Genomic DNA, 288,358 nt, shown 5'->3' with positions numbered 1-288,358 from the left:
ACCTTCATCATGAGAACTATAATTATAGGAGAGCCTGCTCTGTGCAGCTACTGTGCCTGACATTTCACAAGCATTTACCTATAGATAGGTAACTAATATTCTCATTGTACGGATGAAGAGAACCAAATCCTCGAGAAGTTAACAATGCAAGGACACATAACGAATAAGCAGCAGAATTGAGTTAATTCATGTAGTCAACAAATTGTGTGATTGTTTTTTCCATGAAGACCTACTAAGTGCCAGGTATTATTCTAGAGTTACACTGGAAAGTAATACAATACAATACAATACAATACAATACAATACAATACAATACAGTATGGGTCTCACTCTCTGGATGACAGACAATAAAAAGTAAACAAAGGTAGAAATCCATAATTACAAATTGTGACAAGTGCTATGAAGGAAATGATTGGCTGCCATGGAAGAGAATTGGGGGCAGGGGCAGGAGGAGAGCTGCTTAGATCAGGTGATCAGAAACACCTTTCAAAGGAGCTGACATTTAGCTGAAACCCATGAAAAGAGAAGGCAGAGTTCTTCCAGCAGAGGCCACAGCTGGTTTGGTTTAAAGGCTCTCCTAGTGGGAAAACCTTGGCAGACTTGCGGAAGCAGAAAAACGCCAGTGTGGCTGCCGGGAAGCTGGTGAGGTCAGGGTGGCCCAGGATGGTGTAGAGCGACCGCAGCTCTGACCCTGCAGGATTTCCTAGACCACGGACAGGAATCTGCATTTTATTTGCCATGGAATGGGACAGTCATCAAACATTTAAGCAGGGGGTGAAATAGTCTTATTTATGTTTTTAAATAATTGCTTTGGCTTTTCTGTGATGAAAAGATTAGAGAAAGGAATGGGAGCATTGAGACAAGTAAAGAGGACATAGCAATGATTCAAGTGAGGTGATTTTTCACTCTTGGGCAGGAGGGAAGGAAGGAAGAAGATCTACCTATTTCTTGGTGGTATAAATGACAGGGTTGTGTAATTCTAGGATCTGCTCTTTCCTGTGCCACAGAAACTGCACCTGTCTGGCTGGGAATGGGGAGATTTTTTTTTTTCCAAATTTTTATTTAAATTCTCGTTAGTTGACATGTAGTGTAACATTGGTTTCAGGAGTAGAACTTAGTGATGAATCACATATAACACCCAGTGCTCATCACAAGTGCCCTCCTTAATGCCCATTACCTATTTAGTCCATTTCCCCCTCCCCCACCACCTCCCTCCATCAACCCTTAGTTTGTTTTCTATTGTTAAGAGTCTCTTCTGGTTTGCCTCCCTCTCTCTCTCTTTTTCCCCCTTCCTATATGTTCATCTGTTTTGTTTCCTAAATCCCACATATGAGTGAAATCATACAGTATTTATCTTTCTCTGACTTATTTCACTTAGCATAATACACTCTAGCTCCATCCACGTTGTTGCAAATGGCAAGATTTCATTTTTTTTTGATGGTTGAGCAATATTCCATTGTATCTATATCTCTACATTTATATATACCACATCTTCTTTATCCATGCATCAGTTGATGGGCACTTGGGCTCTGTCCATAGTTTGGCTATGCTATAAACATTGAGGTGTATGCACCCCTTCGAATCTGTATTTTTGTATCCTTTGGGTAAATACTTAGTAGTGCAATTGTTGGATTGTAGGGTAGTTCAATTTTTAATTTTTGAGGAATCTCCATACTGTTTTTTAGAGTGGCTGCACCAGTTTGCATTCCCACCAACAGTGCAGGAAGGTTCCCCTTTCTCCACATCCTCGCCAATACTTGCTGTTTCCTGTGTTGTTAATTTTTGCCAGGGAATGGGAAGATTTTATGCAAGATTCTTATTTCTGGAATCTTTTATTTTAATTTATTCATTCATTCATGGAGTCTTTTAAATCCTTTATATTGGCTTCTGCAAGTTGAAAATTCTTCTCTTTCAAAAGACTTGAAAGTTTCTTTGTCTTCAGTTACTCCACCCACATTTATGATGTACTGGTGAAACATTCTGCAGAGGGCTATTGCTCACGCTGACTCCTTACTTCATGCATTTTGCAAATGCACAGCTTGGTGAATGTGACTTCCTGCTGTTTGTGGCTTACAATGCTACAAGGGATGACTTTCCATGAGGCAAAACCCGATAATGGTCTATTATTCTAAGTTACAAAGAATTGGGTGGCAAAAGGGGTTGAGAAGGAAACGCTAAATGCTTTGAATGAATTATTGGATTTATAGAGCCTAAAGTGACATTTCCCCCCATCTTTTCATATTTTAAATAGGTTTCTTTTATTATTTTTCCTTTTCTCAAAAACAATGAATATTGCAAGTGAAAAATTGCAAAGAACAAAATCCACAATTCCACTTACCCAGGGAAATCCACTGAAATGCTTTGGTGTACATGCAGTTACCTTTTAAACAATAAATTTGTTTTATTTTTACTAATATTAAATATCAGTCATGCTCATTATAGACAGTTTGGAGAATATAGAGAATTACAAAGAAGTAGGTAAATTACCAAGGACAGATGTTGGTCACATTTTAATGTGTTTTCAAGTCCTTTTTAGTGCACATTGTATATAATTGCTCTATCATCTGTTAATTTTTCTACTTAATATCATTACCTAATAATTTTTCTGTTACTACAATCTCTTTACATTTAATCACTACATAAAACTGCAATCTGGAGGTGCCTGGGTGACTCAGTAGGACTGGGTGATTCTTGATCTTGGCTAAGGTCATGATCTCACGGTTCGTGGGATCAAACCCCACGTTGGGCTCTGTGCTGACAGTGGAGAGCCTGCTTGGGATTCTCTCTCTGCCCCTCTCCTGCTTGCGTGCTCTCTCTCAAAATAAAGAAATAAACTTAAGAAAACAAAAAACCAAAAAAGACTGCAATCTGTATTTGCTACCATGTGCGTTGAATTCCTCATTGTAAAACAATAAATGCCTCAGATAAAAACAATACCAACCTCACTATTATTATTATATGCCTCTAATGCTCTTTCTGTATAGATTATTTCCATTCCTTTTAGAGCTATTTTCCACAAGTGGACCTACTAGGTCAGGTGGGCATAATGTTTAAGCAATTTGACATTGTGTTTGCAAGTGTCACCACTGGATATGTTGGATGTATTGAAATTTGGATTGTGTTAGGAGGGGCTGCTTTGTTTGCAATTGCCACGAGTAGGAGGGTAGTGTCACAGTAGATGACCCACAGGGTCAATAATCTGTATTAAGAACATACTGATTCTCAATTGCAACATAAAGGAGAGGGAGGATTGTAGCAGGATCACCTAGGGAGCTTTTAAAATGTAATCTTCTCTTCCCTCTCCTCTCCTTAGGTCCCTGCCACGGTAGCCTGGGGCATGCCTTTCCTTCTGAAAAATCTCACCATCTTCTCCCTTGCAAATCACTGATGAAATAACCACTTCACAGATAGAAGTGTATGATTTCCCTCAGATGTGTTGGACAGGGGGAGATTTTGAGAAGCAATCAGTGGTTTAGGTGATGGCAAATAGTGGTTAGGACTCAGAGTCTGAAGCAAAAGAGATTTGCATCTGTCAACTTCAAGAGTCTGCTTGGTGCATCCCGGCAGCTGCCTGTAGTGGTCCACAGCTCTGTTCTGGGCCACACTTCAGATGCCCCGGGAGACTATCTGCTGAATTTAAAGTTTGTGATACTTAAGGTTTCTGTGGAGCCAGTGAATCTTTCCATCAGCTCTGAGATCGATTTTCGGGGCCTGGGCTGCACCCTTTTAATTTCTCTACCCCTAGCCTGGTGGACGCAGCCTGGCTGCTGTTTTCATACCAAAACTACCATTCCTCATCTGTCTCCTCTTCCTCACCCAGCCTGACTATTGCTGGTACACAGCTTTCCTGTTGTCCCTTTCCACGTTGTTGAAGTGGAGCTAAGCTCACCCTGGCCCCAGGTTCTGGCCACTCAGACTATTCCGTCTCCTTGGCCAGAACGATTGGTTCAGAGGCAGGCACGTGGCCCAACCTGGAGCTTTTTTTTTGGAGTGACGGGAAGAGACAAAAGACTCTTCCTGTGAGGTGCAAGCTGCATGGCTGATATTAGCACCAGCTGCTGGAAGCCATCGAGAAACTTTCTGCTGTGGGAGAGAATGTGTACAAAGAGAAACAGAGCTGAGAGGTGGAAGAGATGGGGAGCTCAAGCACATTCTTTAAACCCCTGGATTCAGTTATAGAAGCTGCAGCCTTCTTTTTCATCCTCCCTATATAGCTGTTGTTGTTGCTTATTTGTTTGTTTGCTTGCGGTCAAAAGCAATGGTTCCTCCAAGGAGGACCCATGGCCAAAGAAATCTCAGCATTATTTTACTTCTTCCCCCCAAAATTTTTTTAGTTGCGATACAACTGACATATAACATTATATTAGTTTCTGGTATATAACATAATGATTCAATATTTGTATACATTGCAAAATGATCACCACAATAAGCCCAGTTAACGTCTGTCATCATATGTAGTTACACAGTTTTTCCTTGTGATGAGAACTTTTAAGATCTACTCTCAATTTTCAAATGTGCAGTACAATATTATTAACTAGAGTCACCATGACTTATTTATTTTATAAATGGAAGTTTGTACTTTTGACCCCCTTCACCCATTTTTGCCTACTTCCCAGCTCTTGCCTCTGGCAACCACCAATCTATTTTATGTATCTATGAGCTTGTTTTTTGTAGGGGAGTGGTGGTGTGGATTTTACCTTTAAATGAGATTATACAGTATTTGTCTTTCTCTGACATTTCAGTTAGCATAATCCCTCAAGGTCCATCCGTGTTGTAGCAAATGGCAAGGTTTTGTTCTTTTTTTTTGTGGCTGAATAGTATCCAATTGTATATATCCTTCCACATTTTCCTTATTCATTCATTCATCAGTGGACAGTTTGGTTGTTTCCATATTGTGGTATTGTAAGTAATGCTGCAGTAAATATGAGGGTGCATATATCTTTTTGAGTTAGTCTTTTTGTTTTCTTCAGATAAATAGCCAGAAGTGGAATTTCTGGATCATATGATAGTTCTATTTTTAATTTTTTGAGGAACCTCCATACTGTTTTCCATAGTGGTTGCATCAATTTACATTTCCACCAACAGTGCATAGGGGTTCCCTTTTCTCTACATCCTTTTTAATTTTTTTATTTCAAAAAATTATAAAAACATTTTTCATGTTTACTTATTTTTGAGAAAGAGAGAGAGAGAGAGAGAGAGGGAGAGAGATAATGTGAGCAGGAGGGGCAGAGAGAGAGGGAGACTCAGAATCTGAAGCAGGCTCCATCCAGGCTCTGAGCTGTCAGCACAGAGCCCACGCAGTGCTCCAGCCACAAACTGTGAGATCGTGACCTGGGCCAAAGGCAGACATTTAACTGACTGAGCTACCTAGGTGCCCTTCTACATCCTTTTATAAAAAAATGTTTGTTTATTTTGAGAGAGAGAGAGAGAGAGATAGAGGGAGAAACCCAAGCAGGCTCTGTGCTGTGATCACAGAGCCTGATGCAGATTTCCATCCTACAAACTGTGACATCGTGACGTGAGCCACAATCAAGAGTGGAATGCTTAACTGGCTCAACCACCCAGGTGCCTCTCTCTACATCCTTGATAGCACTTTGTTATTTCTTGTCATTTAGATAATTGCTATTCTAACAGGTATGAAGTATATTTCATGGAGGTTTTGATGTACATTTCCTTGATGATTAGTGATGTGTTCAGCAACTTTTCATGTACCACATGTCAATATTATTTTATTTCTTGAAGTAAATTACTTTTGCATATAATTCCTTGAAAATATGGACACAGGTAGTTGGAAAATTGTGTTTGCCAAATATTTGGATATTAAGTATTAAATAAATGAATTAATGAGTCAATGGCATAGTATCCTTAAGTAATTTAGTTTTAGAGCCTGACTTTTAAATATCTGATTATTAACCAAAAATCTACAGTGGAGGTTGATCCATGATATTTAATAAAATTGCCTGGCTGTTAAGGGTTCTAGACAGAATCAGGTTTAGGTGAATTGAAATATGAGTGGTTCTGAGACCTTGGTGCATGTTCATATCATCTAAAGGAGTAGCTGTACTATAGATCCATGAATCTGGGGGGTGGGAGACAGAACTTCTCACAAAGCTCATTTGATTTCAGTATGTAGCAAGGTTTGGAACCCTACAATACCCTGTGTTTTGTTCTTAAACTTCTAAGAACCTTTGTGACATCAACCCAAAGTGTGAGACTCAGTTGCAGTCTGAGTAATACCCTGATCTGGAGACAGCTGGGTTTTCCCATGCCTTACACGTAGACAGACATGAAAACATTTTGTTACTTATAAGCATTATCATCTCCAGTGTCTCAGGTGTCCTCCCAACAGTGTTATATTATCCCTATATTTCCCCAAAGAAACAAACACTTGGAGAGGGGAAATCACTTGTTTGAGATCATCCTGGCACTAAATATCAGCTTTAACCCAGTTCTTTCACTCCAAATTATGTTATTCCACACTGTGTTTTCTTTTAAAAAAAAAAAAATGTTATCCCTTTTGTTTTGGAATAGGTAAATCGTGCACAGTGTGAAAATTCAAAAGCTACAGTGAATGAAAAGTCTCCTACACCCTGCTCCGGTTTGCCATCTGCTGAGTGTTTCTCTCCAGAGATACCGGTGAGTTAACATATTTCCGGTGAGTGCCTTCAGAGATTGTGCAGTTTGAAACACATACATGTGTATTTCCCTACCCCCACCTTCATAAATGGTAACTTAGTATTCATCCATGCACTTTGATGATTTTTTTTTAACAATATCTTGGAGACCTTTCTACCTTGATACACACAAAACTTCCTCATTCTTGTTAAACATGGCATAGAATCCATTGTCTGGATGTGTCATATATTATTTGCCCAGTTTCAGTTTGACTGACAAGCTTGTTGTTTATAAGCTTTTGGTATTACAAACAATGCTGTAATAAATCTTTATGCACATATCATTTAAACATGTGGGGGTATATCTATATGTTAAGATCCTAGAAATAAACTTGTCAATAAAAAAGATATGTACCTTGAAAATTTCAATAGATCTTAGCAAATTACCCTACCCAAAGGTTGTGCTGTTTTGTTTTGCCTACAGCAATGTGTGAAGGTGTATGTTTCCCCACACTCTTGGCTACAATGTGTTATTAGTCTTTCAATCTTTGCCAATCCAATGGGTGAAAAGCTAGTAAGTCATTGTAATTTTAATTTGCACAAAGGTGAAAACTTAAAAAGCTTTAGGGGATTGAAGGTAAAATTGCAAAATTTAGGGCACTTGAGCTGTTGCTTGCTCCTATTTTTGGGAAACAGTTAATATAGTCCTTTTCCTTAAGCTTTAAAATGATCTCTGAAATTTGGATTCTTGCAACCCTAACAGGTTCCCTGGTGTGAGTTTATTCTAAAGGGAATTATAATTATTGAATAGCTAGATGGGTGCTTTCATGTATATAATCTCATTCATATTAAGTACTCCTAACAGCCTTTTGTAGTAGATCTTTTGATTCTTCCAGCTTTCAGTTGAAGAAACAGAGGCCAAATACTCACTGAAGGTCACAGAGCTAGTAAGAGGCAGAGGCTTTTACAGCCTATATAATTTGACTTAGAGCCTGTATTCCCCACCCCCCGCCCCCTCATTATACCATGGTAATTCTAGAATAGGGCATAACATATGTAACCCTAATAAATCCCTGAAGTCCACGCAGCTCATTCTGTCACAATTGAAGAAGAAACAAGAGTTCCTCTAAAAGCTATTAAAAATGAATTCCAGTGGCGCTTGGGTGGCTCAGTCGGTTAAGCGGCCGACTTCGGCTCAGGTCATGATCTCGCGGTCCGTGAGTTCGAGCCCCGCGTCGGGCTCTGTGCTGACAGCTCAGAGCCTGGAGCCTGTTTCGGATTCTGTGTCTCCCTCTCTCTGACCCTCCCCTGTTCATGATCTGTCTCTCCCTGTCTCAAAAATAAATAAAAAAAAAAAAAAACGTTAAAAATGAATTCCATTTTTTAAATGTTTATTTATTTATTGAGAGAGAGAGAGAGAGAGAGAGAGAGAGAGAGAGAGCGCACACAAGTGGCAGAGGGGGAGAGAGAGAGGCAGACAGAAAATCCCAAGCAGGCTCCATGCTGTCAGTACAGACCCTGACACGGGGCTTGATTTTATGAACCATGAGATCATGACGTGAGCCCTAAATCAAGAGTCGGACGCTTAACTGACTGAGCCACCCAGGCGCCCCATGAATTCTATTTTTTACCCAAGTCTGTTATAGAATATTGAAGAGGATCCAGTTCCTAGCTGTGAACTGCACTTCTTAGAAACTTCCTTGAGCCCCAATTAGGCTATACCCGGAATCTGCTCTGGAGTTTTTTCATAGGCCAACCTCCCATATTGCTTCTTTATCCCTGGCTCCATTTTCTTCTCCTCCTCCTCCTAGTTGTGATAAAAACAAACAACCATTCACACACATGAGATCTACTCTCTTAAAAATTTTTAAGCATGCAGTACATTATTGTTAACTATAAACATGATGTCATACAGAATATCTCTAGAACTTTTTCATCTTGTATAACTCAAGCTATCTATACATTGAACAGCAACTACCCCATTTGCCCCTTGAAGTCACCATTCTACTCTCTTCATCTATGAATCTATTTTAGATATTTCACATTAGTGGAATCATGCAGTATTTGGCCTTCTGTGACTGCGTTATTTCACTTAGTCTAATGTCCTCAATGCCTATTTTCTTTTAGATCCCTTCTTCACATTATATCCCAGCTCTTAAATAGTTCACCTTGATATTAAGTTCTTTCTCTGCTTCTTAGTCATATATCTCTACCCATTCTACAGGTTCTGTTTCTTGAAACAAAGGATCTGGCTTAGCCAAGAAAGGTGGAGAAACTAAGTGGAAAAGAACACAGTTCCTTTATCCAAAAAGAAGATTATAAATACACACTTACTGCATTAACTTTTGTTAGAGTCACTAATAGATGTCTTAGACAAAAGGCAACTCGAGTTCAAAAAATTTTATTTTTTAAAAAATTTCGTTTTATTTGAGTATATTTGACACAGTGTTAACATTAGTTTCAGGTGTACAAAATAGTGATTCAACTTCTCTATACCTTATGCTATGCTCATCCCAAGTGTAGCTACCATCTGTCACCATATAACACTATTACAACATCATTGACTATATTCTCTATGTTGTGTCTTTTACCCCCACAACTTATTCATTCCATAACTGGATAAAAGGCAACTAGAGTTTTAACTGGAAATATGAGAGTAAAAGTCAGATTGAAACAGAGAAAAGAGGTACAACTGGAGTACTTTGGGTCCTAGAACTACAATATCTAATATGGTAGCCATTAGCCACATGTGGCTGTTGAGCATTTGAAATGCAGCTAGCTCAAATTATGTGCTGTAAATATAAAATATACATTGGATTTTTAATGAGAACTTAGAATGAAAAGAGAATGGAAATATTTCATCAATTTTTAATATTGATCATATGTTGAATTGATAATACTTTGAACATGTTGGGTTAAAATACATTACTAAAATTAATTTTACTTGTCTATTTTCACTTTTTAAATTGTGGGACAAGAAAAATTAAAATTGTATATGTGGCTTGTATAATACTGCTATTGGACAGTGCTTTTCTAGGAGGATTCTTAGTAATCAAGGTCAAGATGAGGGAGAGGTCCTGGGCACCTGGGTGGCTCAGTCAGGTAAACATCTAGCTCTTGGTTTCAGCTCAGTTCATGATCTCACAGTTCATGAGTTTGAGCCCCGCAACAGGCTCTGCACTAACGGTGCAAGATTCTCTCTCTCTCTCTCTCTCTTTCTCTGCCCTTCCCCTGTTCATGCGCTCTCTCGCTCTCTCTCTCTCTCTCTCTCTCTCTCTCTCAAAATAAATAAATAAACTTAAAAAAAAAAGATGAAGGAGAAGTACTAGGGCTAGAAAAAGGTTGAGGGTCTAGAAGAGGAAGAACAAATTTGGGGAAGCAAGAGGCCCCTGAGAGGTCACACTTACCCAATTTTTCCATTGTCTTAAAGCTATCCTGACTGCGTTACATGTACCATAAAATATAAGCACACTTATGTGAATATTATATTTTATATTTCCATAATTTGACCTTTAGGGTGTGGTTTTCTTTTTTCCTTTGGCTTCATTATGATTTGATGGAGAGGATAGCTTCTTGATCTATATTTATCTTGCAATGTAACCTTTATCAAAGAACTTAATATTTCAGAGCCTCAGTTTCCTTAACTATAAAAATGGGAAGAAAAGTCTTGCTCTATATATTTAACTAGATTTTTGTGAGGGTCACTTGTAAATTAGGAAGTGTTTGACAAAATAAAAGTGGTTTTTTTGTGTGTGTTGTTGTTTCAGAGAGCCAAGGGTCCTCATCCACTCCATCAAATCTCAAAACATCATCTGAATCAAAGGAAACTTGAAAAAGATCTGAACAAAATTTGGGAAGATTTGGCTGGGAAACTATGTTGTTTTCCTTCCTATGTTTAGCTACGTATTTCTGATAAATTGGAGATGGTCAGGAGTAGAGAGGTAGACTAACTGAAGGGATGGTTTCAGGGTGCATGGTAGACTGTGAGGGAGGGTCTATGGAGGCAAAGTAGGCTAGTGTGGGGCATGAAGGATGGTTCTCAGTACAGCATGTGGTAGTCAGAACAATGTCCCTCCAAAGATGTTCACATATCAATCCTCAGCACCTGCAAATATAATTACCCTGCATGGCAAAAGAGACTGCCGATGCAACTAAGTTAAGGATACCAACATGGGAAGGTTAATGGGCTGGGGGAGGGGGACATGAAATCACAAGAGTTCTTACAAGAGGGAGGCACGAAGGTCAATGTTAGAGAGAGGAGATGGGACAATGGAAGCAGAGCTTGGAGTGATGTGCTTTGAAAATGGAAGAAGGAGCCATGAGCCAAGGAATGAAGGGAGCATCTAGAAGGTGAAAAAGACAAAGAAATACTCTCCTCTAGAGCATCTAGAAAGGAACACAGCCCTGTGGACACCTTGGTTTTAGCTCATAAGATCCATCTTAAACTCTGACCTCTAGAACCGGAGGATAATATGTTTGTGTTGTTTTAAGCCACTAAGTTTTTGGTTCGTTGTTGTTGTGACAACAACAGGAAAAGAATACACTAAACAATTTATCCTGAACCATGAGTACAACTTGTAGAGAAAAGGGATTGTGAGGACAAACTGGAAGAGTTCTTTTAGCAAACTCTGTAATACTTTAGAAGTCATGTGTGGGCTAACCTCTAACTGAGCTGATTACAGGAAGTGGTCACATTTTCCTTCTCATTTCACAGAAGTGTTGTTGGTTGCAATCTGTTGCCAAGCCTGGCAGTGAGGAAACAGGGGGGATGATGGTGTTGGGAATGGGCTCTTGCTCCAGGAACAAAGAGTAGTTGCAGATTAGGACAGCAGGAAGTCACCTAGAGGAGGGCTTCTGCATGCTCATTCCCAGCTGAAAATTCCTGTCTCAGTTGCCATACTAACAAGTGCCTAGGATGGTACTGTGGGCACTCTATGTCTGCCCTGGGAGTTTCCAGAAGTATCTGAGGAGTGAAGAGCTTTTTAATGTATTGGAAATCCTACTTGAGTAGAAATGGCTTTGGAGCTGGTAAATATTAAGTATGAATGATATAATGTGACCACAGTTGTACTCGTAGGTTGATGTACTTGGACCTTTTGCTTTATACCATTACAATAGATAGCTTTTTGATTTGGACTTTTAATATTGCCACCTGAAAATGGGCTCAAATTTAGGCCCTCAGAATCTGCAATTCTGGAATCCCCAAAACTCTGAAAATTAAAAACAAAATCATTTTTATTTGGAAGCAAGGTTAGACATGAAATGATGTGAAACTAACTATTGTCTTTATTTCTCTTGTTTGGTATGAATATGCATATACTTCACTGCAGAAATAGTAATATGTTTGATTCTAGGGTGCTGCTTCAGGACTCACTGGGTGGGGTGGTTTTGTAATATATAGTATATACCCTAAATTACCTTTCTAAAATCTAAATCTAAAATCATTTAATCCCAGGGCACCTGGGTGGCTCAGTCAGTTAAGTGACCGACTTTGGCTCAGGTCATGATCTCACGGGTCGTGAGTTCGAAGCCCATGTCTGGCTCTGTGCTGACAGCTCAGAGCCTGGAGCCTGCTTTAGATTCTGTGTTTCCCTCTCTCTCTGCCCCTCCCCCACTCACATTCTGTCTCTGTTTGTCTCTCAAAAAAAAAAAAAAACAAATAAACGTAAAATCATTTAATCCCAATAGTTCAGACAAGGGATTATGAAGTTGCAAAGGGGACTAGCCATATTGGGCATGGGTTGAATAATGTTCCCCTAGAATTCATGTCCACCTGGAACCTTTGAATGTGACTTTGTTTGGAAATAGGATCTTTACAGATGTGATTAATTAAATTAAGATAAGGTCCTACAGGATTTTGATTGGCCCCAAATCCAAATACTTGGTGAACACCCACAGAGAAAAAAGCTATGTGACAATGGAGTCAGAGATTGGAGTGATGCACCTGTAAGACAAGGTTGCCAAGGTTTGCCAACAGCTCTCAAGTACTAGGGAGCCAAGCATGGGGGTGGTTTCTCTCTCAGAACCTCCAGAAGGAACCAGCTTTGCCAACATCTTGATTTTGGACTTCTGACTTCCTGAACTATGAGAAAATAAATTACTAGTGTTGCAGGTCACCTCATTTGTAGTTATTTGACATAATGGTACAAAAAAATGAATACACTGGGCCAGAACAAATTTAGTTGTAGGAATAACAATTGGAGTATCTTTTAATCTTGAAGTTTTGATTAATTCATTCAACAGAATGTCTTTTTCAGTATAGGAAAGGCAGCAGAACTATAACTTACCCAGTGATATCACATTCTCCTTTTAACAGTGTTAATAGGGTATTCATCGCAGCACTGCTTTTAATAGAAAACACTGAAGAATGTTTCTATCCTTCAGTGAAGTGAAGAACTAATGATCTAATTATGAGGAATAGCAAAATCAATTATCATACATCCATACTATAAAATAATCACCAGCGTAAAAACATTCATGCTTTTGAAAAACCCTCTAATGACATGAGAAATTGTTCATTTTGTGTTGAAAATAGGTACAGGAGTTGTTAGGTCTCATCACATTGTACATGTAGGATTTACACATTTCACTGTCTGTGTCATGCACTGAGATCTCGAAAAAAAAAACAACAACAACAAAAACAAACCCAGAACTATAAACATATATTGAACTGTAGTCGATAAATTTACTTTTTGTAGTGGTCTGAGTTGGCAATTCTGAAACTACTTCCTGAATATTTTAGCTTAAGCAAGTGAGTATATATATATATAGACAATAATGGAAGCCAGTTTTTTCACTGTTGAAGAAAAGTTACAGATGTGAATAGGTGGAAGGTGAGAGTATTCTCTGAAGTGTTGGATTGGTACTGGAGGTATTAATTTGAATTCATGGTTTTTAAATATATATGCTTAACATATATTATGTATAAGTAGAAGGATGTATAAAATTTTAATGATATGGATATGTAAATAATTATAAATAGATATAGATATTTCTTAGCTTTGTCTGCTGAGAGGGCCTAGAAGGAATGACTAAGTAGTAACAATGAGTGCACCTATCACCCAGAAACTGGTTTCTAAATACCACTTTTCACAGGGCACCTGGGTGGCTCAGTTGGTTAAGCATCTGACTTAGGTTCAGGTCATGACCTTGCGGTTCCCAAGTTCAAGCCCAGCATTGGCCTCCAAGCTGACAGCTGGAGCCTGGAGCCTGTTTCAGATTCTGTGTCTCCCTCTGTCTCTGACCCCCACCCCCAATCACACTGTCTTTCTCTCAAAACTAAATAAGCATTAAAAAACATTAAAAGAAGTAAATACCACTTTCCAATAAAAGGAACTAAGGATCCTTAGAGAAATAGCTAATTCCAGGACTGTGTCAGAGAAGCACAAAATGAATCCAGATCATCTTTGTTTTTTTGTTTTAAAAAACTTTTTTTTAATGTTTATTTATTTTTGAGACAGAGAGAGACAGAGCATGAACAGGGGAGGGTCAGAGAGAGAGGGAGACACAGAATCTGAAGCAGGCTCCAGGCTCTGAGCTGTCAGCACAGAGCCTGACGTGGGGCTCGAACTCACAGACCGTGAGATCATGACCTGAGCCGAAGTCGGACGCTTAACCGACTGAGCCACCCAGGCGCCCCCCAGATCATCTTTGTAAAACAAAGTAAGGAACAAAGAGAACTTTCCTACTATTCTTCTTTTCTAATCTTATATTCTAATAAACTTTTGCCTGCTGCTCAAAAAAAAAAAAAAAGTAAGGTATTTCTTAAAGAATAACAAGAATGTATCAAAAGGACACAGAAGCCAACTTGAAGAGCTCCCACTGGCCAAATATGGGATAATTTATGCATCAAAATAAATAGTGATAGTAATGGATTATAACCCATTAATTATAAAATTAAAATCTATGAGCCCATACTTATATCAATCAATAAATAAGTAAATACATAAAAAATAAGAAAGGGGAAGAGTTCTTCTTTCAGTAGAATGCCAACTAACATACAGAAGGAATGATGGAGGTAGAAAATCATTAATGGATACTGAAACCAGTGGGTGACGGTTTAATGAAGAATGGAATATTTACATATTCAAAGTACCTCCTCATAAATTACTTATTAATTATAAAGAGAAAAATAGTAACATTAGAGTGGAGAAAACTAGTAGGCTCCACTTTATCAAAGTGATCACAGTTAACAAAGTAGTTAACAAACTAGTATCATTTGTCACCTGGTAAGATGCACTGAGAAGGATACAGCATTAGTTTGGTGGTATTCCTGCCAAAACTGCAAAAAATCTGATCAGACAAATCGAAGTCAAAGGACATTGTACAAAATAACTGTTATGTACCCTTCAAAAATATCAAGGTCAAGAAACTCACAAAAAAGGTGAGGAACTATTCTAAATTAAAAGATATTAAAAGTTGTGAGAATTAAATGCACCTAAGATTTGATCTTAGACCAAGAAAAAACAATTTATAAAGGATGTTTGTGGGATAACTAGTGAGATTTGAAAATAGATTGTGTACCATGAATTGTACCAATGTTAAATTTCCTGATTTTGATAGTTGTACTCTGATTATGTAAAAGAATCAATGGGACCGCCTAGCTGTCTCAGTCAGTAGAGCATGCAACTCTTAATCTCAGGGTTGTGAGTTCAAGCCCCATGCTGGGCATGGAGCCTACTTAAAAAAAAAAAAAATCCATGTCTTTATTCTTCGGAAATACATATTGATGTCTTTGACTTCCTCTCTCGAATGGTTTATACCAAATAATATGTATAAATATGAATACACATATAAAGATAGAATGGTAAAAAGATGAGGTAAAAATGTATTTGTGAATCTGGGTAAAGGGTATATGAAAGTTTTTTACTATTCTTGCAACTTTTCTGTAGGAAACATTTGAAATTATATTAAAATAAAAAGTTATAAAAATATGGTATAACCCTTGTATGATCATAAGTTTGAAAGAGTTAGAACATTAAAATATATTTATTTACATTATTTATATACATCGGAAAAAACTGGAAGGAGATAAAACAAAATATTATCAGTGGTTATTCCCCCACTTAAGTTTTAAGGGTTATTATATTTTAAAAATAATATTTTTAGTAATACCCATCCATGGTTTACATAACTTTGTAACTACTACATGGTTAGTAACTGGTTTCTGACCAACAGAATACAGCCAAAGCAATAGGATGTCATGTCTAAATTTTGTTTATTTCAAGTTTTTATTTAACTCCCAGTTAGTTAATATACAGTGTAATATTAGTTTCAGGTGTACAATATAGTGATTCAACACTTCCATATAACACCCAGTGCAAAATCCATTTTGCATTTATTTTTGTTTATGGTGTAAGAAAGTGGTCCAGTTTCATTCTCTTGCATGTTGCAAATCAATCAATGTGATACACCACATTAATAAAAAAAAGGTTAAGAACCATACAATCCTTTCAATAGATGCAGAAAAAGCATTTGACAAAGTACAACATCCCATCATGATAAAAACCATCAACAAAGTAGGGTTAGAGGGCACATACCTCAGCATAACAAAGGCCTTATATGAAAAACCCACAGGTAATATCATAGTCGATAGGGAAAAACTGAGAGCTTTTCCTCGAAGGTCAGGAACAAGACAGGGATGTCCACTCTTACCACTTTTATTTATTTTTTATTTATTTATTTTTTAATGTTTATTTTTTCTTGAGAGAGAGACAGAGTGTGAGCAGGGGAGGGGCAGAGAGAGAGAGGGAGACACAGAATCTGAAGCAGACTTTAGGCTTCGAGCTATCAGCACAGAGCCCAACACGAGGCTTGAACTCACTAACTGTGAAATCATGACCTAAGCCGAAGTCAGATGCTTAACTGACTGAGCCACCCAGGCACCCCCACTCTCACCACTTTTATTCAACATAGTGCTAGAAGTCCTGGCCACAGGAATCAGACGACAAAAAGAAATAAAAGGCATCCACATTGGCCAGGAGGAAGCCAAACTTTCACTATTTGCAGATGACACGATACTCTATATAGAAAACCCAAAGACTCCACCAAAAAGTTGCTAGAACTGTTACATGAGTTCAGTAAAGTTGCAGGATACAAAATCAATGTACATAAATTGTTGCATTTCTATACACCAATAATGAAGCAGCAGAAAGAGAAATCAAGGAATCAGTCCCATTTACAATTGCACCAAAGACCATAAGATACTTGGGAATAAGCCTAACCAAAGAGGTGAAAGACCTGTACTTCGAAAACTGTAAAATACTGATGAAAGAAACTGAAGACGACACGAAGAAATGGAAAGGCATTCCATGCTCATGGATCAGAAGAACAAATATTGTTAAAATGTTTACACTACCCAAAGCAATCTACACATGCAATTCAATCCTTATCACAATACCAACAGCATTTTTCACAGAGCTAGACAAAACAATTCTAAAATTTATATGGAACCGCAAAAGACCCCAAATAGCCAAAGCAACCTTGAAAAAGAAAAGCAAAGCTGGAGGCATCACAATTCCAGACTCCAAATTATATTACAAAGCTGTAGTGATCAAAACAGTATGGTACTGGCACAAGAATAGACAGATAGATCAATGGAACACAATTGAAAACCCAAAAATGAACCCATAACTATATGGTCAATTTATCTTCGACAAAGCAGGAATGAATATCCAGTGGGAAAAAGACAGTCTCTTCAACAAATAGTATTGGGAAGACTGGACAGCAACATGCAAAATAATAAAATTTCTTATTTACGTCTTCAAAATGTTCTGGCTTCCTACTGCAGTAGGAATAATAAAACTTAATGACTTTAAATGCCCATTTATGTCCTCAAAGGGAGGTCATATTTATCACTACATCTAAATAGCTACCTCTGTCTTCCCCATCACTTCCTGCCCCCTTTTCTGTTGGTGCTGTTAGCTCTTTTTAATGGCTCAATGTTGGAAACAATCAAACATTCAGTCTCAAGGAAGGGTTTATATATTCTGATACAGCTATGTTCTGAATTACTAGGCAGCCTACACTCTGGAAAAGCTGTCCTGTGTTATTTTCCCAAGAAGAGCTTGGCTGTCCTGCTTCCTGGCTTGTGATTAAGCCATTAAAACAAATTCCTTTGTATTTCTAGCTTTCTTACCTTTTCTTACAGGCAGCTGGAGACAGCTAACAGAGCCCAGAGTTCGATTCTCATTACTTCTTTACTAACTAGTTTTATCACTTTAGGCAACTTTCAACTTATTGAAACTCTAGCTGTAGTTTGTCCATCCATAAAGTGGGGAAATAGTAAGCGCCTCAGGGGTTATTATGAGAATCAAAGACAGGGATGTGTACAAGGCCTCGGGCAAAGCACCTGCTTCACTGTGTGGGTCATGCATCGGTTCTCTCTTATTTACCCTTTTTTCCGTGACGCAGTGACCAGGCAGAACTAGTTGCTTAGTCCTCTGTGTTCTAATGGCTTTTCTTTTTCCTGAAAGAGCTTTTGCAAGGGTGGGTTGAGACTTTTCTTTTTGTAAGTTTCTCTTCCATGGCTAGATTGAGAGCTTTTCCATGAGCACAAATGTGCTGGTTTTGTCTCTGAGTCGCCAGTACCAGGCACAGAGTCTGGGGGAACAGCAGAGCTCAAAAGATACTTATAAAATGCGGAGAATTCCAGTTCTAATGACATTTCTCTTATGAAACCTTTTGATCCTCTAACTAGAAATAATTTTTCTCTCTGGTGGGAATTGAGAGCTCTGATCATATTTTGCCTTGAATCATAGTTATTTGTGAGCATTTTTTTTTTCTGTTTGATTTACCCTCCAGCCCTCTCGTGCAGCACCCCAGTCATATGATTGCTGGAACTGCATCTTATTCACCTCTGAAACCGCAATAGTGTCTGGCCCATGCATTCCATCATTTGTTTAAGATACAATTCTTCTTGAGCAAGGATCAAGGGATATGACTCACACACTTAATGTACAATTCAGTTTTTGCCTTTTTTGTATAGGCCTGCTCAGCAAACCACTTCCCCATTGCACAATGAATTGGAGGGTGGGGCTGCTCCCAATGTTAAAATCGGTCAGGGGTTACCAGAAGTCATTCCCCTACCTCTGAATAAAAAACATTAATTCACAACTTGACTTCAAATCCAGGCCTATTTTACCAAGAATGTCAGGATAAGAAGCCGAATCATTATACATGTGCAAAATGTAAGGCAAACTCTGAGCAAGGCAAGGATTAGAACTGAGGAGAAGATAAAGTAAACTTGGAATGTAATGATTGGATTATAGCTTCTATGGTCACAGAGTTTTTAAAAAGTTGTTGACCTTAGCAATTACACTGCACTACATATGGCTATTTAAGATTAATTGCATTGGCTGGCGTTATATTGTATTAAACTTTCCTTATGCATATAGGTGGCAGCTGAATGGAGATTTACTCAGGATCCAGTAGCCCCTTACTGAATTTTTCAGCCATTGAACAAATGTTTACTGAGCTTCTGTCATGTGCCAGCTCTAGTCTAGAAATGGCTGATAGGCAGGTAGGAGACAGACCCTGTCTTGGCTCTTTTTTTCCCTTTCTTGCTATTAAGTAATCTAAGTTGACTATTTATCCTGGTCACGAAACTTGTAGAATTGCTATGGGGAATGAAAAGAGTGTTTATAAAGCAGTTCAGATGTTTTGATAAGCACAGTGTAAGAACCGTATGTGATTATTCTCCAGCATAATACTAAAGTGTTAAAAAATCAACCATGAAATTGCATTTCTAAGACCCTTTTGCTTTTGACTTTAAGGTTTCTTAATAGTCAAGTCCACTGACTCTCATTTGATAACCAGTTTTTAAAATTAAACTTGTTTGCACCATTTAACAAAGAAATAGTGTTTTGATTCTTCTTAGGATATAAATGCTCCAGTCTGAGTGATGTTTTATGGAGTTGTTTTTCTTTAATGTCCATATTTCCTCCTCAGTCTCACAGACATTAGAACCAGAAAGGAACTTAGGTGTCATCTAATTCAATGCCAGGCAAACATTTTCATTCTTTTCAAACATTTGAATGTGCTTTTTGTCTGAATACTTGAGGTTCTGGAAAATTTTTGCATACCTAAATGTATTTAATTATTAGTTAATAATATTTAATTTTCTCTTTTTCATTAAAGACATACTGCTGTCAATCAGAGCTTCCAGTTAGTATGAGGTAATTAGAATTAGCAATAAGCAGTGTGGTTATTGATACTGGAATCAGATTACCTGGTCTTGATCTTCGTTTCACCACTAAATAGCTGTGCAAATTGCTTAACTCTCTGTGCCTCAGTTTCCTTATCTGTGAAATCATGATAACAGTAGTACATACCTCATAGAGTTGTGAGGATTCCTGCATCATCACAGCCCAAACAAAGAAAAGGGTCCCCTTTGTTATCCTGTCAAACCTCAATCTATATAATATTAGGGTTCTAATAAAATATTAGAAATATTTTAGCTTGTGAATTGCTATTTGAGAATAAACTTATCCTTTAAAGATGAGGAACTTGAAACCCAGAGAAGTGAGTTCCCTGAGGACTCCCAGCTACTCAGGGCCAGAACCTGCACTGGAACCTAGAACTTCCAGACTGTGGGATTGTTTGTTTATCAGCCTAATTAGAAGCCTGTTCATAAAGGTCACAAATGCACCCAGATCACATGGTGTGAAACAGATGTAGGGTCAGGACATTAGAAGCACTTACTGTTCTGGGTTCTGTGCACACTGAATGCAATCAAATATTTATTTATTTATTTATGTTTGTTTGTTTGTTTGTTTGTTTGTTTTTGAGACAGAAAGAGAAACAGAGCACGAGCAGGGAAAGGGCAGCAAGGAAGACACAGAATCCAAAGCAGGCTCCAGGCTCCCAGCTGTCAGCACAGAGCCTGATGCGGGGCTCTAACTCACAAACCACGAGATCATGACCTGAGCCAAAGTCAGACACTTAACAGACTGAGCCACCCAGGCACTCCTGAGCGCAATAAAATATTTAAATTCCCTGTCATTTGAAATAATAGAAGCCCCTTGACATCTGTGGGAAATAGCTCCAGAATTTGGAGATACCTAATTGTCAATATCAGTGTAGCATCTAGCCTCCTCTAGGGAATGTATTAAAGAATAACTGAGAAATTGAAGTAACCCTGTAAGACCCTTAATAAAGTCTATGCATATTAGAGTAGAGTGACTGATGGTGGGTTTAAAATAAATTCTGCCACAGATAATAACCTTGAAATTATATTATGACATCACTATTGAAACAAAGTAAACCAAGAGCTTACCCAAATTTGCAAAAATTCAGGGATGACGATGATGGGTACCAGTGACCTTTGCTGACCAGTAACGTTCTGATTGATGGAACAATGACTGGAAGTGGCCACACTGCAGGATGGAGTCAGGGCGGACTGCTGCAGAGCTCCTACACTGACTGCAGACTCTGCGCCCTTAGCTAGACTTCCTGAGTGCTAAGTGACCTTCTCAGCCAGTCCTGGCAGTTTCCCAGTCCTGTCGCAAACCAATTACCGTTTCCTACTTGTCAGGAACCTTTTGGGAAGCTTCTGAGGAGTGGAAATTTGAGAATGACAAACCCAAGAATGCCAAGGGTTCTTGTATTCAGTGCTGGTGAGGGCTCATTAGTACTCCTGTACACTGGTGGGAGGACTGTAAACGGATTCAAACCTTGAAGAGGACAATTTAATATTTCATTATTTTAAGTTCAGAAATTTCCATTTTCTTTAACCAATAAGTCCACATCTGAAAATCGATTTTAAGGGAACAATAGATTCACAGCTGTCTAGCAGCATTATACAACAGCAAAATATAGGAAACGATCTCAATGGCCATCAATAAGAAACAGATTTAAAAATTATTGTATGTTTATGCAGTAGGAAACTAAACAGCCATTACAAAATATATTTTAGGATAAAATTTATTGATGGGGGAAAATAGGCTATAAAATTGATTCCAAAAATCAGAATACAACTCTCTATATGCACATTATGGTCCCCCCCCCTTTTTTTTTAATGTCTTCTGGGGCTCCTGGGTGGCTCAGTTGGTTGAGCATCCGACTCTGGTTTAGGTCATGATCTCACAGTTCGTGAGTTCGAGCCCCTTGTCAGGCCCTGTGCTGACAGCTCAGAGCCTGCAGCCTGCTTCGGATTCTGTTTCTCTCTCTCTCTGCCCCTCCCCCCCTCACCCTCTCTCAATCTCTCTCAAAAATAAATAAACATTAAAAATTTTAAAAACCAAAACCAAAATGTCTTCAGATAGAAGGAAGACAGAAAGGAAATACACCAAATATAAAAAATGGTATATTTTAGAGTTGGGATTACAAGTGATTTTTATTTTTCTGTATATTATATCGTTTCTATACTAAGTGGTACTTTTAAAAATCAACTGGTTTTATTAAATAATACATTCATGTATTTGTGATAATAAATATGGAATGAAAAGAAATCCAGACATGTAGTTCCACTTCATAGAAACAATAGTGTTAACAGTTTCTTGTATATCCTTCCAGAGATTCTACGGTGTGGGCATTGTGTGGGTGGAAGCAGGATGGGAAGGGCAAGTAGTCAGATAGGACTCACGTCAGAAGAAGTATAGCTCTGAAGCGTAAATCCCAATACAGAGTTGGTCTCATCCTGAGGTGAGGTACCAGATACTTTAACCCCTTATCAACCGGTTTTTGGCCAAAAATGAGGGGAACAGAACTTCCCAGGAGAGTCAGCTCCATTAGGTGGAGGGCAATTCCTGTGAGCCATCAGCAGTGAACATTCACAGCAGCTTGGCACAGACGGGTACCAATAAGGCACCAACAGTGTTCACTACACTGACTCAACCATTTCCTAGTTTTATTTGCTTAAAAAAGGTTAATTCATAAATCAATTCATTGTTCTTCCTAGCTATTCACTCTAAAAGTCCTCATTCCTTATCTAATATACATATCTGTGCAGAAAAGTAAGCAAATTTATTGTTTCCTCTAATAAAAATTGGCACAGTATAATCTTTTAGTAAAAGGTGCTTGCTTCCTTTAAAAAATATACTCAACACACAACAAAATAAATAAAATAAATTTAGCAAAAAAAAAAAAAAGGTTAAATTTAGTTTTAACTTTTGACAAAGAACTAAATATACTTTCATTGTTCTCAAGTACATAGTTTCCTTGGTTGGACTATGTTACTGGATTGTGATTGGTGTTTGTGCTTGGATTTCCACAAATGTCAGTGTTTTCACAGGTCTTCTTTTCCTGAGCTTTCTGAAATACTGGCTTCTAGTTTCGAAATTCTCCCTGCTTTGGGGGCAAGTAGCAAAGCTCCAAATACATACCAGAGGCGATTGATAATTGGAAAAGAATCTAAAGGCTGACTAATCCAAACCTCTAAGTTTATAGGTGTGGACACTGAGGCTCAGAGAAGGGACATGACTTAGCTAAAGCTGCAAATCAAGTTAGACGTAGAAAACAGAGTTAGGACCCCAGTCACCTGGCTCTCCTTCTGAGCTCTTGAAATGAATGGCTGCTGGCTCCCCCAAAGGAACATTAAGCCACTCAGATGAGTTTAGGTGGAATTCAAATTTCTTGTTTCTTTTTTATAGCCTTGACAGTTACCCCCAGTGACTTCACTCTGGGAAAAAAACAAAACAAAACAAAAAAGACACCTGGGAATTACAATTTTCTGGGTGCCCACGACAGTGTGTTCAAGTGTGAAGTGGGGCAAAATGCAGAATGCGTTGGACTTGGATGCTGTGTGGGGAAATTCCTTGACACTTGAGCATTTTGGATTATTCAGGAAATTCCTCAGAGACTTGGCTTCCTCTGTATTGTTGTCCTTGGAACCGCCATGAGGCTAGGGAAAGAAACAGGATTTACACTAATTATTTACAACAACTTCCCAGGGGGACCAGAGTTTGTACTCTGTGGACAGATTCTGAGATCCCAGCCCTTCTGCATCTCCACCTTAAAGAGGCCAGGCTCTGACAGGTTACTCCTAGGAGCAGAGCAGAGGAATTCTCAAGGCAGGGCATCTACATAGAAGGGTAATTACAGTCTTCAGACAGAATAAGGTTATGCTTAATTAACAAAGTTGCTCTGTTCCCAAGGGATGGACATTTGTTCAAGTGTTTTCTATGGATAAAGAGAAAGCAGACATTTCCGAGTTTTAGAGGATGTTTGGAAGTCTTTCTTGGGCCTATAGTTTTAAAACAGGTTGTGTGGCTAAATGCAAATCAGTGAATTCAGCCATGTTGAGCCCTGATCTCCCATGTGGTGGGGAAGGAGAAAGATGTTGCCATTTCTCTACAGTTTATCAAGTTCTTGGTATGGTAGTGGATACTTTACCTTCATCATCTCATCCAGTCCCCACAATAATTCTGTGAATTAGGTATGAAAATTCTTATTTTACAGACAAGGAAACAAGCACAGAGGGAAGGTGGCTAGCCAAGGCCACAGAACTAGTAAACAAGTCAAAGCTGGGCCGTAAAGCCTGAACTACCCACTTTCCTTCCAAGATGGTCAAGATGCTTTTCCTAGTGCTTTCTTCCTTTCCCTTTCAAGTCTGTGGGTAAATCAAAGAAAGCATGTAGTATGGACAAAATGAAATTCCACTTGTTTTTGTTGATTTGTTTGTCAAAAGGTGTAAACCCCCTTTCTTTTTCTTTTTTTTTTTCCTATCCTAGGCAAAATCTGCTGCATCCTTCACATGTCAGCCAAAGGGTATCTCCTTGGGAATTTCTCATTCCCCCATAGGATAGGTTTCTGCCCTCTTAAACCTTCAGATCATTCTGTGTTTGCAAATTTTATATTTGTATTGGGCCTGCTCTGAATTCTTAGGGTCTAGCATCCAACAGAGACTCAACAAATGCTGGCTGCCATGAATTCAGGCTGACCTGAGCAGGGAAATGGCACAGCAAGCACAGTGAGACGGCAAAGTTCTCATAGGATTCAGCTGCTCTGGAAAGCTCCTTCATCCTGCAGCCACCACATTCAAGTGACATATCCATATCTCAATAGAGATATGGCCCAAGGTTAAGGCCCAAGAGGCACTTACCTACTTCCTACACTATTCCTGGTCAGTAAAACTCTGCTCCTCCATGCTCCATGCTGCCTGGGAAGCCTCCAGTCCATAATCCTTCCTCGGTCTCAAGGTTTTGGTTCCCCTTCTCTATAGAGGGCTAGGTTTGGTGCCTGGCACAACACTCCCCATATGCTCTCTGAATAAAATTAAATTAATAGCATTTGCCACTTATTAACCCCTCCTTCTTAAATATATATTATTAAATTTTCTTGCTGGGGTGCCTGGGTGGCTCAGTTGTTAAGCGTCTGACTTCAGCTCAAGTCATGACCTCAAAGCTAGTGAGTTCGAGCCCCACGTTGGGCTCTGTGCTGACGGCTTGGGAGCCTGGAGCCTGCTTCAGATTCTGTTTCTGGCTCTCTCTGCCCCCACTGCCCCTATCAAATATAAATAAACATTTTTTTTAACGTTTATTTATTTTTGAGACAGAGAGAGACAGAGCATGAACAGGGGTGGGTCAGAGAGAGGGAGACACAGAATCTGAAACAGGCTCCAGGCTCTGAGCTGTCAGCACAGAGCCTGATGCGGGGTTCGAACTCAACAGACTGCGAGATCATGACCTGAGCCGAAGTCGGTCGCTTAACCAACTGAGCCACCCAGGCGCCCCTAAATAAACATTTTTTTTTAAATCTTCTTGCTATCTTTAAAATTACCTCATGAGAGTAATTTGACTCCAAACCTCAGGTTTTCCTCACTTGGGAGCAAGGGCCATATCTTATGCACTTTGTAACGTATGTAGTGCTTCATAAAGAGTCTGTACTAGCACTTAGTGACTGGAATGAAAGGCCTTTCCTGTTGATAAAAACCAGCAGCACAAATCACACCCAAGAAGCACCATAAGAGACAATTCAACAGGAAGGGGATCACGAACCATGGCTTAACTGCATCCACTTTTTGTGTATCAACTGATAACCTTTTGGGACCAGTAAACTTTTCACTGATGATTCAAAAAGGAGCATTTCAAATCCCAACAGGACTATAAACTTTATCTGTGAGCTTCAGGTTGGGAAATTGTTTTCCTAAAATATCTTCACCTCACACCAAAATTTTTCCATTCCTTATATTTTGATTTCTTCTTCCTCTTTTACTGATTCATTAAGTCAGTATTTATTGGGGGTCTACTATGTGCCAAGTACAATTCTAGAGACTTCAATCACATTTCCTTCTCAACCTTCACTCATTCATTCATTTGTTCCTCTATTAAGTCACTTATTATTTAACTGTGTATAAGGCATGGAATTTCACTTCTACATTTTTACTGAAATATCTCTGGGATAACTGGGGAAGAACGTGAGTATCTAGGGACAATGTTCCCAACCAGCTCCAAGTACCTGCCCCATTGGGGTGCTGGGTTCTAAAGGCATAGAGCAGAGAGAGGTGAGTTTCAGCCATGCCTTTTACTTGGTGTGAGATGTGGGGAAATCACTTACCCCTTCACAAGCCTCCGCTTTATCCTTTACAAAATGGGGATCGCACCACTTACTGCACAGGGCTGGGGAGGATCAAATGGGAATTCAAGTAAAAGTGTGTAGCAAAGTGCACAGTGCACAGGGGACTCTCACCAGCATGATAGTGTAAGTCCCCAAGCAGCCTTCTTCCTGCCAACACCACAAGGCAGGCAGCTTGCAGAAGCATCTTGACAGTATGGGGCAGCACATGATCTCCCCTGGTCACCTCAGGGAGGCTGTGAGGCAGGGTTACATTCGGGCAAAGAGAGTCCAATTGCGGCCTTTGTCTTTATCAGCCTGAGCAGCATCGCAGTGTTGGGGCACAGGCAGTGACATTCCAATTCTCTGACTGGACACTCAAGGGGAGAAGGGATTCTTGGAAAGAGATGAGGGTGGGCGGGGGGCTGACTGGCTGCTCTGCAGCTTTTTCTGCTTCCCTTGCATTTCCCTTTTGGTAGTTGCCTGTTTCCAAGGCCTCCACAGGAGAGGAGCAGAGCTGTCTTTGTTTTGTGATTCTGAGGCACAGCTGGGGCACCAAGCGAGAGGGTGGGAGGAGTGTGATTCAGTCCCGTGCCCCACCCTGAGTGGTACACTTCTTGCCTCACAGGAAACCCTATGGCTTCCATGCACATGGAGGTGGACAGACTCCCAGATGTGTAGGACTCGGAATGGAGTTTTCAGGAGAAGCAAGACATTCTTGCCCTTGGAAGCTCCCAACTTGTTTTCTAGTTCTGTGCACAGCAGGATGGGTGCTTGCTGTGTTCACTGAATGAATGCAAGAGCCCTCACTTGGGAAAAGTCACAAGAAAGTAATCACTTCACCCATTGCCAGACACAATTGCAGCTTCCCTCTGGGGTGGTCTCGGGTCGAATATGTGTTCGTTTAGTTATAAACTCACCAACAAACAACAAATTCAACAAACCATTGTCAATGCATTCTGGCCTTGCCCTCAATGAGCTAACAACCCAAATATCTTCTAGAAGGAGTGGTCACTTTGTGTAATGGAAACTAGCAATCAAAGGAAAACTCCAATGATGAGAACATCTTGTCTTCCTCATGGCCTGGGCCACTCATCCCGTAGAGCTTGAAGCTCTCATATTCTCCATAGGTCATCAGGATAGGAGGTGGGGGAACCTGATCTTTCTTGATTCCTCTAAAATGAGACATAAAATCTCAACTCTGCTAGTCTCTGTATGATCTCAGAACAACTTGAGTCTCAGTTTGTCCACCTACAAAAGAGAAATAGGTAAAGATAGAATGAATAATTCTAGAATGAATAATTTCTATGAGGGTGCCTTGTAAAATGCACCATACGTGTCAGTTAATAGCACTAGGGCAAAAAAAAAAAAAAAAAAAAAAAAACCCCCCCCCCCCCCCCCCCCCCCCCATAAACAAGCAAAAAACCTCAAATCAGGGACCATTTGTGGAAACTGTCCTTTATAGACTGAATGACCTTGGGCAAGTTACTTGAACTCATAGCCCCTCAGTTTCCTCTTTCATAAATGTGAGGCTATGTGGCCTCCTTCAAAGGGTTGCCACCCTTTGAAATTAAAACAACGCAGTGACAAGCCCAGCACCTTGTCGGGCCTACAAATAGCGCTCAGTAAGTGGTTTTCTCCGGGCATCATCCCGGGACCTCCCCACGGAGGACTGAGTGACAAGAATTTCCCAAGTCTGCTCATATCCCCCACCCCAGCGACTCCTGCACAGCCCCCTCCCTGCCACTCCCACAGCTCCGTGAAGTGCAGGCTCGGAGAAACTTGCGGGGGAGGGTGGTGTCAGAGCAGACTGTCCAAGCCCGCACCCCCCCCCCCCCCCGGCCGCGCACGCGCGCCTCTTCTGTCGCCCGGAGCAGCGCCTGCTAGTTACCTTTCACCTAGTTCGCCCGGCCAGCCACGCGGGGTAACTCGAGGGCAGACGCCGAGTCGTGTGCGCCTGCGCGCAACTAGCTCCCGGCTCCGGCGGGGCGTCCAGAGCGCTTATTTTTTGGTGGTTTCCGTTCCCCTCTGAAATAAAGGGTGTGTGCTTTGCGGATGTGCCCTAATTTCTGGGTCTGGCGGGACTGGGCACAATCTCAGGCCCGTCGGGGCTACCATGGACCCCTCAGCCGTCACGCCCACACATCCCCTGGTCCCGCACTCCCCATTACTTCTGATTCTCCCGTCCCCCATCGGTTGTCTTCACCTCCCACCCCCCCAGCCCCCCACACACGGCTGGCTCCCGTTCAGCTCTGGTCTCCCCACATCCTCTTCCCCCAAAGGCGGTTAGGAAAGGAGCCCCGGGCTTCCGAAAGGAGCACAAGCTCACGGAAAGCCACGTGGGCGCACAGTTCAAGTTCTTACTTCTGCCCGGGAGGGGCCCCGTCTTAACGACCAGGTTTGCAGAGGAAAGGAGCACATTCTCTATTTTTTTCTCTTCCCAAATGGCTACATTGAAGATCGCCAAGGCTGCAGGGCGTCTCGGGGTTACTGCCGGGCACCGGGCGGGGCGTGCGCCGAGGCGCTGGGGGAGGGAAGGACTTCCGCGCGCTCACAAACCACGCTGGCCCAGACGCTCTCAGCTGTCTGGCGAGGTTTTAAGTGCCAACCGCACAACCCCCAGTGGCGCTTTTCAGGGGTCCTTGTTATCTCTGCTCCAGGGGTCCTACCTCTCTTCACATTCCACCCATTGATGGGGAGGGAACACGGTCTAGGAGAAGAAATAAGAACCAGATGTGTGCAAAATGTACCTCTTCTTTCTTTGGCCTGTCCCGCTTTCTTCCTACTTTGATTCCTACAGTCCTGTAACAACCCAAACCAGTCAAGGCCTGCCTGAATTCATCCAGGTTCTGCCACCGACTGGAGTGATTTGGCTGAAGTCCTTTGCTCTCTTCAGGATCACTGCACCTTCTCCTGTTAGATGTAGGGGTTAGTCTGGATGACCCCCCCTTCCCCCGGTTGTCTCCTCCATTTCATACAGAGCCAAGAGGGAATACTGTTAAAGAGAATTACCATCAAAGTTACAAGGTTGTTCCATGATTGGATATTTTGAGGTTTCCTAGGTTTCTTTGAAAGGTTTTGTAATTGTTTCAAGATATTAGCATTTAAGGTTAAGTATGAAGGTCTTTCCCCAATATACTAATAGGCTTGAGGGCACCCACCCCAAATTGTATTTCTTTGACTCTGCCATTGCCCCCAGCACAGTATATAATGCAGCCAGTTGGTGCAGATTTGTTCTTAATGATAAAAGAAAATTTGTGACCAATGAGGATAGGGTTCCAATGCTTTCATTTTAATATGAGTAGATTTCGAAAACTCACAAGCCAATAAGTGTATCCATGAGAAAAAAAATGTGAACATAGAGAAATCACTTAGAAGGATGTTAATCTGATAAATCCTAAATGAGTCTATACGTTTTAACAGATTAGTATAAAATCCTGCACTTAGTTAAAAAATCTACTGACATACTTTATGAGGGGAATGGAAATAAGGTATCAATAAATGCAGAGCTTCTTTCCATTTCTGTCTTAAAATGGGGAGCTTCTGTCTTATGTAATCTTTATGATGAATCTGTGAGTTAAGTGAGTACAAAATTATGGTTTCCATTTTGCAGAGGAAGAGACTGTAGCCGAGAGAGATTGAACATCTGGAGACACAGCTAACATGTGATTAAACTGAATTCAGGGCTTCTAAGACCAGCCCTTCTGCTTTAGAGGGTGCCTTCCAATAATGTGTGCACGTGCATGTGAACAGGCTTGCGTGGAGATGGAGGGAGATGGAGAAATGCAGAGATCAGATTTGTCTGGTGGTGGGAGAGATGATGAGCATTTATAATCATTAATATTACAGCTAATATTTATTGAATGTCACAGTGTTCCAGGTACTGGGTTAGCACCTTGCATGCGTTAATTCATTTAATTCTCCCAACAACTTTTTAAGATAAATAATATTATTGTCTCTTTTAGAACAGTTGAGGAAACTGGGGCCTAAGAAAGAGTTGAATTGTCCAAGTTCTCACAGGAAGTGGTAAAGCAAGGATTCACCCTAGGACTAACTCCAGAGCTAAAGGAAAATTTTTGTTTTAGGCATTTCTGTTGCCTGAAAACTTGGGATGAATCAGCAATGAAATGTAGGTTGAAGGAGCCAAAGGGACCTCGGGTTGCATTACTAAAAATCCAGGGTAAAGAATGAAGTGGAGAGTCCTGCTTTCTTGTGTGTTTGTCAGATCCCATCTGGAAGTCTGGGCTCAGGTCTGGGCACCATATATGAAGTCCTGGACGTTTAGCATAAGATGGCAGCCAGGAGCACAGCTGGGGGTTGTCCAAGATGAAGGGTCCAGGGAGGAGCTGCATTTGGCTCCTCTGATCTCTGCCATCACCTTGGAACCCTTTAGATTCCCACGGCCTAGTACAACTTATAAGGCAGTGTGGTGCAGTGAAAACAGCAAGGGATTCCAAGCCAGACCTACATGGTCTTGACTCTGCTCATGCCTTCCCAGCTACATGACCATGGGTATATTCCTTAAGTGCTCTGAGCCTTGGTTTTCCCAGTTATAAAAGAGGGAGAGAGACCTACTGTGCAGCATTGCTGTGAGAACTGATTGAGATAATGTACATTTACTAACTATCCTGTCCCTGTTTCCCATCCTCATACGAATGCAGGGCAAGGATGAGTTTAATCTTTGGCCAGTAATTTAATGAAGTCCTTAAAAAGAATAACTTCAAATCTTCAGCAAGATCTTTGTGTAGCAGAAGTTTGTCCAGGATCTAAGAAAAAGTAGTGGGCTGGAGAGAGCTCATCAGGTTTGTCTGCAGAATGGAACAAGAGGAATTTGGAGTCTGAAGCAATCTGGGAGTGAAAGGTTGAGGAGGAAAGGTAGTAGGGAAAAGGATAAGAGAGGAGGATTAAGGAACCTGGCAGGAAGCCCAATCTGAACATGTAGGCATGGTCAAAGACTATAAAGAACAAGGATGACTGATACTGAATGTAAAATTGATTGGGCTGTTGTAATGTAAACGTTGTCTTTCCCGCAAAGCTTCATTAAAGGTTGCTACACATAAGAATACCTTGGTAAGTTTTGTGTGGATATAATTTCAGTTAAGCATTTGTGGGACACAGTCACATAATTTATTGTAGAACAGCAAAACAATCCCAAACAGAATAATTCTGAAGAAGAATTCGTTTTTAGAGCCTGAGCTAATCAAGAAATGTAAGTTACCCTTGGGAATTGAAAGAACTTTCCGGGGGATTATTAGGTTTTTCTGTAATCCATGGAAAAGAAGATCGAAGCCACTATTATCTGCATATGAAGGATCAGTGTAACTGCAAATGACATCTGAATTTTAGATGTAAAAAACCTAGTGTAGAGCAGATACTTTTACAAGTAGGTAATTTTTAAAATTCATTTTATCTATCCCATGTATAGCTTTTGTGTGCACAAGGAACTATTCAAAGCACTTTAAATATATAGCAGTGTTAATTCTCATTACCATTCCATGTGTACTATTTACCCTATTTAAAGATGCATGCACTGAGTCACAGAGAAGATAAGTAAGTTGCCCAAGGTACCACAGCTAGCAAATGGTGCAGGTTGGATTCAAGTACAGGCAAATCTGTATACTAGCTGGCAAATATACATGTGATTGACATGACTTTGCACTGCCAGGCTGAGGCAAGGCCCTCCCTCTCTTCCATGTATGGGCACAATTGTAAGCTTGTTGAGCACTGATGATAGAAAAGCTTCCACCAGACCTGTAAGTTATCAGAGGAAGAGGAAGTGACTTCAAGTCTGGAGGCTTTCTGCTCATGGATGAAGGAACAGGTTTGGTGTGATTAAGAAAGCCTCCCTCTCCCCCGGTTGTTTCCCTTGTGGGAAATTCTCTCAAGGAGATAGCAATTTGCAGTAGGTAATTGCTTTCCTAACTGCTGGCTGAGATGTCTTGAGGGACATAGAAGTAAGAGAGACTTTGAGGAATGGGATACGCAGGATGGCTGGAGGGCAACTTATGGGTCTAAGGCGATATATGAGAGGGTGCTGCAGGTGTGAGCTGCAGAGAAACAGCAAGACACCAAGATTACAGGGTCCCCTGAAGCCCAGGGAAGCTGTAGCTTAGTTGCTGGTGGGGCCACCCTGCTCTGCCTACTGCTAACACCTGCCCTCATTCCAGTCCCCCATGTGACCTCAAGTGGGCCCTTCGGGCCTTTAAGAGATGTTAAGGGCCATAGACTTGGCCTGGAGGGAAAAACATTATTTAAAAAAAATTTTTTTTTAATCTTTATTTATTTTTGAGTGAGAGACAGCATGTGAGCAGGGGAAGAGCAGAGAGAGAGAGAGAGAGAGAGAGGGAGACACAGAATCCAAAGCAGGCTTCAGGCTCTGAGCTGTCAGCACAGAGCCTGACATGGGGCTCGAACTCACAAACTGTGAGATCATGCCCTGAGCCGAAGTCGGATGCTCAACTGACTGAGCCACCCAGGTGCTCCTAGGGAAAAACATTATTGAAACTTAGAGTGTGCTTGGCAGAGATGTGCCCCCAAAAAAGACCTTTGTGGGAACTGTGGCCATAGATTGACATTTATTGGAGGGGCCAAAGTAAGGTAGTATGGTCATGTAGACCCTGGTGGGGATTCTGTAGTTAATTACTCCTTTAAACCTCAGTGTTCTCAAGTATAAAATGAAAAAAATGAAACTTACTTCACAGAGTTATTTATAAGATAAAATGAGATGGCGTAGGTGAGTATGCTTTGAAGCTATAAATATACTACAGAAATGTTACTTGTATTGCTAAGAAAAGTGGCGCTCATAATCAGTCCACTCCATTTCCAACTATGTTTTGGTGGTGAAGATCCAGCCTCACCCCCAAAAGAGAAATCTGTAGTCCCTCGTCAAAACAGAAAAGAAGAACACTTCTATTTGTTATTAGTGTGCATCAGCTGGATCACTGTCCTATACTCCATAATTTGTTACACTGAATCTTTCCACAGTGCTGCGAGCCAGAAGAGAGATGAGGTGAGCCAGCTGGCCACTGGGGAAAGTGCTTTCTCCTCTATTAAAGTATCTTCCTCATCCATCAAAGGGTTTACCTGTGATTGGATGCTTTTTTTCATTTGCTCCCCCTTTTCTTCCTCTGGAAAGTCTCTCTGTCCTTTAGTCAGATTGTGAATAATTTCCCAGATACAGACTACCTCCTCTTGAGTCCACCACTCATCCCTTCAGCTCTCCTTTCAGTAATGATGCATTTCCCCTCTCACATTTTGATACCCCTCAGCTCCCAAATAAAGATATTTAATAGCTATTCCCACTCTACAACAAGAAATCAATATACTAAAGGAAAATATAGATTTTGGGGGCGGAACAGAAAGGTTCTAGGAAGCAGAACATCTGTCACCTTAATAAGTTGTGCCAAAGTTTCTCATAAATGAGACAATAAGTTCATTTAGCATTTTCCCTTGATTCCTTTCGCTTCATGAACATTTAAGGCAAAGACCTATGACTGTTTGTTTTATACACATTTGCTATATTCAGAGTTAACACATACATTTGTGAGATACACAGGAATTTAAAGATACACAACTCAGAAGCATCAGTCATGAATGCGGCATCATCAGAAGGCAAATTAATTGTAATCAGTGTGTAAAGTCTGTGGGCCTGAGGAGAGAGATTATCTTTTTTTTTTAACTTAAAGTTGATATGAATGAAGTATATAAACTGATAAACACTCAAAAAAGTTAATATAGGTTATTTTATTCTTTTAAAAAATTTTTTAATGTTTGTTTATTTTTGAGAGAGAGAGAGAGGAGAGAGAGAGAGAGAGAGATACGGAGTGCAAACAGGAGGAGCACAGAGAGAGGGAGACACAGAATCAGAAGCAGGCTTCAGGCTCTGAGCTGTCAGCACAGAGCCTGACGCAGGGCTCAAACTCACGAGCCTTCGAGCTATGAGATCATGACCTGAGCTGAAGTCAGCCGCTCAACCAACTGAGCCACCCAGGCACCCCGTAGGTTATTTCATTGTTTATTTGGTGAGCACTGGCACCTATCACTGCCTCAATTTCCACCTCCCTCTTGCCTACCATCCATAGCCAGATTTAATGATAGCCATAATTATTGAATGTTTGTTGTCCTCTAAGCATCGGGCTTATCATCGTACATAGTTTATCTCATTTAATCCTCATGATATTACCCAATAACAGCAATCAATAAATACTTATTTATCTCAATCTTATTTTCATGAGGAAGTGTAAGCAAGGGGATATTAAGTAATTTGCCCAATATCACCATTTTAATAAGTTAGCAGGGCTGGCAATTGGGCTCAACTTGTCTGGCTCCAAAGCCCGTCTCTGCAACATTTCTTGGAATTTCTTCCCGTATTGCTGACACAAAATCTTCAATTTTCCCCTCCCCTTTCTGGCTTCTGTGGTCCTTGCTCCGAGAAGCTATTTTGTGATATTACTTTCCAGTTGGACAAAACCATTTTTGTAGTCATAATAATGTCATTTACATTATAGGGTCTACTATAAGCCTATCACAGGGCTAGACTCTTGTCACACAATTAAAGTCAGATCCAGTGAACTCCACACCCTCATCCCTTTTTCATTATCATAATGTGTCAGGAAATCAGGAGCAAAAACAGAAAAAAAATTGGACAAAGAATCAAAAGTCCTGGAATTCCTTAGTTGCAAAATTAAAATAACAGCCACTTTCTATTTACTTCACAGAATAATTGTGAGGATTAAATTAGATAACGCATATAATAGCGCTTTGTAAACTGGCCAAATCTTTACAAAGTATTCTTGTAAGCTATGCTAACAACCAGCTGTGTGCCCTTGGCAAGTCAACATTTCTGAACCTCGGCTCATCATCTTCGGTGGGAATCAGAGTTCCTACCACTCAGGGGTGTTGTCAAGATTAAGTGCTGCCTGGTCTACAATGCAGGGTCGTTGAGTCCACATCTCACTGAGAGAGAGAGAGAGAGAGAGAGAGAGAGAGAGAGAGAGAGGCAGAGAGAGACAGAGAGTGAGCAAGGGAGGCGCAGAGAGAGAGGGAGACACAGAATCTGAAGCAGGGTCCAGGGTCTGAACTGTCAGCACAGAGCCTGACATGGGGCTCAAATTCACGAGCTGTGAGATCATGACCTGAGCGAAGTTGAACACTTAACCGACTGAGCCGCCCAGGAGTCCCTAATGTGTGTTTCCGAGGCCACGTTCTTTCCATGTTTCTCAATCATCTCTCCTCTTTGTTCTCCTTTGTTGGCAGTGACTTCCCCTCATACACCTGAGTCAAGTCTGACCTGTCTGTGCATGCACTTCCATAGCAGCCCAGCCACCACTTTACCTTGGGCACCCCAGTTTCTGTCCTATGCTGCCAGCCTCCCCACTTTCCAACCTTTTTCTTCTCTGAGATCTTATAACCTGGTGCTGGGGATCACATTGTAATGCAGATTCTGATTCAGTAGGACTGGGTGAGGCCTGAGTTTGTATTCCTAACAGGTTATCAGATGAAGTTGATGCTGCTGGCCCAAAGATGACACTTTGAAAAGCAGAAATCTAGCCTACAGGCCACCCTAGAAATTACCTGACCAGGATGGTTCTGATCCTGTTGGCTTCACAGAAGCTTCCTGGGTCTTTGCAGGTGGGCTTTAGGCTTATAACCCCTTGCCCTCTATGGCAAGAGTCTCCTCCCTCTATCTGACCCTTTTCTCTATGGTGGTGATAGAGCCTCTCCTCCCCATCTTTAGCTGGGTACCTGGCCTGCTGGAATAAAGGCAACATGCCCTAGTCCCTTCCAGCTATGTATGGCCACGGGACTACATTCAGGATGTGAGCACAAGTGGTTTGTAATACTTTGGTGAAGTATCTTTAAAAGGAGGAGATAAGCCTCCCCCACCCCCACCCCCACGTTGGTTCTTTCCTGTTGGTTGCAGTATAGCTATGGTGGCCAAAGTTCAATAGTCACCTTAGGCCATGAGGTTGGCTTGGCATGCCAGGCATGGCAGATTCACAGCATAGGACAAACCTAACTTGTGGAGAGCCATACCTGCCCTGTCCTGACTAACTCCAGACTCTTCCACATGAGCAGGAAATGCAAGTCTTGCTTGTTTACGCCACTGATATTTGGGCTCTCTGTTTCTTACAGTTTAATCCAAATACTTACAACCAAGCTTTGTCAAATTTTACTTGTTTCAGCTGTTATAAATTATTCCACACTGTATGAACAACTCCAAATTAATCTCTGTTCTTTTGCTGATGGATATTTAGGTTTGTTCCAAATTTTGGCTGTTACAAATAATTCTGGAATGAACACTTGTAAATATAGCTCCTTGTGCAAGCTTGGGGGATTTAAAATACACTCTCCATAAAGCTTACCACCTTCATCACAATTACACAAAGCGTTTTGCAGATGTGGTTCCACCTTGAAATCTTACAACTCTGAGAGGCTGCGTGAAAGGGCGGTGACCTCCACAAAACCTTTCTAGCACCAGCTCTTCCAATTGTTCTTGTCATGAATCGACATGTTCTTTCTCTGTACCATCCATTCATGTGTCTCCATAATTCACATTGAAAATAACTAGTATGGTGGATATTGCTAGTTTCTAACTCATAACCATTCAGTCTTTTTTTTTTTTTAATTACCAGAATGTCAGTGTTATTTGGGATATGCCCAGTTTTACAAAAAAAATAAACACATTACTATACTCTCTATCTCCCATGCAGCTGATGGGGGACAGGGTGGGGTCACAGTAGGGCACTCTGGCCAGCGAGGCTATATGGAAATCTACAGGGGCAAGTGCTGGGCACTCCTGAAGTCTTGTTTTCTTGATACCTGTGCTGTCCCTTTTCTCCTCCTCTTGCCTTCTTCTCCTCCTTTATTTTATTTTACTTTTATTTACTTTACTTTTAATTAATTAATTAATTTATTTATTTATTGGTATGAAACTCCGGTGAGAGGCTGGATGTAGAGCCTCCACCATGAACCATGACACTGAGGCCACATGTGGAGTTTGGTGAAGCAAAAAGACGGGGAAACTGAGTACTTGATGGCATCAGGGAACCTCCATACAACCCCAGGTACCAACTTCTAAGGCTTCCAGTTATATAAGAGAAAGAATCTGTATCTGATTAAGCCTTTATAGTCAGGTTTCAGTGCAGTCAAATACAATCCCTAAATGATACTAAAAATTTCACTTCACTTACTTGTGTTTGCCCTTTCTTTTAATCCTTTATGGACTAGAGCTCTTTCCTCCATTACAGCAGGTTCTTAGAGTCTGCTGGTCTGAATATAGGTGATGATAGGTGAAAGGTTTTGTCTAATAAAGTAAAATTTGATCTTTAGGGTGGTAAATTCCAGGCAATTTGAGGCCAGTCCAAATCCATTTAATTGAATAATTCAGATTCTCTGCCAGAAGAGAATCTAATTTTTATCTTAATCTGACTGATAGACAATTACTCTGGCTAAGAATGCAAATGAGTTATCACATGTGAAATACAGTAAACATCACCTTTATAAACTTAGTCTTCTGTGTACTTAAGTTTTAAATGGTAACATAATCCCTAACATTTAAAGTATGATCGAATATAATAATCACTTAATTCCTTCAAAATTAAGGTTCATTTCTGGCGTTGGAAATTCAAATGATATAGAAAGAGGTTTTGATAGATCTGCTGAGATGAGAAACTGTATCATTTTGGATACTGTGCATTAGTTTTCACTGACATTTCATTTGGATTCTATCAGCATCTTCCTGATAAGTGCACATTTATTTTTATGCTTGGCTTCAGTAATGCTGAGCTACCTTGCGGGAGGGCTTCGCAAAAACACTAATGAATATGATTGTTATGCACTTTACAAATGTAAAGTGCTACCAAAATGCACAAAACAATAATATGGCATCATCTAGGCTGAAAATTGCATCTGCTGTTTGATGCAAGTCTAGAAGAGGCATTGAAGAATTACAGAAGAGTCATCTATCTCTGTTCAATGGATAGCCAAAGCTAAAAATCTGGTTTGTTGTGGTAGCACCATGAGAAAACAGACAATTCTAATTTTTCATTTTTAATTGTTACTTTAAAAATATTTATTTATTTTGAGAGAGAGAGAGCACACACACATGAGTGAGTGGGGGCGGGGCAGAGAGAGAGGGAGAGAGAGAATCCCAAGCAGGCTCCATGCTGTCAGCCTAGAGCCCGACATGGGGCTCGATCTCATGAAGCAGGAGATCACGACCTGAGCCAAAATCAAGAGTTGGACACTTTGCCAACTGAGCCACCCGGGCTTAATTGTTACTTTTCAGAGGTGTTTTGGGATAACTTTACCTCTGATTTAAGCAGTAATTCATTTGGAAGTATCAGGTTCATATTTATACAATGAATTCTACTGTTATAAATGAATTAATAGTTTAAAATTAGTAATGTTATAGATTATTATTTATGAAAAATTAAAAAATATTAGAAGTTATCTTAGAACACAGAAATTAGGGCCTGAGCTCCCTCCACATAAGGCATTCTTTGCTTTCCCAGCCACATAGCTCATTCATTAATTCAACAAATATTTAGATGACTCTGTAGGCCAGGCATGGTGACAGGAACTAGGGAGTGGTGTTGTGGACATTAAGTGGTACAACATTTATGAAAACATCCTCTTCACTCTTGGTTGCTATCAAAGAGAACGAAAAACAGAAGGGCCTTGGAGAAATAGAGAAGGCAGTCTAGAATAAGGAGAAGATGGAAATAACACCTGTCTATTCTGATAAAGGCTTTGAAATAGAAGGTGAGAATTTGGGGGTTGCTCCCGGTAACAGTGGGCAAGTCACCGCAGTGCCTTTGGAAGAGAAATGAGGCTGTGGGAAAATACAACTGTAACGCTCAATGGGATGGAGGATTTGGGATAATGAATCAAGGATGAATTTCCAAAGATATGGTTTGAGGACATGTTTTCCCTGGTGATCACTTGCTCTGATCAAGAGGACTTTAAGCTAACCAAGGAGGGGGAGGGGAAAGATGCCTAGATAACCTGTTAAACAAGTTACCATGGAGTAGGAATAGTACTGAGGGAAGAAAAAAGGTGTGGGAGTTGCCCAGTGAATCACATGAGAAAATAGTTGGGAAGGGTGTTGGAAACAACACGCAGAGCTTCATATATCTATATGTCAGTGGGCTATGTATAGGTGATAAATAGCATGCATTTGACATGGTAACAGAGGACAGTAAAGCTCATTGAGCTGTGGTAGTCTGGGAATCAACCCGCTCGATGCCAGTCCCTATTTCATCAGATGAAAGGACTTCTATGATACCGAATGTGAATCACCGAGTAGCTAGTATGGTGCCTCCCACAGGGTAATTATTTGAAATAGAAAACATAGCTATAAAGCCCTTGTAAATTCCTGATCTTCTCTTTACCTCTACTCCCATTTCAGTAAATGCACTATAATCTATCCAGTTTTGCAAGCCTAGAGATCCAGCACCCTCCTACCTTTTCAAAGCAAACACCAAATCTTGTTGACATCCGTGCCATCCACCCATTTCTGTGTCTCTCCACTTTACCACACTGCCATCATCTCTGGGTCTATTCCAGTTGTTTCCTAGTGAGTCTCCCCAATTCCATTCTTACTTCCCTCTCACCCATTCCTCATGGTGCAGTCAGGGTCTTCGTTATAAAACAAAATCCGTTCATGTATCCGCCTATGTAAAACCCACCCACTTTCTCATCACTCAGGGTAAAGACCAAGACAACACTTGAACACAGCCTGCCGTGCCCATGTGCCCTCCACCATCCTCTCCAGACTCATGTCTGTCCTTGCCCATCAACTTTCAGCTCCCTAACTGTGCCAGGCTCCTTCTTGCCTTAAGATCTTTGAAGACATTACTTTGTTTGTCTGAAAAGCTTTCCTCTGTCACTTTTGCCCTGTTCATTCCTACTTTTTCTTCAGATCTCATTTCCCATATTGATTTTTTTTCTGGGAAAGCCCTCCCTGACCACCTGTGCTCCTAGTACTCATGGCATCCTCTGCTTTTCCTCACAACAGTTTGTAACTAGTTTTCTTAAAAAAAAAAATATTTCTTTACTGGCTCTCTCTCCTGCTAGACTATAAACAGTACAAGGACAGGGACTATATCTATTTTGCTCACTGGTGTAGCCCTAAAACCTAGCAAAATGCCAAGCAAATGTTGAAATACTCACTATATATTTGATAAATAAATAAAGCATCTATAATCTATATCTGATTTAAAGACTAGATTTAAAAAACCCATTATGGTACAGAATGTTGATATGAAAGAGGCTGTCAGGGGTCGAGGGGGACAAACAGTATATAAGAACTCTGTACTTTCAATTCAGTTTTGCTATAAATCTAAAACTGCTCTAAAAATAGTCTATTAAAAATTAAAAAACTATTATGGACAATTTCAAATGTATACAAAATTAAAGAGAATATTATAATGGATTACCGGGGACCCACTACCTTAGGTCTTAGTATCATTTGAGTGTTTGGGGTGACTAGTGAAATCACTTCATTTTAAATTGACTTCAGATTTCATGACTGATGTAAGAGTAAAGTGATTTACATTTATATGTCCTGTGGAAATGATAAATGATGATTCCTTTTTAGAAAGCATAATATAAGCTTTCCCATTTTGGACTTTTCAGTCCTTAAAAGATCTTTATGCACTCTGACAGCTATCTGATTTCACTGGAACAGTGGGGCATGCGGTGTTGGCCACTTCGCCATGTCATTTGGACATCAGAATGCACTGGTCCCCTCAAGAGCATTTGAAATCAACATGAAAACCCTAATTCATTTCAATGACCACTCACCCTTATGCTTCAGCACTTTTAGACAAAAGCAAAGACAAATAGCCACTGTGAGCTATCAAAAGAAAAAAAAAAGCTTTGAAAATAGAATGACTAAGATGTTTAACCAAAGGAATACAGTTTCTTGTATGTGTTGGGCTATTGCCCAACCCCCAGGCCTTTGTACTTGCTATCCCTCTCTCCAGATGATACCCCTGGCTTGATCTAGTGAACTCCCCAATATCCTTCAGAACTCAATTTAAGCGACATGTCCCCTGAGAAGCTATTGCTGGTCCTATTCTTATCCCAACATACATGGCCTTCTCTGTATACCAGTGTTGTCCTTTGCTAACCTCTGACCCTCTACTTTACTTTTTCTACTTTACTTTTACTGTCTGTATTTCTAATTGTCTGTAAGCTAGGTGAGAGCAGAACCATTGAAATGTATGGAGAGGCATTATAATATAGAAATTAAACAGTGACCTATAAACTTCAGAATTTATGAGACTTGAGTTCAAATTGTGATCCCAGCACTTATTGGCTGTGATGCCTTAGGCAACTTCTTGAACCTGACCCCTGGTTTTGTCACATTTTAAGTGAATATACTAATATCTACATTATAGAGTCATCATAGGAGTTATGAGAAATTATGAGTATAAGGGACTTAGAAGAATGAGTACCTAGGACATAGTTAATGCTCAATAAGATATGTTGAAAAAAAGAAAAAAGAAAAAAGAAAGAAGAAAAGAAAGAAAGAAAGAAAGAAAGAAAGAAAGAAAGAAAGAGAAAGAAGGAAGGGAGGAAGGAAGGAAGGGAAAGAGAGAAAGGAAGAGAAGTGAATGCCCACACAAAGTGATGGCTGAAAAATCCCCACAACCGTTAATGGATTCTAATCTTGAGGATTGGTCTTCTCTATTTAGCTATGGCCAAATTACAGAGATTTTATCATTTTGAAGTTGAAACGCATACATTGTACTCTGTCTTTTTTTATGTAGAAACACATGCTTTTCGATTCCTTCACACCATTACCCTGAGGGGGAATGCACTGATCTGCCTTTCCATTTCTCTTTATAAACTGATGGGATTCTCGTCTTTCAACTAACTGCTCTTTTGTATCTTTGGGCTCATTCATTCTTGATGGGCTTCCTATCTTTCATGAATAAGAAAATTATATTTACTGGGCATCTACTAGTACAGAGTATTACAGCTAGCACAGATATGAAACAACATGGTCTTTTCAACTTTGCCTTCCTATCACCCAGGAGTTGGCAACATGAAGCCAGCATGAGGCAAAGGGGTGGATGAGGAGATTCAATACATGTGTCTCATGTACTTGGGCATCTTATTGCTGGAACAGGGTTCAGAATGACAGGTGCTTTTATTTTTCTCAGAAAAGCTCAACTTTAAGCACCTGCTATAAGCCCAGCACTGTGAAAAACACTACAAGGGATACTAAAGGAAGTAAGGCCCAACTCCTGCCCTCAAGGAGCTGACCATTGAGTAGGGCCATTGAGCTAAGTACAGACTAAAGAAAATGCTATAGGAAAAACACAAGGATACTGCTTGAAGTTTCAAAGGAGGAAAAGCACATACCAGGTTGGAGATGTTGCAAAAGACTTTATTCATTCATCCCTGCATCCATGCAATGAAAAATACTTACTGGATGCCTATTATATGTCAGGCACTAAATTAGCTATTAAGAACAAGAGATAAATGGTCCAATATTCCTAACCTCAAAGGCTTAATGATAAAGTGGGAGGGACAAATATGCAAACAAACTATATCATTCATCAATTCATTGATTTATTCAACAGTTACTGAGTGTCTGTTAAGTCCCAAGTTCAAGGATGAAATAAACATGGTCACTGTGGTAAGAGAATGTATAGTACAGCTCAGGAGAAAATTTCAATACAGTGTGTTAGGTGCCATGATAGGCATGTTAAAAATTGTGAAGTCCCAAGGTGGTTGGCAAAGGGGCAGTTCATTCTTTCTGGGGGCAGGGAAGGCTTCTGACGGGAACAATGGAAGGGATACTAGAGGGTGAAGGACTTTGCCAGGTGGTTGTAGAGAGGAGGAAGGTGGAGTATTTGAGGGAGTCTGTACATGTAACTGGAATAAAGAAGCAAGAACAGAGACATGTTGGGATAGAGGCCGGATTGTGGAGTACAGCTGAAAGAATGGAACGTCAAGGTGCAATGATGCTCAGAGGACCAGGTGAAAAATTGAGCCCAGGAGGGCATGGAGGGAACATTGGGCAAAGACTTGCAATGGGGGAGGTGTCTGAGAGTCTTAAATGATGTGGAGGAACTTGTTAAGAGACCAGGAAGATAAAAGCATTCAACTGGGAGAAAACAGCATTCCTCAGGGAGATGTTCCCTCTTCTGGGATTCTGATACCTATCAGAATAGTGGAGAGCAGAAATTCCAGAAAGAGAAAGAGTTTAAGCCAAGAGTAGAAAGCTCACATACATATATATTGAAGTGTAGTGAAAGCCTGTGAAAATAGCTTTTCCTGCGTTTCTAATCTCAGTTCACTCTATGTGTCTGGCCCTGACTCTGACCATTGCACAAATTAGCAGATCAGGGATGTCCTCCATCTATTCCCTTCTCTCCAAGGGTGGGTCTTGGTTAGGTAGAGTTTTTTTCAAGTTAGGAGACCAAACTTGTGTTTTAAGGCCTCCAGATCAATAGCCACTGCTACATGGCTTGAGGGCCCTGTGACAAAAAGGGCCCTGAGGCTACAATGCAGAAGTGACCACTGGACCCAGCTCTTCCTTCTAGAAGTTCTTCCTTGGCCATACCAAGGCCTTCTGCCCTGTGTTGGGGACTGGGGAGGCCAAAAAGGAACATGCCCATTTTCTTCTTCTGAGTTTGGCACTAACTGAAAACAAAACAAAACAAAACAAAAACCCAGGAGTCAGACTATTAGAGAAAGAATAGACATATGGCTGGTGATGACTCTCAATGGCTGGCCCCTCAGCTTTTCCCTGGTTCCAGTTGGTCCCAAAGGTCACAGCTGGAATCAGAGTCCTTAGCTGCAGGCTTTGGAACGAAATCTGAGAGCCATGGCTCCTGGCCTAGTCTCGGGTCACCATGTTCCTAGAATGGGGCTCCATGCCACATAACTGTCTTGCTTGAATTCTGTTTACTCCATTTGGTCTTTCTGGAGATTGAGTTTTCTGCCAGAATCTTCACTCTTAAGGCAGAATCCTTGTTTTAGCCTCCTGTGCTGCCTTTTGGGGCTGCTTCCTGCCCCTGACAGTGTAATGCTCCAATATGCTCTTCCCTCTTTCCAGACTCCTTTTTTCTTGATGACTCCTTCCCTGACCATTTGCACTGTCTTCAGCAAATCTCACTGATTTTGGAGCCTCTGCCTTCCCTTTTTGATTTGGCCTGTTTGGTGTCACTAGATACCTGGTTCTGACATCAGGAGGCTGATTTCTTACAACAAGCACACTAGCACTGGCACATATCCACATTAGGGTTGTCGTTTGAAGGAGTCACCTGGGAAGGTTGTATTACCTGCCTAGTCCAGGGATGCTGTTATTGTTCAAGAACATTTCTGGAATTCCTCTGTTGGAATTTCACGGAGTCACAGGGCAAGACAAGACCCTAGTTCCTCACCAGCTCTCAGTTCTGCTTTCCAGTTTGTTTGTGGGAATACTGAGACTCTGGGAGCTTTTGAACCCACTGAGACCGCACATCAAATTATAGGATGAGCTGAAACCTGTTACCATGTGACTCTCCTTCAGTGCCAGGTTGCAAGCCACAGAAGAAGTAATCTCATAACTCTATAGCAGTGATTGTCAATCTTTTTTGAGTCATGGAGTCCTTGAGGAATTTGATAAAAGCTAAAGACATGATCCCTTAGGAAAAGACCCATACACTTAAAACTTTCACACGCTCCAGGATAAAATCCCTGCCCTATGTAAAAAAAAAAACACCTTCCCCCAAATTTCAAAATGTTTTTATTTTATTTTTTTGAGAAAGAGAGAGAGACAGAGAGACAGACAGAGAGAGAGTGCCAGGGAGGTGCAGAGAGAGGAGACAGAGGATCTGAAGCATGATCCGCACTGATCAGCGCAGAGCCTGATGCAGGGCTCGAACTCATGAACCCTGAGATCACGACTTGATGAGATAATGACCTGAGCTAAAGTAGGATTCTTAACCGACTGAGCCACTCATGCGCCCCTCCCCCCAAATTCAACAGCAATTATTATGCAGCATGATTGTCTTCCTCATCCTCTAGACCTGCATCCAAAATGACTTCAGGCTGTTCCCAAGTATCAAATCTCTAAAGGAACGAGATGTTCCAGTGCTGAGGAGGTCCAAAAGAATGTGCTGTAAGCGCAAAAGGCATTTCCACAGAGAGCATTCCAAAGATGTTTGAAGAAAGCCAGGGTCCCTGGAAAGTGCAACTTCTCCAGATGACCACCTAGAAAAGGACAGCATCTGTGTTCCGGTCTTGGTAGGTTCTTAATCAAGCCCTTTCCCTCTCTCTCAGGCAAAGTTCATATGGAGGTTTGGGTATGAGAATTTCCCGTCTGCTGATTCAATGAGGGACAATTACAATTACAAGACATAGCACATACTACCTCCTCCATGCAGGCTTCAGGAACCTCTCCAGGCAGTACCCGCTTCTTCCGTCCTTCAAACCTTTGTATAAACCTGCATCCCTATTTCCATCTCTACTTCTCCCAGCAGCCTTTGGGTACAGACCTGAAGGGCAGACACTGGATTCATGCATTTCATCATTTGACATTTACTAAGAGGCCATCCGTGTCAAACACTGCAGACACAATGGTGAACAAAACAGTACTGCAGACTCTCAAGAAAGGAAGACAAACAAGAAATCACATAACGAAGTGTGTCTAATGCTATCCTGTAGGAAATACAGGGTGCTTTACAGTCCAACCTGTCTCTTGGGGAAGGACATCTTTTAAACTAAGATGTGATGTATCTGTTTTCAGGGCCCAGCACCAAGTATGTGCTCAATCTTGAACATTTCCCTAGGCAAAGTCCTGCGTGCTTGCTGGAAGTCTCCCTCACTCACTGAGGGCAACTGCTCACTAAGAGTGGCTGTGGTGAGCCCCGGAAAGCCAGCTAGTACCAGGCCCAGCTGGTTACCTCTTTTAGCTTTTTCTGAGACATCTGTGAAGCAGTGGAAAAAGCAGCGGATTTAGAATTCCTATAGGATGCCGTCCTGAGGCTCTGTACCGACTACATTCGTGAGTTCTCTCACTGTCCTTTTGTATCCTGATGCCACCTTGAAGGGCAAAAGAAGCTATGAGAGATGTTCGCAAACTTAAGGACGCAATCTATCTATCCATCTAATCTATCTCCTAGTTGGTCCGGCTTTGCTCCGGAAGAGGAGGGCGGGGTAACTGTAGATTTAAGAAAAGTGACGGCATTGCTTTGTAGGGCTTGTGCCTCGGTCTTTTGCTGCCTCACATGACCTGAATTTGGCAGGGAGGGGGCAGTTTGAATTCCAGGCGGGCTAAAAGGCCTTGGCCGAGAATCTCTAACGGATTTCACAACACAGCAGGGAAAAGCTTCCCATGGAGGACCGGGGGAGGCGGGGGGATGGGAGGGAGAAAGCTGCAATTCTGCAAATTAGAAAAGAGCAGGAGGTGGGAGAGTCCTGAAAGGCGGCATGGGGATAACGAGAACCCCTCCCCTCCCCCAATGGTTATCAGAGAGCTCCACCCATCTCCTAACTAACCACCACGACACCCAAGCAGTATTATCTCAAACTTGCCTCATGCCCTACCTACCTCCCCCCACGGAGCGCCCTAAGAGGCGCGGGTGGAGCTGGGGCCACTTGGCCACCTGCGCATGCGCGGATCTGGTCCTGCCACCAGTTTCTAGACAGTCATCAGTGGCGTCCCGATCATGTCCTATTATCTCCCGTTGTACCTCGTGCTCAATCCAAAGCAGCTTCAGAGTGTGTAGGAGGGCAATGGGGTTGGGAAGAAACGAGTCAAGGAGCTTTTGGCCGGGGAACTACAGCTCCCAGGAGAAGCCGCGATGGCCCCGCCCCCTCGCGGGCCGGCCGAGAACCCTCAACGTCTTAAAGCGGCGAGATCTTTTCGTCGCGGGTTTGGCAGGGCGCTGAGCTCGCGACGTCTGTTCCGAGCTGGCCGGTGGGAAAGCGGCAGTGTCTTTCTGTTTTTGCTTCTTTGCACCTGAACTAGCAAAGAACAAAAAACGAATAAACGATAGTTAAACGAGTTTAGAGGCTTCTCTCAAGCTCAGCAGTTTGCTGCTTCTGCTTCACAAATTCTGAATTGTCCATTTAGCAAATGAGAACCTAAAAAGCAATTTGTGTGTTAAATTTCTGTACGATGAAATATTTTCCCTGTGATGTCAAATAAAGCAGCTTTATTTTCTTTCCTAGTTTTCAGGTGCCAGTGGCTGATGTTTAGTCTCACTTATTTTCACTAAAGACTTAACACAATAAATAAGAGGGTGGTCTGTTCAAAGAAATCCTGCAGTAAATCATCCTGAAAAAGCAAAAGCTTATTGACTTGGCAAATTTTCTACTTTAATTTTCTAAGCTTTAACTTTTGTCATAAAGCGTCTTTAAAATGTAGCACCCTTGATATCCTGTTTTAAGATGTAGATTTTAAAATCTACTTTTAATTGTAATTTAATCTTTGAGCAGGATGTTGAGGGGTGTGGTTTAAAACTGCTGCTCTTAGCTTCTTGTTAGAGGGAAGCAAAAAGGGACGGTTCTTCTGTGGCAGGAGGAATAGCTATCACGATAGTGCCATTGGGGTCCTAGGTCCTCATGACTATTGTGCGTTTCTGGAAGAGTAGTAACTGTTAAGAACTGATTTAAGATTTTATTGGCTTAACACACTAACTATCAGAACTTCCCTACTCTCTTCCTACCTCAAGTCCTAACTCTGATTTCTTAACAGCTGCTAATATACTACCTCCACTTGCAAACAATGAACTCCTTTTGTTTTTTTTGCATACAAATACATTTTAAAGGCCTCAGAATCAATTTAGAATTGAAGGTGGAATCGTTTTTGAGTTGGGTTTTTTTGTTTTTGGATGTCTCAGCTTCAGGCTGCTGAGTTTTATGACTATGTATGCATTCAGTCTGTTTAGTGTGGTATTCGTGGATAATATGAAATTAGCCTTCTATGCCAAAAATGAACAAGACATATAATTTCTAATTTGTTCTTTGTGTAGGGAAGTCCAGCAATAAGCATACCGAAAAAAGGTAATAATAGTTGATGTATAGTGATTTAGGGGATGACTACAGCAGCTATTGTGCTCTAAACAAATCCTCCATACATCATAAAACAGTAAATCCGGGAGAAAGTAAGACTGGTGATATTTAGTAATATTTAAATTTTCCCCAAATTCTCACGTGTTCTCTTTATAGTTAAAAACAGAACAAGTTTTCTTGCTATCAACTCTTTTATTAAACATTCAGTTTGGGGGCGCCTGGGTGGCTCAGTTGGTTAAGTGTCTGACTTGATCTCAGCTCAGGCTTGATTTCAGGGTCTTGATCTCAGGATTGGGAGTCAAGCCTTGCATTGGGCTCCATGCTGGGTGTAAAGCCTACCTAAAACAAAAACAAAACAAAAAAAACCCATTCAGTTTGTCAAATCTTAGCCAGAATAAGAAAGCATAATATACAACACAACATTATTGTGTACAAGACAATTTTGACAGAACCAACAGACAAATTAACACTTTTAAGAGAAGGGAGCTGGAAATAAGTACAATATACAGTAATTAAATTTATTCCTGTCATCACCAACAAAGGACAAGCATCAGTTTGATACCACTTACAGTGGCAACAAAAACATCAAGAACCTAGAATAAATCTAAAAAATAAAAAAAAATTTTAAAAGATGTGCAGAATTTTAATAGAGGGAAGTATAAAACTTTATTGAAAAACATGAAGAAAACATTTAAATAAATGGATGGATATATCATGTTCATCAGTTGAAGGATTCTATTTAATAAAGCTATCAATTGTCCTCAAATCTATACATGTAATATAACCTGAATAACATTCTCATTGGTGTTTTTAGTGTATGTATATTTACATACTAAATAAATAATTTAGTGTATTTAGAGATTAGGTGTGACCCGACAAGCTTATTCTAAAATTTATGTGAAAGATCAATGGTTCATGAATAACATTAAACAAAATTTTTTATTATTTTTTTTTTGAGAGAGACAGAGCAGGAGCAGGGGAGGGGCAGAGACACACAGAATCTGAAGAAGGCTCCAGGCTCTGAGCTGTCAGCACAGGGTCCGATGCAGGGCTCGAAAGGACAAACCATGAGATCATGACAATCATGACCTGAGCTGAAGTCAAGACGCTCAACCGACTGAGCTGCCCCATGAATAACATTTTTAAAAGAATAAGTTGGGGAACCTAGTAATAAGATAGCCTGGCGTTACTATAATGGAAACACAACACAGACTGTGCACTTATGTGAGAGATGATTGGGAGAAGATGGACTGTTTAATAAATGGTGTTTGAAATAATTGGTTAACCACATGGTAAATTAAAAAGGATCTCTAGGGGCGCCTGGGTGGCTCAGTCGGTTAAGCGGCCGACTTCGGCTCAGGTCATGATCTCGCGGTCCGTGAGTTCGAGTCCCGCGTCAGGCTCTGTGCTGACAGCTCAGAGCCTGGAGCCTGTTTCAGATTCTGTGTCTCCCTCTCTCTGACCCTCCCCCGTTCATGCTCTGTCTCTCTCTGTCTCAAAAATAAATAAACGTTAAAAAAAAAGAAAAGGATCTCTAAATCTCAACATCCAAAAAAAAAAAAAGAATAAAGAAAGTCTAGGTTAACTAGAAATTTAATGTGAAAAGCAAGACTTTAAAACTTTTAGATGTTTGGGGCGTCTGGGTGTCTCAGTCCATTTAGTGTCTGATTTCGGCTCAGGTCATGATCTTGCGGTAGGAGGGTTCAAGCCCAACATTGGGCTCTCTGTTGTCAGCATGGAGCCTGCTTCGGATCCTCTATTCCCTCTCTCTATGCCCCTACCCCGCTTGTGTTTGGTTTCTCAAAAATAAATAAAACATTAAAAAGAAACTTTGAGATGTTCTCCTATATATTTTTATGAACTTGGTCTACACAAGGATTTCTTAAACAAACCACATAAAGCCCAAACCATGAAGGAAAAGATAGGTAAATCTGACTACATTAAAAACAAGCAAGAAAGTAGGGGCACCTGGGTGGCTCAGTCACTTAAGTGTTGGACTTCGGCTCAGGTCATAATCTTGCAATTCCTGAGTTTGAGCCCGGTGTTGGGTTCTGTGCTGACAACTCAGAGCTCGGAGCCTACTTCAGATTCTGTGCCTCCCTCTCTCTCTGCCCCTCCCCCACTCGTGCTCTGTCTCTCAAAAATAAATGAACATTAAAAAAATTTTTCTAAATAAAAAAACAAGGAAGAAAAATAAAACTTCGGTACCTTAGGAAACACAAATGAAAAGGCAAGGCAAACACAGGGAAACGTTTATAAGTCAGAGATAAAAGATTAGTATGCAGAACATTTAACTACTACAAATCAATAAAACAAAGACAAATGATACAATCTAATGATACAATAATAATGAGCAAGGATGACTTAGCAATTCCCAGAAGAGAAAAACTGAATGGCTACTGGTGAGGAGATGCTCAACCTCTCTGAAAATCAGGGAAATACTAATTAAAACAGCAGGAAGACATTGTTTCACATTTATCTGATTGGAAAAACGGCCAAGAAAAATAATATCCAGTGTTGTCAAAGATTTTGAGCAACAGAACCTCTCATGTACCGCTAATGTTAGCGTAAGTTGGTTCAGTTTGGAGTATCATGAAAGTCAAGACTATAAAGCAAGACCACTTTGAACATATATTCTAGAAAAAGTCTACATAAGCATATGCATAAGCATAAAGTGACACATTGCAAAATATGTATAGATGATGACAGCCCCAAATAGGAAACAGTGAAAATGTCTCTCAAGAGAAGAATGGAAAACTAAATAAATGCATTCAATTGAATGCTATAAAACAGTGAAATGAATGAATTAGAACTGCATTATCAACATACATAAATCTCAAAAACATAATTTGTGCAAGAAGAGCAAGTTCTGATGTGTGAGATGCCAATACCACTTATATAAAGTTTAGAACACACAAAACCATACTAGTTATTAATTATAGATACGTTTATATGTAGAGAAAATTAAAAAAGATACGTAAGATTAATAAACCCCAAATTCAAGAGGAAGAAAAGAAATAAAATTCAAATAGGTCTGTAAACTTTTCTTTCTTTATTTCTCGAAATTGTCCATTAAAAGAAAAAGAAAAGGGCTGACCGCTGGTGAACTGAAATTACACTTACATTTTCAAATACCCTTCCAAGTTTCCCTTGTAACTCAATCCTGTGAGCCATTGCTTTCTGTAGGATCCCTTGGCATTGAAGGCTAAGGCATGTAGGGATCTCGATGAGGGCCATCTGTCCAGCTCTCTGGACATAACACAGTTAGATTAGAGAAGATAACATGGTTAGCCACACTGAGGAGTTTGAAGCTCACTGAGAATCCTTACTCTAGGAATGGAACAGAACAGGTGCAGGCTAAAAGCATAGCTCTTTGCTACCGATCCGTGATAGACGCAGATAAAAGCTACAGTTTTAAGCACTGAAAACACCTCATCTCTCTGTAGGCGTCTTCCAATCAAAATAGTCAAATTAATCTGTTGGAATCCCAGATACTAGTGGGATGGCAGCTGAACCAAATTCTTGGATGAGGATCTCTTCACCCCCTCTGCAACTGGCTTTTAGTTTTAGAAAAGGTCTTTTGAGGGTGGGTGATATGGGTGAAGGTGGTCAAAAGGTACAAACTTCCATCTACAAAATAAACAAGCCCTGTGAGTGTGATGTACAGCATGGTGACTGTAGTTGACAACGCTGTTTCGTATATTTGAAAGTTGCCGCGAGTAGATCTTAAAAGTTCTTATCACAAGAAAAGAAACTTTTTTTATAGTTTTGTCCGGTGATGGATGTTAGCTAGAGTTGTGGTGGTTGTTCTGTAATATACACATTTGTCAAATCATTATGTTGTTCACCTGAGCTAATGCCATGCTATATGCAAGTCATGTCTCAATTTAAGAAATAAAAGGTGGTTTTATGTTAAAGGATTGAAAATCATAAAAAAAAACCCACCTTCAGATTACATATTATATTTTGCTTTACTAAAGATACTTAACTACAAAAATTCAGTTTGGCTGAAAAATTTCAATGGTTGTTCTTATTATTTTGGTAGCACATAGTCAATATCTTAATCAGCTATTGAAAAATGTATCCATTTTTTTTTTTTTTTTACCCCTCAGAACAAGAGCAGTTGGAATGAATGCTTCCTAGGACTTCCTGGCTCTTTACCACCTTTACCTTAATCCCTTGAATCACTAGTCCTCCTGGATTCTCAAGTGATGTATGACTTTGGAATGCTTTTCCATTTATCAGCAAACAAAGTTTATTAAATAGTTACCCACGTTTGCATAGTACTCTACTGAGCACCTAATAAATAAGTTTTATACTGTCTCTGTACCATAGAGCTTATAAACCAAAGTAGTACCAGTAGTACAGGCTATTCAGCCTTGCTCTTTGGCCTCAATGGTCAACCTTTTATAACCTCCAGATTATTAGAACTGTTGGAGCCCAGGATTATAGGGTCCCTCACTTACTCCCCAGTCATACAGTGGGCATTCACTACATGCTTTGCTTAAAGGTGGTAGGAAAGAGTTTCTCTGTCTTTAGAGAAAGTTTGCTAAGCTTTTGTCATGGCTTTTTACCTTCTGAGCCTGTTTTAAAAACATGGTTTTCTATGGACAAAAAGCCAGGTATAGCTTATTTCAATAGAGCTGCACCCAGGGAAGGGAAGGTAGTTTGTATTTAGACCACAGTATAGAGCTCCACCAAGCAAGGTTGCTAAGGAAGTACCCAAAGCTATTAACACCCACCCACATATAAACTAGAATTCATTTTATGGGGACTTCCCCTGTGCATAATAAAACCGAAAGGCATTCACTCGTATAAGCATGATAAAGTTCTAGTATCACACATACCACTAAGATAGATGGCAATTTACTCAACAGGGATACGATTGATAATCTAATGTGAAGAGTCAGTTTCTACCAAAAAAAAAAAAAAAAAAAAAAAAAAAAAAAGGAGAATGATGGTCTTAAAAGTGGGTTTCTGTCTCCCAGCTTGTTACTTTAGTTATTTATCATTTCATAGCCCAGGCTGCCTCGCTTGGCCAGCATGACTTTCCAAGACAGTCATTTTAGACTCCCAGGCAAATGAGGAAAGGACTTAGCCTCTTGGACAAGTGATGTGGTGGAGCTTTCTGGTTTGAAAGAATAGGCAGTCAGGCAACTGTCACTGAGAGTCTTGGTGACCTGTGCAGCTAAGTGTAAGGAAGGTGGAGGGGGGCTGTCAGCAAAAGGCTCTGGGTACCTCATCACCTGTTTAGGGGGCCATGTGAGAATATGATTGGTTTCTCTACTTTTGGTTGGTGGACCATAAAGTATTTTTAATCATCAAATGCTGACTATCCACATGGATAGAGAAATTATGTTTTGGGGTTCATTCTGCTACTGAGAGGGCTGAGAAATTATTATTATTTTTTATATGAAACTTATTGTCAAATTGGTTTCCATATAACACCCAGTGCTCATCCCAACAGGTGCCCTCCTCAATGCCCATCACCCGCTTTCCCCTCCCCCCAGCCCCCATCAACCCTCAGTTTGTTCTCAGCATTTAAGAGTCTCTTATGGTTTGCCTCCTTCTCTCTCTGTAACTTTTTTTTTTTTTTTTTTTTTTTTTTAGAGAGCTGAGAAATTAAATGTGCTTCATAGCATGGTCATTTATGATTTGTAACCACTCTACTCACATGATATCAAGAACTATTTCTTTCTTTCTTTTCCTTCTTTCCGTTTTTCCACTCCTCTCCCTCTTTCTTCCCATTCCTACACCCATCCATCCATCCATCCATCCATCCAAACATCCAACCATCCAAATATCCATCCATCCACCAATGCTTATTGACTACTTTCTGTGTGTCAGGCTGTTTAGACCTACAGCTGTGGTCCAGGAATAGAGAAGGTGGAGGCTTATTCAAGGGCAGGGTGGTGGGGATAGAGTAAGGCAGAGAAGTGAGGGAGATGACAAGACATGACAACTAGTAGGAGGTGAGTGATGATGAAAGAGGAGCCAAGGATAACTCCTGTCTGGAAGCCTCTGCCTTGCTCCCCTACCCCCCATTTTGTGAAGGTCTACAGGTTCTTCCAGGAATCCTGGAACTTGGGTGCCACCTGAAACAAAAAAAAAATGTGATATGCACTGTGATCTTTCTATATATATTTATAATGCTTGTATATACCTCCCAAGGTTCTGCTGGGCAAGTTTCCACTTGAAAACTATAGTCAACCAATATGCCACCATCCGGTGATTGTATATCCAGTTTACATAATTAAAAGTTATAGGAAGCTTAAATGATTGAACTGTATAAATTTTCAAATAAGTTTTTGATCCCCAAAAATCATAGAAGAAAAACTAATGAGATATAGAACATCAGATAGTCCAGGAGACCAACTCTAAGGACAGAGAATACTGATGAAAGAAAGAAGGTATTGGAAATGACACATATAAAAATGCCCTGGGGGTGCCTGGGTGGCCCAGTCTGACCCTTGATTTCAACTCAGGTCTGAAATAACTCAGGTCTGAAATAGCTCAGGGTTTGAGCCCCGCATCTGGCTCTGTGCTAACAGTGCGGAGCCTGCTTGGGATTCTCTGTCTTCCTCTCTCTGCCCTCCCCTGCTCGCTCACTCTCTCTCAAAATAAATAAATACACTTAAAAAAATGCCCCGGGACAAATCATATAGAAATGCTGAGGGCAAATCATGAACAAACCTGGAAAAGCATACAAGAAATATTTATTACAAAGAGCACTCAGTGCAGGAGTTAAAAATATGCACTACAGATTGTCATAATAGGAAGATTTCTCTGAACCCTCTGTTTGAGGGTGCAATATCACAAGAGCTTTCACAGGGACACAGGCAGAGCCACAGGCTGCAGAGAATATATACAGGAGGACAACTCAGTACAAACATCTCTATGTTGCTGAGTCTAATCACAAACGGCCATATGTTGCTCTCTCAGGAGTCTGATTTTTGAACTCACGAAGTGCATCTAAGAACATAATTGTTAATTTTGCTTGTAGTGAAATGTATGAATGAATAAATGCATTACTACTGATAGTATTAATAGTGGTAGTATTTAATAGTAAAATCTATTAAAATGTGATGACTTGTGTTGGGGCATTGGGGTAGGGGCTCAGTTGGTTGAGCGTCTTGATTTCAGATTCTTGATTTCAGCTCAGGTCCTGTTCTCACCATTTGTGAGTTTGAGCCCCATGTCGGGCTCCCATACTGACAGTGGGGAGCCTGTTTGGGATTCTTTCTCTCTCCTTCTCTCTCTACTCCTCCCCCACTTGTGCTCTCTCTCTATCTCAAAAATGTATTTAAGAAAACTGTGGTAGCTTGTGGAATTGCAAAGCACCAGAGGAGGACAAGAAAGGGTCCTGGACTGTGGCACACATGTACTAAAGACATTGAAACATGCCAAAGAAAACTGACCTTTCCCCCTGCATGTTCTACTTCCTAATGCAGGCATAGCTCCTAGAGGAATTTTAGAAAGAATTTTGGTAATAAGCATAAAAGCCAAAATCATTGTTCTCTGTAGTGCTAGGAAGGGGGATGGAACTGGAGGGAGTGAAATGTAGATCCCTTATCTCAGGGCAGCGGTCTCCCTCCTACATCACACAGCAAGTTAACATTTAACTTCACTAATTTTTATATATGGCCAAACTCACTTTTTTTTTTAGTGTACAGTTCTATGGGTTTTGAAGAATTCATGGAGTAGTACGACCATCACCAAAATTAAGATGCAGTACATTTCCATTACGTCCAAAAGTACCTTGTGCTGCTCTTTGGGGGTCAACCTTCCTCCCCCCTTTAGCCTCTGGGAACCAGTGATCTAGTCTCTGTCCCTTTAGTCCTGCCTTTTCCAGAATGACGTGCAAATGGAATTACAGTAAAACCTTGGATTGCGAGGAACTTGTTCTGTGAATGTTCTGCAAAGACAAGCAAACATTTCTAATAAATTTTTACTTGATAAAGAAGTGATGTCTTGCAATACAAGTAGAATGTGATGCCAAACGTCACATGATCACTATTGAGTACCAATGTTTCTTGAAATTCGCTTTGATATAGAAGTGCTTTGGATTATAAGTGTGTTTCCAGAATGAATTATGCTCGCAAACCAAGGTTTTACTGTATTCAGTAACACAGAAACTTCTAGAAATTTTTATTTATTTTTATTTTTTAAATATTTATTTTATTTATTTCGAGAGGGAGAGAGCACAAGCAGGGAAGAGGCAGAGAGAAAGGGAGAGAGAGAATCCCAAGCAGGCTCCATGCTGTCAGTGTGGAGCCTGGATCTCACCAACTGTGAGATCATGACCTGAGTCAAAATCAAGAGTTGGATGTGAAAATGACAGAGCCACCCAGGTGCCCCAACACAGCAACTTTCGAATCAGGGGATTTTAAACAAAAGCAACCAAACAAAAACAAAAACAAAAAAACAGAGCCATTCCCTGAATATTATAGTTGAGTAAAATTTACTGTGCCTGATTCCTCACGTATTCCTAATGCTTCTCAAAATATTTTTCCTGATTGAAGCAACTTTTGTTTCTCTTTCTCTTGTCCTCATCCTGTATTGCTTAAGAATATGGGGGGGGAGGGATTTGCTTTGCAGTTTGTTTCCTGTGTGGTGATAATAATTGAGTTTGACCTTACAGAGGAGACTTGCTTTGGGGTATGTTAATATTTTGCTCTTCTGTCTGGAAGAGCGATAATGTTGTAGTTTCTAAAAATTTTATAAATAAGGTCTGATGTAAAGAGGAGAACTAATTCCATGGAGTTCAATTAGGATTTTCCTGAAAAAGAGCAGACAGGAAGGGTGTGAGAAGCACAGCTAGCCACATAAAAATGAGAAAAACTCTAAGGGCCTTAATTTACGAAGATCAACTTCCTACAAAAAGGAACACAAAATTCCCAAAACATAAAATTGTGAGGCATGCAGAGGAAAAGCAACGCTTGTGGGTTTGTTTGGATGCACTCACAAGCTTCATGAGGCAGAAGGAGCAGCCCTTACGCGCAGCACAATGCTGTTGCCTTATTCTCCATCACCCTCTCTACCCTTGCTCTTCATGATCCAGAACACATTTCATATAAAAATGAATGCTACAGAGCAAGATTTTACCTTCAATTTCCCTTGGCTATTAATGGCTATTTATTTATTTATTAAAAAAATTGTTTCTAAGTTTATTTATTTTGAGAGAGAGAGAGAGAGAGAGCGAGCATGAGAGGGGGAGGGGTAGAGATAGAAAGAGAGAGAGAGAGAGAGAGAGAATCCCAAGCAGGCTCTGCACTGCCAGAACAGAGCCCGACTTGGGGCTTGAACCCACGAACTGGGCGCAAGATCATGACCTGAGCCGAAAGCAAGATTCGGACACTTAACTGACTGAGCCACCCGGGCTCCCCTATTATTGTTTTTTTTTAAATGGACTTGAGGATGTGGGCTTGTTTTTATTCCATCCCATGAAGTGTGGCATCAATAACACTTCTACAGGGGATAAAGGTGGAGTAAAGTATAGGCTGCTTCCCGCCTTCTCTGTCTTCACTGGTGGTGTTTACTGTGCATCTATACTGGACTAGGATAGTTGCTGTTTGGCTGGAGCTATCTTAGTGCAGTTACCTTCTATTATGTCACCTTGCTCTCCCTACCAATTATCAAATCATTTGTATCAAACCACTGTGTGTGTCTGCTGGCTTGGGCTCTGCCATTGTGCTTATCACCAGATTAGACCTAGGAGCAGTGAAAGGCACCGAGGGAAACACTATACAAACACAATGATGGAGATAGTGGCATGGAGACCCACAGGGGCAACATATGCTTAAGATCCTTGTATTTTCTCAACTCTCAGGTTGTGATAAAATCCGGGCTCTGGCAAGGCATTAACATATATTTTTATTTGTGAATGCATTATATACAAACTCTTATCTAAAGGTTATGCTTTATTAATAAAAATAAAACAAAATTCAGTTCAGTATGCAAGAAGCCTAACTTTTTAGATAGGAAAAAGTAAATTCATTAAACTGGTGGGTTTGCTGTACAATCCCTGGCATCAGATGGTGAAACAGATGGTTTGTAAGCACATAAGCAAAGAAAACAGCATGAGTTTACTAAGAGCAAGCCATGCTAAACTAACCTTGTTCCCTTTTATGAGAGGTTTGACACTGATAGAAAAGAGAAATTCCTTAAAGTCAGTGTATCTTGACTCCGGTAAGGTTAAAGTGTTTTCTTGAGGACAAGATGGAGAAAACTCACCTGAATGGCAATGTGGTAGATTTGCTGCTAGTTAAACAAGTGGCTAATGAGCCAATGGCAACCTTGAGGAGGTATATAGTGGCGTGTCACAGGACTTTCCATTGTTCCCCAATTTTATCACTAATTTGAATGAAGTTTGTATATGGCTTTACACAAAATGGACTAAGGGATGTGGGCTTGTTTTTTGAGAGTTACTCAATATAATGAATATCAAAATAAAGATTTTAAAAAATTTTTATTTATTTTTGAGACAGAGAGAGACAAAGAACAAGCAGGGGAGGGCAGAGACAAAGGGAGACACAGAATCTGAAACAGGCTCCAGGGTCTGAGCTGTCGGCACAGAGCCTGATGTGGGGCCTGAACTCATGAGCCGTGAGATCATGACCTGAGCTGAAGTCGGACGCTTAACCAACTGAGTCACCCAAGCACCCCTATAAAGATTTTTTTTAAGAAGGGGAGGCTCCTAGGTGGCTCAGTCAATTGACTCTTGATTTTGTTTCAGGTCATGGTCCTGGGATCATGGGACTGAGCCACGCGTCTGGCTCTGTGCTAGGTGTGGAGCCTGCTTGGTATTCTCTTTTTCTCTCTCTCTGCCGGTCTCCCCCACTCACACACTCTCTCTAAAAAACAAAAGAAAGAGGGGCGCCTGGGTGGCGCAGTCGGTTAAGCATCCGACTTCAGCCAGGTCACGATCTCGCGGTCCGTGAGTTCGAGCCCCGCGTCGGGCTCTGGGCTGATGGCTCAGAGCCTGGAGCCTGCTTCCGGTTCTGTGTCTCCCTCTCTCTCTGCCCCTCCCCCGTTCATGCTCTGTCTCTCTCTGTCCCCCCCCCCAAAAAAAAAATAAACGTTGAAAAAAAAAATTAAAAAAAAAAAAACAAAAGAAAGATTTTTTTTAAGAAGAAAAATAAAGCAAACTGAAGCAACACCCCAAACTAATACATGATTTTTAATGAAATCAATGTAAAGTCCTAAGCCTATGTCTAAAAAAATGTACAAGTATATGATGGAGGAGAATTGTCTTCTTGTTAGTTCATGAAAAGAAGACACAGGATATTTTCGTCAATTTCAAATGTAATATGAGCTACCTGTATAACATGGTTGCTGAATAATAGAATAGCATACATATCAGTTGGAAATGCCCATCCTACTCTACTTTCTAATAGACACGCTCATCAGTAGTAGTGTTTCTAAAACCATGTGTCTGGTTTTAGGAAAGACATTAACAAACTGGAGCAGATCCAGAGGCTCTGACTAGGCCATTGAGAGTCTGCAGATGCCATCACGGGAAGAATAGGGGAAAGCAGCAACATGTACTGAATGTGTATACTGTGAGCATCAGAGAGAAAGAGAAAAGGCGGGAGACAAAAAGGAGGATGGAATAAGAATTGGTCAGTTTCCTAGGGGTTTAAAGAGTAAGTAAATGTGTAGGCAGTAGCCCCAGAACACAAGTTATCTAGAGTAAGGAAAGAGTCAAGCAGGGCGTTGTATAGCTGTTGCCTTCTTGCCACATATAAGGGTAAAAGGTGTGTGCCTGTGTGCATGTCCATCCACACATGTATGTGTATGTGTGTTTGTATGTATGTCCAGGTAAATAGGTACATAGGAGGTGATCAGAGTGCATCGTCTTAGTCAGTTTGGCTACTATCACAGAATGCCACACACTGTAGCTTAGAAACAGCAGCAACGTATATCTCACAGTTCCAGAGGCTAGAAGATTGTCATCAGAGTGTGCCAGCGTGCTTGGATTCTAGTGACAACCCACTTCTGAGTTGCAGACTGCCATTTTCTTGTTGTGTTCTCACATGGCAGAAGGAAAGCGAGAGAGCTGCTGTTGTCTCTTTGATAAGGGCGCTAATCCTGTTCAACAGGGTTCCACCTTTATGACCTAATTCCCTCCCAAAGGCCCCCCCGCCTCCTGCTATCACATTAAGGATTAGGATTTCAACATGAATTCTGAGGGGACACAGACATTTAGTCCATAACGGTGTACATTTCTGCTCTCCTTCTTTCACAGTGGCTTGCTCCAGGAGAACCCCATTTGTCCTCAGCCACATTTGCTCATCATTCTGCGTTCACTCTTGTCACTTAGTGCCAGGCCTTGCGGTAGAAATTGGAGATCCAAGGTTGAATAAGTCCAGTTTGTACACACAAAAAAATGAGCATAGTCTAGAGGGGGCAGATGGGCATTGTGGCTGCAAGCTGGCCCGCTGAGAGCCTCAGAAGTGAAGTTGGGAGTGTAGAGTCACTCTGTTATTAGTGAAGTGTCTAAGTGTCAGCTGTACAGACTTTCAGAGCTAGAGGGAATTTTGGACATCTGCTCAGTGCATGGTTTTCAAACAGTGCCTTGTGGAATCGTAGGGCTTTTGCAAATATTTCTTAGGGATTGCTGTGTGAGTGAGAGGAGAGATCAAATCACAAGATGTCTGGGGTCCTCCCTACTCACACTTCAAGCAGAGTGGCATCACGTCCATCTATTTTATTTGTTCATCATCCATATCTGAATTAAGTTGAAGAAAGGGTACTGCTACTGCTAAATGTTTAACCATGTCTGAAGCCCGGGTGGGAATGTAGTGACCAGTGGCCAAAAGATATTGTGGTTTTCTTGATGTGATGAAAGAACTGTTTTTGTTCATGTGTTCATAAAGACTATGAAATCTCTTCATTCAGTAATTTCCTGAAATACCAAATAAGCAAAGACCCTATGTGCTTCTAAAATCATCCTAAGATTTTCCCTCAGAAGGTTGGCTTTTTTCATGAGACTTCAAACTCTCTGAGGGCAAGAACTTTGCCCTAGTCGTTTTTTGTTTCTCAGGGGAGTAACAGTGCCTGACACATATGGGCATTTCAAATATTTAGTGAATATATGAAGAAGAAATTAAAATAATGTATTAATTGGACCCAAAACAGATCTTCTGACTGATTATGGAAAACAAAATAAAATTCTGAAAAACGTATCCAATTCTCAGTAACCTAATATGCTGAATATATTCATTATACTGCATTAGCAGTAACTATAGCAATCAAATTACATATTGATTGGTATCAGACAAGAGCTGAACATTTGGCTCTGAAGCAGTGTCATTTCTTCCATCTGTGAACACCCAGTCTCTTGTCCCTTCTTAGTGAATTCTGGAATCTAAGTCATAAATAATGATAGAATTCTGCCAAGTATATTTCTCAGAGGAGGCTATGTAACTTCTTTTCTTGTGATGCACTGACTCACTAAAGAGCTACCCTTCTGAATTCCAATTAGCAGTAGTTCTTACTCTTTCTGGTCAGACTTATAGGCAAATCTAAAATCTTCAGAGTTCCTGTAGTCATTGCTGAGGATGGGCTGGTGGCTTTCAGACACGCCTGGAGGCCCTCAGTAGCCAACTGATCCGTGACCGTCTGGCTTGGGTGTGGCCAGACTGACACCTGCACATCGTGGCTGTCCTCAGAGAAGGTGCCTTCTGGGTGTGACATATAAACATGGAGAGGGTGCTTGTTCCAGTTTTAACACAGGTGTTAACCTATAAAGCTGCTACTGGTACACACACACACACACACACACACACACACAACTACTGACCTATTCATAGAAAGAGTCTCTAGTAAAGAATGGGAGCCAAGATTTTATGTATAGACCGAGAAGGGGAGGAGTGGTGTTCTTAGAAGGGAGGTGACAGGCAGTAGCTGTAAGTCATCCCAAGAAAACAAAGAAAGGCCCTGAAAAGCTATAGGAGCAGTTAAGGATCCTGCTTTTGATTAGCAATTCATAACTTAAATTTTTTTACTTTTTGCGGCTGCCCCCTTTATCTAGAGTAAATGGAAAGTTTTACAGATTGTTCCTCAGACTCTCATTTGTACATTCTGCGACCATGACTTTATAGGAGGAGATAATTTTCCCCATTCTGAGCAACTGAATTCTATAGCTAAGGACACTGAGACAAACCTTCAGCCAAGTGTAGATTGGGCGTATTGTTTCTTCTCCCATGAATGTGAAATGGTGCAAGAAGCAGAAACTCACTTTTAGCTACGGGATTTATGTCAATAGTACCTGTTTTCCCAAACAAATCCCAAATCTCAAAGATGGTTCCATCTTAGGGGTGAGGGCTAGGCAAAATGGGTAAAGGGGAGAGGGAGGTAATGGCCTCCAATTATGGAAGGACTAAGTTATGGGAATAAAAAGAAAAGCATGAGGAATAGTGATATTCTAATAGGAATGTAATGGGACAGATGGTAGCTGTACTTGTGGTGAACACAGCACAGTGTATAAAGTTGTCACATAACTAAGTTGTACACCTGAAACTAATGTAACAGAGTGTGTCAACTTTACTACAAAAAAAAAAAAAAAAAAAAAGATGGCTCCATTTCCAGTGAAGCTCACTCTTCCTCTGAACTTGCTTTTCGAAAGCTGGAACTGTATTTTATTCTTTTACCCACATTCAATACACATAGAGGACCTATTATATGCCAGGTTCTGCACATACATTAGTTAATTAGGTACTGTCCTCTTCAAGAATGTACTGGGAAAATGGACAACTGTTTCAAGTATGTATTGCTGCCTAAAAAGCCAACCAAACCTAACACTGAAAACAAAACTAATAATTAATATTGCTTACAAATCTCTGACTTGGGCATGGTTCAGAGCACGAGCTCATCTCTGTTCCATGTCTTCCAGGGAAGTTCAGAGGATGAGGGCTGGAGTCACCTGAAGGCTTGCTCTCTAAGCTATCTGGTGTAGCTCTCTAAGCTATCTTGTTCTCTAAGCTATGCTGGCTGTAGGCTCACATCTTAGCTAGCTAGGGCTGTGACCACAGCACCTCGTTGTGGCCTATATGTACAGTCTTTCCAGATCTTCACTACCTGATGAAGTTAACTTTAGCATTTAAAGTCTATACCTCTAAGTGCAGGATGTTTTTGCCTTCAACTTGCTTTGAGCTTTGCGATGTTGGCTGAGTTATAGGAGGCCCACATATTTACCAAGACTGGGGGCTACACATGAGTTTCATAATTTTGATGTGTGTTCAAGATACTGTTGGTATGTAGAGCATGGAATAGAAGCATTTGATGCCCTGCTTCTATCTACTTTACCTCCCCATGCTCACTGGCAGCTGCTGTAGACAGTTTCCAGAACATGGTCAGCTTCACATCCCAGCACCTGCTTCTATTTTTCTCTGCCCAAGGGCTTTCTTGGCACCCTGAGGAATCTGTAGAGCCTTCAGCCCAGAAGTGCAAGGACATCAGCATCCCTGGGGCAGGGGGCCATTCTCAGCCAATAAGAGATGGAAGTCAGTGGGCAAATGTTTGAGTCTTCCCAGTAGAATGATTCAGAGCAGAGCTGACTCTGTTTTGCATGACTTGACTTGGCTGACCTTGACAGTGAGTGCCTCCTTAAATTTTGCACCCCGGGTGCCTCATTCTCTCCACAATTATCCTGACTGTGATTCTGAGGCAAGTTCCTCACCGTTTCTGAGAGGGTTCCCAGCAGGACTGGGCCCCAGTAGCTGATGGTTAATAGCTTACTTATTCACCTACCCTTTCCTGATATTTCTTCTCCTGTTCTTGTCTCCCTTTCCCTACTTTCTCACTGGTGCATTCTGGGATTGTCTTTCAAATACAGAACCAATACCCATTTCCTGCTCAGCTTTGACTCTTGAGGGAAATTAAACTTGAGGCAGGTATTGTTGAGAAACGATGTTTTCGCCCCCCAACCTCACCCATCAGTGATTTCTTTAAGCATATGATCAATTTATGATATGATTCCAATAACTATAAAGATTTATCTTCTCTGAGACAGAGCAGGAACTCAGATGCTTCTGGTGCTCAAGGTTAGGCAATTACTTTCTTCCAAAGACCTCTTTGTACAAGTTCAAACACATATGCGTGGGTACTTCTTTTTTGGGTGATTGAGGAAGGCGGTGCTAGATGTTGATCTGGTATCGTGTGTGTGTGTGTGTGTGTGTGTGTGTGTGTGTGTGTGTGTGTGTGTTTTGGTGAAGAGGCATTTGGGGAGGTGTGAGGGGAGATAAGACCATACAAGGCTAGGAAGGCAAAAATTGTCTGGATATTTGCTTCAAACTTTTCCCTTACTTCAGCCTCATGGCTGAGGACTGGTTGTGAGCCTTTGTGGGAATGGTGCCAGAGCAAGTAACAGAATCTGTGTTTTGTGAGAGGCTAGGAAGTCTTGGAGTACACCTGGTCCTGCTTTGGGACCAAAGTGGCCAAAGGCAGCACACAGTGAGAGACATGTGCTTCACACTCTCCTTTCCTGTCCCTGTCCCAGCCCTGCACCCAGAGTGCGGATTCTGCCTCAGAGACTGGCCTGCAAAAATGTGCAGCACTTGGTGGAGAATCAGCAAAGACCCAAGGTGGGGTACTGCAGGTGTACTAACAGAATCTGCATCTTCCATAAGGTGGGCTGTAGGCTGTCCCTGAGCAGAACAAAGCAGAAGACCCGGAGCAGGAACAACTTTTGGGGGGACTTTTGAATGAGCTGGTAGAGGCCCAGAACTGACCAAGTTTGGGAGACTTTATTCATGTGACCTACTTTGTACTCACACGCAGGTGAAACCTGGCCTCTTCAGCTATGCAACGTTTGCTAGAAGCTTGCTGGCATCCACGTGATTTAGTCAACCTGTGGAACAAAAAGCTTGGGAGTCAATTATCCTGTGCTCTAGCTCTGTCGCTAACAATAACTTTGGCCAGGTCACCTCTGTGCCTCAGTTTCCTTCATAATATAATGACCTCATTGGCAAGATGGAAGCTGGAGGTTCTTTTTAATATTAAGATAACCAGAGTTGTTTCTTAGAGAGTCTTTGTTGGTCACACGGAGACCTAGAGAATGTCCCATCATGGGGCTCCTGCCTTGGAGTTCAGAAGTGGCCCTTGGGCCTGGGATCCTTTCTTCTACAGAGCTCTTGGATAAAATGCCAGGTTATGGACAGACCCTGTGGAATTGAAGAGGACTGTCAGTCACAGCTTTTGCATACTTTTCCACCTTGGGGCTTTATCTTAAATGTTTGAGAGATAACTCCTAAACTGATGTTGTACTGTCCTTTAGCCACCATTCCCTTGAGCTCATTGTAGATCATAAATGTGAGCCTGAAACAGTTTGCCAGACTGGCAGCTAACTGCACCCATTTGTGGTTAGTTTGGAACGAACCTAAAAGTGCCTCTTTGCAGCTGTCTGCTTATCCCCTGCCTGGCCTCCGATTTCTCTCCCGTGCTTTATAACTAACACCTTTTTATTACTTTTACTCCCCACAGGGCTGGCAGATTGCTGTTTCAGGGAGTTCAATGGAATGCCTCCAGAGGAGGTGTGGTATCATGGTTTCCCCGATTTCATGAGTGGAAAGCCCATCTTTACAGTATCATAGTCTGGGAGCCGCAGGCCTAAGGCTTCTCCAAGTTAGTGACTTCTCCTGGATGGCACAGCTGAACTGGCTGTGAACTGTCCATTCACCTCTGATTCGCAGCCAGGCTGGCCAGTGATCACACAAGACCAGTGTGACGATAGCAAAATGCTGCTCCGCTCCAGAAGTAATTTTTAAGGAAAAGTATTGTCCCAAGGGTGCCTGGCAGGACTGTCGAAAGAAAACAGAAATGACATGTGGTCTAATCAGAGGGTCAGTGAGAAAACACATGATGAAAAAGAAAGCTTTAAATGCATATTATTAATATCTGGATATGCTGATACAATCTAATAACAATAATATCTAATATTTTTTTGAATGTTGACTATTTATCAGCTATGTCCCAAGTACTTCTACATATATTAATTCACTAATCCTTACCACAACCCTGCAGGGCAGGTACTATTATTATCCTTACTTAAAAAATTTTTTTTTAACATTTATTTATTTTTGAGAGACAGAGCATGAGCGGGAGAGAGGCAGAGAGAGAGGAAGACACAGAATCTGAAGCAGGCTCCAGGCTCTGTCAGCACGGAGCCCGATGCTGGGCTCGAACCCACAAACCATGAGATCATGACCTGAGTTGAAGTTGGACGCTTAACCAAGTGAGCCACCCAGGTGCCCCTTATTATCCTTACGTTAAAATGAGAAAACCGAGGCACATAGAGTGTAAATAACTTTGTCAAGGTCACTCAGCTACTGAAGGGTCAAGTCTGGGATTTGAAACCAGACTATTTGGTTTCAAAGTGTTCAGCCTTACTCACTCTACTGCTTCAAGAGCAAGGATGTTTCTGTCCACTTGGCAAATGAAGAAAGGAATGCCATTAACTAGAAGTATATTTCAGGCCAAATTAGAAGTGGAGGGGACACCTGAAACTTAAACGGTGCTGTATGTCAATTATATCTCAAAAAAAAAAAAACAAAAAAAAACTGAAAGGAAAAAAAGTGGAGGGGCCACAGTGAATCCAAGCCCTCTGGCCTTCTCAGGCCTTCCTAAGCCTTCCTCACTAGCTTTCCTCCCATGAATGCTGCCCCCCACACTGAGCAACTTTCCTGGGCTCCAGCCATAACGGGCAACTTTGTCGACACCCGGCTTGATTTGCTCAACTCTCTGTGCTTTTATATACCTATATATGCCCTTTCTGGAAAGTTCTTCTTCCATCTAAGTTTGGAGAAATCCTCAGCTCTTTGGACTCATCTCAAATGTCAACTCCTCCTTGGCACTTTCTCAGGCATTTCAGGCTGGGATGTTGCTCACTTCCTCCATCCCTGGCTTATCCCTTCACTGTAGCTTGTTTTGGGTAATACTGTAATTGCTTTCTCTCTCTCTCTCTTCACTAAGCTGTGAGCTTCTGCAAAGCATGGTAGCATCTAGCACACTGGGTGGCACATAGCTGGTACTCCGTAAAGGTTTACTGCAAAAAAAAAAAAAAAAAAAAAAAAAAAAAAAAAGGCTAAAGCAAGTGTTACCATCATTAGATTAATTATGGGTGTTCAGAGAATCTGTCTTCAAACTAATGTAAAGGACTTTATTTTGGGCTCTAATTATCCTGGCAATTTTCTCAGTCCTTTCACTTATTTTGTCTTGTTTGCATAAATTGTTGCCTCTTTATAAATATTTGACAATTTGACGCTGAGATGTTACTAACATATGAATTAAGCAACCACTAATGATGTTGACGATAAAACATAAAGAAGGAACACCCTTATTTTCAGGGTGAGTCATGAGACCTTTCCTTTTCATTCTACAAGGTAAACAGGTGTGCAGGTCGAACCGTAGGAGGATATGTTGTTTCTATCCTGGACATGACACAAGTTTAGAATTTTTGACATAACTAATGAGCATCAGAGCTTCTTTCTTTTTAAATTTAAATCCAAGTTAATTAACATATAGTGCAATAATGGTTTCAGGAGTAGAATTCATCACTTACATATAATACTCCGTGCTCAACCCAATGAATGCCATCCTTAATGCCCATCAACTCACCTCTCCCATCAACCCTCAGTTTGTTCTCTGTATTTAAAAGCCTCTTATGGATTGCCTCCCTCTCTTTTTTTATCTTATTTTTGCTTCCCTTCCCCTATGTTCATCTGTTTTGTTTCTTAAATTCCACAGATGAGTGAAATTTTATGATGTTTGTCTTTCTCTGACTGACTTGTTTTGCTCAGCATAATACACTCTAGTTCCATCCATGTTGTTACAAATGGCAAGATTTCATTCTTTTTGATTGCTGAGTAATATTCCATTGTGTGTGTGTGTGTGTGTGTGTGTGTGTGTGTGTGTGTGTATACACACACCGTATCTTCTTTATCCACTCATCAGTTGATGGACATTTGGACTCTTTCCATAATTTGGCTATTGTCAATAGTGCTGCTATAAACATTAGGGTGTATGTTCCCCTTCAAATCAGCATTTTTGTATCCTTTGGATAAATACCTAGTAATGCAATTGCTGGGTTGTAGGGTAGCTCTATTTTTAATTTTTTGAGGAACCTTCATACTGTTTTCCAGAGTGGCTGCACTAGTTTGCATTCCCACCAACAGTGCAAAAATGTTCCCCTTTCTCTGCATCCTTGCCCAACATCTGTTGTTTCCTGAGTTGTTAATTTTAGCCATTCTGACAGGAAACATCAGAGGTTTTTAAACAGAGTCTTTAAACAGGGGATTCATTTGAGAATGATATATAACATATAGACAAACAGTTGATTTTACTAAAGAGTGAAAATTACAAGTGATTACAAGTTCTTCCTTTGCTTGGAATGTATCTCTGCTCTTTCACTGAACAGTTGCTGACCTGTCAGGGATACCTGGCTCAGTGTGGCTGAGGCCCCTCGACTTTTGACTTTTCTCCTCCTTTGTCATGGGGCTTACCTTCTGCTACAATGCATTAATACCCAACCATTTGCTTTGTGCAGAGTCTTAAAGCCTCCTTTCTCCTAGTTTTCCTTTGCTATGTTCTTTTCCCTTGTGTAGTTTACTCTCTTGCATGTTAATTTTTTTCTCTTCTGTGGTTTGTTTCCTTGGTTCTCCCCAACACTTGACCCCCATCTTGGAACCTTCTGCCTCTCCCTTTATCTTTCATTATCACCTTTAGGGACACTTCTGCCCTGTTTACTCACTCCCACTTCTGTTTACTCACTAAAATTGTTCTTTGGGGTGTATGGAGTCTAAATCAGGACTTTTAGTAATTAACTGTTGATTTTTAGAAAGGTCATCTTCTTGCTTTCCGTGAAGAAAGCAATGGGATTATTAGCAATGTGTTGCCAGGGAGATTGTCTCTCCACCTTCCCCAAAGAATGAGAACAATCTCCCTGCCCATGAAACAAATTGGCTTTTTTACCTTAAAGCTCAGCAGAACACTTTACATAATGTTTTGATGTGGTTGTATGAAACTGATCCCTGCTGATAGAGAAATACTTTTTGCAAAAAGTTCCAATTTTCAAACAATGACTATAAGCTGACTGCCCTGACCCTTACCCCATTTCTGAGCCTCTCTTCATTGGGCTGGGTTGCAGGTGGCTGGTAATAATAAAACTGAATGTTTATCAACTTATACAAGTGCTTGAGGAAATTTGATAGACTATTTCTATAATCTTGAAGTGGAGAAGGAATCTGTAAACATCAAAGCTAGAAACCCTAAAGGGAAAGATATATAGATTAACACAGTGGGGAAAAAAGGAGTTGGCAATCTTGGAAAAATATTTGTGACACATGTAACAGTCAAGTTAAAACGTTTGGTTTAGCAAGAGTTTAACAAATAAATAAGAAAAAGATAAACACTTGGAATAAAAAGTTCAATGAATGTAAGAAAAGAAGTTCTATTTTGTTAGTAATTAAGGAAAATGTAAATTAAAGCAATAATAAGTTAGGTTGGACATAGTTTAAAGTCTGATAGGACTGTTGATAAAAGGATGGCAAATTAGGCATATTCATTCCAATATATACCTATTGGAAAGGCTAAAGTAAATATTGACAATACCAAGTGCCGACAAGGGTGTGGGGCAGTTGGAACCCTCATACATTCCATCTGTGAGAATGTGAAATGGAACAGACACTCTGGGAAACAGTATGGCAGTTTTTCCTAAACTTCAACATATGCTTCCCACATGACCTAGCAGTCTGATTCCTGGATATTTATGCTAGAGAAATGAAAACTTATATTCTCCCCCCCCCCACCCCTGCCCAACTCCACACACACACTATATGTGAATTTTATAGCAGCTTTATTCATAACAGAAAAACTGGGAAAAACTGTCCTTCAATGGATGAATAAACTGTGGCATATCTATGTAATGAAATACTACTTAGCAATTAAAAACCCCCACCAGAACTATTGATACATGCAATAGCTTGGATGAATCTCAAAGCATTATGCTGAGTGACAGAAGTCAATCTCAAAAGTTTCCATACTATGGGACTCCAGTTTTATGATATTTTTGAAAAGACAAAAAATTATAGAGACAGAATACATTAGTGGTTGCCAAGGGTTTAGCTGCTAGGAAAGTGTGCTTATAAAGAAATAGAACAGGGGAGATTTGGGGGAGATGAAACTATTTGGATTACAGTGGTGGTAACACAAATCTATATATGTGTTAAGATTCATAAAACTGTATACCAAAAGAAGAAAAGCACATTTTACTCTATGATAATAAAAAAAATCCTAGGCATCCTCATGCCCCATTCATGAGAATATACATTGGTGCCAACTTTATGGAGGATGATTTAGCCATACATATCAAAATGCAAAGTATGTCTGTTCTGGGGCACCTGGGTGGCTCAGTTGGTTAAGCACCCCACTCTTGATTTCAACTTAGGTCATGATCTCGCTCCCCTGCATCCAGCTGAGCTCGGAGCACAGAGCCTGCTTGGGAGTCTCTCTCTCCCTTTCTCTCTGCCCCCCTGCCCCCCACTCATTCTCTCTCTCTCTCTCTCTCTCTCTCTCTCTCTCCCTCTCCCTCTCTCTTTCTCTCTGTGTGTGTCAAAATAAATAAACTTAAAAAAAAATGAAAAGTATGTCTATTCTATTAGCAATCCTACTTTTGCAAAAATATTCTAAGGGACTTTTGGTATGTGTGCAAAGTTAGTACAAGGCTGTTCATGGCTGCATTTTTTATGATTATATGAAAGAGATATTTGGGACAACTGGGTGGCTCAATCAGTTAATCATCTGACTTCAGCTTAGGTCATATGATCTCACTGTTTGTGAGTTTGAGCCCCATATTGGGCTCTGTTCTGACAGCTCAGAGCCTGGAGCCTGCTTCAGATTCTGTGTTTCCCTCTCTGTCTCTACCCCTCCCCCACTTGCTCTCTCTCTCTCTCTCTCTCTCTCTCAAAAATAAACATCAAAAAAAATTTTTTTAAAGAGATACAAACTATATGTCTTTAGGGATTTGATTTCAAGTTATGATACATACATACAGTGGGATATCATACATCCATCTAAAATGATGTAAATCTACACTTGTTTACATGGGGAAATGTCCATAATTGATTATATAGTGAAAATAATAGTTTACAAATAGCATATATGGCACAAATCTGTTTTTCAAATGAGAAGTATATGTCCAAATATGTATTTATTCATAGAAAAAATTCTGGAAGAATGTACATAAAGCACACTGACAGAAGTCACTTCTGGGTAGTGGGCTTATAGTGATTCTCACTTTCCTTTTTGTACCTTCTTTATAGTCTTTTAATCTTTATAGCTTTGTTATAGTCTGAACATTTGACTATGAGCATGTATTAGTTTATCTATTTTAAAAATTTGTTTTGGGGGCGCCTGAGTGGCGCAGTCGGTTAAGCGTCCGACTTCAGCCAGGTCACGATCTCGCGGTCCGTGAGTTCGAGCCCCGCGTCAGGCTCTGGGCTGATGGCTCAGAGCCTGGAGCCTGTTTCCGATCCTGTGTCTCCCTCTCTCTCTGCCCCTCCCCCGTTCATGCTCTGTCTGTCTCTGTCCCAAAAATAAATAAACGTTGAAAAAAAAAATTAAAAAAAAAAATTTGTTTTGGTTTCTACAAAATCTCGTGCAAAGTTTGAAGATTTGAGTTTTAGACCATGATAAAATTCTCCCGAGTCAAACAGATGTATTCAAACCTCACATACTACACAGAAATCTATATTGTTTGCACTGTATGCCACATACAATAGATAAAAGAGCATCTAGCTGCATCTTTCTAGGACTGCTGAGACCAGCAATGTTATTTCCACTGTTTAATTTTTCATCCTTCATTATGTGTGATTACCAACACTGTTCCTCATTTTTTAGGGGTTCTCTTCGATGTTCAAGGTGTAATCCTTGAAGAAACATAACCTCAAGGTGTATGGTTAAAAGTCAAATAATTCACCTTGTTTAGGGTAGGTATGATTCTATGCATATGGTGATTGAGAGGATAAAATGGAAAGGTTATCTATTCCTAAATTTAGAAATTAGGTCCTGATAGATTGATGGTTGATTTAAATATAACTTCTTGTCAAGCATCTGTTTTTAGAATCAGATTACTATGAGTCTACAGTTTCCTTGAAGCCTCATGGTCTCATATTTCTGTTTGCCTTTGCATCGTTTTCAGAAAATGAAGAGTTTGAAGCTGCAGATTTAATTTTCATTGTTTCATATTTTATATGACACACAGGCCATTTCTTAGAAATATAAGGCGACAAACAAATTGCAGAAGAAATAATTGCCATTATCTCATTGAATCTTAGGTCATTCAAAACTCTCTCCCACACGCTGAAGATTCATTTGGGAATGCTTTTGTCTCCCCGGCTGCCCACATGCTTTTCTGATTCATCTCTTCTCCAACTTTGCCTTCTTGACCACCCCCAGTGGAGTGCTGTTTTTCATCTTGCTTCATTTGTTTATCTCCGGGGTTTAATTCAACAAACAAAGTGGTTTGGACCAAACTCTGGGCTCTTGTGGGTGTGGATGTGTTCTTTGGTCTCATTTTTAGTTCCAAAAGAAGAATGTTGTTTTTGACCTCTCTGACATTTCCTTGCTGATTTTGCTAGGACTTTGATACTAGTAAAGGGTGAGGTTTTTTTCTGAGGAAGTCGTGTTGCTTTTGTTAGCGGTGGTAATGCCTTTTACTGCCTTGTAACTCAAGTTGTGTTCCAGTACAATTGTAAAAGTGTGCCTTAAAAAAACAAATTTAAACTGGCATAAGTAGAAATTCAAGGTTACCATTCTGGAGGAAAGATGCAATTTTTATTATTGATGCAGAAAAGAGGGCTGTATGGTAAAAGGAATTTCAGTCAGATTTAATTGCACCAAGATTTAGGTAATTCACTGCCTACCCCACTCACGTGCTCAGCCACTTCTCCCAACACCCTCTCAAGGTGTACAAGCTACTAGTGTTCTCTCCTCCACCGCCACCACACTCCCCCAAGAATTTTTAGGCCAACTGGCCACAAACTCAGAAATCTACAGGGGCTGGGCAAGTGGTGCAGAAGAATAAGTCTGGCTGTTTAAGAAGACTGATTGGGGGCGCCTGGGTGGCTCAGTTGGTTAAGCATCCAACTTCAGCTCGGGTCATGATCTCATAGTTTGTGGGTTTGAGCTCCGCATGGGACTCTGTGCTGACAGCTCAGAGCCTGGAGCCTGCTTCGGATTCTATGTCTCCTTCTGTTTCTGTCCCTATCCCACTCATGCTTTTTCTCTCAAAAATAAATCAACATTAAAAAAGAAGAAGGAGAAGGAGGAGAAGAAGAAGGAGAAGGAGAAGAAGAAGGATTAGGGGCACTTGGGTGGCTTGGTTGGTTGAGCATCCAACTCTCGATTTTGGCTCAGGTCATGATCTCATAGTTTGTGCGGTTCGTGAGTTCCAGCTCCCTCTTGGACTCTGCTGACAGCATGGATCCTGCTTGGGGTTCTCTGTCTCCCTCTCTCTTTCTCTGCCCCTCCCCTGCTTGAGTGCATGTTGTCTCTCAAAATAAAGAAACATTAAAAAAAAAAAAAAGAAGAAGACAGGGTTTAGTGGGGACTTGAGCAAAATGGAAACAGCATGTTTCATCTAGAGAGCATCTCTTTTCAGCATCAGCCAATTGTTGCGATGTGGGAATACACTGCATGTGGTCAGATCTTCCACCTTTTCAATAGAAGCAAGAAATAAAGATTTTTGTGTGACATTTTCAATCTTGTCAACTACTTCAAATAAAACATCAACACAACTTTAGTCCACACCGTGTGTCTGGCTGGCTGTGGCTGTGGGCCACCAGTGTGCACCTTCTGATAACAATGAATGTGTATGAACTTTGGGAGTCCAACAGCAGGGTGCTGATGAAGGCTGTTTCGAAGTCAGGACTGGCACAGACATAATTCCAGCAGTGAATAGGGTACATGGGACTTTGAGGTACCAATCTTCAGTGGTACTGCTGTGTGCTTATGACAGAGCAATTGGTTGCTAAAAATTACAGCCTGATCTCTTTGAAGCCCCCAGGGCTCTTAGGCAATTCTAGGGAAGGAAATCTCAAGAAGGCGATATTGGAGTCCTGCTAGTAGGCAAGTGGAGATTTGAATAATTAAAGATTAAAAGGAGATATGACCATATTTGAACCCCATGCTGGTGAAGTGGTTTATACTGGTTAAATTTTTTTTTTAATGTTTGTTTATTTTTGAGAGAGAGAGAGGGAGAGAGAGAGTGAGCACAAGCAGAGGAGGGCAGAGAGAGAGGGAGACACAGAATCTGAAGCAGGCTCCAGACTCTGAAATGTCAGCACAGAGCCCTACACAGAACTTGAACTCACGCACCGTGAGATCATGACCTGAGCTGAAGTCAGGTGCTGAACTGACTGAGCTACCCAGGTGCCCCTGGTTTATACTGGTTAATCTAACTGAAAACATCAATTAAAAAATCCAAAAGTTAGAATTTTGGAAAGGAGTCACATTTCTGAAGTTATTATTAGGCATTGAGAACAATTACATGGCTGTTTGGGATGATAATTAATAATATTCATAATAATAAATGGTAATAATAATATCGGTTGTCATTTATTGAGTACTTACCATATGCCAGGCACAGTGCAAGTATATTCACATGTACTAACTTATCTAATACAGCAACCTTATAAAGTAGGTTCTACTATTTCCTCCATTTGCTAGATGAGGAAACTGAGGCACAGAGAGGTGAAGTAACATGCCCAAGGACACACAGATATGTTATACCAATAAGGAATGTTCACTTTGCATTGGATCCCTAGGATTGGTTTAAAATGCTGTCACTTTTTTGTTTTAACAGTTTGTAAACCTACTCACCAAAAAGTTCTAGCTGTCTTAACCATTTTCATCTCTCCATATTCCTTTCTGTTCTTCATTACTGTGTATGCATTATTCTAAAATATGTTAGGGTTTACTGTTTCCCTAAGTTATGGTTTGTCTTTCTGCGGTTGTATACTATCTCCCCCCAGTACTTATCTACAAACTTTGCTCTTAATGCCATTTTTATTAACTAAAAAATAGCATATGTTTATCCTAGAAATTTTGTAAAATACAAACATATATGAAAAAATAGCTCCTAAAACCATCATCCGCAGAAAAGAATGGTTCACTTTATGTGGGATTCTTTCCATTCTTTTATATGTTCATATAGTCAACTATAAGACTATAAATATGTTGCTAATTATTTTTACCAAATATAAATCATATATACACATAATTATAGCTTTGCTTTTTTTAGTTAATGTTTATCATGAGTGGTTTCCCATGGCACTACCTTCAAAAACATTTTTATTTTTTTAAATGACTACATAGAATTGTATCATATGAGTTTACCAGATTTTATTTTTAGAATTTTCATGCTGTTAGATGATTAAATATTTTTAAAATGTTCACTCTTGCAGATAACATAGGGACGAATGTTTTGAACATAAGTCTTTGACCATATTTGTCGATATTTCCTTAGAATAAATTCCTCCCAGTAAAATCAGTAGGTCAAAGCCTCTAAATACATGTTGCTAAGTTGCCTGTCAGAATGTTGGGCCACTTCACATGCCACTAACTCCGTCAGTTTTTAGGATCTTCATTTTTCCATCATTTTCCTCTTAACCTCCAATTTTAATTCTTTAGATGTCTTAGGACTAGACCCTCAATTTAGCCTTTTCCCCCTCATTGTAGTATGTGTCCAGGACTTCCCATGCCCGGCGGTAAGTAGGCAGATGTGGGAGCTTCCTCCTGAGCTCTGCTGGCTGATGGAGTCCATCAAGAGGAAACCAGCTTTAGGGTCAGCTCTGTGGGAAGCCCCAGACCTCTGGGAAGGGAGCCCATTTCCCACTAATTTACAACTTGTGGGTGGTTCTGCACGTGTAGGTTTCTGGGACAAGTAACTAGCTAAGAAATGGCTTGGGTTTCACTGGACAGCATCAGTCACCAGAAGTGCTCCCACGGCGTGGTCACTGCACAACATCTGGACAGTCTTTGAGGAGACAAAAACATTTGTTCTGCCTGGATAATTTCAGAGAGGCTATGAAGGCTACTGGGGCAAGGACAGGTCAAACCAATACAAGGCCACCAGGGGGTCAACAGAGGGAAGACCATGTGCTCCTTAAGGAGTCATCCCCAAAATGCTGAAGGGGAAAAAGAGAGGCTTGCCTCTCTAGGGGATTAAGAGAAAAGGGAAATGTGGAACATTTTCTAGGATTTCTTTGCTTTTAATGACTTATTCTCTTACTAATATATCAGAGAGAAGGAAAGCTCCTGGCTAAGAAATAAAACAGTCCTTCATCCCAGAAATCATACCAGGAATATGAATTCTTTTTTTTTTTTTTTTTTCATTTATTTTTGGGACAGAGAGAGACAGAGCATGAACGGGGGAGGGGCAGAGAGAGAGGGAGACACAGAATCGGAAACAGGCTCCAGGCTCCGAGCCATCAGCCCAGAGCCTGACGCGGGGCTCGAACTCACGGACCGCGAGATCGTGACCTGGCTGAAGTCGGACGCTTAACCGACTGCGCCACCCAGGCGCCCCAGGAATATGAATTCTTAACAGGTGTCAGAAAAGCACACTGAATAAGGAGAGAAGAATGCAGATATATCACTTTGGTTATAATAAATGCTTGATTTCTTTTAATCCCCAGAGTCCAATTTATTTTCTTTCCAAACTTAAGAGCAGTGTCTGCCCTCTGAATCTATTGTTACACTTACTAATGGATCTGAGCTGACTGTATTATTTGCCTATTAATTTGAGTACTTAAAAAATATCTATCTTTAACAATTTTCTCTCCCTCTCTTTCATCTACCATGTGTCCCACACCTTTCCATCTAATGAAGGGTTTTCTATACCCTTTCTCTTCTCTGTCCTTTTGGCCTCCTGCTTGGAGAATCAGCACAACAGAGTTAATAATTTAACCCCATCCATCTCCTCCAATACTACTCTTACACAGGAGGACAGGGGTGCAGATGAGAAGGGTTTCCACACAATGGGAAGCTGCAGAAGCAGAGACAGGGAAAGTTTGTGGAAGGGGAGATGGGTAGAGGTGAGATAGGGATGGGGGATGGAGGAGGAAGAAGGGTCTACAAATAGGCTGCAAAGGCTTTCAGAAGTCATGTTTGCAAAGGTCTTTGTAGGTTTTCTTAAGGAATTTTGAGGGTGTTTTGTTCTTTGTAAGCAATGCAGAACCATAGGAAACTTTGAGGGGAGGGGAAGATATGGTTAGACAGTTTTTATGTTGGTTTGATTGGCTTTCTTTCTCCCCAGGCAAAAATGACTCCATTGTGGTAGGAAAGATAAATAGGAAGGGGAAGAATCTAAAGGCAGGAAAAACAGTTTGGAGGTTACTGCAAAACTGAAGCCTAGTCCTTTGGCTTGGACTTAGTCAGGGGGATGGAGAGGAAGAGACAGATTTAAGAGTTCAGTTGACCTGACTTTGGTGCTTTTTAGAATGACAAGAGAAAGACAGAGAGATGGAAGGTTAAGCAAGTGTGACTATGATTTCCCATAGTCCACGAATGGATGATGACATCATTTAATGACATAAAAAAATGCAGATGGAGAAGGGCGATTTAAAATTTTTTTTTTTTCAACGTTTATTTATTTTGGGGACAGAGAGAGACAGAGCATGAACGGGGGAGGGGCAGAGAGAGAGAGGGAGACACAGAACCGGAAACAGGCTCCAGGCTCTGAGCCATCAGCCCAGAGCCCAACGCGGGGCTTGAACTCACGGGCCGAGAGATCGTGACCTGGCTGAAGTCGGACGCTTAACCGGCTGCGCCACCCAGGCGCCCCTGAGAAGGGCGATTTAAAAGCAAGCAAGATAGGAAGATTGGTTTGGGATTTACTTGCAGAATGTCCTGTACAGTGTTGTGCTGGTAGGTGTTAACATCTTGCTTTCCAAAAGCAGAAAGGAAAGGAAAGGAAAGGAAAGGAAAGGAAAGGAAAGGAAAGGAAAAAGAAAGCCCTGATTATATCAGATTTCCCATGGTGTAAATGTTCCCATCATTGGCCGATTTTCAGCCAGTCCCATGGAAGTCACTTATTGCAGAGCTGGGAAGAATATACACAGTCAGCTCTTCTGAGCTGGACTGGGCAGACTTTAGCATGCTGTTGGTCCTGCTGGATACTCTACCAATGCATTAGGGAGCATAGTCCAGGAGCTCAGCAAGGAGATGAGCGCTGGAGAGATGCGGTTTAAGTGAAGCCAAGGGAGTAAAGCATGTTGAAATAAAAAGAGAAAACCAGTATTAGGAGACATCTGTATAAGGAAAGAGGAGTCAGAAGAAGAGCGGTTAAAGAGGCAGGAGAGTCAAAAGAGAACCAGATTCATGAAATACAAGAGAAGAACTAGTGTCAGGAAGGAAGGTGTGGTTAATAGTGTCAAGTACCAGAGATCAGGTAGCCTAAGAACTTAAAGGAGGTCATCAGCATTACCAGTTAAGCAGTCTTTCTGTGTTTGAGACATGTTTTTGTTTTTCTATGTTAAAAATATGTTGTAATGATAAAAAAGAAAACAGATATGCTTCTTCCTTTTTTTTTTTTTTAAGGAGATAATTAATGAATTTGGACAGAACACACTCAGTGGTAGAAGTGAGGGGTTACCTGAAATGGGCTGGAGAGTTTGAATAAAAGGGAGGGAGTAGAAATGAAATCTTCCTAGCAGTTTGGCTATTAAAGGAAGGAGAGCTCGAAGGATGGCATATTGGAAGGATGGCTTTTAAAAAGAATTATGTGTCATTGATCAACTAGTAATTCAGAGGAATATATCTGTCTATAATCCAGGCTAACTTGCTGATCCCAGTGACAGGCAGAACAAACATCTTACTCAAGTCCAGAGGCAGTAATGGTTTTGAATTTTGCTTAAGTGTCAATAGGAGTCACATTTATACAGAGGGCATTGCATTGGTCCGATTAAATTGAATTTGTAGATATCCAGAGCCTATGTGATTCATGGTTTACTCCATAGGTAATGGTGGTATTCCTTGTATTTTTTTAAATTTGAATATTGATTGCTTGATAATTTGTTTGTGTCTGTGTATTGGAATGAAACTGACTCAGTTATGAACTGTAGGTCCTTTTATTCCTCCTTAAGTGAAAAAATAATTACCTATATTTTCCCCTTAACTTTGAGGCACCTCTTATTCTCCAGGAATTCTAAAAAAATCCAGCTATTAGAGCACTGCTAGGAATTTATCCAAGGGATACAGGAGTACTGATGCATAGGGGCACTTGTACCCCAATGTTCATAGCAGCACTCTCAACAATAGCCAAATTATGGAAAGAGCCTAAATGTCCATCAACTGATGAATGGATAAAGAAATTGTGGTTTATATACACAATGGAATACTACGTGGCAATGAGAAAAAATGAAATATGGCCTTTTGTAGCAACGTGGATGGAACTGGAGAGTGTGATGCTAAGTGAAATAAGCCATACAGAGAAAGACAGATACCATATGGTTTCACTCTTATGTGGATCCTGAGAAACTTAACAGGAACCCATGGGGGAGGGGAAGGAAAAAAAAAAAAAAAAAAAAAAAGGACGTTAGAGTGGGAGAGAGCCAAAGCATAAGAGACTGTTAAAAACTGAGAACAAACTGAGGGTTGATGGGGGGTGGGAGGGAGGGGCGGGTGGGTGATGGGTATTGAGGAGGGCACCTTTTGGGATGAGCACTGGGTGTTGTATGGAAACCAATTTGTCAATAAACTTCATATAAAAAAAAAAAAAAAAAAAAAAAATCCAGCTATTAGGTCTTAATTGTAGTACATTCAGCCTGAAAAGTTGTTTTTAGAATACTTTATTTTTTATTCTTCACTGGCTTCCTCTGATACTCTATTTTTTCAGAGCTTCCCAAGGAAACCAAAGAGTGTGCATACCAACCCAAACACATGTGTAGTGAAAATCATTTATATTTTAAACACTGTGTACATGTACATTTATGTAGACCAGTTAATAGATATTAGACATCAAAGCAACATCGAAGCAAAGCCTTTTAGGTAATCCCTAACTCAAAAGTCTCAATAGAGTGATAAAAGTGAGCTTCTCTGTAGCTCCCTGACCTCTAGCAGGGTCTCCAAGGCCACAGCTGCCTGAAGGGCAAGTCTGTAATTAGAAGATGCCAGGGTGATCTCAGAATAGAACTTCAAGCCACCTGGGCGGCATTTACAGAATCAGCTTCTCTGGAGCAACAGCAACAAAGAAGGGCCTTCCTACAATATTTGGAAAGAATCACCTCAGGTGGGGACTTGAGTTTTGATGCTGGTGTTAGCAGGAATCAGAAGAGTTGGAGAAAAGCTCCCTGAAGCATACTGAGGAACAAATCAACCCACAATATTCAAGGGAGAGGATTCACATTTGCAGACTTTGTCAAGGGACACATTCTTTTATACTCTCACTTTTGGAATTCAATATTTTTGTCATATGAACCTATGACACTTGTAAAGTATGGGCTTGATGTCAGCAGACCTACATTCTTGTGTCATCTGGCTAAATCATTTAGCCTCTTTGGGGGCTCGGGATCTTTTATTGGTAGAAATCAACAAGACTAATAAACATGCTTCAACCGTTACAGTGTGTTCATGTATTCATTGCAGGGGTGAGCAGATTCTTGACTCCACAAGTTGTTCTTAGTTAAAAATGATCACGTTTGGTGTTGGAGCCATAGACTGATGTATTTAATTTAAAATCGATGACTGTCTTCTCTCTGAGGCTTTTCTTCTTCTTGGTCTCATCTCCTTTCTCCAGCATCCTATCTTTGTCTTGTGTGGGATTTATTGTCATTCATACCCCAGCAGAACAATCTAAAGTATTACTTTAATAGGGATTCTTTTGGGAACCCTAGCCTTCAAAATTCCAAAAACAATGATTTTGGTGGTGGGATTTTAAGCACAGTGGTAAGTGGGTGGAGGGTGGGGGGTGAGGCAGGAAATGGGCTGTCAGGGAGACCTAACCACTCCCCTGATCATACTTGGAATGGCATCACCTCCTCCAGGAGCTTTCCTTTATATCTAGAGGGTCAGAGAGATTACTTTTAACTCTTTGTGCGACCTGGAGTTTTACAAGTTTGGCATGGGAAAAACCTAATAGGCCATGGCTGGTATCTGAAAATGACATTAATAGTCAGCTAATAATACTCTCTTTGTTTAGAGTGCCATTCTTTCAAGGGAGTCAAATGAACAAAATTCACTTTCAGAAAACCCCTGTGAGGCAGAGAGAGCATACATATTCTCTTTATTTTACAGATGAAGAAATGGAGTCAGAAAGTTGCACATCATGTGCTCAAGCCAAATTTGACCCAGAACCTAGTCTCTTAGCCAGGGTTATCCCTTGAACTAAGGCAAGATGCTCCTGGGCCCTGGGCTTCAGAAGGTGTGGTTCTGGCCCTTCTCAAACTTCAACCCTTCCTAAAGGGTGAGCAGTCCACAGGGTCAAGGTGTCCATGCCACTGGAATTATAAATACCTGGGACCCAAGAATTCCTTGCCATAGGGCCCCTAAGTGCACGTCCAGGGCCTGCGTGGGCCTCCTCACTGGATCTGTTCCTAGTGTTGACAGAACCACTGATGCGTGTACCTGCCCAAGTTGTGGCCTGACTGTAGCATAGTGTGGTATAGTGTGGAGGGGGCATGTGCAGCTGAGGTCCACATGCACACACTGAAGGTTCTTCTGGAATATGATAGAGTTGGGGGTGGGGAAGAGAGAAAAAGGGTTTGGGGGTCCCCTGTCCCACTCTACCACATTCTTGACAAAACTCAGATCAAACTGTGAGGAGTTCGAATGTGAACCTACCCTTCCAGGTTGCTTCCAGGTAGGAAACCTTTATTTTATAGTTTGTTGGGTTGAATTATGACTTAAATATGTAGACAAAGTATGTGGACCTCCATTTGTACTTTTGCCTCTGTCCCCCAAATGTTATGGGTGGTCTTGCTTCTGATTGTCAAAGCAGAAGCCAGAGGAGGAAGTTGAACTGGAATGGTTATATAATTTCACACAACTGCGATTCTCTGGCTGCACTTTGCAAATCTGTAGAAACCAAAATACAAGTCCCGTGTATTTATCACTGGGACTCTGACCATTATAATGAAAATAAAAAGGGGACTGGTTCTTTCTTTCTTTTTTTTTTTTTTTTTTGTGGCTTCCCACCTCCCCCAGTTTGCGAAAAGAAGGAGCAATAGGCGTTTCATTGGCCCTCCCAGGACCTGGGAGGCACAGGCGGGGAATCCCAAAGGCAATAAATAAGTCGCCTATTGAATACCAAAGTCAGGGTTTGTGGTGGAAAACAAAAACTGCTAATTAGCCAGAGGACTGTCCATCTTCTCCCACACCCCGGGCATTTGAAAGGAAAGGCTAGGGGATGCTGTTCTGAGGGGTTGCAGCCCCCAATCCCTCTGACTGGGTAAAGTAACAAAGGGAAAAAAATGCTGAAAGCAGGAGTTTAGAGGAAGCGATTTCCACTAGTGCTATTTGCCGCTGGGAACGTGGAAGAGACCATCTCTGGCTCAGCCGCAGGTCCCAGGGTTCCTTCTCGTCCTAGGCTGGCAGGCCCGGACGGGGCAGGGGGCGCTCACCCAGGACCTGCTAGGCCCGCAGCAACTCCCACCTCCCGCCTTCGGCCCCCAGGCGTGCAGAGAGCCGCAGGACGTCGCCCGTTTAAGGGGCGGGGCGCGGCTCCACGTGCTTTCTGCTGAGTGACTGAACTACATAAACAGAGGCCGGGGAAGGGGGCGGGGAAGGAGGGAGAGAACAGGCTTTGACCGATAGTAACCCTGGCGCTCAGCGCAGCCGAATCTATAAAAGGAACTAGTCGCGGCAAAACCCCGGTAATTCCGAGGGAGAGTGAGTGGCGCCGGGATCCGCCGAGCCCAGCGGACACCTCTCTCCTCGGGCGCAGGTGGGCAGGGCAGGGGGGGCGCCGCTGGACCGGCGCTGCCAGAACCAATTTTTCGGGGCGCTTTGCTCCTCTTTTTTCCCCCTTTTCCCTTCTCCGGAAGGGTTTTTCAAGGGGTGGGGGAAAAGACGCACACACAAAAGTGGAAAACAGGTAAGAGGTTCTCCAGTGACCTGGGCGTTATTGTTTTGTTTCGGGGCGGAAGAGGCTCTGGGAGGCGCTGAGTTTCGGGGACCAGTCTGAACCCCCACTTCTTGCAACCCAAATGGTGCGGGGGCGGCGTAAATGGAGAGGACGTCCTAGGACAAGCTCTGGCGACCCGAAGACGCGGCGCTACTGCGCACGGGGTTCGCCCGGCGGTGGAGCCGGGGAAGCATCTCCGGGCGTGGAGACCCGGGCGCAGTACAGCGGGCGCAGTGGGATGGAGGGTTCTGGTTGGGCCGGGGGCGCCGCTGCCGGGGCGGAGGGAGCGGGGGTTGGAGAGTAGTCTCAGCACCCAGCGCTTCTCTTTGTTCTGAAGAGCCTGAGCCGGCTGGAAACCTCCGTTTGTGGGTCGGCCGGCGCCCACCGGGACAAATGGCAGCACTGGGTCCCCGCTCCGTTCTTGAAGGAGCTGGTCTGAGCTGGGCTCTGATCTGGGGATCCGCCCCGTGCGCCCCCGGACTGGAGCGGCGCGTTCTTGTTCCCCAAGAACTCGGCTGGGTGGTGTCCCAAACGGGGTCTGTAGCGCTACTGATCAACTTGAGGCCTCGGAGGCTTTGTTTGACCCCGGGGGTCCTGCTTCTGGCCTTCGTTTGCGCACCCCAGCTGGTGTGCCTGGCGCAGCGGGGGGGACGCGGTTTTGTTTTGTTTTTTTTTTTAAACTCGAAAGACTTAGAAGAAGACCCGGAGGAAACCTGGAGGTGATGTGCCCATTCTCCCCGCCCCCATCCTTCCTGCCCTTTGCAGTTTAGTCTCTCGGGGCTGCCTCAGGCAGGGCACGGATGGGGAAGCTGGGGCGAGATGGTGCCGCGGAATGACCGGGAGTAACCTCGGAGGGCGGTGCAGAACTCCATGCTCCGCCGCGGGGCTGGGCTCCGCGGTGGGGGAGGGTGGGCTGCGCTTGGGCCGCCCGTGGCCTGGGGGCAATGGTGCAGGGCCTCCTGGCCGACTGGCCTGGGAATCAACCCTTTGGCGGGAGGGGGCTCGGGCTTCACAAAGCGTTATGGTTTGCCTGTTCCGACTAAGATCCGGTGAAGACGGGTGGTTGCAGACTGGGAGGAATCCCGGGAGAGCAGGCGAAAAGGCCGTCTGGTTGTTTTTTTATCAGAATGTTTCCCGATTCCCAGACCTTTGTTACCGGAGAAGGTTCTTGGCGTGGGTCGGTTTCATGGTTGTATGTAGGTGTCTCTTTTTCAGCATTTATCTTATAGAAGGAAATAAACAAGGTGTGTGTGTGTGTGGGAGAGAGAGAGAGAGAGAGAGAAGGAGAGAGAGAGAAGCATCTGGCACTGGAAGTAATTGGCTCTTGTCTTTTGCAGCATTGATACCGTCAGCTTTTAAAATCCGAGTATTATTTAGTGACAACTCACAAAGTGAATGGGTGGTATATACATTTACATAAAAGAGGACAAATAAGAGGACAAATTTGATATTTTAAAAGTTACTTGGTGATGAAAATAAGCAAGTCACTTTTTAAGGCCCAGTCTCCCTCCCTGTCTCCCCCAAAGGACACCTTACCAAAATTTCCAAGTTCAAAAGCAGTTTTACTGGTTGTTTTAACAATGGTTTGGGACCCAAACCTAAGTTTTGATCTTTCTTTTCAGACAGAGCTTTTCAGACAGTCCCTCATTTCTCATCTCCCCTTTTATTTCAGCCCATTTTTCTCATACCTACCACAAAAATAATGAAGGCTTTCTGTTGTTTGAATCATGCCCTGAAGACACTTCTCCCAAATCAAAGAAAGTGTGAAAGCAATGGAGAATGTTCTGGGGTAGAACCTCTTCAGATAGTATAATAATTTATAAGTACAAAGTTTCCATTGTCAGCCTCTTCCCTAACTGCTCCTATAAAGCAAATAATTCATGATAGAGAGTTTTAAAAAAAACTGTGGGTCACGCAGAACAGATTGGTATCTACTTGAAAGAAAGCAGTAGGATCAGAGTGACCACGCTTAATGAGTACCACAGTCCATTTAAGAGACAAAGAATTGCTATTCTAGTAAGAGTAATTCCCTTGCAAGGACAAGCCTCATGTTCTAGAATGACATATCTTGATTTTGGAGGTGACACCTGTGAAATGTGTGTCTGCCCTCCTCCTGAGCATTTGAGATCTCAAGTCATAAATATTTCAGTTTACATTGAAATAGAGGCCTCTGATGGACACATCTTTGACTTAGGGCATATTTACAGTTCATATGAGATAATGGTCAGTCTAGGATTGAAAAAGGATAATTAGGACTTGGCTGTTTTCAACTTCCGCTGTAGGAAGTCTCAGTGCTTACATTATTAAAAATGAATGAAACTCAGCAACACAGTTTTTTGTTTTCTGTTTTTGTTTTTAATTACCTTCTGTAGGTATTTACCTTATATGGGGAGAAGTTGGAATATTTTTCCATCCAAAAAAAAGTTTTTAGGGATCTATCCTCCCATGAACCAAGTTACTTATGCTATGTTCATAGTGATTGCAAATTGTTAATATCTTTGCTACTTCAATTTTTAGCTCCTAAAGTAATTAAGCGGACATTACTGTAGACTCTTTAATTGTGAACGTTTTGGATATCTAGAAATTACCAGAGACGTGGTTTTTTGTTTCTAAAATACTCTCAAATCCAAATGCATTTTTATTTACTGTCTGGATGTCAAAGAAATAATGCAAGTAAAATGCTCTATATGGCCATTATTCCAGCATCAAAGTTTAAATGATCTTTCTGAAAATTTGTTTTATTTAACTATTCTGGGAGAGGGTCTACATGAAAAACTGAGACCTTCTTCATATCTGCATGTGGGAATCATCGTAAATGCCAGAGTTATTGTAATGTTTATTTCATAGGTGCTATTAAATAGCACCATGTGCCAAGCACTCTTCCAAATGCTTTTCAAATACTAATTGAATCTCTGCAACAAACCTATTTATCGTCCCTGTTTTGCAGATTAAGAAAGTGAAGGGTGAACTACCTTGTCTGTCCCTGGCCACACATCTTGCAAGTGGCAAGACTAAGATTTGAACCCAGCCAGTGAACCCCAGAGTACTTTAGATCCCACACTAAGCTTTGAGGTGGTACAATTTCAGCTGCTGTAAGCAGAGGACTCTCTGAGAATGCTCACTGTATTTATGGTACATTCATCTGCTATAGCCCTTATCAGAATCTACAGCCTGTATCATATTTTCCTTGTTGCTGTGAGTGGGCCAGCCAAATTCTCAGCTTAGGATCTTGGTTGCATAGGGATTGCAACACCGTGGAAAGAACAGACAATAACATTAATTCTTTTCTTGGTTTTAAAATGAAAATTTTACTATTGCTTCAGTCAGATATTTGTGAGTAGGTCTACGATGTCAAAATGTTTTCCTGTGTAATACATCTAAAATGGAATGGCAGAGTGTTTGGCTGTAAAAGTATAAGGAACAAAAAGACAAAGGCAAGAGAACTATTAATTTAGCCGTCAGTCTTAACTTTGGTGAATTTTTTTTTTTCTGTTGGTTATAAAACAATACAATTTCTGCTTGTACTATCCTTAATTATGTTGTGGACCTTTTGAAATAAGCTATTTCTCTGTTCCTGCCATTACTGTCTAGGAATCCGATTTAGCCGTTTCGTATGGCATCCTTCTCAGAAAGTAAATACAGTTTCAAAGTCGGCTTTATGAAAGTGAAATAGGATGGGAAACTGGTTTTCCTATTAAATTATTACAGCAAATTAGAAATCAGTTCTTAGAAAACATTTCTACTTAGTTAGAAGCAGTTTCACTTATTGCTCATTTACTGCGTCCTGGATGTTGTTTTAAGCATTTTGCATGATGTTTCAGTTTGTTCTCATGAGAAGCACAGGTTGTGGATACTATTATTATCTTTATTTTACAGATGGGGAGACTGAGATATAGACAGGTTAAGGAGCCTGATCACAGAGTTTGTAAGTAGTGAAGCTGAGGTTGTAACCCCGGGCAGTTTAGTTTCCATGAATTTGCCAATATCAGAGTCAGGACTTTGTCAGGATATCCAAGTTTTGACAAAAGAAATACTAGCAAATGGCAAAGAGTGATTCCTTTTCATTTGGATATTTTTACCTAAAAATAGTTCCCTGGTAGATAACTAGCATAGATGTTGTTAGAGAGGCACATTTAGAAATGTTTTAAACCACAGAATGAAAAGCTCATGTGTAAAATTGTCTTCGGATAGAGCTTTCCGTTACTTTGCATTCCGTTAAGATAATAAACTATATTAAGGCAAAGAGCATTTATGGGAACAGTGAATGGCAGGTGCATCACACATAGTTCCTGGAACACAATAAAGTTTGAAATCCTGTCTTTTTACATTTTGAAAACTCAATTTCAGACCTGATTGGAATGCCATCCCTCTCATGAACTCCTGGATTCACTCCTCCCTGCTAACACTGAGTGACAATTATCCCCTTCTTTTTTACTTCCTTAAGATTAGATTACTGCACTATTCATGTCATGTATTTAATTGTTTTTTTGGTTTTAGTTAACATGTATTTGTATTCCTCTTGAGTGTACGGTTCTCCTCAAGGAGGTCTTTGATTCATTCTCCCAGTCCTTAATTCAACCCCTTTGATATGAAAGGGGTTCAATAAAAGCTGACTTGAACGAATCAAAGAGAATGGGAAACTAATTTTTGTTTGCTATATTCTAAAAAACAAATTATAATGATGGGATAATCACAGAAAAGCCTTAGAAATAGAAATATATGTGAAGTTTTTGTAGTTAGGTTTGTGATAAAGATTGAGAAATTTTTACTCAATTTAGGTCAGTTCACTTTTTGTAGAACAAACAATTGTGATTCCATTCATTTCATTTTTTTAAAGTTTGTTTTGAGAAAAGTGAGAGAGAGTGGGGGAGGGGCAGAGAGAGGGAGAGACAGAATCCCAAGCAATCCCAAGAACCATGAGATCATGACCTGAGCAGAGATCAAGAATAGGACACTTAACTGACTGAGCCAGTCAGGGGCCCAATCAGTTTCATTTCTTTTTGAGGCAGCTGTGATTTGAGAAAATGTTATCATCTATGACCTTTCACTTTAAAGCACTTTGATTTGCACATTAATTAATTTTTTAAAATAAGAATGAGAATTTACTAAGTAATATAGAATTTAAATACTTTTTAAAAAACCAAAACAACCTTGTATGCATAGGATCTGTTCTTTTATTCATTCTGTGTGTGTGTGTGTGTGTGTGTGTGTGTGTGTGTGTGTGTGTATTTGTTTAAAACTCTCCGGCATTTTCTATGCCAAATTCAACTTCCAAGAAGCATTTGGAAGCCAAAACATTTTATCTGGCTAGTCTTGAAGTCCAGATGTTTTATGATAACTGGTATTTAGTATGGGACAGTTCCCAGAAAGAATTTTATATGCATAACCAATATCAGAGAGGATTTTTTAAATGTTTGTTTATTTAAAATTAAAAAAATGTTTTTATTTATTTTTGAGAGACAGAGGCAGAGCATGAGTGGGGGAGGGGTAGAGAAAGAAGGAGACACAGAATCTGAAGCAGGCTGCAGGCGCTGAGCTGTCAGCACAGAGCCTGACATGAGGCTCAAACTCATGAACCTGCAAGATCTTGACTGGAGCCCAAGCCAGAGGCTTAACTGACTTGAGCCACCCACATGCCCCTATGGGGAGAGGATTTTTAATAATCTCAAGTATATGATGAAATCAATGGATTCTCTCTTCAGAAAAAATATACATAGACATGTACACTCCAAGTGTTATGTGTAATTACATGTAATTTTGCATAGAATTATATTGTTTACATATAATTTCAGAAATCATGGCTCTTCAGTGAATTTCTGAAATTATATGTAAAAAATATAATGACTTTGGGCAAATCATTTTACTTTTCCAAGATTTAGGTCCCTGCTTTACAAAATGAAAGAGGAGGAAGTGCATGACTTTTAAAGAGCCCTTCATGTGTTTACATCCTCCAGCTCTAGCTGTGTATTTAGGAACAGGGTGATTCTTTGATTGGAGCTACTTAGAGATAATATCCTATGGGAAATCTTCAGCATTAGTTTCACAGATTATGTGGTTTCAAGACTAGAGAGGAGACACCCAGGGGGTGCCTAAGAGTATTCCCGATGAGAGTGAAGGTGGCACGGTGAAGGTGATAGAAGAGGAAGGCAGAGGCAAGAAAGCTGTGGAAATTGTCTACTTATCTGCCTTAATGGAGGAAGACGTGAATCATAGAACCAAAAAGGCATTCTCATCTGAAATGCAAAGGAAGGGGGAGTTGGTTCATCTCAATAAACTTCAGTAGAGCAAACATGATTTAGTGAGACGTTGTTCCCATCTCCAACTCACCATTTGGAGAATCTCTCTGAAATAAAATACTCATTTGGACGGTCTATCCTGGACATCTCTCCATTGTGGGTATAGGTTTTGCTTCTGACACTTACCCTGCAGTCCTGTTAAGCCATTATGTGAAAGGAGCACCACTGCCCATCCTAGGATAAGAACTGGACTAACCTTATAAGGATATTCCTAAATATCTTGGAAGACTCTCACTGGGGGTAGGTGGGCAAGACGGCTTTCTGAGGCATTGTCCTGAATTTGTTATCTCAGAGATCACAACAGATTGGGACCAGAAGGAAGAAGGGGGGGCGGAAAAGGAGCAAGGGGTTTCAGGATGGGAAGGGGGGGTGCATGAGAGAAGGAAAGACACTGTGAAGTTGTGTGGGTTTCGTATCCCTATTTACACTTGCTTTGCAAAATTCCTGTAAGATGCCAGGTTGGGAATAATTCCTTTTGTCAAGGGTCATACCAAGCTTGTTTTCTTGAAGAAGCAAATCCCCAAGGGGGTGGCAGTTTGAAATCAATTGCATCTGATGTTTAGATGACCCGAGTTTGACATAAAGGCAACACTGATGGAAGCAACAGCCTTCCTTGGAAAGGCAGAGAGACAGTAGAGACCCAGAGTAATGAGTTTAGATTGACCTGAGGATCCTTCTCTGCTCCCAGGGGCAGGGCTTGGAGGTGGAGGTGTCCGTTGATCTTAACTGGGGTGAGGTGTGATCTCTGGTACCAGGAGAGGGAGGGAAGAGGAAGATAAACTATTAGAAAAATGTGTTAATATAAAAAAATTAAATGTGTTAATGTACAAAAAATACCATTAAACTGAAATTCATTTCTTTGGCAAATATTTTTTCAAATACCACGTAAAGTACTAGCGGCTAAATACATGTCAGAAGACTTGGAGGGTCTGCTGCCATGATGATCATTAGCTTGGCATTCAAGGCTCTTTGAAATAAGACTCTGACCTATCTTGACAGCTTTTTATCCTAGTTTATAAGAGGCATACTTGAAGGAACTAGATTTGTTTTTTCGCCAGTGATTATTAGCACATAGTATGGCTTAATAACTATTAACTGAATTTCCTTTGATTTTAGGAGCCCCTTCCTGCTCCTCATTGTTGTGGTATCTCACATTCATCCTCTCTGGTTACTTTTGTTTGCAATGCATCCTCTACTCATATTCCTCACTGACTGAAATTTTACCCACTGACCACGGGTAGATGAGAGCACGACGAGGGTTAGGCCTTCCTCCGTGTCACCTCTTGTAATTGTCACCATCACCCTATCTTTGATAGGCAGCACATAAATCATTCAGGTTATTTACATTGACTCACATTTTTGTGAGTGTATTTACAAAATAGAGTGAAAACAAGTCATTTTTTGGGGTGCCTGAGTGGCTCAGTCAGTTGAGCGTCTGACTTCGGCTCAGGTCATGATCTTGCAGTTCACGAGTTCCAGCCTCTCATCGGGCTCTATGCTGACAGCTTGGAGCCTGGAGCCTGCTTCGGATTCTGCGTCGCCCTGTCTTTGCTCCTTCCCAGCTCATGGTCTCTCTCTCAAAAATAAATAAATGTTAAAAAAAAATCGTTTTTCTAAATAGTCTGTCTGTGAAATAAACTTGCTTTCCAAAGGTGCTGGCTGGTGGACTCAGAGACTTGTCACTTTGTTAAAAGGGGGTATTAGCCAATATTAAAGAAGTGTTGAAGAGCAGGCCAAACAAACTTTCTCTTTAATGTAATAAAATTTTTATAAAGGCCAAAAAAGTGTTGAATGAATTTTTCTCGTGTGATTCAGTTTTTCATACTGCATCTGTCCATCTAGAATTGTCTAAGTGGAATTTAAGTGGCACTTAAATTCACCTTGTGATGAATTCCCACGTTTGGGGAAATATTGATGTATGTCCCATCATGCAGAGATGTCTCTGTATACCTGATGCAGAGAGTGGTTAAATAAGTCGTTCATGGTTCACACGTTTTGCTAATGGCACGATGGCAACCAACAAGGGGGATTCAAGCTCAAGTCTGATACCCAAGCTCTAAGCAGTTTTCCTAGATTCAGATCTTCTACTCCAGCCTCTTTGTCATCAAGACTTGTTTTCTGTTCTGAGGCTTAAAGTGATATAGTGGATTTACCCCACAGGGGTCATTACCTGGAAATTAAAATCTTGGCCCCTCGTGTTTTAATCCAGACTTTTTGCTACTATACCAGAATTTTGGGTAATATTTACAATGTCCTTTTAGGAGAGAAAAAAATTGTGTCTATACAAGTCTGTCCTTTTCAGCTTAAAATGGACACTGAATCTTTGAAAATCAGACTGGCCTCATTTATTTATTGTCTGTTGGTCCACTTTGAATCTTAAGGAGTTTTTTAACTGTATTTTCTCTCTCTCCAATTAGAATTGCTGCTTGGTTGTAGGTTTGAATAGGAAGGAAATCCCCACAGCAGTCCTGAAGGTCGAGTCTTAACTGAAGTCTGTTTCCTTTATGCAAAAGTACAAAACCCTGTGCTAATTTTGGCCCGTTAAGATTAATTGTGATTCAGGGCAGAGTGGTGTTTTGTTTTGTTTTGTTTTTTAACTTTAATGATTGTGTTCATTGTAGTAAGGACCTTGGGTTCAAGAAAAAAGAAAGCCTTTGGTCAAGTTATGTTAATTCAGTTGTCTGTTCTGTTGCAGGATTTGCAAATTTAGTGGCATCAGTGCCATTTTCCAGTTTCCAAACCTGGTCACATTTCACATGATCACAGCGTGCCTTTCTCTTCCCCAGAGCAAAGGGAGGGTTGCCTGACAGTTGGTTCCAATGGCCTCCATTAAGAGGATTGCATGTGCCCCTGGCGGCTGCAGAGACCAGCAAGGCACTCTGTCCTTAGGCAGAGCACCAGGTTGGGGACTCTGGTGCTTACCTGATGTAGATATTTAGCACATGGCTGCCTGGGAGATTGGATTGTGCAGATACTTAAATGGCACTGTAAAACCACTGTTAAAAAAAGAAGGCTAGTAGGAGTTGCACCCAATAGTTTAGTTTCTTTTCCTTGAACACTTTTTAATCTGGCATATAAAATGTTGGATTTGTGAAAATCTTAATGACAGCGCTTTCTAGAAGGAATACTTAGAATCATAATAATAATCGGAATAGTAGAGATCTGTTTCCTCTGAGAAGATCCTCCCAAACCTCAAAAAATGGAGTTCATGTTGCCAGTGTTTAAAAAAAGGCCAACATCCTTCAATTTTTGCTTTTCAGAATCACAAGTGTATGGATTTAAACTTGTGATCTTATTCCTCTTTCTTCTTTTAATTAAGCAACCCAGCCAGCAACATGGTTTCTTTTGGTTGTTATAGAGGAGTTCCAGGTGTAAAGTTGGGAGCGGAGCTCAGACCCTGGATCTCTGTGCCGGTCCTGGAAGCCCGACTAAATTTTCACTTACTTAGTTACCTGGTCCTGGCTGGGCCGTAGAAACAGAAGCATCTCAGACATGTGACAGAAGTCCGCACTGCCTCAAGAGCTGGCTGGTGAAAGAAGGTGTTCTGGATAAAGATTGCTGGGGTTTGGTCACATACTCAGTGAGCTAGAATGGGACAAGAGCCTGGGGTTAGATAACTCGTTTTGGCAAATGTAGAGGGAATAGAGTATTGAGATGGAAAAATTTTATTCAGGTATTGCTGTGCTTCATTGAGTGAGTTTTTGATTTGAGCCTATGTGTTTAGAGTTCAAGAGTCTTGACCAATGCTGGCAGTCTTATATTTAGGGTTGAGCCCCTAGGGGAGGTATTCTTGTAGCTGGCATGCTTACAGGGGTTCTAGAGCCTATGTCTGGCAAATTACCCATTCTCCTTTGCCCACACGAAGCCAATGAAAATGAATGTCCTTCCCAGCGAATTAGGGCAGCTTTGAGGACAACCAAATTAAATGCGCTTGAACTTGAGTTTCTTTGAGCACAGCTGGAAATTTTGTCATGCTTCTGGGCTATCTGAACCTCTACTTTCAGTGAAACTTCTGATTTGTTACTGTAGAGAGCCTGCTTTAACTATTTTTTCTCATTCCTGGAGTCTGACTTCAGAAGCCTTCATTCCACGAACGTTACAGAGCATAGAGTCTTCCTGGGCACTGGGCTTAATATGGCAGAGAATAAGATGTTGAGACACAGTAGCTTGCTGCACGTAGCTTACAGTTTAGCAGGGACCACCTGATAAGTCAGTAGCCTGGAGAGGATTGTAGGGAGAGCCTGAAAAGATGAAGTGTAAGGCCCAGGTAGCAAACAGGTAGTTGATATAGAGGCTGGAGGAGACGTCACGGTGGAGAGGGAAACTGAGCCAGGTGCTGAAGACTTGGAGGAAGGGAGCAGTGTGCTTGCATAGGGAATAGGAGTTGCCTGCCCAGAGCACGGAGAGAATAGTGTGAGTGAGTGTTGGGGGCTCCCAAAAGAGGATTTCGTGGTAAAACAATTCCAGAAGTGGCACCAGGGTATCAGGGTCACCCCTTTAACATCTTCCACTGAGCTGGGCACTGGGGAGAGCTCCAGTTCGTTCTGGAAAGGCCTTTGGGGAAATAGTACTTTCTGTGGACAAAGAAGAGAGAAGAGAGATTCCTTTAATAAATTGCCCACTTTATGCCCCACCCATGATGAATGCTTCACCCTGTGAAGTCAGCAGCACTAATCATTATAATAGCTACCATTTACTGGACACTTACTTTGTTCCAGGAACTGACTTAATGTTTGTATACATTATTAGTTCTGTTTTCTGGAGAGGATACAGGGGCTCAGAGTCCCTAGGGTCCCAGTGTTGGTGAGGAGCAGAGCCAGGCTTCCAAACCAGTTTTCTCTGACTCCAAAACCTCCCTGCTTTCTACTGGGCCAGTTAATTAAAAAAATAAGAGTTAAGGATGTTTAGGAAGAGTTTGCCATACAGTAGCATAAGCCCAAAGGAAGGGGAAGGCGGTGAAAGGATTTGGGTTTGTCCCCAAGTCCTTTGAGCACTTTTATAAAAATAAATCCTTTATGCTAGGAGAAGGTTGGACATCTGAAGATGTTGACCCTTCAGAGATGGGAGCCAAACAAAATGTTTTTTGCTGATACAGTCACTAGACTTTTATCCTAACATTCTCTTGGGAAACCCTCCTGCAGCAACAGGGAACACGGTAGTCAAATTTTTCTGCAAATAAATGATTGATTGCTCATGGAGACTTGCTTGCTTGTGTTTCTGTATAGCTCAGGGTGTTTCTGACTTCAATAGCTCCTTCCTTCCAGGCCCTTCTTATTTTGGTATTATAATGGTAGTTGAAAAAAATTTTTTTTCTATGATAAATAATGTTGACAGATTGATTTCTTTTCAACAGGAAACTTCTTTTTCCTATATGCTAGGTACTCCTACCAGAGAAAAAGCAAATAGTTGTATTGTTTGCCGAAATCCTCCTTTGAAGGTTGCCCTGTGTTTGTTTAATGGAAATCAGCAGGGGGAGATGGGCTATCTCTAATATTTTGTTAGAACTTCTCCATAGTTCAATAACAATGAAACAAGAACTTGGGTACGGGACAGATTTGCTTTTGAAAACCATGGCTCTTAGCAGTTTTAGAAGTCCTGAGACTGTATTAGCTGGTAGCAACTGCAATGTTGAGAGTGATGAAACGTATCTTTGGCTGTTCAAATATGATAGAAATAGATTTAAACCTTGTGAGTCTCCTTTAAAATAGAATTGTTGACAGCAGGAAGGATAATGCTTCTCCAGGGCTAGTTACAGATTTGATGGTATTCATGTGTCTCTTCTTTCAGTTTGTATGTGTTCATTTCATAGCCTTCATTTTGAAAATTAGCTATTAGCAAATACTTTTGTCCAGGAAATTGAATCTGTATTCCTCTATAAACTAATTGTTAGTAATAAGTAAGTATGATACATTTGGCACTTAAAAAAAAAGTGTCCAAGAGTCACAGATTGCTGGAATTGATGAAATTCATTGGATATATATTTTAAAAATGGGTATGTGATAGAGCCTCTTCTAGGATGATAGAAATCTTCTATAATGATAGAATTGCTTCCTTTTACCCTTGACTTTTTACCTTGGAGGATTTCTTACATCTTTTTGTCCTCAAATTTGAGTATTAAAACATTACCATGTAAGTAGGAACACAATCTCAGGGGTTGCTGAATAGCAGACCATGGCCTTTCTGCAGGCCTCTAGGGGCCTAATGGCAGCTAACGGCAGTTTAACTAAATTTGGGAGTCTATAGGATGGTTGGGAAATGTGAGGGGGTGGAATTTAGGGTTAGCAAGGATGGCCTTAAGGATAGAGAGCTTGGGGGCACCTGGAGGCCAGAGAAGTGAAACTCAGACAGTCAAATGAACCCCGGGCTAATAAAGCTCCCCAGGGTCAGCAGAGGAGAAGTCACAGTCCAAATCCCTTCCTCCCACCTCAGCAGCTACGTCCTGTTTTCAGTCCTGGTTTCGGTGAGCCTGTTGCATGCAGCCTGGTTTTCTATCAGTTATCTCATTAGCCTTTTCCCTGAATGGGGCTTCTGATCCAGAGACATATGCTCAGAGATGCAATGAAAGAACAGACCTTTTCCAAAGCAAGCGTGCTCTGTTGGGCTCATGGGTTTCATACCCTAATTTTACAGGACCCTCCACATCTCTTTGGAGACCAGATGCGTAGGTGGGTCTTGCTTTTGTATCAACATCTCATGAATATGCAATCAGTTGAGCTCTAGTGCCAACTCATTTTCAATTCATATGTGGTAGGGTTCAATCCTGCCTTAGATCTACCTGCTGCTTTGTATGTTACTGGCTAGCTGTTTATCGATGTGAGACGTCTAGATATGTTTTATCAGGAGAGATGCTGACAAGCTGTTGTCACAAATTTCAACTTCTGTCTCACTTCTGGTAACCATGTAGACATTTGTCAACAAAGTAGAACGTACACTCTATCTATCTATCTATCTATCTATCTATCTATCTATCTATCTATCTATGTAAAATTTGGAGAACTAGTTGCCCTTAAGACTGCTCTCTGGGAGAAATGAACACTAGTTGCTGACTGCACGTTCTGGGTATATTTGGATAGAACTCATAAGAGAAGTGTGTTCAGAAGAACAAACAGAATTGCAGCGGAAAGATGATAGTGGGGAGGGACGTATAACAGTTGTTGGAAAAGTTACTTCTTTAGACATGTGGGGGCCAGCTCTAACTCTAGGGGGTGAGTCTGGTCAAGCCACTTGCTTTTTGAGGGCCTCAGCTTCTCTATAAGGTCGGGACAGGGGTGTAGAGGGAACGGTTCTCCAAAACTGCATCAAACTTTCTGTCTGTCAGTAAGACAGTTGACTGGAGTATGGCCTTATGAGGGGACAGCTACTTTGCTGCGGTGAGAAATGGTGGTGGTGTGGTTCCTGCTTGGGGACGGCCCTCGTCTGGCACATGCCCTGGCCGAGGGTTCGACCTGCACCTTAGATGGAAGTTCAGCTCTCTAGGCCTGGCCTCACGTGCCCCCAGTGTTCTTGCCAGAAGGAAAAACACCAACCGACCCTTTGGTGACTGCAGAGACTGAGAGTTCCTGGCAGCAGTGCAAAAACATGTGCATTTTTTCCCCCCTTATTACGCTTCCGTAGGCAGATTTAATGCTTTAGAAGGGTACAAGGCAGTCACGGGAAGTAGTTCCTGTTTTTCTTACGGCTTTGCCAAGTGGGAAATAAACCTTCCTACCTTGTCTTTTTTGCAGGACTTCCTCTGTTTGTCTCCTCCTTTCTTCTTTGTATTTCTCATCTCTCTTTGAAACTTAATGTGAGGTGCACAAGGGCCAAGTGTTTTGGTGAAGAAGGGGCTGGAGGAGCAGCGTGGTGGGTGCTGACTGGGGCTGTATGTGTATTTTCCTCTTTGCACCAAGCTTCCTGTAAACCTGTAGTTTTATTCTTATGCCAGCATCACTGAGTCTGACATTCTTGGTGTCACTTGGTGACCCTTTTGCAAGTGGCACAGCCCAGTGTCATTTCACTGTCCTAAAGGTGCTTCCTCAGAAAGGAGTTACCCCGTCCCCCAATACTTTCTGTTCCCTTACTCTGCTGTATTTTTCTTCATTACTCCTACCTCCCACTGCCTTAACCTGCTGCTATTTTCCACCTCCTTCCTAGAAGTTCCACAAGAGCAGGAATTTTGCCTCTTTTGTTCACTTCAGGCTCTCCAGGATCTAGAACAGCATGTAATAGGTACTCAATAAATATTTGTTGTGCTAATGGGGACCCTTGCAGAGTTAAGGCTTCCTTGTTTGTTGAGTGAATATGGAGCGAATATTTTATCCACTATTCACCCTAGTGAATCACACAATAATCAGACTTCACGTTGTACAGTTAGTTCTCAGGTCCTCCGAGGCATGAAAGGACTTGTGGAGCATGTCAACTATTATAATAGAAGGAAAATGATTTGTTGGGGGGGCTGGGTCAGGTTATTGATGTATAATTTACATACAATTAATTTACCCTTAAAATTTTTAAATTTTTTTAGTATGATTTATTGTCAAATTGGCTTTAATTTACCCCTTTAAAGTGTACAGTTTGATGAGTTTTGATAGATGTATATAGCCACGACCACAATCATGATACAGAAGATCTCCCATCACTCAGTGCTCCTTCTGCAATCTGTTTTCAACCTCCACCCATCACCAGCCTCCACAGATCAAACACGGATCTGAGTTTTGCCCTCATTGCTTCACCTTTTCAGCATGTCATATAAATGGAGTCATAAAGAGGCGGTTTCTTGTGTCTTGCTTATTCCCTTAGCGTAAGGCTTTTGAGATTCATCCATGCTGTTGTACATATCAGTTGTTTGCTCTTTGTTTATTGCTCAGTAGTATTCCATTTTAATTTATCTGTTAGTTGATGGATATTTGGGTTGTTTTCAGTTTTGGCTATTCCCTATAAGACTTCTGTAAGCGTTCACCCACAAGTCTTTGTGCGAACTTATGCCCTCCTATCTTTGGGGTAAATACCTAGCATGAGATGGCTGAGCTGTATCATAAGTCTGTGTGTAACTTTACAAGAAATTGCCAAACTGTTTTACAAAGCGTCTGTTCCATTTTACATTCCCACCAACAGTGTATGAGAGTTCCAGTTGTTCCACAGACTTGCTCGCGCTTTAAAATTTTTAAAAATTGTACTACTTCTAGCAGATGTGTATTTCATTGTGGTCTTAATTTGCATTTCTGTACAACTAATGATGTTGAGCATCTTTGCTTATTTGAGAAGGCTATGCTTTAGCAGTCTGCTATATTCTCTGGATACGAATAATGTTCTAATATTAGTGGCATTTGAGGTGAAAATTTCTTTTTTTTAAAGTTTATTTATTTTGAAAGAGTGAGTGAGCAGGGGAGAGGTAGAGAGACAGGGAGAGAGAATCCCAAGCAGGCTTTGTACTGTCAGCGTGAAGCTGACATGGGGCTCTATCTCATGAACCATGAGATTATGACCTGAGCCAAAACCAAGAGTCTGTCGCTTAACCAACTGAGCCACCCAGGCACTCCAGAAGTGAAAATTCCTTTAAGAAAGTGGTTAAAAGTTTGAAAGGCCTCTTCCACTAGGTCCATACTATACAAAAGAAGGTTAGGGTGTGGAAACTATGTTAAATGCTGGCAAAGGGTGGTGGTCCGCCTGAGTGACTGATGATGCGACCCAGAGAGAGAGAGAGCACGTAGGACTTGAACATGGAGATTGGCAGAAAGCAGATTCCATGGCTCTACTGACCTTGGTATGGCTCGCTCGAACCTTAGCTAAACCTAGTGTTTGTGGGAAGTAGACCTAGATTTAATTACATTTTCCCGGATGCCCCAGGAGTCGCCTGGGAAAACTCAACAGTCCTTTATGGACTTGGAGCATGTGGTAGAAGCCTGCTGAACATAGAGCTGTCCTCTCTGGGGACAATTTACCGGAATCAGTTAATCAAGCTTGAGAAATCAGTTTACCACAGGCCGGGAAATGCCACCACCCTTACCTTCTGAAACCCTATTTCTCTTGTCCATCTCTTAGTCAATTAATTAAGCAAACATTCCCTGACTGTTTATTGCATGCCAGGTACTAGGGAAAACATCGATGAAGAAAACAGAAGTGGTCCCTGCGGACTCAGAATGAAGGCGAAATACTTCAAGGGGAAAGAGAGGCAGCCCTCGGAGTACCCAGGAGGGGCTCCTAACCCAGGTGTCAGTGCAGGGGAGGTAATCAGGACAGGATCCTGGGCAAGCGGAAGCTACATGGAGACCTAAGGTTGAAGAAGAGTTAGCCAGGCAGACAGTGCTGGGAGAAAGGCTTTTCTGGACAGGGAACATACCAAGAAGTCCTGGCGGTAGGACATTCAGAGCCTGTCAGTAGTTTCTTCTGGGCATGGTTTAGGAGGTGGGGAGCAGTGTGAGAGGGGTGGGAGTCATCAGGGAGACCAGTTAAACTACCACATAGACTGGACTTCCTCCTTAGGGCAGTGGGGAGCTGGCAGAGGGTTCTAAGAGCAGAATGGCACATTTGGATATATGGTTTAATCGAATAATTGCAGCTGCTCCCTGATCAATGGATGGGAGGGGGACAAGACTAGAGGCAGGGAGACCAGTGAAGTGGCTTCCGTGGTCACCCAGGAGTGGGATTGACAGAGTGGCCTATTGACTGGCAGTGATTGTGAAGTAGGACCCTTTCCAGCCAGTAACTGGAAATGTGCATAAGGGCAGAAGCGAGTGTGTGACTGGCTTTGAAACATTGAGAAATCTAGTACATAGTACTGCATTCTTTTTGGTTTTGGTTTGTTTGTCCACTTCCTTGGAAAACCGATGTAGAAATGTCCCTTTGGCTTCAGTTACCTGAGTGGAGGGGTTTGGGCATTGCCAAACCCTTCTTTGTGGACAGAATTGCCCCAGCAACGATCACTGTGTTCTGAAGTGGGAAGAGGGAATTATTCAGGAGGCCAGGGCCATGCCAAGGTGGGTGGGGGATTTGGGGGAAGAAGCCTGCCTGCTTGTACCCGGCAAAGCCAGAGCAGAACCTTCATTGCTGCTCTGGGCTACTTCTTGCTAACAACCTTCTCTGCATGTCTCCTGGAGGGTCACTGGGCTCAGAACCCATGTCTGGAGACCCAGAAACTCTCCTTTCAGGAAAGTACTCTCCAGAAAATCTCTTCCTGCCCTTTCTCATCTCACGAACACTCTATTGAGGTGTGTCTTCTCTTCCTCTGAGATTTTTCACTGAAGTTTAGGGGACTCTGTGCTGTGGTTTGGCTGTGGGGGTCTCTAACATGAGGCTATTCAGGTTTCATCCTTCCTACTTCACCCTTTCCAGAAACCCACAATGGATTTGCTAGAAATAATGGAATAGAAATGAATGTTTGGACAGGGTAAAACCATTGCTCTGTTAGGAGGTACCGACAGAACAGAGAAAGATAAGTGGGAAGAAGAGCGCTCATTTCTTTGGCACTTACAATGTGCCATGTACTGTGTTGGGAATTCATTTATATTATCTCATTTAATCCTTTGAATATCATGCAAGGTAGGTATTGTCATCTGCATTTTTTGATGAGGAAATTGAAGCTCAGAGAGTATAAAGCCTTGGCCAAGGGCACATAGTTGGGGAGCTGGGGTTGATTCCTATTGGGGCTTTCTCTGCTATGTTAATTGTTTTTAAATTACAATCTTGTATGCTTGCTTTGGCAGCATATATACTAAGATTGGAGTGAAACAGAGATTAGCATGGGCCCTGCACAAGGCTGACATGCAGATTCATGAAGCTTCCATATTAAAAACTAAATAAAATTTAAAAATTAAAATAAATAAATAAATAACTTGTGTTCCAAGCTTCTCATTGTTACCCTGGGGATCTGAAAAGATTCATGTAGCTTCTAAATCAACTAAGTGATTCCTAGAGAGCAGCTTTTGCATGAGAAAAATCTAGCTAATTATTTATTTCAGTATTTCTGGAATGCAAGCCCTATCCTAGGCCACTTACAAAACAATTGGGATGACAGACACGTCTCACAGTGGCATTCTGGCTCTCAGTGCTTGGGAGGTCCGTTGACAGCTTTAAACAACGAATTGCAAACTGATGCAGTGCCAGTATAACTCTTCTTTTTGGGGTGAGAAATTTTGGGGGTCTATGTCCTAGAGGTTTGCTGAGCAAATGATAAAGAAATAGGACCTACAGCTTGAATCTTTCAGAGTAACTCCTGATTTGTTGGATTGTCAATGAATGAATTAAAATACATAGTAGTAGGGTCTTTCCTTCTCAGAAACTGAAAACTCCCTCCACTCTCTTCTTTCTCTAGAGGTTTTAAATGCAAGTCCTCATGAAGTGGGCAGCAAAAGGGTAAAAGGTTGACCTTTGCATTGCAATCTCATTTGGACTCACAGATTTTTTAGTCCAATATTTGGTTTTATATCCACAAGTGGTCACTGCATTAGTTCTTTTTGCCATTTGTTCCTCCCTTGCCTAGTTTCCCACTCCCACCTCTACCTTACTAGGGGCCACAATGATAAACTAAGCTATTTAGAAGTAAAGCTGGTTTCTGGGTTGTGGCAAGAGTTCATGACTATGAAGTGCCAGCAGGACCTAACTTTGACCTGTGTATCCCTCCCTTCTTCCACTTTTCATTTTCTACCCTTTCCCCAACTTTAATTTTAGTCTGACTACTTGGGATTATTCCAGCATTTAATAAATACAGTTGTTGAACAGGCAGCTGGGACACACAGCATGTTGTATCCGCTGCTTATGAGAACCATCCTTTTGCCCAGCAGGGTGAAACAGTCCTCCCGGGAGGTACCTGTGACACCTGATAAGGAGGGGCCAGGCCCTGTGTGCAGGTGCACACAGGTGGAGTAGAGCCAGAGTGTACATATGTCTGGGCAGTGGGAGATTGTTGGTTTTGCAGGTGATGCTCTCCGCCTGCCTCAGCTGACTTGTTTCTCCGTGGGATATTGTTTTCTTTCTACAGACACACAGCACTGGAATTGTCCTCGTCACCTGGGAACCAGGTGTCAATGTTATTTCCTCGGTATTTACTCATAGTCATCTAAAACAACTCCGTGGCTTTCCAGATTGGGAAACTGCTTTATCGATGGTGCCGTTTATCATTTGAAGGGCACAGCTATGTGGCCAGATGAAAATGTGGTCGGTAGCGAATTTCAAGAATTAGCATAAATTACTCCAGGTTCGAAGCAAAATTCATAAACGCTGCTACGTTTTATGGGAAGGGAAGCATTTTTCTTAGACAAGTGAGACAGGTGTCTGGGATTCCAGTGTGCCGTTTCCAACCTCAGGGTTTTGACCAACCAAGATTGCTCACTTAAGTCTGTTTTCTTTCATAAGTGCGTTTTTCATTCCCAAATGGTCGCACCAACGGAGCTAAAATGATTAGGTTTATAATGACCAGCTTCCAGGCCGCAGCCAGAAAAACCTCCAGAATCCCTGTTTACAGGAGAAACTCTGAAGCCGCAAGTTGGGGACTCAGGGCTTCCTGAGAGTAATTAGGACACTGATCTGGGTTTTGAGGTCCCAGGTGAGGGGGCTGGTGCAACAGCCCTCACTGGCGTATGGCTTTGCAACAATAACTGATAGCGTTCTCTCCTGCTTTATCTTTCAGTTAATGACCAGCCACAGCGTCCCTGCTGTGAGCTGCTGCTGCTGCCTCCAGAAGCTCCTGAGCGACACACAGGTTGCTGCGGCTGCCGGCTGAGGAACATGGCTTACTGGCCACAGTTGAGGTTGCTGCTGTGGAAGAACCTCACTTTCAGAAGAAGACAAACAGTAAGCTTGGGTTTCTCTGGGGAGGTTCTCCTCTGCTTTTCTTCATGGTTGTGAGTTGGGGATTGGAGAAGGGAGGAGAGGGAATCCTCTTGGTTTCTTAAAGGGAAAGAATGAATCTGGCCCTGATGAGCACAGGTCCGTGTGGTCCTGATAGAGCCCTACTGCTTATGAGAGAGGGAAGATGTGCGGCCAGGCAGAAATGTCAGCTTTAGTTTGTGCTGGTGGCCAGGCATGAGTTCTGACCCCTGGAATCTGGCACAGAATTGCCTCTGACCATCTCATTCTTTCCTTTTGCTACAGCCTTGGGGCCACCTGGCTGTGAGCACCTGAAGGGCCCTTGTATTTCTGGGAGGTGGGAATGAAGTGAGTTAACAGCCCAGCTCTTAGAGAGACGCTGATCTCTTCGTGTCAGTGTGGACTCTCTCAGCTCTGACTGAAAGCCTCAAGGAATATAAAACTGAGATTTGTTTGATTGCTGTGGAGGGTTCTAAGCCATTCACTTCCCAGTTGGGACACAAATTCTTTGCATATCTTGAGAAGATCATCTTTAATGCTCAGGTGAATGGTGTTTTTACACAGAGGAGGGTAAAGGCTGTGAGGCACGGTGAGCTCCCTGGAGCTCAGACATCAGCTTTTTGCTTGTCTATCTCTGATGAACACTCCTGGACACCCTATCTAGTCTCCTGGGCTTAGCTGCACCCCTCTGTAGTTGGCTTCTAAATCTGTTTCCTGCCCTGCCCTTTCTTCTGAGTTCAGAGCCTGAGTCCCCACTGGGCTATCTTAACTAAGCTTAACATGTCTATAACCAAAATGATCATCTTAGACTCAAAAAGCTGTAAGAGACCTTTGAGAGAATTGAATTAGTGTTTCTCAAACCAGAATAATGCTTGGACATTCTTTAAAAGAACAAAAATGTCAAGATTCCCCTTGTGTTCGCGAAACTTATTCTTTTTCTTTTTTTAATTAAAAAATTTTTTTTAAATTTAACTTATTTTTTGAATTTACATCCAAGTTAGCGTATAGTGCAACAATGATTTCAGGAGTGGATTCCTTAATGCCCCTTACCCATTTAGCCCATCCCCCCTCCCACAACCCCTCCAGCAATCCTCTGTTTGTTCTCCATATTTAAGAGTCTCTTATGTTTTGTCCCCTTCCCTGTTTTTATATTATTTTTTGCTTCCCTTCCCTTATGTTCATCTGTTTTGTCTCTTAAAGTCCTCATATGAGTGAAGTCATATGATATTTGTCTTTCTCTGACTCACTGATTTCGCTTAGCATAATACCCTCTAGTTCCATCCACGTAGTTGCAAATGGCAAGATTTCATTCTTTTGGATTGCCGTGTAATACTTCATTGTGTATATATACCACATCTTCTTTATCCATTCATCCATCGATGGACAGTTGGGCTCTTTCCATATTTTGGCTGTTGTTGATAGTGCTGCTATAAACATTGGGTGCATGTGCTCCTTCGAAACAGCATGCCTGTATCCCTTGGATTAATACCTAGTAGTACAAATGCTGGGTCGTAGGATAGTTCTATTTTTAATTTTTTTGAGGAACCTCCATACTGTTTTCCAGAGTGGCTGCACCAGTTTGCATTCCCACCAGTAGTGCAAAAGAGATCCTCTTTCTCCACGTCCTCGCCAACATCTGTTGTTGCCGAAATTTCTTCTTTTTTGTGATGTTACTTGTGTACATATGTGAAACAAGGTATAAACCTCTGTACTTATAGGCTATTATACAACCATATGACCCATGCATACTTGCAAATTAAATGCAAACAAAATTGTAAAACCAGTACAATTCAAATTAACATCGTTAATGTAGTAAGACAGCTATCATTGTTCAGATGAAACCAGATTATAAGTAGTAAGGTGAATTTGGTAGTGAATGCTGTAGGGCTGATTTTTTGGAGTTTGGACAGTCTACATCGCTGTGCTAATGATTCAGTTCTTCAACTGCTTTTCCAGTGACCTGCATTTGATAATCATTTGGCGTTCATTTGGTCCAATCTCCTCTTTTATAAATTGCGTCCGCATCTGTTCCTTTTTCATTAGTCTGCTACAATTACATCGGTGCCAACACAATCACAAATACAAATGTAAACCTAGGCTTTGAAATCTTGTGCCAGAAGTAGTTATAAAGTGGGCATTCAGATTTTTTTTTAAAATTTTTTTCAATGTTTATTTTATTTTTGAGAGAGAGAGACAGACAGACAGAACGTGAGCAGGGGAGAGGCAGAGAGAGAGGGAGACACAGAATCTGAAGCAGACTCCAGGCCCCAAGCTGTCAGCACAGAGCTGGACGCGGGGCTCAAACTCACGAACCGTGAGATCATGACCTGAGCCAAAGTTGGACGCTTAACCGACTGACTGAGCCATCCAGATGCCCCAGGTTCAGATACGTTTATTTGAATTTGTTTAGATGACCATTGAAATGAAAACACAACATGTTTAAAATCCTCACAGAGAACTCCTATTTAATCCCTCATGAATATATGTACTAGTCTGAGAATCACTGATTTATTTTTATTTTATGTTATGTTATGTTATGTTATGTTATTATTATTTTTTCTGCCTCATGTTACAAGTGGGGACCTAAATCCTAAGGTCACTAGTCAGAGAGTAGAAACTAGAATCTATGTATCCTGTCTGTCTTGATTGATGATAATAGTAGTAGTAAAATATAATGTGTTATTTTATAATATAATAAAAGCAAATGCCTAGGATGAGCTTCCATTATTAATTAGATTAATTCTTTAGGACCCCATGAAGTACTGTTATCTCCTTGTGTTGTAGCTGGGGTACTTGAAGTTCAGAGAGAGTCTAAGTAATCTGTCTGAGGTCCATCCACGCTGCTACTCAGGAGTGCATGTAGGTTTCGAGTCTAGATAATCTGACTCCAGAGCTGGTACTCTAAATCGCTGTCAGATTGCTTCTCAGTAGCATCATTATTTTTTGTTTTCAGTCTCAAAAACTTGAAGTTTCTGACCTTTTCCTCACCTTTGCTTCTGTTTCTCATGGCTTTTCCCAGGTATTTCCTGGGAAATTTCAAGTCCTGGTATTTCCAAGTCCTATCTGTTCATCACTTATCCTTACTTCTTAACCATTGTGTGCTCCAGGTCCCCTCCTCTTCTCATCCTGATGGCAGCAGCGCACATGATGGGAAACTGTCTTTGCCATAGCATATCCATTAACCACTGAGTGGTGGAAAGAATTGTTTCATCTTAGCAATGAAAGCAGGGCTCAAGGTAGTCCAGTCCAGACCTCTCATTTCACAGATGAGAACACTGAGACGCAAAGCAGAGGAGGGATTTCCCCAAGCTCAACCAAGGAATCAGGAGCTTGGGGTCTTGGAACAAGACGTGGGATTGGGCCATTCAGACTGGGCCAGCCTCTTCTGGTCTTGAGCTTGTTACTTCTGGTTTAGTACTGCTTCTGGATTTAAAAAGTTAAGATTAGGGAGATAGGCAGGCTTAGTCAAAGGCAATTTGTAGCCTTCTGGCAGAGTTTTTGCTGGCGGAAGTAAAGATACAGCATCTGACACAAAAGGGCTTTTCTGGATGGTACACCACAAGCCTGCTAGCTTGCCCTTGCTTCCCTTCCTGAGAGCTCAAGGAAATGTATTTTTCTGAAGCTGAAAAAAAAAAAAAAAGGCGGTTTATTGCAGGTTATAGATGCTTAGGTTGTCAGAGCTGGAGAGATCTGGACTGCCCCTAGTACAGTTGATGGATCTGGGATTCCAGGCTGGGGGGCAGGGGTCCAGAGTGGGTCAGTCACGGAATTAGCACCGGAACCAGTTTCCTGGTGTCCCTACAGGCTTTTTTTTTTTTTTTTTTCCGGCTGGTTTTGCTTTATCTGCACTAAGGGTTTAATGCCCATGGATTTTAAGTGCTGACTGGTAGCTACTTCCCAATCCACCTGGCTTGGATTTCTGAATGATATTGTTGAGACATGGGGACCTGTCCAGGGTTTTGGTTCCTTTTCGTTAGCTCACATAGTCAGAACCCACTGCCTCCTGGGCAGGGAAAGAAGCTCCATGATTGTTCTTGCCCACAATGTGTGGGGTATCATTGCTTGTTTCCCATTTTCTCAGATTCTAGAAATACACACTTAGCTTCAGAGCCTGGTACCTGGGATATGCTTAATAAGTGGTTACTGAAGGAGTAGTAAATGTATTAAATGGGCCATTAGTTTGCAGGTCTCTAGGAGGCTCCCCTGCTATAGGGGCCTTGTGTTCTGCTGCTGGGAAGAATATGTAAAAACTGGGGGCTGAACAGTACACCCCAGAATAACCCTGTGGAAAGGCAACATTTGCTCTTTCCCTCTCTGTCCTTGTTTGCTAATGAATCCTGGGGACCTCTTTGTGCCCCCATTGTCCCCTCACAACAGCCATCAACCAGGGTTAGCTTTCCGTTGTTTCTGTTGGGCAAAGAATACACCGAGAGTTGCGAAAGTCGAGTGCAAAGCTCAGTTTGGGTCCAAAGTAACGGTTAACTTGTGTGGGTGGCAGTCATTCAGTACAAACAGGGCTTGGGACCGGAAGGGCGAGGGGCTTCAGGGCTCTCAGGATCCTCATCTGGTTTTAGGCTGAGCCAGAGGCCAAGGTCCCATGGAACAGATGGGACACTGTGGCCATCTGGCCTTTCTTTTTTGCTTTTGCTATTAATTTTCTCTATTAGATCTGATTAGTCATGTGCCTGGGAAGATAGGTAATTCTAATTGTCGCAGAGAGTGTAGGTATTTGGACTTTGGTTAACGATAAGGAATAAACTATCAAATAAATAGAAATTAAAACTCCTCATTTAAGAGCCATTAGAAAATTTTCCAGGGTAGATGAAAACTTTCCACATTCCCTCTCCACTTCCAGTTTCAGCTGATACATTTCTTCCTCATCCTTGTTCCTGGCCTGGCAGTGACGGTTCAAATCAGGATAATAATTCTAATTTTTATTTAATTCTAATTCTGTTCTAATTCCAGCTTGGCCACCATATGCCTCAATGGCTAAGGGAAAGTTGTTTCTCTTGAGTTTTAGTTTCGTCTTGTATGGGATGAAGAAAGTTAGAACACGTAGCCATTTATTGTTTCATTGGGATAAATATTGACTGAACATCCACTACATATGGGACAGTGGACCGGGTGTAGTGGTGGAGCAGACAGATGTGATCCTGGCCCTCGCGGAGCTGACAGTTCAGTGAGCGAAGCAGGTATAAAACACATCACAGAAGTAAAAATATAATAACAAACTGTGATAGGTGTTAGGAAGAAAATAAATCAGACAGACTTTGGCACTATGTTAGGTTCTACCAGGCCTTGGAAAGGGACTTAATGTAGAATGGAAAGTTATGACATTTAAGCTGAGAGCCCTGAAGTTCAAGTTGGAGAAGATCAGGAGCTCAGAGATTAGGGGCAGCATCATATTCCAGGTAGAGAGACACGTGGTGTGAAGGCTATGGGCCTAACGCATGTTCCCAAGTCAAGGAACAGAAAAGCCAGTGGCACTGGTGGAGTGAATGAAGACCGGCTGGGGAGATGAGTTGGGGATTGGCAGGGCCAGATCATGCCTGGCCTTGGAGTTGGGGAAGGGCAGTTGAATTTTATTTTATGTCCAGAAGAAGTCCCTGAAGTGGATGGGTCATGATGATGGGAATCAGATCGTGTAGTCCTTGGCCCTGAAGGGACTTGAGTGACTGTAGCCCAAGGAGACCATTGTAATCATTACGTGTGTATGTACCATTTTATGTTCTGTTTTCTTCTTTCATTTGATGTAATTTCGTGTATATCTTCTCTTATTTCCAAATAGTCTTCATATTTGTAATAATGATTCTTGATACGTAGCCTGCATTTTCTAGTTTTGAAATACTTTTATATCCATTATCTTCTTAAATTTCAAAGCAATTCTGAGAGGAATGCTTTAAAATATGTGTATCATAGGTAAAGAAATATTATAAATTAGCAAGTTAGTAAGAGGGGGATCTTTTGGCCCCAATCTACCATGGCAGATTGCTGTTAATTTTAAGGTAATTCATCAATACAGCTTTAATTTGATAAGTTCATATCCTATTGCCAACTTTTGATGTTTATTTATTAACTATAAGCCTCCATGTCCTCAACTGTAAAGTGGGGACAATAGCAAATGGGGGTCAGTAGAACTGGGTTCAAGTGCTGGTGCACTCTCTTACCAGGCTACAGGTGATAACTTCTTCAAACCTTAGTTTCATGGTAATGATTCAACCTGTCTCACAGAGTCATTATGAGAATTAAATATTAGAGATGAGATGTATAAAAATCCCTGGTATATAGTAGGTGCTCACCATTGGCTGTAACTGTTAAAAATCTATAGACCATGAGTTCATTTTACCTCCGTGGAACTAGTTGATGTTTTGTGACCATGCCACTGAATGGGGTCACTTCCCACCTGGGCCACTGCTGTGTCAATGTCATGTGGCCTCTATAGTTGGGCAGAACTAGCAGTTAATCTCAATTCTGCCTTTGTCTCTATGACTTACTCTTCCTTTTCCCCTACTTATATATATTTTTGCCACATATAAAATGGGGACATTAATGGTTCCTACATCACAAGGTTGTTTGGAGACATAAATGAGATCATCCATATGTAATGTGCTTACTATGTACTGGACTCTAAATAAATAAATGGTAGCTACTGTTTATCCTAAATATACAGATGGTAGCTTCAGAGCACCAAGGGTGATAACCACTGTTTATCTTACTCATACTCTTCACTTATTTTTGTTTTTGTTTTTTTCTGAGTTCATTATTTTTTGAGTTCATTCACAGTTATGCCATTTTTAAAAAGTTTTATTCCTGTTGATATTTGTGAATGATTTTATTTAGCTATAAGCTTGTAAAACATACAATTTTGTGCTCTGCTTTTTTTCACTTAATATTGTATGTTTAATAGTGTCTGTGTTTCATAGATGTGATGACTGCACAATATATTGTCCAGTAGATGTACCATAATTTAATCATTTCCCATTGCTGTGCAGCTTAGTTGTTTCCAGTATTTTGTAAATGCAGTGCTTCAGTGGCTGAATAACTTCATGTGTACAGCTTTTTGATATTTTAAATTTAGTTCTGTAGGGTGAATTTGTAGGAATATTACTTGGTGAAAGGGGATACTCATATTGCTTTTCCAGAGGGCTCAATTTGATTTGTATTTTCATCTGTATTATTTTATAAACGTCAGTTCATTCTCTTACTCAATGAACATTTTTTAGGTCTTTCTAGGTGGCAGGCTTAGTGAGAAGAAAGTGATAGTGGGAGAGAAACTCTTTTTTAAATAGGGTCCCTCCTGTGCCATGTTCTGATGAAGGCACTGAGTACCTGGGGAACTCCAAGGAGGGGCTTTCAACTTTGATGGTAGAAGAGAGTGAATGTCATTTGAAATCTTGGAGATTTCAATGTGTGTTGCTTCTTTGGGATTATTTAGACAAATACTAGGAAGATTAGCCACATCTTCGGTCTTGGAGACCCCACACTGACATGTGCTTTCTTCCAAAAGACTCATTTGTCTTTTCTTTCCCCCTTAGTGTGCTATCAAATAGTGTAAACTATTGTTTATGGATATATGGTAACAGTGGATTTTTGTTCCATTTGAGAAGTAATACATATACATTATGGAAAATTTAGGAAACACAGGATAGCCTTTTATTTTTAAGATGAAAAAAACATTTATGTTTTTAAACTTTATTTGGAGAGAGAGAGAGAGAGGGTATGCTAATGTGCACGTGCAGGGGAGGGGCAGAGAGAGAGGGAGAGAAAGAATCCCAAGCAGTCTCCATGCTGTCAGGGCACAGCCTGATGTAGGGCTTGACCCCACAAACCTTGAGATCATGACCCCGAACCATGAGATCATGACCCCAGCTGACATCAAGAGTCGGACATTCAACCAACTGAGCCCCAGCCCCAGCACTGAAAAGTATTTTGAAAAGTCACCCATGTTCTTTTTTTTTTTAATTTTTTTTTCAACGTTTATTTATTTTTGGGACAGAGAGAGACAGAGCATGAACAGGGGAGGGGCAGAGAGAGAGGGAGACACAGAATCGGAAACAGGCTCCAGGCTCCAAGCCATCAGCCCAGAGCCTGACGCGGGGCTCGAACCCACGGACCGCGAGATCGTGACCTGGCTGAAGTCGGACGCTTAACCGACTGCGCCACCCAGGCGCCCAAGTCACCCATGTTCTTATCGCCCCAAGATAGCCACTGTTATCATCTTTGTATTTCTTTCAAAAAGAAGATTTAAAAAGAGTTTAGTAGGTAACCATAACAAAGGTCTCTGGAAATTAAAAATGGGTTATTTAAAATACCAAAATCCAACAACAAATGACAGCAGGAACAGAGAGGTTTTATTAATTATGATGTGTTCACAGTATGGAATATCAAAGTGGCCATTAAGATCCATATTTTAAGAGAATATTTTGTGTCATAGAAGACTTCCATTATGATGTTAAATAAAAAAGCAAAATATAAAATTATATATGCTGTATAATGTCAGTTTTATAGAGAAAAATATTCATGTATACATAGAAATGGCAAAAAATATTAACAGAAAGCCTTTGTTAGCTCAGTTTACTAGGGATTATCTTTGGGAAGTAGGATTAAGGGTGATTTGTGTTTACTTTTTTCTACTTTTCTGGATTTTTTTTTTTGAGAGAGAGAGAGTGAGTGAGTATGAATGGAGTAGGGGTGAAGGGTGAGTAAGAGAGAAAGCATCCCAAGCAGGTTCCATGCCCATTGTGGAGCCCTGTGCTAGGCTTCATCTTATGACCCTGGGATCATGACCTGAGCCAAAATCATGAGTCAGATGCTCAACTGACTGAGCCACCCAGGCACCCCCTCGATTTTTTTAATTTCAAATTTTTCACAATGAAAATATATGTACTTAAAGATCAAGAAAAAAAAATCTGTTTAAAAAAAGAAGGGAGGATTTTAGGACAGTGTTCTCTTGGCTTTATGGCTCTGCAGCCACAGTTGTAATTACTCTTAACCACAAGGCCCTGTGACTCTTCTGGGCTCTCTGGTGTTCATCCTAATTAGAACGTTAGAGTCTAGAAATGAAGGGAATAAAAGAGGTGAGAGTCTTTGCGTGAGCACCCCCGGTTCAGTTGAGTCATGTCTAATGATTTCCATACTGTCCCTAGACTTATTTATCCCCTGGTAACTCACTGAGGCAGGGTTTTCCTTTAGAGACACCATATTGTTTTCACCAGTGGATCATGCTTACTTGTAAGTTTACTGATCTAACCCACTGGAGAAGATGGTACCCAGACCTTGATGGATGGGGAAGAAGAACTTTGCACTTTTCCCAGCTTTCCAGTCCTGGAGGCACCCAGTTCAATATGGAACTCTGTGTGATTTTCCATTGTGCTTTGGAGACCTTTCTCAGCCCAATGGGGGGCAACTTTGTGTGCATACAAAGGAGCAGAGATGGTGTGTTTAGCACAGCAGGCTGCCTGGCTTTCTCCTTTCAACAAATGGTCCTTACCTACCTGACACTGTCCCAGGGCTGGGAATGCAAAGCTGACGGGAGTGTTTGCCTTCAGGGGGTGCTCATATTGTGGTGAGGAGGCGAGTGATAGATGATTTCAGGGGCTGGAGGAAAAGGCTCTGGGAGGAATATGCACTGGTTACTATTACAGGAGAAGGGCTTCTAAGCTCAGTCTGAGATTTTAGTAAAGGAAATGATGCCTGAGTAAGTCTGTCTTGAAGAATGAATAGTAAGTAGTGAACCAGATGAAGCAGGATAGGAAGCATTTTCCTTTCTTGAGGAGAACACGGAGATATGGAGTAATAGGTTACAGCATGAGAACTGTAGACAATTCAGTGTTGTTAAAGCCTGGAGAGTGGTAGGAGAGGCTGGAGATTTGATCAGTTGTTTAATTAACTTTGCTGTGGATTTCCCAAAGCCCAAGAGCATTAGGCACCCATGTTATTTTTTAAATTCACAGCACTCTGTCTTATTTCCCCCCTCAGTGTCAGTTGTTGCTGGAAGTGGCCTGGCCCCTATTTATCTTCCTGATCCTGATCTCTGTTCGGCTGAGCTACCCACCTTACGAACAACATGAATGTAAGTATCTGAGCATCCTGCCTGAGACTCCCCTGGCAAGCAAAATCCAGGTAGTGGACACAGGCTACATTTGACCTGTCCCAAGATGCTATCTTTAGGAAATACCACACATGATTTGGAACAGAAAAGCTTCTAATTTTTTGATAAGGCGTGAACTCAGGAAACCATTTTCAGTCTTAGCGAATGGTGATAACAGTAATTATAATAATAGCCAACATCTGTTTCATCCATTTTAGATCATGAAAGTAAAATAACCTTACCCATAAGTCGGAAAGTGGTGATTAAAAAAGCCTCCTGGGGCAATGCCTTAACTCAACTGTCATCTGGACCCTGCCAGTTTTTTTCATATGCATTACGTCTTTACTGCACAATTTGCAAATCATGGAAACATATGATTTTAAGCAGCATTTATATAGAACAGCTCAGATTGACTAATATTCTTTTGTGTGATTGTCATAACAACCTTGTATGATAGACTCCTCATTGTTATCTATTGCTTTAATTTCTTGGTAAGTAAATTGAGGCTCCAAGAAGTGCAGGGACTTGCCCAAGGTCACATATCCCATAAGTAACAGGTGAAATTAAGATCAGATCATCAGACTCCCAATCATGTGTTTGGATGGTGGCCTTTAAAACAGTGAGTGTAGAAAATACAGTAATGGCTAAGAACACAAGCTCTAGATGTCAAGTTACTTGGGTTTGAATCCTGGTTTCAATACTAGGCATATCACCTTGGGCAAGTGACTTAGCCTCTCTGTACCTAAGAGAATGACAGCACCTACCCCATGTGGTTGTTGTGTTGTTCTGCAATCACCGTCTTTGTCTCCTGGCTAGGCGTGCTGGATGGACTGACTGCAGAAATGCGCCCGTCTAAAGGGTCAATATTTATGTGGGAGGTTTAACTGGGATCTCTGTTCCATTGCTTCCATGACTTTTCCTACCATTAACCAGCTCCACTCACATCCTGTCAGCTCTACAGGCTTGCAGGATGCTGTTCCTCTGGGAAGAGATGGGGTTAGGGTCACCTTTTAATTGTGTTCTTGGTCTGGTCCCATCTGTCTCACAGCACATAATGACTGTTATTTACCTGCTAATTTGCTAGTGCATATTATACCCATTGAAGTTAAAAAAACAAAAACATGAAACCACAAAACCTCAAGAACATTCTACCAAATGTCATTTTTCTGATCTCACCAAAAAAGAAAAGAGCATAAAATGAAATCTATGCTCAATTTGTGGGCCAGGGAGGTAATTCTGCTTTTTCTTTTGGTGCCCTGAAGTTTAGTGAATGAATGCATGTTTGATTTTATTGAATCATTACCCTAAGCTTCACTGAAGTACACATTTTAGGGAAAACTCCGCTTTTTCATCTGCTAGGCTATAATCTCTCAGGAATGATCACAAACAGGCAAGATGGTGTAGTAGAACATCTTGCAGACCATCACGCAGACCTTGGCATCAGACAAATTGGGGTTTGTTTGGATCCTTGCTACACTACTTGCTGAGATTGTGCTCTTGGACAAGTTGTGAAATCTTAACCCAGAGCCCTCTGGATGTAGACTATAGGTTCTCAGAAATGTGAAGTTCCTATTCTTACAGAAGGCAGGTGAGACTTTAATCCCCCTTTGTGTACTTCTTGCAACCTTACCTCCTGCTCTCACCACCTTCTAGGGACATAGCCAGAAGAACAGAGAGCTCAGATAAAGCTTGCAGAAGTGTCTTTCTCTGGGAATAAAGGATTGGTGTATAACTGTTCCCCGTAAATCTTCCCCGATTTGGTCAAGAGCCATTAAGGTCGTAATCACTTCTGTGGGCCCTGGGAGTCCATTATGCTATTTGATTGTCCTCCTGTATATCCAGTGCCAAGTCCCCATCCTGCTTCCCCCCCCCCCCCCCCCCCTGGGGGATACAACCTATAGGAAAGGGTCTTTGCTTTACTCCACAAGGATCAGTCTAAAATAACTTCGCCTTCCATTGCCCTGTGTTGCCTGGACCAACATTACCCTGTCTTTGGTGCCAAGTATCTCCAGGAGGTTAAAGAGGAGAATCCCTTGATTCTTCGAGCGTTTGGTTGGGTTACATAAATTTCACCTGCATGAAGAGCAGCTGACTTAGGCAAGGGACCTTGTTTGGTTTTCCTTGAACTATTAACAGGGAGATAAGGAGGTTAACTGAGTAAATGTTCAACAGGCCAGAGTCCCTGTAGAGGTTGGCCACAGTGATCAGATCTTGTCACATCCTTGCTTTGGATGTTGCCTCTCTGGTTGGACTATGGATGGAAGAAAAAGGAAGAAGGACCCCAATATTGAAATTGCAAAGGGTAGCAAACTCCTGGCTATAGTTTACCTTCTGGGTAGACTTTGTTAGCACATTTGTATGAAAAGAGTAAGATGAGTAAAACAGGATTCCTGCTTTGGAGGATGGTGGTAGCTCTGAGGTGGAGAGGTTGTTCCTGGCTGGACAGTAGCAGAGTGAGTACTATTGTAGGTGCACAACCACAGTGCCTCAGTAATCCTGACAGGCTCACTCATTGAGCCTTTACCCTGTGCCAGGCACTCTGATACATGCTTTGCCTGTAAGAATGCATGCAATACTCACTGCAGCTCTGTGAAGTAGATTGTATTTTTATCACCATTTTACGCATCAGGAAACCAAGGTAGGAGTTTGGTAACTTGGCTGAAGTTGCTACTTAGCAAGTTTTGGGGACTAGATGTGAAACCCAGTTAGTCTAACCTCAAAATCTGTAAAGCTACATAGTTCTTCATCACCTAGAGCCACTGTTGTTTTTTTTTTTTTTTTTTTTTGTTTATTTATTTATTTTTGGAGAGAGAGAGAGATGTGTGTGCATTCAGGGCAGGGACAGAGGGGGAGAGAGAATCCCAAGCACAATCCGAGCTGTCAGTGCAGAGCCTGATGTAGGGCTTGATCCCACGACCCTGAAATCATAACCTGAGCCAAAATCAAGAGTTGGACACTTAGCTGACTGAGCTACTCAGGTGCTTTGAGCCATTGTTTTTAATGGCCATTAACTCTTTTAGGATCACAGATAACCCAGAGAATATGATGAAAGCTGGAGCCATGGCCTTTCTGTCCAAACCACACATGCTTGGTTCTCATGTTAAAAGCTCCTGGTTCCAGGGTTCATTTATCTTGATCCTCGTAAGGGGCACCTGTAGCTGACAACCTCACACGATCTGTGCCTTTGACACATGGGACCAGCCCCAGTCTCCCCAGTCATGCTGTTTGTAAGAAGCGCCTCCATAATGAAGGGAAAGAAGAGTGAAGGGGTGACCTATGGGATGGGGCTCAGTGTTTTGATAAGCGACAGAACAGCAATGACAACAAATATAGCTTCACAGATGACATCTGATCCCAAGTCAGCATGGTTATTAGGTGCCTTTGAGGAGCTTGTGAGCTGGCAGAGGAGGAGAAACTGAGATGTTTGGCCAACAGAGGACAGTGCCTCAGGAATAAGGGAAGGAACATGGATCGGGATCACGGACATGTGGGTTCCACTCCTAGTCCTGCCCACTGTCTCCTTGAGCATTCTTCACCTGACACTTCATCTGGCTGTGGTTTCCTTACAGCATGAAGGAACTGGATAGTAAGGTCATTCCCAGGGCCCCTCCACATTTCCGAAAGGTAAGGCAGGAGGTGGAAGGTCGAATAATGATGGCCAAGTGCTTGCTATACATCAGGCACTTTTTGTATATGGTCTTCCTCTACTACTGTCGTCACTTCCCCAGGACTGGGGCCTGGAATCCCATTCCCCAGGTGATGTCAAGTAGATTAAGAACTACTATCTGATGCCAAGTTTCTGACTCAGGGTAGGATGTGTCCAGAGGTGGCTGGTCTCTGTGATGTGGGTAATGGGACAGACAGAATTGGGATGAAGCAATGTATGGGTGGAACCAAAAGAGATAAAGGTTCCTATCAAGTCCCGGAATCACTTCAAGAATTAATGTTTCTCTTTGTGTTTTTCCTCTTGATTTCATAGGCCACTTTCCAAACAAAGCCATGCCCTCTGCAGGAACGCTTCCTTGGGTTCAGGGGATTATCTGTAATGCCAATAACCCTTGTTTCCGTTATCCGACTCCTGGTGAGGCCCCTGGAGTTGTTGGAAACTTTAACAAATCCATGTAAGTACTATATCAGGTTTTCTTTCCAAACTTGTCAGTTAATACTTTTTCTTCCTTTCTCAACCTCCAGAGAATTTTGAATGGTTGAATTTGAGTGAAGTTGCTTTTGTAAAGGTTTGAAGAATGAGGGCTGGGAGGATTGCCACCAGGATTTAAGACTATGGGGACCTTACTTTGGTGCATTTTAGGAGTAACAGTATGTAGCTAAGAGTCATGTGGTTGGGGGCCATATTTCTAGAAACTGGTCAATAAGTAGGGAAGGGGAGACATAGAGTTCTGTCCATTAATTATCCTACTCATTTAGCAAAACTTCCTGTGCATCTTAAATGGCTGCTCTCGGAGCTGGGGGAGGTGGTGCAGAGGTGAGCATGGGAAGGGGCCTGCCCTCAAGGAGCACATGGCTAAGGATCAGAGAATTTGGTCCTCTGCTTCCAGATCCGCTCTTACTCTGTCACTGCCCTGTCATACTGCAGTGTCCCTATGTCTGCAGGTCTTTCCTCTTCCCCGGGTATGAGCTCCCTGACAGCCAGGATGTTGCTTCCTTTGCTCTTGTATCCCTGGCTCCCGGCTTCAATATTGGACATAGTATGGACTTGATAAGTGTTTGCGAAGTGAGGAAGATTGAAGATTGAAGATTCTTGGAATGCACAGAACTGTGGCATGAGTTGGAGCGGACAAAGGACTCTACGAGATGTATTAAGACAGTTCTGAGGAAGCAGCAGTTGGGGCAGGCAGGGCCACATTACAGTGTTCATGGACCTCAGGCTTTGTAGCTTTCATGGACCCCCTTTTATAACTGTGTTGGTAAAAAAAATGAATATAATCTAGGTTGAATTCATCATCATATATATTCATTTGAATTTCTGAATTTCATTTTTTATTCTGATTTTAAAAGAAATGAAAAAATTTTGTGGACCCCTAAGAATATTCTGGGCCATAGGCACTGTGTCTACTGTGTCTCATGGATAAGTTGGCCCTGGATGTGTATGTGTGTGTAAGGGAGGGCTTCCTGGAAAGGAGGCACATGGGCTGGGCCTTGCAGGGTGATAAGATTTGGTTGTGTGCACACACGGAAGAGCGTGTAGGGCAAAGGATTGTGCCAGGTGGGCGGGAGCACGGGGTATTCATGGAGCTGGGGTGGGAAGTGGTAGGAGGGGACCGGAGCTGGCCCACAGGAGACCTGGCAGCCAGGCTGGGGCATGCTTTCCTGGCAGGTACTTTCCTCAAGCCAGAGTGGCAGCTGGTCTAACTGGGGCTTTTCTTCTTTTCTTGCACCTCCTACAGTGTGTCTCGCCTGTTCTCAGATGCTCAGCGGCTTCTTTTATACAGTCAGAAAGACACCAGCATGAAGGACATGCACCAAGTTCTAAGGACATTACAGCAGATTGAGAATTACAACTCAAGTAAGCACAAAGCCTTCTGTGTGTTGGTTCATAATTGGAAATTGACCTGCACGGGGGTGAGACGGCAGCCTGGATGGCCTGGCACTTGTTCCTTTTAGCTCTTTCCTGGGGAGCTTTCTTCCTCAGTGGCTGGGCCATAAGACCTCTCTGCAGGAGGTGTTTGAGAAGAAACGAGGCCGACTGTGAATTTGCTGGCCTCCTCCTGGGGACAGAGGAAAAATCCCCAGAGAGGAATGGCACAGGCCCAGCATTAGGACAATTGGGGGGTGCAGGTTGCTGCCAAGTTCATTTTTTTGGGGTTGTGCGTATGGTTGCTGCAAATGGGCGCATTTATAGACAGGGGATAATTACATGCGTATAAGAGTGGTTAGAGTTGCAGCTTGGTATGGATAGGTGAAAGTTAAGCCTTTATTTCTAAAAGGGAAATGCAGCTCATCTTCCCCCTGGTCATTCGGTTTAGTCTGATGGGCATTTGAAGTCTGATTTTAAAGAGTGGTCTTTATCTGCGATCTGGTGAGTACCTGGGTAGTTTTTCGCCTGCCACTGAGGAAGTGTCTGAGGAGCAGGTGGTTTGCTGCCTCAGGGATCGGCTGCACGAGTCAGAGTCACGGAGCAGCCTTCCAGGCAGGCAGTGGCCGGCCAAGGGGCTGGGGGGCGGGGTGCGGGGGTAGCGGTCTCCTGAGTTCAGGCAGTCCCGGTATACACAGTCTGTAGACAGTTGCAAAGCAATAATGAAGCCGACCGAGAGTCGGTCTGCTTTCTGTCATCACCCTGTGGTTCTAAACGATGTTGGTCATACGTTATTACTCCCCATCATGGGCCACTTGTTGCCACTGCTCCATCCGAGACAGTACTTTGTACTGAGTTTGGTGTTTTGGGAGGGTTGGGGAGGGTCAGCTTCTGGTGAAAAGCCTCCCAGTTTGTGACCCACTTGGCAAAAGAAGAAATGGTGTAAAGTGCTAGAATTTCAACCAGCCTTGGAGCGTTTTCTTGGGAAGACAGAACCGTGCTTTCGCTGGGCAAGAGAAGAGGCAGTGAGCAGTGTGGGAACTGATGACACACGGAGTCGTGTGTGGGTGGCATGGAGCAGGTGTTGCTTCCCCTCAAGAGAGGCGTGTCTGTGCTGAGCCGCCTGGGTCGGCTGCGAGGGGATCCTGGCTGACCACTCCGTGCTGTGTGGCCTGGCCATCCTCTTGCCCTGTAGGCCCCTAACCCTGCACACATGTGTCTGTCCCAGCACCAATCATAGTCACAGCCACCAAAGTCTCAGTCCTTTCTGATCTGGAGGGTCCCTGTCTGGTGGACCAGAGGATAGCTAGGGTTATTTCTCCTGCTACAGAGAGACCGTGTAGGATATATTATTTTGCAGCTTTGTGACTTTGTAAATAAGTCATTTAGGCCCTTTTAGGCCACTCTCCTCCTCTGTAAAATGGGGACAATAGGAGAACTTATCTCGTAGGATTGTTGTGGGGAATAACATGTGATTGCTTGAAAACAGCACCTGGCACATAGAAAACACTTTGTGAATATGATCTAGCATTATTTTGAAGTGGTGACATCTTGGGCAAACCACTTAAAACCCCTCTGAGCCTTAATTTCTCCAGCTATAAAATAACGGGTAGCTTGCAATGTAAAATGTCAAACCTAACACAGTGTCTGGCACAGTAGTAGATGTGTAATAACTGGGAGCCAGTATTACTCGTAGGTGTCAGTGAGGCATTTCTGAGCACCTGGCCTTCCTCTTATGCCTTTCAATTTCATGGCTGGAGAAACAGACTTACTGATGGGCCTGAGTTGTTAAGCAGAGTTTCAGATCTTAGTGGAAGCTTCATTAGATACAGAACCATTTTTCTTTTTGAGCAGCTGGAGACATGAATTAGGGTGGAGAAGAGAAGACAAACCTATGTCCAAAAAACGTTCTGTGCAAAACTCTGAAGAGAGAGGTTTCCTGTGATTTTGATTATATCATGCCAGTGCTTATTACCCATCTCTCCATTCACTGGTCCATTCCTTTTTCTGTGCTGCAGCTACTTAAATTGTTTCCACCTTTCTTTGCCTGTCTTGCATTCCTGACCTGGGCCTCAGAATGGAGGGAAATGCACAGGGATGGCGTTTCTTCCTAGGCGAAATCAGTAACTTTTTGCCAAATTCGAATAGCACTGTAGATTTCAGAGAGAATCCGAGCCTGGGGTATGTCCACGTACATCCTGACCGAGAGCCCTGTGTTTATCTGCACTGAGAGCCCTACTCACAGTATAATGGGCTTAGTTAGCCCTCTTATCCTGCCATTGGTGGGATTGGACAAACCCTTGGTCTGGAGTCTTGCCCTCATCAACCTTCTCTGCTCCACACCTACTTCCTGAATGGGACCTACCTCTCACATGGCAGCTCACTTTGGGTATTGATAGCTCTAATTAGCAGAAAATATTCACTACTCCCACTATACCTTCCAGACAGTGGGGCTAATTCCATTTCCCTTGAAATATTTAAAGACAGCTCTTGTGTTTTTTTTCCCCCTTTCTTCCTGAAGTCTTTGATTTTTTTTTTCTAGGCTAAATGTCCTTCATTCCTCTTCTGGATTGTTTTTTCCTCTCCTATTTCTGCCTCTCCTTTGGTTGTGTTTCAGTGTGTGTATGTCCTCCTTGAAGTTTATCAGAAATCACAGCAGTATTCCAGTGCAGAGTAGAAGGGGATTTTTGCCTCCCCTGTTCTGAGCAACTATATTTCTGTTAATGCAATATGAGATTGCATTAGACTTTTTGGCATCCACGTCACACTGTTGAGTTCTATTCCATGTGCAATCAACCAAAATTACAGTCTTTTAAATACACAGTATTGCAAATTACTTGTTCTCCATTTCTTAATCATGCTGTTGGTCTTTTGAACCGAGAGGGAAAATAATCTGTCTCTTTTTTATTTTACATTTTTTAATTCCCTATGTCATTTTGTCCTACCCAAACCATTTTAGATTCTGATTTTGCCATGTGTACATTTGCTGCTTCTTACTGTTGCCTGTCATGTAGGAATTTGATAAATAGCTCTCTTTGTTCTCATCCAAGACATTAATAACTATAAACCAAGGCTTGAGGTTTGGATCAGTCCACTGGAGACTAATAGCCCCTTTGGACACTATCGCTCAGGCTCTTACGGATTCACCAGCCTATGGTGTCGTCTGTGCTGGACTCCTGTTTCTGTGATCTAATTGAAGGACTTGTTATTTACTTCAGCTTGTATCTGCTAGATTCATTGAACTATCCACAGATAATTTGTGTTTGTGGGGGTCTCTACTCAGATACTACCTCCTATTCCCATGGTTTCCTGGGCTAGAGAGTGTGATTTTACTTCTACTTATTGGATTAGACCTTAGAGGTCTTTTAGTTCATTTATAGATAAATGGGTTGACTGATTCAATCATTCAGCCAATATTTATTGAACGTAGTATGTACCAACCACTGTTCTAAGTGCTGGGACACAGAGATGTACAAAACAAATATGGCCCCTATTCATATGGAACTTCCAGAAAATAATCTGACTTAGAAGGGGGAGGAACTTTTCCAAGTTTGCATAGCCACCAGAAGGTTAATCTAGGAATGGAACACAGCTAAATGTGTGCTGCTCCATGAAATTCTCTTTCTACAGAATTCTCTTTCTTGTGCTGTTCCAATAATCTTTCAACTGAAAAGGCCTCTAATTTTCAGAATTAAATCATAGACAAGTCTAATTATTCTTGAAACCATCCTAATGAGAAACCCATGTAGGAAGCCTTACAGAGGGTCCCCACCCTGTTTCCTCATCACTGGAACTTGTTGGACATTTTATTATTTTCTTCCTAAACCTATAACCACACAGGGTAAGCAGTGGTTAAATTAATGTTTGGGAGTCCATATGAGGAACATTCATCCTTCCTAAGTCCCTATCATGACTGCAACCCAATGGAAATATAAAAATTGAACAAATTCTCAGGAACTCTAGAAGAAATGACAGATTTATATTCTGTCTCTGTGAGATGCAGACTGGCAAAGATTAGTGTTTCTCTGGATGACTTTTGTGTAGTATCTGAGATTATTTCAATGGCAGACAGATGACAACTTTTAATTTTAACCCATATCAAATTGCAACTTCATGGGGATTATTGCATAGAAGGATGTAAACTAGAGAAAATTAATTTAAAGAATACATAGTTTTATGTGCATATGGTAAAACTTGTGAGAGCAGTTTGTAAATGATGGAAAATTGGAAAATGCTGGTGTAAGAGAAAGAGTTTGGGGCTTTGGATTAAGATTTGTTTGGGGAACAAATTCAGATTCTACCCTTCGTTGTCTGTGAATGTTGGGCATATTTAGATTATCTCTGACCCTCCGTTTACCTAGAACATAGAGATTAGTTACCCCAAGGGTCATTGAGCATCAAATCAGATGACATCTGTGGATGGCCAATGGTGGAGGCACAGCACATAGTTGACACACAATAAATCTGATTTGGTTCATTTCTCCTTCTGCTCCTGGCTGACTGTTTGGCTTCACCAATTTGTTCGACCTCTCTGGGCCTTACCTTTCCTTGCCTTGAAATTGGGACTTTGGCAAAACAGCCTGAAAATGTTTCATCTTAGAAACTTGGTCAGTACTTGGATAGGGGGATCACCTGGGAGTACCCAGTGATGTGGACTATTCCCTAGACTGTAGTTCTTGAGGGCAGGACTGGGCCTTGTTCATGACTCTCCCCCACGTATTAGCACAGTAGCAGACACATGGCAAGCCATCAGTGGACCTTTGGAGAATAAAAGTGAGAGAAAATACCTGCCTTTTCTCCTTCACAGAGTATTTTGAGGGTCAAGTGAGAGTACTTTGAAAAGTGTAAAATCCCAGCACATGTGATTTTCAAGTTGATTCCCTTATGTGAACCCAAGTCAACTGGGCTGTAAATAATAATGACAGAAGTTCTTAAGACAGTTTCGGGTCTCTTTTTTCCACAAGGTTTACCTTCCAGAACTTTACAGGAAGTGCTCCCATGAACCTGGAAGACTGGAAGTAGATTTACTGAGAAGCTAAAGAAGTTTCACTTTCTAGCCCCCTGTCAAGGACTTGGTAGGAGTCTTAGCAATCAAAAACTGTCCAAGTAGGATTTTTAAAAAAATACTATTTTTCATAAAGAGAGTCCCCCCCCAAAGTGTGTCAGCTTCAGGCCTCACAAACCTGCATCTGCTCTTGTCAGAGGCTCTTGGGGGGGCAGGAAGAACTGCCACCTTCCTCAACCTCCTCCTTGGTGCCTGCCCTCAGGCTCTGTCACCAGTCCAGTCCACCTGCCCCTCTTTGGTGAATCTGGCATGTTCAGATGGGGTGACTAGCACATTGGCCAGAGCCAAGGCCTCCCCAGTGGGGCTGGTGCTGCTCAGATCAGGATTGGTCTGGAGAAGATGTTTGCTCTGTTCTGTCTTTACTGCTTATTTCCCTTTGAGCTATTTAAATGCATTGCTTAGTCCTACCCACCAGGCTTACTAGCCAGCTTCCTGCTGAACATTTCTGCTCAGGCATCATCTTTGCCCCAATGCCGGAATGTTCTCTATTGACTCTCCTTCATCTTTAAAATTTTTTTTTTTTTTTCTTTCAACGTTTATTTATTTTTGGGACAGAGAGAGACAGAGCATGAACGGGGGAGGGGCAGAGAGAGAGGGAGACACAGAATCGGAAACAGGCTCCAGCCTCTGAGCCATCAGCCCAGAGCCTGACGCGGGGCTCGAACTCACGGACCGCGAGATCGTGACCTGGCTGAAGTCGGACGTTTAACCGACTGCGCCACCCAGGCGCCCCACTCCTTCATCTTTAGATGGCACCATGAGGCCAGGCTCCTCTTGACTTTGTTCCATATACAGGATCAGGACTTCCTGCTTGGCTGGAAGTTGGGAAATGCACATCCTGGGGCTGAGGTTTCTTGCCCTCCTGAGTGGACCATCCTCACATCCCCTATAAGAAGTTCCCAACTCCTCTATTTTCACAGTTAGCTAGGCTCTTGTCACTGCCATATACCATGGCTTCTCCCTCAGCCTCACCATTGCTCATGCTGCTCCAGGACAATTCCTGTACCTGTGGAGGTACTGTGGAGGTTCTCTCTCTTTATCTGCTATGGCCTGGCCAGATGGACAAGGCTGTGGGTAGGTTCTGTGGTGGCTGGATGCCCCAGTCTCCCCTGCCTAAGGGATTCAGCAACTTCCATCCTTTGCCAAGATCTTAGCTCTCCAGGTGTCAAGCCCAGTCTCACATTACAGTCACCATAATGCTCTTTAACAGAAAAGCTCAGTAGGTACTCTGTGGGACTTCAGAAGATTATTTTCTGGACCTGCTTCATGAATTAGGCCAGGCCAGTAGGTGGGACAGTTGAGAGATGGCTTTCAAGCTATATGTAGGGCTGGCAAGTTACACATTTCTGTGGATGCCATGTACACCAGAGTCCATGTGAGTGGTACTCCTCTGAGAAGTATGCTCCCTGAAGTTGGGTAGAGCCTACATGGCTCTTTCTATGGCCTGGGGTACCATCTCAGCATCTCCCAGCGCAGGCCTCCTGTGGCCCCCGATTCAGAGACTTCTGCAATGCCTTCTGTCTAGAATGTAGAGCCCTCTGAAGCTTATGAAAACTTTTCCAGGAAAGGACAAGGAAGAACTTTGGGCATTTTGTCACTGGGCTGGAGATGTCCCTTTGGAGGACATGCCGCATCATTGAGATCAAGGGTTGGAAAGAGGAGGGGGGCGGTCAGGGCAGCAATGCATGCATCCCAACATCTTGACTTGTGTCTTTAGCTTCTCCATCCCTTCAGCTAGATTTTTGTATGTCAGTGGCATGGCTATTATTTTCTGTATATTCATGGTACAGATCTGGTTTGTTGGACTTTCTCGTGTGTCTCTGTAAGACTTTTGTAAGTCCTGAGGGTTATGCTGGATTTTACTTAAGGAAAAGGGCCATAACTTTCTGACTGTTGGATTTACTGGTAATGCTGAGAACTCACTATGTGGACCTTTGATTCTGCTTTGATCTTTGAAAGTCAAGAAGACATGATCCCCCAGAGGGCAGGGCGGACTTTGGTCACATGGCAAGGTAGTTGGCTGTTGCAGGGAGTTGAGGAAGAAGATACAAAATCATCATTTTATAAAAACCCGCTGGGCAGTATAATTTAGCACTAAGAGAACACTGGGCAGCCAGGCTGACTTGGTCTCCAAATCCTGGCTCTTCTGATTATCTGCTCTGTGACCTTGGATAATCCCATAACAGCTCTGGCTCAGTTTCCTCAAAATGGAGATATGAATCAGCTAATACGGGTAAAGCATTCAGTGCAGTGCTTGGCACTTACGAGTCACCAGGCTTAGACTTTAGTTCACTGCATTTTCACAACCATCATGTGAGATTAGGAATTTTGTTCCTCGTTATATGCAAGAAGGAGCTGAGGTTCAGAGAGGCTAAGTAACTTACGCAAAGAAGCATATCTGGCAAGGGGAGGAAAGGGGCTGGAACTTCAGTCGTTCATACTCTGCTACTACTGCATCCTAAAGAGAGCAGCCCAGGGGAGCCAAAAACTTTCCCAAGGTCACAGGATATTGGGCGTGGATGGGCCTGGATCAACAAGGAGACAAGAGGGCTTCTGAGAGAAGTGTCAGACTTCCTCCACTTCCTGGCTTCATGGGGAACAGGCATGGGTGGAATGTTCCCCAAGGCCCATCTACAAAGAACATCCCGTGACTCACCGTCATTTCTCCTTCCCTGCCTGAACCATTTGGACAGCCACTGAAGTTGAGGCTGCAGCCCCAAACTTTGCTTTCTGTCCCTTTGTGCGCCCCACCCCCCCACCCCCGTGAGTCATGTTGTTGGGACATCTGATGACATATGTTGACACATATGTCATCAGACTGGAAATTCCTTGAAATCTTTGCGTGATTGCAATTCACGTTCTGCATGCACTTGTCAAAAGTCCTGATCTGGGGCCTTGGGTTTCATATTTTGAAATCTTTCCAATCTAACACAAGAACGTTTTCCCAGAGCTGTCATGGCCAGGCTGTGTCCCAGAGCCCTGGGCGCTAGTTTCCATCCAGGGTAGCGGCCTGGCCCCAGCAAGGCTGTAATCAGGTGGATACAGTGCTGTACTGCTATGTTGAAATATTACGTGAACTAAATCGAATCAAAGGTCAGCTTTACCAGACAAGAATAGAAAACACAATTACGCTCAATTACAGGACATCGTGTACCCCGTAACGTCAGCCTGCCTTTAAAAAGTTGGATTGTTAGCATCAAGAACAGTGTTTCATGTGTCTTGCTTTTCCAGTATATGATTTATTTACCCCGTGGGAGGCAGGTAGCAATTGGGGAGTCCAACGTGCTTCTAGTTAAAAGCTTTCTATTTCTTGCCTTCTCATCACTGTTGTGTTGAGGCACAAAAGGCAATCTTGGAGTGGCACCTTGTCCACCAGATGAAGTTGCACCAAGTCATGATGCCATTTTACATTTTAATAAATTGTTACATTCAAGGCTTACAGTGGCATTAGCGGATTGGTTTTATCATCTCCATTTTATTAACGAGGCAACTGGGGCTCAAAAGGGATAGGTCTGTTGCCTAAGATCACAGAAGAAAGCTGCAAATTGAATCTGGGTCTGTTTGACCCCAAGGCTTAGCATCTTTCCACCGTACCATGCTGCCATGTTGCCTTATTCCAATACCAGGAAGCATGGGTGGCATCATCATCTTTTGATGCCAAAAATGTAATGAAGTGATTTTAAAGAGTAAAGTGATTCATTGTAATTCCCCATAAAGTAGAAAGAGCCAAAGCTTTTAAGCCAGAGTTGATTGAATTCAGATTTACCACTTGTTTGCTTTGTGATCCTGAGCAGGATCTCAAGGGTCACAAGGGGGCTATTTCCACATTTGATAAACAGGAATACTACATTTCTTGTAAGCTTTATTTAGGGATTCTAGAAAATAACACATACATTGTATCTGATGCTTGGTAAACGCTAATTGCCTTCCTCTGCCTAGAAATCACTACTTTGTCCCTTAATATATTTTATTCATTTTAAAAATAAGGGAAAACTAAGGTATTTACACTATCATATAACAGTTATTCCTTAGTTTATGCATTATATTAACAATTATTCCTTAGTTCAGCTCTGGGAAGGAATCCCTTCTCCGACTCTGTCTCCTCATCTTCCTTTCCTTTCCTGTGTCCCTAGGCCTCTCGGGGTCCTGTGGCCAATTCTGATCCCATACCACGTGGTGTTAGGAGTGTCTGGTCGCATTTTCAGTTGGAGACTGGCCATCACTGAGGACTTAATGCCTCAAACTCTTTTCTTTCTTCCCAGCTCTTTTTCTCTCCACCCTTCCTATTTGGTTCAGTCTTTCCTGTTTCTGGACTCTGGGCTTCTTCATACTTTTGGCTTCTTTCCTTCTCATTGTTCTTTGCCTTTTCTGGGCACCTTCTTCCACCTTCCCACCTCCCTGGCCTTCACAAAGCATTCTACATGCAGAGTGCTTTCAGCTAATTTCTTGCTTTGTCTAATACTGGCTGCTGGTCTCTTCCTCGCTTTCTCTTCACGTGAAGAGTTCATGTGGGCCAATGTTACCTCCTCGGTTACCTTTCATTTCACATTACCTTCATTTCCTGCTGGGCTTCCAAAGCCAGCCTACTGTGCCCACTGCCTCACTGCATCAGGAGTGCTCCTGGCCAGTGTTAACACATCACCCTTTCCCCCGGGGGCCACAGTCTCTACTAGTTATTTTTCTTTTTTAATGTTTATGTATTTTTGAGAGAGAGAGAGAGAGAGGCAGGCAAAGGATCCAAAGTGGGCTCTTTGCGGATGGCAGAGAGCCCGATGTGCGATTCGAACTCCCAAACTGTGAGATCATGGCTTGAGCCAAGTCAGATGCTCAACTGACCGAGCCACCCAGGTGTCCCTCTACTGGTTCCTTGGGGACCTGGTTACCATTCAGGTTCTTATCAGCTGACATCAGTCCTCATTTCAGGGACTGCCAACAGCCCACCCTGCCTGCTTCTCAGGAAGACATGGGTGTGCCGCTGCCTTAGTAGAGGTCTCTCTCCACCCCCTGGTTTCAGTGATGACTGACTGTGGAGTTGCAGAGAGGGCTGGAGGCTCACAAGTCTGCTCATCTGATCCTTTCTCCCTCCCCTCTTGGAAGGCAAGGACAGGGACCATGTCTTTATATAGCATCTCTTTTGTTACAGGCTCCTGCCTTCAAGAGGCACTGAGAAATACTGTTCCTTTGAACCACAGCACTAGTGTTTTGGGTTCAGTAGCCATTTAGTAGTTTGTTGAACTAATGCAAGTTAACCCTACGTGTAAAATACTTTAAGGAATATGTGGTTCCTAAACTTAGAGCACTCCCACTGGTCTCAGGAGAAGACTCTGGCTTCCCCAGTACTTGCCTCAAAGGGTTCAGGGAGCATAACCCTAAATATTCTGGTTTCTCTTGGGACCCCTTCACATAATTGTTGTCCATGACTTTATTGGCATTTATTTTGAACTTGTTTAAAATAACCCAGACTCCTTGTAAAGGTAAACTTCTGTTTATAGAACAGTGGAGGCTCAGAGAGCTTAAGTAACCTCTCCAAGGCCACATGACTGGAAAATTCTGAAACTGAGGTTTGAACCAGGTTGGCCAGACTCTAGAACCTGAAACTCTTTGGATACATCTTGGTATCCCCTCAGCAAGCCCTCACTGTAAGGAGGAAAACTTTTCCTGGGTTGGGAACCCCAGGCCCAGATGCATGGCAGAGAGGTTCTGAAGCTATATATATAAAAACACACACATAACACCCCAAGCTCCCGACGTCCTCTCACCTGCCCTAAGGGATCACCTAGGCAGCGGCCAGTCACCGTGCCTTGCTTCGCTGTCCAGAGCCCCAAAATTCCCAGAGAAGCTCTGATCTTCCCAGAGAAGGAGGGTCCAGCCATCTCTAGGATGCAGGCAGTAGCAATCCTTGGAGAAGTAGAGACCTAACATCAGGAAAACAAAACAAAACCCTAACAACAAAAAGCACCGGAGTGTGCTTGTTACCAGCCCTTTTGTAGCAAAGAAACTTTCTCAAGGTTTTGTTTATATGGCTGGACAAGCTTCCCACTAGTTAGAATTTGACCTGGTCCCCTCCAGCCCATTGCCCATTTGACAGGGTGAGGGGCTGGAGACCCTCCTGGGGTCCTTTTAAGAAGAGTATCTGAGCTTTGGATGCTGACGGATCTCTTTCTGGACTTCTTTTTTTCATTTGCCTCCTCCACCCACTTCTCAAGCAGCTGATTGCTGTGGTTCCTTTTCATGTTGAACAAAAGAGACTACAGGGATCTTGAAACTTGAGCTGGGGACTGGAGGGTACTGACCGAGAGTAACCCCAGCCGGCTCTGCTGAAGGCTTCCCTCCTCCGCCTTCCTGCCCGCCCCGCCTTCCTTGCCCTTTCCGGTCCTCAGCTGCTCTCAGTCAGCCCGGAGAGAAGCAGAAGAAACACATAGTGTCATGAAAGCATCTTGCCGTGTGCGGGGCCTCTCCCCTGGCTGCCATGGAAGTGTTTCCTAAGCTTGGTCAGCGAGGCCTGGCCCAGAGGATTGGCAAGAAACTGAGGATTCTGTTCTGTTCTTCCTCAGCCTACAAACACACACTTCACTTGTTTTGTTCTTTAGACTCCAAACTCCTGAATTGGGTTTTTTGTCTTTGTTTTTGTTTCTTCTTTCTTTTGCCCTGCCTTTTTGCATCTAAAGCAAAGCTCTTGGGAAATGGACAGGCCACTGTTTGCTCCTTCAGGCACAACCAAGGGGGCTGAGTTCAGTGGATGGAGTATTTCAGTTCATATTGGAGGCATTGCAGTAGGAAAGTTCTCCTGGCCTCCGGCTGGGTAGTGACTCTTGGTCTTCTCTGTGGGCAGCAGAGGCTCATGCTGAATTTAGTGACCAGTCTAGCTCTGTGATGACTGTGTTCTGTGACAGCATGTACACCCTCTTAGTTATCTAACTCTTTTCCTCTGAAAGAGTACTTTCACATTCTTGATCTCTGTTTTCGTGACAACCTGTGAATGTTATTAGCTCCATTTTATATCTAAGGAAACTGAGGCCCGCCCAGAGAGATTAAGAAAAGGGGAAAAGTGAAGTTCATGGCTGCACACTGAGGAGAGAGCAAAGCTGGGACTTGAATTCAGATCTTCTGGTGCCTCCCCTGTACTGGGCACTGCTGTGCTTTGAAACAGCAAAGTCCTGGCTCTCAAGGCTCTGGCTCTATTCTTCTGGCAAGAAAGATGGGTGCCCAGACAACTGTAGCTCGGTCTGAGTGCTGCTTGAGGGAAACACAGGAGGCCAACAGAGCACAGAGGACAGCTACCTAATCCAGCTTGAGGTGGGAAAGTCAGGGCAGGCTTCCTGGAGGAGATGACTCATGGGCCAAGTCATAAAAAAAAGGGTAGGAGTTAGCTAAGACAAGGGGAAGAAGGACTGTTTCATACATCTGACTTTCTCCGTATTCTTGGCTTCTCCACTCATTTTCTTGCCAACTACAGAATGGAAAAAACTGAGACCAGAGGTACAAAGCCACCTCACTCCTGTCTCCCACTACATGCCTTCCTCCCCTCTCTCCCATTCTACTCCCCAAATCTTAGGTTTTGAGAAATCTCCTCTGTGTTTATCTGCTTGTTGATTTATTTATTCATTGAAAAACATTTATTTAGAACCTATAAGTACATAGCACTATGGCTACAGGGTGTCCTGGCCCCTGCCATGATGAGAGATCTCACTTGCCACAACCTCAAAAGAGATTTTTGGCCCTCTGTCGTTTTCCAGAATTTGGCTTCAGCCAGACTCTTCCCCGCTGCCTCAAGCACTTGCAGACAAGTCTCATCTTGGTCAAACACTTGCATGAACTGCCTTCCTCTGGCTTTCTCATTCCTCCTTCTGCTTCATTGACATGTCTCTTCATCTCCCTTATCAGCCTTGAAAATTTCTTGAGGGCAAGGACCGTGTCCTTACCTTTTCCCTATACTTCACTAGAGTACACTGGTAAAGTCAGGTGAAAAAAAAAAAACACCTTTTCAATAATCACAAAATTATTACCATTTATTATTCACTGTTCATGCTTTACCTGTGAATACCTCCAATCCTCATATCTTGGAAAGGTGGTGATAATGTTATCCTTACCTCTTAGGGAAGAAAAGTTGGTCTCAGGAAGGCAAAATGCATTTCTCAAAGGCACAGTCAATCAACAGCAGAGTCCAGCATCAAAATTAGGTTTTTCTGGCCTCACATCCCTGATCTTTCTACCACTCCATTGTTTCTCAGACTCAGCTAGAATTGCCTGGAGAGCTGTATAAAATTCTGATACTTGGGTGTCGGCTCCAAAAGTTCTGAGTAGATGTTGGGGGTTGTAGCCTAGGCATTGGGATTTTTGTAACACTACCTATTTGTTTCTAATCAGAGCCAAAGTTGAGAACCAGTGCACCGTACCACATTGCTTTTCTTTGTCCATACTGGCTGTAGATGGTGGTGGTGGTAGGGTGTGAATCTGAGTCTCCATGTGTGGTACGCATGTGACTGGAATGCGAGTTCTCTGTAGCCAGGGATCTTTGGCCTTCCCTGCTGCTCCCTGACCCAGCGACCTCACTACCCTGTGCACGTGCACTGCCAAGGGTTGTTGACTATTTAATTGGCCTCTTGGTTCTTCTGTCTCATCCAGGGGATTCACTGATAGATCACATCCAGCTGTTGCCATTCGCAGAGCCTGTTGACATAACAGAAGAGTCTTATAAACATACTTGCTGGTCTCAAGAGTGTTGCTCATGACCTAGACCCATTGCAAGTGCAGCCTAGGTCAGCCTCCCACACTTTAGCAACCCTCTTCTGGAGGGAGGAGGCTGTTGTGAAGTTCCCTAGCATAGTGTCCACGTCCTGCTCTGGCTTTTCATGCTCAGGAGGAATTTGTGGTTCATGAAGTCAGTGAGGGTCAGCTCATGTGTATACTCTGCTTTATACAGGGCTCAGAGATGTCTTTTTTTTTTTTTTTTAATCCCTGTTTTATAAGTAAGGCAGTGGAGACGCAGCTTAGGTGAGATACCCTGGCAAATAAATGGATACAGAGCCCAGGTTTTCTGACCCCCATTGTGGTGTTTTCCCCATTGTTCCACAATGGTCAGTGTCTGGCTTTTCATGCCAGGCTTCAATTGAAGCTGCTAGCTTTCTTACCTTCTTTCTCGTTTATCCCTACCACAGGGGTAAACACCTGGGTGTTACTTTGTGTCACTGGGAATATTAAGATAGGGGTCCTGATTACTCCTGGGGTGTAGCCTGAGAATTGTCCTGATGTCTCTGGGCCCTTCTTGGATCTGCTCAACTGAAAGGAAATCTGTGATGCTACTCAAATACTTTTGGAATCTTCCCAGCCCTAATCCCACCTCCTATTATTTCTTATCCAGCCATCCTATTTTTGTAATGACCAGTAGTTCTTTGCCAGGCTCTGATCTGGGCACAGGGATACAGAAATAAAACACATATTCTGAGGGCACATGGCTGGCTCAGTCAGTAGAGCACATGACTCTTGTGAGTTCGAGCCCTACATTGAGTGTAGAGCTTGCTTAAAAAGCAACAACACATATTCTGTATACCAGTGGAGATAATATGCAAATAAAGCAACATTCCTTAAGGTATGGTCCCCAGACTCCCTACATTAGAAGTACAAGGAATGCTTATTAAAAATGGAGATTCTCAGGTCCCACTGTAGATCCATTATTTTAGGATCTCTAGGAATTGGGCCCAAGAAACTGCATTTTAGTATGCTTCCTAAGTGAATCTGAGGTGCTCTGAGGTTTGGCAACTATAGGAATGAGCCCTGTGGTAACAGTATAATGTCATATGTGATGGGGAGCACCAGGCAGGTGCACCTATGGAAGCAGCAGGCTGGTTGCTGTTTGCAGGAGCACCTGGTCTGAGGAGTGACACTAGCTGGGCAAAGAACAGCCTCTTGAATGTGTCACAAGGAATAAATAGGCGTTAGCTGGTCAGGTGTAACCAGACAGTCATTTCTCTAGAGATGGGAAGATGTGAATCGTGCTTAATTTATCCTTTCTAGAACTCTAAATTATTAAAGTTTGCTTAAGAACAGACCTGGATCTGGCAGCAATGATGAGAGTCTGGTTGAGCTTTTGTGCCCTCCTCCTGCCTTATCTCATGACCTCCTTCAGCAACCAGTATTAAGCTTCACATTGTAGTCCCATTTGCAGATCACACCTCTATTTTGCTTCAGTTAAATGATTGGGTTTGCAAGGTTTGCCCTCTAGAGGTCTGTTAGTGCCTGGGCCTGTGGGCTGCAGTCTGCGAATGAGCATTGCTTAGTCACGTGGTTGTGATGAGCTGGTTTTCTCTTTATTGAAAGAAGTTGGGTTATTAAGAAGGTGGGGCAGAAGGAGAAGTGGACACATGAAACAGGGGAGGGAAAACTGTACCATTTCAGAGTCAGGAGGGTCCCTAAACATCTGGTTAGAAAACTCTCATTCTGGAGATAAAAAAGCCTGAGTGTCAGAAAGATGATTTCAAGTACCCAAATGATACCACCAGGCACAGCTTCCAACTCCAGGGACTAAACTTGAGGATTTCTCCGGCCAGTGCCTTTTCTGCTTTAATTACCAGACTGTACCTGGAAGGTTTATTATTTAAAAGGATTTTTTTTGAAACCCCTTACCAATCCAGTCATGTAGCAGGGTGAATTTTTAAATATATGCTGTGTTTTCCTAAAGCCTGGCAGACCTGGGTTTTGGAGCTCTGTATCATTTGTTCCACAGTTGGAATTAAAATGAGACCACATCTGTCAAAGTGCTTTGATATGCATAATGCTTCACACCAGCGGCTCTCAAAGTGTGGGGCCCAGACCTGCAGTATCCACATCACCTGGAAGCTCAAGGGAGATGTGAATTCTCTGGCCTCATCCCGGGCTGGCTGAATCAGAAACTCTGGGGGTGGTGTGGGGACCGATAATCTGTTTTAACAAGACCTCAGGTGATTCTGATGCCCACTCAAGTTTAGGAACAACTCTCCTGCAAAAGAGAAAATCAGCCCCTGGGGCTTGTGGGACTAAGGCTTTAAATATCTCCGATTTGTAGCTGAGATGGCATTGGGGAGACAGGAGCAGGGGTGTTAGTTTCACAAATTTCAGATGGGTCGGGCGAGATCACCTAAAGGGTTTGGTTTTTTTCCTCGAAAAGCAAGGAAAAGCTATGTGAGTGTGTGGAGCACTGTGGTGCTTTTGAGGCTAGGAGCACACGCTGACTGCGGTTCTACACATCTTCGGAAGACATTCTTTTCATCTCTCCTGTAAAGCAAAGCTCCCTGAACGTCATTTCTCTGTATGCTTAAGCCAGAAACCTGTGGTTATCAATTTGTTTAAAACGAGGCCATTGGGGGGTACCTGGGTGGCTCCGTTGGTTAAGCTTCCAACTCTTGATTTCAGCTCAAGATCTGAAGGTTTGTGAGCTTGAGCCCCGTATCAGGCTCTGTGCTATGTGGAGCCCACTTGGGATTCTCTCTCTCTCTCTCTCTCTCTCTCTCTCTCTCTCTCTTTCTCTCTCTCTCTCTGTACATGTGCATGCTCCCTCTCTCCCTCTATCTCTCAATAAACACACAAAAAAAAGAAAGAAAGAAAAGAAAAAAGAAAAAAATAGTTAAAAAAAATGAGGCCATCAATATTATTTTTCTCCACCTGCCCCATTGTGCTGACTACTTTTTTTTTAACTTATTAAATGAAAATAAAATACTATTTCTCGGCAGGCTTGAAGCTTCAGGATTTCCTAGTGGACAATGAAACCTTCTCTGGATTCCTGATTTACAACCTCTCTCTGCCAAGGCCTACTGTGGACAAAATGCTGGGGGCTGATGTCAGTCTCCACAAGGTAAGCTGTAAGATTCGGCTTCCTTGGGGGGCTGATGGCAGTTACATTGTTTGAGAGTCCCTGTCTTTGTAATGGTGCTCAAGTTCACCTTCACCAGCTTTCACTTCTCTGCCCAGGCTGGCATTGCCCCACCATCCAGAGAGTGGAATGTGCAGCCTGGTGTCGTGGGCCAGCTGGTTGAGATAAAACTGGTTTCCTGCCTGTCAACTAGCATTTGTTGATAACATCCCCCTAAAGGGGAAGGGAGATGAATTCAAGTTAAGATAAACATTTAAAAAAAATTTTCTTTTACAGTTCTGAGATGGTAATCAGAGTTGAGGAGTATTGATCAGAGCAACTATCTATAAAATCTAAGACAGGAGATTTTAAAAGTTGATGCTTCCTTTAATGATGGACAAAAAAAATCTATAAGGAGAAAATGTTTTTTTTTTCCCCTTAATTTGTAAAACCAGGAAGTAATGGTAGTTTATGTAGAATTTTAACCTTAGATTCTCAGACCCCTTCCTTTGGCATAATTGGATATCATACAGCTCCTGGGCTGTGAGTAGCAGACCCTGATTGCATGGCTCTCGATTTTCATAGAAGGTTCTCCAGTGTATTCTCTGGCAGAAAGGGGCACTGCTTCTTTAGCCTGTCTCTTGTCTACACACTAGCTTATATCTTTACAATAAGCAGAAGCATTGGAAATGTTTATGCCTGATTAAAAAAAAAAAAGCTCTTCGTTTTACGTGATGTAGAATTTTTAAAATTAGAAAAATGTGCTTACTGCTTGCCCTTATAAAACGAGGAAAATATGCCTTGTGTTTACCAGCTGTATGGTCGGGAGATGGGCCAAAGGCAGCAGTCTTGTTAAAACAGTTGCATTTAGCATAATTTCCATTTCCCCCTGCCAGTTTCATCTCTGTCCCATCAGGTCAGTTTAAAATAAGGGGCATCCTACGCATGGAGGTGGTCCTTGCATAGTATTAGAATCTCTCTGTGGTCGGTGCTCTCAAACACCGATACTGAAGGTAGGCTGACCGCAAGGACTACTTAGAGAAAGGAGGAAAACTGAAGTACACTTGCGTGTCTGGCAGTAGGTGAAAACTTACCAGAAACCATGGCAGGCCAAGTGCTCTGTAACATTAGAAGGCTGCATAGGTCTGGAGAGGCTCTTGATCCATCACTCATTCTAGATTGCACTACGAGCAGGTCAAGCTGCATTAATTTAAACAGGAGAGGTAATAATGGAGTAATACAGAGTCTGCATCATCCATCCATTCCACAAATATTTACTGTCTGTAATGTTTCAGCACTGTGGACAAGAAAAGTGAGCAAGAAAACCAAGCCCCTCCTCTTACTGAATTTGCTGTCTAATTGGACAGTAAGGACCATGTATGAAGAAGGGCAGTTTATTGAGGCCCAGAAAAGCTAATTAAGTAAACAAAATACGGCCAAGGAAAGGCTCTCCAGGGGTCTGCTGTAATGAATACTTAAGAGTGACTTAGAATTGGCCTTCAATGAGATGAAAAAGAGGCTCAGCTTTCTGTTACTCTGCTCTGGGGCAAATCAAATGAAGAGTTCCAAATTCTGAAATTGCTTCAACATAGTTTTTTGGATCAGTGAAATAGCTATACCTACAAATAAATAGTATGAATGCTTTTTTTTTTTCATAATTTGGTCCAACCCCAGTTTAAGATCGCATGAGTTCCAAAATAATGGGAGTTTTTTTCTCTAATAAAAGTGGTTTCAGGAGCTTGAACTCTCAATTCCTATTTGCTGAATCATGTGTCCCATTTTTGAGACAAAGAGTTGGACTCAGGATTTCCCTTCACAAGGACAAGAGCGTGGGAGATGATGAGTCAAACACAACATTCAGGCTTTAAGTTTTCTGTTGGATTGTGCCCTGATACATTCCAAAGTTGGGTAAAGAGATCTGATGCAGTGGACTATTGCAATGGTGTCCATTCTTCAAAGCTATATTGGCCCACCACCTACCCCATCTTCTTAATCCAGTTTCCCTTGACTCTTTTTGCATGAAATGCTTCCAGGTATTTTTGCAAGGCTACCAGTTACATTTGACCAATCTGTGCAGTGGATCAAAATTAGAAGAGGTGATTCAACTTGGTGACCAAGAAGTTTCCACGCTGTGCGGCTTGCCAAGGGAGAAACTGGATGCAGCAGAGCAAGTACTTCGTTCCAATGTGGACATCCTGAAGCCGATCCTGGTGAGTACGCTTGCTGTGTGGAGAAGCTTCAAGCACTAATACTTTTGGAATGTGAACATTTTCCCTGGACAACATAACTTTGTTTTTGTGGAAACATAGCCTGGCTGGGAATTTGAGAGATAATTTAGCTCATTCGTATTCTGTTCTTTCAAACTTCTGGGCTTTTTCCCAAAAGGTAAAAGGGGGAAGAATGAGTTGGGTATGGCTCTGAGTCTAAACCTAAGGTCCCTTGTGCCTGTTTCAATCAGAGAAAACCTATTTTTTATGTTGTGGGTTTTTTTATATTGTAATTTGAGATTATAAGAGTTCATTTGAAGAAAGAGTTCTCCAGATTAAAAACAAAAAAATCTCAGAAATCTTTGGGAAGATGGACATCCATTCTTAAAAAGCATATCAACAAGGAGACACTGAGCTGTCACAGTGGGAAAACCTTAGAATTGGATGGGAGTACCCGTAATCATTAGATTAACCAATGACGGAATTACACTTACAGAAAAAGGAAATTGCAACAAAGTCTGATCAGCCTAGGAAGCAATAGTTCAGAGAAGCAGTCTGAGAGTATACATGTTCATTCTTAATCAAAGAATACAGATGAACCTGAGCATTTTGGCCATCAGAGGGTTGTGTATAGCTCTAGAACTGGTAGATTTCTTTGGTTTTTTGAGAGCTCTTGTGACCTGCCTCTCCAACAACATCATTTAACATCCAGTGTTCTGATTTCCTACTCACCAGATAGCACTCTGAGTTGTCAGTAGAATCTCTTAATACGAGGGAAAGAGCCTTGGAAGAAGTATGTGCCTGAAAAGAGATGTTCCTCATTATAAAAGCAAGAAATCAGAATCCTCTGGGACTTTGTGCAAGCATGATTTCTTTATAGGGAGATCCATTCTCCTGAGGCTTCTAAGAATGGTTTCTAGACTTTGTGCCTGGATTGTACCCTAGAAAGTGATCTTTAGAAACCTCTCCTGAGGTTTACATGCTAGACCGACTATCAAGAAGTTCTTGCAGCCTTGTTGGGACACCTGGGTGGCTTAGTCAGTTAAGCACCTGACTCTTGGTTTTGGCTCAGGTCATGATCTCACAGTTTGTGAGTTTGAGCCCCACGTGGGCCTCTGTGCTGATGGTGCCAGGCCTGCTCGGGATTCTCTCTTTCCTCTTCTCTCTTTGCCCCTCACCTGCTTGTTCTCTTTGTCTCAATAAATAAACTTAAAAATTTTTATTATAAATTAAAAAAAAAATAAAGTTCTTGTATCCTCCTTGACTCTATGATGCTGTAGCTTCTGCCTGAGTAGGTAGTAAGAAAAATGGGTGAGTTTTAGGTTTTTTTTTTTTTTTTTTGTGGCAAGGTTGATGGTGAACCAGTTGGTATGAAGGGCGTAGGCCTAATGCTTAAGATCTGTTTTTGTTTGTAAAACATTTTTTTTAATGTTTTTATTTATTTTTGAAGGAGAGATAGAGCGTGAGCAGGGGAGGAGCAGAGAGAGAGGAAGACATAGAATTTGAAGCAGTCAAGCAGCTCTAAGCTGTCAGCATAGAGCCCGATGTGGGGCTTAAACTCACGAACTGTGAGATCATGACCTGAGCTAAAGTCGGATGCTTAACCGACCGAGCCACCCAGATGCCCTAAGATATGTTTTTGTTTTATTCCAGTAGTAGTATTTTCTGTTTCAGTTAGAAAAAAATACTGAGTTGCTTTGTTTAATAGTCTGGTACTCTATTGGTTAATGTTTCTATAGTATAATTTCAAATAAGATCTATATTTCTGAATGTGGATGTTTGCAGTCCCAGATGACTGGTCTCCGTGGCTACATTAGCTCATTTGTGCAGACATGTAGCCTGTTGGCACTTGTTGCATTGTGCCAGAAAGATGGTTATAAATGGTAGACCATTTCCTTGTATAGTTTTGGCTGTTTTGCTTTATTTCAGTACAAGGCAGAAATGTTCACTCAGCCAGAATGATGCACATTTTGGAAATATGGGTGCTTTTAGAAGTCCTAGTAACTTATATTAGTGCCCATTCATCATTCGTTTCTGTTTAATCATTAAACACTTACTGTGTGCACAACCCAGAAAATCCTTCCACTCACACAATGTCTGAATTGGACTCCAAGTAGAATGACAGCACAGCCTTCGTGATCTGACAATCGCCAACTTAGGTTTCAACCGAAAATCCCTCCCTGGTTGGGAGGGTTGGCATGATAGGGTACATGGACATGTGCCATCAACACTGTCAGCTATGTTGCAGCCCATTCTGGTGTAGTTGTGTCTTCTTGATTTATGACTGGGTATTAAGGTCACTGCCATATGCTTTTTGCACATTTCTTATGCCCAGGGAGTATTTCTGGTTCTGCTTCTGCCTGTCTGCTGTTGCTGAAAACTCTGTCTCCATAAAGTCAGAAAATGAGGTTCTTGAATCATAGTGAGTGGTCAAAATTGTTCTGTGGAAAGGTGATTTTGGAGGATACCTTTGGGATAAAATGACTTCTAAACATTTTGAAATGTGACTCTCATTTCTTGAGTTAAACAGGGCCTTAATTAGAGCACTGGAATTGATACTGCATTTACATTAAGCAGACTTTTACTCCTGCCATTTGGTTAACATTTCAGCCACTTTGATGGTAGATGAATGTGACCTGCGACATCATTGCTCATGGGCAGTTAATCACACCAAGAAACACAACAGGAGAAGCAACCAGATGCCAGGACCAGCGTTGGGGGGAGAGAAACTGTGCTGTCAATTTGTGTTTCTGTACCCAAAGCAGATTTTCAGGGAAGACCTGTTTTGAAGCATTTCTCCTCTTATTTTTGTTTTTTGTTGTTTTTTTGTTTTTTGTTGCTGTCGGTGGTGGTATGGATGTGTCCCTGTTCTTCAGCCAAGATATTCTTTCTCCTGGGCCTCCTCTGTCTCCTGATGACCTTTGGACAATAGTGTTTAGACAACATGGGGGAGGTATGGCAGAGTGGCTGGGGGCATGGGCTTGAGGTCAGCTGCATCTAGGTTCAAACGTGCGGCCTTAGCAGTTTTACCAGTTGGGTGACCTTCGATAAATTTAGTGTCAGTAAGCCTCAGTTTCCTCTTCTTTTACATACAGATAATCTAGTTTACCCTTTGTTGTGATTATTGGTCGTGCATATGAAGAACATGACAAGGGGTCTGGCATGCATTAGGTGTTCAGTAAATAGAAGTTAATCATCACTAGAACTGTTTTCATGCTGAAGGCAATTGCTGGCGAGATAGAAATTTTCTTCTGTGTTAGGTATCCATCCTAACCAAGCAAAGTAGCTCTGAAGAACATTTCAGTGAAAATTTTTATTCTTTGCCTAGATATTGTCAAGGCTTCTTACCTTCTAGATTCTTATTCAGGAGCATACCTCAATTATTTATACCTTGAATGAAAATGAATACTGGATGTCAGAATTCTATTGCATTCTTAAATTTCTCTGGGATTAATAGTGGTTTCCATTAGGCATTCTTTTAATTTAAAAACCTATTCATTTATTGAACTATGTTGAGTTCATTTTATATGTCAGGTATGTTTTGGGAGCTAGACTCTGCTGAGATCCTCACAAAGATGGCTTCTGATGAGTACAAGGTTAGGTCAATACGTGAAATATATGTCCAGGATACATGCATTTATGGAGGGAGACTTGTGTTCATAGTACTTGTACCATTGAGATAACCTCTAGCAGGGGATTGTAGCCATCTAGCAGTGACTTCTTTTTTTTTTTTTTTTTTAATTTTTTAATGTTTATTTATTTTTGAGAGAGAGAGAGAGAGAGAGTAGGAGAGGAGCAGAGAGGGAGACACGGAACTCGAAGTAGGCTCCAGGCTCCACGCTGTCAGCAGAGAGCCCGACATGGGGCTCAAACTCATGACTGCGAGATCATGACCTGAGCTGAAGTCAGATGCTTTACCAGCTGAGCCACCCAGGCACCCAGCAGTGACTTCTTTTGTCTCACTGCTCAGCAAGGTGGATTTGGCTGTTCTAGTTGGCTGGGCAGGCGAACTTCCCCTTGCCTTCCTTGTGGGTCCTTCCTGAAGCAGCACGTACCTTACCCAGACAGGAGAAATCTATATGGGGGCTTCTGTCTGCTGTCTTCCAGTAACTTCCAATCTGTTTTGGACTGCAAGAAGGAGCCATATTAGTGGATCAGCAAATTTTGGCCAGAGGGATTTGCTTCTCTTGTCAAGTCCTTGCTGATTGCATTTGTTCTTTTATTGATGTAACAAATAGCCACACACCTAGCAGCTTAAAACAAAATGAATTTATTAGTTCATAATCCTGTAGGCCAGAAGTCTGGGTACAGTGTGGTTCACCTGGGCTACTCCTTATTGTTGCACAAGATTGAAATCAAAGGGTTTACAGAGCTGTATTCCTTTTTCGAGGCTCTGAGGATGCCTCTGCTTCTGAGCTCATTCAGGTTGTTAGCTGAATTCAGTTCCTTGCAGTTGTAGGACTGAGGTCTCTGTTTCCTGGCTGGATGTCAGCTAGAGGTGGGTCTTTGGTCCTAGAGGCTGCCATCATTCCTTCCCATGATTTTCATGTGGCCCCTGTTCCAGCCACAGTGGGTTAAGACCCCCTCATGCTTTAAATTTCTGTATTTTTCTCTGCCACATCTCTCTGCTTCTAGCCAGAGAAAGTTCTCTCACTTTATGGGTTCATGTGATTAGATTGGACTCATCTAGATGATATAGGATAATCTCCCTGTTTTAACCTCTATAACTTTAATTATATCTGTAAAGTATAATTTACCATGTGATCTAACATATTCAGGTGCCTGGGACTAGGATGTGGACTGCTTTGGGGAGGGCACTCATCCTGCCACAGATGTCTTTTAACTGAAAGGTATATTTCATTATGTCTTTGAAGTGCTTCCTCAGTGTTCTCGGCTTTTTATTAACCCCTCGTCAGCTCTGTACATTTTCTTGTCCATATTCTGAGAGAGACTCTAAAGCATAATAAACACTACCCATTAGGGTTTTTAATGCACAAACTAAAGACAGCAGTGACTTTGTGAAGTAGAATGTCTCTGAACAAGATGTAACTTAAAAGACTGTTGTAAGGCACCAAAGCTTCAGCCATGAGCATGGCAGACAAACGCATGTGGAGCTTTTATTCTAGTGGGCACTGGGAACCAACTTTTAGGCTGACATTGGGAATTTGAGGAATACTAAACAGGTCCTAGGTCTGTAGAGTGAGGGCTATCCTCTCATTCCAGCTTCACTAACGAACCCCCAGAAGCTCCCTAACAACAATCTTTGCCAGCATGGGACACTGTAAGCCATGGTGGAAAGAATGTGGCGTTAGATAGGCTTGCCTTCTGGTCTTGGCTCTCCATTGTCTTGGTGATGTGAAAATGGTGTCTGATTCTTGAGTTAGGAAGGAAAAGCATACGGACTTCTCTCCATCTTCGTAGCAACTTGGGTATTGCACAACCATGTAGTTAGATCTTCTTGACCTCTGATGATACCTTTACCCTGGAAGGGAAAGTTCTGTTTCTGTAGAACAAAGAGTTCTGTTCACATGTCTTCTGATGCATGCAGCATATTCTTGCAAAGGCAGAACTCAGTTCATGGGACAAAGGAGGTAAAGTGAGTGGTGCCCTGAGGTCCCTAGAAGACCAGTGATCTCACAGCTGGGCTGTGTATAGATTGAAGGAACAGATGGAGAAGGGGTGAACGAAGTCATTCTTGTCTTGAAAGCTCTTTGTTTAGCGTCTTCTTGATCCTTAGACAAAGGCTTAGAATATAGATGGGGCTTGGCTCATTCCTTTTTGGGGCTGCATACTTGAACTTATCACATCCAGCCCTTAAAGCATTTGTGTGAGTTTTTTTTTTGCAGGAGAAAACAGCTGCTTTTCTTCTCCTGCATAAAACTCAGACACTTGTGGGAGGTATCAGATTTTGTTTGGCCTTGTTTGATGGTACTGCCCATCAAACAGATGGTACACCTGTTTTCAGTACATGCTTTCATCTGGCAATCAGCTGCAATCCTTACATTTGGTAAATGACGTACCTCAAGGATTGACTCTCAAGACTGTGTTTACTTAATTCCTATAGGTAAAGGGGAGCACACAACTAGAGCTAAACTGGTGAATATAGCAGAGTGTTAATAGGACTATTCAACTCTATCTGTACAGACATTTTTGCCTCAGTTATACTATTTTTTCCTTGAAGAGTGCCACTCTTCCTCCCACTCCCCCCCCCCCGCCCCCCACCTTTGGACCTTAGATTCCTTCTTTTTTTTTTTTTATTAATTTCTTTAAAATTTAAATCCAAGTTAACATATAATAATGATTCAGGACTAGAATTTAGTTATTCATCACTTCCTGTAACACCCAGTACTCATCGCAACAAGTGCCTCCTTAATGCCCATCACCCATTTAACCCACCCCCCACTCAAAACCCCACCAGCAACGCTTGATTTGTTCTCTGTATTTAAAAGTCTCTTATTGTCTGGGCACCTGGGTGGCTCACTTGGTTAAGCGTCCAACTTTGGCTCAGGTCATGATCTCACAGCTTGTGGGTTTGAGCCCCGTGTCGGGCTCTGTTTTTTTTGTTTTTTTTTGTTTTTTTCATTTATTTTTTTAAATAAAAGTCTCTTACCGTTTGTCTCCCTCTCTGTCTTCATCTTATTTTTCCTTCCTTTCCCCTGTGTTCATCTGTTCTGTTTCTTAAATTCCACATATGAGTAAAATCATCTGATATTTGTCTTTTTCTGACTGACTTATTTCACTTAGCATAATATACTCTATTTCTTAAATAAAGGTTTAGATTTTATTTGGTCCTAAATTCTGTGGTAGTAGATGTATTTAACTGTTAAGAAACCGCAAAAAAGTATTTAATGCATTAAACACATCACATTTAAAACTTAATATTTAAATTGTTGAATTGTTTTTAAAAGATTAGTTCCTCCCTCAGACAGGAGTTTCATAGTTCCCTACTTTGACAAGAAATATTAAAATATTCCTCAAAGGAAAACTTCATTATCATGTACATCATTGGAAAGAGATAGGATATCTTCTGGGCAGTGTGGTCTTTGTGCCTGGTATCTGGCTTACTTATTTTCAATTTGAACTAAAACATATTGTCCTAGCCCTGAGTCGGATTTTCTGAATATGGGCAAAGTGAAGTAGAGATTTTTAGCCTACTTTGAGGGAATTTAAGAGAGGTTTGAAATGTCCTAAGGAACCCAAAGTAACATGCATTTGCAGGGGGAAAATAAAATTGTGCATTGTATTGAAAATCTTATTCAAATACATATACACCCACGTTATTTGGTAGTAGAGTCCCTGAAAAATTGGGGGATGAGGATAAGATTTTTGTAAACTGAAAAGAGTTTTCAATTAGACTTAATTTCACAGATGTTCTGTCTTCTGTTTCTATTTGGTTGTGACTTCTAATGCATTGATAATATTCTCTCCCAGTCTTTATTTTGTATAGTGATCATCCATAAGCAAACACTTAAATTAATTCATTCAGCAAATATTGAGCCCCAATCTGTGCCATGCACTGGGCCAGGGACACGGTGGTGAGCAAGGTACAGCTTTCTTTGCTTCCCTGCTGCTGGGCAGTGAATGGGACAGGCCAGGAATCCAGCACATGCATCCTCAAAAAGGAAGGCCGCAGAAGCCCAGGAATTGTCACCCTTCACTGCCAATGTCTGCAGAGCCAGGTTTGGGCTCATCCTGGGGGAGGAAGAGAGTTGATAGACAGTTGTATGGTAGTTTTGTGGGGGGATTACTGTTCTCAGATTCCAGGTGAGGAGGTCGATGTACCACTGGGCATCCTTGAGGGTCCCTTGCCAGCAGGTTTTGGCTGGCCACAGACTGGTTCAGTGTGGAATCTGTGCATGAGAAGAAACTCTCATGCCTTTCCAAATCGGCCAGCCCAATACCAGGGGCTCCTCCTCAAGAATTCACTGGTCACTCTTAAAACACTGCAGATGCCGAACCCTGCAACTTTCCTACCTTCTGAGGAAAGGAAACCAGATCATGACTGTTCTGAGGTGACTGATAAAGTATTGGCAAGCTGCCCAGATCTGCATGACCAGGCTGGACAGAACCCAGACCTCACCTTGTTCAGTGATGGTAGCAGTTTCATCTACGTTCAAAAGGCAGGGTATGCAATGACATGCCTTAATCTGAGCCCTCACCATTTGCAAGGACCAGCGAGTCAACTGACTCCCAGTACGCAGGCCTCAATGGGGCCCTCCTAACCCAGTCTTTGAGGATTAGGAAAGAAGCCTCTGTTAAGTTGGGACCTAAAGAATAAAAGTTAGCCAGGTAAAGAACAGGGAGAAGAAGTTCCAGACAGAAGACATGGTTTGTGTATGAAGAAGGTGGTATTTAGGGGAACTGCACATCACTGAGTAGTTTATAGTGGAGCAGATGGAGCTATGGGAAGCTTGATGGGAGAAGGAATAGTAAGATGAGATTGTGGAGGTGACCACAGATGAACTGAGGTAAACTTTGAGGAGCTATATTAGGCCGATGGGCCTCATCCTTAGAGCAAGGGAACCCACCCAAATGTTCCGGAGGGTGGGTGACTTGATGAGGTGAATTTAAATGCCCTTTGAGGCAGGACTCCTACCAGACCATCTCTTGGGCTTTTCTCTTGCTTTTGGCTTTTCTTCCATAGACATTTCCTGGGTGCCAGCTTATTCTGTGCCAGGAACTATGTTGGATGCTGAGTTGAAATAAAACACCAGCTCAGAAATTAAAGTCAAATTGACTTTGCTAGGTTACTGCCTTTTTAATTTCCAGTCTTTTACAATTTAGTTAAGCTAGTAGGATGAAAGACTGTAATGAAATTGTCTGTTAGGCCCAGAAAAGACGGGGGCACAATGGCCTTTGTCATTCTTGGGCCAGCATTCCATAATGTCATGCTTTTAGGCAATGTTGCACTGTTGCGATTAACACATTTTGCAGAAATGGGTGGGAGCCTTCAAGTAATACAATACACACTTGTCTGTTCTTCCTGTAATGATGTTACAGTATTTAGTTATGATCTAAAAATATCTCATAATACATGAATTCTGGTTAGCTTCACACAGGTCATATAGTCCCTGGCTCAAGGTTTTATCTTTGCTCTTACTGTCTTTTTCACTTGCTTCCTGTGGTCAGTGGGGGACCTACAGGAGTTCATAGCCAAGGGAATATTTTTGTTTAGGAAAATAATAGTAGGAATTCAAAACTGTAAATTGTTTACTGGAAGTGTTTGGAAATACCAATTGGCAAGCTTTGCCTGCCTTTGTCAAGTATTAGCAGGAGACGACAGTTAAGAGTAGGTACAGGCACATGCTTCTCAGGCTTCATTTTGTGGCTTGGTTTTAGGGCATGTTTCCTGGGGTTAATTTTATTTAGGGAATTTAGACATCTTTCACAGCTTGATAGGTAGTCAAGCCAGTTTACACTCTTTATGCTTCTTTAACTCCTGCCCACGCCCCATCCTTTCCTCCTTCTCCCTTTTTTATGTCTCATTTAATTAAAAAGAAAAGTATGAAACAGTTAAAACTCACAAAAAGGCACAGAGAATAGTATAAAGAACACCCCTGTTTCATCATCCATCGTTTGCCTTGCTTGCTTCAGATTCTTTTCAAGAAAGAAAACGTGACAGGTATCCTCGATGCCACATGTGTGTCCCCATCTCTTTCCTCAGAGGCAGTCACGATCCTGGAGTTCCATGTTTTTATGCTTGGTACCATGTATATGTTTTTGCATTCTGCTAATAACATTATATGGTATTGGTTTGTAGTGTTCACGTTGTATAAATGTGCATATTGATCTGCGGCTTGTCTTTTTCACTCAGCATTGTTCTTGGGATTTATCAGTATTGATACATGTGGCATCTGATTCATCTTAGCTGTTGCATGGTATTCCCTTTTTATATGTAAATTTTATTTAAAACATTTTTTTAAATGTTTATTTTTGAGAGAGAGACAGAGTGAGAGTGGGGGAGGGGCAGAGAGAGAGGGAGACACAGAATCCGAAGCAGGCTCCAGGTTCTGAGCCATCAGCACAGAACCCACGGACCACGAGAGCATGACCTGAGCTGGACGCTTAACTGAGCCACCCAGACACCCCTATACCTAAACTTCAAAAAATCCATTTGTCTATGGCTTAGATTTTTCACATTGTTTATGGTGTCTGTTGGTGCCTACTTTCTGCTTTTAAAAGTTGGAGTCATTTTTGCCACCTTGGTTTGGACTTTTTATATTTTGAGAAGGCCTTCCCACCCCAAGTTCATAAGTACATTTTCTGCTATGTATTTGTAACTTTTCTTTTTTTACTTTTAGCTCTGTAATTTACCAAGAACTTAATTTTATATACAGGTGTGAGATACAAAATGTTAACTTTTCTTACATGAATGACTAGTTCCAGCGACACTAATTGATTAGCCCATCCTTTCTCCATGAATTTGTATTATTAAGTTTACAGATTCTCATCAGTCTGTTCCCTGTATTTACTTTTCCAAACACAGAAAAGTAAAAATGAGTCCTGAGCAAAATACCTGGATGATCTGAGCTTTAAACGATGCTGAATTTGAATGGTATATGTGTGTTCTTTTTTTTTTAACCCTGTAATGTTAACCCACACTTGTGTACAACTCTACCAATACATCTTCGAAAGTGGGAATTTATTTGTATGGGCAATAGGTTGCCAATACTTACGTTCATGAACACTGAGCATTTAATCTCAACAATTAGTGTAAAAAGAGATCCTAATAACGACGTTGATTGTCCTATTACTTGCGGATGGATTCAGCCAATGCTTCTCTTAGAGACCGAAACCTGGGAACAGTTTAAACCAACCAGAGCTCAGACCACTGACAGCAGCCACATAGTAAGATGCAGTATTGCATTTGTATCTGAATATGTAAAGGTCTGATATCCACAGTAAATGTGATGAAGTCCTTAGATTTAGGTCTGTGGTCCCCTGTGTTGCTCGTGGGTGAAATACGCATGGATTTTTGCTGAATTGTGTAGCTTTTAAAACAAGAAGAATAAGTCTGCCCCAAAGGTAAGACCTTTAAGTTGAAAAACCTGATGGAAAAATTGTTACCTATGCAAGTTTATGTTCATTCAGGTGAGGAAGACCTAGTCTAAAAACAACATGAACTGCCAATTGATCTGTACCCTTCAGGGGAAAGATGACTGCTACAGGTGACAACAAGCCAGTGTTTTAGCTAAGGTTTTAGATACCTGGTCTTTTGCACTTAGTGACTGCCCAGCCACTCGCTTGGTGTGGTGTTCTGGCCTCCTCTGCATTTGGCGCCATTTCTGATCCCATTCAAGTCCAGGTGAACTGACTGGCTTCACCATCCAAAGCAGATAGCATCGTGTTGACCAGACATGGAATGCACAAACAACCACCTTTGTGCAAAGCATGCTGTGAAAAAAAGGCGTGAACATTGTCCAGGGGCCATTGGCGTAGTGGTTCTCAAACTTCTATGTGTAAAAAAAGTCCTGAGGCTTCCTGGCTCACATGTCTAGCATCTGAATCAGTAGGTCGCAGAGGGCTGGGAGACTGCATGTTTAACAAGCCGCCTAAGACCACACTGTATCAGCGAAACCTGGTCATTCACAATTCTGTCAAATTCCATTGGTACCATGTAATGCCATATTTCCTTTTTGTAGATTCACTTCTTTTGCTTAAATAGATCTAGTTAGAAAAAAATACTATACCTTTGCTGTAAAGGTAAAATCAGTATCACTATATATAGAAGGTACACATACATGTGCATTAAGATAAATGTGTGTGTGCCTATATGTATGTATATATATATGTAGGTATAGATATACACATATACCTAAACATAGGTTATGACTTTTCCTTTAGGTTTTTCAATTTAAATGTCAGCTTTGGGGCAATTTTATGTATGTGTGTGTGTGTGTGTGTGTGTGTGTGTGTGTTTGTGTATATGTGTGATGTAAATAGAATATTTATATTTCATCCACTGAACATTACTTAATATAGTATACGTTTCATCTACTTAACATCTTTTGTTTCAGTTTTGCAAACACTGAGAAAAAGGGATTGTAGGGAAGAAAGAAGCATTTCATCTCAAGCCTTCAGGAATTAGGTCTTAGCCTTGCACTGAAGAGTATTAACGTTAGTAATCCTACATTGGGTGTGGCTGATGTGCTTTGAGAGGACAATGGTAGCTCTCTGCTTAGCAGAGGGCGGGCCTCTCAACTGGAGAAACAGTTCTTGGAGAGCTAGCCAGGAAGCGGAAGGGAGGATGTATGCCTTTTCTGGAACTGGAAAACCCTTCGGTTTTGGTAGTAAACTTTTAAGGAAGGGAAGAGAAAGGCAGGGGTGAAATTTCTGAGAATTGTGAGGACGTGCTATGTGCCAGGCACTGCATAAGACGCTCTGCACATGGCCTGTAATTCAGTGTCCTTGACAGTGCTGAGATACGTGCACATCATGAACTGCACTGCACAGTTGCGGAAACGGGGCATGGGGAATTGGAGTCATTTGCCCGGGGTTCAGTAGCCACCCCAGGTCCCCATAACCAGAGAAGAAGGGGCAGAGTGACAAGAGTCCTCAGAATCTTATTTCCAGGGGCGCCTGGGTGGCGCAGTCGGTTAAGCATCCGACTTCAGCCAGGTCACGATCTCGCGGTCCGTGAGTTCGAGCCCCGCGTCGGGCTCTGGGCTGATGGCTCAGAGCCTGGAGCCTGTTTCCCATTCTGTGTCTCCCTCTCTCTCTGCCCCTCCCCCGTTCATGCTCTGTCTCTCTCTGTCCCAAAAATAAATAAACGTTGAAAAAAAAAAATTTAAAAAAAGAATCTTATTTCCATTCAGACTTTATAAATTTTTTTTTTATTTTTTTTTTAACGTTTTTTATTTATTTTTGAGACAGAGAGAGACAGAGCATGAACGGGGGAGGGGCAGAGAGAGAAGGAGACACAGAATCGGAAACAGGCTCCAGGCTCTGAGCCATCAGCCCAGAGCCCGACGCGGGGCTCGAACTCACGGACCGCGAGATCGTGACCTGGTTGAAGTCGGACGCTTAACCGACTGCGCCACCCAGGCGCCCCATTTTTTTTTTTTAATTTTTTTTTTTTAACGTTTTTTATTTCCATTCAGACTTTATAAAAGAAATGGGTTAACTACCAAATTTTAAGTTTTGAAAATGTACATTAAATTAACTTGGCATTTTTCTGCTACACAGTCCTGATCATGCCTTATCTTGTGGCCCTCATGGTAAGCACAAAAACACTTCACCTCTTCCGCCTTCCAGTTAAGATCTCTTGGTTTGTAAAAGTTTTCCTTACTGTAGGTTCTGTAGGGTCGACTTTTAAGGTGATAACCTTTAGTTATGATGTGAACCTGAAGTAAGGAAGTTAAAAAAAAACCCAAAAATGTCCTACTTGTTTTTGCTCATAATTACTTAATGGAAGGACCAATTGTTAACGTGATCTGTGAGTTGCGTCAAAGAGACCTACTTGAGTATAGTGGTGAAGGGCCCATCCGAGGACTGGGAGTCGGGGAAAGCGGACCCTGGTGACCAAGCCATTCTAGGGGAGCTCATGACTCGGGCTGGACAAATTCTTTCCTAGAACCCTTAGACAGATTTTATCAGAAACACACATTCAGGATTATGCTTGGACATGATGATCGTCATGATTATACGAACTTAATCTTCTGTATTTGGAGTTCTTCTTTTTTTTTTTTTTTAATCTTTTTTAAACGTTTTAATTTACTTTTGAGGCAGAGAGAGACAGAGCATGAGCAGGGGAGGGGCAGAGAGAGAGGGAGACACAGAATCCGAAGCAGTCTCCAGGGTCTGAAATGTCAGCACAAAGCCTGATGTGGGACTCAAACTCAAGGACCGTGAGATCATGACCTGAGCCAAAGTCGGATGCTTAACCGACTGAGCCACCCACGCACCCCTGTATTTAGAGTTCTTTTTAGAGGAAACCCTTCCCCCGGCTGCTGTTTCTGAGATCATGATGAACTCCATCTACTTCGGGCTATTTTCCTTGCAGTGTGCGTTATGATTTCACAACATGCCCCTGTAGAAGACAAATAGCAAAAAAGCCCAGCCTCCTCTAGATTAAAGAGGTGTCTGATATTAAAGAAAATGGTGCCTATAGACGCACCAAGGAAAGATGGATTTTCCCTGAAGACTTTTGTTTTTCTACTTAACAAATAAAAATGATGAAACTGGCCCTATATCCTTTTCTTTTTGGAAGCCTAAAAACCCAGAACCTAAATTTTAGGCTCCTCAGCTATTGGAATTCTGGCCTCGGAGTCTGTGCATCACTGTTCTTTCTTCTTTAGCTTAGGCTTGCTGCCCTAACTTACCTTTTCCTTGGGCCCAATTAATTATTTTCTTACATTTGTTGTGAAGCTAGGTGGGCTATAACAGCAATGAAATATACACAGGAGTAAATACAGAGATCTGGCTAAAAGTAGGCATAAAAATAAGCATTCTGTATTAAATTTCCAGTGTTACAAATAGTGCTGACTTGAGCAGAATGGGAGAATTTCTCCTTTCCATGCTTTTGCCAGCTTTCAACTTCAGTTTCTTCCTTTCTTGTGAGCCATTACAAACTTATTTCTTGAAGTCATTCTTCTGTTGTTCATCTTGCAGATTTGGGAATTTATGGTCAAAGTTGAATTGGACAGACACACACACACACACACACACACACACATCCCCAGCATGAGATATTTTTATCGATTGCATATCAACTAGTTTTAAATATATATTTCTACACTACTTAAAAGCATTCATCAAAGCATTAGTAATTCTTATCTGAAATAACTTGCAAACCTGCAGTTAGAATAATTTTAGTGTCTTTACTTTGGTTAGGAGCAGGTTTCTTGTGTTTTAAACTCAAGATGGTGAATGGTTTTAATTAACTTTATTTTCAATAGACATTTCAGGTTTACATTTGAACCTAGAAACAAAGTATTTTTTCTCATTGCAGACAGAACTAAACTATACATCTCCTGTCCTGAGCAAGGAACTGACTAAGGCCACAAAAACTTTGCTGGATAGTCTTGGGACTCTGGCCCAAGAGGTAAGTTGTGTCTTTCTAACACCAGGAGGCAGACCATCCACTATGGCTCTTTTCCACCCCGAGTTTGGCATAGAGGGTCCTTTTGATTTGAGTATCATGTGAAACATAAAAACAATTTTAGAAGCATCGGTGATCTTAAAAATTAACTGGTTTGAGCTCCTTACTTTAGAGATGAAGAAACCAAGATGCAGAGATGTTTCAGAGCTAATTAGTTTGTGGCTAAAGGCCCGATACCTGGTCTAGAACTTTCTCTCATTGTTATTCTCTGCCCCTAGTTAATGACTCCTTGGTAAAGAGGATTATTCCCGTCATCATCCATGCGCTGCATTTGTCTTACCAAATGTTTCTCCGTATTTCTTTTCCAATAGTGAGGCCAGTCATTTTATGAACTATGTACCCCTCATTCAGACCTTTCCCTGTAAACACCTGGCCTCTAGATTCACCTTTGGGAATGTTCTTCCTTGACGAACATTAAGTTGAGTTTGCCTTTCGGGTCCACATATTGCCTGACCAATGTGTTAGACCAATCTTCTATTCACAAGATCAGGAGGCCTTGAGGTACTTGTAAAATCACTTACCCTTCCCTCTGCCTGCCAGCCGGTGTGTGCTTCACCTTAGTGACACCCAACCTTCTTTCAGATTAGACTTGGAGAGGAGGAGCGGGAGCCCAGTGTGTAAGGAGCTGAGCTGAGGGGTGGCGGTCAGAAGCAATCAGGCCTGAATGTCCAGGACATCAGACAGGAATAACCTTCTCAAACTTGGTCCAGCCTTATTTTGAGTTGCTTCTCTAAATCGTTTTTTGGTATTTGTTAAATTTTTTTTGAGTACCAAAATTTAGTTTCCTGAGAATAAAAGTATTGTATGTTCATTGTGGAGAATGCAGGATGTTTGGAAAAACAGAGATCAAACACGTGTCGACAGTTTGGCATATTGCTTTTAGTTCAGTTTTCTTTTTTCTTTGAATTCTGCTCATGGGTGTCTGACTGAAGAGCCTTGCATTTTGGGCCCCTTTCAGGAGAAGTCCTTTCCAGACTGCCATTTGTTCTTTTGGTTGTGAATGCTGGTGACCTTTCTGTGGGTGGAGAATCTGGGTCACCTGGTGTTCTTCCAGGAGGCAGAAAGAAAAACAGGAACTGACCTGTAAATCCATAGCCATTTCTCTACGGTCCTGTTGCAGACACTAACCTACACTGTACTACTTCCCTCCCGGCCTTCGAGCAAGCAGAGCAGAGACTATGACGTGGGAGGCTGTCTCTAAATTTTACCTTGGGTACAGTGTTTTCTCTTATATCCCAGGTCTGCCTTTTGTCTTGGGTAAGAAAACTAGTGGAAATCGTGATGTTCCCATTGCTGATGAGGCAGAAACTCTCCACCTGAGCAATATATTATTTTTCTTGTCAGCTGCCTCCTTGTGCCCTGCTTGCTCCCTGGTCCAGGTCAAGCAAGGGCCACCCACCCCTCTCAGTGGCAACACCCTCAAGTCCCTGTGATCATGGATTACTTACTGTCTAACTTGATATTTCCCTGGGACAAATGGGAGAGAATAAGTAAATAAATGCACGTGTGTATCTGTTCAGTGTTTGGAAGGGAAGTTGGATGTTTTGACCAAAGCACAACCCTTGAAAGGAAAAGGAAAAGGGAGGTAACAATTTCTGAGGACCTCCCCTGATTCCTACAGTTTCACCCAATTTCCCTGTATCATCTGCATGACAAATAGATCTTACTGTGCCCATTTTACAGATGGCACTGAGGCTCAGGAAAGTTGGACAACTTGCCCAGTCACTTGGTTAGTTAATTGGCAAAAACTGGGATTTGAACTCAGGACTGTTAGACTACAAATTGCACATTCTTGCTGCTATAGCCTGTTTTTTGTGTGATGAGCTCTGATGGAAACTGGACTAGACTAGAAAGGATATCCTTCAAAGAAGGAAATCTGCAACAATAGGGCTGGCAATTCGGTAGAAATGGGGACTTTAGGAACTGGATGAGTGAGACCGGGCATGAGCTCCACATCTGAGTGACAGGGAAGGTGTGTCTGACAAGATTGGAAAGGCAGGGCAGGGAACCGCATCCCAGTTACCTACCAGGTGCCTGACACTGCTCGATGTCAGGGTCTCAGCAGTGAGCACACTGGCTTTCCTGTTCTCATGAAGCTTGCATGGTGGAAGATAGAAATAAACAGGAAGCATATGATGTGACAGCAGGCGTACTGCAATGAAGAAAAATAAAGCAGGGTCAGAAAGATAGAGGGTGATGAGGTGTTGTTTTAAAGGTGGGGGTCATTAGAGAAGTCCTCTCTGATGAGGTGACACTTGAATGTGAAGAAGTGACCATATGTTGTCCACTCCAAGCAGGAGGGGCCACAGATAACAAACATGTTGATGAAAGGACCTGATTAAGGAATGTATTTAAAGACCCAGGAGGGAGTATGGTGTGGCCAGGACAGAATGAGCAGGTGAGAAGGTGCTCAGAGCTGCGGTCAGAGAAGGAGTGGTGAGCACCTTGCAGGACTGGTAAGGCTGCATTTATGCCAAGCGAGATGAGAAGCTAGTGGAGGGTTTGGAGCAGAGGGTACATGACATGTCTTGGAGTATGAGACTGTTGACATTCTGGCTGTTCTATTGAGAAGAGACTAGGCAGGGGTCAAGGAAAAAGGGGCCATTGCAGTGTCTTGAGAAAGCGATCAGACAGCCACTGATTGACTCCACAGGTGATTATCTAACACCATCTTTTGTGGGCTGGAGGATGAATGGCCACCCTTCTCTGTGAGGAGGAGTGCTTCACAGAGGAAGTGTGGAGCCTGAGCTGAGGTGTAGAAGAATGAGTAGGAGTTTCCCCAAGACAGGTGCCCGGAAGAGCCACCAGTTTGGAATAACAGTCATTCTGGTGCCTCTGTCCAAAGATGTGCTGGTTTTATATGGGAAGAAATTTGTTCTTTCTGTTGGGGTATGGTGGACTGGTGGTAGTGAGGCAGCCTGTGAAAAGAGATGTGAGTGGTTTTTACTTTAATTAAAAAATCTCCGGTGCTGTTCACCTCCCAACAAAAGGAGGTCTGGCTACCTCTGTCTTCCGGTTGATAGACCTCATCCGGGTTATGAAAAGATAAAGTAAGGAAAAGCTGGCCACCTAATTGTGTTCTTGTGGTATATGTCACACGCTCCCTCTTTGGAGGGAGAAATGTTTGTGACCTCTGACCTACTCCTAGAAGTGCCTGATTTCCCTCTGGAGGCAGAAGGCAAAGTCAGGATCTACAGCATCGAGGACCATGTTCCGCAGAAGAACCAGGAGGCTCTGTGTGGTACAAAACTGGGCCCATGGTATTGGAAGCTAGGCCTTCCACAGGCTGTGGGTGGGGCCCCTCAGCCTCTCCCCTCTGCCCTTTATGGCTCGGTCTTCTGGGTGCTGAGAACTTGTGACATTTCAAGGAAGATTTATTATGGATTTATTGTGAAATGTGTAGAAATGCAAAGTGCTTGATAAATATTTAATGATAAGAACAATTGGGCCGAGAACTTTACAAGGTGCTGGAGAACATTTGTATAAGAGACAAAGTGCTTGGGGTGTAAGTAACAGATGTTGTCCCTGGCTGCTGGGGCATCTGACTCCTCCCGTGCAGGGGCATTTCTTTGCAGGGCCTTCTCTTCTATTTCATGCAATTTACTCCTTACCACACTCTGTTTAGCTTCATCTTGGTGAGAGGTTGGGCCCTCAGAGAAATGACTTTTCTAAGGCTGTAAGCTAATGAGACAGGGAGCTGGGATTCAGCCTTGGGTCTCCCACCTTATATTTGTTGTGTTCCCCGACACTTAACTGAGACCAGGATGGGGGATTTGACACATAGTACCTTTTCTGTCAAGGGGCAGAGGCCTCCTCTCTTTCCACAGGGAAGTTTAAGGTGTTTTAGAAATGAGTCCGTGCTGGAGGGCGTGAGCAGTTCCCGATGGATGTATTTAAACACAGGGCTATTCAGGATAAGTATTCTCTTCTACAAACCAGAAGATAATCCAGAGGAAATAAAGCCCATCACCAGGGGTTTCACTGACTTCTAGCTTGTGCTTCTCTATCTTTAATTTGCATACCAGTCACCTGGGCATCTTGTGAAAATGCAGATTTGAATTGTAGTCGGATGGATCTAGATGTGCATTTCAGACAACCTCTCAGATAACTTTGCTGCTGGTCCCCGGACCACCGGTGGAGTTGCAAGATTCTGGCAATCCCATCACAAGACTAAGAGGTCAGGACTGAGATGTTCTGAGATGTGGCTTTGGAGAGGTCAAGAAAATAAGATGTTTCTTTCTCTCTGTTCCCCCAACCCTTGCTACGCCCTTTTCCCTCCCACTTGCCTCCCCCATCCCACCTTCTTCCCTCCCACTTCCCTCCCCCATCCCTGGCACCAGCTGTTCAGCATGAGCAGCTGGAGTGACATGCGGCAGGAGGTGATGTTCCTGACCAGTGTGAACAGCTCCAGCTCCTCCACCCAGATCTACCAGGCTGTGTCCCGCATTGTGTGTGGCCATCCAGAGGGTGGGGGCCTGAAGATCAAGTCCCTCAACTGGTACGAGGACAACAACTACAAAGCCCTCTTTGGAGGCAATGGCACTGAGGAAGATGCTGGCACCTTTTATGACAATTCTACAAGTGAGTGTCTGTGCAGATGGCAGTCCTGGCCCCAGCCCCCACTTAGTTTAGATTCAATCCTGTGTCCCTCCTTCCTCGTGCTTACCCTTATCCTCTGACCCAGTGCTGGATGTTTAGGAGTCTGTTTGCCCACCAGACGGAGCTCCTAGAGGAGTCTTTTCCTTCTCAGTTGACTGTCCTCACTTCTTTGAATGGGGCCTGGCACATCTCAGGTACATAGTGTGTTTATCAAATGCATGAGAGATTGAAAGCCAACCTCCCCAGTTTCCTGGGGGATGGAGGAAGGGAGTTCCCAGAGAAGTCAAGGGTCTTCTTTTTCTTTCCCCTCCCTTTCACAGGCATGCTTTGTAATAAAAACTTTAAAATAACAGAATAACAGCCATAAGAGCTAACATTTAGGAAATATTTCCTATGTACTGGGCATTCTATTGAAATTATCTCATTTAACCCTTACAGTAACCCTGCAAGGAACATTGTGTAACCCCATGTTTTATAGGCTCAGAGAGGTTAAGTGACTCAGTCAAAGCCACACCATAGCTAATCCACAAGAGCCCATGTTAAGCCCAGATCTGCCTGGACCCGTGCTTTTTTCTGGTAGACCACATGGCCTCTGAAAAAGCTGTTAATGGTGGTGTGTGTGTACCATCAACCTCAGGCATTTGGTCTGCTCTTTGTTTTTGCTTCTTAGCTGCACGGTGGTGTTAAAGAACCTTGTAACTCCATGTCTCTTTCTCGCACTTGGGCAGTTTTGTGATGATGTGTGTTCTGTGCCTGGTGGCAGCATGGAACCAGTGTTACAGTTTTAGACAGTGACATCCTTTTCCTTGAAAACATGATGCAAGTGAGCTTTTCTCCACTTCCAGCCACAGGTGTTTCTTTCAGACACTGAGCGAGGCAGCTTTTTGTGCATTACTGTAACACAAGAACTTTTTATTCTTCTCTGGAGCAAAGCACTCTAGACATCGCCAGTTGCTTTGCAAGCCTAATGGGATGGCATTATAGGCAATTTTTCTGAAATGCCATCCGCTCCACTCCCTCACTTGCAAGTCAACCCAAGGGAACTTCCATTTGCAAAGCAGATAGAAGTGTGAGAAAATCCTTTTTTTTTTTTTCTTTTTAAATTACATCCTCTTTGCAGCATGTAGAGGATACTTGGTACCTAAAAGAACTCAGAATGAAATTAAAAAAAAAAAAATCAAGAATCCTTCTGGATAATCAAGCCCTGCTGTCTATTATAACTTTGGATTTTCCAGTTAGAGGTTTTTATTACATTTATTACATATACTTGTGATGGGACCTATTAAAGGGAAATGTCTTATTTTTGCTTGAAAACTAAAATCTAAATCCAGCTCTCTGTTTTCAATGAAAACAAATTGACAAGGGCTAGCGTAAGAGTATGCATCTAGAGTTATGCAGGTGTGTGCATTGTGAAAACCTGTTTCTAGATCATCTCGGTTGTGAGTTATCCACCATCAGTGTTATAATAGACTCTGATTATTTGTAAGTATTGTCATAGGAGCTCTACAGATAACAACGGTTAATGCTCCCCACATCTCTGCCAAGTACATCATAACTTTATTTTTACAGAGGAGCAAACTGAGGCTCAGGCAAGTGAAGTTATTTGTTACATAGCTATTAAGTGGTGGAGCAGAGATTTGAACCCAGGACTGTCTGGCTAGCTCCAAAGCCCTTGTTCCTATAAGTATATGACCATACATATGCATATCTGCCTTTGTCTTCTCCATAGCCCCTTATTGCAATGATTTGATGAAGAATCTGGAGTCCAGTCCTCTTTCCCGCATCATATGGAAAGCTCTAAAGCCTCTGCTTATTGGGAAGATCCTATATACACCTGACACTCCAGCCACAAGGCAGGTGATGGCTGAGGTAAGCTGCCCAGGCCCAGAAGTCCCTCTCCAGAATCCTCCTAGAATTTATGGGCAAAAAAGTGAAGGTGGCTTCAAATGGATTATATCGAGGAAACTCGGGGCTATTCTGGGGTTTCCAAAGAGTGAGAACCCCAAGTGTGACCCAGGCCAGAGCTGACTATGGAGGGCCAGCTCTCCAACCTTGGGTATTTGAATCATAGCTGCAGGCAGATTCTTCTTGGGTGTGGGAAAGACTGGAAATAGTGATGGAGCATCTTGTCAGAGGGCAGCTGCGTATCTCATGGTTCTGCCTCTCCTTTTCTGTTGCCCCTACTTGCTACGTGGCTCCAGGTGAATAAGACCTTTCAGGAACTGGCTGTGTTTCATGATTTGGAAGGCATGTGGGAAGAGCTCAGCCCTAAGATCTGGGCCTTCATGGAGAGTAACCCAGAAATGGACCTTGTTCGGGTGAGTATCCCTCTGGTTCCTGTGTGCCTGCTTGATGCTAGAGAGGTGAGTTTCTGGTCACTTTCCTAGAGGTGACTGAGATGAGAATTCTTATTTTTAACCAGTATAGAGGTATTAAGCATAGCCCAAGCTGCAGGTGATGATGCACAGATAACACTGTCGTATGCATATCAGCATCAATGTGCCCGGTGGTCAAAAATCAGTTTTCCAAGAAGCTGAGCGAGGGTTGGTATTGGTGATTGTAGGACCTTGAGTTTTTCATTTCTTCTAAAGCTAACCATGGCATCTTACTTAGCTTTCCTATATCTTGGTGTAGGTCTTGACAGAGGTGTGGGGGCAAAGCCTGGTCTGACCTCTAGACTGGGCTGAGATGCTCGCTCCCAAGGTGTTGTGTGAGTGCAGAACAGGGTTAAGGTGTGGAGGGGAATTGCACTTAGTGCTTCCGAGCCACTTGAAAGGGATAAGTACTCTAGAGACAATTGGATTCAAAAGCAGAGGAGTCTGAGCAAGAGCAGAATGTTTCCTTTGTTTGAGCCTGAGTGCCGCTTAATCACATCATCCCTGTCTTGGGCTGAGTCAGAGAATCATTAGACTATTTCCTATCTCCACCATGAGGGAGGCCTCTTTTTTTTTGTTTCTACTGCCATTAAGAAGCAGGAATGGATTTTACCAGGTTTCTTATCTTGACACCTCATTGATCAGAGGGGCAGCTGAGTTTTAGAGGTGGTACCTACCTGAAAGGTACTCTCCCTTGATGCCCTGGGTGGGGGGACAATACCCAGGCTGCCTTCCAGCGATGGGAAAGCTGGAGTCATCTTTGTTGCTCTAGTGTTGTTACATATTCAGAATTCTTAAATTGGGGCCTTTAAAAACTAAGGGACCGGGACGCCTGGGTGGCTCAGTCGGTTAAGCATCCGACTTCAGCTCAAGTCATGATCTCACAATCCATGAGTTTGAGCCCCGCGTTGGGCTCTGTGCTGACAGCTGGGAGCCTGGAGCCTGCTTCAGATTCTGTGTCTCCCTTTCTCTGACCCTCCCCCATTCATGTTCTCTCTCTGTCTCAAAAATAAATAAACATTTAAAAAAAAAAAAAAAAACTAAGGGACTTGGGTGAGAAAAAAAAAGAATAATTTGTATGGATCTATGGATTATTGCTGACTCACAGTAACAACTCCTGCTCTTCAAGGATGGATCTCTGTTGGGCTCCAGTCTCTGCTGTAAAAGGGATTACATGATCCAGCCACTCACAGCACCATAGACATAGATGTGGTCTCTCACCTCTTCTTCCTGGTCCTGTCCTTTGAATCCACATTTTTATTTGTTGGATGTCTTTTCTTCTGCGTCTCAGAAGATTATGAGGGGCCCTGTTGAAGGGACTCCATGAGTTTTAGTCTGTGGGCAGATGGATGCTTCCCCACTCGATTGATGGATTGATTTAAACGTTTTTTTTTTTTTTTTAAGATTTTATTTTATTTTTTTAAGTAATCTCTATGCATAGTGTGGAGCTTGAACTCACCACCCAATGATGAAGAATCATGTGTTCTACTGACTGAGCCAGCCTGGCATCCCTGATTTTAAAAGTTTTTCATATAAGTATAATATATATTATTAGATGGAGAGTTTGGCATGGATGTTTCAGCAACTCACAGACTCCCAGTTGTGAGAAGACAAAATACTTGTAAACATGGCCATGGCATTCGTCAGGGGTTCTGCTGGGAGAACACAGGATGTACAATAGGAAATGTAGGAACTGTGGATGGGGAGAAGGTCGTGGCGTGTGAATTGGAAGACCTTGTGTGTAAATCCAAGAACTTTTACTTTAAGCTCTGAGGGACTGTGGACAGGTTTTAAGCAGGAGAGACGTAGATACATTAATCTGATGTGATAGGTGGATTGAAGTGTGGAAAGGTGGAAGGCAGAGACCAGAGTGGAGACCATCTAAGTGGGTGGCCAAGGCATGAGCAGGAGGTGAAGCCTGATAGCTGCTTGATTGTGGAGGGGGAAAGATTTCTAGCTGGTGGATGGTGGGTATGTCCAATATACCACTGGGTACTGAGGCCCGGAGTGTAGAGAGGTGGTTAAGCCGCCAACTGAGGGACTCCTCAGCCTGTGGGTGGAAGTTGAAGGAGCCTCCTCATCTCCTTTCTTCTCTCTCTTAAGGAGTGTGTGTCTGACTCCACAAACTTGGGCTGCTCAGTCCTCTGTACCCTCCTCATGTCTGGTATGTGAGGTGGTGCCTGAGGCTTCTGCTTCTTTTGGAGTAGCTCTTGTCTGTCTGTTTTCAGCTTTATTGAAGGATAATTGACAAATAAAAATCATATATATTTAGGCTCTACAGTGTGTTTTGATATAGTAGATGTTGCAAAATGATCCTCACAATCAAGCTAATTAATGTATCCTCACCTCACAAAGTAACCACATAGCACATTTCATATACAGTACAGTGTTGTTAACCGCCGTCATCCTGCTGTGCACCAGATCTCCAGAACTTACTCATATTGCATAACTGAAACTTTGTACCCTTTGACCTACCCATTTCCTTCTAAGTGTCTTGTCTTCTCAGAACTGGGAGTCTGTGAGTTGCTGAAACATCCATGCCAAACTCTCCATCTAATAATATATATTATACTTACATTAAAAACTTTTTTTTTTAATGTTTTTATTTATTTTTGAGACAGAGAGAGACCGAGCATGAGCAGGGGAGGGGCAGAGAGAGAGGGAGACACAGAATCGGAAGCAGGCTCCAGGCTCTGAGCCGTCAGCCCAGAGCCCGACGCGGGGCTCGAACTCACGGACCGTGAGATCATGACCTGAGCTGAAGTCAGACGCTTAACTGACTGAGCCACCCAGGCGCCCCCATTAAAAACTTTTTAAATCAGCCCCTGGCAACCACCATTCTACTTTGTGGTAGCTCTTATCTTTCCACTGTTTCCAGCTCTGTCTACATGCACTGTATCACCTCCCATGCCTCCCCCTCCCCGACCCCAGATCTGGAGGCAGGCACTTCTGTTTTGAGTCATAGACGCACTGACACTAAATTGTTCTCCTTTCTGAGCTGCTCTTTGCCTCCTTCATCTCAAGGCCCTGCTTCCTCCCTGGCTACCGCCCCTAAGGGTGATCTTTGGTTTCTGGGTCCTCTCAAATACCCTAGAATGGCCATGTGATCAGTGCTCTCACTGGGCATATCTTTCTGGTCTTGCCTCCTGAACCATGTGCTCAGAAGCCACACAGGGCAGGGCAGGCCTCACCCCAAATGCCATGTGTCTTTATTCTGCTCTTACTTGTTCAAGTCTCCGAATAAAGTCATGCAGAATTTGTAATGCATACCCCTGTGAACTGTGAGGTAAAAACCTGTATCTATTATGTTAACAAAAATACTTACATATCTTACTGATGACAGTATAAATTTTAATTCCCTATAGGAAAGCAATTTGGAATGAAAACTGGAAGAACCATAAAAAAAGTACAGGATAGCACTCCATTCCATACACCCTCAGGGATGTATCCTGTGGAAATAATTTTAAAGAAAGAAGTCACTGTATGAGAGGAAGTGTTATTGCTATAATAATTGTTATTGTGAGAAATTAGAAATAGGCTAAATTCTTAGCAGTATGGGAATAGTTAATGAAATTATAGGATATATACTCCATAAAACCGTTAAGTTCCCATTAAAATAATAAATATGAAGCCACATGGGGGGAAAACTTAAACTGTTAGTGAAAGTAAGAGTGACTTAAAAAGTAGCAGTGTTTGGCTCCTTAGAGATTCCATTTCAGTGGATCCAGAGTTTCATCTTCCCTCACAAAGCTGTGACAGTAGTTGTACCCACTTCTCCTTTTCCGTGAGCTGAGTTTGGAGCTGACTCATTTTTCTGGATGCACTGTGCAGGCTTCTGCCCCAGCCCTCTGGATCTACTGGTTGAACACCAGATTGGTTTGTCTTTCTCTTCCGTGTTGACCCACATGGGAAACCAACCAGCTAGGGAACGAGAAATGGAAGACAGGTCTCTTTTGCATCACCACCCACGCATCCAACAATTTTACTTGGTTCTACAGTGGCAGCCTCCCCCCAGACTAAACAGCACAAGTGCATTTGTCTTATTCAGTCTAGAGATAAGGTCATTATGAAGAGTCATCAGCTTGAGTCTCAAAAGAAGACGATGATATAGTGCAGGGGAAGATTTGGTAGAATCAGAGTCCATGTTTCATACCATGGCTTTGCTACCAAAGTAGTTGTGTGAACTTAGGTTAGGGACTTGAACTTCTGAACTTGTTTTCCCATCTGTAAAAATGGGAACTTTTAGACAGATCTTCCTCATGGAGTTGTGTGAGGTAAAGCTTATAAATCTAATATAAAAAATGTACAGAGTAAGTATGATCATTGTTGTTACGGTAGTTGATCTGTTAGGCTAGGCTGGAAACATATGGACACTAGATCCGGACTAGTCTGACTCTGAGTCTCACTTCCATGCCTGTTAGCATTGTGACTCAGCCTTGGTTAAAATCATACTTTCCCCCCACCCCCCTAACCTCCATATTCTCACCTGTAACATGGGAACACTATTTCTACCTTACAGTTTTCTATGAAGATAAAAAAAAAAAAAAAGACAACATATGTGAAAAGGTTAGGTTTTGTAAATCCTATAAGACTTAGTATCTAGATTTAGTTGGTGTTTATTGCTTGTACTTTCTCATTGGAACGACAGACACTGTTGGACAGCAGAAGCAATGACCACTTTTGGGAACAGCAATTAGATGGCTTAGATTGGACCGCTAAAGACATCCTGGCATTTTTGGCCAAGCACCCAGAGGATGTCCAGTCTGCCAATGGCTCTGTATACACCTGGAGAGAAGCCTTCAATGAGACCAACCAGGCAATTCAGACCATCTCTCGTTTCATGGAGGTGAGGATATGATCCATGGATCATTTGGAAAAGTCTTTGGCTTCTTTCTCTGAGATGGTCCAATGAGGTTTGGATTGGAAGAAAGTTGAGAAATAATGTCTAGTCTTATTTCCAGTAGTATCCCTCAAACCTAATACAGGGCTCGGTGTACAAAAGGCACTCAATAAAAGTTGAATGACTGAACGTGTGAACAAAATAGACCTAACTCTAGCTTTATTCTGTCTCCCTCAAGAGTGTTTTTGTCCATCGTCTTGTAGGTTTTCCGGAGCTTTTGTAGCTCAAAATCTGATGACAAGAAAACATGCCCTTAAAAAGGCATTATTTATTAAATTTATCTAAAATCTAATAGGATAGATTACATTTTAAAAATCTAGTTTTAAAAATTATGTGACTTAATAGGGACAAATAAGGTGTTTTTTGTGAGCGTGTGGCTTTTTGTTTTTGTTTTGTGTTTTGTGTTTTTGTTTTTGTTTTGTTTTGGTCTGTTTACTTGGTTAGTTAACGATTCAGAATTGCCAAGAAGACCAAGGAAAATGAGGTATGATCATTGTTTCAACCTCTTTCCCTCCACAAAAATCAATATAAGTAACTTATCTCTAAGTACTTCCAGCATTACTCTTAAATTGCAGCTAAAAAACAAAAGACTCCTTTCTCAATTGAATATTAGAAAATGACTTTGGAGAGGATGAGCACATGGGGATAAAAATGGCTTGCAGTCAGCGTGTCCCTCTTAGGACAGAATCTGCCTTGGCCACAGTGTATCATCCTGGGCACCAGGGCTCTTATGAAGGCTGTTCCTCTTCCATCAGTGTGTCAACCTGAACAAGCTCGAACCGATAGCAACAGAGGTCCGGCTCATCAACAAGTCCATGGAGCTGCTGGATGAGAGGAAGTTCTGGGCTGGGATTGTGTTCACCGGAATCACTCCTGGCAGTGTTGAGCTGCCCCATCATGTCAAGTACAAGATCCGAATGGACATCGACAATGTGGAGAGGACAAATAAAATCAAAGATGGGTGAGTTCAGTCCTGTCACACCAGCCAGTTTTGGGGATGACAAGAGCAGTTATTATGACTAGAGGCACTTCAGTTTAACTAATAACTTGGTAGAAATTCCCCCCAAAAAACCCTCAAATTGGTGGCATGATTTTGGTGAAAGTGGCACATTCATTGCTAGAGACTGTTATTTCAAAGGTCATAAAATACCATCTTTTGATTCAGCATTCCCACTCAAGAGAATTAATCCCACGGCATTACATCAAGAGGAAAAAAAAAAAGGCTTTAGGTTCCCTGCACTAGCATGATCCATTTTTACAAAAAAGGGCAAATAACTGAGGGTTGATGGGGGTGGGAGGGAGGGGAAGGTAGGTGATGGTCATTGAAGAGGGCATCTTTTGGGATGAGCACTGGGTGTTGTATGGAAACTAATTTGACAATAACTTTCATATAATAAAAAAAAAAAGGTCAAATAACCAGTATAAAAGGGAATGACTAAGCAAAATTTGGTATGTCCACTTAATGCAGTGTCAGGTAGCAAACGAAGGGGGAGAAAACCAAACCAACAGGTGGTATGCCCACTCTGATTATATGTGTTTCAGCATAAGTGCACATGATCGCTAAGACCAGAAAATAAGATGCAAAAATGAAAATAGTGGCTTTGTAATGGTGGCAGGATTGTGAGTGATTGGTTTTTAAAATTTTTTATAATTAATTAATTTATTTTAAAATGGTTATTTATTTTGAGAGTGTGGGTGGGGGAGGGGCAGAGAAGGGGAGAGAGAGAATCCCAAGTAGGCTCCATGCTGTCAGCACAGAGCTGGACACAGGGATCGAGCTCATGAACCCTGAGATCATGACCTGAGCCAAAATCAAGAGTTGTACACTTAATTGACTCAGCCACCCAGGGGCCCCTGGCTTCTTTTGGTGTTATGGTTCTAATGAATATTTGAGCACCTGTGGTTTGGTTTTAGGTACTGGGACCCGGGTCCTCGGGCTGACCCCTTTGAGGATATGCGGTACGTCTGGGGGGGCTTTGCCTACTTGCAAGATGTGGTGGAACAGGCAATCATCAGGGTGCTGACTGGCACTGAGAAGAAAACTGGTGTTTATGTGCAGCAGATGCCCTACCCCTGTTATGTCGATGACATGTAAGTTACCATCTTCTTGTAACTGGTTAACTCAATCCCTAGAGAGAGTATATATGCAACATACATACACATATACACAAGCATGTGCATACATACCAAAGGAGATAGGATGCTTTGATTTTATTTGTTTTACATGCGTGCTGATTTGGTCAAGAAAATCTTTTTTGAAATTCAGTGAAGATTTTAGGAAATAAGATGCCAGATGGAGGTAGTTGACTGTTCCAGCCATATCACTGACATGAATATGCACATACTGGTAATCTCCCCCCCCCCCACCTTTTTTTTAATGTTTGTTTATTTTGAGAGAGAGGAGGGGCAGAGAGGAAGGGAGAGAGAGAATCTCAAGCAGGCTCCATGCTGTCAGCACAGAGCCGGGCACAGGGCTCCATCTCACAAACCCGTGAGATCATGACCTGAACTGAAATCCAGAGTCAGACGCCTCACTGACTGAGCCACCCAGGTGCCCCTCCTTCCTTTTTTATCCATAGTTACCAGTACTTACATATATATTTTTTTATATTAAATTTTTTTTTTTTATTTTTGAGAGAGAGACAGAGTATAAGTGGGGGAGGGGCAGAGAGAGGGGGAGACACAGAATCTGAAGCAGGCTCCAGGCTCCGAGCTGTCAGGTCAGAGCCTGATGCAGAGCTCGAACCCATGAACCATGAGGTCATGACCTGAGCCGAAGTCAGATGCTTAACCAACTGAGCCACCCGGGTGCCCCCAGCACTTACATTTTTTTTTACAACCTTCCCGTTTTGGTTAAAGTTTGCTCAAAGAGCAAATTTCAAGTGTTGTGACAAACACATGCAGGCACATGCACACAGATACACATTCCCCAAACACAGAAACCGTGATCTAGACCCGTAAAGAGTGACTGCATATAAATTTGTCCACTCCCTCTTTATAAGTGGTGAATCACATTTTGAAACAATCCAAATAAGACTGAACAAGGCCTTTTTTATCTTAGACTTTAGGTAATCTTTTGGTACTTAGTCACTAAGCTGCCAAGACCTCGTGGGAACCGTGCGTTTGGATCTAATGATTTCTTGTAAGAAAGAACAGGCAGAGGTGTAGTTATTGCAGGCATCTGAGATATGTAATGTTTCTTCCAAGTTCTGGAAATTCTCTTATTCTCTGGTGTAACTGTGTAGAGATCAGAGTGCTGAAGGAGTGGGGAGCCTCTTACGTTTGCTGTCTGCTTTGCATTGAGCAACGATTTCCTCATGTGGCTCCCTCTAGCTTTTTCCAAGTCATCCTGAATTATCTTGTATTTTACCTTCAGAAAGATTAGCCAGAGTTTTCCAAAGACCCCCCCCACCCCCACACACTGCCCAACCCCTCATCTAAGATTTACTCTAGGAAGGATGTCTTAAGATGAGGACAGGATGGGAGCTTAATGCATTAAGGGCATTTGCCTGTTGTCACATAGCAGATAAGTGCATAAATAGTAAAGCTGGGACTTGAGCCTGGAGTTCCAGGGTCCAAAGTCTGTGTCCCTTTTACGTCACAGTACCGCATTTCCTATTCTAGTTTGGAATTTGAAATATTACTGACAAGAGCTGCCTGGAGTCTGTTTCTACATTATCTGTGATCAAAGTTGTACAAGTCAAAAGCGAGATGACCTTGGAGATACGGAACTTTTGTGAGAGAAGGAGTTGGTTTTTTGTTTCTTCAGTACTTTAAAATAACCTGCATCTCGTAGTTACTTCGTGGCTAAAGCAGACCCCAAAGAAACTCCACTTGGCGGCACTCCGTTGGTTTGTCAGTATATTGAGCTCCTCATGAAGCTTTGATAACCCGTACGTTTCACAGTCTGGAGGGTCTGCCCCTTGTGGGCTCCCTCTCGGGGCTTCCTCCCACACGCAGGCTTGGGGACGCTGGCCTCTGAGCCTGATTCTCACTCCCCGTAATTCTCCTCCTCCCTTCCGTGGGGCCTCTAGCTTCCTGCGGGTGATGAGCCGGTCGATGCCTCTGTTCATGACGCTGGCCTGGATCTACTCCGTGGCTGTGATCATCAAGGGCATCGTGTATGAGAAGGAGGCGCGGCTGAAGGAGACCATGCGCATCATGGGCCTGGACAATGGCATCCTCTGGTTCAGCTGGTTCATCAGCAGCCTCATTCCTCTGCTCGTGAGCGCCGGCCTGCTGGTGGTCATCCTAAAAGTAAGGCTGCCACACCAGCCCCCTGCTGCCAGGGAGCTCCTGCACAGCCAACATCCGCTGTGTGAGGAGAAAAGCCAAGAGTATTTGGGAGGGAAGGGGTCATACGTGTCCATCTTTAGAAATTTCCTCGTTCTATGTTCGGGAAGAGTGAGGCCCAAAAAGGGGCAATGACTTGCCCAGGGGTCAGCGCAGCTGGCTAGTGGCTGAGCAGGGCTAGAACCCAGGGATCTTGCTTCCCAGGTAGGTACACACTTACTGTGCCATGACATCTCCTTGGCAGTGGTTCCTGGCAGCATCTGAGAGCTGTGCATTTCCTTAGGCGTATTGGGTAGTGATTCTGCCAGAATTTTTAAAAACCATAATCTGAGAGATGCATGTTATTGCAGCTTAGGTTTTTCTGGAAACAGAGGCTGAGAGTTTGGTGAATGGGTATTTGTTAGGGATCAACATCTATGGGACGGATGGGGAGTATGCAAGATTGAACAGAGAGAGGAGGCATGAAATGCAGTGCAGGACCAGCTCCATGGGCACTCTGGAGCATACACAGCTTGCTGGAATTGTTTCTTTTTTTTTTTTTAATTTTTTTTTTCTTCAACGTTTTTATTTATTTTTGGGACAGAGAGAGACAGAGCATGAACGGGGGAGGGGCAGAGAGAGAGGGAGACACAGAATCGGAAACAGGCTCCAGGCTCCGAGCCATCAGCCCAGAGCCTGAGGCGGGGCTCGAACTCACAGACCGCGAGATTGTGACCTGGCTGAAGCCGGACGCTTAACCGACTGCGCCACCCAGGCGCCCCTGGAATTGTTTCTTATTGAGCTGAAATACCCAGCCCCAAGGTCTCCCTCCTGACACCCCACACCCCATACCCAGGCCCCTCAATCAATCATTGGAATGATGTGCCCCAGGGCCAGGCAGCTTTCTGTGGCTGTGACAGACCCAGAGGAGTTGACACCTAGTTGACCGCTGTCTGCTGTGACTGCCAGGCAACATGCTCCCCCTCCAAAGGGACTCTGGGCAGCGGTATTCTGTGCCCACCCCATATATTAATAGGTTTGTATACTCATTTTTTTTTCCTTACAACCATTTGTTTTAAGGATGCATCATGTAAAAATAAATGTTTTCAAAGTAAGGGGAGTGCAAAGGGATAGGAACTAACATTTAGTTGAATATTAGCTACTGTTAGTTACAAATGAGCACTTAGTGATTGCTAAGCACTGTTGAGAGCACATCACCTGTGCTTTCTTATTATACCTTCACTAACACATTTAACCTGTAAGCAGATGAGGCCAAGGAAAGTTAAGGGCTTCACCGAGGTCACCCAACAGTAGGACAGAGCGGTGCTTTCTAAAATCAACCTCCTCTCATCATCTGATATCTGACTGCAAGGGTGGAGCTCCATGGTGGAGGCAGTGGTCCTGTGGCTGGTGGGTAAGAACTGCTCTGGGACCACATGCTGGCTGGTCCTGCTCAGATACACCCAGATGAACTGGGCAGAGAGAGACTTGAAAGGTCCGGTCCACAAGATTTGGATGATTGTGGGAATGCAGAACCCATGGCAGGTTATCAAGGGGGAATAGTAAGATTTCCTGGCCATTTTCCATGGCTTTTGGAGGGGGAAGTCCTAGAATGCTGTCTCCCACAACTCTTTCTTTGTGCTGAGGGAGAGTCCTAGTCCTTATAAGAGGAGAAACCAGGTAGTGGTATTTCTTGGAGAAACAAAGAACAAAATTGTCCGTTGGGATGGGTCTGACTGAATCTCAGCCCTGGACTCCTCTATTCCTGCCTCTGCTGTGTGGTCTTGGGCTAGTCACCATCCTGCTATTTCAGCCTCAGTTTCCTCATCAGAACAATGGGCAGTGCTGTTCCCCTATGTTATCTCTGAGATGTGTGAGTAAGCCCTGGCTTCTTCCCATAGATGGCGCAAGGATGTGCTTGCTTGTTGGGGCAGCACAGTTTATAGGTCTCTTCTTTCCCAGTTAGGAAACCTGCTGCCCTACAGCGACCCCAGCGTGGTGTTTGTCTTTCTGTCGGTGTTTGCTGTGGTGACCATCCTGCAGTGCTTCCTGATCAGCACACTCTTCTCCAGAGCCAACCTGGCGGCGGCCTGCGGGGGCATCATCTACTTCATGCTCTACCTGCCCTACGTCCTATGCGTGGCGTGGCAAGACTATGTGGGGTTCACGCTCAAGATCTTCGTGGTGAGCAACTACCCTTGGGCAGGAGCTGCAGGCACAGCCGCAGGGTGTTTGCAGTCCAAGGCTGAGAACAGGAGAGGAGTGTGTGTGTATCTGGGGGTGGGGGTCGGTGGGCATGGGGTGTAAGATTGCTGAGCCTTCGGGGCATCTTTGGAAGCATAAAATTCTAAAAGTTTTACGCTCCATCATGCATGCATTTCTGAAATGTGTGTGCATAATGAGCAGTTAAAAATAGAATCCTTTTATATGCTGTTAGTGAGCCCACTACCCTCAAGGGATCTGTAGGTGAATACTTCCATATCTTGTAATTGATCCATTTTGCAAATTCAAATTTCTCTGGGTGGAATTTACATTAGAAATAATAGAAAATGAGACACAAGGAGATGGATAAGTGACTTTTGCCTCCTTCTCACAGAGCCTGCTGTCTCCTGTGGCTTTTGGGTTTGGCTGTGAATACTTCGCCCTTTTTGAGGAGCAGGGCATTGGGGTGCAGTGGGACAACCTGTTTGAGAGCCCCATGGAGGAAGATGGCTTCAACCTCACCACGTCAGTCTCCATGATGCTGTTCGACACCTTTATCTATGGAGTGATGACGTGGTACATCGAGGCTGTCTTTCCAGGTACATGGGGCTTCCACACTGCTTTAGCCATCTGCTAGGGAAATGTAATTTCTAGCTGAAGAGCTCCCCTTGTTTGTGCTGGAATTTCTACAGAGCTCAGTGCTCCCTGGAAAGTGGCTAGGGCTTTAGACCCAAGGCAAGCCATCCAAGGAGAAGCAGCTGATGCTGAAAGTATAACTCTTGCTACTGACATAGCTCTCATTTCTCAAGCACTGTGTGCCAGGTGCTGTGCAAAATGTTAGGTATACTTTGGAATTTACTCTCACAAACCTCTTTTGCAAATGAGGGAACTGTGAATCAAAAAAGTACCTTGCCTGGCGACACACAGCTGGTAAGTGTTGGTCCTTGAGGACAAATCTGGTTGGGTAACACTGGATCAGCTGATCCAGAAGATTCCTCCTTCTAGTGCTGGCCCAGTTCTCTAATTCTGTGTCCCCAGAATTCCCACCAGGAGACGTTCTTGTTGCCTGAGTACTGCTTGTGAATAGTAAGAGATGTTGGCTCTAAGCCCTTACCTGTGATTCAATCAAATGAGCATTCATAAAAATTCATTTTCATACTTCCCTGAATAAATCTCCTTGACCAAGACCTGCCTTGGATACATTTTTATATAGATCAAATTCTGAGAGAGTGAGGTTTAACATTTTCTGGTTCACCTGATTTTCCTCTAAGGGAGTGTATATGAAATGTTTATGACCTGTACCTGGGCTTCCGGCATGGAAGATGCAATTTTGTATCATACAGATCTGGATTCAGAGTCTGAGTTCTTAACTTACTGGCTGAGTGACCTTGGGTAGGCTACTTATCCCTCAGTATCCACATCTGTAAAATGGGGTTGATAACCTATCTCATGGGGTTGTTTGAGGATTCAGAGAGGTGTAGAATGTATGTTACATATAGTAGGTCTCAGCAAATATTTGCTCCCCGTACTGCCACCTCCATCCCAGTCTGTCCCATCTCCAGAAGCTGTGTCAAGGAGGGAGTAGTTCTGGCTGTGATACCTTGGGAATGCTAGCATGTTGCCAAGCATGTCTTACATCTTGTTTTTTATCTTTGCTTTCAGGCCAGTATGGAATACCCAGGCCCTGGTATTTTCCTTGCACCAAATCCTACTGGTTCGGTGAGGAAAGCGATGAGAAGAGCCACCCTGGTTCCAGCCAGAAGGGAATATCAGAAAGTAAGTGCTGCTGACCTGCCTGAGCACCACCCCCACCACCACTCCACCCCCGCGCTGTCAGGGGCAAAGGATGGCTTTTGCCCCTTAGAAAATGTAAAACCACTCTAGGGGTAGAGAAATCACATGCAGTGCATCTTTCCAAATTCTCCCATGCCAGTTGTGTCCAGTGCTGTTGTTGACTTATTGGGGAGTCGCTATCTGGTTCCCTGAGGGACATTGCCTTTGTTTTCTTGGCTTCTAGGAAAGAGGCCCTTGATCTCTATACTTCCACACATATACCTTCCTCCAACACACACTCTTCATGATAAATTAATAGCTAAGAAGAAGAGGTAAAGACAGCTGTCATTGTGGAACCATAACCTCACTGCCTGCCTTGTCATAGTGATAGATATATGAACCTGTGTAGGCTGACACCAAGTGGCTGCCAGAGCTCAGTCTGTGCTTCTTGATATTCTCACCCCTCATTACCCAGAGCCCTAATCCTCTCCTGGCTCCTGACGGTAGGTGGAGGTGCCCATAGTTTAGCAAAAACTCTGCCTTCTGGGCTGTTGGCTCAGGTTCTTGGAGAGAAAATATCTTTGTGTTCAGTGTGGCTTCCTAAGTAGTTAGTCCCTTTTCTGCTGATCTCTTCTTTGCCTTCCCCTAGTTGCCAGTGGAAAAGTCTGACGTTCCTTAGCAAGCACACTAGACAACTTACAACCCACCTTGCCCAGTGTCCCAGCCTCTTCTGCTGTTCCTCCTCTTCTTGCCCAACCTCCTGTCTACACCTAATTCTGAATCAATCACCTAGAACTGCTCACAGTCGCCAGGACATGTCATGCTCTCCCACATCGCTGTGCCTTTGTATGTGCTGTGTCCTCTCATGGATGATCCCTTTCTTTAACTTGCCTGCCCTCTAAATTACTACTCCTTCCTCAAGATCTAGTTTCATACCCCTTCCCCTGTGCAGTTTTTCTAGAGTCCTAGGTGGTCAGTCACTTCCTCTTCTGAGATCGCATGACTCTGAAAAACAAACAAAAAGCCTTTTTATTTAAAATAATTACAGACTCATGGAAGTTGCAAAAAACAGAATGGGGGTGGGAGACAGTTCCCTTGTGCCTTTCATTCAGTTTCCCCCAGTGGTAACACCTTGCATAACTATAGCACAGTATCAGAACCAGGAAACTGACATTGGTACAACTCCTAGATCTTCTTCAGATTGGACCAGTTTTACATGGACTCATTCGTGTGTGTATTTAGTTCTGTGCACTTTGTCACATGCAGATCCATGTAACCACTAGCTCTGTCAAGATGCAGAACTGTTCTGTGAACGCAGACCCCCGTCATTCTGCCTTTTGAAAGTCGTAGTCACCTCCACCTCCCTTCCTCCCCGGTCCCTGACACCTGCCGGCCACTAATCTGTTCTTCACTTGTACATTTTATTATTTCTAGAATGTGATCTAAATGGAACCATATAGTATGTAACATTTTGAGATTGACTCTTTGTCACTCAGCATAATTCCCCTGAGATCCATCCAAGTTGTGATGTGTATCAGTAGTTTGTTCCTTTTTATTGCTGTGAAGTGTTGCCCGGTCTGGCTATTGCTCAGTTCCATGGCATTTTTCGATGTGTTTTTTAAACAATTTTTAGCCTTCTATATTTTAGTTTTTTAAGTTTATTTTGTGAGAGGTGCACTGTGTATGAGCAGGGGGAGGGACAGAGAGAGAGAGAGAGAGAGAGAGAGAGAGAGAGAGAATCCCAAGCAGGCTCCGTACTGATGTGGGAGCTTGATGCAGGGCTTAATCCATGAACCGTGAGATCATCGTCTGAGTGGAAGTGAAGACTTGGATAGTTAACCAACTGAGCTACCCAGGCACCCCAGCCTCATATATTTTAAATGCTTGTCAAATCTTTTTCTCCCAATAGACTGTGAATTCTCCTTTATCAGTGAATTCCTATCACCAACACTACTGCCCAAATAGACCCTAAATAAATGTTAGTTCCCTGCTTGCCTGAGAAACCAGAACTATCCAAGGACAGTTCTGAAAGACAGGCACATCCCCTCTGTCTTTGTGCTCCACTTGTCGGTATTTTCTGTGAGTTCATTCCCGTCTTCTGCATTCTGACAGTTTGCATGGAGGAGGAACCCACACACCTGAAGCTGGGCGTGTCCATTCAGAACTTGATGAAGGTTTACCGAGATGGCATGAAGGTGGCTGTTGATGGCCTGGCCTTGAATTTCTATGAGGGCCAGATTACCTCCTTCCTGGGCCACAATGGAGCTGGGAAGACCACCACCATGTAAGAAGAGGGTGCGGCTCTCAGAATCAGCCACAGGAAGGTTCTGTAGTGCAGTTAGAAATCCATACGTAAGGACGTTGCACTGGTCACTGGGGCAGAGGTAGAGCACATGAGGAGCTGATGAATGGCTCATATTACTTAATCACAAGAGTGAGTTCCCGGTGCTGATTTTTGCTAGATGTTCTTTCTTAAGAGTAAAACTGCCTGGGAGCCTCTTGATGACCTTTCCCATTGAGTTCTCAGAATTCTGCACTGTTGCTGGAACATGAGGTTGTGACAGCTCTCAGAAAGATTCTCTTGAACCAGTTTGGTTAGAACTCTGAAGCAGGAATGTGGGAAGAAAGATTTGATATGTTGGAGAGAAGTAGTGATTTCCAGGAGCTCTGTAGCTAAGGAGGTATGGCCAGACAGCTGGCTGTATGACTGCCCTCCCTGGGACCCATAGGGACCTATAAAGACCTTACAGTGGGCAGCCTCAGAAGGGAGCTCGGGCCATAAACACCAGAGTTAGCCTCAGTGACTTTCAGTGTGGTCCCTCAACCATTGCTAAGGGTATGTCTTTGGGGATAATGACCTTTTCCTATATGTCGTCGTAGTCTTTTTTTTTTTTTCTTTCTTTTTTTATTAATGCAAAATCAATATATGAACATGGCAGATTATATTTATTTATTTTCATATTTTTAGTTTTTTTAATGTTTATTTTTGAGAGAGAGAGAGAGCACAAGCAGGGGAGAGAGAGAGAAAGGGGGAGACATAGAATCCAAAGCAAACTCTAGGCTCTAAGCTGACAGTACAGAGCCCAATGCAGGGCTCAAACTCATGAGCTGTGAGATCATGACCTGAGCTTAAGTCAGACACTTAACCGACTGAGCCGCCCAGGCTCAGATAATTTTTAAAAGGCATGCAAAACTCATACTGCCTAACACAAAAATGATTTTTATCTTTGAATAGCTTGTTCTGGTTTGTCCATTTCTCATGGATGTGATTTTAGACTTACAAAATATTTGTTTCAAACTGTACTTCCTTTTTCAAAAAATTTTTAAAGGTTATTATATTGAGAGGGGAAGCATGAGTGTGTGCACAAGCAGGGGAGGGGCAGAGGGAAGGAGAGACAGAATCCCAAGCAGGCTCCACACCGTCAGCACAGAGCCCAATGTGGGGCTTGAACTCACGAACTGTGAGATCATGTCCTGAGCTGAGATCTAGAGTTGGACGCTTAACTGACCGTGCCACCTGGGCACCCCTCAAATTGTACTTTCCATTGCAAATTGGAATCTTCATTGAAAAACACTTCTCTAGATAGTGCTGTTTCCAACACATAGGCTCACTCCTAGTTATTCACTAAAGCAAAGACTTCTTTGCTTCGTGCAGGGCAGCTAGGGTCTGTTAGGAAGGAATGGGGGTGTGGGACGGTTGCTACCTCTGCCGTAGCTGTCCTGACTCTGCAGCCTGGCCTGGAGCATTTCGGAGGAGAGGGGTTAACACTGACTTTTGCACTTGGAAATTTGTGTCCTCAGGTCAATCCTGACGGGGTTGTTCCCTCCCACCTCGGGCACTGCCTACATCCTGGGAAAAGACATTCGCTTTGAGATGAGCACCATCCGGCAGAACCTGGGGGTCTGTCCCCAGCACAATGTGCTGTTTGACATGTGAGTACCAGCAGCACTGTGAGAAGGAAGCCCTCTCTGGATGTGTGTGTCCTGAGTCATGGGTGGAGTGGGACTTAAGCATTTTACCTTTTGTGAGGGTGGTGGGTCTCACCTCCCTGCACTCTGAGACCTGGTTGTCCATTGTTGTAGGAAAAGCTGGAGGTGATTGTTGGGTGGGGGAGGGGTCCCATCAGTCTAGCTGGTGGATGTGGACTTGGGAAATAGTGCTGTCCATTGCTGACATTTTAGAGGGCCAATTAGCCCATCCTCTCTCTCACCACATGCCTCCTCAATGCCAGCTGTGGCTCTAACGCCCAGAACTTAGCAGTGCCTCAAGGCCTTTGTCACGATGGCCCAGCATTTCCTGCTCAAGGCTTTGCTTCCATTCACGTTGCCCTGTCTACAGTTCAGGTCCACAGGGAGCCCTTGTGCTGGAGCAGAGAAAGACCTGAGCTCTGTGACTTTGGGCAAGGACTTCTCCCCTTCTGGGCCCCAATTTCCTCGTACCTAATGCAAGCAGCTCAGGCTCATGTCCTCCACAGGGACCTCCTTTCTTGTGTAGTGTGAGGTCCTTTGAGGTTCAGGAGGGCTGCTCCAGGTGATTGCCAAGCCAGCTTTTTGGTTGATGGGGCTGCAGGGTGGGCCCTTTGAGGACCTGAGATTGAAAGTTGCAGCTGCCTGATGTGTGGTGGGCAGGCCTGCTGAGAATTGGTAGGAAGGGACCTGTCACATGACAGTTTTGGCTTCTTCAGCAGCTTAGGTGTTGCTTACTGTTGTTCTGTCTTGATTCTTCCTATAATTTTTCAGAAGTTTATAAAGTTAGAAAAGGTTTGGGGGCGGTGGAAACATGCCTATTCTGTTCTGGGTCAGGAAGCACTGTATTCTGATGCAGCCTGGGGGGTGCAGATCTGACCTGCCCTCTGTCCCCAGGCTGACTGTGGAAGAACACATCTGGTTCTATGCACGTCTAAAGGGGCTCTCAGAGAAGCATGTGAAAGCAGAGATGGAGCAAATGGCCCTGGATGTTGGTTTGCCTCCCAGTAAACTGAAAAGCAAAACGAGTCAGCTCTCAGGTGATTTCCCCTCCTCCAACAACCTCCCCCACATGCACACACCAGGGAAACAACAGCTGCCCTAGTGTCCCCATAGGGGTGGTGAGTAGGTCATAAATGGGTCCCTGGCTTGTCCCAAGTAGGTGCCTTCATTTGTCCCTCAATACCTCTGCCTTTGCTGTCTGGGGCTAGTTCTGGAACATCTCTCTCTCTCTGTCTCTTAGGTGGAATGAAGAGAAAGCTGTCTGTGGCTTTGGCCTTTGTTGGGGGATCCAAGGTTGTCATTCTGGATGAGCCCACAGCTGGCGTGGACCCTTACTCCCGCAGGGGAATATGGGAGCTACTGCTGAAATATCGACAAGGTAGCTGATGTGTATTTATTTTGAGTTATGGACTGGGAGGGAGGGATGGAGAAACTCTTGAGAAGTATGGCTGGGGCTGTGTCTCATGGCTGTTGTTGCTAGAGCAACAGAATTGCTTCTCAAGGAGAATGTCAGACTTCTTTTCTTTTAAAAATTTTTTTCAGTGTTTATTTTTGAGAGAGAGAGAGAGTGAGCAGGGGAGGGGCAGAGAGAGAGGGAGACACAGAATCCAGAGCAGGCTCCAGGCTCTGAGCTGTGAGCCCAGAGCCCAATGTAGGGCTCGAACTCATGAACTGTGAGATCATGACCTGAGCCGAAATTGGATGCTTAACCGACTGAGCTACCAAGCGCCCTTCAGACTTCTTTTCTTAAAGCTCTGTGCTCATCCATGGTATGTATGTGGAAGTCCTGGTTTACAAGACACTTAAAATTTAGGCTTCCTGATCTAGGGGCCAGAAAGAAAAGTAATGGGGATAACGGGCATGGTCACCAGAGCTACCTCTAGCATAGAACTCAGATGTGTCTATTTTAACTATGTTCTCCTATAGGTTGAGACTGCCGAGAACGGAGGCTGTGTCTTTGTTCATCTCTGTTCCCAACATGGTGCCATATATGTATGTGTTGAAAAAGTAGATGAGCAAATGAGGATCATGGACTCTGGGGCCAGCTCTAGCTGGCCCTGAGAACTTGGAAAAGTCGTTTAACTTGTCTTAGTTTCTTTACCTATCATAACAGCAGTGCCTGCTTCATAGAGGATTAAGTTACTTGAGAATGCATGCAGACCCCTCACACGCTGCCTGACATGTAGCACTTTCCCAAATGAATGTTATGTTCTTTGTCCTGTGAGGATGCAGAATCTGTGAGGTTGACTGTTCCATCTTCGGGGTCATGGCCACCCAGGCTTCCAGGTCCTTCTGCCTTGGTTACCGCTGCTAAGATTTCTGCAGTTCCAGCTGCTTCAGTCAGTGAGAACCAACAGGCGTCACTAGTCCCACGTCCTTGTGTTTGTGTTTGGCAGGCCGGACCATTATTCTTTCCACACACCACATGGATGAAGCAGACATCCTGGGGGACAGGATTGCCATCATTTCCCATGGGAAGCTGTGCTGTGTGGGCTCCTCCCTGTTTCTCAAGAACCAGCTGGGAACAGGCTACTACCTGACCCTGGTCAAGAAAGATGTGGAATCCTCCCTCAGTTCCTGCAGAAATAGCAGTAGCACTGTGTCATACCTGAAGAAGGTGAGTTGCATTTTCATTGCTGGGCTTGTACTGGGTCCAGGGAGTGTATTCAGGGCTGGTTGGCTGTGAGTGGCTTGTTCAGTTTTACCCCACTCTGCCGTGTGGGGGTCACCATCGCCCTATGCTATGGTCCCTTTGAAGTCACATCATACTTTGTATGTGGAAAGCTCAGGGGGCTTGTGTTCCTGCGGTCCAAACTTGGTTGAATCCCACTTCCTGTTGCCTATGGAGGCACAGTGAGTGATAGGGAAGGTCCTTAGAGGGCTTTATTATATCGAAGGAACAAGACTTGCTGAGAGTGAGGAACCCTATTTCCAGAAAGTCCTGCTGTTGCTGCTTATTACCTCTAGATCTCATTGACCTTCACTTTTAACTTACAAAACAGCAAATATTTATTGAGCACTGATTTCATGCCTGACACTCACCCTAGCAGATTTTGGGCATAAAAGAATATAATGATAATAGTTAATTCTTTGTAGCCTTGTTATCTTACAAACTTTTTTTTTTTTAAACTTCTATCATCTCAAAGTACAGAGCAACTTTGGGAGGGAAGGTATTGTGATTATCACCCCAGGTTAGGTTAAGTGAGGCTTGTAGGGATTGTGGAGTTTATTCAAGGTCATCCAGCAGGTAAATAACAGAGGTGGCACCAGAACCCAATAACCAGGTATGTTTTTTCCTCTGTTCTTCAGTCTATGCCTGAGATTGATTTGATTTATGTGTTGGAACCAGTGGCACCTAAAACATTTACATCCTAATCTTCAACTCCTGTCCGCTTATTTACCTTTTAACTAGTGCCTGGTTACTCAAAGTGTGGTCTGAGGACTAGCAGCATTGGGATTACTTGGGAGCTTGTTGGAAATGCAGAAATGTGGGCCCAGCTCTGACCCACTAAATCAGAATCTGCATTTTAACAAGATCCCCAGGTGACTAAACACAGATTAAAGCCGGAGAAGCACTGGACCAATTAGCCAGGTGAATCCCATGTCTACAAAGGTCAGTAAATGCCTGGCTACAGCATTCATTGGCAGGCCACGGTCCCATGGACAGCTCTGCTTCCTGACCTCCCATCCACACAGCACATGCATGTCAGACAGTGGCTTCAGAAGCCATGGCTGCCCGGTTCGTTGCTTCCTAAGAGAAGCCTTTCCAGTTCACACACAATAGAGCCTCATGAAAGCCCTCCCTGGCGAAGGTGCTGGTGGCTGTACCTTGCTCGGTCCCTGACCCATTCTCACCTCCTTCTTTGCCATCAGGAGGACAGTGTTTCTCAGAGCAGTTCTGATGCTGGCCTGGGCAGCGACCATGAAAGTGACACGCTGACCATCGGTAAGGATTCTGGGGTTTCTTATTCAGGTGGTGCCTGAGCTTCCCCCAGCTGGGCAGAGTGGAGGCAGAGGAGGAGAGGTGCAGAGGCTGGTGGCGCTGACTCAAGGTTTGCTGCTGGGCTGGGGCTGGGTGGCTGTGGGAGAAGGGTGCAGCTTGGTGGCAGATTGGCTTAATGCTTGCTGGGGAGCCTGGGGCTCGGCCTGGGAGCTGGCAGGGCAGTGTCCCCAAGAAGCTGACATGATTGGGGGTTGGGGGGTTGCCCCCTGGGGAATGGATCTGGCTGGACCCTGGAGACCAGGGATGAGTTGCTGAGGATCACACTATGGGGAGGGATTGGAGCTCAGTAGTGAAGGAGAGCAAAAACTCAGAAGATGGAGAGTAGCCTGCTGTGTTTTCCTTAGGAGGTACATATAGGAGGCCAGTGTCACCAGTAACACATATGGAGCAGAAGGCTTTACTGTGTCTGTCTATGCCCAGTCCTAACAACTGGCTTTTTCCAGGAAGGTGTCTCCTTCCACGAACTGTTTGATTAGCCCCTTTATTGAGGTAAATGAAGGAGCCTCCTTTAGAAGGTTAGGGAAGGGTGAAGGATCCTTTACCTCTACTCAAGTTTTCCATTGAAGAATCCTAGAGTTGAGGCAACAGACACAAAGCTTTTAACCTCAGAAAGTCTTCTGCATGCCCACCCATCCACCCTTCCATCCTTCCACCCACCCACCCACCCACCCACCCACCCACAATGTACTGAGAACCTACAGTGTGCCTGGCTTTGGTGATAAAAGGGTGAATAAGACCCAGTCCTCACAGAAACTCTCAGGCCAGAGATGAACATGTGGACTGACTTCAGTATCTGGGACAGGTATCCTGTGTGGGCAGCTAGCTTCTGAGGAATAGGCATGGGGGGGCCTCTGAGCCAGCTGAGCTGTCACTGTGCTTTGGTCCCTATAGATGTATCCGCTATCTCCAACCTCATCAGGAAGCATGTGGCTGAGGCCCGGCTAGTGGAAGACATTGGGCATGAGCTGACTTATGTGCTGCCCTATGAAGCTGCAAAAGAGGGGGCCTTTGTGGAACTCTTCCATGAGATTGATGACCGGCTCTCAGACCTGGGCATCTCTAGTTATGGCATCTCAGAGACTACGCTGGAAGAAGTAAGTTAAGTGACTGTCAGAGTAGAGTGGAGCCCATGGTCCCAAGGCCGGACAGGCAGCCTGCCTTTCCCCAGGGGAATAGGATTACCATGAAGCAGGTTATTGCTCCTTTGGGCCATTGATATTGAGCTGTTGTTGGCCACAGTTAACTTTTAAATTTGTGGTGTGAGATAACAGGAGAGCTTTATTAGGATTGCTCCCTGATGTGGCTGTGTCATAGCCATGCATATAAATAGCCAACATTTATGGAGAATCTCTGTGTGCCTGGTGCTGAACTGGGTGCATTCTTTTTTTAAATAATTGTAACTTAATTTAATCCTCATAAGTGAAAAAATGGGCACTTAGGGACGCTGACCTGAGCAGCGGGGTTGATTGAGTGTGGGCTGCAAAGCCCATACTTTTTACCATGTAGCAGCGCCTCCCTTGAGAGACAGAACATCATAGACACGGAGGGATACAACATTTTTCTGGCCCAGTGGTCCTCAAGCTTGGCCATGCACCAAAAATCATCTGAGGATATTATTGACAATAAAATTCCATGCCTCAGAGCCAGAGTCTTTGAGTCAGAATTATTACATGCTTCCCAGGCTGTGGTCTATAGTTCAGCATTTAGAAATCGTTGGCTAGTTCACATTCTCTTCTGATACTTGAATCCCTGACTTAATATTTCTAGTGATAGGGAACCCATCATCTTTTGGTCGTTCTGTCTTGGATGACTTATCATGGTGCTAGCTTACTCAGAGATTTGGAGCCACAGACCTGGAAGAGGCCACCTGATGGGCTCCCTGTAGATGCAGAACGAATTTCTTCTGCTGTCGTGTTGTAATGTCATGCCTTTAATTTGAAAAGGATTGTTTGGATTGATAGTTCTGACTACTGAGGAAATGTTCTCCAGTTAAAAATGCCTTCACTCCCAATTGACTGAGAAAGTATTATTATTAAAGGAAGCTTTTACTTTTTGTCTTTAGGGGCTAATAAGCCACTCAATAATGTAATAATTGTGGGGGTGATGGTTGCTCTCATAAAATGGTGTTGAGAATAGAATATTCTCACCTCTGTTTTTCAGATATTTCTCAAAGTGGCTGAAGAGAGTGGGGTGGACGCTGAGACTTCAGGTAACCCTCTGGGGGAGCTGTATGCACTCTGGGCAGCACCCTCTGCAGGATGTCTTGGCTCACCAGTACTGTGCCTTTCCCTTTGACTTGCTTTATCGCATTCTTATTTTCAGTGTATACATCGTGACAGATGAGGAGGGTTAGTTTTGTTAAAAATAAAATGTGGAATCTCTTCGTTTTGCCTTCAGATGGCACCTTGCCAGCAAGACGAAACAGACGGGCCTTTGGGGACAAGCAAAGCTGTCTTCGCCCATTCACTGAAGATGATGTCATTGATCCTAATGATTCTGATGTAGACCCAGGTCTGTTTGGGCAAGATTTGTATCCTGTTGTTGGAAAGTGAATTTCTGTCTTGTGTACTCCAATGTTTCCTTTCGATGGCTTTAAGCTCAGGATGATAGATGCATACAGGGTCCAAAGGGAAGGGGGAAGATGAGAAAAGCCACGTTCCCTTTTCTAGCATTGGGCAACCCATCAGTCCTGAAAGAACCTATCCTCATTGCTTTCTTCATTTAGTTGGGCTCTTTTTCTTAAGACAAATATAAAAGGATGCTGCTTCAGTCCTCTGAATTCATTTATTTTCTGTGGAGACCTGGCTTCTTGCATACATTAGGTGTTTAATTGTTAAGTAAGTATTGTTTGAATGGTTGAAGGATCTCTAATAAGTCATCTTTTAGAGTTAATTGCACCTTAGACTTAGATATTCTGGATGAGTGTGTCCTGTGTGTTTGACTGGGGTGGTGAAGGGGAGGCAAGAAGTCAAACAAATACTGTTAAGATGTTAAAGCACCTCAGTTAGGAATCATTAATGTAAGACCTGGATTTTGATACAGTTGTTCAGAGCAGAAACCTTTCTGGCTGTCTCAGTCCTGCTCACATGTGTGTGGCCCTCATGTTCTCCTTGACTTTATGCATTGTCAGTACTTAGATCATTTGAATGTGTCTACCTTTTACCAAAAATATAATGGATGGGAGACAGATCAGCATCGTGTGTTCTCAATTGTGTCAGCCTAAATGCATGGCTGCATAGAATATTCTATGAGAAAGTGAGGATGACTTGGTTCATCTGAATGACTGTATGTAAAACAGTTTACATGTGAACACGTATTTTGCATTGTCTCAAGGCACCTTCATTTTCTGTACTCCTCAGACAAGAACTAGAAGGCACAAGCTGTTACTGTTGGACATTTGGAGTCCTAACTTTTCCTCAGACACAGATTTGTCCTGAAAGCCCTTTACTTTTGAGACACTTGTGCTTTCAAACACAAGCCTCCCAGATGGTTGCTGAGGATGTTGGAGGGAGGAGCATGGTGATGTCAAAACTGCCTAAGATAACAGGTGACCTTCGGTGTTGGCTTCTTACAGAATCCAGAGAGACAGACCTGCTCAGCGGGATGGACGGCAAAGGCTCCTACCAGGTGAAGGGCTGGAAACTCACACAGCAGCAGTTTGTGGCCCTTCTGTGGAAGAGGCTGCTGATTGCCAGACGGAGTCGGAAGGGATTCTTTGCTCAGGTAACAAGAGCCGTTCCAGGCCTGGGACTCTGGCTTCATGGGTGGGCTGCTGGCTCCCTGACCAGTGGAGGCAGGAGAGGGTCATGGTTAGAAGATGGATGCTGGGGCCAGACACTATTTCAGTCCCAGTACTGCTTCTTGGCATTCATGCGTCTGCAGGCATGTTTCTTCTCTGCCTCCATCTAGTCCTCTTTAGAATGAAGATAACATACCTACAACACAGGGCTGTTTTGAGGATTAAAATGAGTACTGCTTAGAATGGGGCCTGACATGGAGTGGTGCTATGTATATGTGTCTGTGAGTTTTACTGTAAAGGATTGTGGGAGAGAGGCAGAGTTCAGAAAAATTGCTGGGCACATTCAGTTTTCATAACCTGAGAAATGATACGTCCAGATGCACTTGATATATACATTTCTTGGAAACGTGATTTTTCTCTAAAAACTGCAAATTGACAACAAGGTAGCCACAGAAGAAAGAAAAAAAATGGGCAAACAGACTGAGAAGACTCACTACACTATTGCCTGCATGTGAGTGTTGGCATGCTAAGTTGCTTCCTCAGAAGGGATGAAATTATCCCACTCTATAAAACCAAGAAGTATAAAATCATGAAGTATAACACTAAGAGATTCTTCCCTGTAGACTATGTGGATAATGCAGGAGAGTATGAGTTTGGAGATACAGACCTGGATTTGAATTCTGGTTCTGCTACTTATTGGCTGTGTGACCTTGAGCACGTTACTTAGTCTCTCTGAGTTCAACTACCTTGTTCATTGATTGGTGATGATGATACTACTACTTAGGGCTGTAACAATAACTAGATCATTGTCATGTATTTTCCCATAAAGAAGGATTTAGGTCTTGACGCATTTTGAGGCCATTATATGGTGACAGTGGCTGCTTTTTCCCTTTCAGAGTGGGATCTTACTGGGTCATTTAGTCTTGGTCTGCAAATTACAAGTGAGCACATGAGGCCACAGTGGGAAGTGACTTCACATGGATACGCTAAGAGTAGAGACAGAACCAGGTTTTAGGTCTTCGGACTCCTGGTCCAGGGCTTTTCTCTCAGCCTTTCTCAGAGCTGAGCTGGGCTCCTGGTCCAGTGTGGTCTTTGGTCTTCAGAGGGCAGAGGACAGGACCCTATGTTCTGAGTCACCCTGACATATGACTACTGTTTTCTCTGAAGTTTTTAGCTTGGGGCTTCTGCCAGGTGGCCATAGCCTCTGGCCTTGTGCTGCCAGCTTCCAGAAATGCCTGGAGGGAAGAGGTTTAGTTCTCAGGATCTGCTGCTTCTAACCTGCCATGAGTGCCTTGGTAGAGCTCTGCTATGGGCCCTGTACTGCTCATTTGCATGCTGGCTGGTTTGGGAGGCTAGCTGGACTCTTAGGGGCTTGCCCTGTGCCCTTCTTTCTAACACTTGCCCTTGTTTTGCAATTTCCTTTCCCCTCTACCCCCTGGTTATAGATTGTCCTGCCAGCTGTGTTTGTCTGCATTGCCCTGGTGTTCAGCTTGATCGTGCCACCCTTTGGCAAGTACCCCAGCCTGGAGCTTCAGCCCTGGATGTACAACGAACAGTACACATTTGTCAGGTATGTGCTTGCCTTCTGCGCCCAGGGACAGAAGAGAGCCCAGACAGACCCAGGTGTTTACTGTGCTGAGGGCCAAGGGGAGGTGGACTCAAGAATGTGGATTTTATCAGGTGTCCCAAAGCCCCTGCACAAACTAATATTGGATGCAAAGAACAGCAGCAAATCGAACCTCAAATAATAGACCAGTTCTCTGTTGCCACTTTGGAGCTTGTTTCCTTTTATACTGCTGTCATCAGGAACAGTCCTATATGCTTTATGTAAATAATCTTCCCTTGGAATACATCTGTGATGAAGCTGTCGGGTACTTGGCGTTTCAAAGCTATGTTTGAACTTTGTTGTTTGATCACAGGGCTTCCATACACTGTCACAGCATTACACCCCCACGTTCTTGTTTGTGCACAGTACAGTTAATGTGCTCATTAAGTTACAGGTAGTAACTAGTGTGTGCCTTTAATGTTTATTTATTTGTGAGAGACACAGAGACAGAGTACGAGTGGCAGAGGAGCAGAGAGAGAGACAGACACAGAATCTGAAGCAGGTGCCAGGCTCTGAGCTTTTCAGCACAGAGCCCAACATGGGGCTCTAACTCATGAACTGCAAGATCATGACCTGAGCCAAAGTCAGATGATTAACTAGCTGAGCCACCCAGGTGCCCCTAGTGTGTGTTCTTTAGACACAAATGCCAGCTACTCTGGAACAATCCAGTGCTTCAAAGAAAAGTACAAAGAAATTTCTCTGTTTCCCTAAGCAGAAATTTTCTTCGGTCTTACACTATTTGTAGACCAAACAAAGGAAACAAAAAAATCCATGAATAGATGAAACCGTTCCCCCTCCTCTTACCCTGTGTTTCTTGCCTGTTGAGTTCAGGTTTCATGGCTAACTGTGAAAGTATTTTTTGAAAAACTGATCCTTAATGAATTTCTTTGCATTAAAGAAATCCATATGTTGGGGCGCCTGGGTGGCGCAGTCGGTTAAGCGTCCGACTTCAGCCAGGTCACGATCTCGCGGTCCGTGAGTTCGAGCCCCGCGTCAGGCTCTGGGCTGATGGCTCAGAGCCTGGAGCCTGTTTCCGATTCTGTGTCTCCCTCTCTCTCTGCCCCTCCCCCGTTCATGCTCTGTCTCTCTCTGTCCCCAAAATAAATAAAAACGTGGGAAAAAAAAAAAAAAAAAGAAATCCATATGTAAATGTGCATGTATGTATACATGTGTTCATACACACACACACACACACACGAAAAACTCCATACATAGAACTAACACAAGCTCTGCTTCAGAGGGCTGTATGTTACCTTGATCTTAAATATTCAGTCCATGTCTTGGGGGCACCTGGGTGGCTCAGTCAGTTAAGCGGCTGACTTTGGCTCAGGTCGTGATCTCACAGCTTGTGAATTCAAGCCCCGCATCAGGCTCTGTGCTGACAGCTCAGAGCCTGGAACCTGCTTTGGCTTCTGTGTCTCCCTCTCTCTGCCCCTCCTCCACTCACACTGTCTCTCTGTCTCTCTCTCTCTCTCTCAAAAAATAAATAAACATTTTAAAAAATTAAAAAAAAATATTCAGTCCGTGTCAGAGCTCCTTTGGGGTAGGTTCTGCATTGATTCATTTCTGTTTTAAGAGCTTGGCACACAGGAAGTGGCTAGTGAAGTGTCTAATTTAGAAAACCAATTCTACCTTCCAATTCCTGGTTTTAATGTATTGCTAAGCTGGCTGCCTGTCATGTACCCACAGTAATGATGCTCCTGAGGACATGGGCACCCAGGAACTCTTGAATGCCCTCACCAGAAACCCTGGCTTCGGGACCCGATGTATGGAAGGAAACCCAATCCCGTGAGTGCCACTTGAACTATGAGACTCTCCACAGCTGGGTCTTCTTAGGCTTGTCACCTGGTTTGATGTCTAATATATTGCCCTTATCAGCTGTGATAGATGCCACATTGTGTCTAGTGTCATCTGTCTTTCGAACTATTTTTTATTTTTAAAAGGCTCAGAGATATCTAACCAGACCATCTGTAAGTAAACATAGCAGACTAGGAGAGTTTTCTAACATCCCACAAAGTAAATCACTGCAGACGTTTATTTACTGCTTTATGGATTAATATTTAATTTAAATAGCACTTCATACTGATAAAATGCTTTTCCCTTCTTCCTTTCTACCAGCTTCTGTACCTAAAAGCAGAGATAGGCTGCCATTATATATAATTTTCAGTGTTGCTTATCAGTTTCTTCACTTTGCCAACCTGAAAAGATGTTATATTATTGTGTACAAAAATGGACACGTTCTTCTTTTAGAGTTGCATATTTTTGTGCTTTCCTTCGAAATCCATTTTAAGGAAATAGTGTATGAATAAATGCAGTGAAACATCCATGTGTGTCTAAGTGGGTATGAGGGAAGATGTGTGTGGAAGTCTTTGTGCATAAAGACCTTGAAGAGAGTTGAGTTTCCAAGGGAGCCAAACTACGGCCCAGGCAGGTTTGAAGTTCCAGGCTGAGGTCGAATGAGATTCAGGCAGTTACATCACAGACTCTGAGGAATTATGGAGAGTGTGGGAATATGAAGATTGGAGAAAAGCTAATTTGAGTTCCCGGTTTTAAAGGCAAGGTACTGACCTCGCAAGTGACCAGTGAGCACGGTGCTCAGGCATACAAGGTTTCAGAGCAGATTTCTAGATGGAGAGTTACCATGTACTTGCTAGTTCTTACTATTAGATATTTACTAAACATGTGCTGGAATTTAATGCTTAGTGGGTGGTAAGCCCTAGCAGCCAATGTCATCCTAAAGAACAAGATGATTGTGATGGAGAAGGACATGGAAAAAGACATGGAGACATCCTATTTGAAGTCACAAGACTTTTGCCTTTGGACAATCCTGCAAGTTGTATAGGTGAGGTAGGAGAATGAGATGAGATGCTAATAGAGTTGGGTGGATTCCACACACGCCTGTGAGCATTGTGGACTCACAGACAGGTGGCAGCCATGGAAGGAGCCGGGTCTGGGCTTAGGGAGCCTGCAGGGACAAAAGAGGTTGTCATCAGAGGACGCACAGCCTTGGGGCAGAGCACCACTGAATGTGTGTTAGGGATGGGGTGCAATGGAAGGGGCCCCACTCTGGCAACCTTGACTGAATTCGCATTCTAGGTCTTACCAAAAGGAGGAGAACTGAGGGAAATTTGTGACATTGACTGTGGCATTGAGCTTTGTCTCAGCCAATCATTTTGTGAAGATTTTAGAGTGTGAGCTTCAGGAGGTACTGTGTCTTATTCTGACTTTTGCATCAAGTCACAGTGCTTTAGAGAGAACTAGAGAGCAATACACAAATTTGTTCCTTTGAAATTTTTAGTACGTTCAAGCATAACATAAGAATGTGGCTGCACGTTAAATTGTAGAATTTGAAGCTAGGAAGGATACTAGAAATGACTTGTTGCAACATGTCATTGTGTACTTTTATTTTACTAGTGGAGAAGATAAGACCCAAGAGGGCAAGCGTCTTATTGGTGGTCCACAGGGATTCAGAGCTCAAGTTAGGCACAAAGGCTTTGTCTTTTGTCGCCCAGGGTGCTTGCAAACAACCTAGCTCTTCATGCACTGAGCACCCTCTCCCCATCCCTCCCCAACCCCAATTCTCTACTCATTTTAAAACATAAAGTGAATCTTTCCATTCTGCACCAGATTTTCAGCACATTGAGCATAACGTGCAGACTCCTTGCCTGACCTGATCATCTGGCACCTGCCTCCCTCCACCCCTCCTCTTCCACTTTCTCCCTCCTAGCTCATCTCGCCCCAGCCACACTGCCTTCCTGCTGTTCCTCAAACATGGAAAGCTCATTTTCTCACTTTCTATTGCCCTTGCTTATAGTGTTCTTTCTTCCCAAATCTTTTCCTGGCTTCTCTTTCTAATCGTGTATGCCTTGGGAGAAGTATCACCCTCTTTGGGAGAAGTAGCCCTGTTTCCCCCCGTTTCCCTCTTATTTTGTTTTATTTTTGGCTAGGTGACATTTGTTTATTGCCAGATTCCTGCACAGGAAAGCAAGCTCCATGCAGGCAGAGAGTTTGTCTTGTTCACCCCAGACTCTCAAATGTGCCGAACAGTGTCTGGCACGTAGATGCTCAGTGAATATTCGTTGAGTGAACACAGGGGCAGGAGACCAAATGCTGGTGGATTGCATTGACTGGAGTTTGGTAGGTGAGCATTTCAGGCTCTTTGTGTTCTATCATCCTTAACTGCAAAGGAAGTTTGCGGCTCACAGGTCTGTGGGGAGATCACACAAATGGTGAGGGGATAGATGCATGTTTGTGGTTGTTATTGATTGATCTGTGCTCCTGAGGCACCAGGAAAGGCCAGGCCCTCTCGGGTGATGCTACCTTTGATGTCTTCCCTCTGCAGAGACATGCCTTGCTCAGTGGGGGAAGAGGAGTGGACCACCGCCCCGGTTCCCCAGACCATCACGAAACTCTTCCAAAGTGGGAACTGGACGATGGAGAACCCCTCACCCACCTGCCAGTGTAGCAGCGACAAAATCAAGAAGATGCTGCCTGTGTGTCCCCTGGGGGCAGGGGGGCTGCCTCCTCCACAAGTGAGTCAGTCTCAGTGTGACTGAGCAGATGGCGGTGCAGGGTGGGCTGGGGCGCTTCCGTTAGGAAGGAATGGATGACCAGTCATGCAGGGGGTTGTCTTTCAGTCTTGATCTTAATTCTGTGGGGACAACAAGCATGTGAGTTTTGAAGGGAAGAAGCTGGTCCATAAGTTTCTAACTTAGCTTAGCTTGTTTCTCTAGTTTGAAAAAAGTCAGCCTAGCTTACTTACCTGTTCGAGTTAAAACCAGAACCCAACGCTTGGGATCAGTGGGCTGTGGAGGACACACTCTGGCTTCTCCCGCTGAGGTAGTGTTGACAGAACATATAGCATGACAGGCCGGGCTTCATCCCCGGTTCTGCCACAGATGAGCTGGTGACCTGGGACAGGCCCCTCAGTGCCTGGACCTGTTTCCCCACCTCTGAATTAGGGAGGCTGGCCCATGAAGCTTCTGTGGGTCTTAAAATTCTGACATTCTCTGAGACTGTGAGTGTGGGGAGCAGTCCTGAGCCTTTTTTCTGAGAACAATTTCAGGAAGAGGCTTGTTTGTGATCTCCCTCTGCTGCTGTATCAGTATCTAGGTTGCAGGGTGAGGACAAGCGATTTCAAATGGGTGTGAGAACTTAAAGGTATCCTGGTTACTTCTTCCTAAAATAACAGCTGATCTATTCATCAACTCCAGTGAACAAGAGAATTCACTGGGCATAGAGTCAATGATACTGCTCCCCTAAATACCTTTGTGACTATACAGAATCATATTCTACTGTCTATTGTTTAGCAGTTCAGAATAATTTCCTGGGAACATGTTAGCTTGGCAGAAGGGAATGGCCAATGCTGAGGGCAGAATGGACTAGGCCTTGGTGTTTGGATGATGGCAACGCCTGGGGTCTGGTCATACTGTGGTCCATGTTTGAGGGACATGTGTCACTGTAGTCTTTGATTTTTTGTTTCTGTTCCAATTGTGGTCCATAAAGACACTTGTGCTTGGTTTTTCTGTGATGACAGAGGAAACAGAACACTGCAGACATCCTTCAGAACCTGACGGGAAGAAACATTTCGGATTATCTTGTGAAGACCTATGTGCAGATCATAGCCAAAAGGTCATTATTTACTAAACCTGGCCCTTCCTGGGTAGGGGAATTATAGGTCTAAAAATAGCAGGCTGAGTGTGTGGGGAAGGGGGGTTGAAGACATCAAATTTTGGCCTGATGTTGGCTTTTGGGAGTTTAGGATATTTTCCTAAGCTAGGAAAGGTAAGTATTATGAACTTTTAGTGTTAGCATCAATGTTAGGGCTGCCCAGGATAATCACAGTGCTGTGCATTAGAAAAGTTCTTGAGATCAAATGTACACTGTTGATTATAGTTAAAAATACTGTATTCTATACTTCCAAGTTATGAAGCAACTAGATCTTAAAAATGTGCTTACCACAAAAACGAGAAAATAGTTACAGGACATGATGGAGGTATTAGCTAACAGCACCGTGGTAATCATATTGTAATACATAGTACGTCAGATCAAATTGTTATACACCTTAAATTTGCACCAGGTTATTTGTCAACAACAAAAAAAAACTGGATTCAAATTTGAATTCTACTTATTATCTGTTTTACTAGGAGCAATCAGTTGTCCTTAACTGTCCTCTTACTATTCCATGGTGCAGATGAAATGACATGATACATATAAAGGGCCTCTCCTGAATGGAATGCATGATAATTTTGGTAATATGTAGTGCTATGAAGTGAGCCCTGGGCCAACTCAATGGTCTGACTTGGCTGTGGAACCTTGAAAGAGCCATGAACTTTCATGGGGCATCACTGCACAGCATTGAGTACTTGATGCCCAGGAAATGTTCATTCTGGTTTCCTTTTGGTTTGTTGAGCCTCTCTATTAGGTATTCTCAGTGACTTTAAATGACATGGCTGGGGTGTGCTTGAATGATAATCACTGTGAGTTTCCAAGAACGAGGCATAACCTTTCCATGTCCTCCATAGTTAACATATTACCTTGAATTCAGTAAGTTTCAGGGTGCCTATCTGGCTCAGGTGATATAGAGCATTCGACTCTTGATATCAAGGTCATGAGTTTGAACCCCACTTTGGGTGTAGAGCCTACTTAAAAAGAATTTAAAAACATCTTTTGGTTCAGTCACAACTTTGTAAGGTGGCTTTTGAATTGGTTTAATCCAAAGCATGATTTTCATATAAATAACATGGTTTTAAGATGGGGAGAAAAAGACACAGTGACTGGGGCATCCTTCCGTGGGTACCACCCCGCAACACCAGCCTGATCACCAGATTCTTTGTCTCTGTTTATTTCCTCAGGTAGATAGTAACTTCTTTTGTATCATCAGGAATAGGATCAATGTTTCTTCACACTGATTTTTGGTTTCTTTTTCTTTGGCTTCTGCAGTTTAAAGAACAAGATCTGGGTGAATGAGTTTAGGTAAGTTGATCTCTTCCTGTGCTTGCTTTTATATTTTCTGGACTCCAGTAGTTCAGAAGGATGACTTTGATCCAGGTATCCCAGATCCCAGGAGGCTGGGGTGTGGGGATTACTTGGTGCTCAGCTGCTACTTCAGACGCCTTTGAAAGATTTGGCACTCTGATCCCCTGGAGGATATTCAGCAGTTTCTTAGAGGTCTCCTTGGATTTAACAGGGAAGCACAGTGTTGTCAGGAAATACCTTATGCTGTTGACACATTCCCAAGGGGTACTAGGGACTCCAGGACAATTTTTCAGGCCTCTAGAATGAGACCAAGAAGATCTTGGATGAAATAAGAGGCATCAAAGTTACTTATCTTCACAGTGTTTGAACTCCTTTATCTATGTAGGTTTTGAAGGAACAGGTAGCACTAGGGAAGAAAGGAACAATGCTTGAAGCCAATTTGTACTTACTAGAAAATGAGATAGCTTCTATGGCTGCCTCAAAACTTAGCTCCATCACTGCTTCCCACTTTTCCTCTTTGCTTTTTCCCCAAGGGCCAGCACCCACAGACCTCTGCACAGAGCAGATGCAAACTGGGACCCCTAAAGTAGTCTTCGTGCTAGAAAAGAGCCAAGGCCTGTCTATAAGCCCTCCTCCCCAGGCTACTCTGGTCAGTGTCCCTCCTCCAACTCGCCATCTGATTGTCTCGAAACCCAGAACCCTGCCCAGACACCCACGTGCAGGTCTGGGACATCAGGCTGTGAGGCGAACGACCATTCTTAATGTCTCAGACATCTCACTCTGTGTATAATCACATGCAGGTCCTTCCCACTTGTGCGGTAACCATAAGAGTTAAGAGATTGCCAGAATTCATTAGAGGAGGCCAAGATGCAGCTTTCTCCAAGGCCAGCTTCAGTCCTTCTTTGAATAAGCAATTCACCTATGTGAAGCATGCACAAATTCACGGGGTGTCTGCTGCTCAACAATACTGTGTACCATGCTGTATTTTAATGCCAGGATGTTCTTGTAGGTACGGAGGGTTTTCCCTGGGTGCCAGTAATTCTCATTCACTTCCTTCAAGTCAAGAAGTTAATAATGCCATCAGGCAAGTGAAGAAACACTTGAAGCTGGCCAAGGTATGGTATCCATTCTAGGACATGTCAGAAAAATGGGCCTAGAGTTGCTGCTATGTGGGAGTAGTTGACAGGTACATCTAATCACCCAGCCACTTACTGTTTTTAAGATTTTTGAATACAAAGCTGTTGATGGGATTTACTGATCTTGTGCCAGCCAAGAGTAGGGTACACAGTGTATGTTTAATATCTGAAAACATAGATCAAAAAAAATTCAGAGATTTAAAAGCTCTCAGAATAACTTCAGTTTGTGAATTTAGCCAGTAGGCAAATAAACTGGGCTTCAAACATACTTTTCTAAAACAATCACTGGTGAAACAGGAAATGAATTATTTCCTTAAAGTTGGCAGCAGGACCTCTATAAAGCACCCACTTCATTTCTCAGTACTTCTGGTTTCCCATTTTTTTTTTATTAAAAATTTTTTTTAAATATTTGTTTATTTTTGAGAGAAAGAACGTGAGTGGGGGAGGGGCCAAGAGAGAGGGAGACACAGAATCCAAAGCAGGCTCCAGGCTCTGAGCTGTCAGCACAGAGCCCAACATAGGGCTCCAACTCATGACTGTGAGATTATGACCTGAGCTGAAGTTGACCGCTTAACTGACTGAACCACCCAGGTTCCCTCCCCGCCACTCCAATTTTTTTTTAATGTTTAGTTTTGAGAGAGAGAGAGAGAGAGAGAGAGAGAGAGAGAGAGAGAGACAGACAAGTCAGGGGAGGGGCAGAGAGAGAGAAGGAGACACAAAGTCTAAAGCAGGCTCCAGGCTGTGGAGCCCAGTGCGGGGCTCAAACCCACAGACCACGAGATTATGAGCCGAGGTTGGATACCTAACTGACTGAGCCACTCAGGCGCCCCTCTGGTTTCCCATTTTTAAATGAGAATTGAGGGGTCAGATGACCTGCATTCCAGAATCATGGGCAGCCACAATAGTCCTAAAGTCGTATCGCCACTTTTGACGCACAGACCCTATATATCCAATACCTCAGCACACTGAGTGTAGTTCTGGGTCTTAGGAGGACTCCAGGGGAACACTTGGGAGAATCCTCACCACTCAGTTAAGTGAGACATCTGCATCTTGGGACTTTGAGTCACCGGGCATCCCTGCAACTCCTTTAAGACTTGTGGTTTGGGGCAGCACGAATGCTTAAGATTTCTGGTCACTTGTTTCTTGGGCGCCAGTTATCCAGTGGCTTCAAATCTCACCTCAGTGAACAAAGCAGTAAAATATTGCTCCTCACATCGTTGTCCCGTTGCCCTTCCCTGTGAACCATCCCAGCTGACGCAAGTTTCTTTTGTTCACAGGACAGTTCTGCAGATCGATTTCTCAGCAGCTTGGGAAGATTCATGACAGGGCTAGACACGAAAAATAACGTCAAGGTAAAGCCCTTTGTTCTAGTAGCTTCTTGATGAACGACTCATAATGTTGACAGGTGTGTTCATGACAGAAAAGAGCTACTAATTTTACCACAGAGGCCATACAGTATAGCAATGAAGAGAATTTGCTTTGCCACCAGACATACCAACCAAGTGAACTATTGTGACCGTGACCAAGTTACCTAACTTATCTAAGCCTCAGTTTACTAATCTAAGAAAGGGAGATCATAATCATGTCTCTCTTAAAACTATGGGGAGGATTGAGTGAGTTAAAGGTATAGGGTCGTTGGCACGGCACCTGGCCATATGATCTGTGCTCTACATACCCTGGCTACTGTGATTACTTTGCCATGTTCTCAGACTATAATGTTTTATCTTGGTATATGACTGGAATTCCTAAAATTTATGCCCATGTTTTTTTGTATGTGCATCTACCTCTGGAAGAAGGATTTGGAAGCATTACTTTGTACGTGGTGTATTTTATTTTAGGTGTGGTTCAACAACAAGGGCTGGCATGCCATCAGCTCTTTCTTGAATGTCATGAACAATGCCATCCTCCGGGCCAACCTGCAGAAGGGAGAGAACCCCAGCCAGTATGGGATTACCGCTTTCAATCATCCTCTGAATCTCACTAAGCAGCAGCTCTCAGAAGTGGCTCTGTAAGTGTGACTGTGTCTGAATGGGTGGGGTAGGAGGATGAGAGGGTGTTGGTGGACTCCTGGAGTAGGGGAAGGAAGTGTGAAACTGGTTCTGGAGTATCAGCAGAGGTCACAGTTATACTATTGTATATCTGGATTATTAATTCAGGTTCTGGGTAGAAAATAATCATATGAAGTGGCTGATAGGGATTAAACTGCAGAAGATAAAGGACCCTGATGTCTAAAGACCATTACATTTAGTGAATTTATGTAAACTAAAATTGTCAATAAAATCCTAAAATACTTTATCTCACCATTTACACATTGGTTAATAAAAAATCAGGGTGCCTGGGTGACTCGGTTAAGTGGCCGACTTCAGCTCAGGTCATGATCTCATGGTTTTTGGGTTCAAGCCCTGTGTGGGGCTCTGTGCTGACAGCTCAGAACCTGGAGCCTGCTTCAGGCTCTGTGTCTCCCTCTCTCTCTCTGCCCCTCTCCTGGTCACGCTCTGTCTCTCAAAACGTGAATAAACATTAAAAAAATAAATTTAAAAAATGGTTTTATTAGTTTTGAAACCACTGTTTTCTAAACTTGGTGAAGCATACTTTTATTAGCTTGTCTTTTTAATTCCTCAGTCAAGTGTGTGTGTGTGTGTGTGTGTGTGTGTGTGTGTGTGTGTATGTGTGAATGTGTGAAGTTTAAAGCCAGTATAATATAGTTTAAAGGGCATAGCCTTTGGAATCATACAGATCTATGTTTGAATCTGGTTTCTAAATTTCTAGATGTATGGTGTTAAATGAGGCAATTCATGTAAATTGCCCAAGTCTAGCACTCAGCATTAGATTCTTCCCTGTGAATGGAGCATGGCACAGCTATTTCTGCTGAACTCATATAGAAAATGTATGTCACTAGGATCTTTATACCAACTTTATATATAATTAATATATATAAGAATAGTTTATATTATACCCTCTTTAATGAGCTTATAATTCTTAAAAAAAGAATCTGAGAATTTTTGTTACATATGCTGCATACTATTGTTTTCAAATTTATTTAAAGCCGGAAATTAACTTATTTGAATAGTTTCACACTAATATTTCTGCTTTATTTAATTTTCAAGATATAGTAGTCCTATATGTGTGAAAATTTATAACTTAATGCTCTTAAGTGTCAAGAAAGGAAGACCAAAGTGGATGCCATTTGACCATTCTTAGACTTTTTAAAATAATTTCACTATGGTAATGAGTTCTTTTTTGCCTCACTGAAATCACTTTTGCATTTTAATCATCAGAATTTTTTTTTTTTACTTGAAAATAATCATCTTTAACCCTGAATGAAATTCGTTTGGTGAACAGATATTTTTCCCTCAGATCTCCGACGTGTGTGTGTGTGTGTGTGTGTGTGTGTGTGTGTGCACGTGTATCTCACTTGATTGGGTCCTCAGCTGCATCAATGGCCTCTCATAGCCTCACTGCCTTTTGTTTTCAGGATGACTACATCAGTGGATGTCCTTGTGTCCATCTGTGTCATCTTTGCAATGTCCTTCGTCCCGGCCAGCTTTGTGGTGTTCCTGATCCAAGAGCGGGTCAGCAAAGCAAAACACCTGCAGTTCATCAGTGGAGTGAAGCCTGTCATCTATTGGCTCTCCAATTTTGTGTGGGATATGGTAAGAACTCCAGTCTACTGCTGTTTTATAAATCATTAGGGCTGTGGGTTGGACGAAAGAGCCCCCCGCCCCGGCTTTTCTAAAAGTGTACTAGCTAGTCAAAGATGAATGAAAAAGGAAAAGGCAGAGGCAGTTGTATACTCTCATGACACTAAATATGGCATCAATTACAGAGCTGATCTCCCGCTGGAAAGAAAAATCTGTCCATGCTGCAATTAATACCACTGCCGCTAATTTCCTAACTGACCATTTTTCAAAGTAACATCAAGCTGGAAGACCCTTAGTCAAAACTTCAGTGCCTTTACCTTGTCTGGTAGGTTTTCACCACCAGAATCAGGGTGTTCTTTACCTTGGTAGGAAATCCATCTTTCAGTTGAAAACTCTATACATTTTACCCAGAAGCTTATCCATCCATTTCAAATATATTTTTATGCCAGCTCTAATACATTGCTTCTGTTCAGACCAATATAGAGGACTTAAAAGAATTCTGAACTTCAAATTTTTGTAAAGTGGAGTTGAAGTTTATCTCCCTTGACTTCCATTAATTGTAAGCCACACAGAACAAATTTAATTCTTCTCCCACCGCACAGTCCTTCAGGTATTTAAAGACAGCTTTCATTTAACCCAGGTCTTCCCCATATAAGATGATCTATATGAGAACATACTTTGTAATCTCTAAAGCACTGTACAAACATGAGTAATGATGATGATGTTTGTTTTGATTATATGAAGCCTCTCAGAATTATCACTGTTCTGATATGTTGCCTTTCTATGGCCATGCCCCACGTTGTTAATGTTCCTTTTGAAAAGCCAAGCCGAAAACTAACCTTGTGTTCAGGCTGAGGTCTGAAGGGTTACATATCTAGACAGAGTTGATCTTTATGCCATACTGTCATTACTTAGCTCATGGGTATTGCATGGGGAGGTAGCACTGTCTAGATGGCAACTTGGTAGTGAACTGTAATTTCCATTTCATATAATGATTGGTGAATGGGGTCTCTTTCACTCTATACTAATGCAATTGATTTTCTGAACCTAAACTTCATATTTATCCCTATTACACTGCATCTTGTTTAGTATCCATTTGGTTTTGTTTTTGTCTTGATCCAGTGATTACTTCATTTGGTAAACACATACTTAAGTGCTCACTATGCGTCTGACTGTGGCAGGCACAGGAGGTTCAGAGATGGAATATCAAGTCTGTGACCTCAGAGCTATCCCTTATCTTCCTGTGTATTATCTGTCCCTTCCTGCTTTAGAGAGACTGAAATTCACTAAAAGCATGTCTTCATCTAAGTTGTTGATAAACATACTGGGAAGAATGGGGCTGAGACAGAGCCCTGCAGTCTGAAGCTCAAATTCTTTTAACAGCCAACAAGCCCACTTCCCCTCCCTGCCTGTACTTTGGTCCGCCAGCTATGAATTCTCATAATTGTCCTGTAGTCAAGTCTTTATATCTGCATTTTAATGCTTGACACACTGTCAGGACAGCCTTGAAAATTATTCTCAGTGTGATGAAACAATTGTGACATTCATGTTATGAGGTAAGCGCTTATAAATAGATTACATGTGAGATTGAACTTGGGCAGACTATAATATAGCATTAACGATGAAGCACACAATCATCTTTGGGAAGAATAATGGAAGCTTATTTGCTGCTGTGAAATTGTAATTACTCTGACTGGGAATCCATTGTTCAGTATAAGTTTACTGAGCGTGACACCTTGGCTTAGCTGTTGGAAAGACAGAAAGGGCATGCAGTTTATAAAATCAGCCAAGGGTAAAATGCTTGTCAAATGTATTGTCCGATATTTTGATTAATGCTTTATGTGGCTTCATTAATTCAAAGTTATTCTCCCAATATGTTTATCTGCCCTTTCTTGTCCTATGATGGTGAAGACTTGAGATGTGTTGTGTCTCTGACTCAGGGGTGAACCTTATTTCCTTGCTTTTCACTTTTAGTGCAACTATGTGGTCCCTGCCACGCTGGTCATTATCATCTTCATCTGCTTCCAGCAGAAGTCTTACGTGTCCTCTACCAACCTTCCTGTGCTAGCCCTTCTACTTTTGCTGTATGGGTAAGGCACCTGTGGATGGGGGTAAGGCATATAGTGCCCAGTTTCTGAGGGAAGGCAGGGGACACCCAGTGGACATGTGTCTTTGTGCCTCACCAGGTGGTCGATCACACCTCTCATGTACCCAGCCTCCTTCGTGTTCAAGATCCCCAGCACAGCCTACGTGGTCCTCACCAGCGTGAACCTCTTCATTGGGATCAATGGCAGCGTGGCCACTTTTGTGCTGGAGCTATTCACCAACAATGTGAGTCTGCTGAAAGAGCAGCTCTTGTGGGGACGAGCATCTCTGGGAGCCAGAGGACAGCATGGAATAATGATCTAATGCTACTTGTCTGTGGTGTTGACCCCGCTGACCACTCCATCCTTTTTCAGATTCTCTCCCCACCGGGTTTGAATAGCATGTCTTTCTCCTCCTTTTTTTTTTTATATTTCTTAGTTTGATCAAACCCTTGAGTTTCCTTTGACAGGTTCTTTTGTACTCCTTTCTGTTTAAGTGTTGCTCTTCCCACTATTTGGTCCTGTGCCATCTTTGCTTTCCACTTGAGATGTTATCTCTGTGTGATGCCATTCATTCCCGAGGCTTTGAGCAACCCTCTCTCTCCGTGTCTTACATAGTTATCTCCCGGATCTATGCCTTTAGCCCTCATTGTTCCCTGGAACTCTAGTCTCACGTTTTCACTTGCCTAGCAGATGGCTCCAGTTAGATTATTTCTAGATGCCCCATACTTGACCTGTCCTAATCATCTTTTCTTTCAAAACCTAGTACTTCTCTTGCCATTCCCGTCCCACTGGATGGCATTCCTATCTACCCAATCACCCCAGCTGGCAGTATTATAGTCATCGTATATGCTTTTGCTTATGTCCCACATTGAACTGTTTACCTTGTCTGGTCTTCTGGTTCCAGATCTCTTTAAGGGCCCTGTCCATTCCTGTTGTTACTGTCTTTGTCCAAACACCTTAACTTAGCATGCAAGGCCTTTAGAGGTGCACAGCTCTTCCTGGCCAAATCTCACCACACCCTTTCCCAAGGCTCTGTAGTTTTAGTTGAGTTCGTTGTTGGCTTTAACCGTCCATACTCCTGTAGGCCTGACTTCTTTTATTACAGAGCCTGGTAGTATCTCACTAAGCCTTCAATACTCTGCTCAAATATGAAGCTTTCCTTACCTGCCAAGCGGGAGGTGCTCTCTTTCTCCTGTGCTCCCCAAACCCTCAGTTCATGCCTCCAGTACTACCAGTTATGTAGTAATTTCCTCAGAGTAGAGACTGTTTATTAACCTTGGCCTCCCCTGTGCCCTAACACAGGGCATCCAGCACATGGCAACTTAATTGTTGGCTATTTGGCCACTGGCTTGACGTATACAAGAAGGATTTTTAAAATGCCTACAAAATCCTGAAACTGAAATATTACCCAGACGTGAGCAATTTGCTTTTGAAATGCTAAGCCAGTATTTTATTACGGATTTGCCTCTGATTAAAAATAACTGTTTCCAAACTTTGCTCCTATTTCTATATATTCATAGCATTACTTCAATTTTTTTTTTTTACTTCAGATTTTCTAAAGAAATTTTATTGGGTTATGTATAATCAACTATGGCTGTTACTATTGATTGGTGTCTGAATTCAAAGGTTCAGTTTGACCCCAGCAAATCCAAATTTTTCTAATCTCTCGTATTTTAGACCTTGATATATTTTTAGCCTAAACCACAAATGACATTCATTTGAAGAAATGACATTTCTTTCTTATTTTTTTTATTTTTTATTTTTTTAGAAACTGAATAACATCAATGATATCCTGAAGTCTGTATTCTTGATTTTCCCACATTTTTGCCTGGGACGGGGGCTCATCGACATGGTGAAAAATCAGGCAATGGCTGATGCCCTGGAAAGGTTTGGTGAGCGACAGCAGTGGCTAGAGGGTGCTTTCATGGAGATGACAGTTTTCATGGGCCTTGGGACTCTGGGCTTTGTTTTGGAAAGAGACTGGTGACTGGGCATAGGACTTCCCACCACTCAGAGGGTTCATGACAATGAAGCTGGATGTGGCATGGATCTTTTGATGCAACATTTGTCTGTCCCTCTGATAGCCTTGAGAAAAGTGAGAGGGCAATTTTGGAGGTAAGGAGGTAAGGAAAATACTGGCTTCATCCTGGACCCAGTGCATAAAGCCACTGGTTGGGTTTGTTAGTCACTGGAAAAGGCAAACCACAGTTATAATTGGATACAGTCCAGAGAACCAGAAGGAAGGGTACAAACTTTGGCTCTGACTACTAGGAAAGTCGTGGGTCTGCAGAGTGGCCATCTATTACCTTTTACAAAGTCTATAAAAAGGTAATTTATTGCAGCTTTTTCAATCTCTAGAGTCTTTAAAAATATTTCTCCTGTGGCCACATTACTGTTCTTCATCCACTGGCTCATATAGCTAGATGGGCCATGTTATTTAATGGACATAGAAGAAGGACTATTTTTTCTTTCTTTTCAATTAACAAGTGCACAGGAGATGTATAAGGAATGTAAGGAGTATTCCCATAAAGCCAGATGATTTAATTAGTTCAATAGGTTACATTATATGCTACTGAAAGGGGCATCTTTTTAAAGCACTCTCCAATCTTCAGTGAAACAGTTTGCTAAAATACCCTTAAAATTACCCTGGATTGTTTGCCTTTTTAAAAGGGATTTGTGGCATGTCTCATTAAAAAGGAAATATAAGATATGAAATTAGAGATCTAATACATGTTAGTTCTGAAATTCTGACTGATTACTGGGTCATAGTATATTTTCCCAAAATGCTACTCTAAATCAGACCTGAAAAGTAATCACTCCCTTACTTGTCATAGACAAGAACCATTGGTGTTTTTGGGAACATAGACAAATTTGAGCCTGAATTTGAGGAAGGGCCATGGTGTTTGGTGCCTCCATTCTGACTGGATCTCTACATTGTGTCTTCAGGGGAGAATCGTTTTGTTTCACCACTGTCTTGGGACTTAGTGGGACGAAACCTCTTCGCCATGGCTGTGGAAGGGGTGGTATTCTTCCTCATCACTGTTCTGATCCAGTACAGATTCTTCATCAGGCCCAGGTGAGCTTTTTCTCAGAACTCATGGAGCACCTGGTTGAGGGTCACAGAGGAACATGGGGAAGCACTAGTCAGTGGTGGTTTCTTTGCATTGATCTCAAGACAATCCAACTGATTTTCCTAATGTGGGTATCCTCTAGCCCACAGCACTGCTGATCTCTACAGAGAGTATATTTTATAGGACTTGCTTAGAAATTGGGTCTTTGTCTTGAAAGATACCTTGAAAGGTTGATTTTTTTTTTTTTTTTCTTAAAAATTTTCCCCCAAGACCTGTAAACGCAAGGCTTCCTCCGTTGAATGATGAGGATGAAGATGTGAAGCGGGAAAGACAGAGAATTCTTGATGGTGGAGGACAGAATGACATCTTGGAAATCAAGGAGCTGACAAAGGTGAGACAGTACAGGCTGTAACAACTTGTCTTCCGTTGTTTTCAGCTTTATATGTTGGAAACGGTCATTTTTGCTGATTTGCTTAATAAAAAGAGCATGCTTCCCCAAATATGTACATCTATACCAAGTTTCTATCTAGTATCTAATTTTATTTAAAATACACTGAGGGGACTTCTTAATGAAAGAAATCCTACTGAGAATATTTTATAATATGAAGTCTTGTTCTCAAGTATATTTGTTTTTCACACACTTTTGTGTTTGTTGTTAAAACATACTAAAATTGTACATCCAGTCAAAGCTGAGGTAGGAAGAATGAATGGCTGATTTTGAGAGTCATAGTCTAAAAAGCTGGTATGTCTCCATATGTCTCAGGAGGAAGGTTTGTTTCAGCCCACGCTAGGTGCCAGAATCCCAACAATTTACTTTTTTATAATATGTACAAACAATATTTACAGTGCTTCAATGATACATTTTTACCCTGCACAGTTTAATTTTTTAAAAATCTATACTATCAAGTAAATGAAAAATTATATTTTAATGACTAATATGTCTTTGGAGAAGGTTGATAGTAGGCACACCTGGGTGGCTCAGTCAGTTAAGTAGCCAATTGTTGATTTCCGCTTAGGTCATGATCTCAAAGGTTCTTGAGATCAAGCCCCATGTTAGGCTCTGCACTGAGAGCAAGCATGGAGCCTGCTTGAGATTCTCTCTGTCCCTCCCTCTCTCTGCCCCTCCCCCACTTGTGTGAGTGTGTGTGTGCACGCGCATGTTCTTTCTCAAAATAAACATAAGGGGTGCCTGGGTGGCTCAGTTGGTTAAGTTTCCGACTTTGGCTCAGGTCATGATCTCATGGTTCATGAGTTTGAGCCCCGCATAGGGCTTTCTGCTGACAGTGCAGAGCCTGCTTGGGATTCTCTCTCTCCCCCTCTCTCTCTGCCCCCCTCCCCCCAGAATAAATAAACATTAAAAAATAATAAAAACAAATAAACATAAACAGGTTGATATGAAATTAAAAATAAAAAGAAGTTCACTTTTATTTTGAGCTTCAGAGTCCTTCAGAAGCCAGTTGCTACAGAGACAGACCAAGGCTCTTAGCATATCAAATGTGTGACTTAGTTTTACTGATGAGTCTTACTTCATGTGTATTTGGGTTATAATTCCCTCTTCCACAGTTGCTTAGTATAGCTATGATTCACCATGGCTCATGAATGTGTGCACTTTGTCGGTTGCAGATCTACAGAAGAAAGAGGAAGCCTGCTGTTGACAGGATTTGCGTTGGCATTCCTCCTGGTGAGGTAAAGGCACTTTGTCTACACTTTTCTTGTCCTTATTAATTCAAACTGTCTACCCAATCAAACAACATCTGGAAGGGTTAAAAGTGAGTTTTAAAGGCTTCTCTATTCATGTGTATGTGGAGCAATCAGTCATTGAGAAGATGGGGATCCCATTTGTCAAAAGGCTTGGGATAATGTTAGGCAATTTTAGAAAAGAATGCACGTGGGGTGGCTGGGTGGCTCAGTTGGTTAAGCATCCAACTTCAGCTCAGGTCATGATCTCACGGTTAATGAGTTTAAGCCCTGCAATGGGGCTCTGTGCTGACAGCTCAGAGCCTGGAGCTTGCTTTGGATTCTGTGTCTCCTTCTCTCTCTGACCCTCCCCTGCTCATGCTTTCACTCTCTCCCTCTCTCTTGCTCAAGAATAAACATTAATTTTTTTTTTTAATTTAAAAAGAAAGCATGCACGTCTCAAATGTGACTTTGTGATCGATTCAAGATGATGATGAAATTGAAATAGATTTTTTTTTAAGTAGGTTTTTTCCTTTATTGTTCATGTTTGTGTTCTTTTCTGCCCTTGAGCCAGATTAGATAGTGAAATGTGACTGGTTGGTTTTCATTACTTTTCTTTTACACATGAGCTTTGGCCTCAACCTCATGATTCAAATAATATTTACAAATATGCTCAATGTGTCTCATTACAAATTATACTTAAATATCTATATACGTTCTTAAAACCAGAAAAAATTTGACTCTTCATCAATATTTAAGAATGATGTTTTAGAATCATGTTATCTAAAAACCCAGTTGAGGTGACTGTTTTATAAGGGTCATTTATATTCAGATTTTCAGTATTTTGCTTATATGGCTTACCCAATATGTTTCAGTGCTTTGGACTTCTGGGAGTTAATGGGGCTGGGAAATCATCAACTTTCAAGATGTTAACTGGAGATACCACGGTTACCAGAGGAGATGCTTTCCTTAACAAAAATAGGTAAGAAAAGACATAGAGTGTATTTTGCCACAAAAACTTTTTTTACTTTATTTAAATAAATATATTTTGATTTTTGGGGATTATAACAGTACTATGTAGTTTATAAAAATGTTGAAATACAGTGAAGTATAAAGAAAAAGATAAAAATCATCAATAATCCCACTACCTAGAGATAACCACTATTTACATTTTTTTTCCAGTCCCCATCTGTTTTTTTTTTTTAAACAGCTTTATTCAGGTATAATTTATATACCATGTAGTTTGCTTTTCCTAAGAGTACAATTAAATGATTTCTAGTCAGTTTGCAAGGTTGTGCACAGATCACCACAATCTAGTTTTAGAACATTCCCATCAGCCCAAATCTGTGTTATATACACATATAAGTGTATTATAAAATTGACATGATACTGTATCTAGGTTTTTTAAAATTAGTTCACTGTTGGGGCGCCTGGGTGGCTCAGTTGGTTAAGCGTCCGACTTCAGCTCAGGTCACGATCTCGCGGTCCGTGAGTTCGAGCCCCGCGTCGGGCTCTGGGCTGATTGCTCAGAGCCTGGAGCCTGCTTCCGATTCTGTGTCTCCCTCTGTCTCTGCCCCTCCCCCATTCATGCTCTGTCTCTCTCTGTCTCAAAAAGAAATAAAACGTTAAAAAAATTTTTTTTTAAATTAGTTTACTGTTAATGAGGGTAGTATGAATATTTCCCAATGGGTTACATATTCTATGATGTAGACTTTACATTATTACATAAAATGCTCCTCTATACGTTTACCTGTAGTTTATTTAATCAATTCCTTATTGCTGGACACTTGGTTTCTGTTTTTCACTATGTAAATATGTCCTTGTAGTCCTCTTGCAATTCCTCAGGCAAAATTCCTACTAGGTGAAAGGGTGTGTACTTGCTAAATTGTCCTCCCTAAAGAGTGTATCAATTATTGAGGCCACATTAAGCCATTCTCTCAGAATGCACAGGTGACTAAGTGATCTTTAAGGGGTACATCTCCACTTCAGAGACCAATTAGGCAATGTTACCCTGAATATTCTAAATATGTGGGGCTCCTCTGGGCTTTTTATATGGAGAGATGCGTTTGAACTTTTCTGACTATGATTCAAAGTAGCAAATACAGTTACCTCTCAACCTAATAAATACACAAAAACACATAAATAGGCATATCTTTTAAAAAAAACTGATCATGACCCACTAAATTTATTTTGTAGCCCACTAATGGATGATAACTCACAATTTGGAAATAATGGATAGGGGGCTACTAGCCCATAAAATTGAAAGGAGCAAGGGACTTAATGTACTCATGGGTCCCCTCTTCTGTCTCATTAACATTTTTAGTAGCAGAGTAAAGGAGGTTTAAGAGAACAGAAATTCTGAAATAGCAGGCCTAAGGCTGCACACCTGCTTCCCCAGGCTTGTTCCTAGTACCAGACTCCTTGGACATAAAGCAATGGCAGCAATAACTGGCCCAAATTAAGGTTTGTCACAGTGACTGGTTGTAAGAACTGGCTTAGGTAGTGCTGCTGTGAGGGCCAGGCCTCATGTCTGTGGACACCTCAGTCATAATTCTGGAAAAAGCTGGCCCTAGGAGTATTAAACAGATCTGCAAAGAGAAATGAATACTGCTGAAAGACCAAAGGCAGACACTATCCAGACGTGGCTGATGTGCGGCCATCAGACTGGATGGGGCCTGAGCTTCTCCCACATCAGGGATTCTTAACCTGAGCTTGGCTTCATGGGGCCCAAAAGCTGCTTCCACCAATAAATGTAAAGTTATGTCTATAGGTACATATTTTTTTTGTCACCAGATTTTCAGAGAGCCTGTGATAAAACAACAACAATAACAACAACAAAAGACCCCAAAAACAAAACCCTTAAAAACTAGAAGGGTGCCTTTCTGGGTAAATAGTGGAACCAGGGGGCCTGGACCATATTGTGGCCGAGTCAATGTATGAGCAGCAGAAAGCAGAAGGAGAGAGGTCACACCCAGAGTTGCTGGGCCTCCTCTGGGTCTGAATGGCCATGAAGGAGACTTTGGAGTAACAAAGTACTTCATACATATGACTGGGACACAGAAGTCAGTCTGGGGTCGAGACTTAGTGCTGAGGTCCTGGGATCGTGTGAGTGAGGTTGTTGGTAAAGATAGCACTGCATTTGGAATGGACGTGGGGATCTTGAAATGGGACTGAGCTTGCAGATTGAGGTGTTGAGAGAGCCAGGTGCAAGTGGGCAGGACAGAGGCAGGAACCCTGATTGCCAGTGGGGGCTGGCATCCTTGGGGCGGAAAGGTTGTTCCTCAAAGCTAGTGTGCTCTCTGGTTATTTTTGTCATGTACGAGCATACTTTATAGGAACATTAGGCAAGATTATCTAATCAGAATATCTCTAGATGCTTAAAACCTGACCAGTTTTTTTCTTTGCAGTATCTTATCAAACATCCACGAAGTGCATCAGAACATGGGCTATTGCCCTCAGTTTGATGCCATCACAGAGTTACTGACTGGAAGAGAGCACGTGGAGTTCTTTGCCCTCTTGAGAGGAGTCCCAGAGAAAGAAGTTGGGAAGGTACCGTGAGCGCCAGAAAGCCAGCCTGTCCTCTTTGGCATGCTGACAGTAGACCTTATGGCTTTGACTTTCACAAATGACCATTGGCTTTAGGCTCTTCTTACTCATGGATGCAGCAATGTGAAATGCTGGCTCTTGACCCCTACTTGCAGGGTGGGAATCCATGGTGATGGTGGGGCAAGAGTGAGTGGCAGACGCATGCTGGAGGGCAGAGAGGAAGTGCTGTTCCCACCCACACAGATCCCTTCCCCCTGCTTTTGGGCTCCTTGGCACTTGCTAGGTCATGATTACAGAATCTACTCAGTGAAAAGAATTTTCCTAGTCTTTACTCAGTAAAGAAACATGACATATATAAGTATAAGAAAGCATGATAAAATTAACAAAGCAGACAAAAGTCAAAGTGCTTTTCATTACTCTAGGTTGGTGAATGGGCAATTCGAAAACTGGGCCTCGTGAAGTATGGAGAAAAATATGCTGGTAACTATAGTGGAGGCAACAAACGGAAGCTCTCAACAGCCATGGCTTTGATTGGCGGGCCTCCTGTAGTGTTTCTGGTGAGTAGGGCTGTGAATGGAAAACTATTTTGGCCTGAATGGAGAACATCACTTTTTCTAAAGTCCTGTATATCCAGGGATATTGCCTGACTGGCGTGGCTAATGGCAAGCCATTCTTCTTCCAACCAGGAACAGCAAAGAAGCCTTAGAAAACCAGAGGGAAGTTTTTTTGATACACACTGGGGTGGTTTTGCTATGCCCTCACATGCTCCAAAAGAGAGATGCTCCAGAGACCTTATTTCTCTGCTGTGGAGAACCCCGACAGGTGTGACTGAGTCTTGGATATGTGATCTGACCTTTCTCCAGAACATTCTTATCATCTATGTGTTCATCCCCTATAGATGGAAATTATGGTTTCAAGATCCCCAAGGTGGCATCTGGGTCATAGTCCTTACATACAGATAGATGAAAACAGAAGATTAGACTGGACAGTGGCCCATGGCCCTTTTTCTTCTGCATTGAAGTTATTACAGGAGGAACCCTTGGGTTAAGGCTTTAATGTTATCCAGACTATTTGGATCTGTAGTCTGTTTCTCTAAGACTAGCAAATATAATATAACAGGCTAAGCTGGAGTGAGTTAGAATAAAAAAAGAAGTAAAGTAATTTTACCCAAACCTAATACAGACTTGAATAGAAATTTCAGACAAAAAAGAAGTTTAGTGTATACTTGCCAGTCATGAAAAGATGATTGAAACTAAATAGGTTTTTCCTTTCCCTGTCTACTCATTTGGAGAAATTTAATTTTATTAAAAAATTCAATGACACATTTATAAGAATAAACTGGTTACAAAAAGTATGCAGTTTATTCTGGTATATAAGGTCTGGTTCTTTGGTCCATCAAGAAATAGCCTAAATTTTAACTTCCCATTCATCTAATTTCAAAGATGCTTCTGCACTTAAATCTACCTTTGATGTGTTTTCCACAAATAATAGGACTTATTTTATTCTGATCACAGGATGAACCTACCACAGGCATGGATCCCAAAGCCCGGAGATTCCTATGGAATTGTGCCTTAAGTATTGTCAAGGAAGGGAGATCAGTAGTGCTTACATCTCATAGGTCAGTAGTGAAGACTTGGCTTGGCATCTGTGTTGTGTAATTTAAAAATTTTCTAAATAGTGGATTTGATCATTGTATAAAAATTAGAAAATACAGAAAGGCAAAGAGAAAAACAGTGAAAATTACCTGAAATTGCCTCACTAGGAGATAACTATCATTAGGCTACATATCTTTGCAGTTTTCTTTTGCAAATTTCTACACACGTGTGTGTGTGTGTGTGTGTGTGTGTGTGTGTGTGTGTGTGTATTTTTACAAGCAAAAATGCAAGCTTGGGGTTCTTAGATACCAGATAGATACTGTTCTTTTTCACTTAATATTTTGTAAACATTATTTCAAGTCAGTACATTTAGATGTGTCATCCTTTCTCATAGCTATGAGTTGACAGTATTCCAATAAGATATGCCCTAAAAAAAATTTATTTAACTATTCCTCTTTTTGTAGACATTTGGACTGTTTGCATTTTTTTTTTTTTTTTACAAGGGTAAACAGTGCGGCAGTAAACTGTGTTATTGCTACATCTTCATGTATTTGGAACAGGATGCAATTATGCCCTAGGACTCTGGGAATCTATTTCTTTCAAATTCCTGAGGTCCTATGATGTCCTGATGGTTAGAGGAGCATCTTTCTAAAACAAAAATCTCTGTGTTCCCACAGTATGGAAGAATGTGAAGCGCTGTGCACTAGGATGGCAATTATGGTGAATGGGAGGTTCCGGTGTCTTGGCAGTGTACAGCATCTGAAAAATAGGTAACAAAGACCATTTCCTTGGGATGATACCTACTGAGAAAGCTTGCATTCTTTTTGTGAGCATATACGTGGTGGCTCTAAAATAAAGGGAAATAAATGGAACAAAATGGTTTAGTGGAAAAAATGAGGGCTTTGAGGTCCAACAGCGCTGCATTCAAATTCTGTCTTTACCTTTCACTGGTGTGTGCTCTTGCACAAATTCCTTCACCTTCCTGAGAGCCTGTATCCTAGGAATATCTACCTTCTGGCCTTGCAAAGCACATGAAATGGGAAATTTTACACATGTCGGGATGGTTAGAGCATAGGCTTTGGAGTCCAACACAAATGAGTCCACATCCTGGGCCCTAGCACTTAGGAGCTCTGTACCAGGGGAAAGTGACTAACCCCCTGGGCTTCAGTTTCTCTGTAGCATCTGCCAGATTTCATATGTCCAGGTGAGGATTCAATGAAATCATGTGTCTAAGGCACTCAGCATGGCACCAGAATAGGTAGTCAATAAATGGTAACTAGTTCCTTCTCTCAGGTACTTATTTCTGGGTCTGTTGTGGATCTTCCTTTCTCATGGCACCAGGTGGGCAGGGTTAAATGTTCTTATGAGAGGTTTCCTGAGGATCTTCCATTTGGTTGTTTTTTTTTTTTTTTTTTTTTTTCTGCTTTCAGGTTTGGAGATGGTTATACAATAGTTGTACGAATAGCAGGGTCCAACCCTGATCTGAAGCCTGTCCAGGAGTTCTTTGGACTTGCCTTTCCAGGAAGTGTTCTCAAAGAGAAGCACCGGAACATGCTCCAATACCAGCTTCCATCCTCATTATCTTCCCTGGCTAGGATATTCAGCATCCTTTCCCAGAGCAAAAAGCGACTCCACATAGAAGACTACTCTGTTTCTCAGACAACACTTGACCAAGTAAGCTTTGAATGTCAAAAATAGACTGACTTTTGAGGGTAAGGATTCCCAATCCCTGTCCCCTACTCCCATTATGGGTCCTAGAGCAGCTTTGACCATCTGAGCTTGAATTTCTGATCTACTAGCTATGCTATTTACTAACTGCTCTGAATGTGAAAAGGGAGATGATTCTACTTTAGAGGGTTATTGTGAGCATAGTAAGAATAATCGCAATAACTACCATTTTTTGAGTCCCTACCATAGGCCAGGCCTTTTGCCAGGTGCCTTATCCCATTTAAATTAGATAACATCAGGGGCTCCTTGGTGGCTCATCTTGGGTCAGGTCATGATCTCTTGGTTGTGAGATCGAGCCCCATGTTGGGCTCTGCACTGGGCCTGGAGCCTACTTAAGATTCTCTCTCTCTAGGGGCGCCTGGGTGGCGCAGTCCATTAAGCGTCCGACTTCTGCCGGGTCACGATCTCGCGGTCCATGAGTTCGAGCCCCGCGTCAGGCTCCGGGCTGATGGCTCAGAGCCTGGAGCCTGTTTCCGATTCTGTGTCTCCCTCTGTCTCTGCCCCTCCCCCGTTCATGCTCTGTCTCTCTCTGTCCCAAAAATAAAAAAAAATAAACGTTAAAAAAAAAAATTAAAAAAAAAAAGATTCTATCTCTGCTCCTTCTCTTCTCTCTCGTAAATAATGAATAAATGAATAAACGGGTGAATAAATATTGAATGAATACATATTTAGGTTAGGTAACCTCAGGTACCAGATTCTGGCACTTAGTACCTATTTAGTAAATGTTAGTTTTTGTCTCTCTTTCCTTTTTAATCTGGCTTATAAGAGTCAAAATAGATGATTGAACAGTTGGTAATTTGAGGGGCAATAGAAAAGTTTAATTTTTAAGTGTTTGATCCTTTTTTTCAAGTTTCCCCTCTCCCTCACATAGTTTTCTTGTTAATCTATTTATGCAATCTTGTATTCTCCTACCCTACTTTCCACATGGTGAAAATACAACTTGAAAAAAAAAAGAACAAGTAGAGAGGTATTTATAAAGGTCCATCTTTCTTTTGACAGGTATTTGTAAACTTCGCCAAGGACCAAAGTGATGATGACCACTTAAAGGACTTGTCATTACACAAAAACCAGACAGTAGTGGATGTTGCAGTTCTCACATCTTTTCTCCAGGATGAGAAAGTGAAAGAAAGTTATGTATGAAGAATACTGTTCATGCAGAGTGACTGAAAGAAAGGAGGAACTAGCTCTCCCTTTGCACCATGTGAAGTGTTCCAAAAGAAAGAGCTGGACGTTTTTGTGGGAAGAAGTAAACTGGATACTGTACTGATACTATCTTCAATGCAATGCAATTCAATGCAATGAAAACAAAATTCCATTACAGGGGCAGTGCCTTTGTAGCCTATGTCTTTTATGGCTCTCAAGTGAAAAAGACTTGAATTTAGTTTATTACCTTATTACCTATGTGAAACTCTAGTATGGAACCCAGTGGACATATGGGTTTGAAATCACTTTTTTTTGTTCCTTTGTATTCTCACTGGGGTTGCAACAATAATTCATCAAGTAATCATGGCCAGTGATTATTTATCAAAATCAAAAGGCATGTACATCTTCATTCATTAAGCCGTGCCATGCCAGGAGACTGGTTTCCCGGTGACACATCCATTGCTGGCAATGAGTGTGCCAGAGTTACTAGTGCCAAGTTGCGCAGAAAGCCTGAAGGACCATGGTGTGTCATGCACCCTTTTGCGAGAGCTGCTCTGCTTCAGAGTCTATCAGCATCGTAATCAGGTGACAAAATGGTGCCATGTGTGGGAAAGGCCTGCATTGATTCCCTCTTTGATGAGCTGCTGTGGTGGCGGTAACATGCAAGTTGTGGGTGGCTCAAGACAGGTGAGACTTAGTTCCATTCTTATGTTGTCCCTTGCTTGGAGCCATGGGTCTCCGGGGGTCATTTTTCTGGGACTTTTTAAAGAAACTAAGATCCTGGAAAGAAGCCAAGAGCAGCCAAATTGTTGAGGCTGCAAGCTGCTGAGGCCAGGTCATGGGAGTAAAGAGATGGCGTGTTCAAACCTAGGGAGGCCTGTGTCCATTTGTCCTGGTTGTCTGTTAACACGGTACATTGCATCTCAAGATCTTCCTGTTTGACAGAAGTGTAGTATTATTTCTGGCTTTTTAAATTAATCTAGAATATGAAAAGATGGAATTGTATTTTGACAAAAATCTTTGTACTTTTAACATTATTTGAAATTTTTAATTCTGTCAGTGACTTGTGAATCCTTGGAATGGCCTCTTTGTAGAACCCGTGGCATAGAGGAATATGGCCTCACTGCTTCACTATTTCTTATGGAAGCCTGCAGGTGTATCCTCTGACTAGTGCCTAGTGACTAGAAAATAAGGTGATGGTCAAGATCTCATGACAATACTATATTTGAGTTTAAGGTCATCATTTAAAATACTCTTAATCTCAGTTTATTAAGTATTTTTTGAGTGTATATTATAGCTGAATTGAGTATGTATGTATGTATGGATTGGGTGGGGAGAAATTAAATCTCAGTAGATAATCCCTGTGCCATGTTATTCAGCTAACAGGTTTACAAATAATAGGTTGTTTTGTTGTTGTGGGAGCCCAGTGAAGGAATACTGGGCAGTTTTTTTGTTTTTTTGTTTTTTTTTTTTAAATAGCAACAGTGCAAAAGCCAAAAAAGTTTAACTGTCATAAGGGTCTCAAGACTAAATAATGAGTACTTTCACAAAGATGATCACTAGCTTCAAAACTTGAGTAACGCAACTTGTGCTGAAGGCGTTTAGTACCTTCAAATAATTGGCTTTGAAGATCTTAGACACCCCATTCTGACAATCTCAAAATTTTCATCTCCTCAATCCTGAATCTGTTATGAAAAAAATAAAAACAGCAAATGCCCACACATGGAATATATTTCAGACGTTTCCGACCCAGTCTTTTTTTTAGTCAGTAAACATTTTAAAAAATATTATTCCACTAATGCCTAATGTGATCTGCCTTAAGACAACAAAAATATGAGGGAAGTACTGTTGGGTGAAGTTCAAGCTGTCTTTCAATGTTATTACTGATTTCTTCTTTTTCTAAAATTTAAATATTAACTCTAAAGGTGTTAAGATTTCAGATCTATTTCAAATCTATTATTTTTTAAAATTTATAGAAAGTTATCACATAACTTGTTTGGAAAAAGAAAATGACTTAGAAATTAATGTCATTATTTTCTAAAATGATAAACAGGTAATGAAGGCCTAGTTCCAGTAACCATTGGCATGATGAGGTGATTATATTTTGTGCTATCTCTAATATTCATAATTTATTTTCTCACTGTTTAATATTTTTAAAAATCAAACTTTTGTTAGTTTTCCCAGTTCACTATTATCATGTTCTAATTCTCTATTAAATCAGTGAATAGCTAGCTCTTGGCTTTAATTACTCTGACTTCAAGGTCACATTGAAAAAAAATCAAAAGACACTGTGAACTGTTGTGAAAAAACAAAAAAAAAATTTCAATATAGATTTTAAAAAGATCTCTTCTGAAGCTAGAACAATCTACAGTTACACACTGACTTTGTGGTTACATTTTAGACTATCCAGATAGTATTTTACATTTTCCTTTGTAAACCTAATCGTAGTAGAAATTTTTTACCAATTCTCTACTCAAGTAAAGATTCTATATATTCCCTGTGGAAATGTAAGTATGTGAGGTTCAAAAATTCTCAAAAGTGTTCAAAGATTGCTGCTTTTGCTTCTTTTGGACAACTTGGAAACTTTATTAACAACTGTGAATGTGAAAAATACAAAAGAAAACAGTAACAAAGCCCTGTATAAATTAAACATCCAGCACAGTTCATTGTTAAAAAACAGCCAAACCTCAAACTACTGTATTTCAATCTGTACTGAAAGTGTGTTCATTGTGACTATTATATGTTGCACATCCTTCATTCACTGTAATCATTGATGAAAGGGATTTGTCTGTTTTCTTCTCGTGGTTGTATATATCAGGTAAATTTTCTTCCAAAGAGCCATGTGTCCTATGTAATAATGAACCACTTTGATACAAAGGTATTAATTTGTACCCTTATAACAATTTACTAGTCATGATATAGTACTATAGTAAGATGGCTCTAATTCTCTTCAAAATTGTTGCATCCCTTTTATAGAATGTTTATATTTCCATAAGGATTAAGTTTTCTCTCTTCTTATACCCTAGGATGAAGCTATGTTTTTTTTTGTGCTTTTTCTTTATCATTGGCCCCTTCATTCCGAGCACTTTATGCTGTCTCTAATGGGATCTATTTTTGCACTGGAATATCTGAGAATTGCAAAACTAGACAAAAGTTTCACAACAGATTTCTAAGTTAAATCATTTTCATTAAAAGGAAAAAAAAAGAAAAAAATTTTGTATGTCAATAACTTTATATGAAGTATTAAAAAAACATATTTCTATGTTGTAATGAGTCACGAAATAAAGCTGTGGCAGTTCTGCTGGTCTATGCAAATTTATTTCCATGCATCTGTAGCACCACCTACTGTTAATGCTTATAAAGCCATCAGGAGAGTAAGAAATGTCCGCCTGTAGTAGAAAAGCTATGTAGTAGCCTGTAGTAGAACAGGCTAAATGTCCTGTTGGAAAGAGGACTGAGGGGACTACTTGGAAATAAAGGGTGTTTGCACTTTCATAATTTGGTTAAGATAGTAAATATTAAGTTTAAGAGGTTTTTAGATAAAAGCTTAATGATTTCGAAGCTATAGAGATCTCTGAAAACACTGTGTAGCTAAACCTGTTTAATAAAAGTCTCACTGCTTTATTTGGTATAGAAGCTACAATGGCTGCCTTCAGTTGTCCTTTGCGGATTCAACTGAAAATACAAGGACAGAGCGTGGCAACTGTCCTGGGCATGTGGCCTGGGGGAGTGCAGAAAAGTGGAAACAGTAGAGGAACATCAGAGGTGCCTTCCTTCTGTAAGAAGTGCTGTGCAATCACAAGCCAAGGTTATGTAGGCTCTGATGACACACATGGATATAGTTTTAATAGCTCACTAGCAAAATCTCAGAAAAGTTGTCTGCTTATCTCACTAATGTGAAGAACGTCTGTCAAACACCCGCTGGTAGGCTGCACGGTGGAGTCATGGCCCTATGTGGGACCTCCTCAGAATGGCTGGGACAACGGGTAGTGAGCGGTCCTTTGCTAACGTGCACATCTGGCTGTGTGCAGAGGAGGGTCTTGGTCGGTTTGTGACGGAGCCTTCTAGACCACTCAGCCTCTGCGTCACAGCTCTGTCTTTCCCTCTTAATGTTCACATTACCACAACTTAAGTGAAATGCTAGAAAACAGTTTCTTTGTGGAAAATGACCACTGAGGGAGAGAAGAAAACTACTGAAAAACTAAAAGGCAAGTAACTTAGATAATGTAAGTTACCCGTGGGTCTTGAGGGAAATCTTCTATATAGAGAAAAGCCTAAACACTTGAAGGTTCAAAAAAACCTCGGAACCTTTAAAATGTTAATGCATATATTACATATGAAAAAGTATAAGAAAATTAGCTACCTTTTTCCAGTGTTTTACTGTGTTGTCAGACAATGTAATCCTCAATTACCTGTCTGCCCTATGGGGTAAGCAATACCATTTGATATATGGGGGAATTGTGGCTCAGTGGATAAATAACTTGTTTAGACCACTATCAAAATGGCAGAGAGTTCTTTCTGGTGAGGTGGTGTATTAAGATTGCCCTCATAAAATTAGTCTGGAATCGTAATTTAACAAATATTTATTAAACTCTGTTGTGCACCATATACCTTTCTAGGTTCTGGGGATGCAGTGTTGAAGACAGAGTTCCTGCTCTAATGAACTAAAATTTCAGTGGAGAAATTATATTCGCCTTCACGATGGATATGTAGACAAATACAATAAATTCAGACCATAGTAAGTGCTAAGAAGAAAATAAGCCATGGCAATGAGATAATGATGGAGAGGCAGCCATCTGAAGAGTGACATTTAAGCTCCTATCTCATAAAATAAGCAGGAGCCAACATTTGAAGGTGGGCAGAGAGAACCTTCCTGGAAGAAGGAACACCTGGTGACAAAGGCCCCAGGTGGAAAAAAACTTGGCAAGTTGGGGAAGGAGGGAGAGAATTCCAATGTCTCCGGACTGGTAGAAGGGGCAGAAACCAGAACCTATAGGGACTAGCAGGCCATGGCAAGGTATCTGGATTTTATTGTTAGTGCAATGAGAAGCCACTGGAGAGTTTTAAACAAGGTAATGGTTTGATCTAATCGCTGTTCAGAAAGAAAGCTGGTTGTATGGGGAGAAAGGACAGTAGGGAGGCAAAGCGATAATGGGAGGAATAGGAATGTTCAGGATCTCTTTTACTGACAGAGCCAAAGGCACTGTTGACAAGATCCATGGGGGGGTTGAGGGAGAGAGAGCTATTAAGGTTTGTGACCCAAACTAAGCAGGTGGTTGTGTTAAAATATGGCTGCTATTTCAGTCTGGTGCTCAGGAACAATGATGGGAAAGAAGGTAAAAATGTGTGAAACATCAGCACAGCACATGTATGGTATTTAAGCCTTGGGACTGACCTATAAAGAAAATGAAGACAGAAAATATTCCTGTGCTCTGAGATCCTTCCCATATTTAGAGAGAAGCCAGCAAAGGAACAGGGACTGGCCAGTGAGGAGGAAAACCTGAGTATGATGCCATATATCGAAGCTCAGAATCCAGTGTTTCAGGAAGGTGAAGGTGGTCAGTTGCGTCCAACATTGCAGAGAAGAGGAGCAAGGTAAAGGCAGAGAAAAAGATAGATTTTGGTAAGACAAGGTCTTTGGTGACCTTCTGAAGAGTCATTTCAGTAGACTGACAAGGGTCAAGTTGAGGGAAGAACAAGAAGTGAAGAGGGTGAATATACATAACTACGGAGAGCTCTGCTTTAACGGGAAGCAGAAAACATGACAACAGCCAGATCACAAAGCTTTTATTTGCATTCCTGTCTGTTAATAGTATAGGCTGCACCTAAACACCATGTCACCTTTCCTTTCAATTTTTTGGTTTTAATCCTTTAGACATTTCTTCTATCAAGAGGCTTATAACACTTGTTTTGTAAATTTCCCTTAAGACAGCTAATTCATGATTCACTATTTTATATTCACAGTATGTTTTAGAAACAACATAGCTCTAAATATTAGACTATCAAGAGAGTTTGAAAGTACCAAACCTAGTTTTAGAATGCAGATGCACTCAACTAAAATGGAAATTAAAGGTGCTTTAAGGAAAACTCTAGCCTATCTGTGGTGGTACTGAAAACTTTCTTTCTGGGACTATTACCATGCTATTTTCTTGATGTAAATTAACATTTACAATAAAGTTGTTAAATTATTACTCTGTCTCTACCCTATAGCGACATTATAAAAGCTCTAGAGAAGATAATACAAATACAAAACACAAATAAAACCCTGCAGAATGGATATGTAGGCTTTTATTCAGGCAACCATTCCCATAACCATAAAGATCTCTTTAAAACAGAACTGTCCCAACTATCTTAGTTAGTTATCCAAAACGAACAAAAATTAACTATAAATGAACACATTTCGGCACATAAAATAAGTCTTCTGAAGTTTTTTAACACTGAGACCTAATTACATTATATTCCAAGTTAGAGTGACTCATAATTAATGTGAAAACTGTAATTAATAAAAATGACATAGTGACATTACTTGGTCAAAGTAAAGAAACATGTTTGACCTTAGATTCTTAGGAATCCCATGTGATCACAAAATAAACACTACTGGGCAAAAAAGATTTTAAAGTTCAAAAAAACAGACATGATGAAAAGATATTATGTACAAATAATTTAAAAATATCAGCCACAGAAATGTAAAATCATCACTTGAATTTTTTTTTAGATGGGATTATGTGGGTGGCTTTTATTTTTTTTCAAAGTAACTTTTATTTTTAATATGAAATTTATTGTCAAATTGGTTTCCATACAATACCCAGTGCTCATCCCAACAGGTGCCCTCAATACCCATCACCTACCCTCCCCCTCCCTCCCACCCTCCATCACTTGAATTTAAGAAAGTGCTATAAAAGCAGAGTCTGGTTGTCAAAATAGATTACAAGGGATATTCCGAAACAAATGAAAAATCAAAATCCTCAAGTAGTGGCAAGTATTTCTAATGTGTAACAGACACAGAAATGCCAAGGGGAAAATGAGCAGAACTATTTCCTGAAGTGGAAAGGAAAAGATGAAGGAGGTAGAGGTGGCTTTAAAAGTGCAGAGACCTAGCAAATTCACTTACCATCTTCCAAATAAAAGAATCTCTTGGGAGAATTTAAGCACCATTAGCAGACACATCTTATAGCAGTTAATGCAATGCTTTGTCTTTCAGTGGAAAACTATTTCAAAGGTGAAAATGACGTAGGAAGCAGAAGCATATTCTGTTGAGACACGAGGTAATTGACACTCTCCCGAACTGCAAAAAAGCATTTCATAAGAAGGCATATAAAGTTATTGACTAAATGAGATTTGTTGTACGAATAATTCATGCCTAGTGAAATAGCTTACCAGCTGCCACAACTCTGGGATCCTCATGAGACTGATGTCTACCAGCTGCACGACTGTCTGCACTCTCATTCCACCAAAGAACATGAACTGCAGAAATAACCAAAAATAGATTCTAAAGACCATGGCGTTACTACAAATAAGAAATACAAAAAATTAATCAGAAACATTAAGTGTTATTCATGGTGAATATCAAAAAGGTAAAATTAAGTATGTTAGTAAGATTTCGGAGGGGTCAGGGATTTGGGAGAGAAATTGATAAATCAATCAAACTTTTAAAGTTTTATAGTTGAAAAACAGATAGCTGGAGAGAAAAAGTAAGTAACAGCACTAAAAGACACAATCAAAGCTGGACCCAAGTTTTATGATGTCCTACTATGTTCTATTTTTATTAAAAAAAAAAAGCAAGATTATAACAAAAATGTTCATTACTAAAAATGTGGATGTTTTAAAAAAATTAAAAGCATAATTTGGGAGTGCTTGGGTAGCTCAGTTGCTTGAGTGTCTGACTCTTGATTTCAGCTTAGGTCATGATCTTACAGTCGTGAGATAGAGCCCCATGTTGGGCTCTGTGCTGAGGGTGGAGTCTGCTTAAGATTCTCCCTCCCTCTCTCTCTCTCACCCTCTATCCCTCTCCCCCACTCCCTTGTGCTCTCTTTCTCTCTCTTTCCCTAAACTAAAATTTAAAAAATGAATAAATAAAAGCATAATTTTAACTACTTAGAGAAAACCTCTATTAATATTTAGTGTATTTCTTTAAAAAGTTAGTAAAATGAAATTAGTAAAATGTATACTATGCTTAGGAATATTTTTAAAAATCAACAGTGTGTATTTTCCATGGTAGTAACCTTAATTTTTAATGGCTCTGTGAATGCCTCCTTGTGACAACTTTTTTTATCCCAATAGCTTATTGCTAATTATTTACATTATTCAAAATATTTCAGGGTTCTACAGAATACTGAAATTTTTTTATGACTAAATGTAATACACATTAGCTGTACAGATTTCAGAAAATGGAGATAAAAAGGAAGCAGGAATCATTTCTAATCCTACCACCCTAAAATAACCACTTTTCTATTTTGGTGTATCTCTTTCCATATACACATAGGGTCATACCACACTGTTTCCAGTGTTTCCTTATTGTAAGTAATGCGGACATAGACTGAGAGCAGCAGCTACATGTAGGTCTATAATAACAATGTCGAAGACAACTACTACTAACATTTATTGGGTGCTTACTATATGCCAGGCCTCATTGTAAGAGTACTGCATGTATTAACTCATTTAATTTTCACAATATTCTTAGGTTATGATTATTATTTTATTGATGAGCAATGTAAGGCACCATAAGGTTAAGTAACTCATGCTAGATCACAAAGACAGTAAGTGGTGAAGCTGGGATTCAAACCCAGGCAGTCTGGATCTGATTATTTCCTCAATATAAACTCCTAAAATTTAAACTGAGAGAACCAGAGTATTTTATATATAATTCTACATGTATAGTGTACATACTGTAACTGTCCTCCAGAAATTATGTCCTGAGTACTCCGCATATTACTCTTTCTCTGCTGTTCTGAGAATGAATTTAAGATTAAAAACTGGGCACACATGTTTTCAGTAGTTTTTTCCTATAAAAGTTATATATGCCCACTATAAAAAAAATAGACTTAATAAACATTAACATCATCATTAATATCATTTACATCCTTTCAAACTTCCTTCCTATATAACCTAACACACTACACATCTATGCATGTTTCCTAGAATATTGGCAAAAATAATTTAAAAATTAAACCTTTTATCTTTATTGCCAACTTTCGGGAAATGATTAAGACAGTATGAACCCTACACAGTATATGAGTACTTACTTTTCCCAATTTATCAAATACTATATATAAGTATGTCTTTATTAGGTAAAAATGGCATCGGATTATTGTCTTAATCTGTATCTTCTTTAGTAGTCATTTGTAGGTCTACCTTTGCATAAGTCTTCATTTTTCTTTTTGCTTTTGAATTTCACTTAAGGTGCTTTGGGGCATGCAGAAAAATTGAGCCTTTTTGTTTTTATTTTTAATTCTTTTAGAGAGATAGAATGAGCAGGGGAGAGGGGCAGAGAGAGAGAAAATTTTAAGCAAGTTTCATACTCAGCACTGAGCTCAATGCAGGGCTTGATCCCAAGACCCTGGGATCATGACTTGAGCCAAAACCGAGAGTCAGAAGCTCAACCAACTGAGCTACCCAGGTGCCCCTTTTTATTTTTTTAAGTAGGCTTCATTCCCAGTGTGGAGCCCAATGTGGGACTTAAACTTACAGCCCTGAGATCAAGACCTGAGTTGAGATCAAGAGTCAGACACTCAACCAACTGAGACACCCAGGTGCCCCTGAGCCTTTTAAAAATAAAATCATCCACCCAAAAAAAAAAAAAACCAAATAATCCAGTGAAGAAATGGGCAAAAGACATGAGTAGACACTTTTCCAAAGAAGACATCCAGATGGCTAAAAGACACATGAAAAAATGCCCAATGTCACTCATCATCAAGGAAATATAAATCAAAACCACAATGGAATACCACCTCATACATACCAGAATGGCTAAAATTAACAACTCTGGCAACAATGGATGTTGGCAACGATATGGAGAATGGGGAACCACTCTACACTGTTGGGAATGCAAACTTGTGCAGCCACTCTGGAATACAGTATTAGGAGGTTCCTCAAAAAATTAAAAATAGAACTACCCTACAACCCAGCAATTGCACTAATAGGTATTTATCTAAAGGATGCAAAAATGATGATTCAAAGGAGCACATGTACCCCAATGTTTATAGCATTACTATTGACAGTAGCCGAAGTATGGAAAGAGCCCAAATGTCCATTGACTGATGAATGGATAAGAATATATGGTGTGTGTGTGTGTGTGTGTGTGTGTATTTATATTTTCAATGGAATATTACTTGGTGATCAAAAAGAATGAAATCTTGCCACTTGCAACAACGTGGATGGAACTAGAATGTATTATGCTAAGCAAAATAAGTCAGGGAAAGACAAATAGTAGATGATTTCACTCATGTGGAATTTAAGATAAAAACAGATGAACATAAGGTAAGGGAAGCAAAAATAATATAAAAACAGGAGACAAACCAAAAGAGACTCCTAAATACAGAGAACAAAGTTGTTGGGTGGGGGGGAAGGGCTAAAGGGGTGAGGGGCATTAAGGAAGACACTGGTTGGGATGAGCACTGGGTGTTATATGTAAGTGATGAATCACTAAATTCTATTCTTGAAAAAACAGACATTTTTTTGATTAAAAAATAAAATCAATTAATTTTTTTCTTTTACTGTTTCTTTGTTTTTTGGCTTAGAAATACAGTTCTCATCCATATCATTAAATACATTTATATTTTACTTTAGTAATTCTATGACTTCTTTCTGTCTACACTGAAATCTATAATCCATTTTAAGTCTAGTTTAGTATATGGTGTGAGCTAGACATCTAGTAATTTTCATAATTTTCTCTTCATATATTTTCCAACCAAAATATCTTTTTCTGTGTATTCTGATTATTTTCATAGGATATATTACTAGAAGTTAAATTTCTGGGTAAAGATCAGAAGGTCAGCTTTGAATGTGTTAGGTTTGAGATGTCCATTGGACATTCAAGCGAGGAAGATGAGAAGGCAAATGGATATAATGAGTCTTTCAAATATTTTACTAGCTATTCTTAGTTTTTTATCCTTCCAGATGAACTTTACATACATTTTTAAGAGTTTGCCACAAAACACTCTCTGAAATTCTGACTGTAATAACTTTCAACTTTAAAAGTTAAATGCTCCAAACAGATGTTTCAAAATCAGTTTAGGGGATGCCTGCCTGGCTCAGTGGGAAGAACATGCAATTATTGATCTTGGTGTTGTGAGTTCGAGCCCCAAACTAGGTGTAGAGATTACTTAAGTAAACTTTAAAAATGAATGAATGAATGAATAAATAATTAATACAGGTATGTATATTTATCTGTATGCTATGTATATCTGCACTGAAGTGTTTAAGAGGTCATTTATTTTAAGTTTGTTTATTTTGAGAGAGAAGGAGTACATGTGTGCATGAGTGAGTCAGGGAGGGGCAGAGAGAGAGAGAGAGGGGGAGACAGAATCCCAAGCAGGCTCCACTTAGTGCAGAGCCTGACACAGGGCTCTATTCCACGACCATGAGATCATGACCTGAGCCAATATCAAGAGTTGTACACTTAACCAACTGAGCCATCCAGGCACCCCAATGCATATGCATTATTTGTAGCATGTATATATATATCAAATAACATTCTGATCTTACTCCTATGTCATTCACATATATATATGAATGTGTGTAGATACTTACTTGTGTATGTATATATATATGTGTGTGTGTGTGTATATATACACACACACACACACACACACACACACACACACACAAATGACCTATATAGACCAAAATACTAACAGCATTATCTCTAAGTAGTGGGAAATGCTTTCCCCGCTTTAGGGTATGTCCATGTATTTAGTATGTGAAGATACGTATTACTTTTTCATTCAAGGACAGTCTTCCTACCCAAAGAAATGTTATTTTAAAAAGCCAACAAAAGTAAACTTAGAGGAAAAAAAAGATGAAAGAACAGATATATTCCTGAGGCTCTTTGCAGTTTTTCAGCATTCTGATGTGTCATGGAAAATAGTAATTCAACATTTGAAAAACACTTCATGAAGTGTTAACATTCTAAACAGGATAAAAAACAGGTTTTTTTCAACGTTTAAAATTACAGAAATCCTAAAACTCTGGCAATAAAAATTTAAATATATGCTATAATGAAGAAAAGAGACAAACTGACCCAAGAAATTTAGTAGATCACCAATATACTTTGCAATTTCACAGAAGAAATAGACAACTATACCTCTGTTGAGTGCTCCATATTCTGTGTGGAAAACTCCGACTAGTTTTGAGTAGCCTAGATCCACATGGGCGTTAAGTGCCCTTCTAAATGCGTCACCCCACAGAGCTGGCCCACCTGGTTTCATCTGAAAAATAACCAGCTCATAGACTCCTAGAATAGGGAGAAAAACAATTATTTTACAAAAGATATTCAGGAAATTTCTAATCAGGTTAGTCTGGTTCAACTGGAAGGCTAATCTGCGTACACAGATTTGGAGGATCACACAACTGTACACATGAATTGTGGCATTATTTTTCCTTGCTTTTATGTTCAGCAGGTCCTTGTCCAAGTTTAAGGATCAGTTGTTAAGCTTATACAGAAAGACAAAAATGGGGGTACGCCTGGATGGCTAAGTTGGTTAAGCACAGGACTTCAGTTCAGGTCATGATCTCACAGTTGTGAGTTCGAGCCCTGTGTCAGGCTCTGTGCTGACAGCTCAGAGCTTGGAGCCTGCTTTGGATTTTGTGTCTCCCTCTCTTTCTGACCCTCCACCACTTGAGTTCTGTCTCTCTCTCACCCTCTCTCAAAAATAAATAAACATTAAAAAAAAAAAAGACAAAATTGGGAAGATATATTAAGCTATTATCTGAAATACTGTTATCAATTTTGTCAATAAAATATTGAAAATTTACATTAGGATCAGGTTTCTGAGCTGCCTGAATCTGCACTTTTAGGTAAGAAATGAATTAGAAAAGACTTCTCTGATCTCCTGTATTTCCTCTTCTTTCTAATTTTAAGAGGTAATTTTAAGAGGTAATATTTTTTTGTTTATATAACTTCCCCCTATATGATTCCATTTCTAATAGGAACAAACAATAGATCAGTCCTGTCTGAGTTTTTGAGTGTTAGGAAAAAAATCCAAAACTGAACAAGATGATTTTATTGTTCCTAAATAGCCAGATAAACATCTGAAAACCATTCTACCTTCTGGTCAGAGGTGAGGTGCAGGTAAAGAAAAAGGAACTAGGGACAAGTAGCTTTGAGAAGAAAAAGGAAAAAAAGTACAAAGTTACTAAAGAGTTATGAACAGCAGAGGAAGAGAACCAAGATTTGACACTGTCCAAGAAGCCACTTAAGTTCATTTAGATAGTGCTGAAAGCCTGTGAGGAGGTCTAGGTGGATTAGGATCCAAACAAGACTTTTCAAATCTCGGATAATCTAAAATATACTACAAAGTTGGGAATAATGGAGGAAATAAAATAAAATTCAATTAGTTAATGCTTTTTAAAAAGCTGACTTTTGTTTAAAACTATGTTAAATATTTCCTTAAGTGAGCAAGAAAGTGAAATCAGCAAGAAGAGAAATCTTTAGTAATTATTTTCAAAATGAGAAAAGGAAAACAAAAATGTTAAACTACAGTAATACAGCTTAACAGTTTAAGTCCCCTAAAAGTCTTATAAGCAAAAATATCCTTAATATTTTAAGATTAACCGTAATTTGTGTGTATATAAAAAAAAAAAAAAAACAACTATGACAAAATTTCATACCTTATCTTTCACTTGCCAGAACATGTTTTCTCTGCTTCCAGCCCCCAACTTTTCAAACTTTACTCCCTATTCAACTTTTTATACTCATACCTCAACTTTAAGGGCATTTCCAAATTGGGGGGAAAAAACCAACTTCATTATTCAATGTTCATTGTTTTAAATTTTTTTTTTTTTCAACATTTATTTATTTTTGGGACAGAGAGAGACAGAGCATGAATGGGGGAGGGGCAGAGAGAGAGAGGGAGACACAGAATCGGAAACAGGCTCCAGGCTCTGAGCCATCAGCCCAGAGCCTGACGCGGGGCTCGAACTCACGGACTGCGAGATCGTGACCTGGCTGAAGTCGGACGCTTAACCGACTGCGCCACCCAGGCGCCCCTCAATGTTCATTGTTTTAATAAGCAACGAGTTAAAATTCATTTTTATCTCTATAATATATTCCTATATAAAACACAGGGGATTATTTTTCCCTATGGAAGTGTAGTTTTTATAGCTTGAAATCTGTAGTATTTTCTCCATCAAAATTCAAAGTAACTAAGAGGGAAGGACTTACCTTCTTTTGCAGGCTTTTCTAATTTGCACCATGGCACCAGGTAAGTAATCTCAAACTCTTGTTCATCTATGAGAGCCAGATTTGGAATGAGAAATTGTCGCCAATCTTTATTTTTGGCCAGGGCTTTCTGAACTTCAGTTCGGTGAGCAAAATTATCTATGGGAAGAAAAGGAGTAATAAAAGTAAAAATTTATTTAAAATCACCTATACCTTTTTTTTTTTTTTTTTGGATTTCATTCAATTCAGCAAATGTTCACTGAGGCCACGTAAGGACACTGTTAAATCACTGGAGATACCAACATAAATAGATATGACATCTGTCCTTAAGTTTCTCATGCTCTAAAAGGGGAGTAGGAATTTAAACAACTAATGATAACATCATATGGTGGGGTTTATAAACTATTCTCTAGTAGGTAGTTGTGTGACTTAGGTTAAGTTATTGAATCTTTCTGTGCCTGTTTCTTACTCTGTGAAATGGGAATAATGATATAGTATCTCCCTCCAGGGTTTCTGTGCAGGTTAAATGAATTACTATATGAAAGGTGCTTTGAGCAGTGTTTGACACCTGGATAGCACTCAATAGATATTAATTATTCTTATTGTTTGAGACATTTAAACTATAGTGCCAGTTTAGAGAAAGACTATTATTCTTTGGTGGTAGTGGTGATGGTGGTGGTGTGTGCTCAGGTCAAGGTACACTCTGTATTAAATTTAACATAAATAAAAGGAATATGTGCTTTTTTAGCATCTTCTTTGAATAGCTTCCAAAGAAATCGTGCTGATTCTCTTTCTTATGATCACCATTCTTTTTACCCAGTATTTATTTCTCTTACGTTTGTTACTCAAATATTTACTAACATTTAGGCCTAGTATTATATTTACTTTTAGGGCCTCAGTAAGACTAATGGTAAGAAGTTTTTCTATGGTTTATGCAGGGCATCTTAAGAGCTTAAGTGAGTTATATCAGGACCTGACTGGTGATTTTTTAAATGGACATGAGTCCACTGGTGGCATATTAAAACACAAATTGTGTTTTAATGGGATTTGTTCTATTACTATATGGAGAACCCCTAAACTATGGCCATGTTAAATACAGAATGAACGTTTTTCATATTAAAGTACTTCATGACTATTAACTTTGGACACTGATGATTAAACATTAAGTGAAGTATTGAAATTCTTTGGGTTTCATCAAGTCCTGATGTGGACTTCACAAAGATTAGACACTGGAGTAACACACATTCCGGGGATTCCTGTAACCTGTTCTTCTTTGACTATTAAATTTCAACAATAAGAAGGAATTACTCTCCCATCCTTTATGTTATTAACCTACTTGGTTCTTACAACCCCTGCTATATTTTTTTCATAACTCATCCTTACCATAAGCCATTTATAATTTTTCTGAGAACTAAAGTCTAGTTCACAATTTTGTGATTTGAAATATGAGATGCCACACTTTCCCATTTATGGTAACATAAGGATTTGGGCAAAGGGTTGTTAAAGGTGTACCCCTGGGAGGAGGAATTACTGAATTCATTTTTTACTGTTGTTCCCCATTTCAAAAGTTTAATTTAACCTGTGGGTATTTATACTAATCTAGATCCAAGAGCTAAGCATCATGTAACACTTAACAGAACAAAAATCTATACTGAACCCTTAAGCTGGAAAAACCATACCATACTTCCAAATATGAAACACTTTATTCATTTTGCCTCCAAATTCTACACTCCAGGATCCAACCAATTCAGAGTGAGCTGTCCGAAGATGTATGTTTTTCTTAAGGTTTTCCAGAAACTCATTCATCTTTGAGGGCTTAAAGTAATAAGTACGAAATTCATAGAATGTTCCATCATATTGTCTTGGGCCTGTAGCAAAAGATGAGTGCACCTGAAGAAAGATAAGGCATATTTAAATATTTTGGGAAGGCAGGGTTTATAATACTGTTACAACCAAATCTGAATCTAGAAACAAGGGATACTCATTAGACTCATAATCCATATTTGTACCACTGTTGTCATCTGTCCTTAGACATTTGTTTAGGGAGATGTCAATACAGACAACTACTCTTTTTTTTTTCCAGACAACTACTCTTAAGTATGCTGAATATATAGCTACTGTTTCTTAGCAGGGATTTACTGTTAACCACTTTTTCATGAATTTTATCGTAAGAAGGCACTGAAGTCTTAATAAAAGTCCTTTACTCAAGAACTACAATTAGGATTCTAATAAACTTGCAAATGTCTTACCCTATTTAGCCAATATTCTGTTTTCAGTCAATACTATATGTTATGCTACTATATACTACTATAACTATACAGTTATGCAATTAAATAACTATAAAATATGCAGGTGTTATGGAAGGTGAAATGGAAATGTCTTAGCAAAAAACCCTTTTTTAGGTTTTTCTTAAAAATAAAAAATGCTATTCAGGTCAAAGTATTTATCACATCTAATGAAGTAGATCCCTGGTAAGGACAGGAATGGACTCTGATGCTAAAGGAAGCTATAATCTATCCATGGATTATATATACATTATACCATACTATAACCACATTATACTATGGTGGTAGACTGTATGAATGCTATAAAGGAAAAATCAATGAGTTAGAATTGTCTGAATCATTATTAGGTTTAATTATAGATGCAATGTGAAGAAAAGCATTTAATCCATCCAATTATACCAGATTGACGAAAATATCTTTTAAGAACCACTAAGTTCTTTTTGCATTAGTCATATGCTATCTATATAAATTTTTCTTCTAAATTAGTCCTCCAAGTCTAAATGACCTTAGCTAGGACATGCAGAGATTATCTTCCGTATATGTATTTATGTGTATGCATACACATGCACACACATTATGATGGCATTTGCATTTACAAATCTTTCTTACTATAGGTTTGGCTATCATGTACCAATTTTACAAAACTTATTAATAAGAACTATCTATTAAAAGTAGTGGTAAGGGGCGCCTGGGTGGCGCAGTCGGTTAAGCGTCCGACTTCAGCCAGGTCACGATCTCGCGGTCTGTGAGTTCGAGCCCCGCGTCAGGCTCTGGGCTGATGGCTCAGAGCCTGGAGCCTGTTTCCGATTCTGTGTCTCCCTCTCTCTCTGCCCCTCCCCCGTTCATGCTCTGTCTCTCTCTGTCCCAAAAATAAATAAACGTTGAAAAAAAAAAAAAAGTAGTGGTACACGAGTGCCTGGCTGGCTCAGTCAGTAGAGCATGTGACTTTCAATCTTAGGGTCATGAGTTCAAGTCCCACTTTGGGCATGGAGCCTACTTTATAAATAAGTAAATAAAGTAAGTTTTGGTACAGAGTTATGGACTAATTTTGGGCTTTTTTGACTCCCTGATATGCCAAATGAAACTAGTAGGCTTCTTTATCTGACATAATTTAGGTTAAAACACACAATTTTTAAATATATTTTGTGTATAAAGTCATAATTATATACTTGAATTCATTCCATTCATGTCCCCTATGATTTCTGTTCCTATTGCCCAAGTATCTAAGCTTACTTGGAAAGCAAGTATTCCCACCAAAAACAATTGCAGATACTTCTACTTTTGCTGGACATGCTTGTGTCATTTTAATCAAATTTTAATTAAACAATGTTATGCAAATAAACAACTGACTAGTGTTATAGTTTAAAAAGTAGTATAAATAAAATATATTAGAAAATGGAACCGTTGGGTATTTATAACAATTGCTTTTATGTTATTTTTCAGAGAATTTGTATTTGGAAACAAATATGTGGTCAAAGGCACATAGTTTTATTATTTTTCAAATAAGAAACAATTAGAGGAAAAGCCCAAGGAAAGGTAATAGCAGTGAGGTAAGCGTGTGTGCTTGTGGGGAGGTGATTTTTGTCAAAGGGCAGAAACTACAATTATTAATGGGGTAGGATTCATAAGTGTTCCAGGCTCCCTTATCTTCAGGTTAGGGCTCATTTTCAGCAGCACTTATATCCAATTAAAAGAGAACACTTGGCTCACATCTAATAAAGTCACAGTCCAGAATAATAAAAGTCAGTCCAGAATAAAGTTGTAAGGAATAACTTTTGGCCCTGCCCCAGAAAAGTGTGGATCAGAAGGATAAAGACTATTGCTAATCATGGGTGAATGGGCCATTACTGGTTGTTCTTCAGTCTTCACCAGAAAGTCAGTCTCTAGAGTAGGTTAATTCCCTTCCTATGTACCTTTCGAGAAATACAAGCCTAAATATCCAAAGGAAAAAAACACTGTAGACTGACAAATAGGCGGGTTCCCAACAGTTAAGGATGAATCACAAAAATCTGTTGTGCACGTTTCTCATTCAAGGGTAAATGAGGCTGTTACCGTATCTGCTCTGAGGTTCCTACCCCTGCCAGCCTCGGACACGACCCACAGGAAACAGTGGGAGGCTGGGCTGGATGCTCCAAGACCCGCACCCTGGGCCTTCTCTTCCAGGTTCTCTGCAAAAAGCTCGCAGTGTACACTTCGTTTAAACAAGGGAGGTCACTTCGGTCGCCAACTACTAGTTGACCTATTTCTCCTCTACCTTTCCTCGGGGGGGGGGGGGGGGGGGAGGGCGGTGGCTTGTCAAACGATAAATAGAAAAGTCTCGATCAGCAAGCACTGGGCACCGGCCTCAACGTGGCGACCGCAGGGGGCTGGGCGGCAAGAACGAAGCAGCGGGAGCTTCAAGGGTGTCCTCAGGGACGCCTGGCACGTAGGCCAGAAAAATCCCATTCGCGGCTGCTCGCGAATTGGCCTGGAGGCGATACTGCCAGCGGACCCTCCCTGAACTGCGCTTCCACGCTCCCGTGAGTGCTGGGAGTCCTGTGATCCCACTTCCGGTTCTCAGACGTGCAATAGAATAATTTGGGCCCGGGCGCGCATGCGCGACGCTCGTAAGTCTGGGAGCGCAGCCAGGAAGCGCTTGCGCGGGACCTCGAGCTCCTCGCTGACGTCCCTCCCCTCCCCCAAGGCACGGCTTGGGCACGTCTCCGCGGCCGGTACCTGAGGCGCGAGCGTCCGCGCAGCCAGAGCTCTAGTCAGGCCGCTTCGGAGGACGAGCATGGCGCGGCTGCGAGCGCTGGGAGGGCCAGCCAGCCAGTATTCTGTCTTCGGTTCCTCCTGGTAGGGCTAACCCGCCTGGAAAAGAGCAGCGACCGAGCTACTGGCGGACGCAGGCTGAGGCGGGACTCCGCGGCTGCAGCTCCGCCTCTGGCGCCGGGAGGCGCGGCGGCACCGCCCGATTGGCTGGCGTCGTCCGTGGGCGTCATGTTCGGGCCCCTGCCCCCTCCGGCCCAACGTTTGTTTCCTCAGACGTTCTCACCCAAACGTCAGAGGGGCCTTAGGATTAGCTGGACGCGGAGAGCGTTCCTGTGCCACCTTTCTGAGCCCATCAGCTAGTCTCCACGCGCGGTTGCGCACAGTTCTTAAAGTTCGTGCGCAGAATGTGAGTGTGTTTGTCCTTTGAGAAGGAAGTATGATGCGTGCATATTATAATGCTGTGCGTTGAAAATCGTGGAGGTTTTTGTCCTTGTTCATTTTTAGTCGGGGTGACTTAAGCGTCAAGAGCAGGGAGGCTTCACTTCTCATTAAATGCATGGTGGTTCTCTAATTGCCACCGCAGCATGACCTTGTAAGGCTCTTAATGATTTGAAATTGCATTTTTCAGGAGCTCATTGGAATGGGGGTCCCGAACTAGGTATTCAAAAGCCAGTGGGGGGTGTCTGGGTGGCTCAGTTGGCTAAACGTTGGACTCTGGCTCAGGTCATGATCTTGCAGTTGGTGACTTCGATTCCCACGTTGGGCTCTGTGCTGACAGCTCATAGCCTGGAGCCTGCTTGGGATTGTGCGTCTCCTTCTCTCTTTGCCCCTCACCCGCTCAAGCTCTTTCTCTCTCAATCTCAAAAATAAACATTAAAAAAAATTTTTTTAAGTCAAAGTTAAACATACATAGTTTCAAGTCAAATAGTTTTATGTCTTAAAAAGCGAACCAGACCTTGGGTCTTTTCCTCCCTATCCCTGATTATTGGTCCCCAGAATAACTATTCTCAGCATTTTCCAGTTGTTTCTTCTAATGCTTTATTCTCTTTTTCTAAATTACAGGCTTTTTCTAGTGTGTCTTGATATTTTCAGTAGTGTCTGTTGCTTGGAAAAAGAGGATTTAGGTCTCTTATATACCATTCCTTCAAAATAACCTTCCCTTCCCCATCTGACAATGGTTGCATTAAAAGTTGTCACATTATTAATTTACAGATTGTTTACATTTTTATTACTAATTGCATTGCATTAATACACATAATTACACAATGCATAATCAAACACAATTACCCAATAGTTACCTTGTTGCACACATTGAAATAATACTGCTTATACTATCAAGAATAGAGAATTATTGGGGCGGCTGGGTGGCTCAGTCGGTTGGGCGTCCGACTTCGGCTCAGGTCATGATCTCACAGTTTGTGAGTTTGAGCCCCGCATCAGGCTCTGTGCCACCAGCTCCGAGCCTGGAGCCTGCTTTGGATTCTGTGTCTCCCCTTCTCTCTGCCCCTCCCCTGTTCATGCTCACTCTCTCTCTATCTCTTAATAATGAATAAACGTTAAAAAAAAAAAAAGAATAGAGAATTATTGCAGGGATATCACCTGTGGTTGTATTGGTTGTGCCTTCTTCAAGGACTTGAATTATCTGTTCAGAGGAGAGAGACTTTTTAAAATAAAATTCCAGAGGGGATAAGTGTTTCTGTATGATGGGCATTAGTTTTTAACCAAGTAAGACAAAACAAAGCATCATCTGTGCCTGGACTGGATCTTTACATTTAAATATATTTTCTTAGACTCTGTTCCCCATGGATTAACAATTCATTCACTCATACAGCCCATATTTATTAAATTCTTCCTTTTTTTTTCACTATATGAAGTTTATTGTCAAATTGGTTTCCATACAACACCCAGTGCTCATCCCAAAAGGTGCCCTCCTCAATACCCATCACCCACCCTGTGTTTTTTTAGTTATTGTAATGGGTCTTCCTGAATTATTTCAAGTTTTGTTTTCTTTCATTTGATTTGTTTTCTGTCTTGGCACTAGTGTTTTTCCTAAAGTATTTTTGTATTTTTAATTCTTGGCTATCAGCTCATATTTTGCAGTGAGACTACTTTTTTTAATGTTTATTTAGAGGGAGAGAGAGAGAGGGAGGGAGAGAGAGAGGGAGGGAGAAAGAAAGTGCAAGCAGGGGAGGGGCAGAGAGACAAGGAGACAGAATCCCAAGCAAGCTCCATGCTTGATCTCACCAACCGTGGGATCATGACCTGAACCGAAATTGAGAGTCAGACGCTTAACCCACTGAGCCACCCAGGTGCCCCAAAAACATTTTTTTTGAAAGCTCTTTGAGCATGAGTGGAGTTTGTCAAATAGCGGGCTTCACTGTAGGGTTTTCTATTATTTCATTGAGGGGAAAAACCCCCATTTGTTACCATCTGTAAATCATTTCTCTTAAATCTTGTCAGTTACCCCTGTGAGGAAACTTGCAGATTCCCATCTGTGAGTTACAAGCCTTACTGCCAGTTTTCTGTGACTGAGAAGGGAGGGAGGCTGGATATCTTAGTATTTGATAGGTAGTCATTCACTTAATTTGTTTATGACTGGTTTTAACCTTGTCAACTGTATCTGGTACTTCTGAATGTGGTTTACGTTTTCAAGAATATATTAAATAGGACAGGCTGAGCTGCTGTAACAAATAGATACCAAATGTATAATGCCTCAGACACAACAATATTTTACTTCTTGTTCCTTAAGAATCTAAAGTGGGTTTTCCTGGTTGGCAGGCAGCTCTTCTGTATATGGTGAATCAAGGAGCCAGACTTCTACACAGTGGTTTTGCCATACATAGAAACTCTATCATCAGCTGCATCTAGCCAGCAGAAAAGTAGAGTGAACTTCCAAAATGAAAATACTTAACAGATAGTAAAGAGTGATTCATGGTTATAACTTAGGGAAAACATTGGTAAGTGCTGCAAGGTGCCTAAGACAATTTCCTATTCACTCACAGGTTTTAATCATCCTCAAAACCCAGTGAGTTAAACTATATCTCCAAGTGAAGAAGGTAAAGTTCTAAGAGAGAAATAATTTTCTGAGGTTCACTGCTGCTAAGTGGCAAATCCAAGATTTAAAGCCAGATTGTAAAACCAGTTCATTTTAACATTTATTTTTAAAATATGTGTGGTAGAAAATAGTGTCCAAGCAGCATTTAAGATGAAATGTTTTTCTGTGACATTTTGTTTAGAAACAAATCTCTGAACTGCCTAGAAGATACATAAAGTATGTTGAAAATTATTGTTGTATATCCTAAACTTCTGACAAGTAGTCCAAAGCTAGATAAATCTGGAATTTTAAGATAGGCTAATGTGATAGAGAGCAGGTGAATAGTTATTTTAGACCGGGTGGAGTAAGGTTGCCTGTCTAAGGAGGTAATATGAAACACGTATCGTACATACAAAAGTAGATGTAAAGTGTCAATACACTTTAGAGAATAATAAATTGAATGCCTGTTACCTGCCACCAAGCTTAAGAAATCAAATATGGCCAGCAATTTAGAAGCCCAGTACGGGTTCCTTTCTGGTCACATTCTCCTCCCTGTAACACCTTCCCCAACCTCCTTGCCTCAAGCAGCCAAAACCCAGAATTTTGTGTTAAATATTGCATTCACTTTCTGTGATTTTCAGCTACATTTGTGTATAACTCTAAACAATATATTGCATTGGTTTGCCTGTTTTACAACTTTATAATGGAATTAGGCTGTTTTTGTTATTCTGTCAGTTGACATAAGATTTTTGAAAATCATGTATTTTGATGCAGTCACAGTAATTAATACATTTCTGTACTATATGCTCTTCCATTGTATGGACATATATTTGTCCATTTGATATTATGAACAAAGATGTTTTGAATTTTTTTATATACCTAGATAGTTATAACTAGATAGTTCCTGTTCCCATATGAAAATTTTCTCTAGGCCAGGGATTCTTAACCCTCTTTATTCCATAGGACCTTTTGGAAATCTTGTAGGCCTATGGAACTGTAGTGTCTGGGCAGGTCACTCTAAGATGGGCCACGTTATCGTGAAGATTATTTTGAGCTGAAGCCAATCAGGACCCTGCAGGCTCAAGAGAAACTTTGACCCCTCTCTTAAGTACAGTGAAAAATCTAAACTGGGGATCTTTGCCAGAATAAGGGTTATTACTGAGATAAATTTTATCTGAGTGACCCATTTGTATGGCAGAACAAGTATCTAATTACCAAATATCTGCGGTTCTTCTAATTACCCTGTGAATTACATTCTTTCCTCTGCACTTCTCCTTAGTTCAGGATGATATACATACCTCATTTTGCCTGACTATCTTTGCAATTTATGTCTATTTGGATTCCTCATGATGAAATTTTGGGGTGATGGAGGGCGGTTTGTGGGGTCCAGAGCCCACAGCCAAGAAAGAATTCTTGAAGACATCTTCCGTGCAAAAAGATGATTTTATTATTAAAGCATGGGGACAGGACCCATGGGCAGGAAGAGCTGCACTGCTAGTGTGGACAGTGACTGCTTTATGGAGTCGGGGGAGGTAAAGTCAAGAGGGAGTTTGTTTCCAAAGAGACTGTCAGACGCTAAAGACTTACTGGAGGCCTAGCTATTGTCAAACTAAGGTTGTTTTTCCCAAAGCAAAGGGAGTTTCTACTGGCCATTGATGGGATTGCCTTTTTCTGGTAAACTTGTGGAGAGTCTTATCAATTAAACCATTTTTTTTGTCTTTTCCAGTTTTGGGGTATCCTGGAGTGTCCAAGGAATATCACACATTGTCCCACCTTGGGTGTGGGGCGGGGTGGGGGAGGAGGCGGTGGCGAGTGCTATTAGCTTGCACTTTGCCCTCAGCTTGCCCCACGCTCCCTCATCACTCATACATATGCTTAAATTTGATTTTCTCCTGTTAATCTGTCTCATATTAATTTAATTCTTAGTCCAGCTTAGAAGAGCTCTTGAAGGGTTCTTGCTCCCTGATACAATTATAATGTTTTACATACTTAGCAAATACAAAGGTTTACAGAGAAAACAGATTGAGGCGGAATGATCAAAATATGAAACCAAATTCTTTTTTTTTTTTTTTAAGTTTATTTCTTTAAGTAATCTCTACACCCAGCATGGGGCCCAAACTCACAACCCTGAAATCAAGAGTTGCATGATCTTCCAACTGAACCAGTCAGGTGCCCCTGAAAGTAAATTCTTGATAAAGAATTTCTTTAAAGAATTTCTTTATCTCTAAAGAAATTCTTTAAAGATTTTCTTTAAAAAAAATTATTTTGAGAGGGAGAAAGAGAGAGAGTGCACCTGCACAAAAAGTGCAGAGAGACAGTGAGAGAGAGAGAGAGAGAGAGAGAGAGAAAATGAGAGAATCTTAAGCAGGTTTCATACTCAATGCAGAGCCTGATGTGGGGGCTTGATCTCATGAACTGTGAGATCATGACCTGAGGAGAAATCAAGAGTCAGACACTTAACTGACTAAGCTACCCAGGTGCCCTGACATACTTCTTTATTAAGGTAACAGGATCTATTGTCAGATTTAAAGACTATCATAATTTAAGTAGTGATAAGCATAAAAATTTTTTTATATTTTTACAACACCTCTAAATGGAATTTGACAATATCTATGATATTTATTGGTCACAAAATCACAGGTCCCATTAATAATACTGTGATTTGTTGCCTACATTCATACATAAAGGGAATGCTTATTTTCAGTTAGAAGTTGGTGACAATTGTTAAAAAACAAAAGTTAGGGGCACCTGGGTGGCTTAGTTGAGCATCTGATTCTTGATTTGGGCTCAGGTCATGATCTCATAGTTCCTGAGATCGAGTCCCGCTATTGGGCTCTGCTCTGACAGTGCAGAGCCTACCTGGGATTCTCTCTCTCTCTGCCCCTTCCTGCCTGTGCGCTCTCTCTCTCTCTCAAAATAAATACATAAACATTTTTTAAAAAAACACAAAATTCAAGAGAGTAAATTTTGAAGATCCAATTGTCTTTATTAAACAATTAATGAATTGGGCAACATCTCACTCCAGCAAGTAGATATTCCGAGGAGTTGTACAAAATGGAAATTGCTGATAGGAAGGAGGGCGGGGCAAGAAAGTTATAACCAAAGGAAAAGAAAGGATTGTTTAAAGCATGACCATTTTCCCTGGTTGGGGTGGGGGAAGAACAGGGGTTTTTATCATGCAGATTATCTCATCTTCCTTTAGGGGATGGCGGGGCCATGTGACAGACTCAGTGGCATTTATTAGAAAATTCCTGACTGGGGTGCCTGGGTGGCTCAGTTAGTTGTTAAGCGTCAGACTCTTGGTTTCAGCTCAGGTCTTAATCTCATGGTTCCTGAGTTCCACTCTGAGCTGGCAGCGTGGAGCCTGTATAGGATTCTTAACCTCTCCCTCTCCCTCTGCCTCTTTCCCACTCATACTGTCTCTGTATCTCCCAAAATAAATAAATAAGCTTAAAAAAACAAAAGAAAAAAAATTCCTGACTTACAAGTTAAGATTACATTTCGGGGGAAGGTTGATTCTGCAGTTAGATTAGGTATTAACCCTTGGTTTAGTGACTTGGTGCCTTAACCTAAGTGATGCCATTTTGAGATCTGTTTGTTTGTTTTTTTTAACACAATAAAAATGTAATTTTTTCCCACCCAAGTTACCAGAACCTCTGCATTCTTCCATAGACACTGTGTACCAGAGGTTAGGAACCACTGCATTAGAGTATATATGAAGGAATGGAATTGTTAGGTTATAAGATATGTACATATTCATCTTTACTAAAGAGTGCCAAATTCTCTTATAAATTTGTACCTTTAATTGTAGTGTATGGGTTTTTTTCTGACCAATTTTTTATACTGTCCATTTGGTCTGATGAGTATGAAGATGCATTTTACACCTTACATAACAAATGGTGTTCCTGTGTGGTTTTGTCCAAAGGTCCAGATCTGCAGAAGGAAGCAGAAGATCCAGCAGGAGAGCTGGATCCAGTGTAAACTTTAGATGCTTGTATTTTGGTGACATATGTGGCTAAATACCTGAGTGCTATATTCCATGGCCACTAGATGGTGGTATAGACTACTTTTCCTTCATTACAGTTTGAAATAGTATGTGCTATTTTTGTTGTCACCTTTGAGTTCCTGTAATTTAAGCTATAGTTATTTAGTGTGGAGATACCTTACAGCCCTTTTTGTGTGTGCATGATACAGGATTATGTATTGGAGGGAAAAAAATATAGTAAAGGATATTAAGGAACAAAAATTCAAGTTTATAGTTTGAAGATGTGAAGATGTAATTGGCTTTATTCAACAATTCATGAATTGGGCAGCATCTCTTCAAGTAAGTAGGTGGTTGGAAGTGGTGTACAAAATAGTATCATTTTATAGGCAGAAAGTGGGTGGGGCAAGGAGGTTATTAGCAAAAAAAAAGAAAGGATTGTTTCAGGTCAGGTCATCTTTTGGAGGGAGAGGAATGGCAGGGATCTTATGCAGATAACCTTACTATTGCTGATCAGGAAATTTCAGATTGACTGTTTAAGATCCCATTTCTGGGAAAGGTTAAAACTACAACGGAGTCTTGGTTTGGTGTTACGGGTGCAGATAACTCCATTTTGGGTCTGTTGTTTCTTTTCCAACAAGGCAAATTACTACCAATGTTTATGTGTTTCTTTTCTTTATTATTATTTATAAAAGTAAATTAGAAGTAAAAAATAACTTCGATTTTCATTCAGTGTTTCTTAAAAGTTTTATACTCATATCAGCGAATATTTGTTAAGCACCTGTTGTGTGTTGAGCATTAAATTTAATGCTATGGAGAAGGAAAATGTCAGACTGGATGCTTTTTCAGCTTGTCAGCATGTCTCGATATTTCTGTGTCAGCCTCTTTGCTACTAGTCTAGTAACTGGAAAGATTTGTGAGCAACTCAGTATTAAATATGGTATGAATTTCTTCAAAGTTGTTTCTATTTAAATTTTTTATTACTAAAACATATGAATGTATGAGTTTAATATATATTATTATATCCGTGTTTAGATATCTTATGTTAATTGGCTTTCTTTAAGTTTTAAGTTTAACTTCTCATTAATGTAATTATTTCTTAAAATAGGTTTTACAAGTCCATTGCTTTGAGTAATCCTTGTGCCTCCCACCTGGAGTGGGGAGAGTGTTATGGGAGAAGTAGTTCTGGAACTTTTGCTACTTAAATATGCTGGCTTTTTGCTTTGCATAAATTGAGACACTTTCTAGCTTAAAACATTTGTGCACTTAGTTCGTGACATATATTTTTGTGTGTGAAATTCCTCTTTCATTGAAGACCCATTATCCAGTGCTCTCTAGTGTATTTCTTTTCACCTACACAAGTTGTCATAGATACCTACTAGCTGAGTAATTAATTTACTTTTTAATTTGTTTTAGTTTTACTTAACTGTAATTGTTTCTGCAGCATCTTTATAATTTGTTTAATTTATATGTGAGAAATAATTTACATTTCTCTGATTTCTTCTGAATTCAGCATCTTTTCATAATTTCGTAGGCCATATCATTTTCATTTTTGAGGACTCACTTTATTACTGTCATCCAGTTTTCTGTTGTATTGGCCATCTTTATCTTACTGATATGGAGTCTTGCTGAAAAAGCCTGAAAAAGAAGAGCAAGTTGATGTCAAAATTGCCTAAGATAACAGATGACCTTCGGTGCTGGCTTCTTGCAGAATCCAGAGAGACAGACCTGCTCAGTGGGATGGACAGCAAAGGGTCTTACCAGGTGAAGGGCTGGAAACTCACACAGCAGCAGTTTGTGGCCCTTCTGTGGAAGAGGCTGCTGACTACCAGAGGAAGTCGGAGTCGGAAGGGATTCTTTGCTCAGGGGACTCTGGCTTCATGGATGGGCGCTGGCTCCCTGACCAGAGGAAGCAGGAGAAGGTCATGGTTAAGAGAGGATGCTGGGGCCAGACTCTATGTATTTCAATACCAGTTCTGCTTCTTGCCGCTCATGCGTCTGCGGGCAAGTTACTTTGCTGTGCCTCCATCTTGTCATCTTTAGAATGAAGACAATGTACCTACGACACAGGGTTGTTCTAAGCATTAAAATGAATAACTGCTTGGATGACATGATACTGTATGTGGAAAACCCAAAAGACTACACTAAAAAACTGCTAGAACTGATCCATGAATTCAGCAAAGACGCAGGATATAAAATCAATGTACAGAAATTGGTTGCGTTTTTATACACTAATAATGCAGCAGAAAGAGAAATCAAGGAATTGATCCCATTTACAATTGCACCAAAACCCATAAAATACCTAGGAATAAACCGAACCAAAGAGGTGAAAAATCTATACACTGAAAACTGTAGAAAGCTTATAAAAGAAATGAAAGAAGACACACACACAAAAAAACGGAAAAAACATTCCATGCTCATGGATCGGAAGAACAAATATTGTTAAAATGTCAATACTACCCAAAGCAATCTACATATTCAATGCTAACCCTATCAAAATAACACCAGCATTCTTCACAGAGATACAACAAACAATCCTAAAATTTGTATGGAACCAGAAAAGACCCTGAATAGCCAAAGCAATCCTGAAAAAGAAACCCAAAGCTGGAGGCATCACAATTCTGGACTTCATGCTGTATTACAAAGCTGTAATCCTCAAGACAATATGGTACTTTCAGAAAAACAGACACACAGATCAATGGAACACAATAGAGAACCCAGAAATGGATGCACAAATGTATGGACAACTAATCTTTGACAAAGCTGGAAATAATATCCAATGGAAAAAAGTCTCTTCGGCAAATCGTGTTGGGAAAACTGGACAGCAGAAGAAAGAACCTGGACCACTTTCTTCCACCATACAAAAACAAAACAAAACAAAACAAAACAAAACCTCAAAATGGATGAAAGACCTAAACATAAGACAGGAAGCCATCAAAATTCTAGAGGAGAAAACAGGCAACAACCCCTTTGACTTTGGCCACAGCAACTTCTTACTTGACATGTCTCCAGAGGCAAGGAAACAAAAGCAAAAATTAACTAGTTTCTTCACAGAAAAAGGAAATAAAACTAGATAAAAAGCTTCTTCACAGAAAAAGGAAACAATCAGCAAAACTAAAAGGCAATTGATGGAATGAGAAGATATTTACAAATGACATATCAAATGAAAGGTTAGTATCAAAATCTATAAAGAACTTATCAAACCCAATGCCCCAAACACAAATAATCCAGTGAAGAAATGGGCAAAAGACATAGACACTTTTCCAAAGAAGACATCCAGATGGCTAAGAGACACATGAAAAGATGCTCAACATCACTCATCATCAGGGAAATACAAATCAAAACCACAATGAGATACCACCTCACACCTGTCAGAATTGCTAACATTAGCAACTCAGGCAACAACAAATGTTAGCGAGGATGCAGAAAAAGACGATCTCTTGCGCTGCTGGTGGGAATGCAAACTGGTGCAGCCACTCTGGAAAACAGTATGGAGGTTCCTTGAAAAATTACAACCCAGCAATTGCACTACAAGGTATTTATCCAAAGGATACAGGGGTGCTGTTTCAAAGGGGCACATGCATCCCAATATTTATAGCAGCACTGTCAACAATAACCAAAGTATGAAAAGAGCCCAAATGTCCATCGACTGATGACATCAGTCATATCGACTGGATAACATCAGTCCATATCGACTGGATAAAGAAGATGTGGTATATGTATCTAATACACATGATATATTACTTGGCGATCAAAAAGAATGAAATCTTGCCATTTGCAACAATGTGGATGGAACTAGAGTATATTATGCTAAGCAAATTAAGTCAGAGAAAGACAAATATATGACTTCACTCATGTGGAATTTAAGATACAAAGCAGATGAACATAAGGGAAGGGAAGCAAAAATAATATAAAAACAGGGAGATAAACCATAAGAGACTCCTAAATACAGAGAACAAACTGAGGGTTGCTGGTGGGGTGTTGGGTGGGGGGATGGGCTAAATGGGCAAGGGACAGTAAGGAAGACACTGGTTGGGATGAGCACTGGGTGTTATATATAAGTGATGAATCACTAAATTCTATTCCTGAAATCATTATTACACTATATGTTAACTAACTTGGATTTAAATTAAAAAAAAAAAAGGAGCAACTGCTTAGAATGGGCCTGACATTGAGTAGTGCTGTGTGTGTGTGTCTGGGCAAATTCAGTTTTCATAACTTGAGAAATGATACGTCCAGATGTACTTGATATATGCACTTCTTGGAAACATGATTTTTCTCTAAATTGATTTTTAACTGCAAATTGACAAAAAGGTAGCCACAGAGGAAAGAAAAAAAATGGGCAAACAGACTGAGAAGACTCACTACACTATTGCCTGCATGTGAGTGTTGGCATGCTAAGTTGCTTCCTCAGAAGGGATGAAATTATCCCACTCTATAAAACCAAGAAGTATAAAATCATGAAGTATAACACTAAGAGATTCTTCCCTGTAGACTATGTGGATAATGCAGGAGAGTATGAGTTTGGAGATACAGACCTGGATTTGAATTCTGGTTCTGCTACTTATTGGCTGTGTGACCTTGAGCACGTTACTTAGTCTCTCTGAGTTCAACTACCTTGTTCGTTGATTGGTGATGATGATACTACTACTTAGGGCTGTAACAATAACTAGATCATTGTCATGTGTTTTCCCATAAAGAAGGATTTAGGTCTTGACGCATTTTGAGGCCATTATATGGTGACAGTGGCTGCTTTTTCCCTTTCAGAGTGGGATCTTACTGGGTCATTTAGTCTTGGTCTGCAAATTACAAGTGAGCACATGAGGCCACAGTGGGAAGTGACTTCACATGGATACGCTAAGAGTAGAGACAGAACCAGGTTTTAGGTCTTCGGACTCCTGGTCCAGGGCTTTTCTCTCAGCCTTTCTCAGAGCTGAGCTGGGCTCCTGGTCCAGTGTGGTCTTTGGTCTTCAGAGGGCAGAGGACAGGACCCTATGTTCTGAGTCACCCTGACATATGACTACTGTTTTCTCTGAAGTTTTTAGCTTGGGGCTTCTGCCAGGTGGCCATAGCCTCTGGCCTTGTGCTGCCAGCTTCCAGAAATGCCTGGAGGGAAGAGGTTTAGTTCTCAGGATCTGCTGCTTCTAACCTGCCATGAGTGCCTTGGTAGAGCTCTGCTATGGGCCCTGTACTGCTCATTTGCATGCTGGCTGGTTTGGGAGGCTAGCTGGACTCTTAGGGGCTTGCCCTGTGCCCTTCTTTCTAACACTTGCCCTTGTTTTGCAATTTCCTTTCCCCTCTACCCCCTGGTTATAGATTGTCCTGCCAGCTGTGTTTGTCTGCATTGCCCTGGTGTTCAGCTTGATCGTGCCACCCTTTGGCAAGTACCCCAGCCTGGAGCTTCAGCCCTGGATGTACAACGAACAGTACACATTTGTCAGGTATGTGCTTGCCTTCTGCGCCCAGGGACAGAAGAGAGCCCAGACAGACCCAGGTGTTTACTGTGCTGAGGGCCAAGGGGAGGTGGACTCAAGAATGTGGATTTTATCAGGTGTCCCAAAGCCCCTGCACAAACTAATATTGGATGCAAAGAACAGCAGCGAATTCAACCTGAAATAATAGCTCTCTGTTGTCATATTTGAACTTTTCTCCTCTTTATACTACTGTTGTTGCTAGCAACAGTTATATGTATTTTAAGAAAATAATCTGCCCTTCTAAAATCTATGATTAAGTTATAAATGTATTTGGAAGTTTATAGGTAGGTTAAATTTGTAGTTGATTCAAAGTATTTATATACACTGTCAAAGCTTTGTACCTCTAGAAAGTTAAATCTTTGTTTTCTCCACAATAGAATTCTTGTATTTTTAAACTGTTAAGTTGTAGATACTAGCTAGTATTTGTTCTTTAGACAAAAATACCCCTTACTTATAACAAATAATCCAGTACTTCAAACAGAAGGATAAAGGAATTTCTTAATCTAGTTAAGTAGAAATTTTCTTTATTCCTATAGGATTTATAGATCTTTAGATGGGTGAGAATATGTCAATGATATAAAAACAAGAGAAGCTTAAAAAAAAAGGTATATATATTAAAAAAAAAAAAAGGTATACTAGGTGCTCTTGGGTGGCTCAGTTGGTTAAGCTTCTGACTCTTGATTTTAGCTCAGGTCATGATCTCACAGTGGTGAGATTGAGCCCCACATCTGGTTCTGTGCTGGGAGTGGAGCCTGCTTAAAATTCTCTGTCTTCCTCTCCCACTGCCCCTCCCCCTTGCTGAAAAAATAAGTTATACTCTATATATATACACATATGGTGTAGTATATATATATATATATATGCTTAAAAGCACATAGTGTATATACAATAGTGTATACACATATAGTGTAGTATATGTACGTTGTGCTAGTTTATATATACGTGTGTGTGTGTGTATAGCATTGTGTGTGTGTATATGTATACATAGTATATATGGTATAGTATGTGTATGTGTGTATATGTGTATGTATGTGTGATAGCTCAGGTTTACTTTATTTTTTTTTTTTCTAGGCTCACCTTGTATTGCTCATGGCTGTAGAGCATGAGTTTATTTTGTGTTTATAATCTGTGCCCATTATTGTTTATACTTTTTACTTGTCTATGCAAATATTCAGCCAGTAAAATCTCCCTGACCTTTGTAGAAAATCCTGGTCGTCAATGCCTAATGAATAATTGTGAAAGTACTTTTGAAATACTAATCCCTAATAACTTTGTGAGAGTACTTTTGAAACACTGATCCTTAATAGTTTCTTTACTTCACATTAAAATACATATGTAGGGGGTGCCTGGGTGGCTCAGTCGGTTGAGCGTCAGACTTCAGCTCGGGTCATGATCTCAGGGTTCGTGAGTTCGAGCCCCACATCGGGCTCTGTGCTAACAAACAGCTCAGAGCCTGGAGCCTGCTTTGGATTCTGTGTCTCCCTTTCTTTCTCTCCCCCTCCCCTGCTCATGCTCTGTCTCTCTCTGTCTCTCTCTGTCTCTCAAAAATAAATAAATGTTAAAAAAAAATACATATGTAGGAGTGCCTGGGTGGCTCAGTCGGTTGAGCATCTGACTCTTGATCTCAGCTCAGGTCATGATCTCATGGTTCATGAGCTTAAGCCCCGCATTAGGCTCCTCACTGACAGCACAGATCCTGCTTGTGATGCTCTCTCCCTCTTTCTTTGCCCCTCCCCCACTCGTTCTCTCCCTCCCTCTCTCTCTCTCTCTCTCTCTCTCAAATAAATATACCTAAAAAAATAGAAATAAGTAAAATGCATGTAAAGGTAGCAGCACCTGCATGGTGACTGACTCGGTTTCAGCACAGGTCATGATCTTGTGGGCTAGTGAGTTTGAGCCCTGCATCAGGTTCTGCACTGACAGTGGGGAGCCTGTCAGTGCAGAGCCTGCTTGGGATTCTCTCTCCCTCTCCCTCTCTCTCTGCCCCTCCCCTGCTCGTGCTCTCTTTCTAAATAAATAAATAAGTAAAATAAATAAGCTTAAAAAATACATATGCAGGGGCGCCTGGTTGGCTCAGTCGGTTAAGAGTCTGACTTTGGCTCAGGTCATGATCTCACGGTTCATGAGTTAAGCCCGGCGTCCGCCTCTGTACTGACAGCTCAGAGGCTGTAGCCTGCTTTGGATTCTGTGTCTCCCTCCCTCTCTGCCCCTCCCCGGCTTTGTGCTCTCTCTTTCTCTCAAAAATAAATAAACACTAAAAAATACATATGCAAATGTGTATTGTATATGTGTGTGTTATATATGTGTACATATATATGTACATACATACACACAACTTTGTATGTAGTTATACAGTCTCCACTCTGGAGTGTTTGTTTATCATCCTGACATCAAATATATGGCTAGTGTCTAGCCATATATATAGTGTTTTATTATTTTTGTGTTAAGAATCTAGCACTCAGAAGTGTGTAATAAAGTATTTACTTTGGGAAACTTTTTTACCTTCCAGTTCCTAGTTCTAATGAACTACTGAACTGGCTGCTTCTCATATAGCCACAGTGATGACACTCCTGAGAATGTGGGCATCCAGGAACTCTTGAATGCCCTCACCAAAGATGCTGGATACAGCGTATGGAAGGAAAGCCAATCCTCTGAATGCCGTTTTAGATCCTCCTTGGCTGGCTTCTTGTGATTGTCCCCTAGTTTACTCTCTAATATTGCATTTATCAGTTGCATATTACACTGTAACTATCATCATTTGCCCTTCGAATCATCTTTTATCTTAAAAAAGCTAATATACCAACCCAATCAGAACATCTAGGAACAAATATTTGAAGAGTGTTCTAACATCTTACAAACTGAATCATTATAGCTTTTTCTTATTGCTATAGCACATTAATATTTAATTTAATAGAATAATATACTTACTGGTCAAATGCTTTCCCCTCCTCCCCTTTCCACCAACTCCTGTACCTCAGTTTTGCTAAGGGTTTTTCCATTATATATAATTCGTGGTTTTGCTTACCAGCTTTTTCACTTTTTTTTTATTAACATTTATTTATTTTTTGAGAGTCAGAGAGAGACAGAGCATGAGCAGGGGAGGTACAGAGAGAGGGAGACACAGAATTGGAAGCAGGTTCCAGGCTCTGAGCTGTCAGCACAGAGCCAGATGCGGGGCTCGAACCCACAAACCGTGAGATCATGACCTGAGCCGAAGTCAGTTGCCCAACCGACTGAGCCACCCAGGGGCCCCTCCAGCTCTTTCACTTTAGCAACCTGAAAAGATGACATATTCACTTTGTGTGATAATACATATTTGCTTCGTTAAAAATTTTTTTTTAATGTTTATTGATTTTTGAGAGAGACAGAGCATGAGCAGGGGAGAGTCAGAGAGGGAGGGAGACACAGAATCCCAAAACAGGTTCCATGCTCTGAGCGGTCAGCACAGAGCACGATGTGGGGCTCAAACTCACAAACCTGAGATCATGACCTGAGCCGAAGTCGGACGTTTAACCAGTTGAGCCACCCAGGTGACTCCCGTATTTTCTTCTTTTAACATACATTTTTCATGACGTGCCTTCAAAACCCTTTTATAAGGCACTGTATAAATAAATTCAGTGAATGACCATACGCCTCTAAGTGTCTAGTGGGGAGGGCAAAGGTACTTTAAGGGATCACTGAGTAAAGAGAGTGAGGAGAGGTGAGGAGCTAATGAGAGTGCAATGCTGGTAGAAGTGGGTTCAGTTTTCCAGGCTAGAAAGGCAAAAGAGGCATGACCCTCATTCAAATACTACTGCTTTGATAAAGAACACCATTGATGTGTATTGGAGGCAGTCTGAAGGCAATATCTCTGTACTGACAACTCTTACTGAAATTCAATTTTAAGTTTTTCAAAAAGTGGTAGAACTGAGGAAAATTTGAATGGGACACCTACCAGTGGCATTGAGCTTTGTCTTAGCCAGCCATCTTTTGAGGCTTTAGAGTGTGGACTTCAGGAGGTACTGTGTCTTACTCTGACTTTTGTATCAAGTCACAGTGCTTTAGAGAGAACTAGAGAGCAATACACAAATCTGTTCCTTTGATATTTTTAGTACATTCAAGCATAACATAAGAATGTGGCTGCACGTTAAATTGTAGAATTTGAAGCTAGGAAGGATACTAGAAATGACTTGTTGCAACATGTCATTGTGTACTTTTATTTTACTAGTGGAGAAGATAAGACCCAAGAGGGCAAGCGTCTTATTGGTGGTCCACAGGGATTCAGAGCTCAAGTCAGGCACAAAGGATTTGTCTTTTGTCACCCAGGGTGCTTGCAAACAACCTAGCTCTTCATGCACTGAGCACCCTCTCCCCATCCCTCCCCAACCCCAATTCTCTACTCATTTTAAGACATAAAGTGAATCTTTCCATTCTGCACCAGATTTTCAGCACATTGAGCATAACGTGCAGACTCCTTGCCTGACCTGATCATCTGGCACCTGCCTCCCTCCACCCCTCCTCTTCCACTTTCTCCCTCCTAGCTCATCTCGCCCCAGCCACACTGCCTTCCTGCTGTTCCTCAAACATGGAAAGCTCATTTTCTCACTTTCTATTGCCCTTGCTTATAGTGTTCTTTCTTCCCAAATCTTTTCCTGGCTTCTCTTTCTAATCGTGTATGCCTTGGGAGAAGTATCACCCTCTTTGGGAGAAGTAGCCCTGTTTCCCTCCGTTTCCCTCTTATTTTGTTTTATTTTTGGCTAGGTGACATTTGTTTATTGCCAAATTCCTGCACAGGAATGCAAGCTCCATGCAGGCAGAGAGTTTGTCTTGTTCACCCCAGACTCTCAAATGTGCCGAACAGTGTCTGGCACGTAGATGCTCAGTGAATATTCATTGAGTGAACACAGGGGCAGGAGGCCAAATGCTGGTGGACTGCATTGACTGGAGTTTGGTAGGTGAGCATTTCGGGCCTCTTTGTGTTCCATCATCCTTAACTGCAAAGGAAGTTTGCGGCTCACAGGTCTGTGGGGAGATCACACAAATGGTGAGGGGATAGATGCATGTTTGTGGTTGTTATTGATTGATCTGTGCTCCTGAGGCACCAGGAAAGGCCAGGCCCTCTCGGGTGATGCTACCTTTGATGTCTTCCCTCTGCAGAGACATGCCTTGCTCAGTGGGGGAAGAGGAGTGGACCACCACCCCGGTTCCCCAGACCATCACGAAACTCTTCCAAAGTGGGAACTGGACGATGGAGAACCCCTCACCCGCCTGCCAGTGTAGCAGCGACAAAATCAAGAAGATGCTGCCTGTGTGTCCCCTGGGGGCAGGGGGGCTGCCTCCTCCACAAGTGAGTCAGTCTCAGTGTGACTGAGCAGATGGCGGTGCAGGGTGGGCTGGGGCGCTTCCGTTAGGAAGAAGGAATGGATGACCAGTCATGCAGGGGGTTGTCTTTCAGTCTTGATCTTAATTCTGTGGGGACAAGAAGCATGTGAGTTTTGAAGGGAAGAAGCTGGTCCATAAGTTTCTAACTTAGCTTAGCTTGTTTCTCTAGTTTGAAAAAAGTCAGCCTAGCTTACTTACCTGTTCGAGTTAAAACCAGAACCCAACGCTCGGGATCAGTGGGCTGTGGAAGACACACTCTGGCTTCTCCCGCTGAGGTAGTGTTGACAGAACATATAGCATGACAGGCCTGGCTTCATCCCCGATTCTGCCACAGATGAGCTGGTGACCTGGGACAGGCCCCTCAGTGCCTGGACCTGTTTCCCCACCTCTGAATTAGGGAGGCTGGCCCATGAAGCTTCTGTGGGTCTTAAAATTCTGACATTCTCTGAGACTGTGAGTGTGGGGAGCAGTCCTGAGCCTTTTTTCTGAGAACAATTTCAGGAAGAGGCTTGTTTGTGATCTCCCTCTGCTGCTGTATCAGTATCTAGGTTGCAGGGTGAGGACAAGTGATTTCAAATGGGTGTTAGAATTTAAAGGTATCCTGGTTACTTCTCCCTAAAATAACAGCTGATCTATCATCAGTATAACTCCAGTGAACAAGAGAATTCACTGGGCATAGAGTCAATGATACTGCTCCCCTAAATACCTTTGTGACTATACAGAATCATATTCTACTGTCTATTGTTTAGCAGTTCAGAATAATTTCCTGGGAACATGTTAGCTTGGCAGAAGGGAATGGCCAATGCTGAGGGCAGAATGGACTAGGCCTTGGTGTTTGGATGATGGCAGTGTCTGGGCCCTATGGGGAGAGTCTGGCCACACTGTGATCTATTTGAGGGACACGTCTCATTGTTATTCATTTTATTTTTTGTCCCAGTTGTGGTCCATAAAGACACACGTGCTTTGTTTACTTTAAATTTCTAGTTCACTCATGTTATTAAATAAGGCAGTCTTTAAATTTGTTTAATTCAAATATGATTCTTATACCCTAGTTACACTTTTCTCCCAAATCAGATTCCCAGAATGTCATATGGACCCCAGAATAGTTTTTCAGTTTTCACCTTTACATGGACCCAAGAAGGATTGAAGAAATGGTTAAAACCACCTATTTCCTTGTTTTTCAACCCATTTGTTCTGAGTTTTGAAGGAATAAGTGGAACTTGAGAAGAAAAGGAAGAATCCTTAAAGTTCATTCTCATTCATCTCCGGGAAAACGAGATACCTTATATAACTGCCTCAAACCTATGTCACTGCTTCTCACTTTCCCTCTTTTGCCTGTTTTCCAAGATCCAATACCCATAGAACTCAAAGAGTGCAGAATGGGACCCCTAAAGTAGCCTCCATGCTAGGAAGGAGCCATGGCTGGTCTGTCAGGCCTCCCTAACCTGCTCTGGTCAGTGTCCCTCACTCTTCTGTGAGAAATGAGTTTAAGAATTCTCTATGCTTGCACCAATGGGTTAACAGGGCTTAGGGTGGAAAGCAGCCACAGGGCAAAAGTGCCCAAGATTAGTTGTTAAGTAAAACAAAGCTTAGGGTGGAAAGGGTCTGAGAACAGTTAGAGGTGGAAAGCCACTATAGGGCGGAAGACCCAAGGTTAGCTGGTGAAAAGGGTGCCTTGTCAGCTTTGAGGCAGCATGTTCCAGCAATCTTAAACTTTGGAGATAAGAGCTACTTGGCTGTATCTTCCACAGAGAAACACTGTCCATCTGCTGTCTGGCGCCATTATCTCATCATGCTTTAATCTCAACTTCTAACGTCACTTGCCCCCCAAACCCTTTGCGTCTTACACACACAAGTTAATGGCACACAAGTTAATTTTTTGCATGTTTACTTTTTGCATGTACACCATGTATGTAAAACCTTGAGAGCTCAATAAATACAGAGATGAAACCCCTGTTTGGGGCTCTTGTTCTCCCGGAAATTGGCCTCTCTCGTATTCAATTCTGTGTCCACTCTCTTGCTGGACAAGAGAGAACTCCAGACTCAAAGTCTGCTACACTGTTCCTTTTGAATCCCCATCTGCTTGCCTTGAGACCCAAATTCAGGCCTGAGTCACCAAGGTTAGAGGAGCATCTGTGAGATAAATAGCCATTTTTTGCTCAATATCTTAGATATCAGCCTATAATCAGGTCAAGGTCCCTTCCCTTTCCCACTGTAGTTTCTGTTAGCCTCCGTGGGCAGGGACCATAGAGTCAAAAGATTGCCAGAATCCATTAGGGTTGGCTGGGATGTAACTTTCACAAAGTCTAAATTTGAATTTCTTTTGAAGAGGAAATATCTAAATATTTAAATAAATATCTAATACCACATGTACATACTCATGTACATACTCAACACTGTCTGTGTTTTAATGTCAGGCTGTTGTTTAGGTATGGTGTGTTTTCCCTGGGTGCCAGTAATTCTCAATCACCTCCTCTAAGTCAAAGGATTCCATTAAACAACTGAAGAAACACTTGAAGCTGGCCAAGGTACTTTATTCATCCCAAGATTTTTCAGAAAAGTGGGCCCAGAGTTGCAGGTACATGTGCGTCATTGGTAGGTCAGTCAGGTCACCTAGCAGCTTTTTGTTTAAGACTTTTGCATACAAAACCATCACTGGTATTTAGTGATCTTGCACCAGCCAAGAATGAGCTACTCAGTGTGTATTTAATACTTGAAAGTGTAGATCCTATATATGGAGCATGGCAATTATTCTTTCTCTTATCTCCTACAGAGTATCAATATAGGTCATTAGGAATTTCATACAAGACCCTGAATCATGGACTTATAGGACCATTCTTATAATCAGAATCTTTTTTTTTTTTTTTTTCAACGTTTATTTATTTTTGGGACAGAGAGAGACAGAGCATGAACGGGGGAGGGGCAGAGAGAGAGGGAGACACAGAATCGGAAACAGGCTCCAGGCTCTGAGCCATCAGCCCAGAGCCCGACGCGGGGCTCGAACTCACGGACTGCGAGATCGTGACCTGGCTGAAGTCGGACGCTTAACCGACTGCGCCACCCAGGCGCCCCTTATAATCAGAATCTTAGAATTTCTTTTCTTTTTTGTTTTTAGAATTTCTATATCTATTAGATTGATATGCTATACACTGTTGCTTTTACACTTATTTACAGCTGGATTAATTTAACTTATTTGAGTAGTTTCACACTAATATTTTCTCTACTTACTAAGTTTTCAAGCCACATACCTTTGCTCTTATAAGGTCAAGAACAGTGGACAAAAGCTAATGCCATTAGGCCAGTCTCAGACCTCTTTCAGTAGTTTCATTATGGTACTAGACTCTTTTTGTTAAAAAATTTTTTTAATGTTTTGTTTAAATTTGAGAGAGAGAGAAACAGAATATGAATGGGGAAGGAGCAGAGAGAGAGGGAGACACAGAATTTGAAGCAGGCTCCAGGCTCTGAGCTGTCAGCACAGAGCCTTATGTGGGGCTTCAACCCACTAACTGTGAGATCATGACCTGAGCCAAAGTTGGACACTTAACCAACTGAGCCACTCAGGCGCCCCAGTACTAGACTGTTTTTAACTTAGTGACATGTTTTGTGTTTGTTTTTCAGATTTTTGACTTGAAAACAATCATGCTTAAACTCTGAATAAAATAAATACATTTTATTTAGTGAAGAGATGTTTTTCCCTGGGCTATTCATCAGATGTTTGTGTGTGTGTGTGTGTGTCCTCCTTAATTGTGTCTTCAACTGCATCATTGACTCCTCAGATCTTCACTGACTTTCTCTTTCCAGGAAGAGCATGTCAGTGGACATTCTTGTGTCCATCTGTGTTGTCTTTGAAATGTTCTTCATCTCAGCCAGTTTTGTTGTGTTCCTGATCCAGGAGCAGATCAGTAAAGGGAAACTCCTGCAGTTCATTAGCAGATTGTAACCTGTCATGTACTGGCTCTCCAATTCTGCATGGGATATGGTAAGAACACCTGTCTGCTGTTGCTTTCTAAATCTCCATCAGGGCTATGGATTGGATGAAAGAGCCTTTGACTTTTCTAAAAGTGTTCTGGCTAATCTAAAGATGAATGAAAAAGGGAAAGGCAGAAGCAGTTGTATATTTTCATGACACAGAGCTGATCTCATGCCACAGAGAAAATCTGTCTACACTGACTGCAACTAACATTACTATCACCTAATTTCCTAGACTTTTCAAAGAAACATTGAGGTAGAAGACTCTTAGTTAAAACTCAAAACCAATGCCTCAGACTTCTGATAGGTTTTAACCTCCAGAGTTAGGGTGTTCTTTGCCTTACTAGGAAACTTATTTGTCCTTTGAATCCTTGAGGACCAGATAAATGAGAGGTGAGTATGCTTCCTGCTTTTCCATTTTCCCTCAGACAGCTAATAATTTACTGTGTTGTATTTGCAATATGTGTTAGAAACATAAATTCATATAGCTGTAACTATAGACTACCAGGAGAGCTCGGAAGTACCAAATCTAGTTTGAGAAGGCTGAAATACTCAAGTAAAATAAAAATGAACATTGTAAGAAAACCCTAGTATATCTGAGACAGTACTGAAGAAATTCTCCTTGTAGAGCTATCATCATGCTATTTATTTGAGGTAAGTTAACATTTAAGTATATTTATTACTGTCTCATTACCTTATAGCAACACAGTAGCTCCAGATCAGAGGATAAAAATATAAAACACAATAAAAAACGATCAGAATGTATCTGTAGGCATTTATTAGGGCAAACATTTCCATAACCATAAATATCTCATTATCACAAATAGATGTCCCAAGTATCTTTGTTAAATTGTGATTCAAAATGAAGTAAAAGTTAGTAAAATAAATTGTAAATGAAGACATTTTCAGCATATAAACCAATGAGTCTTTAAAAATTTTTCATATGAGGACCTATTAACATTATTTTCCACATATGTAATTAATTATTAATGTAAAACAAAATGAATAGAGATGATAATATACTTTTCCATAATAAACAGGTTTAATATTTTTATGAATCCCATTTGGTATTACAAAATAAGTTTTACTGGACAAAAACTTTTAAAATCTCAGAAAAATAGACATGAAAAGGTTGATAATATATATAAATAACTTAAAAATATCATAGGCATGGAAATGTAACATAATCATTTCAATATAAGGAAATGCAATAAAAGTAGAAGGCTGTAAACATAGAGAACAAGAGATATTCTGAAATAAATGAAAAATCAAGATCTTGAAGGAATGACAACTATTTTTAATATACGACAGATACTGAAATGCCAAACGGAAAATGAACAGAACTATTTCCTCAAGAGGTCATGACAGTGGACAGAAGCAGCTTTTAAAAATGCAGAGGGCACAGCAAATTAACTTACCACCTCCTTCAAATAAAAATGAAAATCTCTTGGGAGAATTTAAGCACCATTAGCAGACACAACTTATAGCAGTTAATGCAATGCTTTGTATTTCAGAGGAAAATTATTTCAATGGGGAAAATGACGTAGGAATCAGAAGCATATTTTGCTGAGACTCAAGGAAGTTAACACTTTCCCGAACTGGAAAAAAAACATTTTATAATGTTGGAAAGTTATAAAGTTAAAAAGTGAATCAAATTTGTTGTACAAATAATTCATGCCTAGTGAAATAGCTTACCAGCTGCCACAACTCTGGGATCCTCATGAGACTGATGTCTCCCAGCTGCACGACTGTCTGCACTCTCATTCCACCAAAGAACATGAACTGCAGAAATAACCAAAAATAGATTCTAAAGACTATAGCATTACTACAATAAATACAGAAAAATTAATCAGAAACATTAAGTCTTATTCTTTAAATCAAAATAGTAAATATCAAAAAGGTAAAACTGAGTATGTTAGTGATAAGATTTCAGAGGGGTCAGTGATTTGGGAGGTAAATTTATAAATTACTTAATCAAACTTTTTATAGATGAAGAAACAGATGGTTGGAGAGAAAAAGTTAGTAAAACCACTAAAGACACAATTAAGTCTAGAACCAAGCCTGTGACTTCCTAATACATTTTAGTTTATTAAAAAAAGCAAGATTATATAAGAATTATATTTACTACTGGAAATTTGGATGATACAAAGAAGAAAATTAAAAGCAGAATTTGAACCACCTAGAGAGAAACTCTATTGCTATTTAGTGCATTTCCTTTAAACAAATGAATAAAATAAAAAATGCATATTTTCCATGGCAGTAATCTTAATTTTTAATGGCTATGTGAATTCCTCCTTATAGATATGACAACTTTTTATCCAAACTTCTTATTATTGACCAATCAGATTAATTCCATTATTTAAATTTTTTGAATTAATTAATGTTTTTGTGCATAATGTTTTACAAATTTTTAATAACTATAATATAGGACATGTTAGCTCTATAGGAAAATGCGGATAAAAAGAGAAAAGAGTAATCATTTCTATACCACCTAGGGAAAAAACCCACTTTTTTGCTGCATCTCTTTCCATATTTATGTATATGTATCTATTTTTATGGATATATATTATACACACATAAACATACAAATTTATGGTTATATAAATACATGATGAAATGTACTTTTTTCTGGATTATATGTGTTATTACATAAAAAATGTTTTTTTGTAAATAATACTGATACAAACATCATTAGAGTAGCATCTACATGTATATCTGTAATGATAATGCTGATGACAACTCATATAAATATTTATTCATTGTTTACTATGTGCTAGACCTGGTTTTAAGCATTTTGCATGTATTAACTCATTTAGTCTTCATAATAATTTTATATAGTAGATTACTATTATCATCACTTTATGGATGAGGAAACTAAGGCACAATGAGGTTAAGTAACTTACCTAGGGTCACAAAGTTATAAGTGGTGAAGCTGGGATTCAAACCCAGGCAGTCTGGATCTGATTATTTTCTTAATATAAACTCCTAAAATTTAAATTGAGAGAACCAAAGAGTATATCTTATACATACACACTCATAAATATACAGTGTATATATTATACACTGTCCTCCAGAAATGAAGTATTGATTTATACTCAGCATATTACTATTCTCCTAGTACACTAAGAATAAATTTAAGATTAAAAAGTGTGTGTGCACACATATTTTCATTATTTTTTTTCTTATAAAAGTGATACATGTCCATTATAGTAAATTAGAGACTTAAAAGACCTTTAATCTCATTATTTAAATATGACTATATATTTTATGTCCTTTCAAATTCCCTTCTTGTATAACTAAACACACCTACATATCCATGCATATTTCCTTAACATTGGCAAAAACAATTTAAAAAATTAAGGCTTTTTGCTCAAGGCAGCCCCAACTTGCCTCTTAACACCGGGACCAAACCCTGCCCACAACAGGCAAAGAGAGCCATTTCAGACAACTGGACTAAAGGCAGATGTGGCTCAGCCACAACAGTAAGGTGCATGCAACACATACAGAAGATACCCTTGAAGGGAAATTGCACCGCAGGGCACTACAGGACCTCTGCTTCATAAGGCCACTACTTGCAAAAGCAGGAGATGTAGCTTACTTTCCTAACACACAGAAACAGACACAGAGAGTTAGACAAAATGAAGGCATAGAAGAATATGTCTCAAATGAAAGAAGAGGACAAACTCACAGCAAGAGAGCTAAATGAAACAGATAAGCAATATGCCTGATAGAGAATTTAAAGTAATGATCATAAATATACTCACTGGACTTGAGAAAAGAGTAGAGGATCTCCGTGAAACCCTCAAAAAAGAGAGAGAAAATACAAAAAAGAACCAGTGAAAGATGAAGAACTCAATAAGTGAAATTAAAAATACACTAGAGGGAATAAATAGTAGATTAGAGGAAGCAGAAGAATGGATCAGTGATCTAAAAGACAGTAATGGAAAGCAATCAAGCTAAACAGGAGAAAGAAAAAAGATTAACAAAAATGCGAGAATAGGTTAAGGGAACTCAGCAATACCATCAAGTGTAATAACATTAACATTATAGGGATCCCAGAAGAAGAGAGAAAAGGGGTAACACATTTATTTGAAGAACTAATAGCTGAAAACTTCCTAAATCTGGAGAGGGAAACAAATCTAGAGTCCTAACGCACAGAGAGCCCCCAACAATATCAACCCAAGGAGGTCCACACCAAGACACACAGTAATTAAAATGGCAAAAAAGTACTAATAAAGAGAAAAATGTAAAAGCATCAAAAGAAAAGAAAATAGTTACATATGAGAGAAACTCCATAAGGCTACCAGCTGATTTTTCAGCAGAAACTTTGCAGGCTAGAAAGGAGTGGCATGATATATTCAAAGTGCTGAAAGGAAAAAAACTGAAACCGAGAATACTCTATGCAGCAAGGCCATCATTCAGAATAGGAGAGATACAGAGTTTCTCAGATAAACAAAAATTAAAGGAGTTCATCAACCACTAAACCAGGCTTACAAGAAATATTAAAGGGGATTCTTTAAGTGGAAAAGAAAAACCAAAAGCAGGAGTAAGAAAATGAGGAAAGGAAAAAATTTCACAGGTGCATATAAACATAATAAAAGTAGACTAATCACTTATAAAACAGTACGGAGGTTAAAACACAAAGCAGTAAAATCAAGTATATCTATAAAAATCAGTCAAGAGATTAATAAAGGGATGTAAAGTATGACATCATATACCTAAAACATAGAGGGGAGGGGAGTAAAAATTTAGTGTTTTTAGAATGGGTTCAAACTTAAGGGACCATCACCTTAATATAGATTGTTATATGCATAAATGTATATATAAACCTAATGGTGACCACAAATAAAAAAACTGGTAATAGATATGCAAAAAATATACAGAAAGGAATCCAGGTATATTACTAAAGAAAGCCATCAAACCACAAAAGAAGAGAGCAAGAGAAGAAAGGGACAGAGAATACCACCACAGAACAAGTAACAAAATGGCAATAAGTACAGACCTGTCAATAATTACTTTGAATGTAAATGGATGAAATGCTCCAATCAGGGTAACTGAATGGATAAAAGGGGAAGATATTTATATGCTGTTTACAGAGATTCATTTCAGACCAAAAGACACATGCAGATTGAAAGTGAAGAGATGGGAAAACATTTATCATGCAGATGAAAAGAAAACTGGGATAGCAATACTTGTATCAGGCAACACTGGAAGACATAAAGAAGAGCATAATCATAAAGGGAACAATCCAACAAGAAGATATAAAACTTGTAAATACTTATGCAAATTACATGGGATTACCCAAATACATAAAGCAGCTATTAACAAACATAAAGGAAATAATCAGTAGTAATTCAATAATAGTAAAGGACTTTAACACCCCACTTACATCAATAGATAGATCACCCAAAGAGAAAATCAACATGTTAACAGTGGCTTTGAATGACACATTGGACCAGATTAACAGATACATTCAGAACCCCCATCCTAAAAACAGTGGGATACACATTCTTTCAAGTGCACACGAAACATTCTCTGGAAGAGATCATACGTTAGGCCACAAAACAAGTCTCAACAAATTAAAAAAAAAAATACTAAAGTCATACCACGCATCTTTCCCAACCACAACACTAAGAAACTAGAAATCACAAGAAAAAATATGTAAAGATCACAAACACATGGAGGTTAAATAACATGCTACCAAACAATGAATGGGTCAACCAAGAAATCAAAGTGGAAGTAAAAAAATACATGGAGGCAAATGAAGATGAAAACACAACAGTCCAAAATCTTTGGGATGTAGCAAAAGCTGTTCTAGGAGGGAAGTTTATAGTAATACAGGTCTACTCAAGAAGCAAGGAAAATGTCAAACTCCTGAACCTTACACCTAAAAGAGCTAGAAGAAAAAGAACAAACAAAACCCCCAAACAGTAGAAGTAAATACTAAAAATTAGAGCAGAAATAAATGAAATAGAACCACAAAAACAATAGAACTGATCAATGAAACCCAGAGCTAGGTCTTTGAAGAGAACAACAAATTTGATAAACTTTTACCCAGACTGTTCAAAAACAGAGAGAGAGAGAGAGAGAGAGAGAGAGAGAGAATCAAATAAACAAAATCAGAAATGAAAGGGGAGAGATAACCACCAAAAACACAGAAATAGAAAGGGTTAGTCAGAAAATATGATGAAAAATTATATGCTAACAAACTGGGCAACCTAGAAGAAATGGATAAAATCCTAGAAACATTAAGACTTCCCAAAAATGATTCAGGAAGAAACAAAATTTAAAGACTGTACAAGCAATGTAATTGAATCACTAATCAAAAAACTCCCAACAAACAGAAGTCCAGGACCAGATGGCTACACAGGTGAATTCTACTAAACATTTAAAGAAGAGTTAATGCCTATTATTCTCAAACTATTCCAAAAAGTAGAAGAGGAAAGAAAGCTTCCAAATTCATTCTATGAAGCCAGCATTACCCTGACACCAAAACTAGACAGACACTACAAAAAAGAGAACTATAGGCCAATATCTCTGATGAACATAGATGCAAAGATCTGTAACAAAATAAGAGCAAACTGAATCCAACAATATATAAAGAAATCATTTACATTCATCAAGTAGGATTTATTCCTGAGATGCAAGCGTAGTTCAATATTTGCAAAGCAATCAACATGATACATCACATCAATAATGGAAAGGATAAAAACCATATGATCATTTCAGCAGATCTAGAAAATGCATTTGACAAGGACAACATCCATTCATGATAAAAACCCTCCTTAAAAAGTAGGTGTAGAGAGAACATACCTCAACATAATAGAGGCCATATATGAAAAACCCACAGCTAACATCATACTCGATGAAAAACAGAGCTTTTCCACTATGGTCAGGAACAAGACAAGAATGTCCACCAATTTTATTCAACATAGTACTGGAAGTCCTAGCTACAGCAATCAGACAAGGAAAAGAAATAGAAAGCATCTAAATTGGTAAAGAAGAAGCAAAACTTTCACTATTTGCAGATGACATGGTACTATATATAGAAAACCCTAAAGACTCCACCAAAAACTACTGGAACTGAAAAATGAATTAAGTAAAGTTGCAGGATACAAAAATCAATATACAGAAATCCATTTCATTTCTACACATAAAAAAGTAGCAAAAAGAGAAATTAAGAAAAATATCCCATTTACAATTGCATCAAAAATAAAATACGTAGAATAAACTTAACCAAGGAGGTGAAAGACCTGTACTGTGAAAACTATAAAACACCAATGAAAGAAGTTGAAGATTATACAAACAAATGGAAGGATATTCCATGCTTATGGATTGGGAGAACCAATATTGTTAAAACATCCATACTACCCAAAGCAATCTGCAGATTTAATGCAATCCTATAAAAATACCAATAGCATTTTTCACAGAACTAGAACAAATAATCCTAAAGTTTGTATGGAACCACAAAAAATCCTGAATAGCAAAAGTAATCTTGAAAAAAAAGAACAAAACTGGAGGCATCATAATCCCAGATTTACTAGAAATCTGTAGTAATCAAAACAGTATGGTACTGGCACAAAAACAGAAAATAGATCTATAGATCAGTGGAACAGAATACAGAGCCTAGAAATAAACCCACGATTATACTGTCAATTAATCTTTGACAAAAGAGGCAAAAAAAAAAAGACTTTTTAACAAATGGTATTGGGAAAACTGGATAGCTACATACAAAGAATGAAATTGGACGACTTTGTTTCACTATACACAAAAATAAACTCAAAATGGATTAAAGACCTAAATATGAGACCTGATACCATAAAAGTCCCAGGGGAAAACACAGGCAGTAGTTTCTTTGACATTAGCCATAGCAACATCTTTCTTGATATGTCTCCTAAAGCAAGAGAAACAGCAAAAATAAACTATTGGGACTACATCAAAATAAAAGCTTTTAAATAGCAAAGGAAACCATCATCAATACTAAATACAACCTACTGAATGGAAGAATATATTTGCAAATGAAAAATCTGATAAAAGGTTAATATCCAAAATCTGTAAAGAACGTATACAACTCAATACCCAAAAAACAAATAATCCAATTTAAAAATGGGTAGAAGATATGAATAGACATTTCTCCAAAGAGACACCCAGATGGCCAATGGACACATGAAAAGATGCTCAACATCATTCATCCTCAGGGAAAAGCAAATCAAAACTACAATGAGATATCACCTCACATCTGTTAGAATGGCTAAAATCAAAAACAAAAGAAACAACAAGTGTTGGCAAGGATGTGGAGAAAAAGGAACCATCATGGACCATTTGTAGGAATGCATATTGGTGCAGCCACTGTGGAAACAGTATGAAGGTTCCTCAAAAAATTAAAAATAGAATTACCATAGGATACAGTAATTCCACTACTGGGTATTTACCCAAAGAATATGAAAGCATGAATTTGAAAAGGTTTATGCACCCCATGTTTATTGAGCATAAATTACATAGTCAAGATATGGAAGCAGCAGACCAAGTGTCCATTGATAGATGAATGGATAAAAAAGATGTGGTATGTATATACAATGGAATATTACTCAGCCATAAAAGGAATGAGATCTTGTCATTTGCAAACATATGGATGGATCTAGAGGGTATAATGCTATGTGAAATAAGTTAATCAGAGAAAAACAAATACCACAGGATTTCACTCATAGTGGAATTTAAGAAAACAAATGAACAAAGAAAAAAAGTGATGAAAAACAAATTCTTAAATATAGAGAACAAACTGGTGGTTGCCAGAGAGAAGGTGGGTAGAGAGATGGGTGAAACAGGTGAAGTGGATTAAGAGTACACTTATCATGATGAGTTCTGAGTAACGCACAGGATTGTTGAATCACTATATTATACACCTGAAACTAATATAACACTGTATGTTACTTATACTGAAATAAAAAAAATAATGTCAAAGAACCAAGCCTTTTTATTTATGTTGCCAGGTTTTTTTGAGGGAAGATGAAGTAGTTACAAATCCTACAAGTAGAACTCATTTTTTTCTGACCTAGGTTATACTCTACCTGTATAATGTATCTCTATTAGGTAAAAACTGGCATCTTATGAGGTGCCTAGGTAGCTCAGTTGGTTAAGTATCCGACTTCTGCTCAGGTTATGGTCTCACGGTTCATGGGTTTGAGCCCCACATTGGGCTCTGTGCTGACAGCTCGGAGCCTGGAGTCTACTTCAGATTCTGTGTCTCCCTTTCTCTCTGCCCCTCCCCTGCTCATGCTCTGTCTCTTTCTCTCTCTCTCTCTCTCTCTCTCTCTCTCTCAAAAATAAACATTAAAAAAGAATTAAAGCATCTTATTTTGTTTTAATCTGCATCTTTAATATATTTTTAGGAGTCATCTGTGTCTACCTTTGCAGAATATTTATTTTTTGCTCTTGGATTTCATTTAAGGTGTTTTGGGAGGAACTAAGTTTGAGCTTTGTATAATAAAATCATCAATTTATTCTTTTTTTCCTTCATAGTTTCTTCATTTGCTTTTTGGCTTAGAAATACTGTTTCTATACATGTCATTAAATAAATTTATCTATATTTTGTTTTATTAGTTGTATGAATTCATCAGTTTGCCACAAGAAAACTCTCTGAAATTCTGACTGGAATATCTTTTGACTTTAAACATTAAATATCCCAAATAGACATTTTATTAAATAAATTAATAAATCATTTACTTATATCTTATATATACTATAAATATATCTAAGTAGTGGAAATGGGTAATTTTTTTTCTTTGGGCTTGTCTATGTTTTTAATATTTATAATGACTACATAGTACTTTTTCACCCAGAAATAATCTCTACCCCAAGTAATGTTATTTAAAAAAAATCACAAAAAGCAGACTTTCAGTTATAAGATATTAAATAAGTTTTGGGGATGTAATACACAACATGATGACTACAGGTAACACTTCTGTATTGTATATTTGAAAGCTGATAGTAGAGTATATCTTAAAAGTTGTCATCAGAAGGAAAAACAATTTGTAACTGAGGTGATGGATGTTAACTAAACATACTGTGGTGACCATTTCACAATATATACAGATAACAGATTATTAAACTTGTAACATGTTATATCAATTATATCTCAATAAAACTGGGAAAAAAGGAAAAATCATTAAAAGTACATTCAGAGGAAAATAACATAACAGAAATAGGTAACTTTTTCAGGTTCCTTTCAATTTTTAAAATTTTATCATTTTGATGTATCAGGGAAAAGAGCAGTTCTGTATTTGAAAAAAAAAACTTTATAAGGTGAATAACATTCCAAATAAATGTAAAACAGGTTTGCTCAACCCTCAAATTTACAAAAAGCTAAAAACTGGGCAATAAAAAATGAAATATAGTCCACAATGAGAACAGAGACAAATTGACCAAAGGAACTTAATGTGGATCACCAATATATTTTGCAATTTCATGGAAGAAATGGACAACTGTACCTCTGTTGAGTACTCCATATTCTGCATGGAACACTCCAACTAGTTTTGTGTAGCCTCGATTGACATGCGTATGAACTGCCCTTTTAAATGGGTCACCCCACAGAGCTGGCCCACCAGGTTTCATCTGAAATGTAGCTAGTTCATAGACTCCTAGAATAGGGAGAAAAATAATTATTTTATAGAACATATTCAAGAAATTTCTAATCATGTTTAGTTTGGTTCCAGTGCAAGGATAACTACACAAATAGATTTTGAGGATCATACCCATATACATGTTCATGTAGACATAATTTATTAATAATTTGCATTGTTTTTCTTTGCTTTTATGTTTAGTCAGTCTTGGTCCCACTTAAAGGGTCAGTCGTTTAAACTTAGTATACAGAACAAACCAAAATGGATGGACTCTACAGGTAAGGTATTATCTAAGCTATTTTTAATCTACAGAAATTGTCAATAAAAGTGAAAACTTATAATGGAATAGGATATTTCTAGTTGTCTAAGTCTGTACTTTATAAAGTAAATGAAAAAGGAAGTATTTCTAGTCTCTTATAGTTCCATTTTTCTTTCCAATTTTCACTACTTTTCTCTTTATATAAGTTCCCCTTATAGGATTCCTTTTCTAACAGGAGCAGCAAGCAAGTAATGAGCCTGAAGTGATTGTCTTAGAATTCTGAGGAAAAAAAATAATTCTAAAGGAGATGGTTTTACTATTCCCAAATATCCAGGTAAATACTTGAAAAGCATTTTACCGTCTTGATGGAAATATAGACTGTGTGAAGGGAAGGAAACCAGGGGACAAGTAGATTTGAGAAGTAAAAGAAAAACATGCAAAAGTTCCTGAAGAATTATGAATAACATAGAGGAAAAGAACCAAACAAGATCTGATACTTTCTGAGAAGCCAACCAGTTCATTCAGTTAGTGCTGGGCTGAGGGGGAGCTAAAAGGCTAAGTTTTTAAATAAGAGTTTTCAAATCTTTTGTAATCTAAAATGCATTGCAAAGTTAGGAATAATGGGGAAAATAAAATAACATTTAAATTAGTTTATGCTTTTGCTAATCTGACCTTTGTTTAAAACTGGATTGAGGTAATAATTTCTTTAAGTCAGCAAGAAGTGAAATCAGCAAGAAGACAAATCTTTAGGAATTATTTTCAAACTGAGAAATAAGAAAGAGGAAGACATAAAAGTTAGACTACAGTAATGCAGCTTGGCAATTTCAGTTAATTCATTCCCCTAGTCCATTTTATAAACAAACATGTACTTAGATTAGTTGTAATCTATGGAAAAATACTTTTATATTTAAAAAATTACATTATTTTAAAATTATGACAAAGTATCACATACTATCCCTTACCTACCCATAGATGTGTTCCCTGCTCCCTAGGCCCAACTTCTCAACCTTTAGTGACCATGTCAACTTTTTCTATAATACAGCTAAGCTTTAAGAATCAATAAGATACCAATATGGAAAAAAACTTCATTATTTTAATGCTTATTTTTAAAATGATAAGCTAAGAGCACCAATTTATTTTTATCTGAACAATCACATATATTCCTATATTAAACAAAGTATTAACTTCATTTCTTTTCCAGTAGAACTTGAGTTTTTATAGTTTAAAATCTAATATTTTCTCCATCAGAATTCAAAGTGACAAAAAGGGGAGGACTTACCTTCTTTTGGAGGCTTTTCTAATTTGCACCATGGCACCAGATACGTAATCTCACTCTCTTGTTTATCGATAAGAGCCAAATTTGGAATGAGGTATTGTTCTTGCCATTCCTTATCTTTGGCCAATGCTTTCCGAACTTCAGTTCGATGAGCAAAATTATCTATGGGGAAAAAAAGGAGAAAGAAAAACAAAAATTACTGATTTAAATCACCTGTGCTGTTTCTGGGTTTCATTCAGTTCACCAAGTGTTCATTAAAGCTACATAAGGATACTGTATTTTCACTTGAGATGCATATAGATGTGGCATTTGTCCCCAAGGTGCTCATGGTCTGGGAGTAGAAATGTAAACAACTAATGATAATATCATACATTGGGCTTAGCCTCTTACTGCTTAGGAGGTATTTGTGTGACTTAGGTTATTAAATCTTTCTGTGCCTGTGTTTTACTCTGTAAAATAGGGATAATGATTTGGATCTCCCTCTAGGGGTAAGATTAAATGAATTAGTACGTGAAAGGACCTTACAACAGCGTTTGGCACCGAGTCAGAACTCAATATACGTTAACTGTTCTTATTAATTTAATGAGGCATTTAAATTATAGTGGTAGATTCGAAAAAGAGTATATTTCTGTGATGGTGGTGGTGGTGGTAATGGGTATTAGGTCAAGATACACCTTGAATTAAATTTAACATAAATGAAATTAAGATGTACTTTGACAGCTGCTGCTTTGAATCAACAGCTTCCAAAGAAATAGTGCTGATTTTCTGTCATCCATCCTTTTTACTCAGTGCCATTATATGGGCCTAGTACTATATTTACCTAACAAAGCCTCATAAGACTAATGGTAAAAGTAATTTTCTATGGTTTATGCTGTGGATAAGGAATAACATCTATCTTAGAGCTTAAGTAAGTATTATCAGGACTTTACTAGTTGTTGTTGCTTTTTTTTAATGGGACACAATTCAACTGGTGGTACATTAAAGCATACATTTTTAATGGGGTTTGTTTTACAATTGGGAAAACCCCTAAACTATGGCCATATTTAGGAAGAACACTTTTCATATGAAAGTATTTTATGACCATTAACTTTGGACACTAATAACCAAAATACTAAATGAAATTACTAAAAGTTTTTGGATATCATGATGTACTAGTGGAGTTCAGAAAGATTAGGCAATGGAGTAACAAACATTCCGGGGTTTCCAGTAACCATACTTCTTCCTCTATTAGACCAGGGGTAGATCAGCTTCAGTATGGGAAGAACTCTCTCTAATTCCTTTTCCTTTACCTCCATAGAGGAGTATAAGGACAGTAAATTTCTTGAAACTCTGGGGTGCAGAAATAAAACAAAAGGGTCTGAAACATAGCGATTTATTATATCTTACAGATAAGTGAGGGCTTCAAAGTTTCCTATTAACTTCTATTTCCCTAAAGCCCCTAGACATTTGAATGATTTCTGTTAAAACACTATCCAGCTATAGCTTCAATAATAATAAAAGCAATCCTACTTTCCTTTTATGATCTCAACTGCTTGGGTTCTTACAGTCATTGCTGTAAATTTTTCATAAACCATCTTTACAATAAGCTATTCTTAACTTTTCCTAAGAATTAAAGTGTGGTTCATAATTTAATGACTTGAAATCTGAGATGCCATTTTCTCAATATCACATTCCCGTATGCTATTAAAAGGTTCTAGCAGTGGGCTATTGGAGGTATACCAGTGGGAGGTGAAATCACTGAATTTATTTTTTGGTACTGCTATTTATAAGTTTTACTTCACCTGTATTTACGGTACTACAGATCCAAGAACTAAGTCTCATGTAACATCTAACAGAATGAAAATCTGTACTGAATACTTAAGCTGATGACTCATACCATACTTCCAAATATGAAACACTTTATTCATTGTTCCTCCAAATTCTACACTCCAGTATCCAACCAGTTCAGAGTGAGCTGTCCGAAGATGAATGTTTTTCTTAGTATTTTCCAGGAACTGATTCATCTTTGAGGGCTTAAGATAATAGGTACGAAATTCATAGAATGTTCCATCGTATTGTCTGGGGCCTGTAGCAAGAGATGAGCAAACCTGAAGAAAAATAAGGCAAACTTAAATAAATTGGGAAGGTAGGGTTTATAATATTGTATTACAACCAAACCTAAGTCTGGAAACAAGGGACATTCAGTAGACACAATCTACACTCCTGTTGTCCTCTCTCCATAGACTTGTTTAGAGAAGTTATCAGTAAAGAAAACAACTTTTAAGAAAAAATATAATTTATTGTCAAATTGGTTTCTATATAAGAAAACTACTATTAAGTATTCCAAATATATAGCTACTATTTCCTTTACCTCTAGGTACTTTTTCATGAGAAGTTTCTCCTAAGAAGCCCCTGGGGCAATTTCTTTACCCCCAAACTACAACTAGGATCCTGGTAAGTTTTGCAAATAGTTTATTATCCCTTATTTAGCAAATACTCCATCTTTAGTCAATAGTATATGTATGTGTTAGAGTTACACATTTAAAATAATTTTATAAAATATACAGGTATTGTGACTGGCACAATGGGAATGTATTTACTAGCAGAAAATTCATTTTTTTTAGGTTCTTAAAACAATGGAAATTTCTGGTCAGGTCAAAGTATTTCCTAAATCCAATGAAGTAAACCACTGGTCCAAAAATAGGGCAGGAATTTAATTGTATTAGGAAACTATGAGCTATTCAATTACATTGTAATATAGTGATAGAATGTGTAAATGCTAGAAAAAGGAAAAAAAATTGATGAGTCACAATTATGTGAGTCCTTATGTTTTTAGTTTCAGATGCAATCTGAAGAAGGTTATTTACCCCACCCAGTTATACTATGTTGTTGGAAATACTTTTTAAGAGCCATTGATTCCTTTTGTAATATTCATATACTATGTAAATTTCTGATTTGGTTCTCTGAGTGAACCAAACTTTCAGTGGGAAATGCTTTGCCAGAAATTATCCCTGTGTATAGGTATGTGTGTATATGTATACACACACACACACACACACACACACAAATTTATGCATATTAACACAGATATACAGAATTCCAGTTTACAAATCCATCTTACCTAAGTTCGGTTAGCATGTGCATGCTTCCTGAAGCTGATTATACCAGAATAATCTATCACAACAGTTTTGATACGTACAAAGCTGTGGCTGAATTTTGGGCTTATGCTGACCAGCTGGTACAACAATCAAAAGCAGTAGGCTTCTTGCTCTGACGTGTGTGTGTGTGTGTGTATATATATATATCTGTATATATACATATCTGTATTACCATAAATACAGGTGAAGTAAAACTTATATATACACACATATATATGTGTGTACATATACATTTACATATATGTGTGTGTATACACACATATATATACAAACATATATACACACACACATATGTAAATGTATATGTACACACATATATATGTGTGTATATATAAGTTTTACTTCACCTGTATTTATGGTAATACAGATATGTATATATGTATACATATTTGTATAATTGTATACAAATATATTTGTATACAAATATGGGTACAAAGCATATGTATATGTATACAAAGCACATATATGTATATATATTTACAAAACACAATAGTGTTATGTATTTTGCTGCTGTATTGTGTATAAGGCTGAATTGAGCTCATCCCATTCATGTCTATGATGAGTTATAATCTTATTGCCTGACTGGGATGCCATCAAAAACAATTGCCGTTGCTCCTATGTTTAGCTGACATTCTTTTTGTCCCATTTTACCACTCTAATAACAAAATACTATGCAAATGAAAACTGCCTAATATTTATCACTTAAAAATATAAATAAAATATAAATATATCAAAATGGGTCAATGGGGTACTTGTGACAATTGCTTTTAAGTTGTTTTTCAGGGAATTTGTATGCGTAGAACAAAATAAGTGATCACAGGCACATGTTTTTATTGTATTTTGCAAAAGAGTACAATAGGAAAGCTCAGGGAGAAGTTAACAGCAATGAAGCAATGAGAGGGGTGTGTATGGGAAGGGGTGAGGTGATTTTTGTTGAGGGACACTAGAACAGTACAACCAGAACACAAGGCCACTATGCTAAGGAAGGAAACATGAGTGCTCTAGGCTCCCTTGTCTCCAAATAAGGACTCATTTTCAGCAGCACTGATTTCCAATTCACTTAGAACAATTGGTCGACATCTAAAAAAAAAATCACAGTCCAGAATAAAGTTGTAAGGAATAACTAACTGTTGGCCCTGCCCCAGAAGAGTGAGAATCAGGTTAAAGACTATTGCTAATCTTAGGTGGATGGGCCATTATTGGTTCCTCTTCAGCCTTCACCAGGAAGTCAGTCTCTAGAGTAGGTTAATCCCCATCCCATCCTACTCCTTTGAGAAAGGAGTACAAACTTAAATATCAAAAGGAAAAAAAATCTGCAGATTGACAGAATAGGCCAGTTCCCGACAGTTAAGGCTGAATCACCAAAATCTATTGTGCATGTTTCTCATCCAATGTTACGACGTTTGTTCTGAGGTTCCTCGCCCTGCCTGCCTTGGACACCACCCACACGACACAGTGGGAGGCTGGGCTGGATGCTCCACCACCCGCACCCTGGGCCTCCTTTTCAAGTTCTCCGCAAAACGCTAGTTAAGTTGTGTACATTTCGAAGAGGCCAATTCTAACACCAGCCACAGGTTGACCTATTTCTCCTCTACCTTCTGTCTGGAGGGGGCGGTGGCTTGTCAAACGACAAATAAATAGGAAAGGCTCGATCAGCAAGCACCGGGCACGGGCCCCAACGTGGGGAACGCAGGGGGCTGGGCAGCAAAAATGCAGCAGCCAGAGCTTCAGGAGTGTCCTCAGCACTTAGGCCTGAAAAACCCTGTTCGCGGCTGCTCACGAGTTGGCCTGTAGACCACACTGGCCAGCGGACCTTCCCAGAGCCGCGCCCCTTCCTCTCGCGCGTCCTGGGATACCCCGCCTCCGGGGTCTGGAACTGGCACCAGAACTTCCGCGGCAGCACCACGCTTTCAATCTGCATAGAGAACCAGCTGGGCGCATGCGCAGCACTCGCAAGTCTGGTCACGGGAGCGCTTGCGCGGGACCTCGAGCTCCTCGCTGACGTCCCTCCCCTCCCCCAAGGCACGGCTTGGGCACGTCTCCGCGGCCGGTACCTGAGGCGCGAGCGTCCGCGCAGCCAGAGCTCTAGTCAGGCCGCTTCGGAGGACGAGCATGGCGCGGCTGCGAGCGCTGGGAGGGCCAACCAGCCAGTATTCTGTCTTCGGTTCCTCCTGGTAGGGCTAACCCGCCTGGAAAAGAGCAGCGACCGAGCTACTGGCAGACGCAGGCTGGGGCGGGACTCCGCGGCTGCAGCTCCGCCTCTGGTGCCGGGAGGCGCGGCTGCACCGCCCGGTTGGCTGGCGTCGTCCGTGGGCGTCATGTTCGGGCCCCTGCCCTCTCCGGCCCAACGTTTGTTTCCTCAGACGTTCTCACCCAAACGTCAGAGGGGCTTTAGGATTAGTTGGACGCGGAGAGCGTTCCTGTGCCACCTTTCTGAGCCCATCAGCTAGTCTCCACGCGCGGTTGCGCACAGTTCTTAAAGTTCGTGCGCAGAATGTGAGTGTGTCCTTTGAGAAGGAAGTATGATGCGTGCATATTATAATGCTGTGCGTTGAAAATCGTGGAGGTTTTTGTCCTTGTTCATTTTTAGTCGGGGTGACTTAAACGTCAAGAGTAGGGAGGCTTCACTTCTCATTAAATGCATGGTGGTTCTCTAATTGCCACCGCAGCATGACCTTGTAAGGCTCTTAATGATTTGAAATTGCATTTCCCAGGAGCTCAGAAGAATGAGGGCACCGAAACAAACGTGAAAAAGTAAACTGTTCAAAACTAGATAATTCTGTAAGCCTTAAAACTAAAACAGCTGACCTCTGATCTAGTTTAGTCAGTAGACCCTTTCTCTGGTTTTGGTTACCAAAATAACACCAGCATTTCAAGTTGTTTTTTCTAATGCCCGTTTCTATATTTTTAAATAATAGGCATATTCTGCTGTTTCTTGAGTTTTTCAGTTACAGAAAGTATCTGTTGACTTACTTTTATGCAAGAAGAGGATTTAAGTCTCTTATGTACCACTCCGTCTAAATAATACTCTTCCCAGCATCTAATGATGCTTACATTAAAAACAGTTAATTGTTACATTAATTTACATTATGTTTAATGTTAAAATTCTTGTTAATTACATTATTGCAAACACTGTCATTACTTATTAGGTCTAGGGAATTAATGGTGCCTTGTGAAGTGACTTTTCAATGATCTATTCAGAGATAGAGGAAAGTAGACTTTTAAAAATTATAATTCCAGGGGGGATGAGTCTGTTTTTCTGGATGATGGACATCCATTTCTAACTAATGTAGACCAAAAAACCCCATCATCTGTACCCAGACTGGATCTGTAATGTTTAAATTGATTTTCTTAGACTTAATGCCCCCTGGAATTAACAGTTCATTCACTCATTCAACACATATTTATTACATTTCTTTTATGTTTAAGGAACGTTTCCAGAAACTGGTGTCCAGAGTTCAACCTTTTAGAACTGAAAGGTTACGGGAAGCAAACAAATGAAGAGAAAATATATCAGAGGTTAATAAATACTGTGAGGAAGAACAATATAACATGGAGAACAGAAAGTGCTGGAGGGAGGTAGCAGAGACTGTTAGCCATTTATCATCCACCCTCTTTTTAAAAAATTAGCAGTGGAACCCACACAGCTTGGTGCAGTCATGTGACTAAGTCCTGGCTAGTGTGATGTGTTAGCAGATTTATGACCTGTTGTAAGAGATCTTAAAGCAGTGTAGGAAGGGTGGTTCCCAACTTTGTCTCATATTTCGGCATGCTGGAATGTGGATGTAGGGGGATAAGCTGTGAGGTAGAAGCCACTGCTGGAGAGGGAACAAGAGGGAAGAAGCCTGGGTTCTGACACCATGGAACACCACGCTAGGAGCCCTGGAGCACCTGTCTCTGTTGGGACTTCCTTTATAAGATAAATCATCTTCTAGTTTAAGCTACTGTTATCAGTAGGAGGGTGACTATTTTATTTTTCTTTCTCTTTCCTTTGTCTTGTTTTCCTTATGCTTATCACCAATCACCAAATTCTTTGCCAAAAGTATACATTGTTTCTCAATGTGATGAAACCTCTTAATCAGTTTATCAGTTTCATCTAATAGAGTTTCTTTTGGGAGTTCTTTGTCTCCTGCTCCAGTGTGGGCTAATTGTTTGCTAAAATGACCTGATTGTACTTCTGGGATCTCCTTTCAATGATAATCTGGGGAGTATCATTTGCCTTGTGTTGCACCTCCTGTTTCCAAGATCTTTTTTCTTTTTTTTACTCCTAATTTTAGGAGAAGGTACATGGGAATTAAACTTTTGAGAACTTCACCTCTAAAAATGTCCTTATTTTATCAATCCTTTTAACTGATAGTTTGGATATAAAATTCTACATTGGAAATAATTTTTCCTCATATATTTTTTTAATGTATTTATTTTTGAGACAGAGAGAGACAGAGCATGAGCAGGGGAGGGGCAGAGAGAGAGGGAGACAGAATCTGAAGCAGGCTCCAGGCTCTGAGCTGTCAGCACAGAGCCCGATGCAGGGCTTGAACTCACGGACCGTGAGATCATGACCTGAGCCGAAGTTGGAAGCCTAACCGACTGAACCACCCAGGCGCCCCTGATTTTTCCTCATATTTTTAAAGGTAATCCTTCCTTGCATTATACTTTCTAGTAAGAAATTGTCACTCTGATTCCTGATTTTTTGGTATGTGACTTGTTTCTCCATGGAAGGTTTTATATTTTTCTCATTTTCCCTGATATTCTGAAATTTCACCATAGGGTGCCTTGGAATAAGTTTTTTCATCCATTATTTCAGTAGAGTCTCTCAATTGGAAAATGCTTAAATTACAAAAAATTCATTGTTTCACGACCCATGTCCATCAGCATATATTTGGATTGAGACAAAAATTTAGAGCTATATGAGTATGGGTAGGTTTTGTCAAGTAATGGGCTTTACTGGGGGTGCCTGGGTGGTGGCTCAGTCAATTAAGCAAGCAGCTCTTGGTTTTGGTTCAGGTCATTATCTCACTGGTCGTGGGTTCAAGCCCCGCATCAGGCTCTGTGCCAGCAGTGTGGACCCTGCTGGGGGTTCTCCCTCTCCCTCTCTTCCTCTCCCCCACTTGCTCTCTCTCTCTCAAAATAAATAAAAATAAACTTTAGAAAAAATTTTTTTTTAAGTAATGGGTTTTACTGTAATGTGATCTGACTGGACCTTGAGTCAACCTCCCTCACCTCAACTGTTATTATCTGTAAGTTATTTCTCTTGTCTAGTGAGTTTCCCTTGCAAGGAAACTCAGTGTCTCATCTGTGAGGTATCATCCTTGTTGTCAGGTTCCTGAAGCTGAGGAGAGAAGGAGGCCAGAGATGCAATATTTGGTAGTATTTTTCAAGAGTATATTAAATAGTGTAGGCTAATTTGCTTTTACAAATCGACACCAAAAGTGTATTATGACTCAGACATTACAGGATTTTATTTTTTATAAGAATCTGAAGTGAGTTTTCCTAGTAGGCAGGCAGCTCTTCTATATATGATAAATTAAGGACACAGAGTTCTTCCACTTTTTGGCTTTGCCATCCCCTAGAGCCTTATTGTTAATTGCTCATAGCCAACAGAAAGATAGAACTTCCAAGTAGAATTTCTGAAAGGAAAATGCTTACAAGATGGGAGTAAAATTCACAGCTACAACTTAGAGATAGATAAATATTGTTAAATGATATTAGGCACCTAAAACAGTCTCTTATTCAGTTTCTCATAGGTTTTAATTATTCTCAAAATGCTGTAAGTTAAGCTTTATCTCAGTTTATAAATGAGAAAGGTCAGACTCTGAGAGATTAAATAATTTCCCCAGGTTCGCTGCTGCTAAGTGGCCCAGCCAAGGTTTAAAGGCAGATTGTAAAACAAGTTCAGTCTACCATTTATTTATTTAAAAATTTTTAATGTTTGTTTATTTTTGAAAGAGAGAGAGAGAGAGAGAGAGAGAGAGCGAGCAGGGTGGGACAGAGAGAGAGGGAGACACAGAATCGGAAGCAGGCTCCAGGCTCTGAGCTGTCAGCACAGAGCCCAACGTGGGGCTTGAAACCACAAACCATGACATCATGACCTGAGCTGAAGTCGGATGCTCAACCAACTGAGCCACCCAGGTGTCCTGATTTAATTTTCTTTTTTCTTTTTTCTTTATATAGACGTGTGTGTGTGTGTGTGTGTGTGTGTATAAAATTTTATTTCATCATGCTAAGTGTACTATTTAATCTCCATCACCTGTTTTACCCATCTCCTTACCCACGTACCCTCTGGCCACCATCAGTTTGTTCTCTACAGTTAAGAGTCTGTTTCTTGGTTTCTCTCTCTCTTTTTGCTTTGCTCATTTGTTTCTTAAATTCCACAGTGAGATTATATGGTATTTGTCTTTGACGGGAAGATTTCATTCTTTTTTATGGCTCAGTAATATTCCATTGTGTGTGTGTGTGTGTGTGTGTGTGTGTACACACACATACACACAGGTATATATATACACATACATACATACATGTACACACACACACACAGCAGACCATATGTTTATCGATTCATTTGTTGATGGACACTTGGGCTGCTTCCATAATTTGACTATTGTAAATAATGCTTCAGTAAATATAGGGTGCATGTATCCCTTTGAATTAGTGTTTTTATATATTTGGGGGTAAATACCCAGTAGTGTGATTGCTGGATTGTAGGGTAGTTCAATTTTTATCTTTCTGTGGAAACTCCATACTGTTTTGCACAGTGGCTGCACCAGTTTGCATTCCCACCAATAGTGCACAATGGTTCCTTTTTCTCCATGTCCTTGCCAAAACTTATTTCTTTTGTTTTTGATTTTAGCCATTATGACTGGTGTGAGGTGACACCTCATTGTGGTTTTGATTTGCATTTCCCTGATGATGAGTGATGTTAAGCATCTTTTCATGTGTCTGTTGGCCATCTGGTTGTCTTCTTTGGAGAATCGTCTGTTCGTGTCTTCTACCCCTTTTTTTAAAAATTGGATTATTTGTTTTGGGGTGCTGAGTTGTATAGGTTCTTTATATATTTTGGATACTAACCTTTTATTGGATGTGTCATTTGCAGATATCTTCTCACATTCATTAGGTTGTCTTTTAGTTTTGTTGATTGTTTCTTTCACTGCGCAGAAGCTTTTTATTTTGATATAGTCCCAGTAGTTATTTTTGCTTTTGTTTCTCTTACCTTAGGGAATCTATCTAGAAAGATGTTGGTATGGCCAATGTCAGAGAAATTATTGCTTGTGCTCTCTTCAAGGTTTTTTATGGTTTCCTGTTTCACATTTAGGTCTTTAATAAGTTTATTTTTTTCTATGGTGAAAGAAAGTGGTCTAGTTTCATTCTTTTGCATGTAGCTGTCCAGTGTTCCCAACACCATTTGTTGAAGAGACTGTCTTTTTCCCATTGTATGTTTTTTCCTCCTTTGTGCAGGATTAATTGGCCATATACTTGTGGGTTTATTTCTGTGTTTATATTCTATTCCATTTATCTATGTGTCTGTTTTTATGCCAATACCATACCTTTTAAATTACTACTGCTTGAAATCTGGAATTGTGCTAACTTCAGTTTTGTTTTTGGTTTTCAAGATTGCTTTGGATATTCAGGTCTTTTGTGGTTCCATAGAAATCTTAGAATTATTTATTCTAGTTCTATAAAAATTTTTATTAGTATTTTGATGGGGATTGCATTAAATATGTAGATTGCTTTGGGTAGCATACACATTTTAACAATATTTCTTCAAGCATAAGAGACTCTTAAAAACTGAGAACAAACTGAGGGTTGATGGGGGGTGGGAGGGAGGGGAGGGTGGGTGATGGGTATTGAGGAGGGCACCTTTTGGGATGAGCGCTGGGTGTTGTTGAAACCAAATTGTTGAAACCAATTTGACAATAAATTTCATATACTGAAAAAAATAATATTTGTTCTTCCAACCCATGAGCATGGAATGTCATTACATTTCCTTGTGTCATCCTGAATTTCTTTCATCAATGTTTTATAGTTTTAAGAGTACAAGTCTTTCACCTCATGGTTATGTTTATTCCCAGATATTTTACTGTTTTTGGTGCAATTCTAAATGGAACTGTTTTCTTAATTTCACTTTCTGCTGCTTCATTTTTAGTGTATAGGGATGCAATAGATTTCTGTACATTGATTTTGTATCCTGTGACTTTACTGTATTCATTTATCAGTTCTAATGGTTATTGATGGAGTTTTTAGGGTTTTCTATTTTTTATATCATGTTATCTGCAAAGAGTAAGAGTTTTACTTCTTCATTACTAATTTGGATAACTTTTATTTGTTTTAGTTGTCCAGTTGCTGTGTCTGGGATTTCCAATTCTGTGTTGAATAAAAGTGATGAGAGTGGACATCCTTGTCTTGTTCCTGATCTTAGAAAAGCTCTCTGCTGTTCCCTATTAAGGATTATGTAAGCTGTGAGTTTTTAATATATGGCCATTATTAGGTTGAGATTTGTTCCCTCTAAACCTACTTTGTTGAGGGTTTTTGTCATGAATAGATGTCATACTTTGTCAAATGTTTTTTATACATCTATTGAAATGATCATACGGTTTTTATCCTTTCTCTTAATTTATGTGACATACTACTTTCATTGTTTTCCAAGTATTGAACCATCCACCCTTGCACCCTGGAATACATCTCACTTGATCATGGTGTATGATTATTTTAATGTAGTGTTGGATTCAGTTTGCTAATATTTTGTTGAGGATTTTTGCATCTATAGTCAGGATAATTTTTTTAATGTTTATTTCTTTTTGAGAGAGAGAGACAGAGAACGAGCAGGGGAGGGGTAGAGAGAGAGAGAGAGAGAGAGAGAGAGACAGAATCTAAGCAGTATCTGAAGCAGGATCCGAAGCAGGATCCAGGCTCTGAGCTGTCAGCACAGAACCCAATGCAGGGCTCAAAGTCACAAATGGTGAGATCATGACCTGAGCTGAAGCTGGATGCTTAACCGACTGAGCCACCCAGGCGCCCCCATAGTCATGATAAATATTGACAGTAGTATTCTTTGTTTGGGGTCTTTATCCAGTTTTGGTACCAGGGTGATACTGGTCTCATAGAATGAATTCAGAGATTTTCCTTCCTCTTCTCTCCTCCTCCTTTTTTTTTTAAGTTTACTTATATATTTTGGGAGAGAGAGAGAATGAGCTGGGGAGGGACAGAGAGAGAGAGAGAGAGACAGAGTATCCGAAGCAGGCTCTGTGCTGACAGCAGAGAGCCTGTTCTGGGGTTCAAACTCATGAGCCGTGAGATCATGACGGACGCTCAACTGACTGAGCCACCCAGGTGCCCCTTTTTCCTCTTCTATTTTTTGGATTAGTTTGAGAAGAATCAGCATTAACTCCTTGAAATATTTGGTAGAATTTTCCTGTGAAGTAGTCTGGTCCTGGACTTTTGTTTTTTGGGAGTTTTTCTGGTTGCTGATTCAATTTCTTTGCTGGTAATTGGTCTGCTCACATTTTCTATTTCTTCTTTAGTTTTGTTAGGTTGTATGTTTGTAGGAATATCAATTTCTTCTAAGTTGTCCAATTTGTTACCATATAGATTTTCATAATATTCTCTTTCAATTTTATTTCTGTGGTGTTGGTTGTTATTTCTCTTCTTTCATTGGTGATTTTATTTATTTGGGTTTTCTCTCTCTCTTTTTCATGTGTCTGGCTAGGGGTTTATCAGTTTTATTGGCCTTTTCAAAGAACTAGCTCTTGATTTCATCAATCTGTTCTATTGTGTTTTTTTTTGTTGTTGTTGTTTGTTGTTGTTTCTATATCATTTATTTCTACTCTAATCTTTATTATTTCCTTCCTTTTGCTGGGTTTGAGTTTTTTTTTTTCTGCTCCTTTAGGTGTAAGGTTATGTTGTTCATTTGTGATTTTTCTTGCTTTTTGAGTTAAGCCTCTTTTGCTATAAACTTCCATTAGAAACACTTTTACTGCATCCCAAAGATTTTGGATTGTTGTGTTTTCATTTTTATTTGTTTCCTTGTAATTTTGATTTCTTCTTTGATTTCTTGGTTGACCCATTCATTCATTGTTTAGTAGCATGTTATTTAACCTCCATGTATTTGTGCTCTTTCCAGATTTTTTTCTTGTGATTGATTTCTTGATTCATAGCATTATTGTCAGATAAGATTCATGGTATGACTTTGATTTTTTTTTGAGTTTGTTGAGACTACCATTTATTTTTAAAAGATCTGTGATCTGTAAGGTAGTTTTAGATTTGGAATGGAAAATAGCCTCTAAACAGCATTTAAAATATAATATTTTTCTGTGACTATTTTTTTACATATCCCTAAAATGCCTGAAAAATATATAGGTTAAGCATTTTGAACATTATTAGATATCCTAAACTTCTGATAAAAAGTTCAAAGGACAGGTAGTTCAAAGATAGAGGAGTCCAACCAGAATAACTGGATTTTTAAAATAGGCTAATGTGATATAGGGCAACTACTTAGTTATTTAGATTGGATGGACAGACATGACATAAGGAGGTAACATGAAGCCTTTAACATAGGTACACAAGTATATTTCATGTATGTGTACACTTTAAAAAAATAATAAAATGAACATCTGTGCCCCTGCCACCAAGCTCAGGGGATAAAATATTTATAGTAACCTAGAAGCTCATTACATGTTCTTTCATGGTACCGTTTTCCCTATAACACCCTCCCTGATCTCCCTGAAGTAACTATGATCTTGAATTTTGTGTTAATCATTACACTGATTTTCTTTAAAGTTTACGTTTGTAAATAAGACTATACAACGTATTGTTTTGGTTGGTCTATTTTAGAAATTTCTTTAAATGGAATCAGATTATTTTTATTATTTTGTTACATAATTCTTAGATTTAACTTTAGGCTTTTGAAAATCACCCATGTTAATATAGTTGTAGTAATTTATTTCTCCTGTATACTATTCTATACCTTAATTTATTTGTCCATTTGACTATATGGGCAAAGCTGTTTGACTCTGTGGATGTCTCCTGGTTCCAATGAAAGTATTTCTTCAAGGCAGACATTCTAAGCCTTTTTTGTGTTTTAAAACCCTTTGGAAATCTTGTGAGTCTATGGTCTCCAGATGTTTTTAAAGGTATAACAAATGAATAGGGTTACAAAGAAATTGCAAAGAAGCGTGCAAAGAAAACAAATTGAACTAGAGTCATTAAGATATTATACACTTGAAAATTGTTTTTTTTTTTTTAATTTTTTTTTCAACGTTTATTTATTTTTGAGACAGAGAGAGACAGAGCATGAACGGGGGAGGGGCAGAGAGAGAGGGAGACACAGAGTCGGAAACAGGCTCCAGGCTCTGAGCCATCAGCCCAGAGCCCGACGCGGGGCTCGAACTCACGGACCGCGAGATCGTGACCTGGCTGAAGTCGGACGCTTAACCGACTGCGCCACCCAGGCGCCCCTACACTTGAAAATTGTTGAGAGAGTAGATTTGAAAAGTTCTCAGGGCACCTGGGTGATTCAGTCAGTTGAGCGTCTGACTCGGGATTTTGGCTCAGGTCATGATTTCATGGTTCTTGAGTTTGACTCCTGCATTGGGCTCCACACTGACAGTGCAGCCTGCTTGGGATTCTGTCTCCCTCTTGTTCTGCCCTTTCCCTGATCACAATGTGTCTCTCTCCCAAAATAAATAAACTTAAAAAAAAAGTTCTCAACACACACATACCTACAAAGGTAATCATGTGAGGTGATGAATATGTTAACCTTACTGGGTAATCATTTTGCAGTATATATGTACATTAAACCATCTCATTGTAACCTTAAACTTATACAATATTATATGTCAATTATATGTCAAAAATCTGGAAAACATAAAAGCAAATCTTCAAAAAGAAATAGACATACTTGTTTATTAGGATACTAAATTGCAAGGTCTTTCAGTATATATGAGATATAACTTTGAATTAACGATAAGCATATAAGAAATTTTGATCTGTTAATGTAATTGGTAATATCTATGATTTTTATTGGTTACAAAGTCTCCAGTCTTGCTAATAATATTGTGATTTGTTGCCTACATTTCATATTCAAAGGAAATGCTTATTTTCAGTTAGAAGTAGGTGGTATTAAATGTGTAATTTTTTTTCATTCAAGTTACCAGACCCTGTGAATTCTATACCTAGAACCCTTGGGGATCTGTGTACTGGAAATTATGAACCACTGTTCTAGTTTATATACCTAGGAGTGGAATTGTCATAAGATATGAACATGTTTATTTTTACTAAACAGTACAAGACAAACTCTTTTACAAGTTTATACCATAATCGCAGCATATGAGTTTTTTTCTGACCAATTTTTTAATTATTGCCCATTTGTTTTAATGAATGTAACCAATAGGAATCAGTTAAAGGGTGGAGGAAATTATATGAGGTGGGCAAAGGCAACAATCCACATGATGGTGTTCCTGCGTGATTTTGTCCAAAGGTCAGGTTCATGCAGATTTGCAGTAGGAAGCAGGAGAAGTGGATCCAGTGCTGTCTCAACTGAGTAGGAGGGCAGTAGCTCTGCATGTAGACTCCATGCTTTTATTGTGGGGACATTCCTGGGTAAGTACTTTTCTTAGTACCGTTATATTCTGAGGCCACTAGATGGTCTTTTTTAAAGACACTACTTTTTCTTCATTAAATTCTCAAATTGTGCCATTTTTCTTGTAATTTTTGAGTTTTGTAACTTAAACTATAGATATTTAGAGTGGAGTTAGTTTACAATTCTTTTTTTTAAAATACAGGATTATGTACTGGAGAGGAAAACTTTAGTAAAGATGAATTACTATCATAACTTTTATTAATTGCTTTATTATTAATATAAGTAAATGGTAATAAAATATTAACTCAGGTTTCAAAATGTTTCTTAACAAGTATCCTGCTCATATCAGTGAATATTATTAAACACCTCTTGTGTGTTGAACGTTAGATTGGATGCTCTGGGGAAGGAAAAAGACTGGATGCCTCTTCTTCAGCTTGTCGACATGTCTTGATATTTCTGTATTAGCCTTGTTGCTGCTAGTCTTCTTAGTATAAGTTGCAGGAAAGATTTGTGAACAGCTTAATATTAAATATAGTATGAATTTATTTAATGTTTCTGTTGATAAATTATTTTTATTACTAAAACACATAAAATGAGTTAAGTATATATTCTATTATATCTTTTGTAGATATATTAATTGGCTTTCTTTATGTTTTGCATTTGAAAGTGAATTCTAGTACTGAAGACATTTTAAAACCTCTTATTAATAAATGCAGTTATTTCCTAAAATAGGCTTTGCAAGTCTATTGCTTTGAATAATCTTTGTGCCTCACAACTGTAGTTGGGGAGAAATGTTATGAGGGAAGTATTTATGGACTTTTACTGAATGTTTTTTATTTTTATTACTAAATATGGCTGGTTTATTTCCTCAGTATAACTTGAAGCACCTTTTAGCATTATGGAATCGGGGTAATTAGTTTATGGCAGATCTTTTTTCAAGAAGTTCCTCTTCCAAGTGAACACCCATTATCCAGTGCTCACCAATGTATTTATCTTCACCTCCACAAGTTGTCGTAGATATTTACTAGCTGAGTAATTAATTTGCTTTTTGATCTGTTTTGGCTTTACTTGAGTATCATTGATTGTTTTTGCAGAATCTTTACAATTTTTTGTTTGTTTATTGTCAATATTGTATTAAGGGCTGCAGGATTAATTGCAAGGGTCTTGTAGGCTGTGTCCAAACACTGGGGGCTTGTTTTCTCTTCTGTCACTTGTTAGGTCCTTCAGGATGTTGTTGAGGATTTTCCCAAACTCACTTTGTGATCTAACTTCAAATGTCCCTCTATCTCTTGTGAAGGTTGACAATCATATAGTTTATGGGAAATCAGGTCTATTCAGATTAAAATCCCCTCTACAAAATATCCCAAGTTGACTTCTCAAGATACCTTAATAGTGCACCCGGAAACAAGCTTACTGTTCAAGATGGTTTTCTTCTTATATAAGGACACCGGGGCACTTGGGTGGTTCAGTCTATTGAGCGTCTGACTCTTGGTTTTGGCTCAGGTCATGATCTCATGGTTTGGGCTCAGGTCATGATCTCGTGGTTTGTGAGTTTGAGCCCAGCAACGGTCTCTGTGCTGACATCCTGGAGCCTGCGTGGGATTCTCTCTCTCTTTCTCTCTCTCTCTCTCTCTGACCCTCCCCTGCTTGTGCTGTCTTTCTCTCTCTCAGAAGAAGTAAACTTAAAAAAAGGTGTTTTTTTTTTAAAGACACTATTGAAAAATACAGTTCCCAATTTTCCTATTTGCTTGGAGTCATCTGAAGCCCCCACTCAGCACAAAATAAAAACTGAAAATAGTGAAAAGTCATAATAATTTTATAGGCTGCCTCAGTATAATTTCTGTCTCATTGTATTTTTCTAGTTAACAATTGGTCCTGAGCATGTAAGTATTTTGGAATGAGATATGTTGGTAGATTCATGTTACTAGAGCCTCCTTTATGAGACTCTAATGGGAGCTAGGGCCTCATTTGATTATTTAATCCTCATTCCTATTTAGCTGATCTTTTCATTTTTAAAGAGGTTTTAGTAAATATTTACTTAAAAAATCAAGTCAAATACCCCATTCCTATCCCTGTTTCAGAGAATGTCAGTGATAACTTTTTCCCAAATAAGAGAGTATCAGATTCTAATGAGTCAGATGTCATATAGGAGCTGTCATGTGTGTTTTGTCTTCTATTGAACTCGTTATTACTCTCTTTCATTTTGTGACATTGGTATTTTCATTTTACAGATTAAGACAAAAGCAGCAAAAAGAAGCTTAAAGAAGCTGCTAAAGGCTAACAAAATGATCAGTTTAGAGGTGGTTCATTTTACTTGCTCTCCTGTAACCCTGTGTTATAGTATGCTATAACTTAGTTGTTCTTTCATACATTAATATTTGGATGTTTCAGTATGTCCATTTTTAAATTATGCTTCAGTGAGTAGCTCTGTAAATATCTCCTTGGGCATATATCCATAAGTGGAATTAATGAATCAACTTCACACTTTTTGTAGTATCAATATATACTCCCAGTGGCAGTGAATGTGATTTCTTCTTTTTTCATATTCTTTTTTAAAAAATTAATAATTATTTTAATTTTTATCATTATTCTTTTTTATTTTTTATTTTGTTCATGTTTATTTATTTTTGATAGAGACAGAGACAGAATGTGAGTGGGTTAGGGGCAGAGAGAGAGGGAGACACAGAATCCGAAGCAGGCTGCAGACTCTGAGCTGTCAGCACAGAGCCCAATGTGGGGCTCGAATTCACGAGCTGTGAGATCATGACCTGAGCCGAAGTCGGACGCTCAACCGACTGAGCCACCCAGGCGCCCCTCGTTATTATTTTTTAGGTAGACTCCATGCCTAACATGGGGCATGAACTCATGATCCTGAGATCAAGTCACATGCTCTACCAACCAAGCCAGCCAGGAGCCCCTTCTTTCTTCATGTTCTTAATTTTTATAGAAGTTTAATATGTGCTTATCTTTTGGCTGAGAGGTGTCATTGATTTAATTTATATTTCTCTGATTTCATGTGTGTTGAAGATTTTTTCATAACTTTATAGGTTGTTTCACTTACTTTTTCTTAGAGGTCGCTGTTTATACCCTTTGCCCAATTTTCTGTTTTTTTTTTTTTTTTTTTTCTTATTAATGTGATAGCTTTTAAAAAAATATTCTGGTTACTAACCTTTTTTTGGTTGGATTTGTTACTGATACAGTCTTCCATTTGTGCTATTATTTAAACCTTTTAATGATGCATTTTTGCCATATAGAATTAAAAATTCTAATTTTGAATTACTAATCCTTTGTTTTATGCCTTTGTTTATTTTTTTAAGTTTATTTATTTTGAGAATGAGAGAGAGAGAGAGAGAGAGAGAGCATGAGCCTGAGTGGGGAGGGGCAGAGAGAGAGAGAGAGAGAGAGAGAGAGAATCCTAAGCAGGCTCCATGCTGTCAGCACAGATCCCCATGTGGGGCTTGAACTCATGAACTGTGAGATCATGACCTGAGCTGAAACTAAGAGTCGATGCTTACCCGACTGGGCCACCCAGGTGCCCCATCCTTTATTTATTTATTTATTTTGCTCATTTGAGTTACACTTTTCCTATCCCTGTATATAAAGACATTCTCCTATATTTTCCTCTAGATGTTTTACAGTTTTGCTTTTGGTGTTCAATCTATCTAAAATTTATTTTGGTAACAGAATGAGGTGGAGGTTTAATTATTTTTTCAATATTAATAGTCCATTACCAAAGCATAATTTAAAATACTTCATCCATTCCTTACTTACTTGTAATACCAACTGATATCAAGTATCATTTATTGGATATAAATTTTTGTATATTCCCAGGCTATTTCTGAATTCTCTACTCTATTTCATTAATATATTTATCTTTGTCTGAACCACAATTATGTTATCTGAATTGCTCTAGCTTTATCATCCATCTTGACATTTGGTACAGTAAATATGAGATTTCTTATTTTAACATTGTCTTGGCTACTCTTGGTCTTTACTATTCAATTTGAATTTTGGGTTAACCTTCAGAAATTTTTAAACAATTCCAATTTCATTTTGATTGACATTTACACTAAGTTTTTAGAGAAATTTGGGATGAATTAACATATTATTCTTGAATTTCCTAACATGAACAAAATATAGCTCCCCAATTTGTGGGAAATGTTCTATGTGCTTTAGTCAAGATTTATATTTTTCTTCCAAAATTACTTATCCAGCTTTTATAGATTTATCTCTGGGCACTTTATACTTTTGTTGGTGTTGTAAGATGCTTTTAAAGTGCATTTTCTAAACAGGAGCACCTGTGTGGCTCAGTACAGTAAGCAACTGACTCTTGATTTCGTCTCAGGTCTTGATCTCACGGTTCATGAATTCAAGCCTTACATCTGACTCTGTGCTGGTAGTGTGGAGCCTGCTTGGGATTTTGTCTCCCTCTCTTTTTGCCCCTCCCCCGGTCTCTCTCTCTCTCTCTCTCTCTCTCTCTCTCCAAATATATACAAATAAAACTTAAAAAAAATAAAGTGCGTTTTCTAAACAGCTGTAACTGCTATAAAAAACTTGAATTTTATAAATTAATTGTGTGTTTAGTAGCCTTGTATAGCCTCAGTTTAAATTTAAGGCTTTTTTATAGTTTTTTCTCACTTCCTATGTAAACCTTATTTTCGGACAGTTTTGCATTAAAGCTAATCAAGACCCTGAGGGCTCAGAGAAACTTTTGTCCCTCTCTTAACTACCTAGAAGAATCTAAATTGGGAGTCTTTCTCAAAATAAGAATTATTACTGGAGATTAATTTTATATGAGTGACTCGTGTATGGTAGGGCAAACATCTAATTACCAAACATCTGCCCTTTTTTTTTTTTTTTTGTAAAAAGTAACTATTATCATTATTATGGAGAAACATTCAATGATGCATGGCTGTTATTATCACTATATTATTATTTTTTTATTTATTTTTTAAATTTAGTTTTTTAATTTACATCCAAGTTAGCATATAGTGAAACAATGATTTCAGGAGTAGATTCCTTAATGCCCCTTACCCATTTAGCCCATCCCCCCTCCCACAACCCCTTCAGTAACCCTCTGTTTGTTCTCCATATTTAACAGTCTCTTATGTTTTGTCCCTCTCCCTGTTTTTATATTATTTTTGCTTCCCTTCCCTTACGTTCATCTGTTTTGCATCTTAAAGTCCTCATATAAGTGAAGTTATATGATATTTGTCTTTCTCTGACTAATTTTGCTTAGCATAGTACCCTCTAGTTCCATCCATGTAGTTACAAATGCCAGGATTTCATTTTTTTTTGATTGCCAAGTAATACTCCATTGTATATGTACATATACCATATCTTCTTTATCCATTCATCCATCGATGGACATTTGGGCTCTTTCCATACTTTGGAAAGTTGTTGATCGTGATGCTATAAACAATGGGGTGCATGGGCCCCTTTGAAACAGCATACTTGTATCCCTTGGATAAATACTTAGTAGTGCAATTGCTGGGTCGTAGGGTAGTTCTATTTTTAATTTTTTGAGGAACATCCATATTGTTTTCCAGAGTGGCTGCACCAGCTTGCGATCCCACCAGCAGTGCAAAAGAAATCCTCTTTCTCCACATCCTCGCCAAGATCTGTTGTTGCCTGAGTTGTTAATGTTAGCCATTCTGACAGGTGTAAGGTGGTATCTCAGTGTGGTTTTGATTTGTGTTTCCCTGATGATGAGTGATGTTGAGCATTTTTTCATGTGTCAGTTGGCCATCTGGATGTCTTCTTTGGAGAAGTGGCTATTCATGTCTTTTGCCCATTTCTTCACTGGATTATTTGTTTTTTGGGTGTTGAGTTTGATAAGTTTGATAAGTTCTTCATAGATACTAACCTTTTATCTGATATGTTGTTTGCAAATATCTTCTCCCATTCCATTGGTTGCCTTTTAGTTTTGCTTATTGTTTCCTTCGCTGTGCAGAAGATTTTTATTTTGATGAGGTCCCAATAGTCCATTTTTGCTTTTGTTTCCCTTGCCTCCTGAGACGTGTTGAGTAAGAAATTGTTGTGGCCAAGGTCAAAGAGGTTTTTGCCTGCTTTCTCCTTG

The 288,358-nt window shown here is 41.1% G+C and overlaps 3 protein-coding genes and 1 non-coding gene across 11 annotated transcripts; 2 read left to right on the top strand and 2 right to left on the bottom strand.

Moving 5' to 3' along the window:
* Positions 1–82,985: 82,985 nt before the first annotated feature.
* ABCA1 (ATP binding cassette subfamily A member 1) lies at positions 82,986–219,375 on the top strand. 5 transcript variants are annotated; one of them, XR_003964313.2, is made up of 51 exons: positions 82,987–83,217; positions 103,147–103,310; positions 113,304–113,397; positions 117,395–117,536; positions 118,821–118,939; positions 135,719–135,840; positions 137,871–138,047; positions 152,995–153,087; positions 157,485–157,725; positions 159,473–159,612; positions 159,945–160,061; positions 164,767–164,964; positions 165,774–165,979; positions 166,933–167,109; positions 169,053–169,275; positions 171,253–171,474; positions 171,887–172,091; positions 173,155–173,268; positions 175,378–175,549; positions 177,067–177,198; positions 178,129–178,271; positions 178,475–178,612; positions 179,631–179,851; positions 181,208–181,286; positions 182,129–182,331; positions 183,398–183,446; positions 183,635–183,748; positions 184,812–184,960; positions 186,422–186,546; positions 188,272–188,370; positions 190,925–191,114; positions 192,119–192,213; positions 193,525–193,557; positions 194,570–194,675; positions 195,974–196,048; positions 196,535–196,704; positions 198,172–198,349; positions 200,312–200,427; positions 200,524–200,668; positions 202,193–202,316; positions 203,371–203,500; positions 203,766–203,886; positions 205,119–205,181; positions 206,048–206,154; positions 208,580–208,721; positions 209,141–209,275; positions 210,233–210,336; positions 210,991–211,083; positions 211,744–211,987; positions 213,041–213,871; positions 217,804–219,375. XR_003964313.2 is itself a non-coding variant. In XM_030294114.1 (50 exons), exons 2-50 carry the CDS (start codon positions 103,245–103,247, stop codon positions 213,179–213,181), a joined length of 6,792 nt encoding a protein of 2,263 aa, XP_030149974.1. In that variant the 5' UTR covers positions 82,987–83,217; positions 103,147–103,244; the 3' UTR covers positions 213,182–216,499. The 5 variants fall into 5 exon arrangements, 4 of the variants coding, with proteins under 4 accessions (XP_030149977.1, XP_030149974.1, XP_030149976.1 ...); XM_030294114.1 differs by lacking the exon at positions 217,804–219,375 and having other exon boundaries at positions 213,041–216,499; XM_030294116.1 differs by lacking the exons at positions 181,208–181,286; positions 217,804–219,375 and adding an exon at positions 181,108–181,180 and having other exon boundaries at positions 82,988–83,217; positions 213,041–216,499.
* On the top strand, positions 101,209–101,312 carry LOC115500179. The gene has a single exon (XR_003964429.1). It is a non-coding gene; the product is annotated as a U6 spliceosomal RNA (small nuclear RNA).
* A 79-nt stretch (positions 219,376–219,454) lies between the features above and the next one.
* On the bottom strand, positions 219,455–232,755 carry LOC115499884 (protein NipSnap homolog 3A-like). Its single transcript, XM_030294122.2, has 6 exons — positions 232,562–232,755; positions 229,241–229,451; positions 227,565–227,720; positions 225,486–225,635; positions 220,562–220,648; positions 219,455–220,469 (listed from the first exon to the last, which is right to left on the bottom strand). Exons 1-6 carry the CDS (start codon positions 232,619–232,621, stop codon positions 220,393–220,395), a joined length of 741 nt encoding a protein of 246 aa, XP_030149982.1. The 5' UTR covers positions 232,622–232,755; the 3' UTR covers positions 219,455–220,392.
* An 8,412-nt stretch (positions 232,756–241,167) lies between these two features.
* On the bottom strand, positions 241,168–271,947 carry NIPSNAP3A (nipsnap homolog 3A). Of its 4 annotated transcripts, XR_003964314.2 has the most exons (7): positions 271,763–271,947; positions 268,448–268,658; positions 266,575–266,733; positions 264,905–265,054; positions 256,113–256,199; positions 241,375–241,512; positions 241,168–241,251 (listed from the first exon to the last, which is right to left on the bottom strand). XR_003964314.2 is itself a non-coding variant. In XM_030294120.2 (6 exons), exons 1-6 carry the CDS (start codon positions 271,820–271,822, stop codon positions 250,474–250,476), a joined length of 729 nt encoding a protein of 242 aa, XP_030149980.1. In that variant the 5' UTR covers positions 271,823–271,947; the 3' UTR covers positions 250,279–250,473. The 4 variants fall into 4 exon arrangements, 3 of the variants coding, with proteins under 3 accessions (XP_030149980.1, XP_030149978.1, XP_030149981.1); XM_030294120.2 differs by lacking the exons at positions 241,168–241,251; positions 241,375–241,512 and adding an exon at positions 250,279–250,535; XM_030294118.2 differs by lacking the exons at positions 241,168–241,251; positions 241,375–241,512 and adding an exon at positions 255,179–256,015.
* Positions 271,948–288,358: the final 16,411 nt, after the last annotated feature.

This window comes from Lynx canadensis, chromosome D4, assembly GCF_007474595.2.
Source record: "Lynx canadensis isolate LIC74 chromosome D4, mLynCan4.pri.v2, whole genome shotgun sequence".
NCBI lineage: Eukaryota > Metazoa > Chordata > Mammalia > Carnivora > Felidae > Lynx > Lynx canadensis.
Note: the sequence above shows the minus strand (reverse complement) of the source record. Positions and strands in the feature narration are given on the sequence as shown.

Excerpts from the sequence above, each read along its gene's own strand:
- ABCA1 (XM_030294114.1), top strand. The coding sequence starts at position 103,245 with ATGGCTTACTGGCCACAGTTGAGGTTGCTGCTGTGGAAGAACCTCACT. Across the intron at positions 179,852-181,207 it reads CTGTGTCATACCTGAAGAAG|GTGGTGCCTGAGCTTCCCCC; the intron begins GTGAGTTGCATT and ends TTTCTTATTCAG. Across the intron at positions 182,332-183,397 it reads CAGAGACTACGCTGGAAGAA|ATATTTCTCAAAGTGGCTGA; the intron begins GTAAGTTAAGTG and ends TCTGTTTTTCAG.
- NIPSNAP3A (XM_030294118.2), bottom strand. The coding sequence starts at position 271,822 with ATGCTCGTCCTCCGAAGCGGCCTGACTAGAGCTCTGGCTGCGCGGACG. Across the intron at positions 266,734-268,447 it reads GTTTCATATTTGGAAGTATG|ATAATTTTGCTCATCGAACT; the intron begins GTATGAGTCATC and ends TTTTCCCCATAG. Across the intron at positions 265,055-266,574 it reads AGAAAAGCCTCCAAAAGAAG|GAGTCTATGAACTAGCTACA; the intron begins GTAAGTCCTCCC and ends TCCCTATTCTAG.
- LOC115499884 (XM_030294122.2), bottom strand. The coding sequence starts at position 232,621 with ATGCTCGTCCTCCGAAGCGGCCTGACTAGAGCTCTGGCTGCGCGGACG. Across the intron at positions 229,452-232,561 it reads CGCGGACGCTCGCGCCTCAG|GTGCACTCATCTTTTGCTAC; the intron begins GTACCGGCCGCG and ends ATCTTTCTTCAG. Across the intron at positions 227,721-229,240 it reads GTTTCATATTTGGAAGTATG|ATAATTTTGCTCACCGAACT; the intron begins GTATGGTTTTTC and ends TTCTTCCCATAG.